General features: G+C 36.9%; 2 protein-coding genes across 3 annotated transcripts; one reads left to right on the forward strand and one right to left on the reverse strand.

The window, feature by feature from the left end:
• The first annotated feature begins 65,455 nt into the window (after window positions 1-65,455).
• Window positions 65,456-243,574, forward strand: KCNIP4 (potassium voltage-gated channel interacting protein 4). Of its 2 annotated transcripts, XM_009099804.4 has the most exons (9): window positions 149,874-149,985; window positions 197,266-197,367; window positions 202,026-202,150; window positions 222,153-222,222; window positions 226,514-226,584; window positions 233,653-233,760; window positions 235,081-235,185; window positions 235,764-235,826; window positions 242,667-243,574. In XM_009099804.4, exons 1-9 carry the CDS (start codon window positions 149,874-149,876, stop codon window positions 242,712-242,714), a joined length of 804 nt encoding a protein of 267 aa, XP_009098052.2. In that variant the 3' UTR covers window positions 242,715-243,574. The 2 variants fall into 2 exon arrangements, with proteins under 2 accessions (XP_009098037.1, XP_009098052.2); XM_009099789.4 differs by lacking the exons at window positions 149,874-149,985; window positions 197,266-197,367 and adding an exon at window positions 65,456-65,687.
• Window positions 243,575-245,224: 1,650 nt separating this feature from the next.
• On the reverse strand, window positions 245,225-259,331 carry PACRGL (parkin coregulated like). Its single transcript, XM_050974081.1, has 9 exons — window positions 259,299-259,331; window positions 256,306-256,687; window positions 254,076-254,212; window positions 252,486-252,553; window positions 251,306-251,396; window positions 249,955-250,089; window positions 248,144-248,251; window positions 247,098-247,178; window positions 245,225-245,724 (listed from the first exon to the last, which is right to left on the reverse strand). Exons 1-9 carry the CDS (start codon window positions 259,329-259,331, stop codon window positions 245,668-245,670), a joined length of 1,092 nt encoding a protein of 363 aa, XP_050830038.1. The 3' UTR covers window positions 245,225-245,667.
• Between the last annotated feature and the right edge of the window lie 18,914 nt (window positions 259,332-278,245).

The following is a 278,245-nucleotide window of genomic DNA, read 5'->3' on the forward strand; positions in this document are numbered from 1 at the left end:
ATGGGGCTGAATTGTCTAGCTTGAAAATTTTTGGAGAAAGGACAAAGCTGACTGTTTTGATTTTGTCTTGGAGTGTGGGGTTTTCAGACCATGAAGGCTCCAAATCCTTGTCTTTCCTTGGCTTTTACAAAGGAACTGCAAACAATTTGTTCCCATGGTTTATGCAGTATTAAGAGTGCTTACATGGCTCATGACTTGTGAAGATGCATTGGCTAATATTTAGTGATGTTTTCACCTTGGCTTGTTTCTCTGCCAACAATCATGCATTTTAGAACCAAAATAGTTTAAAATGTAGATGGAAGAATATAGGCAGAACCTCTGAGACAGAATCTAAAAATAGGGACTAGTTGGTTTTCCTTTAGTCATGCACCATGAGCTTTAATACTTCACCATATATGCATAAAGGTCGCTGTCAGTTCAGTCCTTTGGCAGCTGAAGGAAGGCTCATTGCCACCCAACAGCCCTGCTGTGGGACACTTTGCAAGCAGAACTTGTCTCGCTTGACTTCCTTGTGCTGACCTGGGAATTTACTAGATGTTTGCTGCACTGCTTTGTCTGAGGCAGCACAAGAGAGATGCTCTTTTTATTGTGTGATATTTTTATTTTTCTGAACATGAGAAAGAGGAAAAAAATTGGAGTCAGCAGTTTATCTGAGACAGCTTCTCCTGTGCTTGTCTAGAGAAACACAAGGGACAATAAGGTGATTAAAACTCAGTGATTTCCTTCATCACTCAAAAATGCATTTGCTGAATTTATGAATATTTGTGCTGTTGGTCCCCTCAGGAGAACTGGAAGTGATTTCCCACCTTGTAGCCTGTGAGTGAATATAGGGTTGGGAACAAGTTCATCTTAAGAGCACCTGCAGGCAGGTTTAATAATGTGAGAAAAACTTGGCTATTCCTGTGTTTCAGGCTCTTTGTCCTGTAGCAGAGCTCCCCTGCTGTGTGAGAACAGAGGATGAGTGGTGCCCATGGCTGTGCTCAGCTTTTGCAGTACAGTAGAGAGGTTGGAAAACTTGAATAAGTTCAGCTGCGAAAAAGCAGGTGTCTAAGGGGCTGGGTTGCAGCTGAGAGAGCTTTTATTGCCTGCTGAAGAGAAAGCTGAAGGGGAACTTGTACCACCTAAGGGCTGGTTAGAGAGAGATGGAGCACAACTTGTGCATCTTCCAAAGCTACAGCAAGGAAAATTCTGTGTCATCACAAGAAAACTTCTCAGCCCTGGGGGTGATCAAATTCTGGAATAAGTTGCCCAGAGCGACTGAAATCTTCATCCTGAGAGATTTTCAGAACTTGTCTGGACAAGCCCTGAGTGGCCTGACTTAATTTTGAAGATGGATTAATCTTTGACACTGGTTCTTTTTCCAGTAGGAGACTGGACTAGATAATTTCCAAAGGTTTCTGTCCAAGCATTAAAATTGTGTGAGCCCATCCAAGGCCCTTTGTGTCCTGCAGAGAGAATGCAGTCATTTTGTGACTTTAAATCAATGTATAAAGCTTTGTTTATTATTGGGGAAAAAAACCCTTTTATTCTCTAACTTCCGCCTCTCCTTAGCAATTACAGCATTTCTCTGGTCAGTTTTAGAAGTGACTTCCCATAGATTATTACCATATTCTCATGTATGTATTTTCAGTTGAAGAATAGCAAGTCTGTTTATCTCTCCTGGCACATAAGTGACAGAAGCACATATTTTACTTTTGTGTTTTGTGACCTGCCACACCTTCTCTATGCCACAGGCCATCTACCCTGTAACATTTTTTTGTACCAATTTGACAAACAAACAAGTTTTGGTATTTTTATTTCTATGGCTTTGTTTTTCTCTTTAGGAATATAGCCTGCAATAAGAGGGATCTATTCTGAAAATTATGTGGATATTTCTAGTGTAGTTGAGTAGTTGAAGAATTTTTCCATTAATCAAACTTAGGCTGATTGTTCTCTCATTCCATCAGCACTCCTTTTTTTGTCAAGAGACAAATGCTATATTTGCCCTTCTCTGGTCATCTGGGACCTCCCCTGTCCTCCAGAAGCTCATAAAGATAATTTTTAGTGATTTAGAAATCACTGTCTAGTTTCTCTAAGGTGAATTTAATTGAGACCAGACAATTTGAATACATCCATCTTACCTAAATATTCATAACATATTCTTTATATGCTTCAGTTTGCAATCCATTTTTTTTCTCTTAAGCGGTTTTGAATGGCTTGTCAAGATTTACCATTTTTTGAAGGCTGGTGTGAAGGGAATATTAGATAATTACATTTTACCTTTCTCTGCATTATTTTTTCTCCCTTTCTGCTACCACTGATCTGCCTTTTTTTTCTTTTAATTTATTTATTTATTGGGTATTTTAAAATTCTTTTTTGTTCATTTTGTCTCTTGAAATTTGAAACTTACTTTATATTTCCATTCTGTTTTGTATGCTTTTTCTCTATATTCTTCCTTTGTTATATGACCTTTGTTAGTTTTGGGGTTTTTTTTGTAGGGTTACTTTTTGACAGCCAATTGTTGAAGGTTTCCAAGTCCAATGAGCTTCTTTGGTGCAATTTGTGCATTTCATGTAACTTTCCTGCATAAACTGCCAGCATACTTGCACATGTTTAGCTTCAAGCATCTTTCTAAATGACCTTTAGCTACTCTCCAGAATTTGCTGAAATCTGTTGAGTTTGATGGTGATGCTGTGATTGGAGGATGTGTCTGGTTTATTTCTGTAGCTGTTGCATATCATTTTCCTAAAAAAAATCAGTTTGACTGCATTCCCCAGAAGACATTGTTAATCCATTCTTTCCTCTTAGACAACACCAAAACTAAAATAACCTCTCCATAGTAACTTATTCACTCTGAAATTACAATTTGCTTCCAGTGTGATATTCAGACAAGTCTTAGCTTTAACATGTGGTATCTAGGTATTTAAATTCCCATCATATCTCCTTCGTAAGATTTTCAGGTTTCATATTCACAAAAACCAGCCCTTTCTGCCAAAAGAAAGAGATGTAATCCTCACTTTCTGGCTCAGTTTAGCACATTTGCTCTTTTCCTTTTTTTGGATCGTATCCACTCCCCAAGAGTTTGAACAAATTCATTTTTTAATTTTCTCTATTTTATAGCATTTATATGTCTTCTTGAAACTAAGGACAACATTTGTCCTTATTTTCCACTGAAGGAGCTTGCTGAACAAGGGACTGTTCCACACCAATAATCCAGTCCTGTGATTTGCCTCACAAAGCTCTGCCTTACCGGTTATGTCTTCACTTGTGAAACATTATCTTGTTCTTTTTGCTTTCTTCCAGCTCATGTTCACCCGGCTGTCATACCATTCTTTCTGCATGCCTGAAGAAGCATAGTCACTGTGACATTTGACCAATAAGTTGCATTCTTGCAGAGTACTAAGTGACTTTTTCAGCCATTAGGACCTCCCTGCAATGCCATCAGGTAACAGATGTCAGGGATCTGACTCGGCTACATCAGGATCTTTGTTCTGCCATTGCTGTTGCTTACAGTGTCAGCCTAGCTGTTACTTGGCCATGCCATGCACAGCGAGCTTTTTACAAACTACCTTTTACTTCTGGACATAATATAACATTATATTATGTGTGCATTCAGCTGTAGCTCAAGAGCCCTAGTCTTCCAGTCACAGCCTCTACTTGTACCTTTCAACTTTCCTGATCAAAAAGTAATTTTTGTAGGTCTCTGTACCCTTTCATCCATCAAAAAACTTAGTTTCCTGCAAATTTTCAGTCTGAAAACTGAGTAGAACACTCTCATAAAGAGAATTTGAAGAGTACTCCAGTAAGTTTTTTTGTCTGAAGAAAGCTATCAGAACTCAATGCATCAGGCACAGTTCTTCAGCTGCCCTCACAACTAAATTTCACCTTGTGGACTAAGAGATTTCTCAGTTTTTACATCCTTGTTTAAAACTTTGGGGTCTCTACAAGGCCAAATAGTTGGTTCACTTGTTGATTTGTTCTTCCCTCTGTTGTTGCTCCCTTTCTTCTACTCTTCTGTGTCTGTAACATGGTGACACTTGACCTTCCCAGAGTTATTTCAATGTTCTCTTAAGGTGGCAGCAATGTTTCTAGGTTGTAAAATGCTTGGTTGCTTTCACTCAGCTCCCTGCAGTAATTATCTAAAGGTATAAGGAATCTACAAATGTTTTCTCAGCTGTTATGTTCTTTCCTAGTGAGTATATGGAATAGTATGACATTAATACCACGAACTTCTATCCCATACTGATATATATATGTCTAATACTTAGTAGAAAAACAACCTGGGCAGTAAGTTCCACATCTCAAACACTTTCTTGATTTCATTTTCCCTCTCTTTAGTTCTACCCTTTTCTCTTATTTTTTGTTCTCTTTTTTTTCCAATGGGATTAAAATTACCCCATCAATTACCTCTCACATTACTCCCACTTGTGTTCTCACAGCCAATTAAAAATTGGCTAGCTCCCATATATTTCTGGGTTGCTGATCCATTTATTTTCCACTATAACATTGTCTTTTCTCCTTGAAGCACACCTAATTCTGATACATAAGACTTTTTTACTCATGAACAAAATAAGAACACTCAGTGTAAATAAAGGCTTTACCTGGCAGGTAAAAAATCTAGTGAAAAGTAGTAGCTGCAATTCTACATGAAAGGACAGATAAATTGGAAGCCCTTTTTCATCTCCTAGCAGAATAAAACCCTGAATAAACTGGAGAAGCAAGGACAGAGGCCTCTGCCAGAGAAACTCTTCTACCATAGATGGCAAGATTAAACGTTGAGTGGGACTTGGATATTGCTACAAAATCACAGAAAGGTCTACATGTGGTGTCAGTCACAAACACAGAAGTTTCTTAAGCTCAATAAACAGAATTTAATTTCAAAACAATGAAAGTACACATATAAAAACAGTTTCTAATCAGAATGTTTTGAGCAGTATGTGGCCATACTGGCAAGTCTATCAGCAGTGCAGGAACTGCATGCACAACATTGACACTGAAATTATTGTAATTGTGAAAAGAACAGTAATTTTCTCAGTAAAAATTGTCAGAAAATTACTGTCTGGTATTAGCTGCAAAAAAAAAAAAAATTAATTGTTGAGATTACGAAATTAGGGGCCTTTTTATATGCTTTTCTGTTATATGATTTAATTTACAGTCATTAATGTAGATTAGTTTTTGAATTTAAAATCCACAGATAATGCTGTTTGTACCTTAAGTATCAGAGGGTGCTAATTGCTGCAGAATAAAAATCCACATCAAAAAATGGAAACATTACAATTACTCATTTATCTTTTTTTTTTGCCAGGTTTTGTTCTTCTGCTTGGTTGAACAAGCAATTCATTTTTTATCAAACAACCAAGGATCTTTAGTCATGTGGTAATGCAACACAGTCACAGGATTCATCAGACTGTCAGGCTTGTAAATCTTAGCTGCATTCAAAGAGCATTTAATAATTCAAAAAGGAAGTTTCCTGTATCTTTGCAGAAAAAGATGAGGCCACTACTATTGAGGCCCCTAATATTAAAGAAGTATTCAATGTGTGAAAGATTGAGTTTGAAATATCCCTATTTAAACACTCATTGGATCAAAGCTACAAATAATTTTAATTTCTTCTACCAGATGTAATATGGAATCATATTTCTAACTATATTCTTTATTTGATACGTTAGGATTTTTGAGAATTTTTTGTATCTATCAGATAATCTTGCCAGTACATTAAGCAGCATGTTTCAGCCTCAGCTGCTTTTTGACACCAGAAATTGATAGTTGTTGGCACCTTCCTGCATTCCACTATCAATTATGCAGACGTATTTTCCCAAAACAAAGCCAGTCACAGAGCATAATTTGTGAGATAGGAATAATTTCAGACAGAATCAGCAGCCTGCTATAAATAAAGAACTTTTTTGACAGCGCTGTGATCAGCTCTAGACTAAAAATGCTTTAAAGCAATGGAGTACCCTGCACTCCTTGCCTCAAATGAAGGTGGTGTGACTGGGACTGTGCTGTCATGAGCCTGTGGCAAATGGTCTCCTCTGAATGTCAGAAACTGAGAAGGATAAAATAAGTATGGATTAACTATGAATTTCTGCAGAAGAAATCATGGTTTTCTGAGAAGGAAGTTTTAGCTATTTTCACTAATATGCATTCGTATTCATAAGGTGATACAGGTGTTTGGGAGTTGAACTCTTTTAAACTAGAATAAATTTGGAATAAGTGAATATTCCACTTCTGCTGACATACTTGTGTTATTGGAGCTGCAAATACTTTATCAATATATGTCCCCTCTGGTATTCTTTCCTAACACAGCATGAAAATAGCTTGGCTGTTACTTCAGAGGGGGCAGATGGGTTGTCCATGTCAGGTTTGCTCAGTGCTGGAGAAGGGACAAGGGACAAATCACTCCAGTGACCTGCAGGTCCTTCCCAGCTTCCCCTTTTTCCTATGGGAGTGGTCTTCATGTGACTGGAAGTGCATCTCTCATGGGATCAAAGCAGACACTTTGATCTTGGCAGGGGGGTGGAGGGGAGCTGGTGATCACCAGTGGGTGTTGGTGTGCCACAGCTGAGATGGATACCTGCTTTATAATGGACCCCTGGAAATCTCTAATGTGACATGGAGAAACTGAAGTGTTTGCCCTGCATGGTTCATCCAGGTCCCGTGGAGCTTGCTTTCCAAGGGATAAGCATCCTTAGCCTCAGCTGGAGGCACCATTGCAGCCCCAAGTAATCTTCTGCCAAAACTGGATGTGTTTTTCAAATATCAAAGGTACTGTGAATTCTTCAAAAGTCTTGGCACAGCTGTAGCAAGCTACTTAATTTGTTATATGGCTTATTTCCTCGTTGAGCATGAAGGTACTAATTAATGTTTGGCATGCTCATTCCTTTGCTTTCCAGTGTATTAGCAGGACCTTTCCCCTCTCCAAATTCACAAAACCATGCTTATTCCTGACTTTTATGAACTTCACTGTTCTATTAATTGAGGATGAACACAGAACTTTACTTTTTGAAGTATTCACTGTTCACTTCCTCTTACAAAAATACATAAATAAATGTCTTATTAGATTTTTCTAAGAGATAAAATACAATAAAATCAGTATACATAGATATATCCTTTTTGGGTTCTCTTATCTCCTCAATAACTGTGAAGTAGTTTAAGCATCTGTAAGAAACTGGTGTGTTTAACTGTGCAGGGATAAGATGCTGCCATGAATTAAATGATTGTTTGAAGGTTATGTTCTAGTTTTCTACAAAGTAACGTCTTTGTAATTACAGATGTATATGAATTTCAGGAGTTTTTTCAGGAGTAAAGGCATTAATTTTTCTGGGTGTGTCTTAAGTACATTTTTGACTCGTGCACATTTGTTCTTCCTATAGCTAATCTGATTTTCAACCTCCAAACACTGTATTGACAGGCCAAGTCATCATTTCCTCCATGAGATTAATATGTAAAGGCATTTTCAACACTGTCTGGGAACCACTTGACCATCAGAGTTATGAGAGCCATCAGGAAAGGCCCCATGGGATGATGGGTTTGGATCCATCATATCCCTCGAGGCTTCATGGAAAACAAGGCAGGGACGACTAACTAAATATGGTTAAAATAACATCTCCTCATTTCTTCTGTGAAGATGGTCTAAGTGTGCAGTCAGGAACAAACTAGTAGTGATATTACATATGAGACCAAAACTATGGTTTCACAGTGTCCCCTAAACCCATATAACAGAAAGATATACAAATACAATGCACACCTATAGAGGGTGCATGTATGGAGAGTGCATAAATATTACATATATAGAGAGTGCACATATGTGTGTCTAGTAATGGTCCTAGATTAATAGCTCATGAACTATAGCTTTGTGTTTTAAATTGTCTCTAATACTCTCTCTCAAAATATTTTTTCTTACTTTTAAACTTTATGCAATTCCATAATTTATTTTGCATGTTGTGAAACTCTGGTTAGAAAATTATAATAGATCTATAAATCATAGCAGGGTAGTTTTTTAAAATACTTGTTTGTGCTGCAGCATCAGACGATAAAAGAAACTTATGTTCTGTGTTTGTGTGCAAACAGATAAGTTATATATGTGCATATATATATATATATATATGCACACACAAATATTTTGAACTTCATTGAGACATCACATCCCCTTTGTGGAACTTTTTTCCCTTTTTAGAAGTATTATAATTATTTTCAAGATCTTAAAATTCTGTTAATTTCTATGTCTCTAGGTAGACTTTAATTCTTTCTTATGCAAGCTAAAGCAATTTTTAATTAGGTAAAATTAATCTATAAATTTTAAACAGAAGTAATTTTTTTTCATTGAATTTCCCTACCCTGAACCTAAGTTATCACAAAACTTTTAGTGTATGGGAAGGAAAGCAAAAATTTAGGCCTCACCTAAAGACCAAAATCTGATTCTTATATTTGTGTGTCTTTCTAAATTGATTGTTGAGGATATTGAAGATGGTCTCTTCAGGGAACACTGTGGTGATGTTTCCCTGTGTGACAAGGAAGAGCTCACCAGAGCCTGTGGTTGCTTGTGATAGACAGGTTCACTGGTACTCACTGGAAACATAAAAGGGACAATGTGGTTAAAAACAAGGCAGGGATGTGAATGTTTATCCTGGTGACTCTGTTACAGTGTAAAAATAGCTGGCCACACTTAAACCAGATGCAGGAGCATGGAGCTCTGTGACATCAATTAGTTCATTTTCCTAATGAGCTTGCATTGCTGTTGTACTTGCCTCACTTATCTCAAGGCCAGCTTCAGTTTGCCTTCCTGCAGAGTGGAAACTAAAAGCAGTAGCAAGAAAAGATGCTGCTACATGTTTCTAAGCCAAACAGAAATCCAATTTTGACTCTGGCCTATTGTGACTGCTCATTAAGTTCAAGCAGTTTCCACTTCAGTGGCCCATACATGTTGAGTACTTGATAATCAGCTCTGTGACCAAGCTAGGTAATTACTGAAGCAGTGATTTTAGGGTTGGGTTTTTTTAATGTCTGCAAATTATTTTTGCAGTGAAATAGTCTACTGCATATAGAATTTTGGCATGGCCATATTACATTTTCTCTCATAAATTTTCTTTGATATATTTTTAGGATCATTCCTAGTACTTTCAGGAATTAATGAAAGATTACAGTCTCCCTTATTTCAGCAAAATGAAGCAGCATTAATGGACTCAAGAAATAATCAATCAATCAATCAATCAATCAATCAATCAATCAGTCCAGCTTCTGTTTGTGAAATATAGGTACCTATGTAGCAGGTTTATCTGTGTGTTTGTATTGTTTCCACTCTCTTCTGTAAGCAGTAGGAGCCATCAGTGGTATCCTTGTATGACACTTGCTATATATTCTTCATAATTCCTGTGAAATTCAAAATTTAACAGAGTACAGCATTTAACTTACAATCAACCTAAAAGATTGCTAGCTAAAAATTTCTATTTCAAATTATGCTACATGACCATGAATTTCTGACATCAATTATGGTCTTTTGAATATAGGTAGTACCTTGCTTTAAAAATCCATAGGTCATGTCATACCTGCAGGCAGCACATGGGCAGCTCTGTTCCTTTAATCGCTTTCATTAAGCATTTCTGAAATAATTTGAAATATTTTACAATATATTGAAGTTAAGAGGTGATTATGGGTTACCTTGTACCAGTAGTTTCATAGCAAATGAACTTAAAGTCATCCATAGCAAAGCATAGATAAATTTGATTTATACTGATAAAATAACTCCTCAATTATCAAAGATAAAGCAGGATAACAAGCCAGGAAGTCAATACTGATTTACCAGTATATGATGATAACAATAAAATAATTTCTAAAGATTGATATTGTGAGTCATTCTCTGTGTACAGACATTGCTGAAAATAAAAGATGAAAAAAAAGGTATAATTAGAAAAAAACTTTTCACATTTCTCAAGACTGTTTTGATGTAGCCAAATATTTATTTCCTCCCACAGATTTAAATATTAGAATTTAATAGCTTCTTCTTTTTGACACACACCATTAGACTCTTTCACAGAAGTAATTTATCACTGTATATTTAAATCATGAATCAGCAAGTCCCATAGGAGAAATGAACCTCTCTAATGGGATACTTCTTATCCATTTCAGGCTTGTCTGATATTCTATATATCCAAATTTAGCATAATAAGATTTAGGTTCTCACAACAGATGCGTGATGAAAGTACATACATGTGTGTTTATATTGGTACACAAATGTTTTAAGACATCCTCCAGTAATTTCATTTTTGAGTTACACTATAGACATAGGTTTAGCCAGATGTCTCAATGATCCAGATCCTGTCACATAGGATAATCTACATGAGTAGGTCTAATTAAATGATTATAATGCAAACACTTCTATGTGTTCAGACATCTTCACATTAGACATAATTTCCTAAAATGTAATTATTTTTCCATTGTCTATTGCAGAAAATAAATCAACCAAAAATGAACTGTTTAGCTTTGCTTAGTTGGTACAGCCCTAATTAAATCTTTGATTATTTTCATGACTAGAAAAAGTCTTTTTCTTGATTAATCCTTGGAGATGTATTTAAATGAATAATTTCCCTAGAAAAAGTAGGTCTTGCCTTTTCCAAAATAGCAACAATTTTCTCTTAAGCCTTTAAGAAAGTATAAGAAAGAATTTCAGCTTTGACTTCAAGCATAAAAGAATAAGTAGTGTTTGGAGAAAGTACAGTCAAGTGATGAGGAAAGGAGAGTGGCTGTGTTCAAAACTGGACAAGCTGAACGTGGCTAGAAGGAAAGGAGTACCCAGTGAGGAACGGTAGAGAATTGAAGGCATGAAGAGTGCTCAGTTCCTTAATTTATTTGAAATGGGAGGAAAAGTGGGAGTGGAACATTGCTGCAGTCAGGAGGGTTTAGCCATAGATAACAGAAGTGTGGTCATGATTTTCCTTAAGGAGTGATTCTGAACGTGGAGGATTGCAGAGTGGGCTGTGAATGTTTTTGTCACATAGAATTCTTCAGGAATTAGATTTCATTGTATTTGCTTTCTCTCTTGATTATTTGCTCACACACAGCCACAGATGCAAGGCACTGGGAAGTAAAAAATCAACATAATTTGCCTTTGAGTGTTCTTTGCCACTTCTATATCTGATTAATTTGCTGAACTGCAGAACACTTACTGCCTGCCTGCACATTCTTAAGGTCTTCCTACCAAGCATAACAGCAGAAAATTTCTTTCACATCTTTGCCTGTGGGTCTGCAGAATGGTTTTATAACACAGCAAAGCATCATTCAACATTTTGGTGAACTGTTTTGTATTTCAAGACTTTTAATATGGAAAAAAGGAATTTTAAAAAGAAGTAAATGTGGTAAAGTTAAAAAAAAAAAAAAAAGACTCTGCTGTGATTTGGAATTCTAGAGCAGAGAATTAGTCTTCCAAACAGAATCCAGTTTACTGGGGAGAAGGAATCTGTGAACTCTGATTTCAGCCGTTCAGAATTTTCAACTGACTTAGCAAGATCTTCTTGAGACAAGTCAGTTCTTCCTCTTAAAAGGCTTTGCTGCCACACTGTGGAAAAAAATATTTATTCTGTTTTAACTACAGTTACAAATAACACATCAGCTGAGTTCCTGTCTCTCCTAGCTTACAGCCCACCTCTCAAAAAAGACAGCCAAAGAATTGTGAAATAAAAATACCATGCTGGGATAGTTAACAATCGAGTTTCAGTTTCAGCTTTGACCTTAGTTGCATATTCTAAGGCAGGAACACAATGGTAATAACATTAAAAATATTATTTTAATAAAGGACTGATAGAAATCAACAAGATGTTTCCTCATATTTAAAAATGACAGGTCCAAAAACATCAAATTCACAAAAGAAGCTATATCCAAACCCACTGTCATTGAAGAAATTAACAAGCTAAAAATAAGTTAAAAAAAACGAAATAGAATCAAAATAAGTTTTCCGATATGAATCTTGAATTCATGTTTCTATTTATTTTGTTTTTCCAGTCTGGATTGATTTCTGCTTTCAATGAGCCAAGACACTTCTCTACGAGCGATGTAAAGCATGTCTGAAAGGCATGAATTCCCCATGGACTGAGGTTTTTTGAGGGCTTTTTGGGGTTTTTTTGTTTGTTTGTTTTTTGGGGGGTTTTTTTGCAATTTGTTTTGTTTCTTGTTTTATTTTCTAGACCATCCTTTCATTTTCAAACTTTATTAAATGCCCAGAATTCTGGCCTGGTTTAATGGACCAGGCTCGTGCTTGAAACAGATTTCACTACAAAAGGCACTCAAAACTCATAAAGTATTGAATGAAAATGCCATTTATTAGTGCTAACACTACAAGGAAAAGGAGAATAGTGTAGATACTCCTGCAGCCCTTTACAGATGGACTGATGGGCAAAATTCAGCGCATCATTTGTGCCTTAAGCTCATGGATGGAGTTTTTCTAGCAGGGAGCAATTCCATGCCCCATCTCTAGTGGCAGCAGATGTTCCCATGAGAACATGCTGCTTCACACCAAGGTAAGCAGAGGCACAGGCAGGTGGTGTAATTCCTGGTGCCAGGTGGGAGCTGCCTGCAGGCTCCTGGATGTGCTCAGCTGGAGGAGTGTGTGGGATGGAACAGCCCTGCACCCTGCTCAGGTCACCCCCTGCCATCACCTTCTCCATGGCAGTGTTCTCCCACTAGCACACCTGCACTTGGCAGCTGGGATGTCAGCACTAAATCATCCTACCAGTCGAGCTTAGGATGTTCTCTATTTCCTCAGTTTAGAAATGCTATCTTCATTTTACATGGGAAGTTGATGGAGTAAAGTTATGTGAGAGGGCCGTAGGCAATGCAGCAACTCCTGCCATGAATAAATATTAGACTTTAAACTTATGAAAAAAATATTGTTCTTAATACATTTTTTTTGTTGCCCTTATCACATCTTTCATTTTACATGTTGTTATTTCTTACTTTCTACAGATACTATTTTCTGTCTTCTAGTTCCTTTTACAGTCATTTTTTAAGTTAAAGTTCCTGGCTTAGCAAAAGAGGAGAGGAGGAGTGCACTTCAGGCAATATGATGTTCCTTTCATGCATGACATGAAAGTGGAAATTAATAAAAAATAGCTTTCAGGCTTCCAGCAAGGATTGGCTCCATTAATCATAGGCTGAGATACAGTAAACAGGTGAAGCTGAAGATGACACAGTTGAGTTGTATTAATTCATAACATTTTCAAGACATGGGAATCTACACTGTCCTAGGAGTTCTTAATAGAGGCATTAAATACACAAAAACACAGAAGAATAATACAGAACCATGGTGTGGTTTTGGATTATAAATGATGAGATAAATGTCTGGATTCTCAAACTTGGTAAATCTAGGCACATTGTAAACACCCTGGTTTAGAAAGAGATAGACAATTAAATAACTGGGGGTTTATACACTTAAACAATAATGTATTTTATTTCTGAGATTGGAAATGTTGGAACCAGATTTGGCCACTTAAATTAAAAAATCTTGTAGCTAATTAAAATGACATTTGTAAAAATATCCATCTGACCTAATTTTCTTTTCTTTCCTTTTTTTTTTTAACAAAAATTTTCACAAAGTTCCTTGGTGTCTATGCCTAAAAGTAGAATAAGTTTAATTATCTCCTTAAGGAAATAAACGTAAGAAAACTGCTTTCTAAAGAAAAATTGTCCATTATATTACTAAACATAAAACTTGATATTTAGTGTAATACTAAGGGATAATATTAAGATAGAGTTCATGAGAAGATTTTTTTAAATGCAGATTTTTGAAGGCAAAAGCTAAGGGAAACATTTGGAGCTGTAATTTGTATATCTCAGTATGCATGCTCATTAAAAAGCAAAAAGCAAAAAATTGAAGTGGTGTTAAATTAGCTACCAAAGGGATTCGACTCACTTCTCTGTAGTTAGAAAAGGTAAAAATAACATTAATCTTTGTTCACTGTGAGCATGTGAGAGACACTAGGATGCAATAAGTGCACTTTTCACATGCTTCCCTTAAGATTAGATGTTTTATGCAAAGAGGTTTGCAACAGAAGGTATTTGTCAGTTAATCAGCTGCTGCTTTGATGAATTTTTCTGGTTCTTTGTCTCATGACTAGTTCATACTTGTAAGGTATAGAGAAACAGATTGTCCTACCTGCAAAGACAGGGGTAATGTTGGAAATCAGACACATTTTATATGGGAAAAAAACCCTAGAAATCTGATGGAATTTTCTGGGACAAAGGAATCTTCTGCATGAATTCTTTCTTGAAATACCATGTAAGGTGAAAAAAGTGAATTGCTTAATTATTAGCTGACATTACTGAAATATGAAATCATAAAATTAAAACTCTATAGCTGGACAAATTATAACCTTTTCATTAGAGCATGTCATATTTAATCATTGTTTTAATTGCCTTAGTAACTAATTCCAGCAATAATCATGTACATTTTAATGTGAAAGTACAAGGTAATTTCTAAAGCCTTATAAAGCATTATAGTCAGTCAGTCTGGGATTAATCTCCAGTACTAAAACAATGACAGTGTTCTGCTTCACTGTTCTTCCACCAGGTGGAAGAAGTGGAGAGAAAAACTCAGCTCTTACAAGTAATTCCACTCTGAGGCCTCATTAGCAGTTTATGAATATGTAATTATAGAGCATCCCTGCCATCCTTTAATCAACATTGGACAAATAAGAAATAAAAGAAGCATGGCAGAAGCTGTGTCCTTCAGTCCACACACATTGATGAAGTTTGCTTGAAAACTATTTTGAAAACAGATTTAGTTTGCATTTCCTAAAGCTCTTGGTGTTTAGGGAGCCTGTGTAACTAGAGTATCCAATGCAGGTTACCTGTTGCATATTACAGCTGTACATTTGGCTTAGTTCAGATTTTTTTTTTTAATTATCCTTGATTTATCCCACTCCCTCACCAAATGAATTGCCAAAGGTGTCAGTTGTGTTTTACTCAGATTTTGCTTGAATAATTGGAAGTTCACTTGCAAGACATATAGCAGCATGAGGGGAATATTGCAGGAATTTGATGTTTGTTTGTCCTGAAGACTCCATTTACCTCTAATATGGAGAAATCATGTTGGCACATTCATTGCTGTCTGCCATTGCTGTGTTCCTTTTTTTTTGGCCTGAAGACTGCCATTACCTAGTGTTTTTTGGAAGCACAGGAGGTGATGTCTAGAGAGAAATTAACAAATCTACAAGGTGCATGGAGAGAAGAGCCTGACTGAGAATATTTGCATCTGAAGTATATCTGAGCTGACTTTGAAGTGGCAGGAAAGGTATTCATCATCTCCTGTATTAATCAACGTGATCAATACTGTGCTTAATTTCTCATTCCACTTTCTTGAAATTAAGGTGTGCTGAGTACATTAAGAAAAATGTGATTAAAGAAACAATTTAAATGACATTTTACACAAGTGACTAAATTCATGCTATACCAAAAATGCACACTTAATGCTCTTTTAAAACTCAGTGTTGGTGCAGTTTTGGGACAGTAGTACAGAGCTGTGGGAAGGATGTGAGAGTGCACGAAAGTTCAAGAGCAGATAAATGCTTTCTGAGGAATTTAACAGAGGTAGAACTTTATCTTAAAGTTATATTGGGGACTTATGCAAATTTGTGACAAGGTTCTTAACAGGGATTTGAGTGTTTTATAAAACATGTGCATTCCTTCCTGCTGCATTTCCCATCAATATAACAGCCCCATCATTCCTTGAGTTCATAGCAGACAGCCTGTGGGTCCTGAGGTGAAGATCAGCATAATCCCCAGGTATGCACTCTCTGAACTTGGAGTATATAGCTGAGCTGTTAGAGCTTAAAAGAATCTAGCTGATGATTGCAAGAGTGCCAGTCATACTTCTTACAGCAGTGCCTGGTGGCTAAGACCAGGATTCAGTCTTTGGAAGTACTGAACTACCATAATAAACAGGCAAAGAGACAAAAAAAAGTAGTCATCTGGCTTGCAGAAAATCTCACTTTTTTCCCTTGATTTTCAGGGCTCTGGAGGTGATATCTTTATCCTATCTCTGGCTCATGGAAATTAAAATTCCATTCTGACAGTGTTGTCTGTATAAAAGAGATGCAAATTATCTAAAAAATGTAGAATTCCAAGGGCAATCTAAAATGAAAATTATGCATAATCCTTTTTCTCATAGAAAGAAAAATACACGTTGGTTAAAGCAAAAACCTTTATAAATTAGCATTTCATTCATTGGTTAACTTGATACTATCATCACCATTCACACTGAATCATATTTCAGAATATAGACTTTATGTTATAGCTGCGAACTTGATTTCTTCTCTTTCTGTTCTTTTTGCATGACTTATTTCTGCTCTTCACACATTCCTAATAGAAAAGTTTAAATTTCTCTTGATCATAAACACCACCTATACCTCCAGTATAACTTTTGCATTTTATAACCATTTTAAAAGTGGGAAAAAAAAAAACCTGTGCAGAGACTAAAATCCTAAGAAGTCCAAAGTAGACACGGAATGAGTTTACAATCCACTCCTCTGCAGTTCACAATGACATAAAATATGGAAAACTACTGACAATTTTGAAACCCCCTCCAAAAGTACTTAATTGCTCCTTATGGACTTTAAACAAACAAATCCCAACAAATCAACCCCACAGTATATTGGCAGAAATAGCTTAGAAAAACTAAGAAAAGCTTTTTTGGGGTGGTTAGGTGGCTAATGGCAGCCAGAAATAATGAAAAATGAAAAGTTGCTACACCAGAGGCTCACATCCAGAATAATCCATTTCATGTCCTTTGGCTCCATTTTCTTTGGGAAGGACAAAACAGAAAGATGTCAGAGAAGTTAGCTGGGCATTTTTTTCCCTAACCAACCTACAACTGAAAAGTTTAATTATTTTTCTGAGAAAAACTTCATAAGCCAGCTGGTTTTCATACCTTCCAACATGGATCCTAATTTGCTGTTTTACATTCTCCTGTGAACTTTTAGACAGTTATCCAGATAGATAATATGGCATATTAGTACTTTCTGATTTGCTTTTTTGCATAACATTTTTACATTCTGTCTTAGGATGAATCTACAATGATCATTTGATTTAAATAAAATGTAGGTTAATTTGACTTGCCCAGGAATTGATGCTGGGTAGTAAATAACTCCCCTGCATGTCACAGGTTCTGAATGGTTTTTGGGGTGTTGTTTTTGTGGGGGGATTTGTTTTTTTTTTTTTTTTTTTCTTTTTTGTGTTTTTTTGGTTGTTTGGTTGGTTGGTTTTGGGGTTTTTTTGGTTTTTTTAAAGGAGTAGGGAAGCTTCTGTTACTCAATGAAGCATAAACTATTTCAGTTGAAAAAGGCACAAGCTATCAAGCATCAAAAATGTATCAGGACAAAATTCATGTCTAATATGGGATCTTTTCAGGAAACGAAGAATTTATTTTTTTCTTCCATTCCTCATCAAAGTGTTGCTTTTAATTTTTCTTTTCATTAGCTGTAGTGTTGTTTTTATTCCTTCTTGCATGCAGATGTTCTTTTGCTTTGCAGTAATTATCAGTGTGTCAGTGCTTGCTGATGCATTTATTGCTTCCTTCTGCACAAATTTCCCAAAAGAATTTGCTATATTGGGAAAACAGCTGTTTCTCCCTGCCTCTATTTGCATTTCATATCATTTCAATGCCTGGCCAGTCTCACACTGAAGTTTTTTTAGCAGACAAGAAGAGCTATACAAAGTTCAGTTGTATATCAGTTCTGTGGAGCAAGCATGTTGAATGTATAATCTGTCTCTAAACCAACAGCTTTAAAATCCTGAGGTGCAAGGTAATGACACAGCTTCAGAGTTCTACAGTGCAATTAATTTTGTTTCAAAAAAAATATTTTTCTATAAAGTTCTAAGACAATTAAAATCATCAAGCATTTCCTCCCTGTGATCTATGATTTGAGGGTATTTTTTTTTCCTGCAAAGTAATTTAATAATTATGTATTATAGAGCAGTACTGTTAAAGATGAAAGCCAGAAATGCTTAGACCTTGCCATCTCTGTTTGAAAACAAGGTCCTGAGGAGGAAATTTTCCAACATTTTTTACTTAATTCTTCTGTCATAATTCTCGCACTCACCTGAAAAATAGCATCCTGCATCAGTGATAACTAGCACAAATTCAGCTAGCTGGACAATGGACATCTGTTTCTAGGGTGATGGGAACGCGGATTTTATATTTGCTGACTTCTTTTATTAAATAATTGATCACGTTTTTTTATTTCCAGTGGGTTAATTTCTTAGAATGGATGGAGCTCTGTTAGTTTTCCTGAGAGTTATGAACTCTCAGCTCCACAGAAACTATGGGCAAAGGAATTTGACAGTTGCTGGATTTTTTTAAGAAGTATCAAAGAAGAAGGATTAGAGTTTCAGTAAATTTCTATTTTGTGAGCTAATATGAAATTCAGAAAAAAAAGGAAAAGTTTTGAAAATACTTATTTCTTAAAACTTTTTTATCCCCACAAACTTTTAAAAGGAGGAGGAATGGATTTTCTGTTTTTCTATCCAATGCTACCTCATGATCTATTCCTCTTTACTTAATTTTAGCATATGATACACTTTATCCAGGTACTACAATAGAAACAGCTTTTTCTATTTATATTTTCAGAATACTTGAACTCATATAGGAATAAGTTTGCAGGTAATTAATTGCATGAAGCAATTAACTCAGATGCTGAGGATATTTTGTTGTGTCATATTCAAGCTCTCCCACTGAAACATGTCTCATATTTCTGACTATGGATATTGAGCTAGAAAATCCGAAGAGCCCAGCATTCTAAAATTGTAAAGAGATGTGTGCTCAGAGAAGTTAGGTGGCAAGATGAGTTATCTTCTTTGGGGTTTTTTTGTAATCCCATTTAATTTTCTATACACTGTGTGATAGATGATCCCTAATGAAGCAAATGAGTATCAAGAAACAGAGTAGTTGGACAGCAGGTGAAGTGTTACAATTAGGAGTTTTTCTGATTTATTAAATATTTTATTAAATAAGGGAGATGCAGTAGAGGTATCAACTTGTCATGTGTGGAAGCATATAAGCATTGTCTGCAAGTTTGCAGAGTATAGTTATATATATACAGTTATACCTGTAAGTTATAACATTTTATAATATTATGTTAACATATATTATAACTTTTACATATGCATACATATGTGCTATGTGTATCGAGTTAGAATTCAAAATTCTTTGTGACATATAATCATGTATTTAATCAAATTATTGTTTTGGTTTTATTGTAAGATTTTTTTGAGGATAAGCAAACAAAATAGGTATATGCAGAGGATATTGAAATTCTAGCTACTTAGACATAAGAGTGAAATACTCCAGTGTATTATGTAAATTATTCACAATAATTTCACTCCTCTCCACTTAGGTCCAGCATAAGGAAAGCTGACTCCATGATGCTGCTTAGATTTTGCTTGCAGCTTTAGGAAGCTGTGATTATGGATTTCAGGCTTCTTATTCAGCAAGGAGATATCCTCAGTTTTGACTTTGCTGTTTATAAAGTCATAACTAATAGGAAGTAGCAGCAAAACTGACTTCAGCAAGGGCACTGCAGCAGGGAATTACAGACACAGTCACGGCTGCCAGGGCTCTGGTTCCAGGCAATCAGATGTCCTTGTCACACTCTGTGCTTCATGACCAGCAGTTTGGGTTGGACTATTCATCATGCCTGCAGCAGTAAACACTCCTGTTATATCACAGCAAGATGGGAAAACTTTCATTTAAAAAGCACAAGTTAATACAAAGAAAAAAGGAATCTTTAAAAATGAAGGCGTTCCAGAGAGTGTTTTGCAGGTCAGATACTGAAATATTTCCAAGTATGTCTCATCAATATATAGGCTGAAGTTGATGTACATGTGCCTATATGCATGTGGCCAGAGAGAGGATAATTCAGGAAGAGCTCTAGTGAGGAGAGTTTTTTGCTGTTTTGGTGATTTATGGAAACTCAGCAGCTATCACAGAATGAGAATTACTGTAGGTAACAGGAAAAATTCAGTTGTCTACTAGGACTTTACCTTCCAAGGACACAGCTTTCCCAGAGATATGTTTTAAAGAGTAGATAATCTATGAAACCTCAAGTTTTCAGAAGATGTACAAACACAGCTGCATTAAGGTCACATTCAACAGTGCTCTTTCTGTTGAAGAGGATTCTCAGGTACCTATGGTGACTTCTACTGATATCTTAGTGCAGATATTGTCTTCTCCCTGCTCTTAGAGTGGTTTTTTTTTTTTCAAAATAGAAAGATTTTAATGGTTTCTCTCCTTTTTAGTAGTTTTAGCCTGGTATTTTTTTCTTCTAACAGTTGTTTTTATATTTATAGTCTTTGCTGCTGTGCAGCCAAGTGGATCAAAAACTCCCAAAGCATTTGGGGAATTTCTTAACAGGTGAAAAGGTTGTGCTATGATAAAGCAGATTTCAGTATCATATTCTTCTAGAAAATTTAGGTTAAATGAAAGACAAACTATCAGAATGTTCTCTTTTCCTGTTTAAGCAACATTGCTTCCTTTTAGAGCTTGATGTTTCAGAAATGTGTTTTACTAATGAGTTGTCAGCATGAATCTGAGACAGTGATATAGAACACCTCAAAATGAATAGGAATCTAAGATAGGCTTCTCAGTGATAAGAAACTGTGGCTTGAATAAGTGAAGTACAGGAAAACATGTTCACTAAATAGTGGTATGGGCACTGAAGGAATGAATCCTAAAATAGCTGACATTCAATTCTCTGTAAATACCACATCTTGTAAATTCATGGCTGCATGCAAAAGGATGGAGGGAAAGGATGAAAAAGGATCATTTCCCTGCTCTAAAATAGATAACAATACAATCTTTGTATTAAAAAAATCAAACTTTTGCATGTAACTAACACCAGTAAACATAATTTTCAAAGAATTTTGGATGTTGTACTGTTAAGTCTTTAATGGCATCTGAGCTCAGTTGCTGGCAGGCATGGCTTCATTTTGGCAATATCAGCCCTCCTGTGCTTCTCAGCAGTAGCAGACTGACTTTGGTCAGACTTGGGTTTGTGATTATATTATGTCTATGTAGCCAATCTGGATTTAGACTGGCATGTTTTCTCCATCACCCTTGTGCTACCTGAGAAATCTGAAATTAAATTAAATCTGTTGTGATAAAACCCAAGAGTGATGAGGGCATATAATCTAATTTACAGATGAGAGTGTCAATTCAATCTGGCAGATTTCTACTTTTTTTTTCAATACATGGATTAACAAATAAGGCAGTTTTGGCAAATGTCAAGAGATTGCCAACATTATACCATATTTTACATCAGTCTAATGTTCTTAAAATACATTCTTAAGCCAGTGAAAACCCATTGTAACATGTATGAGGAAAAAAGTAGAATACTGAGTAAAGAGATAAATAAAGGGATCTTTTTTTTACTAGGGAAAAAAAAAGATTGCAAAGATTAAAGTATAATGCTCCTTTAGCTCAGCACCCATAGTCTTTGAAGTGACTAATAATACTTCAAAATTATTCAATGTTTTTCCCAAACTCCTCTAACTTAAAGTCTCTCTTACATTATTCTCAGCCTCAGAATCAAAGCTTTCCTCTTTGTTCCAAACAAGCACTTCATGCCAGGTTCTTCAGTCTATCTCCTGAATTTGTGTCAATTCTTACTGCTCTCAAATGCAATTTTAAACTTGCAGTCTTGGGAGATGTTCCTTTCAAAATAAATGCTGCAGATCTGGCCTTCAACAGTGACACTGCCACGCTGTTCATTTGTCATTATTATATTTTGTTAGCCAGACAGATGAGTCAAAATTTATCTACATAAACAGACCTACAGAAATGAAAGGGTATTTTATGACCTCAGTGCCTACAGAGAAATCAGTAGAAATTTTGGCATTCGGTGTAAGAAGGCTGCATTATATCTTTTAACAACCGTTCTGTCCTAAGTAATCCTTAACACCTTAGTCCTAGGTAACAGTTTTTTCAAGCTCTTAAATCCAGTGCCCAACCAAAGAGTGAGAACAAGTATTTTCTCTTTTTTTTAACTGGAAGCAATAAATTTTGTATCAAATCTTCTACTGAGAAAGAGCTTAAGCCTTATAGATATTTATAGAGAAGCCTTATTTTCCATAAATTTAAATATAATTTCAACTAGCTCTTTTTTTAATGGATAATAGGAAAAATAACAAACAGTTGCTTCATTTTATGCCAAACTTAAGTATTCACCAAGAACAGTCTCTGAATAAAAGTGATGATAGTTTGAAATCATAAGATGGTGACATGACTTTCATCAGAATCTCTGTATCTTGTCAGATATCAGTCAGCATAAATTCACACTCCAAATAAGAATAGTGTTATTTCTAATGCTACCATAATCTAAATCCACCCTTCACTTCTTCAAAACTATTAAAAATCTATGGTGATTGATAATTATTATCCACATTTTTCATTTATCAATAGATTAATTAGATTTTTACCTCTATAACTCTGCCATGCTTTTCAGGTCACTGAATATCTCAGAGTTAAAATAGAGCTCAGCCATTTTACCTTCACTTTTTGCTCCAATTTTTTCCACATTTAAATTGTTTCCTTTAGTATCTACAACTGCACTGCAAAAAAGATAAAGTTGGCATCATTAAGCAAAGACTTAGTAAATTGCCCTACATAAATATAGAAATGGAGAAAGGCAAAACCTGAGAAATAAAAAGTACCATTGATATCTTAGTCTGTGGTTTTCAAATAAAAAGTTGTGGTTGGTTTTGGACTAAGAGAAAAGTAGCTGTAACAAAAAAAAAAAAAGAAAACGTCTTTAATATATTTTTTGGAATCTTGGGACTTTAACCAGAATTTAGTTATTGCACTAATATGAAAGATTTATTTAAGTAGGAAAGGAGTTCATAGAGCCATTCAGAGCAACACCAGAATGAAAAGTCACCAGGCTGTCTGTGGAAGATTCTGTGCACACTAAAATTATGGAGCAGTGACATTCAGGGGTTTAAAATACCTGGTTGGATCAGCTTTGAACTGATGAACTGTGAACTCTGGTGAGTAAAGGAACACTGGCTAATGGGCAGGGCACTTGGAAGGAGAAGAAGCCTTTGCCTTAAATCTGTCGGTAAATGAGGTGCTCCTCATTCCTCAAGTTTGATAAAGATAAATGAACCACAGTAAGACAGTACAGATAAGCTGGCCAGGACACCCAACCAGTAGAGTCCCTGGGAAAATCCACACAAGTGGATGTCTAAAACACAAGGACTGAAAACTGGAATTTTTTGAGAGTAGGTGAGTGTCATGGTTTAACCCCAGCTGGCAACTAAGTACCATGCTGCTGCTCACTTCCTCCCTCTCAGCCATCCCCTGTGCAAAGAAGAACCAGGGAGAAAAACTAAACTTGTGGGATGAATTGAGAGCAGTTGCATAATAGAAACAAAATAAAATGTTAATAATTAAGATAATCAGAACAACAATTAATAATATTAATAACAATTGTAAAGAAAATGAGAGAGATAGAAGTGATGCACAATACTATTGCTCACAACTCACTGATTGATGCCTCTCCCCCAGCAGTGATCAGGCTCCCTTCCAGCTTAACTCCCCTCAGTTTCAATACTGAGCATGGTGTTCTTTGGAATGGAATTATCTCTCTTGCCAGTTTGGAATTATCTCTCTTGCCAGTATCTCTCTCCTGGCCATGATCCCTCATGTGCCTTCACATGCTAGCTAGAAGAGCAGAGGACACTGAAAAGTCTTTGATTTAGAGTAAGCTCAACGTAGCAATAACTAAAACATCAAGTGGGTTACTAACATTATTCTCATACTCAGTCCAAAACACAGCAAAGCACCAGATAAAAGAAAATTAGCTTTATCCCAGCTGAAATCATTACAAAAATAAAGGCAGAATTTGACTCAAACATTGAAAGATTGTATTCTGGAAGTATTCAAGCTGCCACTGAAAATATTTACCTGATATTGGCAGGCATTCAGGTCACAGCTTGAGCCTTAGAATGAGATCTAGATGAGTCATGATCTTTGCATTTTATGTGAAGTAGTCCGTGAACCTTCATGGAGACTGACAGTGTGAAAATAGGAAAATCACAGCCTGACATGAACTGCAGGTAAGCACTGAACTGTGGGAAAGCAGGGCTCACTTTCTTCTTTATTCATCCAGAACATGATATGACTAAGCTGAGCTAATGAAATAGCAAATGCTTCAATAGAAAAGACAAATGAAAAGAATGAGAACCATGTTTTTTCTTTTCATAGCAGTAAAAATAGCCTCACACAGACTTTCTGATAGCAGCTCAGACATTGTACTGACACCAGTAAGTCAGATGAGATTAAAATTAAATAATGAAGGAGAATGAGAAGCAGCATAGCAGATCCATTCAACATGACAGAAGTGCAGCATTTGAAGAAATAACATGCCTGAGTGATCCAGCAAATAACACTATCTGCTGGCAGTCAGCTGTGGAGTTTGTGCTTTTGGTAATGAGTTTCCTTGGTGATTCATTGGCAGGTGATGCATGGAGGGAAACGTGGAAGAATAGCATAGAGTTCTGAGAAGCAGGTGGTCTCCTCCAGTGATAAACACTGCTTCAGGATAGTAATAATGGTATAGAAAACAGGCAGACAGAAAAGCCTTTCACAGCTCTAAAGACATTGAAATATGGTGATTTTAGAAACAGGATTTTTTTACTAACTTTCAAGCCATATGGAACTTCATATGTTTTACATCATCTGCTTGTCAGTTTAAAGAGAAATAGCAAATTTGAGTGGTAAAATAATTTAGCAAAGTTTGCAGGGACTGTGTGCAAATGGAAAGAGATATTCTGGAATCCTTAGAACACCCATAAAGAAAATTTTTAACAGGCTTCATTTTTTAAGTTCAGAAAAATAAGAGAGGTAGATTATTTTAAAATTTTCAGTTGTCATGTTCTGATCACACCTTTTCTGATGGTGCTCACCAACTCTGGTCAAGCTTTTATGTGAAATCCAGTTAACTTTGTTTCCTATAGAAATTAAGTGCCTAGTATTTTTACACTACACATCTCTAATTGGATGCACGTGTGCATTGTGTGGGGCATATCATTGACTTGATAATGTTAAAAAAAAAACCCAATTTCATTCACATTTGGTAGAGGTTAAATTCCTCAAAGGTTACATTTCTACCTGCTTTTTTATATTCCAAATGAGCATACTTGAACACCTTTAGCTGAGAATTTTTACGTGTCTAGGTCAATTGTTGGTATCAAGTACTTGATTCTATATATAAATACAATTGCTTTATAACAAATGTGCAAGAATTAACAAAAACCCCAGGTAGTAAGGAAAATATTTGTCAGTGATCAGTCTCTGACAGAAAATCCTAAGTATTTCACTGAATATTTCAGATGAATTAGGACTTCTAAGATTTTCTTTCCTTTTTACTTTTTCATTCAATATGGTTGGTACAAAGTAGCAAGGTGATGGTTTCCAACCTCGCTTCTCTTTTTAAGATAATCATCATCATCATCAAATCTTTTCTGTACAAATGGGGCTTAATTTCAGGGAAGATAAAGTAAATATAATTTTTAATAATTTTACTATTTTTTTAACATTTTATCTTTTTTTACAGTCTCTTTTAGAAAATTATACACTTAGAAATAGTAGTCTTGTGGCCCATGTTTATGGCAGAGAAAAATCTTTCCTAAAATTCTTTTTTTTGAGTATTTTTTAAAATCTAGTTGTGGTTACTTTTATTGTATCCATGGAAAACACCAAAGCTTCTTATAGGTCTTTTTCACAGCCATATTTTTCTTGTCTGAATCCTCTGTTCCACTTCATAAGGCAGTCATGGCAGCCAGCGTTGCTGTACGGCAGATGGGATGGAATATGTACTCAGCAGCCTAGGTTGCTGAAGGAGGGAAAGTCAGAAAAATTATGGGATGTTCAGACTAAGCTTTTCAGTTTCTATCCCATATCGAGCCTGCAGCTTTTCTGTGCTAGTACTCCATGGCACGACCACATGCAAAGGGGTGGCCAGGCAGCCCACAAGGTGGTCTAGGTCAGGAAACAAGTGCTTCTGGAAAATAAGGAAGGGGAAAATTGTTTTCCAGCTGGACCATCCCTGAGCCATCCACCTACAGGAAGTCCGGTGCCAGGACACTGGACAGGGAGGTTGGGAGGCTGAGAAGTGACCCAGGACAAGAAAGAAGGGAATCAAAGGATGCTAACATCAGAACAGCTTTAGGAGTGAAGAGGTTGTGATTGGTTGCTTTATGATAGTCCAAATTTGTGTGGGGGTGAGCTATGTTAGATTATAGTGAGTACAGTGTCCTAGACTAATGAATTAAAGAATTATTTTTATTTTACAATAGATTGTAAGTGTAAAGTCTCCATGCATCCAGCTGATGTCAGTAGTGTATCAAATGTTTTATTAGGTAATAGCTCTATAAAATATGACTTAAGAAAACCCTTTGAAATCTTACAGCAGTAATATAGCTAATATTGTCACAAATGTTGCTCTTGTTTAGTGTCACAAAGTCTGCCCTTGTCAGCAGAGTGGGCCATGAAAACTAGAACCGCTCTGTTGAGATATATTTCATCTGCCACTTTTATGTCTGGAAAAGTACTGCTCACATCTTATGCTGATCTTAACTTTCTAAATAAAACTTATAGGGTGATTGAGATTGGTATGCTCATTCATGAGAAAAAAAAAACCAAGCCAAAACAACCCAGGCAATCTTGGCATTTACACTTTAATCTCTCGTCTTGTCTGTGGGATGTAACACAAGGCTGTGTTTCCCTACAGCAGACCATGTGTTATGTTGTGCTTCTAAGTGTCAGATGATGCCCTGAATTAATGAACACTCCAGAGTTTGATAGTAGAAACTAAATATGCTCAACACTCAGCTTGCTCCTAACACTAAGAATTCATGCCTGTGCTCCTGGTCACATATGCAGAAATGTTATTACAGGCTTTGGTATTCCATTAATATAAACTTCCAAAGAAAACTGCTTTGAAGATAACTCTGAAAGTCTGGCTACACTTGTTATTGTATGGAACTTCAAAGTCAAAATGAGTAGCAGGGGTGTTTGACAGACTGGTGGGGGAGCAGGCTTTTTGCCCTGCCACACAAACAGGCTCAGGTGCCTTAGGGAACACAGCTTGCCTTGCAGCCTGGGCTGTCCCTTCACCTTCCCTAGAACAGCAGTCTATTTTGATAACTGGATCAGTTCCCAGTTTGTTTGCAAGTCACAAGCAGTTGTCCTTGCACACGAGAGAGATGTAGTGGTGGGTACAGATGGATGACCAAGAAGTGTGAGGTGTTGCTTAGATGTCACCTGCAGAAGTGCAGCCATGTCACCCATTTATGTTGTCTTCATAAATACAGATGAAAGCACAGGAACATTTATATTTAACTATTATCATTTTAAATGCCTTTTTAGAGAACAAGGCAAAGCAATGTGGCAAAGAAGCAGTCACTGTGAGGACCTCAGCACCTTGTTGGCTGTGTACCACCAGTGTGGTCTGAGCAGCATGAACACAGCTGGAGTAGCTCCAGCAGCTCTGGGCAGCAATGGGTGCTGACCTTTCTGCACATCTGTACAGAAATACCATGCTTTTGTTTGGTTTATAGACCTCTTATTCAAGGCTACAAACTATTTAGTTCATGAAATCTGTTTAAAGCCAATGCATCCCCAAGTCCATCACTTCATCCCTTCATCTCCATGAGGTTCTGTTTTACTTTTCTGACATTAATTTATTTACGTAAGCATTTTAATGACACATCAACAGCATTGCATTACACTGCTTACCAGATGACAGAATGTGACACAAGAAAAACTACTTTGGTGAAGAGCTAAGGATTTAATAGTCCTTTGATGATGATGGAAGTTATTATTCAGAGTGAGAAAGTGTTTCTGAATGAGGTTTCCGGAAATTAAAACGCTAGGTGGTGCAGCCATCTGATTTAATTTATAATCTTTTCATCACCGTGAACATATTTCCAATTCAGTAGCAGGCATCTAATGTTTTATCATCTTCTGTGATGTCGGTTAATGATTTCTCAGAAATTCCATATTCACCAAAGCTTTTCTCTTTACATCTGTTCTGTAGATGAATTTGCATTTTAATTAAAGTGTTTAAATGCATGATATTAAAGCCTGGAAAAGTGAAAATAATATTCAGTCCTCTCTAATGTGATTTTAAAACACTGGATTTAATCCATTGTATGACATTAAAGTTATGATCAATTTATATTTTTTATTTTCCAGTTTATTTAATAGCTACTCTATTTTAATTAAGAATGTAAATTTAATGTTGTTTAAATTAATATAATACAAACTACATTGTTATAGCACAGCTGCTATGCTCTGTGAAACACATGAATTCCTGAATCTTTATCATTATGTTCTTACAGTGTCATAAAAATCTAAAGCTTTAAGTATAAGCCTCAAATATATTTTATATATTTATATCTTTATAAAATATTTTCTATATTTTATAAAGATTAGTAAGTGATAAATTAAATAATTGCATCAATCACTTCCAGAGGCTTTATCCCATCTCTTTCTTAGTGATGCATTCTAAGTGGCAAAAGCATAAAGCCTTAAACAGACCTTGATTAGATAGTAGTATAGCAGAGAAAGACAGCCAACTACCATTATACTATGCATGGCCCTAAAGGAATGCTCTAAAGATTGTAATTTTCAGTTTCTCTTCTTCAGGAAAGCTCTAACTAGGTCCTCCAAAAATTTTTCTAGATCCTGCAGGATGGCCACATCATACCTGCTCTTGCTGTTGTCATCTTAAACACTTTACTTCCACACAACTTTTCCTTGAAGGACTTTTCTTTCTTTCTTTCTTTCTTTTCTTTCTTTTCTTTCTTTCTTTTCGTTTCTTTCTTTTCTTGTCTTTTCTTTTCGTTTCTGTTCTTTTCTTTCTTTTCTTTTCTTTTCTTTCTTTTCTTTCTTTTCTTTTCTTTCTTTTCTTTTCTTTCTTTCTTTTCTTTCTTTCTTTTCTTTTCTTTCTTTCTTCTTTTCTTTCTTTTCTTTCTTTCTTTTCTTTTCTTTTCTTTTCTTTTCTTTCTTTTCTTTCTTTCTTTTCTTTTCTTTTCTTTTCTTTTCTTTTCTTTTCTTTTCTTTTCTTTCTTTCTTTTCTTTTCTTTCTTTTCTTTTTTTCTTTTCTTTTTTTTCTTTTTTTTTTCCCTGTCAGTGTGAAAGAGATCACTCATCTTCCAGTGAAGAGTTCTGTCAAGACAGATGAGACATAAAAATTATTCTCTTAATAGTCATTGAAATAAAGAAGGAAAACAGTAACATTTAAGGCAACTCACTTGGGAAGTTCTTACTTTGTATTCCTGCTAGGAAATGGGCTTTCCTCCATAGCTGATGCTCCTGTGTGTGCTTCAGCATCTCTTCCCAGGGCAGTTCATTTGTTTCTTGATGCCAGCTGAAGTCTGTTTACCCATGATGACAGACCTACTGGCATGTGTCAGTAAGTCCCATCTTTTCCCATGACTATGATGTATAAACACAGTTCTTCCCTTGGTTTCTCTAACTTTCTAGTGTGTTGCTGCTTAATTTTTCAAAAGACACATTCTCTCATGCAAAGTGGATTTCTTTCAATTCTATGTTAACTCGATTCAAAGCCATTCAAGCAAAGCACAGAAGTGGAATTCAGAATTACCCTACAGGTTTATAGCATCTTACCTAGCATCTTGTGCCACCAGACCAAAAGCTGCCATCCATAAAACTGCACAGCTAACTTTAGGTTAGTCAAAACTAGTCAAACTAGACAAAACTAGACAAACCTAGTCTTTAGGTTTTTGAAAGTGGATTTTGTAATCTTAGGCTGGTGTGGTCATGTACCATTCTGTCAGTCTTTTGCACACATGGTTATGAACTGCCTGAAGCCCTTCTTTCAGAAGTATCCAGTATTCTTACAGGTGAGATGATCTGGGCAATATTTGTTCTTAATTGTCTTACATAGATTCATTAAGCATAGAGTATTTTTTTTTCTATCTTAGTTTTTGAACTAAATAGCACTTATTTTCTAAGTAAAAACAAATTTCAGGTGCAAAAATATGCTTTTAAGTGGTAAAACATTTTTGTGTGTGTGTTGGCAATTCCTTACACTGTGATATGATGTCTGTGAAAATGGGGATGAAAAACCTAGAATAGTTTTGTATTGCAATACCTTTGTTCTATGATCTGAGGGAAACACAGGTCAGACCTGCCATTGTCTTGAGTGTCCCAGGAGTCAGCCTGGAGCAATTCAAGCAGCTGTGGGTTTCATGCTGCTGCATCAACTGCTTCTTTCTCAGTTTGAGACTCAGAAGGAGGTATTAGCAGCCTGGATTGCTCCATGATCCTGACTGTGTTACTCTGATACTCAGTGGCTGCTATCTCTGTTTCTCTAGTGGTGACCTCCTCAGCAGGCAGGGAGCCAGAAATAAGGCCTTTGGACAGTTGGACATGTTTGAGGTGATATTTGAATTTGTATAAATCTGCCTTGGCATCTCCCTTGGCCTATATGCTCAGCAGTAACAAATGTAACTGTAAAAGAAGACTGCTTTTAGAAGAGTTTAGAGTTAAAAACTATTTTGACTGAGAGTATAAAATAGGCCAAAAGAGGAGATAGTATTTACCTGGAAGAGGTATGAGAAAAAAGAAAATAGGAATTTTCTCTCCTTCTCCTATTCCCTCTCCCACTGATCTTTGGATTGGCATCCAAACTGTATATTTGAAAACAGGCAGGGAAATTTGCATGTTAAAATAAGTGGGTTTAGGTTTTGTTCAATAAAAAGTTAATTTAAGGCTTGAGGCTACAGTGAATTGATTAGAACATCTAATTAATAGAGAAGACAATAGATATGAATCAATTATCTTTTTTTTTTTCAATTTTAGGAAAAACCCAGCTTTGATACCTTATTTGCTAATATTTACAGTGTTTTTTTCCTCTGTGCTATTAGCAAGTATATAGATTTTCATGGCTTTAAAAAAATGTAAAATCAGTAGATCCATAATTTTTGTCTTTTCTGAGAAAGGTCTAAAAAGTTATTTGAACCTGGTTTACTCTAGGAAGCCATACTGAGAAAGAAATATGTGGAAGAGATTAAAAAGGAGACCAAAATTTAAAATTTGCATACAACCTTGGTACATATATGAAAAGAATGTTAAAATAAAAAATAAGCCCACAAAATTTTTTCTTTTTGTCCATATTAACTTTTAGCACTACTGTACTGTATAACAGTTGATATTAGAAAGATTATAGTACCAATATATAATAATGCAAAATAGTACTGATATAATGATTTACAATATTATTTGAAAACATAAATAAATTGTATTTTTTATATAATCAAAAATATATTTATATTCTTTTAAATAGAGTCAAAGAAATTGTTTAAAGCACGTTGCTGAACATTTTCTTGTTCAGCTCTGCTGTTCTAGCAACAGGCTTAAGAGGGCAGCAAAGAAACTCCTAGAAGTAAACCCACTTTTATTAGGAAAGAAATATAAACTAATAACCACTTTCAGTAGAAAGATTGATATTCTAAAGTGACTGAGAAATGATGATTGCAAAGCTAATTGACAGAGCATTCCTGAAAATGCGTTTTTCCGCTGTCAGAGTCATCTTCCTGCTGCCTATTACCAATAATAGGATTTCTGGAATGCAGTCAAATAACGCTGTTTGCCTTATAGTCATGCTGAATGAAAAACAAAATTACTTATAGCCTCACTGAAAAGGTGCTGAATAGAATGTGCAAGTAATACTCTGAAGAGAGAGCTGACCCCCAAGGTTCTCTAGTGCAGGAAGATTATTTTGGACCTGCTCTCTGCAGTTTAACAGGCTGGCTTTTGCTGTCCTAAACTGGGGTCTGATTCAACAGGCAGGTGAGAAATGCTCTGCCAAAGTGCCATTCTTAGCCAGGCAATTCAGGTCCCATCATAAAGGAGCTACAAACAGCCAAATGGAGATAATCCATCTTTTCCTGGATCGCTGCCTAATATATTGAGTTACTGTGCAAAACAAACTTGCTCCTTTTCTTCTCCCTCCATCCTGTGCTTGGAAAGTCAGGTGAAAGTGGAGTACTGGGCTGGATTTTGTCTCCAGCTATGAGGGGATGAGGCTTTTTCCACACCCTTCCAAACCACAGCTGAGCTTGCTGGGTTTCCTGTCCTCCCACATGGGGAATCCAACAGGTTTAAAGTGCTTCCTGGCTTGGGCAATCAAAATGCCTTTTACAAGTATCTCCTGTCTTAACTGTAAGTTTTATATTTTGCCTAAACAATGTGCCTGAGTCATGTAAGTATTTGTGGTTAAGCACTATTTAAACACAAATTTACCTCTGGGCGGAGGCAGTGCTTAAATCATTAGACCAGGTTTTTCTCTGTGAAAATTACATAATTTCTTCTTTGTCCAGTTTCAGCACCCTAGAAATGAATAGCATTTTATGATTACCAAAGTTGACCAGGTAGTATATTTCAAATGTATAGTATATTTCAAACAAGGTAAGGTACTCTAGGGTGTTATTTTACTATTAGGAAAGACCTTTAGTGACTTTAATCCTGTAAAATGCTGCTCTATAGGAGAGCAACCCATCAGACTTGAGTTGGCTCAATGAAGTGCTCCCTCTGCTTCTAATTTCCTTCTCTGCCAGAACTCTTATTTCAGTATCTTATTAAAACTTACGGCTGTACCTTTCTTAAACCATTGACTTTTTTCTTAAACTCACACAGTAATTTCAATTATCACTGATTAGACTGAGAGACACCTGTGATAAATTAGCACTTTAAATAGTTTATTTTAAAAATTTAATTTTTTTTTTTAATTTTTAAACTTTTTGCAACTTTAGTTGGCACTTTAATGTTTGGACACAATTAATCTCTGCTTTCCCTTCTGATGCTGCTTGTGTATCATAACTTGTCTGATGCTATATCTTTAGAACAGCTGTGCAATAAAGTGGACCTTGCTTTTCACTGCAGTTTCTGGAAACTTGTATTTGTGTTAAAAAACAGTAAGCAAGAAAAAACAAAAAATATTTTAGAGAAAGAGAAACTGACCCAATAAATAGTTAGAATAGAATAGACTAGATTTTGGATTTTTCTTCTACACAGTAAAAAAGCATGATAATTCTAAAATTTGAACTCACAAGGGGAGAAGAAAAAATGAAAAAAAAAAACCCTTAATGTTGAGAAGTAAGGAACTACCTTTCCTGGATATGTTTTCATGTCCTCCTAAAATGCATGTACTTTAAATGAGATATTGAATACGAGAAGTGCAATGCACCTATCATACAAGTGCATGTCATGGTAAATAGTTTCTTCTGGTCATATTGACTGAAAAAAATGTACATTGTTGATTTAGGATGTTTTTTATTTCTTTTTTGTTGTTTTAGAATAATATCAAAAAAGCAAAGTTATCTATAGCTCCAAAGTTTAGAGTAAAATGATAAATGAGCCTATATAAGTTGCATTTAAATTCAGGAATCAAATGATTCTATTTTTTCAGTTACATTACTAAGGGAAAGGAATTTTCTGACAGAAATTTGAATCAATTTTTTATAATGTTCCTTCTTGAACGTTATAAAAAAACATTATAAAAAACATTTATAATGTTCCTTCTAGTACTGTTTGTAATTTGAAATTGTGCTTTAATATTCCTAAAAATGTAATATGTCAAGGGACAGTGTTTGAGCATTCAATAAATGTAATTAAATGGCATTCTGCTCCCTGCATTGTTCCAGATAAAGTTGTTTGGGCCAGGCCATGGCAAGTGGCTGAAGTAACATGCAGACATCAGTGTAAGGTTGAAGCTAGAACTGGGCTGCCTGAGGTACAAACTGTGCTCTTACCTAAAACTATGTGAGACTAGTGCTTGTGCTTGTGGTATCTAAAGACTTGTTAAAGGAGATTACAGGTTACAGCCCCACCACCTGCTCTGCACACCTGCCAGCAGGCAGTCTTTACACACTGCTTGGGGGTCTGGCATCAGTGCCTTACAGGAGACCCCAAATCCTTTGCAGACAAAGCATATGTCATTGCACAAGAGCAGATGAGAATTAGTGAGAAAAGCAGGAACTACTGCAGTGTGTTCTTGTAAGGGTCATCCTGGGTCTCTTAGTAGGGGCAGAAGGGAGCAGGATGGTGACCAGGATGTCTTTGAGCCATGTAAATATGGCAGCAGCTCTTACAACCTGGTCACCAATAGCAATGGGTACAAAAGCCCTCTACTATTATGAAGCCTCAGAACACAACCCAGGGTTTATTTCATAGAGTCAGTGAAGCCATGGGTGGCTGAAAGCACAAGGACCCACTTTATGTTTGTTGGAGCACACACTGCTGTGGTCCTATGTCCCAGCTGCTGTTCTGGGCTCTCTCATTTGACCTTGCAATTCCTATCTTGGGTGCAGGTTACTGAAAGTATTGAACAGGTATTAGCTGTCATTGCACTGTTGGAAAATCAGTTTGATAAATGGAATAAATGACATAACTGTGCTGGTTTTGGCTGGGATGGGGATAGGTTTTGGATTTTTGCTGAAAACAGTGTAGCTAACTCAGGGATGTTTTAGCTGCTGCTGGGCAGTGCTGACACAAAGCCAAGGCTTTTTCTACCTGTCACAGCACTCCATCCATGAGGAAGCTGTGGGTGCACAAGGAGTTGTGGGGTGACACAGCCAGGACAGCTGACCCCCACTGCCTGACCCAAGGGATCTTCCGTACCACAGGGCACCATGCTCAGCATATACAGCTGGGGAAGAAGAAGGGGGAGATGATGATGTTTGTCTTCCCAAAACACTGTTTGGTGTGATGGAGCCCTGCTTTCCTGGAGATGGCTGACCATCAGCCTTCCCCTGCAGAATGGTGGAACATTTCCTTGTTTTCCTTGCTTGCATGGGTGGATTTTGCTTTACATGTTTAACTACCTTTATCTCCACCCAAAGGTTTTCTCACTCTTACATTTCTGATTCTCTCTGTGATCTCACTGAGGGGATCAGTGAGTGAATGTGTAAGGCTTAGTTGCTGGCTGGGGTTAAACAATGACAAATACCCTTATAATATTGCTTACCTTACAAAGTCACGGAATATAATATGTGTCCTAAAAAAATTGTTTTCCTATTCCTGTTTTATTCTTGTAAATGTTGCTTCAAAATTCAGTTTTTTTGAATAAGTTTTCCTCTTAAACAGCGTTGCTTTATTGTGAGTAGGGTTTTGCTTTTTTTTTCCCCCAAAAAAACTAAAAACATTGTATTTCCCACATAACCAACTTGTTTGTTCACTATAATTTGAAGGGAATAGATATCCCACAGATATGAACCTAGGAAAATATTAGTCATTTATATAAAAAGTATGCCTTTGTTCAGATACCAGGTGTGTTAATAAAGGTAATTATGTTGAATGAAAATAAGTAAAAGCTTCATCCAGCAGACTTGTACATTTTTTCCATCACTCTCAGTAACAAATGCCTTTTAATACAGTGGAAAATTACTAGGCAGGTCTGAAATAACTAAGTAATTATGGAAGGCTAAGCAATTATTATTTAAAATTCCTCAAGAGAATGTCACAAATGATTACCATTATTTCAACAATGAATACAGTACAGAGGTTTCACATGAAATGTAAGCTCACATTTTACTATCAATTAGAAGCTTTTGATATTCTGAAATTCTTTCTGCATTAGTGTATCAGTTCACATACCTGCCTAAATATGCCTGAAAAAAAAAGGGGAATAAACTCAAGTTCTAAACTACTGCACTTTGAGTGAGGATATTGCAGGGGAAGTTTACTCTGGTTTAAAGAATCAATCTCCTGGACTCCTTATTTAGATTGCCTGAAAATCTCTCTTATTGGTATGTGGAATTTCCTCCTGCATGTGAGCTATTAGAAATATTTCCATTCAAGGCAATAATAAAGGAGTAATTTAATGTAGGAATTTAAATAAGGGGAGGGGCACGCCATTTGTCTTTTTTTTTTTTTTCTTGTTAGAAGTGAGATTATGAGTTCAAAAGTAACTTTTACAAAAGGGACAAGGAGTCTTTATTTTGGCTTTTTGTACCAAATGCCTTTTGTAATGAATGCTATTGGGCACAACTGATGGTCTGTGCTGGGTGCTGAAGGGGTCTTATACGTCTAGCAGGTAGAAAATGTTACTTTTGAATTCAGGGAGAAAAACCTCAGGTCCTTGCTCCTACTTTTGTACCACCAGGCTTGGATTCAGTGCTGGCACATAACAGAAAGGGTTAAAAGCTTCTGCAGAGAGTGCAGACTTCCAGATTTTTAGATTTCAACCATTAAAATATTGATTTGAAACATTGCTATACCTGAGGATAGGTTGGTTTCTGGGCCACTCAGCACACCTTGAATACCTGGAGCTAGCAGGGGTGGTGGGCCCTGGCAGTGTCAGTGGCAGAACCCTGTGCAGGGTAAAGTTAAATTTTTCTCTTTTCTTTTGAGTGAAATTGCCTGGTGGATAGCCTTAGCACACACCCTGTCATTTTTGCTGTCAGGAAGAAGACTGCCAAAGCTCCCAGCTAAACATGAAACACTCATTTTTACTTTGGTCAAATCATCCCCTATGATCACTAAGGTAGGAATTACACATTATTATGGTACTTCTTCTCCAAATAATGCACATCACACCTAAATTTATAAAGATGATTCCCGCTTTCAGTGGAACACCCATGTATCCAATTGGCTTGAACACCTGCTGTGATTTAATGCTCACCCCTGAAGGCTCCCAGATATCCAGCAGATGCCTTAGTTGTAAAAAGCAGTAACTGTAAAAGCCAGTGAAGCTAGGGGGAAAATAACAAACTTAAGAATTACAGATCAGAGATGCATTTGTGACACAGTCGAGAGCAACAAGATTTGACTTGCCCTGTGATTTTTATCACAAGCAAACAATGTCTTCAGGACTGAACATAAAAGCATTCTGACTTTTCAACAGCCAGTACCTAAAATTATCACAGCTTTATTGTGAAAGAGAAATGTCCTCTTGATGCCTATATCAAAAAGTTAACTCACAGCAAGACCTAGATCTGTAAAAGCACTGCCATGCAGGTAAATCTCAGTCTAAAAATGCACACAGAACAGTTATCAGCAAAATATTTAAAATTGATTTTGTGAAGGTTTCATGTGTGTATGTGTTTCAGTAGAGACTTAGGCCCACCAAGTCTACCATCAGTCTACTATAAATCACAGTAATAAAAGCTTCTCATTTAAAGTGGGGCTTTGGATCTTACCACAAGAGGGGAGATTCATCAGAACAATGAGGTTATAGGTCTGTTTTACTTTTTAAATGTTTTCTGTCATCACCTCAGACAACCATTTCTGGCCATAGATGTACTCACTCTTCTGCTGTCTGAGGAAAGAAAAGCTAGTTTTTACATTTATCAAATTGGCTCAATATTACTGTAAAGTAGCATGTTTATGTACTGCCAGATTTTCAGACCCTGTCTATCTTTTTCTGTTTTAATTGTATGAGTGAACAAGTAGTTTCTGTCCAGAGGTTTAGGTTTTTTCCAAACTCTTTTTTTTTTTTTTCAATATTTAAATTATGGATATTCATGTAGAAGACAAAACCAAACAATGTAAATGCCATTGGTTCCTTTGTCTCATTGGGTCATGCTCTGCTTTAAATGTATTTAACCTGGACAGAACCAAAGAGGTAAAACCTAATTTAATAGCTATCAAAGCTTTCAAGAAAGATGACAGTTTAAACTCAAATCTACTGAAGGGGGGAAAATTAGGAAGAAAAAGACCAAGAAAAGAAGTATGTCTGAGTCTTCAGCATCACTAAATTAACTTTCTGATTTCCTGCCTAAACTTATTCTTGAGCAGTTTAATCATTATTTCTTCCTTCATTTTAACAGCTTCTCTCTCTCCCCTGTATTTATCATCTTCATTCAGCTATTGCCAGAGTTAGTATCTTTACCCATCATTTTGCTATAACAAGCAAGCCAACCTTTCCTGACCTTGCACAAAGGAAAGTCTGCAATGTCTGTTTCTTCATGGAAAATACCAGGATTTCAAAGAAAAGTGAAGTCCTCTTCACCTGTTCTGACACAGTTCAAGCTAATTTTTCTCGGACTTAATATGGACAGAGATGTGTACTTGTTTTTATATTATACCCTGTTAACTTCTCATTCCTAGGATCATAGAATGGTTAGGGTTGGAATTAACGTTAAAGATCGTCTTGTTCCAGCCCCCCTGCCATGGGCAGGGACACCTTCCACTAGACCAGGTTACTCAGAGCCCTATCCAGTCTTGCCTAGAACACTTCCAGGGATGGAGCTTCCACAACTTCTCTGGTCCACCTCTTCCAGTGCCTCACCACCTTCACAGTGAAGAATTTTTTCTTTATATCAAGTCTAAACCTGTTCTCTTTCAGTTTAAGGACATCCCTTGTCCTGTCTCTATCTGCCCATGTAAAAAGTCTGTCTCTGGCCCTCTTGGAGACCCCATTTAAGTACTGTGAGGCTGTTCTAAGTTCTCCCCAGACTCTTTTCTTCCCACACCCTTTTCTCCCTAAAACCATCTCAAGTCTCCCAGTTGCTCTCTACAAGAGGGGTGCTCCAGCCCCCCTTGTGACCAGAGGTGACCATCTTTGTGAGCCTTCTCCAGACATGCATTTACAGGCTCGTGTCCTTCTCTGAGGGCTCCAGAGCCAGATGCAGCCCCAGCTCCAGCTGAGGTGTCACAAGAGTGGAGTAGAGGGGCAGAATCAATTCCCATGGCCTGCTGGCCACGGCTGCTTTTGATGCAGCCCAGGATGCTGTTGGCTTTCTGGCCTGCAAGTGCACCTTGATGGGTCATGTTGAGCATCTCATCCACAAATACATCCAAGTCCTTCTTGCCAGGGCTGCTCTCGTTTAATTCATCCCCCTGCCTATTTTGATACTGGGAGTTTTCCCAACCCAGGTGCAGGACCTTGCACTTGGCTTTGTTGAACTTCAAGAAGTTTGCACAGGCCCACCTCTCAAACCTGTCCAGGTCCTTCTGGATGGCATCCCTTCCATTGTGTGCGTTAACTGTGCCACACAGCCTGGTGTTGGCAAATGGGTTGAGAGTGCACTCAATCCCACTGTCCATGTCACGACACAGATGTTAGACTGCAGCAGTCCCAGTACTGACACCAAAGGAACACCATTCATCACTGGTCTCTTGGACACTGAGCTGTTGACCAAAACTCTTTGATTGCCACCATCCAGCTAATCCTTTATACCAGGTGGTCATCAGTGAAATTGATGTTTCTCCAGTTAAGAGACAAGGATGTCCTGCAGGTCACTGTCAAGTGCTTTGCACGAGTCCATTTGCTCTTCCCTTATCTGGCAATGCTGTAACCCCTTCACAGAAGGCCACCACATTTGCCAGGCACCATTTGCCTGTAGTAAAGCCATGTTGGCTGTCACCAGTTATTTCCTCATTTTCCATGAACCTTAGCACAGTTTCCAGGATTCTTCACCACCTTGGCAAGCATTCCATGATGTTTATACTTTCTTCTTGTCTGTGAGTTACTCCTAATATATCTTGCACTATTTTTTGCAAGGGTAATACTTTCACAAGTTATCTTTTATGGGAAGTATAGGCAGAGCTTGTGAGCTCTTCATCTTCAGAAATATTATTGGAAGCAAATTTAGAATTTGCTGAGAGTCCTTGTATAGTATCAATTTATAATTTTAACTGTACAGTCCTTGTACAGTATCAATTAATGATTTACATTCATTTATGATTTTCACTAAGTATTTGAAAAGACCTTGTAGCTCCATCATCTCCACTGACCTTGGCTAAGAATCCTGGGCAAACAACATGAAAAGAAGTTTTTCCCAAAGGAAATATCACTAAATTCATACACTTTTCTTACCATATCACTCGTGGTGGTTACTAGCATTTTATTCTGTGTATTTTGATTTTAGTAACTCATTTAAAATGATGACTTTTGTATTATTTCTGTGTATATGCTTAACCTTGAATATGCCAGTGATCCCATAGGAATGGCTCTGAAAGGTTTTATTTTTTCATGGCTGTCAACCTGAAGATTCAGCCTTCAAGGGAAAAATAACTGAGTGCATTTCACCTACATTACTAATCCATTAATAAATGTTACAGACTACAGTCAGAATCTAAATGGTAAGTACTTATGAGATAATCAGAAATAGTTTATCCGCAAGAAGATTGTAACATACAGAGCCACTTCTTACAATTAGTTTGAACAAGTCAGCAAACAAAATAGGTTATTGGGTCTTGAAGGGTACAGCACTGTCTTGACTACCTCAGGTGCTGCTTGAACATTTTCTGCCCTCTAGTGAAAAACTACTTTTGCAGAAGAAGGTTGACGAGACTGCTCTTTAAATCTATGAATTATGACAAATTGGGTAAAAAGTTTATTTCTACTGCTATCTGTAAGTTGGTAAGTTTACTTGTCACTATTTTTCCCATCCAAGTTTTTCATTGGTTCCTGATGTGTAGTTATAAGGTTGTTGAAAAATTTCTTGTTATGAACTTCCTAATTTTAAGCAGTCCTTGCCATCGCAGAAAGTAAAACAGACTGAAAAGAGCACTTTAGAGAAAATAAATTCATGGCAGAAATTCTGACCAATCCTTCAAGAAAAAGAACTGCCTTGTGTTCTATGTTTTATGGGCAAAGTTGGCTGAAATGCATATGGCAAGAAAAAGAGGTTGAAAGTAGTCTTATAACTCTTTAGTCAACAATAGCTTTTTTGCTCTTTGTTCTGTACAGTGTTGGTCAGCATAGCACAGTAAAAAAAAAATTCTCTCTCTAACTGAGAGGGTCCAAACAGAAGTACTGAGGGAGAATAAAACCATGCATCCATCTTCTCATATCACAAGTTCCCATCCAAGAGTTAGTCACTTAGTATTTATTAAACAATAAACCTTTAGCTTCGCAGTTTCCTAGAGGTTTTATGCCTGGGAGGGAGAAAAGCAAAGAGTGCTAATAACTGAAGGAAGAGGAGAGATGAAACAGAGGCAGAAATGATTGAGAGCTGCAGAAGAAAGGTGATTTGAAGCATCGATGGATTCATTATCACCACTTTTCTCAAAAGATTTTTCCTTCCTACTCCCAAAACAGCAGGCACAGGCTTCTTGTATAAACTGATTTCAGTACTGGGAGGAGAGACAAGGCTTTGCTGTCTTTTGAACTACACTTGCTTTATGTGAAAAAGGGTTTTATAATTACATTTTTGAGAAGGAAGATGCAGTAGAAGCTGGACCATTTTTCTCTGCTGAGTTTGTTTCTATGGAAGTTGTTAAATAAGTAATGGAAGAGAACAGGGTATCATCCCTTTTTTTACCCAGCACAGCACAAGCCACATAGATGTGAAGAAACAGGATGCTGAGCTGAAGGGCTCTCTCTCCTTACTTCAATTCAGAAGGTAACAGGGAGCAGCAGGAGATGCAGCCCTGCATATTTTATTTTTTTTTTTTCTCCTGTCAGAGATGGTGCTAACTACATGTATGGAGAAATTGAGAGGAAGCAGAGCAGAGTCCTTATTTTCTTTGATTCTTTGATCTAGGAGTGAGGAAAAGATCAGCTTTTCTCTCAGGTTCCTGCATTTCCAAATACTTGTGCTAACAAGCACATGGAGAGCCCCAGGAGTGCCAGCAGCTTGGGTAATTGCACACTCTTGTGCTGAAGTGCAGAGAGTGAGCAGGAATGCTTGAGAGGGAGGTTTGTGTGGTTGTGATCAACCTCTATGAATTCTGGTATTTCAGCTGATCCATATATAACTCTCTTTTGTGAGTCTCTCAGCTAGCAAAAATTCCTTTGATTTGAAGTCAGATTGGTTCTTGCTTTTTATATGCATACTCAGTGAGTGCTGGCATTTCTCAGAACCAATGCAAATGTGCCAGATGCCACTGCTAGGCACTGTTGTCAAATATTATGGAGCTGTCATAGGCATTTCAGTTTTTCCTGGCAAGACTCAGTTAAAGGAAAAGTAGTGATGTATTAACCTAAACTTCTATTTCCAGTGTTTACTGAACACTTAAACACCTGGGGTAATAATCTCGCTTTCTGGAGCAAGAGAACATTTTTGGGGATTCCAGATGGTAGTTTTGAAGAGGTAGAAAGAAATCAGAGTAGCAGTAAATTTTGGTGTTAAGATTGTCCAAGATACAATAAAAAGTGTCCTTGAATGCTTCCTGTCTTATTGTCACATTGCTAGCATGTGTTTTCTCCAGACTTCCAAGGAGAATTTACCTGAACAGCCTTACTCATCTTTTTTATTTACATGCATTAATTGCAGAAGAAACAATTTTTTATTACTACAACACCACCTTGCTGCACAGCTGACACGGTCTCTCCTCAATCAGGAAAGAATACAGAGGTCAATACAGAGGTCAAAACAGAGGTCCAGGGGCCTGGTCAAAGCATAGTCCAGAAAGCTTGAGAAATGGATGTCCCCACCTTCTACTCCAAGCAGTGAAATCAGCAATTGATGTATGCACTTTAGTTTGTTTTCACTAGATGCACTGATTTCCAGTGCCTAGCCAAATTCCAGGACAAGGGTATGGATGTACAGAGAAAATGGCAATATACTTACAAAGGTATCCTGGATGGGCACTGAAAAACTGAGAGATCAGAAAGAATAGACATTCTTGAAGACATTTTTGAATCTTGTTCTCATTTTTCCCACCATTCCCCCCCCCCGCCATGATGTATAGGAGACATAACATTAAAGCTTAAGTTTTAATGAGAGAAAAATGAATAATCCTTCAAGTACTACAATAATTATGCTCAGAAGGGACTAGATTAATGCAGATTGTTAAAAACAGTAGGTGACATTAATTGTGTGTGGAAAATGTGGTGACAGCATTGTTCAGTAAGTTCAGGGTTAAGTTATGAGAGAGTCTCAGTTTTTAGAAGTCTTTGAAAAATGGGACCACTGCTTTTTAGAGGCTCATCCAAAGAAAAAATATCAAAATATTTAAATATAACCTGTGCCCTCTGCAAGTTTTCAGGACTTAGCACAGCACAGGTCCCAAAGCACATAATGCAAAATAGCTGCAACACATTAATTAGCACTAACCAGCACTAACTGAAGTTAAATGACGTTTTAGTACTTCCTTGTGAGTGATTTTTTAGCCTTGGCTAATAAAAAAAAAATCCACAAATGTTCAGTTGGAAAAGATTTTGTTGTCATGTAAAAAGCAAGCAGTTTTTTTTGGCAATAAATCTGAAAAATTGACTTTACGAATGATGTGCCATTCTCTTTCAGCAGTATGAGTTAGACTGAAGTGTGCATAAGGATTTGCTACTTTCAAGAAATGGCAGCTAATAAATCAGTTGCAGGGAGATCCTCTATCTTGCATATTATTGCAAAAAAATTTATTAATTTTCATACATATATATTTCAGCAACAAACCTAATTTAAAAAGCCGAGTTTGTGTAAAAAATCAGCAGCAAGCAAAGGTCCCTTGCTGTGACTGATTGCATTATTTACTGTACTGCTTCAGGTATAACCAGGATGATTTGTCTTTCTGACATTACCACAGTGATATGGGATAAAGTATGCTAATATGCTTATCTTGGATTATAAGGTATTATTAGTCCTTTGTTCCTTTCAGTGTCTTAATTAGTGACTTGTTTAAAGTCATCCATCTTTGCTCACATTTATACAAATATTTCAAATTATTAACAATAGCATCAATAGGGTCATGTTTATCTGTTTCTTTTTCAAGAAAATATTTTTCTAAAAGCCTCATGTAACCAGTCTTGTTTACATAGAGCAGAAACTTATTCTGCTAATAAATCTAGATGTTTTGAGGAGCAAAGAATAACTGTCTGTGAATTAAATTATACAGAAGTGCTGTGTCAATAATACATAAATTAACACCTCCATCAGTTCTACAGGAGTATTTTCAAATAATACTTTGGAGTGGCACACAAAATAAGCAGTGCTGACAGAATGGCCAGCATGCAGCTAACTGATTATGTATTTAAATATATTTTTAATCACAAATGATTCTATTTGCATTGAATCAATAAGGAGAAAATAGTAGGAAAAATTATAAATCTATGAAATACCTCGTTTTAAAAGACTGACTGGTAGTTTCCCTTCACTTTTGTTTGTGTTTATGGATGATCCATGTGGGACTGGAAAGAGGTCAGAAATCCCTTCCCCTCTCCCAGAGAAGGAGTGGAGGGCAAGCAGGAGCAGAGAGTTCTGAGCAGACCCAGGTGACTCTTCCCTGGCCTGTGACCAGGTCTCTGTTTTCTTCCTCTCTCCCTTTCTTCACTTGCCTCCTTTTAGAGCTTTGGCAGTGACAGAGAAAACAGTTGAGTACAAACTTTGAAGGAAGTTCAATGTCGTGTGGTCAAGGCCTCCACTCAGCATAATTCAACATACTCTGAGGAGGAGTTGCAGGAGTGCATTTTGTTCCACCTCTAGCCATGGCATATCCCAGGAGATGGCCCTTCCATGCCTACCTGGGCTCTGCAATGGTTTCCCCAGTGGTTGTGGCTCTTTGAAGGGTAAAAGTGGTGTTTATGAATATGGTGAAAGTGCCTCTCTCCTTGCTGACCTTTCTAATGAGCTGGGTGCTTATTTTCCTGTGCACTTATGTCAGCTTAATACTGAGGGACTGAGAGAAAGACTGAAAGAACCCTAAAAGTTTTAATGAGCTTTGAACATGAATTCTTACTGGTTCCAAAACAATATGTGGAATGATTAAGAGAAAAGCAATTTGATGCAATTTTACTCATGTATGAACTAAGGGAATACTGCATTTAAACACATTTATAATTAGCTTCATAACAAAGCTGATAAGCTGATTTTGTTTGGCTGGGTTTTGGCAAGGTATTTTCATATCATTTTTTCTTTGTGGACTTGGTTGGGTTTTTTTCATTTATTTTTAAAAAATCTTAAGTTTGTGAATGATTTTCATGACAAAGTACATGCAACAAGTCTTGAATAAGATAGCTGCTAGTGAATCATTCCTAATCATGTCTAATTCCAGTGCTTCCCACTAGCATCGAAACAAAAAGGATTAATTCTTAAATATTAAAATGAGTGCCATTCACACCTGAGGAAGACTTCTTTTGTAGAAGAACAAGAAATTACTGATGAAGCAACAATTCTCTGGTTTTCTTAGGAACTTCTGACAAAATCAGTACTGCAATTTTATCCATCCTTTTGTGAAAAAAACTAATGGTAATTTTTAAAGTATTATTTAAAACCCCAATTATCAACATTTTGACTGCTTTCAGACAAAGAATATATAGAAAAGGAAATATTAAAAATGAGCACTTTTTTTTTTTTTTGCTTCTAAAGTAATAAAATTCATTAAAATAGGAATTTACCTGTTAGTATGAAAAGGCTCTCTGCTGTCATGTAAAAAGGCAGATCAGCAAATAAAATAGAGGTATTGAAATAAATATTACTGTTCTGATTTTTCAGAATTTATTCTGTCTGTCAGGAAAACCATCTGAAAGCTGCAGTTTGCTAGCCTGCAGGACATCGGTATGCATCTAAAAATGTTTGAACACTAAAAGCAAATTGACTTTATGTGGAAAAGACTTTCAAGAGTGAATTTTTGTAGCTTGTGACTGATTACAGCTCTCAAAATCTATAGTCTCTTTTACAAAGTCCTTTCAGTCTATATTTTACATTATATACAGTTAATGAGAAAATGCAGTAGTTCAAAATTAGTTGCTGATCAGTATATGTAGCCTGAAAAATATTGAGTTAATTCCCTGTGCTTATATATAATGTAGCTCTGTATCTTCAGGATATATTGTGAAATAAAGCAGAAACCTGAATTTGTATGTGAAACTTGGCTTGAAATCTCAGGAAAGACTCTATAAGTCTAGCAAGTGTTATTGGAGCAAGGAAAACTGAGTGCAGAGTATTCAGAATAAGGAAAAATTTTGTAAAGGTCAAAGAAAAAGAGAGAAGCAAACTTACAACACAGAGGAATTCTTTTTCTTCTTTAAGGCATTGTCTGTAGGAAATTTTTCTCTTGAGTTTTCATGCCATGGTATGATATGACTTCTGCTGGTGCACTTCTGATTACCCAAGGACTTTATTTTCATGGTTTTTCTTCTACAAAGTGTCTCTCCCTCAGTTGTCTATATATATTCTGCCTTTTTGTTGCTGTTGTACTGCAGACACGCCAATGAACTGCTGGTACAACATAAGTAGTTTGTGTTCATTGTTTGGCTGTATTAATTGGGCATTGAATAGAGATGTCTCCTAAAGAAATGTATTATTAAAGATTCTGTGTTTGCAGTGGTCATATATCAATATTTAATCATTTTTAGCATGCTTTCCTGTATAAAGCACAAAAGAGCTGCTCCAGTATAGATGAGGTAATTACTAAATGTCTCTGACTTGAGAATGACTCTGCAGGTAAACCAGCCTTTTGAAACAATTCCCTTATTAGCAAAAAGCATATTTGATCATCATTGGCATAGATTTAGTTTGCCTTTGGTTAGGAACAGGTTGCTGCTCAGAAAAGCAAAGGGCAGTTTTACCAAAACCTCTAATCTGATTTTACTGTAGGTCAGTACCTTTGTCATGTTGCTCTGCTCCAGAGCTCCAGCCTTGCCTTTCAGATGGAAACAGCCCTTTCTGTGACCAGAACCAGCCCTCTGTAAACATGCATCATTTATCATTTTATTGGAAGCAGCTGAGGATGCTCTAAAAATAGATGTGTAAATGATGGACAGTTCATGATTTGTTGGCATGGAATCAAGACGTGACAGAAGGGACCAAATGAACCAATTGCATCCTCACTGCTGAGGTTACCATGGAAGCTTTAACTCTTTACACACCCTCCATCTCTTGCTCACATAACTCGTGCAGCACCCTTTAATTGTTATGGATGAAGTGTATTTCATAGAGTAAAATCTACCTGCCCACATTAACTGAAGCTGTCAGACATGATTTAGGGACCTATGTGTGTTCCATAAATTCCCATGGGAGAATAGAAGTACCACTGCCAAGGTCTTGAGGCAAAAAAAAGAGTAGACATTCAAATGTGAAATGTAAATAAATGGTCATTCATGTAAATGTAGATATATTTACAGGGTGAGAATACAAGGAAAATATCCCCAGTAATGAAACAAAAAGGAAGAGAAAAATAAAAGGCGGGTGGAAAAATGAAATTTCTTACCTGTCTTTTCAACCCATTTCTTTCTGTTCTGCAAGCATCTCATTTCTTACCCACCCTTCAGTTCAACCAGTCCTCATAGTATCCTCATAACTCTGAACTTTTCTTCCTTTTTGATCATTTCAATATGTTTTTCAGCTACATACAGCATTTAATTTAAAAGCCTCCTTGCTTAATGCAGGCACCACAAAGCTTCCTGCAGAAACCACTCCTCAGTTTCTTCCATATACAAACCTTGAACTCTATCTTTCATCTTCACAGGTGGTGTGTGGAGAATATAATGGCTTTCAAAACTTAAAATACTGTGCTTTCCCAATTGTTGATGCCCTGAGTAGATGTAGTGATAGGAAGCTTTTTTTTTAACTTCCTATTTTCTGACAAGTAACAGAGAAGCTGTGGTGAGCCTGCCCTATTTTATTTCATTAAACTCAGATTTTTTTAAAAAGGCATATCAACAGGTAAGTAAATGGCAGTATTTAGAGTGTCTCATTTCTGGGACAAATAATTTTCCTTCTTTTCTCAGTATTTAAGCACCAAAGGAATATTCCTTTTCTCTTTATTTCTGTTGACTGGAACCCAAAAAAGATAGGTAAAACAATTAGATTCCCTTTGACCTTTCTGATAGTGCAAAGATAAATCCATCACAGTGTCTCTCTCTGCCTTGGAATTTTCTTCTGCCATAACCCAACATTTTGTTTTCTCATACATTTACTACAGATTTTCAAATAAATGCCTGGGGTGGGAAAAGCAAATATACCTAATTTTTGTTTAGCTTCAGTCTCAGAAATACACATCCCACTTTGATTTCAAGCTAATAAATGATTATTCATTCTGTTTTTCATGGTTTACATATATAGGGGTTATATCTGTTCCTCATGGCAAGCAGTGCCATAATTGTAACTGAAGCATGACAACCACATCTAGGTAGAATGGTCTTATCTTTCTCTGAGCTGAATGTGTTGTTATGAGTTAAGGCATCTGTCTTTGCCTGAAAAAAAAAAAATCAGGAATCTGGGATTTTTTATTTTTTTTTGAGCTCCCAGAGTTTACAGAGTACCATGGATAATCTGAAAATTTTAGCATGTATACAGCACTCTCTTGGAATCTCCTAAACATCAGGCAGCTCATGTAAAGATGCAGCTTCATACAGGCTGGCATCTGAATGTATGGCTACCAGATATGCTCAGGTGAGGTGTTTTGGCAGCTGGTCCTCACGAGGCTCCCCTGCCATATGAGTGTGATGTTCTGTGCAAACAGAACAGAACAGAGACTGCAAACAGCTCTGTGCAAACTCCAAGGGGTTCTCAGTACAGACCAGACCAGACAGGGCACGTCCCAGCACACTGCTCTCACTGAATATGTGATCATGGGTCCACTGTAGGGAATGTCAGAATCCAGAAGTTTTTTCACTAGCTGAATACGCTGTATGGGTGTGTATTATGCATTACCTGAAGGTGTTCCAATCAAAACCCATTATAGCTACAAGCCACGGGAACTTTTATCACCCTGTTATTTCTAAGTGCTTCCCAGCTTTCCTTTCTCCCATTTAAGATTTGTAGAGAAAGGAGGTTTGGATTATGATATTACATCAAGTGAGAAACTGTGTTGAAATATCTGTTCCTTATTCCCAGAATATAAAAAACTAAAGTTTATCAACTCCAATGCTTTTTCTAGCCCAGCTAATACAGTGATAAATGAGGACAAATGGTTAATACCAATCAGGCACTGAATTCAGCTCCTTTGTTCTGGTAGGTTTTCCACTTGTGCCTCACATTGCTTAGATCAAGATTTGATATTACTTTGGGAAAAGATTGGAGCTAAGGTACTGCTAAGCTGAGTTCTAGCATTCCTGATTATTTTGAGCTGCAGGATTTCCAGAATCCTCTATGTAGCATAGGTAGCATCTTATGCTATTTCATCCAGAATGTTTTGCACATTTTGGATTTCAAAGGGTTTGTGAGCTTCAACAATTTGTAAACCATTATAGCTGAGACTTCTTATGAAAAAAATCTTTACCTTTAAGAAGAAAATTTCAAAGAATTTTGGAGACTCTTTAATCTTGACCCCATAGTCAGATGTTACTGTATAAAGTAAAAGTCTGCTTCTCCCTTTTCTATATTAGTTTTTTTCACAGCCAGAGCTGTACTCTGCCTTTCCTTTTTCAATCTTTCACAGCAGGATAGCATACTTAAAGCAATTACAGAAATTGCAACAACAAAATTAGAGTGTTGTAGGTACTTTAGGCTTTATTACAGCAGACAGACTAAATACCAGGATATCCCAATAAATACCAGGATGGACAACAGGATGTGCAGAATATATTTTGGCTCTTTCACTGTGTTATGAAAAGCAGCTCTTTACCTCTCGGTTTGTTTCCCTGTCTAAGTGTCAGCCACAAAGATTCCTGCAAAACATTTTTGACAAACACTTTGAGCTTTTGGAGAAGACATCAAATTCTGTGTACTATTGGTTGGGAAGAGCCCATATACACAGAAATGAAGCACTTCCCAGAATACACTAATGCATTGGTGAAGCTGAATTCATAGTAGAAATTTTTCTTTGCATAGGATCTGACTCATAGACAAGAATATTTAGAGTACTACTTGTCAATATTCTGCTCAAGGTAACTTACCAGATCTCATTATCTGCTTCAATAAACCACAGTAACAATATTGCTTTTCACAGTGCTGTTATTGCTGTTATCCCAATCACATGAGGTGAGATTAACTGTGTTCCCAGGATTTTGAAAAGGATGCAATAGGATTTACAGATAAGGTATTTTTCTAAAATTGAAAATAAAGGATGCAAGAAAAGAAACATAATTGAAAAAGCTGTGACTCATTTCTCTAAAAAACCTGAGGTGCATGCCTATTCATGTACCTTCTATTTTTAAAAAGGTAATGACAGTCTAAGGCTCTCCATCAGTCTGTGTAAAACACACAAAAATATTGAGCTGAATTTTGTTGTGAGTGTCCTTGATTTGATATTATCTGGCACATCAAACAGCACAGCCAAAATAAGGCACTGGGTTTCAATAAAAGTTTTTTTGGGGGGAGGGTGGGGAGATGGAGGGGTGTGATGTTTGTGATTTATTTTTTTTTAAGAACTAAGAAATACTTTAGTAAGATAAACTTTTAATTTAACTAGTTATTCAGAATACAACTGTCTGTTTTCAGAATGACTTTTCTTTTAAAGCTTTTCCAGACTTTCCAGAAAGCTTTTCCTTTAAAGAAAGTTCCTTGGTTAGCTTTTTTTACAGAAAAAATAATTATGGCAAGCAGACTTGCCACAGTGGTCTGTGCTGCCCCACACAGATTCTAGCAGCTGGGAATCCTCTCTCTCCCCTCATCACAGAAGCTGTGAAAGTAGGTTAAAAGTATAGCTGTTCCCTGTGTAAGTTAAAACATGAATTATAAAAGTATAGCTGTTCCCTGTGTAAGTTAAAACATGAATTATAAAAGTATAGCTGTTCCCTGTGTAAGTTAAAACATGAATTATAAACTAGTTAGTAAGTAGAGACAACTTAATACCCAGCTGTCCCTTGCATCAGTTCACAACTAGCTGCACAGGAATTTGTAGTAATTGTAACAAGACTGAGCAGTTCCCCATGTTCTGGCTCCAGCAATACAAGTGCTCCACAGAGAAAATTTCCATGTTGCCATATACTCTCCAAAAGCACAGGCAACAGGCTGCAAGGACATGACACAACTGGAGTGGAAAAGTACAGAATATCTCATTCTGTATTTACCCTTTCATTTTCAGTTAGCAGTCTCAAACATAAATCTTGAGGCTAAAATTGTAAGCATCAACTTGAAAACAACAACAACAACAACAACAAAAAGTCTTGCTTTGCAGTCTCCAGCTGACCCTGGTCATCTTTCTAATGCTGGCACACTCATGTTAAATACTAAATTCAAGTGCCAGCATGCTTTTTAGTACTCCAGTACAAAATAAATGCCATCCAGCATTTCAAGCTGGTACCATTTTAGACCCATTTTGCACTTTGTAAGAGGCTGTATATTACAAATCAATAGCAAATTAGGCCCAGTACCTGTGGGACCACTGGCTTATGTAGGTCTTGTTTCTCACTGATTGTGTTTCAGATTGCATAGGGGTTTTGCTTTTTTGGTTGTTTGCTTGGTTTTAGCTGAGTTCCTTCAATTAGGAGAAGAGAGACATTATCTCACAGATCATTCCTCTCATCTCTGTGAAATCTCATGCTTTCTCATTCTTTCACCTACTCCAAAGGGGATTGTGTCTACACTTAGGCAGAAGCAAAAATGTGTCCAGATGAGTCTTAGCCCAATTTATTAGGACATCTTTCTTATTTTCAAACGAAACACAGCCAAAACTCAGCCAAACCATTTTATTTTCTACAACCAGATGCACTGGAAATCCATCTGTCTTTTTGGATCCTATAACAGATGCTATCGTGCTTTCCAGTGTCATTGAATTCTGCTCATGGATGACCCATGCTTCATTTGTACTTGATTTTCATTTAATTTATCCTGAACCTTGTAATAAAGCTCTCTAGTGTTTAGCAAATTACACAGAATTGAAAGCCAGCCACATGAACCATTAACATGCAATGAGACAGTTATTTAGGGCTCATCTGTGCCAAAGTATCAACACATTCAAGAACAGAATAATTTATATGTCCAATATTTGGCATCAGGTCCCTCTGTACAAAGCAGTTTATCTGCTGGGACGAAGAATTTCTCCAAAAGAGTTCATCAGGTTAGAAATATGTATTTCTGATCAAAATTCCCTGAAATTGATCTTGTCATAAACTTTTATTACAGAATAAGTTGACTGTCCAGCCAAAACTGGCACATCAATGCTATATTTGTTTCATACAGCAAGCACTGGCTTGTTTTGAGTTAACAATATCAATGTATATTTATTAAAAAATAAAATTGTTTTAGCAAGTCAGGAACTCTATGGCTACATCTAATTTAATTTATCTTTCAGTAAGTGCAGTGCTTGAAAAACAAAATCATTCTGCAGTATTTGCAAGGTTTCTGGCAGGACTTTCTTTCCCAGTCCAATGGACAAACAGACTGTGAGTCTCCAGATACTGCTTTTTTAAATTTTTTTTTTTGGTGGACATGACCATAGTGTGCATTCATATGAGTCTGGGATATACCCTGACCTCCACTAAACACTGCACACCTTGGGTGATTTTTCTGGCTGAAGCTGATCTGAATTTGAGGGACCAAATGAGTTTATACAAAAAATGGCACTCAGTGGTTTCCTGATTGAATAGAAATCATATGCACACCAGATTTTTCAGTTCAATCATGCTTCATTTAAAGTTTAGATATTTTGTTTTATTTTATTAACATTTATCAGTTAGGATATCATACACCTGGGATGACATTCTGAATGTGTATAAAAACACAGCCAATGCCTAGGGAAGCTCTTAACTGAAATAAAGAGGGAGTACATTATAAAAGCAAAGTAGTCAGTGTGAATGAAAGTTAGTTTCCCACAGCTGTGGAATAATTTTGAAATTATTCTGGATGGTTCTGAAATTCTATATTTTTATGTTAGGAATATGCATTTTCCAAACACTTTTTTGTTTGCTTTGTTTTCCATTTTTGAAAAACTGTTTAAAAATAGCAAGAACATCTCAGATGATCAGTTTTCTAGTTAAAAAAATATAAATGTACCAGAGCATCACATGTAGGATAATATGAAAATATGAAAATTAAGTGATGCTTCAAAGAATTCTAGTCACTTCAGTTTAAATTTTTTACCCCACATCTGCTTCCATGAGGAATTGGTTTACAGAGAAGTAGGAATATACAAGAATTAATTTGGATCAAATATAAGAAAGATGATGGGGAAAACACTGGCTTGGGGTTGAGTTCAACTTCTAGAGAGTGATAAAGTGTTAGAGTTCAGGGGTGTGTGCTGTAATTTTAAATGTTTTTTTTAATTTAAAAAATTCACTAAATTTCAATGCAAGAGACTGGACAAGGTGGATTTCTAATATCCCTTAAAATTGTACAACTGGGTCTCCATTCTTGGACAAAAAATCTTTGAATTTTTTTTAGTTGATGCTTCCCACAGAACATTTTTTTTGCTATAATTTAAGTCTTCTATATCAAAGGTAAATATGGGGGGGTGTTATTGCTGTCTTGTGTAGGCCATGTTTTCTATGGGTTCATTCAGCTGCAGTGATCCTGATTGTAGAATTTGAATTCTGTATGAATTTAACTCCCACAGCACCTCTGATACTGATTGCTAAAATATGTCTCTGGTTTCAGATAACTATTATATTAAGTCTTTAGCTCAACACCTCCACTACTTTTGCAACAGTATGAAGCAGTCATTTGGGAATAGGACATATTCAAAGCTTCATGCACAGAACAAGTTTCACCAATGTAAATCATCAGAATGAGGAACAATTCTGCAAACCATGCAGTTTTTCTAAATATCTCAGAATTTATTCTGGATCATTGAAAATTGTCCCCATATGAACAAAAAACACCAAGCCAAGGAAAGTCTGATAAGCTTCTGTCTTAGTTTAAGACAATTTAAAGGAGAACTCTGGACTGAGTTGCCTCTCTATAGGTTCAACCAATTCCTTTCCACCAGAAAGGAAAAAAAACAAGTAGATTTCAGTGAAAAAATAACAGTTTACTGTTAGAAGGAACAGCAACAGTCAAGAGATAACCACCAGATACAAAACTGCTGAATCTGGCAGACTCCCCAAAACCACCAGGCACATTCCCCTCCAGGACAGCACTCCTCAGCCAGGGATGTGGCTCAAGGACAAAGGCAGAGAAGGTGTCAGTCTTTCCCCCTGCTCTGCCATTTTCCAGCTGGAGCTCTGACTGGTCTTCTCCAGGTCAAGGACTAGAAGCCCTCAGAAGGGATTCGCTGTCCTTGTGGCAGGAGACATCAGGAGCAGGCAAGGCAAGGTGGCTGGGCTGGGGAATTCCAGTCTTCTCTCCTGGAGCGGGGGCTGATGGCAAGTAGGAGCGGGGGCGCAAGCAGCTCTAACCTGGGAACTGCAGTGAGATGTTCTCTCCAAGTGAGATGAAACTAAGAAAAAGAGAACCCTAAAAGGAAAAGCACTGCCTTGGCCCTACAGCAAGAGCACAAGAGCCAAACAATATGGTCAGAGAGCTCTGCCTAAGCAAACACCAAGAGCCCAGAAACATAAAAAGCTCACGACACATGGGCACGAGCTGCCTGCCCAAGGGGCCTTCAAAGCTTAGCCTGCAGTACCTCCCCTCTCCCTTTACCAGTGTCCTAAAGAGGATATAACAATTTTGAGCACACAGAGATGTGGAATGCAATGGCCTTTTGGGTTACCCATTACACCCTCCCTGCCTGCACATCTTTAACTGTAGGCCTATCTCAAGCTTTCATACTTTGTTAATTATTGGGTCTTAATATGACAAAAGTTTTGTTCCTTTACTGTCTATTTATTTTTTTTTTAATGAGAAGCTGTGAAATGCCTAATAGTGATGACTTTTGAAAGCTACTAATATTAAGCAACTGTTAGGTACATTAATTAATATCTCATTGAGGAGAAGGATCAGCATTACTCTGACATCACAAACAATATTGTTAGAACAGATGCATAAATACTTAGCTCACACTCCACGACTCCACAGAGTTTTGTACCTGTGATCCATGGCTTAGCAGTTTTAGGGACTATAACATAGTTTTAAGAGTAATTCTGGGTTCTTTCTGAATATTTCATCAAATAGTTCTTTGGTATTTTCCCTCTATTTATCAGACAACTTACTCCATTATGTTTACAGAGGTGGGCAGGTGGGTTAAATCTATTATTAAGCAAAAAAGCTACCTCCTGAGTTCTCTTGTTAGAAGTGTTTTATCCTGCAATTTCAAGTCTTAACTAGCATCTTGTAAGTCCACCTAGGAGGAATACAGTCTGGAAGAATATGTGGATCTGTCAAAAAACTTGTGCTGGAAGTTCAGTTTTTCCTGTAGTCAAAACCCCCATATTGTTCATCCCTATGTAGAAATGACAGGTCATGTATTGAGGATGATACATGCAACTATAGTGGAGCACAGACAGTAGAACAGGATCCCAATACTCATTGGGTAGAGCGTCACAGGCATTTGATACCAATATGTTATTCACTGAGGAGTAAATGTATGTTTCTGTATTTTGATAAATTCAAAGAGGGTGCTTTGTTTTACTGTACCAGTATTTCTGGTTTGGCAATAGAGAAACGATTTCATGGATATTTCACTTTCACAATGAGATATGAGATGGGAAGAGGTGGTTTAAATGAATACATGGTGACATGGATAAGAACTCGCCTGAGATAACTCATTTGACACAAAACTGGATTATCAAAATATGGTGATCTGTGGCTCAACTGCAGGGTAGTCTCCAATGTAGTAACAGTGCAGAATAGAACCTGGAAGAAGCAAACTTTCTCCTTTTTCTCCTAATTCGATGTTCATGTTTCAAATTGCTAGTGCTGGGGATAAAGGACAGCAGTGAGAACTTTGTTCAAAAGGGAAACCTATGGAATTACACACACTGTTAGTGACTGGAAATGGCAGCAGAAAATAGTGCAAGGATACAGAAAGCCAGAGAACATTAAGATAAATTATACTTAAATGAATAGTTCTGCAAGCAATGAGATGAAAATACTGCTCTAAAACTAAAGACCTCAAACTCTTCCAGCAATTAAATACAGTAAGTACACAGGCCATGTCAGGTAGATTTTAAAACAGGCACCAAAAAATCCTGGCTTTAGATTTTTAACATTTCTAGAGGTAAAACCATGGGAAAAATCCTGAGCCTGGTTCTCTTCCTGGGAGGTGGAATATACACAGTTGGATATTGTGGGGTCCCTACTTTCCCTGAGGAAGTGGTGTAGCCTGCATTGTGGAGCAGGTGGATTCTGGGGAACAGAAACAAACTCATCTTGCCATCTTTCTATGGTCTGCCTTCCTCATATGCAGCAAGACTTTAAAGAAGTTGTGGACTCTGCCTCCAACCATCAGTGTTGCTGCATTGCATTTCTGTGGAAAAGTTCTCTACTGACAAGTACCTCTTGTACCCTCCCAAGGGTTTCCTTTGCCAGACCGTGCTGTTTGCTTTAAATACAGAGCTCAGGTTTTCTTTTCTGATGCAAAAGACTGCAAATAGATCAGAGGGATAGTACTCAGAGGGAAGAAAACCCAACCTGAAGTTACAAAGGAGGAGAATACAGATAATGCAAAGGGAAGATAAGACATGTATACCTCCAGCCACTACCATGTTATATGTATATATTTAATTTCACAGTTCTCCTGTCCTCTGATATGAGAAGCTCTGATATTCATGGGTAAATGTAATTTACATTCTACAATTAATTTCTATGTTGCAATCTTAGGATGCCATTTCAATTTTGTCTGGTTCCCAGCCTGAGGAAAAGAAAGTGTTTCAGAATCTCTTTTCCTCCTTCCATGCTGCTCTTCCTTTACTGCCGTTTAGTTTTAGACTTTACTGGTTTTGCAGGTGATCTCAAAATATTTGTCTAGAAGTCTTAAAGTGGTTTTGGTTTTAACCTATCTAGCAAAGTTTGAGCATTAGTACTTTTCTAGACAGACAACACAGACACAGTCTACTTGCGTCAACTATATTTTTAAATCTTCCATGTGAAGAGAAGCAATCAATTTTGTTTGTTTGTTTTACTCTGCAGAATATTTTAATCACCTGACAGCCTGTGGAAATGAATCCTTTCTCTGTCATGTAAACTGATATACAGCTGCATGAAAGATTTTTACTGGGCCATCATGCACCTCATGCATCCTCTGATTCCTGTCCTTAAGGTGCTCAACCTTACTACTTGAGCAAGCCCTTTTATGTTTTCAAGAGATGAGGAGAAAATGTGGGCTCTTTTACTCAGTGAGGATTCACCATTTATCAAATAACCAATGAGGTATTCAGAGAAAGCAAAAGAAATAAATACCTAACTGTAGTGAAGCTTTGCATGTGTCCTACTTGGTTTTTGACAAATGAGATGGGTTACATGTTGTATTTCATGTTCTTTCATATTGCTGAACTCCCTGGAACATTCAAAGCTCTCTTCATTATATATTGCTAGTGAATATAAAACCAAAGGAAATATTACCTGGCCTTTTATAGAAACTCTTGTAAGAGATTAAAATAAAAGAGCAACAGTCTCTTGATGCATTTAAAAATTAATATGTAAATAGATTTCAGTGTCCTTTTTGGTTTTTGTGTCTCCACGGGGTCTGTCTTTGCTCCAGAAATTTTCAGACCATTTTGGAAGGTTACTGGCTCACACATAAACACATTCACCTTACAGACTGAAGTGCAGAAGGCTTGAATCAAGAGCTAATCTTTCCAGTGCAGAAAATATGAATTTAAATAAAAGTAGCTTTCAAACAGCACAGAGGACTAAAGAAATGAGAACTAAAGAACCAATAGAATTATGAAGCTGTAATAATACATATTTTTATATGCAAATAACCACTTTATAAAGAAAAATATTCCCTGGACACCAAACAGTGCAATAATGGGGAAGGAAGTGGTGATACAGGCATTTATATTCCATAAAGATGGGCAAGGGAGAAAAAATTTAAATAACAAGAAGAATTCCCTGCCTATTAATTTAAGAATATTTCTGCTCAGTTTAGCAATATTTAAGTTCTGGTGCTCAGTGCATAGAAATTTTCTGTTCATTTAATTAAAAAATGTCAGTGCTTTAGGTCTTTCTGGATTGTTTCACTAATGTTCTTCAAATGTGTGCTGTAAAGATCACACATGCAACTGATGTAGTTTGGACTGTGCTGAGAATGCTCACCCAAGTGTGTGTTTCTCTGTAGCTGTTCCCACAAAAAGGCCATCCATCTATCCCTATCAGGTGGTTTAAAACAATCATTAATAGTCATGGAGTACCACTGAGATAAAGAATATATTAAATATATGGTTGGTATAATTATTTTTAAGTGTTTGATTGACCATGGGAAAAATGGTGCAATCCCCCATGGTTGTTCAGGCACCCTAATGCACCTTCAGGAGTCCCTGTAATAAGATGGCTTAGCATCACCCTCCTCCCAGAACAGCACTCCCAGCAAAATTGAGGCTGAATCTAAAACAAGCTTTGCTTAGGCACATGGATTTCTCTGTATCAGATTTATACATGCTAGAGATCTGCAGGAAAAAATTTAAAGACTCTCAAATTGTTAGGAAGAAACTTGTTGGGGTCCTTCATAGTGTTCCAAGTGGGTAATAGGGCAGAATTGGAAACTGAGTGTCTGTCAGCTTGCCTTATTTATTTAATATATGATGGTTGGCTTTGTATAACCAGTCTGAAAAACAAACAAACAAAACGAACTTGCCACTCTTTTGTTCTGTCATTTGTCTCAATAAAAACTTCTGGGCAAAGTAGGAGGTTGCTCTTTGGACTAACAGCACTCCAGGGTTTAAGTTAGGCGGAAGGGTTCTATAGACATCAGCTTCAGATTTCCCTAGCTTGTTGGTTCTGTCTTGTTTTGTGGTTCTCTGGGTTTTTAAAAGCAGAACTATGAAAAATGCTGTCTTCCTCCAGACTCTCAAGTTGTTTTCCATGAGCCAGGCTTTCCTGGGACTTTTTCTGTTATTGGCATAAGTCTCTTGTTGTCTGCAGTGAGCTGCTAATGAACCAGCAAGGGATTAGAAGGAAAGGTCTGGAGAACATCCACATGCTGCATCAGCTGAACTGGAGGAACTCTTCTGTCAGTCTCTTTATTTTAAGGCTACAGATAAATTTCCTAATCGTATTTGTGATAAAGTCAACTTAATGCAATGTTCACAGCTAACGTCTGCAGAAAGCCTGACAGTTTTCCTATTATCTGGAGCAAAAGAGGTAGTAAATCAAAGAATTTACTTCTAATTATTAATGATATTTCTAATTATTTAAAATGTGTCTTCTCCCTTTGCTATCTGGATGAAAAATTTACATTTTCTCGTGAATTTCTCACCCCCTTTCCATAGCTGTGGCTTCAAAAATGTCAGCATCCACATGCAGTTATAATAATATTTCAGAATATTAAGGGGCTGTACTAAATTCAGAAGCATTTCATATGAATAAGGTCTAATTTATCAATAAGTAAGGCTAAAATGACTACTTGGGTGTATTAACAGTTCAATATTCTCTAAAAGTCAACACTGAGTAGTATGGCAGTAGTATTTTAAGACTGGCCTTGAAGGTGACAGCAGATATTTTGCATGTGATGAAGTGGATCCACTAGAAATGCAAAGGGAAGACTGAAATTGTTGGAGCGGTAAGAAAGAAAGACGAATTTTGTGGCAGTAACCTAAGTGGATAAAGAGGAGCGAGACAGCACTGGACAAAGACAGAACAGAGGAGGTCACAATAGCTGAGGAGCAAACCCATGAAGGCTGCTTTAAAGATTTAGCTGCTGGGCAGGGAAGAAACACTGAATCTTAGAGCTGTTGCTCTGAAGGCATTAAATATACACTAGACTTTTGAGTAGAAACGGAGCAATGGGTAAGAGGTGATAGCCAAGTTACAAGACTGCAGGACTGACATGTCTTGGAAGGTTCCAATGAAACCACTTGTGCCATGAGTGTTAACTCACATGCTTATGCCTGCCAGAATAACACCTCTCTGAAGTGCACTGCACGTGTGGGTCATGTGTACCAAATAGCCTGATCAACGATGGTGAAATAAGCTACTGGAAGCCTGCTCCCACCTGTGCAGGCATCCCACAGCTGTGAGTGGCACTGAGCTCCTTGTGGCCCTGTGTTATTCAGAGAAATCAAATCACCATCACTTGACATGCTCTGACTATCTCAAAAATCAAAATTAAGCTGCCCACGTTAGTTCTCTGTTGTTGAAGATGCATAAGAGTTTTACAAATGACAATTGGTAACTCTCCTGTCATTCTATGTGACTTTGAAAGTCTAGGAATTTTTCTGTAGTTTGGAAAATGATCAGTATGTTCCCTCAAGTGCAAACACTTGAAAAAATTCCTTGTTAATAAAGAAGTAGCACAAACAAATCACAAAAAACAGTTGAACTGCAGCTGTGGAACTACAACAGCCAAGTATTTTTCATCTTCAGTTTCCACAGACAGCTTTAAAATACGATTGTCTGACATTTTTATGGCATTGAAAATTTCTGAAGGTTTTTTTTTTTTAATGCAGTTTAAACCCCTGTAGCAAAGATGGAGTTATCAGAATGGTATGTGATGAGAAAATTTCTGTCTTCTAATGACATTGTTCATGGTCACAGTAAGTGTTATAGTTTCCAGAAATATACACTACCAGATTCAGGGAGCCATATTTTCACTGCATGGAAAAGGATAAATTTGAAACATAATTCCATATTAAGGGCTCCAGAATACCCACATAATATTCAGAAGGTTATAAGGAATAAGTGATATATTGACAGATTTTGTGCTGCTTCTGACATTTATAGCAACCCAAAACTGGAGTGATGTTATGATATTATCCAGATCTTGTACTTTTCAGCTGGAACTACATCATGTAAAGATGTTTTCTGTTAGTCTTTGAAAAGCCTGCTTATGAGTAATTGCTGTGCATAATTCTTTCTATTTCAATCAGTTCTGTAAAAGCACAGGATTTATGTATTGCCATCCAACTCTGCACTCAGTGTGAAGAGACAGAACTTCTGCTTCATTACTACAGCATGCCCTGCCCTGCTCACACCATGGGAGACAATGTGCATGAGATACAACCTCCATGCCAGCCCCTGGAATTATTGCTGCCTGCTGCCATGGGTCTGAAATGCTGCTTTAGGGGCACATCAGTAACGGTGGCTTCCTGTGGGGGACAGGGAAGAAATCTGACATGATATCAGCATCATCAGGACTCAACTGTGGCAGCTCCTTGTATTGTGACAGCTGAAAAACACTGGACAGTTCAGGATGTAAACTTAGATAAAAGTTGTGAAAAGGTAGAAATAAGGCACTGTGATGAATGTTGTAATCTTTTTTTACCTGTGATTAAGTTGGGAAAACCATGGAAGTCATGCTGGTTTAATGCCTATAGGGAAAGTTGCAATGCTAACCCTTATCAGAGTTAGCACTTAGAGTGGCTGAATACATCATAGCATTTTGTCACTTCTTTTCAGATTAATTAAATAATTACTAAGAAAAAGTGTTAAAAGAGACAAGTTTGTACCTTATTTCTGGTTTTCTCAATGATTTGATGAGCTGGAAGATTTACTAGATTTTATTTATGTCATTAAAAAAATAATGTCTTAGTTCATTCTCTTAATTTATATTGCTAGTAGTAAATGTAAGAGTGAGAAAAAGGACAACTATAGTGTAAGAACAGCTAGCTGCTAAGATAAAATATTTGAATTCATGATACATTAAGATTTTTTGGTCCATTTTCTTCTTTGGAAAAAAAGAGTGGGTTTTCCCATTTTAGGATGAAAAAACTATGATCTTTTAAATATCTACACGGAATACATATTTTAATGATTCTGTTGGATGTTGGAATATTTTTTCAAAGCTGTTCTTATTAAAAATAGGCAAAAATATTATAAATTTTTATAATAGCTTGGAGGGACATTGCTTATAAAGGGATCATTAGATTGCTCTCTCTTTACATCATGATTTTTACCATTAAAAAAAGTATTATTTAAGTTCTTCCTAGTCAAAATCAATGAAATTGTGTCCTCTATTACAAGTTATGTTCTCAGACTTCATATGTGGCATGGGAGACCCACTGGCATTCCATTTCATTTTTCTCTTGCAGTGCATTGACTTCTGCACCCAGCTCTGCCAATCAACTCTATCATTAACTTTCCCCCACAAATCTGGTATTGCACATGTACAGCCCCCACTGTTTTATCCAAGGCCTTCAAGTTTAGCTCTGATCACTAATCTTTTGTGTTTTAAACAAAATCCAATAGACTGATTTCTGCAGGCCGGATTCCCATAAACTATTTTAAGAGGTGGTAAGGAATATCAGAGGTTAGTGATTGTCCTCCAGGAAACCATGATGAAAATCTGGGAGTGGCTTACCAGCATCCAAATGAGCATAAGAGTGTAAGAATATGAAGTGTAAGAAATATAACCATTACTGGGACTCCATCTGTAGACCAACTCATCATTTTCAGTCTAAATGGATTGGGTCTTTTTTTAGCATTAACATTTCATGATATATAGCATTAAGCAATAGCAGTTAAGATTAATGGTATGGAGGATCTTAGTCATGGTAAAATAAATGGAGTCATTGTGTTGTGGTTTACAGCTCCATCACAAGATGAGAAGTGACCATTTAGATATGTTCCTAGCTGAAAATATTACAATTACTTCAATTTAATCTATTTACTTTCACAGTAAAATATAATGCTGCAAAATGCTTTGATGAAAAGGAGACAGCATTTATAATACTTTAAGACTGAAACCTTTAATTTGCAGTTACACATAAGAAAAACAAGCCTTCATGCTCTTGTGTATAAAAAACCTATACAGCATGTAATTTATGACTTAATACCTTTCCTCTCATTCCTATTTCCTGCATTCCTACTAGAACACTTTTTTAAAGCCTAATTCTACAATACATTTAAGCTTTTGTAGTTAGGCAAGAGAAAAAAAAATGTCAACACTTTCAATTGTTAGCTTCATTCTTCCTGTCATGTTTAGATAGAACTGTATAGGTAAATGAAGATCACTTTTTTTTTTTGGTCTTCATGAAGACCCAAAAATAAAACAATATGCCACATCACTGTTTTTGGCAAGGTACTTGGAGAGACAAATAGTGTGAAGCAGTTTGTAACCCTACCTATCGCTGAGTCAGGTCTATTTTTAAGCAGGTAAGAAGGTGAAGAGGAGAAGCAGATCTGTGCTGTTTTGTATTCCTACAGGAGAAATATTGTAAGTTTTTGTAAAAACCTTTTGTTTTTCTCAAAAGCAATGACTTAATGAATGAAGGTGTATTAAACTGCACATGAGATTACCTACAGTCATATCAAAAAGGAGGAAAAAAAGGCATTATCATGGTTGGTTCACAGCACTTGAGAAACAGAAGTTTAGTCACAGCTTTCTTGCAAAAACCTTGCCTTCCCTGGAGATTATCATTCTTACTGTGCTTTGGCATCTACCTGTAAGCCATCATACTAATTCTTCATTTCTTCTGCATTTCTCTTCTGTTTCTTGGAAGCAGAGTCACAATTGGCCATAGGTTCACCCCAGGGAAATACTGCTCAGTTTGCTGACACCCGAGGAGGCAAATCCCTGACCCCTGTGTTTGAAAGTCACTGCCAGCCATGGCGTTCCAGTTTGCAGGGCCATGGCAGCTGCCAGCTTTGCAGCACTGCCACCACCAGCTCTGCTTTCCACTTTTTTGCTTTCAGCCCTGAGTAAGTGGAACTGTCACAAAAGTACCTTTAAAAAAGTCCTTTAAAAAGTGCTTTCATTTTTGAATTTTCAGCAAATCAATATTACCAACAGCTATTAATTAAAAGGAGTGATCCTTTCAGGTGATGAAGTTGCACGCACCCAAACACAAGTTGTATCCACCTTTTGGGTAAAGGCATACAAGATTGCAGATGTTGTGTTCTGATGCTGATAAATTAGTCTCTTTTAGTTCCACATTGAAGGAAAGCTGGACCTACTTTCCTTACAGCCATTGATAAGATGGCTTAGAGGGAGAAGACAATTATCCGTGTTTGGAACAAAGATTGAATGAGAGAAAAAAAAAAAGAACATAAGGAGAAAGATTGCAGCGAGTAAAACTGAAAAGATTCCCAGTGAAAATCTGCCTGCAGAACTGAAATATTTAGGATGGAGTGTTGAAACATAGATTTTCTGAAAGTTTAACCAGCTTCAGGGAGCCCAGTCCTGAGTAAAAATCATAGAATATTGCCACGTGAACATTCGCTGTAAGGCCTTATCTACCCACTGTACAAAAAAAAGGCACCTGTAATCTATCTGCTAGTGCCATTACTCTCAGTTCATTCCACTGTTTTCAGTAATGACAACACCCATTATAATGCAAGTATACCTGGGGGACTTAGAAGTTTCTGCCGGTTCTCACATAACACAATGATTTTTTTTTTTTTAATCTTATCTAAGGAAAGAAAGAAAACTGAGCCCTTGGCAGTCATTGATTTCAACCATGAGGGGGACAGTGCTCTACCAGACAGGATTAAATTAGTTGCAACTGTTCCCCTGCTCATTTTTTTTCTGCAATAGAGGTGCTGTTTTTCTATTTTAAATTTCTTCTTAGATGCAAAGTTTTTAAGGGATTTAAAGAGTAAATCCTCAACTATGGATACACTGCATGTGACAATGCCAGTACTGCAGACTGTAGCAGATAGGCCAGTGGCTGCTAGCAGTATAAGGTACCAGTTCAGTCCTGTGGTCAGCATTCCTGTATTTCACTGGGAATGTTTTCCATGGAAAGGACTTTGTTTAGAAAATAATGCTGAAGTGAGAAACAATAAAATAAAAAAAATGAGCTTGCTTCTCCTTTTTCTTGCCCCATGCCTGGAAATGCTCACAGCCAGATTGGATGGGGCTTTGAACAATCTGGTCTGGTGGTAGGTGTTCCCTTACTTGTGGTGAGGACACAGGAACTGGATGATCTTTAAGGTCCCTTCCAAACCAAACCATTCTATGGTTCAGACTATGACTATGGTTCAGACTGTGATTCTTTATTTGTCTTTTCAATTTTTGTTTCCCAAATCAGTCCACAGAATAAGACTTAAAGAATCTGAGACAGCTTTTTTTTTTCTTTTTTTTTAACTTTAATTACAACTCCTCCCAACAAACCAACAAAAAAAGGATTCCTAGCTAGCTGTTACATATACAGTGTTGTGTACTACTTGCCACAAGCAACAGGTAGAATGTCATCGTACCGACGCCGCTATTTTAGCCGGAGGAACTAACGGGGAACTTGGCAAGCGCCCCACTGACACATCCTCCGGCTGGCGCCAGCCACAGCTGGGAGCGGCGATGGGACTCGTGCCCCGGCTGCCTGTCCCGCCCCTTCCAGGGACAGCGGTGGCACCCCGAGCGCGCTCCAGCGCCGGGGCAGCTCCGCGGGGCTGTGCCCGTGCCCAGGGCTGTGCCTGTGTCCGGGGCTGTGCCCGTGTCCGATTCCGTGTCCGTGTCCGTGTCCGTGTCCGTGCCTGGCGCGCCCCGCTCCCCGCGTTGCCGCGGCAACGTCTCCGCGCCCGCCGCTGGCTCCGCCGCCAGCCCGGGAGCGGCTCCCCCCGCCGGGCAGCGCCGGCCTCTCGCGGGGCTCCTTCCCGGCGATCCCGGGTGTGTCCCGCCGGCCGGCTCCCGCTGCCCGCATGGCCGTGCCGAGCCGGGCCGTGCCGGCAGGCCGGAGCTGAGCCGCCCGCCTCTCCGGGCCTCCGCTGGGGTAGCCGGGATGTGCTCCCTGCCGCTCCCCTCCCACTCGCCCCCTTCCCTCGCAGGAGCCTTCCGCGCCTAGTTTAATGGTTTGCAAAGAAAGCCAGGCAGAAGAACACTTCCCTCGGTGGCGGTGGTCAGACCATGACCTAACTCACCATGAACTTGGAAGGGCTTGAAATGATAGCGGTGTTGATCGTGATTGTGCTTTTTGTAAAAGTGTTGGAACAGTTTGGGCTGATTGAAGCAGGTTTAGAAGGTAAGGGAGTGCTTTTCGGTGGCTCGTCATTTTTCTGTTCTGGTTATTCTCTTGCAGCGAAGCAGGAGCACCTGTGAACTGATGTAAGGCACTACCCGAATCACCCCGAGAGCGACGTGCACATCAGTGGCTGTCTGTTGTGGATGTTGGTTGCGGTGGTTTTATTTTGTAGGAGAAATAAACTGGTGCCCGGGAAACTGCCAGGATAAACTTAGAGGTTAAAGTCTGAATCTCTTACTCCTGTTTTAAATCTGTGCATTTAAAGTAGAGGAGGATAAAGCAGATTTTAGTATGATTACAGGCAATCATATTGCCTTCAAACTGTCTTGTAAAATCAAAATTGTTTTCTAATGCATTCTCTACTAGAATTGTTATAAGATCAAGATACATCTTTTATAGTATTTAAAAACCTGTTGAATGTTTAATTTACTGTTAACATTTTTAACTGTGCTTAAGGAAGAACTACAATCTTCACATTCAAACTAAGCAACTTGAACATTCACTAAGGGCAATCATGTGCAAATTTTATTGTTTGATGCTTTGTTTTTCTTAGACGATCCCCTCCTCTATTAGCAATATTGTTTCTTTATAAAACAGTAAAAGTTAAAACCAAGAAGACTATTTTACATGTGCTTTTTACGTGTAGAATAGTAGAATATTTATTATTTTTTTATTATTTTTACCTTATTTCTAAGAGCTCTTCATACCATGTAAAGAGTTTGACTAAAAAAACCACTGCTTTCAGCATGGTCGGTAATGTAATGACAATCATTACATCCTAGTGTTTTATTAGTTTACAGTCTGAAGTGGTCTGTTTCTCAACTGTTGAAAGAATATTGTATTCTCAAATCTTCCTGTAGGCTGGCATTTGAATACAGTGTACATACTTACACCTGTGAAAAAGAAAACTTTGTTGACTAATTATGGTTTCATAACAAAAATTATGGTTAAGCAAAATTTTCCCCCATGAAAACGTCTAAAGTAGTCCTGTTTATGTAACATTTTCAAGAAACACAGTCTTCCTTTCAAGTGATTTTTAATAAGGAAGTTACAGCTGGTTCTCTGTCTGTGTTGCTGTCTTGCATGGACTTGCTAGAATCTTGTTACAGAATCTTAAAGCCTTGCAGAGATCAAGTGCGTTTTTATAAGGATTTTATGTTTGTGTTTGAGTACATTATATCCAGTTTAAATAACAGGATAGAGATTCCCTTAAATGTATGAACTTTTGATTTTCTTTATGATCTGTGCTTAGTTTTAAAGAGAAACACCAATTAACATGATAAATGTTATCATAAAAGTTATTTCCAGCATTAGAGGCTGCAAAGGCTGGGAAGGGAGGAAGGGGAGGGGGGAAGAGATCTATATTTACATTTTAGGCTGTTTGGCATGCTTGGGTGGGCTCTGTCGAGTCTGATTGTCACATCTGTTTGGGTTCCCTCGTAAAATACATAATTTGATTGTTGTCTCTACTTGTTGCTGTGGCTGGAGAAGCTGAGAATGCAAAGGCAATTCAGAATGTAGTGAAGATGTCTAAAGGTGGTTGTATTATTTCTGTAAGAAAAATTCCTGTTTTTCCTGCCTCACTGGCCAGAAGTCTGGGAGTCTGTGTGTGAACAGAGCCTGAAAGTTTCTTCCTACCTAGTGCAGGACAGGTTTCCAGCATGCCAGCTAGAGGAAACCACTGGAAGACGTATATGCCCCATTCCTCTGTGCTGTTCTACTTCTGTGAATGACACAGAAGGCATGTTACAGGAGAATCAAGTAACAGATATAAAGAATGGTGTGTGTTAATGAGTGTTAGCTAAATTTCACAGACTGAAGAACTTTTTTTTCCTCTTAGTTCAGGAGCAGTGCAGATTTCTTGCCCAGTTTTTTCCTTAAACTTGAGATTTAAAGATTTGAACTGATTAAAATAGGAAAAAAGGAAGATTTTTACACTTTTTCTAGAGAATTGAAAAACTTATCAATATGTTAATAAGTATTAATTTCCACTCTTGAAGGGAAAGTATATGCACTGTAAGATTGTTTAAATGTTAGACAAGTTTTTAAATAGAATGCTAAAAAAACAAGTATAGTCAGACTATCCATGTGCTTTTCTGGAAATCAGTGAGGAAGTTGGTCTCAGCTTTCTGAAAATGTTGGGTTTTATAAGGACATTTGTAGTTTTCTGAGCTTGGATAGGTTATATCCCTTCTTTTTCACAGAGGTTAATATGTCCCAACAAAACCTTTATTTTTTTCCCCACAATTTAGTAGTTTGCAGTATAGGAAACACATCCTATACATACCTGGAGTTCAGAGTCAGTAATAATCTGTAACACAGTGCACCCAATACAGGATGCTAAAACTCATTCTGAAGGTTTGGTAGAGACTGAGGTTTCAGAGTCCTATTGTGGCCCTATCATGGTAAACAAAAGCCTGAAGATAACTTGCATTACACTGGATTGTCATGATTCTGAACTTTGTGAAATTTGCGAATTTAGAAGGATCAGGTGCAGTGATGTAAATCAAGACACTCTGTTTAGTGTCATAATAACTAGTGTAAGAAATAGTCTGCTTCCTTCAGACTCCTCAATGCAAATTATGTTTATCATAATAATAGTATGCAATGTTTTTTGTCTTTTTGAAAATAATATTTATTCAGAGTAAATATTTTATATACTCCCTTATGTTTCTGCTGCAGTCACTCAGATAACAGTGTGCTTTCTGTGGTTTTGTCCAATTGCCTTCAACTGCTGAGTGATTCTGCTGTTGTAGAAGTATTTTCAAATGTTTTTAATATTGTATGGCAGCTCTAAAAGTGATAAGTAGCAGAAAGGATTTATACACTTTAGTAGGTTGTGAGTTCCAGAGACTTTATCTCTCAGTTAAATATTATTTTATGATGCATTGCACTCACTTAGATTGCAGTATGCTTTCTGTGGTTTTGCCCAGTTGCCTTTAACTGCTGAGTGGTTTTACTGTTGTTATAGAAGTATTTTCAAATAGTTGTTTTGAATATTGTATGACAGCTCCTGAAGTGAGGAGTAGCAGAATACATTTATTCACTTTCATGGGCTGTGGATTGCACAGGCTTTGTCTCTAGGTTAAATGATTAACTCTTCATGAATTAGGTTATGTCCTTCTTGATAAACTCTACTGGGTTTTTTTAAACAGTAATTTATTAGGTGTAAGGAGTAATGTGTTTATACCTAATTAGGAAATATTTTTCATAGATATTACTTAATATCAATTTAAAATTATTTCTTCTTGTAAGGCAAGTTTTTCCTAAAGTCGTTCATAAGTAGAGTGAGATACAAGAACTGAGTAGCTATATGTACAAGAGGTTACCATCTTGAGATTATGCCATAGTCAGGATATTGACTTATGGGATTTCAATATACTTTTAGTACTTTTCTCAGAGGTACTTTGTGATCTTCATGTGTAAGGATCTTATGAACTTGAAGAAGAAATGGAAGAGGTTTTCTTTGTGAGTATCTTCCTTCTATGTCAGTTTGTCTGGGTAAAGTGTTAGGGAAAGAGAGGTTGAGGCATCATGAAGTCAGCCCATTCCTAATTTAAAATGGCTTTGTCCTAAAATTTCTTGGAAAACCTGGATTGCTTTTCAAAACCTAAATCACTTATTAATTAAATAAACAGAAAAATAGACCCCTCTTCATCAAGGTATGCATTGAAACCTACACCATTAGGAATAAGGTTCAGAGAAGAAAGCAGAATTAGATGACTGATCAAAAATATTTAAATAGAAACACTTTGCTTTTTAGGAAATGTCTAACTGCAGGTAGAACATCTAATAGAAAAGAATGGCATGGAAGTAGCCATATATATTGCTGTAAAATGTGGGTTCCATATCTCTGTTATTGGTATCTATCTAAAATCCTTGTTTAGGAGTCCTGAGAGTGGCAGCAGTAGAACTTTGCAGCTAAAATTGCTGCAACAGAAATAGAGCTAAATTACTGAAACACTTGATTCCTCTGAAATATCAAAGCAGCTTCTAATCCCATTTTGGCAATCTTGGCTGTTAACAACTTCCCATTCATCAGCTGGAAAAAAGAGCAAAACCACAGACACATAGGTAGTTGCTTGTGATATTTATAACCATTTTTGACAAGGACTGTGTATGGAAATGAAGTGGGAGTTACTTGTGGTTGCTCTGAAACTGCAGCAGCCTCTGGAGTGGTTTTGCCATCTAGGCTATGATCTGCTAGGAATGTGAGCATTTCCACAGTGATGTCCTTGCTCACAGTGTTCTTCATGGATGGAAAAGGAGTAACACCTCAGAATCACAGAATGGTTGGGTTGGAAGGGGCCTCTGGAGATCATCTAGTCCAAGCCCCTGCTGAAGCAGGTTCACATGGAGCAAGTTGCATGGGGTCACGTCCAGGCAGGCTTTGACCACTTCCATGGAAGGAGACTTCATGAACTCTCTGAGCAGCTTGTTGCAGTGCTCTGTCAAGATTTTCCTTGATATTCATTTCAGAAGATTCATAATGACTAGCATTACATCCAACAAATAGCGTGTAATTAATATAGGGGCTTTTATGCCATTTTTCTTTTAAATTGGTCTAGATGTCAAAGAGAGTTATGCACAGAATTGTGAAGTATGGAAACAAACATGGACCAATGTGAAATGATTAGGCAGAACTGACAGTGGGCAAAAGACAAAAATATTATATGAAATTTTAATATTAATAATTTCAGGCATTTCTTAGAAGTAATCTGTTCAATTAAGTCTTCATAAATTGCAAGATAAACTGAATCAAAACAGTTGTTGGAACAACTCCTCACATGGGGATGAGTGAGCAGTAGATAGAAATCTTTAACACAGAACTCCAGTGAATTTTTTCTTTATTAAATGTGTAGCTCAGAGAGCACTAGCAAGTCATTTGTAGACAGCAGCATGTACTGTAGTTTGCTTGGAATTATGTGCAGGTGAGCATCTGACCAGGTTGTGCATCCTGCATGACTGGTCATCAAGCCACTGCTGGGCAGCATGAATAAGAGAAAAGCTCTTCCCATTTTTCATACTAGAAGCTGCAATTTATGCATACAGTCTTAGAAAACAATAAATAGTTAAGAAAAGCAACTTGCTAGCCATGACAATTTGTAATAGGTGCCTTCAGCTGTTCAAAGCCTCCTTCAAGCAGTCTGTCATCTCTGAGTCATCTCCTGAAGGTTTCTGGTCCATTGTTGCTGAAAAACCTGGTGTTCCCAGGTCAGTGTCTGCTGAAGAGTGTCTATTCTCCACGCTGGCTGTCACTCAGCAATAATGTGTGTGTCCAGTGCTATGCATCTACAGAGACCGAAGCAGATAAATAATGTCACTGAAAGGATGCCAAGGAAATAGATGGATGGAGTCCTACACTCTGAGTTATCAATACAATGCTTTTCTGCAAATTTAGTATTTTATAATTAACGTTTAAAAAAATTATTCATTTCCTACGGGAGTTTTAAATGCATAAATTCATTTGGTTATTTCCATTTTTTCAATATGTTTGCTCATACTCTCACATTTATAAGTAATGTAGATACTATACCACAGAAGAAAAGTGAGTTTTTACCTAAAGCTTCTCTCTTTATCACAGGGTTGCAACGTTTTGATCATTGAATGTACCTTCTTACAGAATTCCTAATTTTGATTATGTGATTTGGCTGGTTTTTCCTTCAGTAATCTTCACTCAAAATATTCCTCAGGTTTCGAATGTCAGTCTTTTTAGCATACAAATAATTGTACATCTTCTTAAGGTTTAGAGAAGTCCTTGTGTTTAGTCATTGTTATTTTGTTTATTATTTTTATAGGAGAGTTCTTCCTTTAGTCATCTGACCTATTTCTCTGGTGATTAATAGTTCAGCACCTGATAAAAAGTTCAGTTCAGCCAGACTGAATGCTGCTTAGATCTAATGAGGCAGATGATCTAATCTGACACAACCACTCTGCTTTTTCCTTTCTGCAGTTATTTTTCCCAGAGGTATCTCTAGAGGTATGTGGTTCTCTAAGCACGTTTTCTTTATTGGATCAATAATCAAAAAAATGTTCTTCTGTAAACAGACAAAATTTCAATCATCCAAAGTGCACTACAAGAGCTATTTTCTTATTGCTGATGATTTGAGATAATGAAAGAAAAAAGATAGGAGATCAGATAAATACATGTTTATTAATCAAATATTTATCAGTGGTCATATCAGTTATTGTAGGGAATACAATCTAATTTTACACAGAAGAAATGTGATTATTAGTTTAACCCTCATTACTAAAACCAAATTCTAATACAGAAAATAAACCAAACATCGGAAAGAGAAAACAAGAAGAGTTCCCAGAGAAGTGAGTTGCTGTGAGCATTGAGGACAAATCCTTTATTGGTCATAAGCATTACGATATTTTGTCAGTAACGCTCACCAGCTGCTGTAGGTGCATCAGAGCAGACTTTTGTACATCCACAATTTGATCTATTCTTTTGGTACTAGGAGCTCTCTGCATTTTTTTCTAGCAGTGTCTCTACAAAGTGATGGGCTGTCTCCAGATAACCAGAAAAGACAGTTTCTGCTGGTGGGAAAAAAGTTATCTATATACAGCCACTTCTTGCCTGTGTCTGAAGAACTTTGAATAACAACAGAACCAAGATGCTGCCTGCATAAGTTTCTCAGATGGTGACATTCTTAACAGCTGCACCTAAAAAGCAGACAGAGATTTATCTTGTTTAGTGAACCTGATATTTCTGGAAAGCCAAAATTTCTGCAGATAATCATAATATTCAAGTGCAGTGAGAATTATACCCCTTGGAGAATAAGACCATATTCTTCACTATAGGAGAATGTAATCTGTCCTCTTGGAAAGTATTGTATCATCTCAGTAAAGTCCTTGACTATTTTTTCATTAGAAAGAACTTTTTTTTTTCCATAGCGAGTCAAATTTTATTTAGCCTGAGGACATACATGTTAAATTTTGAAATTATATTAATATGCCATCTGAGTTACCTCCTTTGAAGTCTGAGATTTAAATTTATGTTTGTAAGAAAGTGAGATTACCTTACCTTAAAATATCAAGTTTGGCAGTGAACACCTGATAAGATCCCAGGGATAAGAGGTCCATTAGACGTCTGCCTTACTTCACTTGTAACCTGCAGCTGATGGTAAAAGGAATTATGCACAGCTAGATTGTTCTAATTTTGTAATACATTCAGACAAAAGTTACTATGTTCATTAGGTATATTTATTCAACCTCAATCTAATTTGCATTAGTTTGTCCCTTACTCAGCAAAGAGTTCAGAGTTCACATTCTGGCCAATTTTATGGCTAGATGAGTAGTCTGAGATGAATCAGGTTACCAGAACAAGAGTAATTATTCTCAGGAGTAAGAGGGTATAATGGAAGGCAGAATGGGATGCTGAAATTGTTGTTTTGCGAGTTGACAATTGAGAAATGACAAAATGTAGTTCACTTGCTCACTATAAAAATTGATTTAATAGTTCAGCAATAATGAAGAAGAAGTCATTAAGACAGGAAAGTATTCTCCATCAACTTGATTTCTGACCCACTCAGTGAGAATGTGGCTCACCTTTGAGTCATTATTGCAAAAATGGTCATAATTTGTTAAAAGTTATACTTTTAATGCTACTAATGTTTCTCTTTGCTTCCTTAACCTTATCTTACAGGATTATTATAATAAACTCACTTCCTGATTGCTGGAATTTTTGGACTAAGCCAAAAATTGTTAGACTCAAAGCATTCCTATTTAGAAGGTAAATCTCACAGTAAAAACCCAAGCTAAAGATTAATCACAATATCCTTTGTAGATTAACTTAAGCTGTGTTTAGGAACTTCACTTTTTTCTTTCAGAAACTAAGCAAAGCTACTTTAGCACTTGTACCATTCATTTTCTAGATTTAGAATAAGTTTTGTGACTCTTTCTAAGTCTTTTTGAATTTTTAATAATTTTCTTGGGGAATTGATATTCAGACTGGGCAGAGGACTCAAAATAGATCTCTGATATATCAGAAGTAAAACAATATCCCTGCCTTGCCCCTATTTGATATCTTACCCTTAATACAGCTGAGCAATAATTATGTCATCTTATACTTTTTGCAAAATAAAGATATTCACATCAATGATTCTACACAGAAATAAAGATATGGGTGAAATTATTTGCACTTTTTTGTTTTGATTTTGGTGTTTTCTGGTGGTTTTTTGTTTTGTTTTGGTTGTTTTTTTTGTTTGTTTCTTTTTTGTTTTGGTTTTGGTTTTGGTTTTTTGTTTTTTTTTTACATTTGAAATAACCAGGGTAAAGATGTGGCCTTCTGCTGTGAGGTCTGATATGGATTAATACAAGTGAACCCTCTCCTGTGGTTTTATTAATCTTAAATTTGCCTACTATAAAAAAATAAATAACCTGTTGGATTAAGAGGGCTGCTTCAGAACTGTTGCATTTGGTTTGGAGTTATCCAACTACCATTTAGAAAACAATTATCTGTAGTTGCTTGCCTTTATGAATATAGGTGAATATAAAGATGTACACTGTTTTTTCATCTTTGGAAGATCCCACTTCCTCCCATTTTTATCTTTTTTTTTTTTTTTTTTTTGGAGGGGGGTTTGGTTTTTGTTTTGGTTTGGTTTTTTTGTTTGTTTGTTCTTAAAGATCCAGTAATCTGGGTGTTTTCCTTCTGGTTATAAACCTGCAGTATCACAACTCTTAGTTTGTAAAGAGAGATTTTGCAGTCAGGAAAAATGATAAAGTGAAACTTTTCATTCACAGATTTTTATTTTTCTTAATCTCTGTAGTGAGTATTTATTGATGTGGTAAAGTACCAAATTCAATGTTGGTATATTTTCTATATTCACTAACACTTTCAGACATCTCTTTTTTATGTGATTGCATAGAATAAGAAGGTGTAGGATTTAAGTTCCAAGTACCATATTCAACACTGTTAATATCACTATTTGGATAATGATATTAAAGGAAATGTCTTTTTTTTTTTTTTTCTTGTGAATGGAGAGATTTTCTATTATAATTGAAGAACAATAATGAAACTCTTTAGTTATCTTGGTAGTAAGTGTTTTCCATTGTTTAAAATATGATGGTCTCAGTAACTAAGTGCATGGTTATTTGAGCCCAGTTGAAGCTGTTTAGAGTCTTGACCTCAGCCTGTTTCTTGAAAGTGAGCTGTAATTGGCAAGTAATTCAAGTCCTTGAGCAGTGCCCTTGCTGGGAAGATAAAAGGTGAAAAGCATCCCCCCTCATCCATCAGATAGTTTGTCACTTCCAGGCCTTTTCTCAAATAATCACTGAAGGGAATGATTACCTCTCTCGAGTCCACCACCTGACCTGCTTTGGACTCATATATTTTTCAGCAGCAGACATGGCTGTGAGGAGCCCTCCTAGTGAATGGCACAATTCAACAGGTAGTGAATCAATCTCATCTGCAGCTGTGTTTTGTAATGCCATACTTTTAAGGACAGATCACTGTTATTGAGTCCTTGTGCTCATGGAAGCAGTATATCTCTTTTTCAGTCCTGTGACGTCTTGCTTTGAGGTTAAGGAAAGTGTGTGCAATATGCCCCAGAAATGAAAGTGTATGCTTTGGTATTTCTGCACACTGTGCAAGTTCTCTCTGGGGAAGATTCCCTAACCAGGAAGTAGGTAATATTCCCAGTAGGAACCAAGAGGGAGCAGACATTTACAGCACACACTCTCAGGTGTCAAACAGCATCCATCTTGACCCTAAAGAGGACTAATATTTTATTTACACTATTTATTTTTATTAATTGATCGTTCATTTCATGAAGAATTAATTTGTTTTATTATATTAACTTATTTTCTAACTTGCAACATATGTTGTAATGTAAGTTTAGGAAATACCTCCATTTTATGATGTGTCTGATCATTTGAGTGTTCCATATCTCCAAGCATCCTTCACCAGTGTCCTGGTAGTGTGACTCAGATGGAAGCAGGGAACAGTTTCCTGGTGAAGGGCAAAAGGAATTCTCTGTGTTAGTATTACTGTAATAATTACTACTAAGATCACTTCATGAACTTTCCAACTTCTAGATGCCATCTTTCTTGGGACAGCTTTCAGATGCTGAAAGATCCTAAAACATTGAGGGATATCAGGATGATAATGGTTTAGCTGATTTTATAGAGTCATAGAATCATTAAGGTTGGAGAAGACTTCCAAGATTGTTGAGTCCAATCTTTGGCTGAATACCACCGTATCAACTAAACCATACTACTAAATGCCTCATCCAGTAGTTTTTTGAACACTTCCCAGGATGATGACTCCACCATTTCCCTGGGCATCCTGTTCCAATCCTTGACAATCCTTTCAGTGAAGAAATTCTTTCTTATGGCATTGTACTGCAGCTAATCCCAAGGTTATGCTCTATACCTGCAGTGAATTTGTGTCCTGACAATTTCTTTAAAGAAGATGGAAGGTTGTTTCGCAGCAAGTGGAAGGTATAAGTAAGCAAGTGAAAAGTTTTTATTCCTCAAGCATCTGAAGTTGTAATTGAGATTCAGCTAGAGATCTCCCAGGGTATAACAAGCAGATGGCTTTAGGGACACAGCTTACTAAATTACTGTCCAGTACCTATCCATTATCCTATGGCTGTCTCTTTAGTGTGGCAAAGACATTAAGAATATAGATAATGACATCCATAATCCATCCCAAACAGTTGCATTTTGTGTAATAGCTTTGTATACTTACTGCTCAGAGCAACTAACTTGGAGAGGAGATATGCCTTTGTAAATGCCAGTCTCCTCTGAGCCTCCTTTGTGTTTTATTATCTGCTGCTTTATACAGGTTTTTTGTTAGATCTGTGGGGATTGATGTTCTTCCCATGCTTTCCTTTGAAATCCTAGCTCTGTAATATAAATCTTGATGGACTTCACCTTACATCACATCTGTACTGGCTGCCCAGTTTAAATAACACTTGTGGAACATGACTTACCAGTTTTCAAATCCAACAGTCCTCAATTCAATTCACATTGGCTACAGCCTTTTGCAACAGCAGATGTGGTTCAAGCACAAATCCTTTTCTAATACAGGGTTTAATTACTTTTATTCTGAGATGACCTCAAATGCTGTGGATTTGCAGCCACAGTCTCATGAATATGATCACTGAACACCTTAGAGAAGTAATGGTCTTTTGTTTTCATGGCCGTATAAACTTGTGTTTACCTCTGACATTTATTTTGGGCAGTGATTGCCAGGAATTTGGCAATAAGTGCTTGGTAACAGGACTATAGCCCACAGTTTGTCATCTGGGAGCTACTGTCTGTAAAACACACACTGGTGATGGAGTGCATAGGCAGAACAGGTTTCCTTTTCACAGTCTGCTTATCAGACTCAGCTGGAAAAAAGCATAACTTTCAAGCCATGCCAAGCAAGTATTAGGAAGGAGAGAATTTGAATTCAATTGGGCTTTCAATGAGAGAAAGAATTATACTCAAAACTAGTATTTGTGTCACTGTGAAGAATCCTCTTGGCTGGGAGCCTGTCGCTGGCAATGGTGTACAGAGCTCAGATATGCTAGTCTTTCTAATTCTCCAGGCTTGGCTTAGGAATTGGTGCTACATTTGCTGCCTTCCATTTGTCTGGCATAGGAAACATGCTATAGACAGTATAGATTTTCTAATATCATACTAGATCATATCATACTAGTTCCCACTCCATTGTGAACTGAAGGGATATTATCCTTCTTGCTATAATCTGCTACTATCCAGTTTTATGTTATAATGCCTTCTTTACTGAGGTGCCATCTGAATTCAGACTGTGCTTTGCTTGACTATGCAATCTCCGATTTATCCTTTTTGTGTAGCTAGTTCAGCATAGGATATTTTCTAACTTCTCTGATTCTGAATTATTGTAACTATTTGTAATCATGTTCTGTGTTTAAAATGTGCTATGTGTCCTTTTCCATCAGTACAAAGCAGCAGTGAGGTAATACCAGGAAAGCATGGTGCTGATGTAGCAAACCAGATGTGGAAACTGCCAAGGTAATTCAGGCCATGAGGTCTCTGCTTTCCATTCCTCACAATTCCTGCTGCTGTCCAGCACCAGCACTGCAGTACAGAGTCAGCTCTGGCTGACTACACCTGGCCAGCAAGTATCTTTTACTTTCATCTCTGGATTAGACCTTCACCAGTTATAAATTTGGACAATATTTTATAACAGCAGCAGCATTGGTTTTAGTTGTAAGTATTTACAATGGGATTAATTATTTTTACTTGGCCAGCTTGGAACTGTTCTCCAAAGCAGAATTGGAGAGGAATTTATAACTGCCTGTGCTTTTCTAGTGTAGAAATGTATGCAGTTCACATGTTGGCTTTTTGGAGTCTTTAGTAGATCATCTGGGCCAGTGGGACTACACAAGCTGCAATAGTCAATTATTTCTCACAGGAAGCATTTTTTTATGGCAGAAGTAAATAATGGTAAGTTTGTCCCCAAAAGAATTTGTATCAGCAAATTCTGACATTGTGGTTTCCCAACAACTTGTTGTGCACAATAACAGGATGGGATGTGCTTTTTGCATAAAACAGGCAAACACATGGAAACTCTTTGGAAAACTTCCTCCTTTTTAAGGTTTCAATCTGATTGCAACCCCTTAACTATTTTCTTTAAGGGTATTCAAAGGCAGGCCTTTGAGTTAAACAAGTTAATAGAGCCAATCTGGATCCTGGGAAGACTGTAGATGAGGGTGGTCTCAGGAGCAGAAGACACCCAGCAGCTCTGATTTACTATCATCTACAGAAGAAGTTAAGCCAGGACTTCCCCTAGAATTTCATGTACTCTAAGTACTCTTCCTGACAAGCAAATACATGTCCAGTGAGGTTCTGTTCCTGGCAGTTCTACTTCAGGAAGAAGAAATGTATATGAAAATGGAAAAAGGCTACCAAAAATTTGGTGGAATCTGAAAAAAGGCTACCAAAAATTTGATTGTATCTTCAGAGTTACTAGTTTGTTTTCAGCCTTCAGCATTCCAGGTGAAATCTCAACACATATGACTGTTATTTAAAGCAATGCAGTTTTTATAGACATTGTAGTAAATTTTGACTGACTGAAATAAAAACTGTTAAGGGCTCCACTGTGTGGAGCAGTATTTTAACTCCAGGATATTTATATAGAGGTAAGTGCTGAGTCTTTGCAAAAAAAAAAAAAAAAAAAAAAAGAGAGAGATTTTTTTTCTTGTATGCCTTAGAAGGCATACATAATGGATAATAAAGAGATTGCTTTATAAAGAAAACTCCTTTAGAGCCTAACATGTAATTATCCATTACAGAAATGGAAATGCAATTGCTGGACTGCATATGTCAATCTTCCTCTGTTGCCCAACAATCACATTTGGTTTTTAATAGCTAATTTTCATCTGTCTTCTCTTGGCACAATCATTGTATTTCTTGTTTGCATGATCTGATTTTGGGCTGTTTTCTACCTTAAAGCACAGGTAATTTTTTCAGCAGTTCAGTCTAACTGGAAATTAGCATTTTTCTCATGTATTCAGCTTTATGAAGATTCAGCAAGCTTGTACAACAAAACAAGTTGTAGCCTGTCCCTTATTTTCATGGCCTTTTAAACTGAAAAGACATCTCTGTCTTTCTAGACAGTTTTTTTAGTTGCATATATCATGCCCCTTCCAAAAGCAGTTTCTAAAGTGCAGCACAATTTTAGTTCTAAATAATACATTTATTAACATCCTTAGATAAAAATGTATATTTTGGACTTTTACACAGTTAAAAGAAGCACACAATTTTTTTTTTTCTTTCTTAAGTATATCTATTCTAGGTTGCAGAAAATGTCACTGTGTTCCCAGTACCATTGATAGCACTGTTCTGAAGTTGGGAATTCTTTCAGTATTTGTTCTTATCAACCTGGAATGACTTTGTGTAGCTGTGGACAGTATGGAGGAGGTAGAAAATCAGACATTTCACTATCTTTAATTTTCTGTGACTAAATTCATATTTTCTAAGTAAAAAGCAAAGGCAAAACCCTTTGGTAAATTTAGCCTGATACTCAGTATATCCTGGGATTATTTTCCCACTCTGCTTTAGTAGTGACTCGAAGTTTAAAACTAAAAGAAAAATAACCAATTTAAGATTGCATCTGAAAGGAGAAAAACATGTGGTTTAACATGACAGCATGACATGCTGGATGGCAAAATGCATACTAGGAAAAATCATATTTTGGTAAGCACAAGTGTTTGTACTTGTCTGAACTGAATAAAGTTAGAATAGACATGATCATATAAAAGAATTGCAGGAGCAGTCCCACAGTTTAAATGCATACCTGCTACTTCTTTATGCAGTAGGTTGCCTTTTTTTCAGCACTGAAAGATTTCTAAATGTTATGGATAATATTTTCCTTTGTTTGCTAATCTCATATGTTCAATGCTGATTTTTAGACGAATATATATTTCAGCGCAAATAAAAGAAAAAATTCTGGTTAAGATGCAAGATGTCCTTCAGAATTACCTTTTTGCTATGAGGCCTTTCAATATTCACTTGAGGAAACAAGTGATGTTCCTAATGTAATAGAAATTTTGTAGGTATTAGGTAAGAGGTACACATTACTGGCTGCTAAAGCTGTTCAATAAAGTATTTGTCAAATTGAGTTCTTCGGACATTGACTCCTGAATTTTAAGCTGTGTATCTACTATTGTTGTGTTTGCATATGCTAAATGAAGTATATTTTGTTAAAAGACATAGTAAAATATGATTACAGTTCATGTCAGTTTGATGTTTTACTTTTTATTCCAGAAATAATGCAGTTACTATTTTGGAGCCATAGTCTGCAGCAGAAACTATTCTGCTGAGGGGGAAACTATTCTACTGAGAAACTATTCCACTAAGTCTCAGGGGCCACTGAGCCGTATAAAGAAAAGTCTCTATCATTAATTGCTGTTATGTAGTTCTCCATGGGTCTTTTAGGTGGAATATTTTACTCAATAATTCAGAGAGTGCAGTTTAAGGCTTAACTGAGTGTATCTTTCATATGGGTTTGGATAAAGCTGAAGGAAATTGTTACTGAAAGTTGGAAACATGCAAAGAAATAGAAAGTGTTTCTTTTATTTGAAGGGAGTTGCTGTTTTAGAAAGGACTGTCAACACACACAAGGAAAAGGGACAGAAGAAAAGGTGACTGTAGGAACACAATGCCTGTTGTGCCCTTCCTAATTCAAAAGCTATAAATATTAGAAGGAATTGAACAAGAAATAATGCCTTGCTGACAGGCTATCTGCTTTGCTATTTTTAGATAGTTTAGCCAGGAGATCTAAATGCATGTGTACTTAGATGATCCCAAGAAATGCAACCCTATTGTTTTCAAGAATGTTTCAAGAACACCAAATATTACCAAAAGTTGAAACTTTTTAATGTTTATTATGTTTTCCTGAATTTTTCCTCATTTTGATTATTTTTGGGGGAAAGGTTTTCCTAAGGTCAGTTTTATTTTGTAATGATTTTATTATTTATAAAATTTGTATTTGGTTTTCCAAATATGGATCTGGAATAAAATGCGGTAACAAATGAGTAACTATTTGTTGCTAGCTTTTTTCTTTTTAATTTTGAAGATTTAAGTGTAGAATTGAAGATTTTAAATTGGTGCCAAAGTCAGATTTTGTGTAATATTTCATAATGGGTATAATACAAAACAAAGCAAAATGCTGCAAGATCTTGAAGGGAAAACATAAGCTATTCAAATTCCTGTGTAGGTCAATAACTAAGGCTATAAAAGAACATCCTATTTATCCTAATAAAAAGTTTAGAATTCAGTTTATTAAAAACTATATTTTATTCTGTTTTCCCTCCTTATTGGAAAGTGTATGAAATTATGCTTGCATGTGTTTTCCTCTCTTTAAAGTCAGCAATAGATAAGGCACATTCCACATGACTTATTTAGATTTCATTTGGTGTGTTTTTTCTATGATGTACCAATTTCTGATACACGAGTTTTCATTATTCTACACTAGCCCCTCTTATTTCAATGTTGAACTTGCTTACAGAAACAATACCAAATCCATACCAATGTATCATAAATAAACCACAGCATGTGGTTGGTAGTATCTAGAATCTGATGGCTGATTTAGCTCTGCACATCCAGCTTTGGATGGTTGTGAGTCTTAATCAAGCATTTGTGCCAAATGTTAATTATCTCTTACTCAGGTCAAATAAACTGGACCTGAGAATCACATAGCACATGAAAAGGGGTGGTTTTTGTTTCACAGATAGTCGACCTTATGGTAGGATTAAAATTCTAGAGTTGAGTTGCTAGGAAGCTGAACTGGAACAATATTTTTAGTTGTACAAGATGGAGATTTTGATGTTTATAGAGAGCATTGTTTTGCTGGGTTTTAAGTTTTCTATTCTTTTACCTTTTCTCATAACAGAATTGATGAAGTATCTAGTATGTTAGATGGCTTGGGAAGATGTAACCAAATATACAATGCTGTGCTGGACAAACTGATTACTTTTTGCAAATTGGGTGGAGGAATAGGAGTTCTTTTTTGATCATTTGTAAACTAGGAATCTGGATCTCACCCGATTTCCCTTCTGGCCAACAGACTGATACACTCACTCCATCAATTTGTCTGAAATGCAGTCTGAACTTTTCTAGGTTGAATAACAAATTGAGACCTGTGCAAGAGAAAAGTTTCAAGGAGATTAGATTGAAATAATGCTTCCTGCTTCTCTTTAACATCAATAACTAAATTATAAAATAACCATCATAAAGAAAAAAAGAGGAGAAAAATTATTTTGATTTTCAGAAATCTGTGTCTTAACTCACTTGTAACTCTGATCTCATCTACCCCTTAAATTCAGGCTGGGTCTTTGACCATGAATTTTTCCTCATGCATTTTCCCTGAAAGAACTTTGGGATTCCTAAATTTCTTGTAAATGATAGAGTACTTTTGACTGTATAATGATCTTGCACTAGTGAGATGCTGTGTATCTATTTTGTTTGTGCTTCTCTTTGGTCTATGTCAAGAATTTAAGTTAGCTCCAAGTGAAAAGAAAGTAGAAAGCAAAGCAAAATGAATAAAATATCCCAAGCCATATTGCCAGTCCAGGCAATATTCCCAAATTGGCAGGATACATACAATATGTCATCTGTCAAGCTGTTGGATTTTGTGACCAGCAATTCATTGTTAACCATCTGTTTTCCTCTTTTTTGAGTAATTCAATGGTTTATTTTGAGTTAGGTTAACAAAATATTCCAATGTGCATTAGGTCAGTAATAAATTAATAGATGGTTCTAGGCTAGGAAGTTTTTACAACTGTGTCCTTGACCCATGGCACATTTGACAGTGCTTAATTAGCCAGATCTATTAGCCAGCAAATCTCTTTACAGAAAATCCATGGAACTAAAATGATCAGCTTTTGCAGCCATGTACCTAACAACTTTCTAGAGTATTTGGGAAAAATCCTAAAGAAATATGTAGATTACATCTGCATCACTGGAAAAATTTCATTTTATGCACAATATTTTATCAGGCATCATGTCGTTCAAACTTCATCTGCACCAAAGGCTCTCAGAGCTCAGAAAAGTTCCCTTCAATGGAAGCTTCTAGTAATTGTAATTAGGATGTTCAGAGGTTTCATCTGGTTTTAGAAACGAAGTTATAATTTTAAGCCTTACTTACAAGCTATTGTAGTTAAATTTTAAGACAATTTTTATTTCTGGTAAATATGTTTATAAATAATATTGCCTTCACAGCTGTTGATCTGGCACATGCACTGAGGCCAGTGGCCAGATGTGCAGTGTGGGTAGCAGCTGGTGAAGCTCATGAGTAGAACAAGAAAAAAGCAAAGTGCAAAGTCTTTTATGAACATCTGACTGCTGACTTAAAAGAGGTATTAGAAGTATGCTTATTGACTGTCAGGAAGAAGAGAAAATACGCATGCATTCGTGACTTGCATTATATCTCTGATTTTGACTCTGGGTTTCAATTTACTATTGTATTTATAAAACAAAAAAAAAACCACTCAGCAGTTAGTGTTTATACAGTGTGTTCCCTGCAGTGTACAGGAACTAAAGCTCAGGAGTCAAATACTAAAATGTATGGCAGAAGTCCATGTGATATTTAAAAGCTAAACTTAATTCCAGATAATCTGGATATCCTATAACTGAAGTAGATTAATGTTCTTTGAAATGAAAACAAAATCATAAATCTTTATGGGTAATTGTGAGGTCAGTGTAGTTTTTCAGTATGTCATTTAGGCATATTGAAAAAGATAGATTATAGACTCATAATTCTATTAATTTGGAGGGAGGAGAAGATATTACCAAGAGTTAGGGCCCATAAGTCTAGTTTTTTACATGTTTAAGCATAAAGAGTAAAACTTCCAAAAGTCTTTGAGTTAGGAAAATAATTTCCTTCCTTGACTAATTTTTGGCCCTTTTTTAATTTGTTGTATACCCTGGATTTGTTCAGTCTGGGTAAGGAATGCAAGACTGAGTCATTTTTTTACCAGTGGCTTTCCTTAAACAGGTCTGTGAGCATCTGTAGAGACACTGGTCATTAAATTGGAGAAACAGATGTGCCAGTGCTCAGGGGAGACTCACCTTTCTCTCCCACAGCCAGTGGAAAGTCACGTACCTGGGAAGTGTGTGGCTTACTTTTCTGATGAGTCAGTCAATATCAATTGACTAGATTTATATAAAGATGTAGTTTTGGCAAGACAGATTGGCTTAATGCAGCCAGGTTTTGTCCTCTTTAAATGCCATGTCAAGTGTCATCCTCTCACGTGTGTATTGATGTGAAGCATCGAGTTGTACATTGAAACTCTTGACTTCCTACTGCTTCATCTGAACAATTTGTACAACTTGCTTTCCCTGAAGGCATTAGTATGGGAATTGTTCCTTGAATGTGTCTGTGTTCTGGGATGCAACTGAAAATAGAACAGTGAGACTTGTTTCCTCATTTCTTGCTTCATGCTTGAAATTGTAGCTGTGACATCTCCATGGAAAACTGCCTTTCCTCAACTGACTCTAAGGAAGTTACTATTTCTACTCTTTTGAAAAGAGGTTTACTTGACTTTTTCAGATAACATCAAATTTTTCTTCTTTGTTCTCTCAAAGTCATCTCTCTATTTTGTTACATTTACTCATATTGCAGCTGCCTGCTTTACTTGTCTCACCTTTTCCTGTGTTCATTCAGTATTGCTCTTTCTCCTCACTACTTCTTTTGTTTTATTCTCCAAACTCCAGAATTACTTATGTGTTTGCATCAAGTATTTTTGCACCAAACATTTTCTTTAGTTCCATGAGGTAAGTGTTCAATCTTTTAAACTCTGCTTGTTGTATGTAACTGGATATTCCTTTGGTCTAAGCTCTCTACATTCACATTATTGGTATCCACCTGTAGCCTTTAGAATAAGTGCTCTTATTGTAGGAAGTTTTTCATTTCATACAGCCCCTCCACCCATAATTGTTTGTTAAATTTGGGCTTTCAGTTGTCAAGATTGCCTTAGAGTTGGTAAAGACAGACTTTTGCTTAGAGCATGTTAGATGTCACAAACACTTTATCCTAGTGACAAATTTGTATAAATAAAATTAACTAGCTAAGTGGCTGACCTCCAGTAGATTAGATATTGTTAATCAATCAAAATTATTTGTGGCTGGGGGACTTTCATTAGAGTTTAAATCAAGGATGTTGCTCCATTTATTCTGACCTTGATCTCTGCTTTGTTTTATTTTTAGTTTCCTGGGCATTACTTACCAATTAACATTCATTTGTCCTTTTTTGTCCTTACTGTTGAATTAATTCAGATCTGGTGGAGTTTAGATACATCCCTCCCATTCATCTACTGAGAATTCAAAGCCACACATGTACTCTGTACTGAAGTGTATGTAGTCACCAGTGACTCTGGTCACTGAGGGCTTTGAGACCCTTCTAAATTGTAAACACCTCACAATACTCAAATGTGGCACCATAATGTCCAGCATATATTAATTGCAAATCCTTATGGGATTTTGTGGTATTCTGGTACTTCTGCTTTGCTGGTGAAGCTTCAAGAAGCTTAAACTTTCTGAACATTTATTCCCTTTTCATACATCTGTTTATTTGTTAGTGCTTTAAAACAGAAAATGAAGTGCAGTTTTAAGAGTATTGATTCGTGACTGCTTTGTGACTTGGTTTTACAATATCAATGGAAATTAGATTTTAATGTTCCTGTGAATTATTTAGTTACTTATGGAATTTTTCATGGTTTAGAGAGCCAGAGATTTTTAAATTCTATTAGACACTCTTGGTCTATCTCCTCTTTCACAGAACTTTTGTACTTAAGCTTTGATTTAGTTATTTGACCTAAGAAATCTGGACCTAATTTGGTAATAGCATCCTGGGTGTGCTCAGCTTTCTTTTAAGACCATTTTCAATAATTTTATTGCTACTAACTGTTTCTTTAGGTTCTACCATGTTTTTCATGCTTTTCATTATTGCATTGGTTGATCAGTTTGAGGTGTTTCCACCTCTTGGCAGTCATATGACCTGAACAGAGCACCCCATGCAAAGCTAAGTAGGAAACTCCTCACTGAGTGAAGTTGCAGTGTCTGTATTTCTTTCTGAGCTCTTACAGAAAGAACTGAAGGGCATATTCTGTATCATCCACATTTTTACAAAACACTGAACTGACTGGGTGCTCTGCCAAGCTGACACAAGCCCATGCAGTGACTGCATGCAGGAGTGTGATGTGCCCAGCAATCCTCGATGGTCAGAGTGACTTCCCATGCTCCAGCTTCATTACCAGTCTTTCTAGAACATGGGACATTATCCTTAATATGTACACAGATAGATAGAAATTGTTTCCAGAGAAATAAGACAGTACCCTGAGAAACTCAGATATATACAGCTCTGTAAAAGGAAGCCTTGCAAATGGCAAATAGGAGATATTCAAGGTATTTTATGTTTTGGGGGAATGTGAAAAGTAACCAGAAATGGCTTTAACCACAAAGCTACAGAGTTAACTTTATGCTCCTAAAATGGATTCATTACTAGTCACTAAAACCTTCCCTTTGGTCCTTAGTCAAAGCCAAAGTCAAATATCAGAAGATACTTGGTTTGGTGGTTTGCTTTTTAGATAGAAGTACGGTCCAGGCCCTTCTGCCTTCTTTATACCACTAATCTGAACATCACCATAGCTATTAGGTTTGTTTTACTACAGGTTGCAGAGCAAAGAAAATTAGGGTTGTCCATACTGAAGGACAGAGATGTCAAACTGGTATGGTCTGTTCAATAGATGTAAAAATGAGTGACTTTGAGGTCTCCAAAGTAATGGAATTGCAGCATTATTGTATCCATGTGGGATGATTACACACCCAGTCAGACCATTTACACTGCTGCACCATGTCTTGGTGCTTAAGATGTCAGGGCTCACATAAGCTGCCAGCTGAGCTATCCAAAAGCTTTATTTAGAGATGCTCTACAGATAAGCAGATGTTATTTTCTTCTTCCTCCTATGAACAAGCACATTGTGACTGTTTGCTCTTTAAGATTTTTTCAATTTATTGGCCGTTTCTTGTTTTAATCAGATCTTTTGCTTGCCCCTACCAGACCTTGGCTTCTCTTCTATTTATGTATGTACTCTCTGGGTAAAGGCAGTGTGAATAATAAAAACATGGACTGAAAGGGATCTTGTTTCTTTTCATATTGGAATAGTTGACCACATGAGCAACACTTCAGGAGCAGAACTTCCTGACTTACAGCTTTAGAACAGAAGCTCTCTCCCAGATGAACTGGAAGCTTCACAAGCTGAAAATTTGCATTTGAATTTTTTACACAGAAAATACAACTGTTATTCAGCTGAAACCAATACATCATGAAAAAAAAAACTTTTTATTTTTTTATATAACCTTTTGTTTTAAAAAATGGGGCTGTAGCTAAGCTTGCATTTCATAAAATCAGAGAACCATAGAACATCTTTTGTTGGAAAGAACCTCTGGAGATTATCTTGTCCAACCTGCTGCTCAAAATTGAACCAATTTCCTAAAACAAAGTTGGCTGGGGCCCTGTTCAGTTAAGGTCTGAGTATGTCCCAGCCACTCTGGGCTGCCTGTCTCAGTGTCAGAGCAGCCTCATAGTGGACAATTGTTTCCTTCCATGTAATCAGAATTTTCCTTGTTCCACCTTGTTTGTTAGCGCTCATCCTTTCTTGGCATGCTTCCAAGAGGAGCCTGCCTTCATCTTGTCACCAGTGGGCAGTGGAAGGCATCAGTTACACTCTCCTTTGCCTTTTCTGCTCCAGGCTGGATAAAAGCAGTGCTTCCAGCTTCTCCTTAGCTTAGCTTTGGAAACTTCCCACCCAGTTCCATGGAGTGATGCAATGGAGGTTACTTTCAGTGGTCCTTAGCTTCCCTCTGGACTACACATCTTCTGCCATGAGCTGTAAACTTCACTTTGGCACTGCCCCAGGGACCATAGGGCCATTGTACAGATGGGATCAGGAAAGACCAAGACAAAAAAGGTATTGAGTAACTCAAGTTTTCATCTTTGTTATTATCACGAGGATCAATTTTATGGTTAGAAATTACAAAGATTTTGTTGATTTTGGTTATGGTCATTAACTATTCTTTACAACATTCTTTTAAAGTGGAAGCAGCATTAATTACTTTGATCTGAACACAGAAAGCACAGAGAAGTAAAATATTTTTAATCAAGTTTTTAAATAATGATAATCTTTAGAAAGCCATTCTTCTTATTTTCTTAGCAGTGTTATCAGTAAATTTCCATTCATCATAATGAGGAATAATCAATACTTAAATACATTTCTAATATGAAGATTTGCAAATTCTGACATAGTTACAAATCCTAGCATATATTTGTGTGTGTCACTCCAAGTATTTTGTACTTAGCTCTGCACTGCAGAAGAGGCGAGTTCCCATGAGTACCAGAATTTTGCAACTGTTCTGCTGTACAACATTGACCTTACAGGTCATGTTTTCAATATACTTATATTTGTGGGAACTCTTCCTTGGCAAGAAGTCATCAATTAGCTGTGTTTTACCATCGCTTTCTGCATCAATTTATGCTACAATAATTATGCTACCTTTGAGTTACAAAACTCAGAAGGATTTTAAATTCAAAAGGTTTTGTTTTAGCAACTGATGCTTTTTGACAAATCACACTAATTCACTTGCACTCCATTCCTTAATTTAGTGATATTAAAACCTGCATGAAAACTGAAGCTACAACAGGTATGATCTCAGGGGATGCTTGAATAGTTTTGATAGGGGTTGATTACTAAATCCCCTACTATTTCATCCCCACTCTGCCATTATCTGGCATCTGTTGTCTTTCTGGTTTTGAAACATTTTCAGTGTGTATGAGCTACTGGCTCCGGAGATGCAGTTGTTGAGAACTGACATTTTATGCAGGACAAAATAAGAGGAGTCACAAGTGGATCAGGTTTCACAAAGTTAAATCTGCAGCATTAAGGGTCTCTCTTACGTCTTCCAGGCTCCTGTTGTTAAGGAAAAATAATGAAGGAATGAGAAAGACATCCTGAAGAGAGGTAATTTTGAAAACTAGGAAATTCCTGCATCTTTGTGTTTAATTAGATGTACTTCCTAGAACATAATTCATTTTCCAACCATTTTAAAAGTACTTTATTCTGGATGTGTCTGTATTGTGTAGGAAAATGGATCTATTTTCAAGGCTGACTTTACTATGTGTTTACAAAGCTGCATCTGCTGTGTGAAATCACACTGCTATGTATTTACTAAGCTGAACATCACACATTGATATGGACAGTTTTTTGTAATCACTCCAACTAGATGCAATGCAGCTACTCAATAGCACACTCTGAGCTGCAGTAATATGCTTTGGAACAATGAAATTTCATTGATATTAGTAAAAAAATGTCCTGTAAATATAAAGCTCAGGTTGTACTGGTGCTTACTGAAATTTCATTATTCTTTTCATTGACTGAAGCTCTTACAGGTGAAATTTCACAAACTGATGTTTTGGAGAGTTATCTTTTTACCAATAAAATCACTGGAAGGAATTATTACATAAGGAGCTTTTCTTCTCTATTTGACATGTCCCCTATCAAAGCCAACCTCAATCCAAACTGTGGAGAAGAGCATGAAGCTATTTAAACAGTTTCCTCCCCCAGGTTTCATGAACTCTTTATTACTTTTCAGAGCATTAAGAATACCCAGTATACTTTTGAGCAAGGTGTTATACCCACACCTGCAATGCACAGGACAGTGTATGCAGGGATGTTTGCCTGCATTCTGGTGGCAGGGAAACTGCAGTGGTGATTAGCTTAGCCTGAGAAGAAAGCAAGCAACACTGAATGATTACACCTGTCAAGATATAATCATCTGCATGAATTGTGATGGCTTCTGTGACTTCTTTAGTAGTCTCTCTCCAGCTGCATATAAATATTACTTAGAGAAAATGTCATTCAAATCATGCTGCTGACAAGGTCATTAGATCCTTCATATTATATTGTTTTGGAATTTCACAGCAATCTTTTTTGGTTTATGAGTCCAGCTTTACAGAAAAAAAAAAAAAAAGATAGACAAGAAGACAAGAGAGAGAGGGGAGAAAAAAGTACGACAATACTATCTGATAATAAGCTGTTTTTAAATAGATTTATAAAAGAATTGAGTTGCACTAGGGTATCATTCTAGAATAAACATATTTGTTAATCTAAAGATCCACAGCAGTGACAGCCAGAGCAATTTTTTTAAGACAAGTGGGGTCATACAAATTTTTCACTTGCATCCTTCTTTTGCAGACTTCTGTTGACAATATTTGAAAATTCAGGTACATTTTCATCTGTATCTACAAAATAGCAGAGTTTCTTTAATAACTAGTTTAATACAGCTGTGGCCCTAGTTGCAATTGTAGTGCTAAATACTGTGCAGACAAACCAGGTGAATTAGAGAATAAAGGGAAGGATAAGACAATGCTCTTGCCTCTTTCCAGAGAAATGGTTGTGTAAAGACTCAGCAGTACTAGTGACTCGCTATGTTTGACTTTAGAAAAAAAGTCTGTATTATGAAAACTGAGCTTTTACACCTACAGCTCTAATGCAACTGTTTCTTTTCTTATGATTTTGGATTTAAAGAGTGCCCTTGGTTTATATGCCAGTTTTTTTTCCATACGCACCCAATGGCAATTTTTTTGTATCAGCCCAGTGTCCTTCCAATATCTTTTCTAGGTTCTCCAGTACTTTGGTGTTTCCTGCTAAGCCAAACTTCACAGTCCTTAAATCTTCTTCTAGCCATACATCTTCATGCTGTCTTCCAATCTCTCTTCAAGCTGTCAAACACTTTCTTGGACCTAATATTTGAGCTAAAATGGCATTATAGATTAAGAGATGGATCAATTATTGTATCTTGCCCTCAGACAGTGCATCCCACTGCTTAAAGGGGATTTTAAAGAAATAGAGTCAGAAATTACCAAAATCGAAATTGATTTTATAATTCATTAAATGAAAGTCTGTTTGACCCATCAGATTATCTTTCAGCTACATTTGCATGGATCTGTGAGCATATTTGGCACTTTCATTAACCATAATTCCACACAATAATAAGTGCTACAAAAACTGTAGCATTTATTGTCTACAATCTTTAATTATGAAATGTATTAAAAAATCTTTTTCATCTCATAGTATGGAGGGACATTACATAGAAGATCAGTGGAGTAAAAATAATGAAGGACTTGCTAATTTGGTCTGTTAAGCTGTTTTCCTTCTCAGAGAACTGTGTTAGAAAGGAGAATTAAGTGGTAGCTATGAGAATTTTCCATAACCTTTCACATTCCTGCAGCACCAGACCATTCCCATTCTTGCCAGCATCAGATGTTTCTTGTGAAGCACAAGTCATCTGTGGCAATTAACTGGAACCTTTCCAATATCAAGAACTCTTTCTGATGTTCACTCACTTCAGTGTTTTACATCAAATAACAGCTTAATTATCAGTGACCTTCCATTCCTTGAATGACATCTGAAAAGAAGAAGAAGGTATTTAAAGGAGCAATAAGTCCCATCAGACCATGAGTCTGACTTCACTGTGTTTTACACGGGTGTAGAATGCTTCTGTCAGTCACCCTTAGCACCAATCCTGATCACCTCCACCTTTAACAGGCCCTGCTCTTCATGTTATACATTTGTCCATGATCCCTGCTGAACCTGGGGCTTGGAGGGTGTTGAATGAGGAAATAAATTTTAATTAAGAAAAAAAATCAAAACGTCAAAAGCCAAACATTTGTTCCTTTTTGTTTCAAAGCCAGGTAGAGTTGATTTGAAGTCACAGTTACATAAACCCCTAAAATTGAGCTGCAGAGCAAGTAACTTATAGATGTTCTACTTCCATATGAGCACATTGTATCATAAATTTCTCCCTATATTAAGTATGTCCATTTGTTTTGTGTTGTCTCCTTAGAGCAGCTTTGCTTCCAGCTCTACTAAATGATGAAGAAAGGAATGGATGCAGGGATGACTTACACTGGTAATCTTTGAAGAATGAATGACTATATTTTTTTACATTCATAAACAATAATTCTTTTATATGCCTATATTTAATTTTAATTTTTTTTCTATCTAGAGAAGGATTTCTGGTAAGAAAACCCCTGCCTTGTCATTCCATAATCTTTTTTTTGTTCACAGATCTTGTATTAAGAATTTCAAATTAAACTGAATTTGATAAAAAAATCAAAAATATATTAATTGTACTTTTGATTTTCATAAAATTAGTTTGGGTGAAAAAGAATATAAACAAGTTTCTCCCTTGCTAAAAGCCATTGAGCTACAGATTTTAAAACTTATCTACACTTTATCAAAAACAGTTCACCTCCTGTCTGATTTTTAGCTTTCACTATGTGCACCTGCCTAATGTTGCCAAACAAAATAATAGGAAAATATCTCTCAAAGATAAAAATTTTTCATGTAATTGAATACAAAATTTATTCTTAATAGAGATTTGAAAGAAAAATATTTTATTTATCTCTACTGAAGACAATATAATCTAATCTACCAGAAGATGCACATTTCCAAATTGCACCCATTCTCTCTGGGGAATGTCCTTTTGATATTCAGCTCACTGCTAAGCAGCAGAATAGTTGATATGTTGAGTATTCATACAGGTAATCTGAAGGAGGTATCACTTTTGTAATAGTTCTAAGAAATATTTTATCTCAGGAAAACTGTACACGGCTCATCCCTGATTACAAGACAAGGACACAAATCACTTAAAGTGAACCTTGAAGTCAATGGCTTTGAATGAGTGCAGTTTTCCTCAGAAACTAAAAAGCTTGAAGAGTAATTTCTCTGGAACATTACTCTTTAGAAGCTCTCCAGTGCTTTGGTAGTTTAACTTTTCTATTGTGTATTTACTTCCTGAAGTTGACTTGGATTTGAAAGCCTTGAATGATAACAAATTCTTTTGTCTTTCCATAAAGCTTTGGTATTTTGATGGAGAGTAAAATGTTCTGGTTTTGTGATTAGGGTTGATTTTGTAAGACCATGACTTACAGGAACCCTAAGGCACATTTGTAAGTGAATCTTACTCATTTCTGTGCAATTAAGGCAGTAAAAGGTTTAGTCTTTAGGCTACATATTAATTCATATCCCTTTTCGGTAGGGTGAGGGCTTTGTAACCATGGCAGTTTTTTTCACATTGCAATTTTAATTCTTTTCCTTTAGGAAAACAAATTAGCTAGCAAGTCTTGGACCTATTTTCTCTGTACAGCCATGCATTCAAAGTCAGAAGCATTAGTATTTTCTTAGACTCGTTATTCTAATTAGAAGACAACTTTCAAGATCTGGCAGAATACATTTTTAGTACAGAATCACTTATTTATGGCGCTGCAAAGGCTGCAATATAGAAAACATTTATAGATAACACAGAAAAACATGCTAAGTGTAAGTGTGCTCCTTATTGGTCTTGGCAGAGCTGTTGCTTGGAGCTTTAACAGAATAAATGAGTTACTGTTGGCCATCTTGCAGACAGGAAGCTGAACCATAAGAAAATGTACATATTGCCCTGAGCTAAACATATGGAGCCAAGAAATATTACAGAAAGTGATACACCCTAAATAGTGTAGTTTAGTAGTTGCTCATTTTAGAAGATGTTATATTTTGTTACAGTAGCACAACATTTTCTACTGACCTTCACAGTAAGTTAGGAATAATTAAAGTACCACTGTAGAGATTTGAATGAAAATGAGCTCTTTTTGCAGTTTGAGGGAAAGAACTGCAGCACTCTGTAATTGTTTTACAGCTGAGCAGGTGGATCTGATCCAGCTCTTGCTTTTCTCAGGTGAATGCAATACAGAGGTTTTACATAAAACCAACATAATTTTTTTTACTTAAAGGGATGATTCCCTGCTACTAGGTTTAAGAGGGAAGGTTGACTGAGGTCTAGCTGGTCTTGGGCTGTCCTGCAGCCCAGGTGTGAGGGAGGCTGGGAGCCAGCATGGGGACAGGCAGTGCAGGATCTGAAGGACAGGACAGCCTTTCTTAAGGGCTGGAGCAGACACATACAGCAAGAACAAGCTCTTGGTCTCCAGGGCTTGACTGCTAAATGTCTCTCAAAAGGCACATGCTTATCATGCTAATAGCAATAAAAGACAGAAAGGCCTTGAAAAAGAAGTGGGTTAGTTGTAGTCTTATATTTTAGAAGCACTTGAATACATAAAATATTTGCAGTTTCCCATGTGAAAGCAGGCAGCATTGTCAGTCCAACTCCAAATGGGCACAGATTCCCTAACTGGAAATATCATCTTCATCACAGACACCAAGAACTGGGTAGAAAGGAAAGCTGAACATTTAATGTTTGCTCAGTGTATGCTGATGTCTGTGGAAATTGTGTAGCTTTTCTCTATCCTCTGAAATATACCCAGGACTCTGTTTCTGAGGGAACAATTTTAGTATTTCTCATTTTTCATGGCTTTTAAACTTTTTCATTGTTAAAGCTCCCAGGCTCAGGGAAACTACTAAAGTTACTATTGAAAAGTTAAAATGAGAAAAAAGTAATCAATGCTGAAAACATTGCTCAATCCAAAAGAAGAGATATTCACACTAATATAAAAGCAAGCCTCTTTAGATAGGTATGGAGCACGAGGTTTTCTTTTGATTTTGGATTCTTGGAGCGCTTAAGAATGTTGTAGAAGTGATTATATATGTTTTAATACAAAATTACTTTTTAAACAGAATGTTGAGGATCTGGCACTGCAGAAGTCAGTATGTTTTAAAACACAGCCTCCTCAGTTTTTGAGACAATGCCATGAAATGAGTGCTGAGATGGTAAAGGACAGGACTAAATGTGTTAGAAGTGTTGAATTGCTACACAGTCAGATAAAAAGAGTAAAATGTTCTTGGGGAAGAGTTTCTCATTGTTTATTCCTTTTAGACTTGAAGACTTGGCAAACTTGCTGTGTAACTATGCCTGCTGCCTCAAAAATAGCTTTTTTCTTAGTCTAACTCAGGCCCTGATTTATTGAGCCAGAGAAGGATAAGGCAGCTTTAGCTCTTCCATTAACAGCAGCTGGGGTCTACATCACATAACATTGTGTGAATGCACAGCATCATCCTATCACAGCTGAGCTGCAACAACCCACAACCTTTGCCAGCAGTGCCATAACTCTGCAGGAGTTATTTATGCCACATATCTCCTTAATTCTTTGGTTTTCTGTTTGTTTCTTTTCTCTGTGATATTTTTGCTTTAATTTTACAAGAAGAGGCTAAAATTGAGGAAGGAAACAGGTATCCATAACACTAGTGAGAAACAATACCAAAAAACCCTCCTTACTTTCTGTGATATGCTGAGGAACCTCAGAGAACAGATAAGGGAAAATAACATCACTGAATCTTAAAAATCACACTGTGAAAGCATCATGAAGAAATAAGTACATAGTCTGCTCAATGGCAAATTTTTTTAAAGATCTGTCTGTGTATTGGAATTAATGCATATGATTCAAGTTACTTGCTTTCTATTTACTAACCTTAGTATAACCCATGTCTACATGACTTTTACACTAATATATTCTGTAGCTGTTGCAAAATATTCTCATTAACTTAGTTTCTGAGCAGCAGATCCAGGACTGCTTTTGTTGGTGAGACTCAGCCAGATTTCATATCAAGGTAGCCCAGTGGCTGTCATGTTCTTACCAGCTACTCTTAAATTTCTCAGTCAGTTTCTTGTTTCTTGTGCTGTTTCAGTCAAAGGGAAGATAGTTTTTTTTTGCCTTGCAAGAAGCAAGAATTCACCTTCTTCCTCCTCAGTCTGCAGGGCTTCTCTGGTGGTTCATTTATCACCAGCAGAATGAAGAATTGGAGTTATAGGCCACTTTCAAAGGTTTTTTTCCTTAAAGGAAGGTATGATGTGTAATTTGCTTTCTTGGCTTTAAATGATGCAGTGGGATAAAAGCCACCACATCCAAATGGTTTTTCTTAGCTGCAATGTTAGAAGTCTGTGTTTATTGGGATATTAAGTGAATAACCTATCAGGTTTGTCCTCAGAGACACATTAGAGAAAAGCTCCCATTTTTAGCTCACCATCTTTCTAAGCTAAAATTTTTTAAACTCTTAAATTCAGATAGTGTTAAAAGATGGAAAATGTCAAATAAAACTTAATTTCTGCATTGTAGTGAGGGCTGAGTCGGAGAGAAAATTTGCATCATGTTACTTCTTCACTTTTGGTAACACCTGTTAAAGAGAATGTGCTGAGAGTTGAAATGTTGGAGCACTTCAGGCTTTATAGCCCAAACCTGCAGCAGTTGCACAGTTCTTTTGTTATGTTACAGATAAGTCAGAAACAATTGCAGATGTGAACAAAATGGCATCTAATGTTTTTTTTTTTTTCCTTGCAGTGCCAGCACATTAGATAAAGTGAGCATTACCCTGTGGGAACTTATGTTGAGAGACAAGATACTTTTGTCTACCACAGAATTATAAGTCTCATGTGTTGCAAACATGGCTACATTCTTTTCTTTGGTTTCTTTACTTGACATTTAACTTATTAAATTGTAAGTCTTTTAACTTAGCCAGGGTAGCACATCTTGACGATAATAGCAGTATACAGTAAAACAGTTTGGAAATTTCAGGCTATGCTTCTGGATTGCCTGGACAATGAGGTCAAGTGATATGGAATGGTTTGTGTTGATATTTTGCAGGTTGTAAGAGACAATTCACATCCATACTCCCTATCATAGTCACAGGATTGCCATGCATACAAGCCATTTGATTACTTTTTGCATCCTCACCAATTCCCCCCAAGGAAACTTGCCTCCCTGCCTGAGGGTCACTGGTGAGGTCAGTGTGGTTGGGAGCCTTGACATGTTTGTGCTTGGTCCTGAAGCAATCTGCACAGATCCCTTGGCTGCCAGCAGTGGATTCCTTCATGGCCAGTTCTAAGTGTACCTTTGATAAGCTGAGCCCAAGTTCAGAATCTCTCACTGTGGTCTGCTAAGCCCTTCAAAACTTGTGCAAAACCTCACTTGAGCCTTACATCACCAGTGGGTGTGGGGGCATAGGAAATGCCAGGGTGCCCCTTTGTGCAGGGTAACAGAGAGTGTGTTTCCCTGGGCATGTGCTTGGCTCCTAGAAATGAGTAAGGAAAGCCCATCCTCACTCACTGTCACTTTGTTCTCACTCTAGGCAATGTCCTAAGTGTGTTGGAGCAGAGAGGATATCAAAGGTGTCTGAGATCCCTGCTGAAGCATCAGCTTATCACTGTTTCACCCCAGGCACCCTGGAAGTTTTAAGCTTTTCTTTATATTGTTTGGAGGGATGGCATTTCCACTGAGAGCTTTGTATTTTTATCCCAAACACACCATGAGAACATATGATAAATTACACTTAACAGCACGACAGCAAGCTTTCTCTCTTCTTTCAATTCCCTTTAGTTGCATTTCTCATCTCAGCATACTCTCATTCTCTCCACCCAGAAATTTGAAATGGCTACCATACCTCTTAATAGGATGGAGCTAATCAGTCACAAAGTAAATCATTACAGAAAGTGATAATGGCAAAAGCATTTGAGTTCTTTCATTATGTCTCCTGGAGTACTCATTTAAAACTACCGAGTCTAACCCAGAGTGCAATGCAATTCGTTCATCTTTCTGCTTCACACTGAGCTCAGACTTCAGTGAGACAAAAGGGTTTATCAGCTTGAGGTGAGAGGTGGAATGGTAGATGTCCTGAGGAGTAAGGCTTGGTAATAAAATATCACTTGTTTATTAGTTGGATGTGAAGGTATCTGTGTGCATGGGTCGAACAGCTCTGGTTGGTTTCAGCTGTGAGGCTACAGAGAGAGATTCCATTTCTTTAGTTATGGGTCCCAGATTGTTTCTGTCTTTAGGACATCATCAATAAATCTTGATTTCTTTGCTGTCTGTTGTTAATGTTTCTGGAATAAATAGTTTTTTATATTATGCACATATGTTTGTACAAAAAAGCCCTGATGTTTCTTTCTGCAGCAATGTATAGGACTGTTGTTTCAGTAGGTTTTGTAAGCTACTATTTTTTTTTCTCCATCTTATTTATGTTGTCACAAAATGAAGTGCATTGACCTCAAGTAAAGCTCTCTAAGCAGTTTGGAAATAAGTTTTTAAGCTAGAATTTTCTTCTAATATTCTGTGCTCCAAGCTGATTCAATTTTTGTGATCCCAGATTATGGCTAAACGTCTCCATGTAAAAATGCTGGAATAATTCACTGAGAAAAACATGAGTTTTCAATCAGAACCAATAAATTATTCATATTGCTGTACTTTGCTAAATAAATTGTTAGATAAACTGAACAAACTGGGTTGTGTTTCCTGCTAGGTATTATTTGATATGATTTGGGGAAAGATTCTTTTTTGTATACTGATTTGGTATAATTTTCATCTCATAGCTGAGCAAGTTTTAAAATTAATGTAGCCCACCATGTAATACATCTTTATGAAAAGAGAAAATTATTTTCACAATATGTTAAATTGATGTTGTTTATTTTGGAGCAGCTTTTGAAACCTCAATTCATATTAAGCTATAGTTACCCAGTGGGACCACTTAATTAAGGACTACCTGGCTCAGATCTCCAAAAGGGAGGCTTCTATTTATATCATAATTCAAATAGAAATTAAGCAGTCCAGTAAGGTCTTAATGATGCTTGAAAATAGAAGCTGTAAGAAACTTACATTTGTTTGGTTTTTTTGTTGATCAAATCCTTTCCCACTTTAGCTGAGGCAAAGAATTAAGATGGGTTTTGACAAGACATTTGCTCGTGTGTTAGGTACATGCTAGGTAATATATTTTGTTAAATAGACATAATCTTCCAGTGGTCTTAAATGTTTCCTTTGCTCTCTTCTCATCTTGCCCCAGAAACACTCTGTGCTGTTCCATTCATCACCCTTCAGTAGCACAAGCAAAAGTCACTTTGAAGGTGGAGTTTATTACCAATTTTGGTGGCCTCAGGAATACAAACAATGAAAACAAATCATTGTGATAACCGAGACGGTTATTTAAATGCCATAAAAGTTCTTCCTATTCATGTGATATGTTTCCTGTGAAATTCACTGAATTTCCTCTACAAGGTTTTAGATAAAGGAATAGTTATTTTGACCAGCAGAGAGCAGCAATGATATACTTTCTAAGGGCTTGAGCCAGCCCTTGCAAAATCGTAATACTGGCATGAGTGATAGATAATATTATGTATGATTTTCCTGATTTTTGGGAAAACATCTGTTGAAATTAAAGCAACAATAGAAAAAAGTATTCCCTCATTTAATTTAATTATTTTATAGAGCCTCTTAATTTAAAATACTTTCTGTTTAATTTCTTGTCTGTATGAAAGTTACGAAGATTTATTGCTTGAACTTGTAAGTCATTCTACTTCTTAACAGGTGATTGTTTTCACATTGATCTGAAGATTTGCTCTGGAGTTTCACTGATTGTGTTGGGCATTGTCTGTATTTTAATCTTGCAGTTAAATTTTGGCCCCAGAATTGTCAATAGGAATTTATTTTCCACTGACTGACAGGAAGGGTTTCACCATTCTTGTGACATATATATTACAAATTCATGATAAAGAGATTAATAAGATAGGGTGAAAAATTCTGACTATGTATTTCAGTTTTCTTTTGCTGTCTGTTCAGAAAGATACTTGTGCAATTTTACAGGTACTGCATAGAAAGGATGAGAACCTCTTTTTCCTCTGCTAGAGCATTCTAACAATGCTGTTAGAGATTTATATTTCCTGTTCTGGTTCTGTGGCTCTTCCATGTTTGATTGTGTAGCAGTACTCCAGAACAGATTAAAAGAGCCCCTTTTTCTCAAGCTTTTTTGCTTTACCCTGAAAATGGAAAAAAAGAAAAAAAAGAAGAGAGTTCCATCTTGTAGTGGGACTACTTTGCAAAGTAGGAAAGAGTATTAACAATGCCACTGGTGTCACTTTTGGAAAGAAATTGGGATTTATGTTGGTTGTCCCAGTGTTGTCTATATGTTGTGTATACATTAGCATTTTAGCTCCAAGCAGGACTGTGGTTCAGGAGTGAACCTTCTATTCCTGCCACCCCAGGGAGCAGTTTTACTTTCACAGCTGTACTGCTCTCAGAGGTGTAGAAGTAAAATACGTGCTCCTGACACAAATGAATATTCAGTTCTGAGAAATGCTGCATGTAGTTGAGAGTAAAAATCCTGTCAAACACATGAATGAAGTGGTGCCTAGGAACAACGACCCTTGGCACCAAGTGTTCTGCCATCCAGATCCACGCCTGCTGCCCCAAGCTGGGGCCACTCTGGGTGAGGGAGTCCAGGCTGCTTCTTGCTCACTCACAAGTTTCAGAGGAGCTTGGGTGGCAGCAGCACTCCCCTGCCTAGACTGAATCAGCTCTCTGTTACTGCCTGAATACTGGTGTGCAGGAAACTCTGAGGTCTAGATTAGAAATGTACTTGAGTTTAGATTACAATGCTGGAGAGCCATAATACAGTGTGAATGGCACTAGCTCTCCCTTTTTGGATGGTTAGCCTGGATGAAGTTCCCTTTGCTTCAGTGTTTCTATTGCACAATAGGAGCAATTTTGTCATAGAGATTTTATAAAAGTAAGTTTGGTGGTGTTTATGAAACACTGAGGTCCTATCATGATGAACTCTACACAAACTAATGAGGGAAGCATTGCTCTCCTCCTTCAGAGCAGGCCTTAAATAGCATGTAACAAATTATGTGAGACCATAGTCTGGATAAACAAAGGGAAAGGAAATATTATATACCTCTGCATTTAATGAGTACCATCCTTTCTGTAAATGTAATGAAAAAGGTCATGAAAGAAAATAATGAAATCTTGTAATTAAAGATTTTATCAGCACTCCTATGCCCAAAGCACTTGCTTTAGAATTCTATGGGAGATTTAATTCTGACACTTCATCACATGAATGCATGGTACTGCAACCTATGTATTATTCTTTAAACATATTGTTTTACTGCAATGCATGTAAATTAGTGGTGGAAGAGGTTTAATTTGGATTAAATTATAATTCTTTTGATTTGTTTATTTCTATTTAATTATTTGGGTGTTACTAAAAAAAAAAAAAAAGAACTGTTTCATTAATCAGCTGTCCATTCATCTTAACATTAAATAAAAGGATATTCCTGTCATTGTCATAACTATTGTCACAGCAGGATTTGTATTGAACCAATAATACATTCTTGCTTTGCTAGGGAGAATACACTGATAGAAGGAGCTACAGTCCCAGACAAGGGGAGATTACTGCCTTTACATGTAGCAAGGACAAACATAAACAAGGAGACATTTAAAAATAGGTGTGTGTAAATGTGATGTTCATTCTGACAGTGGATTTCCTTTAATTAATTGTATTTCTAGGTAAAGTTCTGTGCAGAAAGACTTAGCTATATAGGAAGGAAAATTTAATTTAATTTAATGAATGAAAAATAAGATGTACAAGCATGTTAAAGATTGGGTAAGGGGAGAGAATGGTGGGTCACCAGAGAGTGAACGAGGGGATGGGAGCAGATAGTCCTCACCACAAAGAGAGCTAACAGGGAAAAGATTATTCTTCAGAATCTTTTGTAAACTTAACTGTCTGTATGGTTTTGAAATGACTTTCTTGTCTCTTCAAGCTCTGATTAACATTTTATTTCTAATTCATTAATACAGAGTGTAAAAATAAAATTCTCTTAAAAGAAGAAGAAGAAGAAGTTAAAATGCCCACATTTGCTACAGTCTGCCACTAGTGCAAGATTCTGCATGCAAATTTTTATGCACACTCCCAGTGTGATATGAATAACAATACAGATGAGGGGATGATTTAACATGAAACCACCTTTTTTAACTTATTTCTCAATTTCCAAGTTTTCCAGGCATTATTTAAATAAATAGGGCTTTTGTCTGTATCATTTCAATTTCTGCCTTGCCAGGATACCAGAGCAGTGGGGCTGACTTCTCCTGTGTCTGTCTTGGATAGGCTCTGTGTGCAGATCTTGCTACCCTCTGCATCCCCCAGCTGAAAACCTGCCCTACGTTTCAGACAGAGCAATTTTTTAAATTGTTTTTGTTGGTTATTATTTTGACCAAATGATCCTGGTAGGGAGCTGGTAGGGAGAGAGGTGCAGTGGCTGTAAGCAGAGACTGCCCCAGCCCTGGATGTGGCTTTTTCAGCATGAGTGAAGCAATAACTAATATAGCACCTAAAATAAACTTTCTCCACACCCAGTTCCCAGGTCCTGACTGCCCCAGACCACCCTGTCTTTTCCTTTTTCTCTGCTTTTTCACCTGGCTAGACACCTCTGAGGTTCAGCCAGAAATGGAATGTCAGCCTGCAGTGAGGTGTTGTGTGCCTGCTCCTTGTGCAGATGTCTGAAGTAATTGAAACATTTCACAGAGTTCTTTAATTAGATTTTCATACTCCTTTTTTTTTTTGGTTGTGGTTTTTTTTGGGTTTTTTTTTGGTTTTTTTTGGTTTTTTTTTGACCTGGTCTGAATACACATTTCAGCTTGATTTAAAAATGTCATGGCTAAATCTAGATTCTGATAAATGAAATCTGTGAAAACTGCCCTGGAACCCTGGAAGTCAGGAATTATATTGTTTTGGGTCAAGGATTAACATGTCACTTTTTAATAGGATATTTTTAAAGATATTGATGATTTTTTTGCACCTGTTTTATTTAACTAGTAACTTCACATCAGGATCTCCATTGTCCATGTGTTTACATGAAGAGTGCTTTAAAGATTTTTTCAATATTAGCTACTACTTTTTTTCAAATGTATTACTAGAAGGAGAACTGTGAGGATTACCTTTGATAATTCTATGCATCTGCTTTCTGAAACACATTGCTTATTGTAATAATTATCTATATTAATTGTAATGGATGCAATTATTTTAGCTATAATTAATAGTGGATTGTGTGTTTCTTATGAGTTGTATATTTTTAAAATAAATATTGCTATGATATTGTAAATAAATTGTGGGGAATTTTTTTACTCTGCACAAATAAATACTGTTCTTTTTAGATTACATTTCACGTAAATCTGTTGAGAAATATATAAAAATAATACTATAATTATTTTCCTTTTGAATAGCTTATAACTTGCTCTTTCTAAGGCTTATACTTTTTCCTAATCTGCCTTCACAAACTGATTTTGCCATTTGTTTTTGTCATGTTTAAGTTTCTCCTTGCAGCTCTCCATAATGCAAAAGAATGAGCAAACTACCATGATGTACTTTGATCTTTAGCCTATTAAATCTTGCACTTGAAGGTCAAATTTAAGCAGAGGCAAATCTATGTTTCTTTAAAAATGTTTAATTCTACAAATGAAATGTGATTGAAACTAAATTGTAGTAGGATTTAATTTTAGAAATTCTTTCTTCTTCATCTGGTAAATATTGGTTGAAGGGAGGATAATGAGAATTTGAACTTACTCGTTCCCCAGAGTACAGGCATCATTTTCATATGGCTTTGTTAGAATGATACAAGAAGATACTGGGTGAAAATAGTCAAACTATGAGATGGTAGCAGGAAAATACAAAGTCAGTGAAGGTTATTAGCAGCATGGGGAAGGTTTCAGGATAAAGGATGATTTGAAGAAAGTCACTGTTGGCTGTATTTAAATTTGAAAAAGGGACATTTTCCCAGATTTAAATTTTTAAGTCAAGAATTCATTCCTTTCTGGGAAAACTGAATAGGAATTTTAAGTTTAATTTAAAAATTATTAAATGTATTGTATCCTGTGTTAAGAAAACCCAACAGACTAATAAGTGATAGTTCCAATGAGAAAACTGTGGGGAAAAAACCCAACACTACCAATAACAATTTTCAAAGCAATTTATATATTACAGGTAGGATATAGCAAGAAACAATACAGGAAAGTTCAGAGAAGGCTTTGAAAAGCTTTTGAACACTTGTGGTATAGGCATCTAGGAATATTCTTGGGCCTAACTATTTATTTTTTTCAGTCATAGACATCAGTGGGAATCCATTACACCAATATTGAATATTTTTGGAACAAAAATGCTGTAAGAAATTCTAAAGAAATTTAGGAATCTCGGTGTTTCCAGAAACTTCCTTGCAATGAAAGAAAGGAAAAAAAAAAACAAACCCTTACTTTTTCTGTTACTCTTACAATCTGATGACTTATTTTATCAGTGATAATTTAGGGAGGAAAAATGCAAACGTTGCTGTGAAAAAACCTTTTCCTTGGTGCTGTATGAAGCAGACAATGCTGGAGTCAACAGGTGTGTCAGAGGACAGCTGGGAGCACCTGCTTCCTAATTCATGGCTTAGTCTGGGCTGCACCTGGGCTGGGGGTGGTGGCTCACAGGTTTGCTCTGGTGGCTTTGGGGATCCCAGCTGTCTGAGGGGACTGACTGCCTTCAGCCAGGCCCAGTGCTGGACAGAAACAGGAGAGAGTCCTGCAGTGTCAGAGGTGAGGGAAATTGGTGCATTTTTCAGGTTGTGGCTGGACCAGAGGTTGGCTGAGTGCTGCCAGAAGCTGTCCCGTGTCGGGTGCCCGCAGGGTTGGCGACCCCGACTTGAGTTAAAAAGTCTCTGCTTCAGCCCATCCTTTGAAGCAGCCCCCCTCTGCTTCAAAGGATGAGTTGGAGCTCTTCATTTCTTGGTCTCAAGGTGGATTATTGCATCTTATCTATAAAATTTTCCTCCTGCCCAGCCGAGGTCTGCTCAGCAGGACAGCCAGAGGCACTCTGCCCGCCCCCAGGGCAGTGTTATCTTTATATACTAAAAACTATGTGTACAATATTTACAGTTATTTTCCAATACCTATTACCTGTGCTAGACAGTGAGCTTCTACTCTAAACCAATCTAAAAGTGCCAACATCACCAGTGAAGATGGAGGTAGAGAAGAAGAAGAAAAAGAAGAAGAAGAAGAAAGGCTAGACATGCCCAAACCCCTGTACTAAAAATCCCAAAACCTACATTCGCACCCTGTAATAACTTTATTCTTACACTACTTAAACTGCTGTGGCTTTTATCTCTTCATGTAAAGGTGGCAATTTGCTCCATGGTTCATAATCAAACCCACTGGTGCTCTGGGCTGTGTGCCAGGGTCTCTGAGCCCCCGGCAGGGGTCCCAGGAACTCCAGACTCCCAAAGGGATGTCCTGAGTCCCAACAGTCATGCTTTTGGAAAATGGGTAAAATAGGCTTGAATTTTTGCTGCAGAGGAAAAGATGAGACACTACAGCTCTCAAATCCAGCTCCTTATTAGTATGCATTGGGTGAGGGGGGATGGGCTAAGTCTCCCCTGGGAAATAAAAGTATTCTCTGTATTACCTTTTAATAGAGCAGTTTAAATAAACATATATTGTATGGTGCAGCTATTCAGGCTGCAGCTATCTGTATGGCATCTTGCTAATGCTTGAGCCCTGAAGAAGGGTAGGAGTTGAAACAGTTTCTCTTCAGTGCTTGGTGCTGGACTGTTCAGCTAAACTTAGACTCAACTGTCTGAATGTTCAGTGTGATTCTCTGGCTTTATGTGAGTTGTCTTGGTGGATACCAGGGCAAATCAAGTTTAAAAACTTTCCCCTGGTCTCAAAATGCAGCAGATTCTGAATACAAAAGAAATGTGTGTTTTAGTACTCTGGCTTAAAAAGAAGTATTCTCATAAGTTTAATATAGGGAAATAATTTGAGTTGTGGCAGAGAAGTCATTTGGTGAATGAAGTGAATCTGGCAATCCAGAAGCAAGGCTGTAGACAGCATTAATGGTGGAGCTGTGGGAGGGAAGAAGAATAACTTACTGTGCTGCAGCTGTGTGTGTGTGAACTAGAAATACTCCAAAAATTTGCTTCTTTACCTGATTTTTGCTAGTTTGTCTGCTTTTTTCTAGTTCAGAAGGTGAAATCTTGAATCTCTTTAATTGCATATAAAAATTTATATGTGCTTCTTCAACATGTTAAAATATCAGAATATTTGTTTACATGCTCAGGTTGCCCTAATTAAATTTAAATCTGCTTTAAAAGGATTTCATTGGAGTACAGCAAATGTTCTGCAGACAATATTTATTTACATTGTTTATTTTGTTTTCGTTAGTTTATAAACTTAAGCTATAAACAGATTATGTCTTCTTGAGTTGCCAGTTTTAGCTAAGATCTTATCTGGGAGTGTGTGTACTTTTATTATATTGTAATTGCCAAGTAAAAAGTACACTTACTTTAAGTAACATTGTTCTAGAAGCATTTTAAATACATTTAATTACATTCTCAGTTCCATAAGTGTTCCATGTGTGAGTAGTCAGCTGGGAGAAGTCATTATATACAGCATAATAAGAATTTCTCATGTTGCAACCATGACACACTTTATGTTAAAATAGTTTCAATTTTGTGCGCTAAACTGGATTGACGCAAAGAACAAGTTTCTAGACATTTTTTACCTTGTGTGCAATGAAGGGTTAAAATTTCTTTTGCTGGAATTATCAGATCAAAGGGCTAGAAGGAAGTGTATGTATTTCCCCTGTTCTTGCCAAGAAGGTGTGCAAGGTTGACTGTCAAGAGTGTAGAAAAGAGTTGGCAGTGCTTCTGAGATGGACGCCATCTAACAGAAAGGAGCAGCCTCAGAATTTCTGATTTTGACTGTTTAATTATGTATGAAAAGCTGGGGCTTCTTTCTTTTTCCCCTAGTAAAAAAAGTATGGTTTTTGAAGAACAAAGAAAAGACTTCTAGCTCAGATTGAAAAGAAAAAAAGAAAAAAGCAGACCATTTGCAATTTGAACATCAGGGATGTTGCTGTGCTGCTCAACCAATGCAGAGTTTTAGAATTCCATACAAACATCTTGCCTAGTGCCAAGATGCATCTAGCTGTCTGAAAATCTCCAAGATGTGCACCATTCATAGCAAAAAGAAAGAATTATAGCATGTTATGGAATATGCAAAACCATATAGGATCTGACAACTTAGGCTGGGATATTGATTTTTACTAATTCATTATCTATTTTGAGCCAGTGACACTTCCATTTTGTAGGAAAAGCCTAAAATATGCTTATTTTCCTCTTTGGAAAAATTACTCCAGGATTTGACCTTGTTTTTAAAGAATTCTTTAACATTTCAGATACAGAGAATAATAACATTGTAACCCAAAAATTGGTCTGATCCTTTAAAAGGATGATCAGTAGCCTCCCATTCAAGATCAAATGGAAATAGTACAGTTTATTTGCCTTTCTTCTTTGTCATTTAACTGTGAGATTTCATGCTCTCGTGGGGGTCATTGTTGTTGTATTCCCAGAACTATTTGCCAAGGGTTTGGATCACCTTAGAAAAATGTTTAAACTATTTTAAAGTTAGTAAAATATCAGTAGTTAAACATTCTCCTCATGTGTGTCAGTGCCAGGCACCGTGGCCCTGTAATCATGGGCTCAGGTGTGCAACACTTACTGTCCTTCACAATTAATGACTTCTCTGTAAATCACTTAGAAAGGGAATAAAACCCCCTTAAAACTCAGTGAAGTAGATACTGAGCAATGTCCCAACCTAATGTTGGTTTTGTAACTGTGCATTGCCCTTAAGAAAAATCAGGCAGCAGTTCTGCTGCATAAAGCACAGACATGCACAGCTGGGGTCTCAGAAGTTGTGTGACCATGTGCCTGCTTGAGACCTTTCTGAGAGCAAGGTGCACTTTGCTCTGGGCTCCCTGTCTTCCCCTGACTGAATTGGTACCAGAGCTACAGCTCTCTTTCTTCTGAACAGATCCCCTTAATCCTCTTGGATACCCACAGAAGACTAAGAAAATTAAGATACCCACAGAAAGTAAAAATGATCTTGCTCTTTAGTTTTGACTTTTTTTTGGTCAACTACACAAATGTGCATCATTCATGAAAGAATGTCTACAGAAGCAAGATAGCCTTTTAAAATTTGACAATGCAGAAATAAAAGGAAAGATAAGTGGTTGTTACTGTTGCAGAGATCTTAAAATTTCTTTATATTACCTTTCAGTGAAGTATTATGAACTGGCTTAGGATTAAACAAGTGGAGTCTTATAAAGACTTTATTGAGTTGAAAGCTGGAGAGAGATTTTTTTTCAAGGGTGAGTAGTTATAGAACAAGAGATAATGGCTGAAAAAGAGCAGATTTATACTGGTACATGGAAGAAATTTTTCACTGTTGGTGGTGAGGCTCTGGAACAGGCTGCCCAGAGAAGTTGTAGCTGCCCCAACCCTAGAAGTGTTTAAGGCCACTTTGGATTGCTTTGAGCAACCTGGTCTCGTGGAAGGTGTCCATATCCATGGCAGGGGGAAGGGAAATGGATGATCTTTAAGGTTGCTTCCAATCTGAGGCATTCTGTGATTTTATAGAATCAGGGCAAGTTTTCAATAGACTTGGGAATCTATTGCTGCTCAGATTTATTTTTTTTTTCCCCACTAGTTAACCTAAAGATTTTTCCTGCATAAATTCCTTATTCCCCAGTTCACAGCCTGTGGCTATGATGGAAGAACTGGCTTATTTCATGACTCCTTGTTTTCTTCCAGGGTGAAAATATATTTATCTCTGTAGACAACAGGCTGATGCTTATCATCTATTATTAAAACTTGTTCCTTCATTTTCAATTTCGACTTCTTAGCTGAAAGTTGTTCTCAAGATGACCATAGAACATATAATAAAAAAAAATGCATGTAAAGTTTTGTGGATTTTTTTCATCAGTCAAATTTAACTTGAAGTTTTTTTGGCCACTGAAATTGAAAAGAGGATAATAACAGTCCCTGTGAAGAGCAGCGTGGTAAATATTTAATAAAAGTGGCTATAACTTATTGATTCTCTTTTGAAGGAAATAAAGATGCATTGGAAATTGAAATATGATACAATACATTTCTCTCCAGTGTACTGGGCATGAAGTGAGACACATGTAAGACTAGAGGAATCTAAAATTTGTCTTCTAATATTCAGCTAGAAATGCAGGGATTTTAATTTAGAGAACAATACATATTTCTTACTATCCTTTTCATAAGAAATGTTTTTCTTTATGAAGAGGCTTTGATTTCCCCACCCTTCCTCAATTCTTTTGACTTTCTTGAAGTAACTCTAGACTATTCTGACAGTTTTGGTTTAGAACATTGGCTGGAGTCAGTGTCAAGAAAAGCAGACAGGATTGCTGTTTAGTTTCAAGCCTGGTGGACAGTGCAGAGGAGTATCAAGAATTATACCTATTTTTCAGAACCTTGCTTGCTCACACTTCAACATTTTCCCTGGTTTATGTGTTTTCCTTACTCTGGATTAATTTAGTAGCTCCCACTGTAGGTGGGTTCCCAGTACCTGAACCAGGTTTCCTTGGCTGAAAACTAAACCAATTAATTCTCATAGTCCCTTAGATGTGGAAATCAGCTTGAATACTGTTCCCATATATCTTCTTCCTTTTTCTCTCCTTAAGCCCAGCCTTCATCACAAATCAAACTTTCTGAGCTTACTAATTTTCTTGTCATACTCTCAGCTTGGCCTAATTTTATCTCTGTCTTTATTTGACTAAAGCTTGTCAGAGTAATCCAGTAGGGGATTCTCCCACAGCTTGTCACAGTTGACAGAGTGGGGTCAGTTTGTGCAATGCATAGTTCAGTCTGCTTTTTGGAACCTTCTCTGCAGTTCTGCTACTTGGCCTTTTATTTTCTTATCTATTTTCCCTGAAATGTGTATGCTTTTGAAGGATTTTTAATATTTTGTCCTGTAAGTATTAGGTATAAAACTTCCTTGGAGAAGATCTCTTGGTGAAACAATAGGGTTTGAGAAGTAGCAGATTTTGAAGAATTTTTTTTTCCAAAAATATGTAATTTTCTAAGACACTACTAAACTTTTCATTTTATGGATTTTTGTAAAAATAGATTAGAAAATAGAATAAACATTACCTTGACAATAGTAAAAATATTATGAGGGGAAAATCATAATAACTAAGAGTAATAAATCCACAGGATTAATAAAGTAATGGTTAGTTTTATTTTCGTTTATTCTATTCGTCTTTTTTTATATGTATTTGCAAGCAATTCAAGTGAGAATATGTTTCAATGTATCATAGCATACTTTTATTAGTAGGATTTATTGCACTTGTTTTTAGGGGACTTTTTAGTTATTCTCAGTGACTACTGGCTCATTTCAGTGCATATGCCAAAACTCCTCTCTTTGTCAGTCGTGTGCTTGTACGAGTCCTGTGATCTGAACTCTCCCTCTCTAATGAGTCTTCTGTTGAAATGTCTCTAAAATATGTCCACTAGACTCTTCAGTGGAGTCTTTTTAAATGTGTATTCAAAAATGTAAGGGTTTTTTTATAATCAACTTTTTCTTACCCTGGCAGAGATGAGGCTCTTGCCTGTTTCAGCAAGGCCCTTGGCAATAGCACAAGGAAGTGATTTTTCTTTTTCTCCTCCTCCCCACCCCCTTTGTGCTGATGGTTAAATAAGTTTACTCTACAATCAGGCAAGTACCAGAGCTAATAACAGAGAGCAGGTAGGGTCACACAGGGAGAAGAGGGGGAGGAATGGCAATAGCTTTTTGAACCACTTAATCAGCTCTTTTGCAGTGCAGAGACTCTAATTAGAGTCTTGAATTTACACATCAAATTTGTCGTGACAACTAAGCTAGGCAATATTGATACTGTCCTACAAATCACAAGTGTATTTTCACTCTGTCTTATTTTTGACTTGTTACATCTATTCTTGAGTAGAAGGAGAGATGCTTTTGTATTTAAGAATTGCTTAACCCTTCAGAATACTTTTTCAAAAGACAATACCAAGGGAAAAGATCAGATTAGAAAGGTGAAGTCATAAACCAAATAAAAGCTGGCTGTTTTCCCACTGTTCTCTGCAGGAAATTTGGAGTTGGTAAAGAGATCATCTAAAAATATGAAAATTTGATGAAAAGCTTAAGATGAAAAGGTCAGACTGAGGGTACAGATATGATCTGACTCCAAGTATTATCTCTCTTTTCCACAAGGGGATCCTGGTTTTCTCAGTTACCTAAAACTATCTTTTCTGCGTCTTGAAATTAAGCTTGTAAGTAGCTTTAACATTTACCACCCTATTGTGAACACATAATGAATAGAAAACAACAATCTAATGTATCTTTTAGTCCTGGTTTTAGCTTTCATTTAGGAATAAAGGGGTTATAGGAGTTAATGTCAAAGATTCCTGGCACTTTGAATCCAGTCTCTTGAGTGGCCTTGGCAGTGTGTAAGGAAGGTGTGTAAAAGAACACAAAAATTATCTTTCTGGCACTTACATATTCCAGTTTGGCACTGGAATACTGGATATCTTTGGAATTCAAAAGTCATAAAATACCACCTCTCTGCATTTAATGTGCCTAGAGGGTTGTTTTTGTTTTTTTTTTTTTCCATCTCTGTCTTATAACTTTTTAATTTATACAACCTTTTTTTGACAAGGAATTCTACAATATAACTATAGTATAATATAATATAATAGTACTATATATAATATAATATAATAGTAGAATGCATGAAGAAATACAGCTTGCTGTGGTATTTTGAATTTTTTGCCAGCTTGTCCAGTTTTTCATTGCACAGCCTTGAGTGTTAATCATGCATAATGAAAATGAGTTGTTTATACCTGAAATATATAAGAAGCATTTTAAACTAAAATTGCAGATGTTTGACTTGTCAAAGCTCCATGTGAAACTTGTTGGCACTGTTTTTTCCTGGTTTTATGTGGTTTTGTTTATTTTTATATTTTAAAAAACCTAAATATGACGGCCAGTGAATCTTAAGTTCAGCCTGTTTTCCAGAAAGCACTGCACTTCAAACTTGTGCTAATCAGTACATTCTAACAGAACATTCCATCTGTAATCACCAGGAGAATAAGGCCAGTGTCAGTTTTTGTTGAATTCTATATATAAATGGTACATTGCTCTGACAAGTTATCAACATGATGAAATTTAAGGTTTAGGCACATATTACTCCTTTGAGGATGTATAATACTTACATTGGAAAATTAAGCTTGCTCATGAGGGGGTTACAAACTATGCCTTTAAAGTTGTGCCTAGAAATCTTTGTTCTCGCTGGGTTTTTTTATTTTTTGAAAAACCAGCAAAATTTTAAAGAAAAGATACCACCCTTTTGCGTCTCCAAACTATTTCCATAGCCTAGGTGCTTTTTAGATCAGAAAGAATTTAATTTATTTCTGGGAAAATGTCTAGAATGGTTTTTGCTGAAGCATTACAGACTGTGCATGGTCACATAGCTAAAACAACTGCATGAACTGCAGCTCTCTTTGGTAATTGCAGAAAAGGACTCTAGGAACTGAATTCCTATGTATTTCTTATTTTACTGAATATTCTAACTCCTGCTTTGAAGATACTCTGCAAAACATCTTCAGAGCTCCCCTTTGGGAAGGAAGATTCATTTTTTGTGTCATGGCCACATCATATTTGAGTAACCAGCTGGCAAGTGGCACGTGACTTCTACCACATTAACCTGCTTTTATAATCCTATCAGTGCTTCTTTTTGTTTTCTACAATTTTTTAAATCTGCATACATTTCTCACCATGACTGAATTTTCCAGGGTAATGTGCAGCAAAGTTAAAGGTAGGTGAGTTTGGCCTACACAGCTGTGCTGGAAAAAGTCATTACCATGGAATCAGTTGTGCTGCTTTGCTTGAGAAGTGAATTGTGCCTGGTGCTGGAGCAGAGCAGCCCTGCTGTGGCTGGGTTAGCAGCTCTGTGCAGGGCTGCAGGAGCAAAACCCTTTAGGTTGGTCAGGTATAACATCTAAATTGCAAGGTGTTTGGACCAGGATTCCTCCTGCACCCTTCCTCTTCTTGTCTAAACATATATCTACCTATCTATAGATCTGTCTATCTACATATATATATATATATATATATATATATATGTAATGTTGGTGATGGGTTCTGTAAGCCTTTGAGCTGCCTCTTACTGCCACAAATGTTCATGATCCCCATTGCAAAAGCTGAGGATGTGAAACAGAGGATATAGCATCTCACAGTGCAATAAGCATCTGCTTATTGAGATACTGCTTTTAGCAGGAATGAAGAAACCATGACCCCAGAGAAAATTGGCTTTTTACCCATAACAATGCATTTTGTGTTGTAAAATACTTTCATATGGGTAAGATCCTACAGCTATTTCTGTAGATGGTTATTTTTAATTCTGTGCAAAACTGAGGCACTGGGTACATGCATACTCCATACAACATTGTATTTATTGTAACATTGATAAAGCTACTGAGAGGAAGTAAATAGTGATGCTGTCTGGTTAACCCTTGGGGTTACTTCAAACTCATGTAACTCATATGTGTCAGGACAGGAGTCTCTCAGGGGTATCAGGTTCATTTGATGTCTTTGATATTACAACCAATTAAGGAAATATAGGTACATAATTTATGTAACAGCTTGAATATCTCCCAGAAACCTCACAACTGACACTTGAAAGTCATTAATCACCACAAAAGTTAAAGGGAAATCCCTGAAATCTGTCATGTTATAATTCAGAAGTAGTTTATTTGTCACCCCAGGTGAGTCCTTTGTACGTGCTTAGCGTTGCAGTGTACAAAGGGAAGCAAGAGAATATTCAGTCCTGAGCAGAAATGTGAGGAGAAAATTCTGAAGTGCTGAGCTGGAACAGCTATTTTGGGTGCTTTAAGACCAGCTTAATTGATGACACTGCTTGCTCTGGGAAACCACACTTGAGCAAAAGAAATAGCAAGGCAGTTTGTGTCCTTTAGGTCAGGATTACTGTTCTGGCTAGAATACTGTCTGGGATTTTAGATTAAAGGAAAACAATGCTTCAGTTTTTTAATCCTTATTAACGTTATGTAATTCGTTCTTCTCTTGACCCCAAGACTGATGTAGAATGTTGATTTGGGATGTAGTTAAACAATTTTTTTAATACATTGATTTATCGAGTCGATCTTCTGTTGTGACCTTAATAATTCAATTTTGGTTAGTTAATACCAATGTTATAATAGCTTTTATTTATGCTAATATTTGATTGCTTGTTAGTTTTCAGAAAATCCTTACTGGTAATTGCAAGATAAGTCACTAACTTCAAAAATTTTAAATGTATTCAAAAAATTCTTATTGTCCCCAAAGGTTTCCTGCCTAGAGATTTTACCAAGGGAAAACAAAGCAAACTGATGCTCACTTTAGCCTTCTTTGACCTCTAAATAGGACATTTTAACCTCTGGATATAATAACCTTAGATATACTACCGATCATGACTTCTGCAGTGTTATATGTAAAAATCTTGGAATTGATAACTAATTCTTCTCCATTATTTGAACAGTTGATATTCATCTAATTCTTGTGAAATATTAAAGACTTCCTAAGCCTGGGCTTTTATTTTAATTGCTCCTTTTTGTCCCCATACCACTGTTTTATTGACTCATTTGAAATATTCAAGAGATTAGCAGGGCATAAGTTTTACATGGCAGAAATATCCTGGTTTGACCTTATTCAGAGATTATTATGTCTTGCTGCTGCACGGCTCAGTCCATAAAATTGCCCTTGCAAGTTTTGCATGCTTTGTCTTCAGATTTATTGACTCTTCTGCCGTAAGAACTCCTCAAGGTAAAAGATTTCTCCTTGTCTTAATTTTTTTAAGCATGTGAGTAATACTTTTTTTCAGATAAAAGCATAGTCTTTCTAAAAGGGTTTGATTACATAGCTGTAACACTTTCTGCTCTGCCTCAAATTTCCCATACTGTAGTTTCTATTAAATTTTAATATTTTCTCCCTTATGGTAAGCTCAATTAACTAATGAAAACATACCTATGAATATCTTATGAGTTACTGTCAAGCTCATGCAAAATTGATGGTCTAAGATTTTTGGAATAATTCAATCAGAATAAAACCTTAAAAATAATTTATTTTATAAGTGTTTATGCAAAAATACTTAATGTCTGAATTGTTGTTCAGAGCAGTAGTGACAGAAGGAAGAAATCTACTTGTTTATCACAATCCTTTGTTCCTGCTGTTGCAGTTGTTACATGTTGATGTGTTTACTTACTGGAATTTGCTCCTGAGTGGAAATCATCATCCTCCAGCCCGTTTGGCTTTCTCCTCTGTCATCCATTCTGTGCATTGCATTCTCATGTAGCATGCTAGGATAAACATTTCTGTCATGGAATGTCATGGACTGTGTGCAGGTTTGGTGATAAAACCTTTGCAGTCTGACAATGCAGAGCCTTCAAACACATTTTAACATGGAAGCTGAAAATGCTGTGAAAAAGAAGACAGAGGGAATGGAACACTATACTTCAACTTTAAATAATGATTTTTTTTTCTGATTCTTCCATTTTCCATGTGAAGCCATAGTGTCTATATTAAAAATAGATCTGATACTTGTAGCTCTTATTTCCCAGTTGGGAAAAGTCATATGAAAAACCTGTGAAGAAAATACACTTTTTCTCATTCAACAAAAATAGAAATACATAAAAGCATCAGATTTTGTTCATGCTCTTGTCTTGTTTGATTGAAAAACAGGGGGAAAGGGAAGGAATAAAAAGGGATAGGAATAAAAAAACAACTGAATATTACTAGCCATAGTAGGTAAAAATACAAAAAAATCTGTACTTATTCTCTCTTTCTTGTATGCTGTCTCACTGTTTAAATCTCTCTGGTATATTTGTACAGCTCTTATTTTTATGGTTTTTTTCTCAATGCTACATCTACAATGCCCTTTTTTAGTCTCCATTTACTGATCAAAATTCTACCCATTTTTGAATGCTTAATTTGTTTACTAAAGTACTCTTTTCTGTGAACATACATAAACTATTTGCTTACCTTTGTCTCCTTTAAAGTTCCCAGTTGCCATTTCCTTAGTCTCTTCTTCCAGTCATCTGACTGCTGGATTGGTTTCTTTCTCTGGGATAAAGGTTCAATTTGAGCACTTTATGTGCCATCAGGTACTGAAAAATCAAACTAGCCTGAAGAGTTCTAATAGCACTGAAATCACTTGGAGGAGCAGTAGATTGTGCAAAGTGATGTTTGTCCATAACCTATTGTTATGCAGTCATTTTTACATCATTGTCTTGCCATTTTAGTCTCTTGTCATATGAAGAATGAAAAAAATTCTGGCTTTATCTCCCAGGGTTTCCTTGTAACATTATCAAGCCTGTGCAATTCTGATCTACTGATATTTTTTTTAGATACTACCATAGATATGGGCCTTGAGAATGAGCCTGTTTCCAAAAAGAGGCTGAGGGACTTATTCAAGTAGGGAATGTATAGGAAGTGCAGCAGAGAAAAGAGAAAGTACAATGAATATTGGTGAAGATGGGCTTAAAAACTGAATGAAGGTAACAGCTGGAATGGTAGCCTGGTAGGGACAGCTTTAACTGTGCATTACACACCACTGCTTCAGCCAAGTGCAGCACTTGCACAATGAGTCCAGAACAGAAAGTATTTTGTAGGTTTTATGTAGATCCTAAGTTCTATACAAATAAGGTGATATTTAAGGATTTTTCTTGCAGCTCTACATAAAGGCTTAGATCTCTTCTAAGTCTTGCCAACAGCTGCTCTTCAGCTGATCTGAAGTACACTGGTCATTAGTACAAAGAGCTGGGGCAAAGCCACTTTGACTTTGGTGAACTATTTTTCCCAGGCTGGATGTAGACACACAAATAATACCTTACACATGCTTACATAAAAATAAAGATTTTTTTTTTTTAAGACAGATCAGTGGGGTTTTGCTTGATAATTTTTCTTCTCTACTTTTCTTTTTATTTACCGTACAAGCATTATGTGTCTTAACACCTTGGAAGAATGTCTGTAAATACCTAAAATGTTATTGCTGTCTTTCTGGTTAATGATTTCTTTATTTTGAACTTCCTCTACAACTGCTGCTCTGCCCCATGTAGACACATCAGTCTGCTGCAGCATTTTCCATTATTCCTGTCACAACTGACCTGCAGCTCATGTGCCCATTGGCCTGCAACACCCTGACTTCTCTGAACATGCCAGAAACCTCCCCTCCTCTAGACACTGTGCAGAGGACTAACCTGATCTGTTAGAGCAGTCCTGTGTACTAGGGAAGCAGAAATAACTCTCTAAAACATATTTGCTTCAGTTACATCACACTGTTGGCCACTTGGATAGCAACCAAGAGCAGACATGATGCAAACTATGTGCAGTTGCATCACCTTGTGGTCTCTGACTCATTCAGCCATGCTTGAGCCCCCTTAGAGGGGCCCTAGGACAGTGAGAATGGCTTGACAGCAGCCTCCATCCCTTCCTGTGGGGTTGTGCCATGATGTGCTAACCACGCCAGCGGCCAATGTCTGGTCCTGCAGCTGGAGAAGGGCAGTGCTTCAGCTCAGTTTTCTGAAGTGGTTGCTGTTTAAGAATACAAGTTGTCTTTTGAAATAGTGAATAAAGAAAAGTAATGCCCAGGATGTGCATGATGGACTCAGGCTGAATGAAATAATATCCCAGATGAGTACCATTGAATGCAGATACTGGTATCTGTAGCTACAGAAACTATAAAATATGATGTCATCAGTGCAAGAAAAGGAAGATTTTATGGGTAAAGCCTGGACTTTGGACTGCAGCCTTCCTGATTTTTTCTTAATTTAGTGGACATTGAAGATGTTTTGGGATAGAGCAGGTATTTCTCATGCCTTCTCAGACCTTGGAGGAAAAATGCCAAGGATACCTGTGAACTTCATCAGGCTACTGATGAGCTATTGTATATTTTAATGACAAAACCCAAAAGATAGTAATAAACCTGGGCAGGGAAAGCCATTAATAATTCTAAGAGGCCACCTACAGGTTGCCTTGCAAAAATGTGCAAAAATTGGAAGAAATAAGAGATTAAGATCTGCACAGACATGGACTGATTAATAGCACAACAAACATCAGGTTTTCTTTTTCTTGAAATGCTCACTTTCTCAATTTAAAATATGTCCTAATGATTAATGAGAGAGGAGTTGTTGTTTTTTTATTTCTTTCCCTTTATCATAAGAGAACACTGATATATTCATTCTGCCTCTGTGTTTATTATTCCAATTTTAGAACATTCATATCTTCCTCCAGTGTTAGTTCTCAAATAGTGTCATTTAGTAATGTGAAAAAGTTTCCATTTGCCCTTCACAACTCAGTGAGCTGTAAATACTGAAGTAATTGAGCCACCCACATCCTAGTCTGCAGGTGATACGAGTGATGTATTTTATTAGCATTTAATTAAATTGCAAATTTTATGTTAAACTGTGAAGTTGTTGGCAAAAGTTGAATAACTGGATTAAATGACACTATTTTTTAAAATAAAAAGATTGTTGAGTAATCTGGCAAAATATGTTTTTCAACTCTCTTGAAGCAATTAACCTATGCTCTGCTGCTTTTAAAGAAGTCCCTCAGCATACTGAAATTTGAGGCTGTTGCAACATTAATTTCACACCTTCCTAGTTTAGGTTAATGACTTAGGATTGTAACAATGAAGATTAAATGAATCTCATTCAATCTGTAGTAGTAAAGATATAATATATACTTGAAACAATCACGGATGACTAAAATTAAGTTTTATATTATTGCATTAAGGAATTAATAACTTCAGTTTATGAAAACTTGATTGTCTTTCAGTTTGGGGGAAATGGAATTATTTGATTTATTCCCATTTGCTTATTTGGATGTGTGCCTGAAGAAGTCTAATTATGCAGAAGTCATTTGATATGAGTTTGCTTGGGACTAAGTATTTCCAGTTAAAATTTATAGCTATCTGTAGAGCATGCTGGCTACTGCAAGGAATGCTGCAGCCAACTGGAAAGAGGAGGAGTATTCTCATGGAAAGTGGGAGGCAGGAGGGTTCCAACATGTAATTTTTTTTTATTTGAAGGATGAAGCAAAAACAATGTGGAACAATACAAATTTTCTGGTTGAAAAATAAGGAGCTAAAGACTGGGTTGCCATCCAGAATTATTTTTATTTTCTGGGATTACAAACAAAAATCAAGAACAAAAATGTCACTTTGTGAGTAGAGGGGAATCAAACAACTGCTGCAACTGGCTTTATTCAGTTCTTCTAAGCTGAATGCCTGCACTCAGTTTCCATAGTGTTTTCCAAATATTAAGTTAATAATTTGAGGATTATTTCTTTTAAATCAGGCATTATTTTAATTTAAAATTATCTTCACTGAAGATAATTTTAAATTAAAATAATTTCTCTGGGTTTTTATCTTTTTTTGCTAAAGCATTTTTTTTAAGTTAAAAAAAGTATCAATTGCATGCTTATTGAACAAAGCCAATGTTCTAAGTGGTACTGAAAGTGAGGAAATTGCAATGTGAATTTTATATTTGTGTATTTTAAGTTGTTTTAAAAAGTTGAGTCTTTAAGCTTGTACTGTTCTCTCTGGATAACTGGAAATAGTTTGTTGTTGTTTGCATGCCCGGAATTTTCGTGTGTTCACCTGACTTCTAACTAATACTAATGAGGAATACAAGGTGTTCTGCACACTGCACTTATGTAAATGAAGGCCTAGGGAAAAAAAAAAAAAGTGCTTTTTCTATCAGCACTTCTGCAGAACAACTCCCTAATGCTGTTGGTATCTGGAGAAAAAGAAATTGAAACTCCAAATACGTTATAGAAATGAAGTTTCAGCCTGCAGTAGTGTGCCAATCTGTACTGTATGGGAGAATTTCTGTGAGACAGAAGTCTCTCTTTTTCTATGGGAAATTGCTGTAATTATTATGTGCTTTCTTATACTAACCATGAGATGTCTGGAAATTCTTAATAGCTCTAAAACATACCAGACTTCACTGCTGACATACCCGAGAGTCACAGTTTTTAAACAAGTGCCAACGTGTGAAAGAAGTGCAAATAATATTGGCAGAAACAAGGTTAAATTCTTGCTGGGGCTTTGTTACTCAAGTAATATATACTTAATATTTTCTTTCATTTCATACTCTCTTACAAGAGATGTCAATGAGATTGCTAATGACAATAAATTCCTTTTATGTATTTTGGTTTGCCTTTTTATTTTGTGAAATTGTAGTTATACAATGTGGTATTGACATTGCTGTCTAACTTAACTGAAACTGCAGAAGGAAGAAATAACAAGATCAGTGATAACTCTAATCCAAAAAGAGTCCTGGGCACATACAGGTTAGTCTGTGCAAAATTCAACTTTTAAACCTTGCATATGGGCTTTACATGTCACCTTAGACCAGGAGACTGGATGCATGGGGATAGGCACACACACACACAAACACAAACACACATATACCTGTATTTTGGTTTTATTTTTTTAATGACATGCAGAATGTTCATGGATCTCGTTTTCAGCTCTCTAATGCTACCCATTAGATGCTTTATGGTGTCAGTTGGAGATGAGAGGCAGTTCAAAGTGAGACCTGGAATTCTTTTTGTGTCAGGCTATGGGTACATCTGCCCAGTTGTACTGTGTATGCCGTGGAAACTCCTGCATCCCACAGATGCTTAAACTCAAGGGCTGGCAGTAAAGTGGTTGGTTGATGCAGCCCAAATTCTCAGAATTGCTAGACCAGAAGAAGAAAGATGAACAAAGTCATGGTGCTGATCTAGTGAACATGTCACTGAAATGGAAGGAAGAGCCCTGGGTCCTTGCATATTCCAGAGTACCTATTTTTAAGAACTCTTCATTAATTAGATTGAAATGGCACCTGTTTGTCAGGTAAAAAGATAAAGAGGAGAAGAAACATCCTGGGCTTCTTTCTTCAGACCTTATGATGGTGGGCCAGAGCAGAGATAGATGTTCAGACTCAAAATCTGTTGAGGACAAAGAGAAACTTGTTCATTTAGTCGATCCTGGAGTGGATTCAAAATGAAGCAACAAATAAACCTCCAAACTCATTAATTCTGATTTACATAGTGACTTTTGCTTTTTCTCTCTCTTTTTTTTTCTTTTAATAAATGGATTTGTTGACTAATAATTTGACTTAGATCAGCTAGCTTCATAAAGATTGTTGAAAAGCCTTTGGAGAGTAATAATTGTCAACATATGTTTTCTTATAGCAATAAAGGCAGTGGCAAAGCAAAGCATAGTTCTTGGTTTTTGAATAAATTTCTATGGGATTATATTTGTCATGCTTCTGTGAATGGTAGCTGTTGTTAACTGTGGCTCTTAGCTGCTACTTAGATTAATACACTAGTTGGAAAGTCTATGTACAATTCCTGCAAGTATTGTTTACTTGAAAAGCCAGGTTCTTAAATTTTAATAGCTATTGTAGTATTGAAAAAGCTTATCTCAGAGTACAGAAAGAATCTTTTTAAAAATGTTCATTATTCTGGATACCACATTTATAGCTGATTTGGTGGTGGTGTTTGTTCACATCCTCAAAGATGAAGCAAGCCAGATCATCCCATTAAGTAAGCACAAAGCATTTTGAAACACAGTTTGCATCTAAATTTAAAAGCTTAATATTTTCTTAAATACTTAGGTAGCACCTTTTTCTCTAAGCTTGTTTCCATTTTTGAAGTAACTTAAGACTCAAAGAAAAATCTCAATAGGACTCTAGTCTTCCAAGGAATTATCATTATTTATGAGTTAATAAAAATTACTTAGCATAGCTGAAGGCTAATACTAAAAAGATTTTTGTGCATTCAAACACACAGGGAACTCTGAAAATTGCAAAATCCATTTTAACTACTGTGTGATAAAATGGAAAGTAGTAGCTGAGTTGCAGCCAGCAACCCCTATGCTTTTAACAGCTTCTTGCTGTTAAACAGCAAGAACTAAACTAAACTAAACTAAACTAAATCAGTTTTCCCAAAACCCAAAACCAGACATGAGCAGAATAGAGGAGTGAAGGGTGACTTGACTTGGGAAGTTCAGGGAATGAAGATTTATGTGCAGTCATGACTGCTTGCGAACAGAATGGAGAGGTTTTATTGAAAGGGGATTGCAACACTTTGGGTAGCAAATCCTGCTCAGCTTTAAAGAAAGGGTTCTAACTTATCTAGGATAGACTGATAGAGTTAGACACTAAGTTTTATCTCTTTCAGTCTTGGATTAGGAATTAAGTAAAGGACTGGAAAACCCTTGGGCAAATAGATAACTTTCTATCAGTGCTTTCACTAAAAAGAGATGAACAGCTATTTCACTCTGGCTTTGGATTTTCAAAATTTTCAGCCCTAAGGAATCATCTTGGACTTTCTGGCATATTCATGTGATGTGGCATCCAAGTTTATATTCTAAGTAAATGACCTATCCATGAACTCCTGATTGCAGAACCATAAAATATGTACTCTATTATTTAAAGTAAAGGTTTCTTTTTTATGTTTCTCTGTCTAGTGGTTGGTACTTTCAAGACTCTACTTAGCTTGAACTTTGTTAAGAACCTTGATACTTTGGTAAGGGGTTTTCCATAGGCAACCTATTTCTGCTATTTCATCTGCTGCAACTGGAGCAGTTTTAAAAAAACAGCCAGAAATTACAACTTTTCTTCCATTTATGCATTTTAGAATATATGCTGTTTATCCTATATACGTTCACAGAGTGGAAAACTCGAAGCAGGGTTTGCCAAAATATTAAATCTAGGATAATTGCTTACATTCTGACTTGTGACTCTTTAGGAAAGTGATACCCTAGATTATCTTTAAAGGTTACTATAAATGCAGTGTTGAAGTTTTACTGACTTTAATTTATAAATTTCTCTCAGTGGAAACATATTCCTCTCTTAACACAGTCATCATTCTTCCTGTGCCTTTTATTGACTGTAGCAAGGCTCTTAGGAATATGTTATGAGACAGAGTCAGCAGGCTCTGCTTGGAGGTTTGCTGGTATGCATTGGCAGAATGCTAATTTATTTAGGTTGGGTCTATGTCTAAACACAGGCTGTGTGTTTCTCTTACTTGGAAAATATAGAATTTGCATTGGGCAGATGGTAAATTGGCAACCTGGCGCTCCCATATCCAGGACTTGAGGGCAGAAGTGGTTTCTCCTTCACATAGCTCATTAATTTGTGGGAAATAAAAGTACTGTTCTGGGGAAAAGTGACTTCCCAAAAAAAAAAAAGGGCAGAAAGGAGGCAGAAGAGTTCAGGTGGGTTGGATTGCACTTCATTCCCTGAACTGCTCTAGGGATAACTGTGCTGTACCTTACATCTAAGCTGCTTGAAAAAAAAGTATTTGCTGATGTCAGTAAGTCACAGAAAGTGAAGGGCATAAACCTACAAATACCAAGCAAAGGAGATTATTCTCTGCTTTGGTTAACCATTACTATTTAAAAATAGTAATATGCTCTAAATGTGGTTAGTGTCCTGCCCTGTTATTATACGGTTGTAACATAAACTATCCAAGAAACAAAACCTCAAACTCAAATAACTGTGTTAAAAAAAAAAAAAAACTAACTAAAAATAAAACCTGAAAGTTCTTTATTAAAAGTTATTTTTTATGCAGTTATTTATCCCACTCTAGTGAGATAAATAACTGCATAAAAATAAGAAGTTCTTTTAAAACTGTCTTCTGTGTCTTGGTCTTTTGTTTTTGTCAGTAACTGAGGTTTTTTCCATCAATGAAATATTGTGTATTCTGGTGTTGATGCTATTCCAAACATAGATCAATAAGATCTTCTGAGGATTACTGAGGCTCCATCTGTTCTTGCCATGAATAGGAAATACTACAGATGATAGTGAGCAGATGTATCCTGCCTATTACAATCATGCTCAAAACCTCGGGAATATTGGATTGAAAAGGCAAAAACATTTTAGTTCTAAACAGCTTCCTTCAGTCTTTGCCAGACTCTGCATTTGTGTGACAGACCTCTCAAAATCATTTCACTTTTCCCTAAGAATCTCCAAAATGTGTTGGGTAATTCTCTTTTCTCTTTGCTTGGGGAAGGAGGGTGTGGGGGTAAGGGGTGTGCTCTGTGGGTGTGTTTTGCTTGAAATTAGCTCTGTTCACAGCCCAGGTGGAAGGCAGTTTCACATCCACTCTAGAAAAACCTATAATATTTAAACAACTTAGTGCCTATGAATTTATGCTCACATTCCTTTTTTTTTTTTTTTTTTTCTGGCCTAATGAATTCTGAGGGGCATTGTGTACCTTGTATTTGTTGGTTTTGGGTGCCTTCAGTGCAGAAAGGAAGATGAACAGCAAGCAGGCATCCTAAAAATTTGCATGGCAGTATGGTAGGTGCCCTGAAGGTGATCCTTGCTTTGCCTAAAACCCTGAGTGGGTTTGAAAGCAGGTCTCTCCCCTTCAAGTGACCAATAAACTGCAGCAATAGAGGCAGAAAAGAGATAGTGACCATCCTAGTTTCCAAAAATTTAGTACCACAATCTCTGTGAGATTGGGGTATTTTGTACAAGTTGACAAGCACTATTAGGTACTTCAATTGCAGGTGGTTTTTTTTTTTTTTGTTGGGTTTTTTTTAGGTTTTTTGTGGTTTGTTTTGTTTTTTTTTTTTTTAGCTTTACATTTAATACTCAAACTGAGGTGAACTAGACTGAAGTGTATGCTGGCATGACCAGTGTAGCTGCTGCTACAGAGTGGCTGAGGTAAAGGATGAGAGAGATTTTGAAGGATTGGTGTTCCTGCTGAATTTGTAAGACTTGTGGGCATAACTCCTGACCTGTTCTATCTGAGGCTGTGGCTGTTGGGCATGTGGCCTGTTTCATACAAGGATCAGAGCCTGTGTCAGCTCATTTTGATTTATGACATGCTGCTTATGGGGATGGAGGTTAAAAGGCCAATTCCAAGTGGCAGAAGTGTAATGAATGTACTTGGACAGCAGGGGAAATGGAGAACTCTCTTCCAGAAGCTAGCACAGCAGAATGGAAAGCAGGAGTGAGATGTGAGCAAGAGAGGGGAAAAAAATTGTGTCTAAGGTAAGTTGGTACAAATAATAGGTTAAACTCTCTATGAGGGCTTATGCTGGGAAGTGGTGAAGTTTGAAGACAGTTTTCTAAAAAAGGCAGGAAAAAAATAAATCCCAGATTTTTAAGGAGGAGTTTCTTCAATTCATTAAAAGAATTGTTGAGCATGTAGTGACAGTGAACAATGCTTACTTTGGTGCTATGTTTCTCTGAAAGTTGAAGCATTTTGTAACTAGGTTTTAATCTTTTGATGCTGGGGGATTTAGCAGTATAAAAACTGTATTTTACTCCACAAGCAATCATCCCTGATGGAGAATCCTATTCTGATGATCTCTTCCTTTTTTTTTAACACTTTTCTCTTAGAAAAAATGCTTTGCCAAATATTTGGAAGTTTCCCATTTAGTTTTATAACTCACCTCTATCAGGTATGTCCTTCTCTTTTCTCTGCTTTTCTGAAGCAAATAGGATGTTTGTAAAATGTAATAATGGAAAAATGTAATAATGGAAAAAAAGGCAAAGAAATTCTGGCTCAGACAGAATTATTTAAGTCATACTGTTAACTTGGAAAAATGTTGATCTGACAGTGATGGAAAGAAGGAATTACACCACAGGAAAAGTTGGTAGCCATCATTCTAGTGCTGCCACATGCTGCTTCCCTGAGGCTGTTGGAAGGAGTTTAAACAGTTTGATGGTGATATTTGCAGATTTAAAATCTGTAGCTAGATCATATTCAACACCTTCACTGCTGCTCCTGCAGCTCACATAAAAAAGTGTGGGACTACCAAGGCTGCTATTATGGCTCTAAACGTGTTTTCTCTGAACACTGATCCAATAAAGCAATGATACTTAAAGAGTGGTATTCAATCAAATTCCTAATTTTAATAAAAATTCATGCTAGGCATGATGATTTAATAAATTTTATCTGTCCCAAAAGAAAAAAGAAATCTGATGCTTAAGAGATATAAGTTTGCAAAAATAAATCACTGTTCTGATAGTTTGCAAGCCTCAAGTTCAAAGGCTTGTCTCTTCCTGATCCAACAGAACACTAAAGGGGAAACTTCGCTTAAGCTAAAACAAATTGATAAAGAAATTGGAGACTTTTTGGATGTATTTTTTTCAGTGTGTTGTGGGGTTTCGGTCAATTCAAACCAAGTTTTCCTGAATTTCTGTTTCTTGCTATTTAGTTACTCTACAGTTAATTAAGAACTTGAAATAAATAAGAAAGCTTTCCTCTTTCAAGCTTGTAAATTAAACACATGCTATTGTGGATGTGACTGAAAGCATAGAGTAGATTATGTTCTGAAAGAATGATTGCAAAATATTCTGTTCTTATGTTCTTTGGATAATTTTTGGAGTAAGAATAAAGGCTATTTTTATCGCAATATAAATGGCAATATAAGAAGACAAGGAAGTGGGGAATGCAGTTATTTGATACTGCTATTTAAAACCCTTCAGCTAATGCAAGGTGATATGAATTTTTATATATTTGTTTTTGTCTTATCACCTTTGCCATTTTATTCTTAGCTCATAATTTCGATCAATTGCATTAAGATTTTGTAATGTTTAAATGTTAAAATAGTTTTCGGTTTGTTTCTCTTTTTAGTCTTAATTGCAGTCTTGCATCTTACATCTTGCAGTCTTAAGGGAGAAAAGCCAGTCTACACTCTATTTAAATGTCCCATTATATGAGTAATGCTCACATGTAAATGGCCTTTGGGGATCTGTAGATTTGATTCCTTTGTGGTGTTGTTTATAGTTTCTAAAACTATGAGCAGTTGAGCCACTTGGAAAAGCAAATCCTAATTTTTTACTTGAGTCTGTACTCCATGCTCTGTTTTGCTTTGTGTTCACTGGAAAGATAAAAATGAGGAAAAGACTGAGCCACAATCTTGTCTTGACTAGCACACTGAGAATCAATGAATCTACATAATCAATAAAAGGAGGTGACTTTATTTATTCAGTTAATCAGTGTTACAGAATCTGTGCCCATTTTTCTTATTCATGTAACTTTAGCAGTGGCCTAAGAATTAAAAGAGCAGAACAACACAACTAAAATATTTGGAGTGCATTTTTTCCCTGAATGGACAGTCTTGTTGGAACCCTTTGTGCATTCCAAAAGTCAGCTTGGCTATTTCTCTGAAGGTGTTTTTGGAGGAATGGAACATAAAGTTACCAGACTCTGTACTCTTTTTGCTTAGCAATAGCAAAACCAGGTTCTTCTGCATCGCTTGTTAGAAATGTGCATGTAACATCTCACATCCTGCAATTAATAGATAAGCACTGCAGGGTTAAGTAGGCTTTATGGAAATAATGTGGAAGTCTGCAGGAAAAAAAGTGGAACAGAAAGCTACCAGTCTGTGACCACCAGTATTCAACATATTGTTCATGAGATTCTGAGGAGAGTCAATAAACTAAAAGCAAAAGCAGACAGAAAAAAATGCTGTCAGAGAAAAGAAGACTGATATGTCACAAATTGGTGGGCATAGACTCCTTTGGTACTTCAGAGAAAGGACTAAGTTTGGGAAAATAACAAAGAAAATATAAACTCATCTTTAAATTTTCTTAAACTAGAGCAGTGACAAGAAGGGATTATGAGTCACAAACAAAACCTCTCATGGCATTTAATAGGAGAGTTTTTTTTCAACATTGGATGGTAAAAAAAGTTCAAAACAAGTCAGAACAACAGATTTTTTTTTTATGTAATAGCCTTTGACAAATGAAAAATATATTCTTTGCTATATTTTTTTAATTTTCTAACATAAATTTAATTTGTTCTTATCAACTACAGTTGATTTTTGGGAGTGGAATTTTGTGTCATCTTTACATGAATTGATAAGAACTTCTTTGCTTTTGTAATTCACTTTAAAATTTTGGATTCAATGTAATTAGCTAGCATCTTTTGTAGCATTTCCAAATATATAAATATCTTGTCTCATTAATATGTGCTTTTGATTTTGGTCTGTTTTGATCATGATTCCTTTTAATATTTGGGTGTTTCAGTCACATACTTAATTTACTCAGCAGCAAATTACTTCATTGTGCAGCTCTGTGAAACGGAAATTATTCTGTTTGTGTATCTTGAACCTCTTGAAGCTTAGAAGTACTGTAAGTATAATGAAACATTAGGTCCCACAACTGCTTTATACTCCTGTAATCTAGCTGATGTCTAAAGACCATTGTAAAACAGGACAAAAAGAGAGCTGTAATTAAAAAAAAAAAAAAAAGAGTAATTGTGAATTTCTTTGAAAATTAGATGGTTCTTTCCTAACAAAAAATGCACCTTGGACTAGGACCTATCTTATGATGTAGATTGCAGGAAAACACATCTTAGGAATGGGTCTTGGGAACTTTAGAAGGCCATACTTTCTACTGAAGTACTTTGTCAAGTTCTTCAGATAAACCCTTGATCTTACAGCTCTTCAGGCAGTAATGCATCTCTATGGCACTCTCTAAATAGCACATAAATTTCTTACTGTGCAGCCAGGCATAAGAATTCACCAGCTCTGAATTATTCTATCAAGGAAATCATAGTTTGCTGGACAATGAGCTGGATAAACAAAAAGCCTATTTGGATTACTAGGCTTAGTGGATAAAATGGGTTGTGTCCTGCCTGGAGGCTGATGACAAGAGAGTCCAGAGTCTCCTGAAACCTGCCCTGTTTCACAGCTCTGGCAATAACCTGCAAAGAAATGTTGAGAGGGTTGCACGTGATGCCAAAACTGGGAGAGCCACTCTCCAGAGAGACCTACACAGGGTGGAGGAATGGGCCAGCAGGAGTCTCATGAAATGCAATAAAGAAAAATACCAAATCATGCAATTAGAAGGAATATGTGGAACAGCTCTGCTGGGAGCAGCTCTGCTGGAGAGCATCTAGGGGTCCTGGTATACAGCAAGCTGAGTGTGCTGAGTGGTTCATTGCTGTCTTGAGTAACTCTGGGCTGGGAGCATTCACCAGAAGGGTCACAGCCAGTGAGTGGATTGAGGAACAGGACTGTTACCTTCATTACACTGTATCTAGAGTGCTGCATCCAGTGTTGGGTCCTCTAATACAAGGTACTGATTAACAGAAGTGAGCTCAGCAGACTCTTAATCTGGTGAGGAACTGGTGTATTTGTTTCTTAATATTTTCATAACATGTAAACTTCTGATAGAATCTTAACTCATTTTGCCAGTACAAAGCAGAAACATATCTCCATTCTTCAAAAGAGCCAACACAATTTCTAGTGTCTTGTTTCATAAGAATGAATTTTGAAAGTTCTGTTTAAACTTAATTATGTTCATACTGTAAATGTGAGAGAGGATTCTGCTTTTCACTGTGTGAAATGAATTCCATCATTAATTAATTCTCTTGTATTCATTTAGAAAAGGATTTTATGTGTGGTTGTAGGAAAATAGCAAAACATCCTTGCTCTTGTCAACTTTGGCAGTTAATTTAGCAACTAGCACTTTTTGAGATCAATGGAACTGGATGCTGTCCTTAATTCTGTAGCAGAAGCTGACCTCCAACATCCAACCATTGCCAGCACCCCTTGGTGTCACCTGTGCTCTCTCTGCTGGTGTTTCTTCTGGTGGATCAGAGCTGCTCATAACAGCCCCACTTTCTTCATACCACCCTTGGCACTGGGAAAGCTTTCTTGGCCTAAGAGCTGCTGTGGACAGAGACTGTTCAGAAACTGTATTTAATAACCCTTCCTTCTCTTGGGCAATGTAGGATGTGGTTTGAAGCGTGTCAGCATGCATTCCTGCAAGCTGAGTGTATGAAGCTCTTAGTGTGCTTTGGTTTGACTGAGTGCACGTTGAAGAGCTGTGTTTGACAGCAGGAATAGGCAGAAGCAGCTTTGCTTGATCAAGAGAGCAGAAAGAGTGGTCTGTGGGTGGTAGAGAGTACCAATGAACTGCAGAGAGGAAAGAATGGTTTTATCTCACAGGCATCTATTCATAATGAAGTGTTTTGGGGTTTCCTTGGGAAATTTACTTTCTTCAAAGTGTGCTAGCATCTCCTGAGAGTGTTAATGAATTTACAAGTGTAAATTTTTATGGTCTAAAATACCATTATAAAGAGATTTGATGTAGGATTAATGCTCCAAAATCTCACCTCTGTATTGTAACAGCAAGAAACTGTCTGTGTGCTTTTAAGCCTCCATTTTTCTTCAGGTTTTCAGGGCATTAACCTCATATCTCATACTTCTTACAGAAAAATAAAGCTGTTCTGTGACTGTAGGAGGGGCTGCTTCTTAACTACTTTCCATTAACGGACTTAAATTTTTTGTTCTTCATCTTTCTCTGGTTTTGCTGATGTGAGCTGATGGGTTTGCCAGGGAGTGCTCACTTTTTTCTTTCTATCTTTTCCCCATAAAAATAAGTGGGGTGGGAGGAGGCAGTTTTGGCAGCACGAAAAGGCAGTTCAAACAAGCATCAGGGATTGAAAGGGATGGGCTGCTTTCATAAAGGAGGTAAGCCAGGAGCTGATGCTGTTCCCAGCACAGGCAGTGCTCTAATGGAATGGATCATGTTCCAACAGGGGCTGAACAGGGCAGGTGTGCTGATGGAAAAGTCACTGTCAACCATATGTCACCAAAGAAGGTGATGTAATGAGTCAGGTTGAGGAGGTCAATCTAGAAAGTCCAGTCAGAAACAGAGGAGAGAGAGAGACATGGACACTTCCGCAGGTAAAAGGAAATGAGGACAGATATGGGTACATGATTTACTTCAGGCAAGATGCCCAAGCTTGAGCTGAACTGGATCTCCTATACTCATGGAATTGGGTAGGGCATCCCGGGTGAGGCCATCAAAGCCTTAAAAGTGCACTTGTGATTAATTAACCACCCTATTTAGTTAATGTGTTTGGACTGTTTAATTTTATTAAATTGCGAATCTGTAGGTGTGCTGTAGCATGTGACAGAACTCTGCAAGGTGCTGGTTTCACACCCATAACTGTGCAAAAGGCCTCAGTGGCTGACAGGAGTGACCTCAGGTGGTGATGCTCCTGTCCTGCTGTGGCTCCTGCAGTGGCACCTTCCCAGGGAGCTGCTAAGTTTCAGCAAGGAAAACAGGTTAACAGTGGGAACTTTGTAAGGTCAAAGCACAGATGTCAGGCTTGAAAAGTTCTTTTAGTTCATAATCCATCAGAAAGGTTCAATGGCTAGATACAAACACAGCCCTTGACTTGGAAAAATTAAGTCATGACGCACTCCATTAAAGTGACTCAAACTACAATATTTTATTTATGAATGAGTCCTGAATGCATAGGAGTATAAAGTATTTTCACTAAATGAATTGTACATTTTGATCATTAGATATTTTGGCTTGGCTTTTGTGCAAGATTCCCCTCCATATCATGGTGAAAGAAAAACAATGTAGAAATAAAAGCAATGTACATAGTGTATTATCATGGTTTTCAGCTAGACTGTTTGACTACTGTGATACCCAGTTAAAGGAAGTTTTATTGACTGACTTTTTTCATCCTCTGTGAAGACAAAGAGACTCCTGGTGCCTTATGCATTATTGGAGCCACTCAAAGTACCTGCCAATTATTTGAAGTAATGGAAACAAGGATTCTTTAATTTTTGCTTGAGTCTGTATAGCTCTTACACAGTGCATGGCTTCTTCCTGCCAGAAAGTCCCCAGATTTACTCTTTAAAATTATTTTACCAATAAATAGGGTTAATTGGATCCTGACTGGCTCTTTTTATCACAGTAAGTATCAGAAGGACAGTTATGAAATATACTCTGTTACCTGGCCTATCTGGGCTTCACTGATGAGACAGTCTAGGGTTTTGACATGGATTTGTGAGTCTCTTGGTATGCCATAAAGATCAAGAGAGATTTGTGGTCTTCATTAACACCTTGTCATGCTGAAGGTTAGGTGTGTGTTTCACATCAGTTAGAAGATCCTATTGCAGCCACTAAAGCTGTCTCCTTTCTTTCCTCACACTATCAAGTCAGTTGTGATAACAACACATCATTGCAATTTCTTAAAATCACTCCTACTCTTGTGTCAGGCTGATATGCAATGATTTTCCTTTGAGGCAAGTTAGTTTACATAGGCAATAAAATTCAAAGGTACTAATACATTCGGATTTATCTGCAGCTTTCAGTATCATTAATCATGACATTTTTAAGTTTCTGTCTTTTACTTATTGAAGTTCTAGTAAACCATATAATCCTTTTGATACAGCTTTTTCCTCTGAGAAACTTCTTCACAGTTCCCACACCAACCAGTGCTACAGATCACTATTCACAAGCTATGGTACTCTACCTGCAGCCCTTTGCAACAGCAAATTTTCTTTTCACCTTCCCTCAGCAAAATGCTCATGTAAAATTTAATTCATCTCCTCTCAGACAACATTGAGAGAGTGCCACTGGATTGCAAGAAAATCTTTAACAGCATTTCAGTAATGTTTTCTTTGAAGAAAGTTAATCTTTTTGTCTAAATCAGAATTGCTGTTTCAAGTCACTACACTTTGGAGTAATATTAACCAAAGATGCACCATTAAAAAACATTGTAATTGCATTGATTACTGAAGGAAATCATAACCCAGAATAGAGATACATGCACATGTCCTTCTCTTGTTCCAGTGGGTAAAAAATGGTTTCCATGTCTTTGCAGAGCTGACAGTCACCTCTACCAATTCTGTTTGTGTATTGCAAATCTTGTATTTCTTGCCAAAATAGCAACACATCTATTATAGATATTCTCTGGTCAGTCAGGTAATTTCTATTTATAACTGTTTTTTAAAAGTATATAAATTATGCAATTTACTGGGAGGAAACTATTCTTATCTCATATGAGAATCTGAATTTAGGATGCATACCATAGTTGGCATAGCAAAAGTTCAGGGTGAACATAAAGTTTCATTAGGAAATAGGACTCATAAATGATGTAGTTGATGAATAATAATATAGTTTATTTTTTATTAGAATATTAATAAGTAATTGACAGTAACAGCCAAAAGATCTTTTAAGAGACAGCTAAAACATTTCAGCATTGTCATTTAAATCATTAATACCACATAAATTAATTTAGATGATATTATGGTTACAATTTATTTCAGGTTTGTTGATATCTGGAGATATAGACTAGATTAAAAATTCATCATATTTAAATTAAATAGACACCAAGCTTTCATTAATAATAAAAAACTAATTCATACAGCCCATATGAGCATGTGTTTTGTTAAGCTATGTGTTGATGGCACAATCTTTAACTGCAGTAGGTGAAAACATTAATTCTGTTGAAACAATAGCAAAGTTATTTCTGATGCCTACTGATATGCAGGAAGTCATATACTTTGAAGATTTTTTTGAGTTATTTAGAAAAATGAAATAGGGAAATAAATGCCCTCAGAGTTGGATTGCTCACACTTCTTACACTTTGAAATCAGAATAACTTTTTGGTCTTTTCTATCATGTCTCATTTATCATCCTAAACATATCTTAGTGCTGTCGCCTATTTTGAGGCAATTGAGAAGTCATGAGGTTCAAAATGACATGGTCATGATGAGAACACTGGAATGGGCTCTGAGCAAAAAGCTTTTCTTGAAAACTTTGATTTTTCTAGTCAAACATACCATACCTGCTTTCAAGAGAGCACCAACAGCAATGATCCTTCTCTGCCTATATTACCCAGCATAAAACTCAGCAGAACAAGGATGATCCACACAGGCAGGGTGTGTCTGACAGAGGGATAGAAAAGGGTTAAGAATGTTCACATGCAAGATAGCAATCAACTCTTGTAAGAAAGTAATTATAAAATGCAGCTAAACAGCTGAAAAAACCTTTCAATTAGAATTTATTAATAACGGTGATTTTTTTATTGATCAAATATTTTACATTTTCTGAGGGATATTTCATTATTGGCAATTGGTTTTGATATAAAGATGCAGTAGGGATATATAGAAGTAATGCATAATTTAAAATAAATTTATTTTTCTTAACTGATTTTTTACCTACTGCATAGGACAGTGAAATAAAGCTATTTAAACATGTATGATTATTTATGAAAATTGTTAGTATAATGCAGCAGCAGAAAAGACTGCATTTGATTAAGAATGGATATGCTGCTGCTAAAATACCTGGGGTTATTGCGCTTTAATTATATTAATAATAAGAATATAGAGAACTGGAAAAGAGTATTCCAAGCTTTGCACAGTTCCAGGCTGGTTCAGTATTTGGGAAGTGAGTGGACAGGGCAGGATTTCTCTTCACAACACCGTGATCAAGTTTCTGTTCTGCATTTGCTTAGTTAAATGCCTCATAAAGTTTAAGGCAGTTTGGCAATATACTTGCTGGAATGGATGAAAGGGTGTATAAAAGAAAGCCACTAAGCCATTACACAAAATAATCTTTCCTACTATATTGACCATGCTGCATTCTGCACTTAAATAACCATCCTAGAAAAAGAAATAATGGCCTAATAAAACATGCCAGGATGCATACTAAATGTGCTAGGAGATTGGATATTAATGACTAAAAATTCTAGCTGATTAGACAATTGTCTTTTGAATGTGCTTTTGTGTATATCAGCAGCTGTGCCCAGACCTCTGCAAGAAGGTTCTTGGCTGGAAGCTGGAGGTCTTACATTAGTATAAAGTTGGATCAAACTCTCTGCAGCTGAAGTAAAAGGCAAAGAGTATATCAATAAATATTGATATCAGCCTGGTAAACTTAAGCTTTCTCTTTTATTTTTTTTTCTTCTGGGAAGACCAGTAAGAAATCAGTGACCCACCATAATTGTACTTGGTGGGAGGGTGAAATTGCCCAAGTCCAGATACCACTCATTTCCCACTGCTTCTGTTAAGGGAGAAAAGCAGTTCCCACCCCCAGTGGAATAGTGAATGCCCTGGGGAAAGTGACATATCTCTAGGAGAAGAGCTTTTATTTTTCTTTTTTTACTTTTTGTTTTTTTCCAACGGTCTTCAGTCAGCTATTACTGACTGACTGCCTGTTTCACTCTGCCCATGTATTAGCAGCACAAGCTGGTATTTTCTAATTTGTATTTAATGCTTGAAACAGCATAGCATCAAAGGATGCTATGTATGCAAGAATAAAACAAAAATCAGTTATTCTTTTTCCTATCTGTTATCTTTGTGCTTAGTAGAAGAAGTACCATTCTCAGAACTGGTATTCAGCAACAGCACCTTGCTACATACAGAACTAGTTTCCTTAGTAGCAGGTGGCTAATAAGGTACCAAACAAAACTTCTTTGCTGTGGCAGTACTTACCTAGCAGAACACAGGAACTGGAAAGGACATAATGCCTTGACACAATGGCATAATACTGTGCCACAACTGCACTGCAGCTATCTTAGCAGAGATGAACATGTAGAGAATAAGATGTAAAAACACACCTGAGTTTTGCTTACTTTGCTTTATTAATCTGAAACAAACTAGAATAAGGCCTCTTAGCATTTTTTTTTACTTCAATAAAACTGTTCTACCTTTCCAGTAAAGAGAAAACCTTACTTTCTTCTGCTAGTTCTATTTGAAGTGAGAATTTTAGACTCTGTGCTGGAGTCTTCACGCAGTGACAGATAAAGCATGGCTGAGAAACTAACAGGATTTTGTCTGTCTTTTTAACCAGATTGATTCTTTTTTGTTGTAAAGATATCTTAAGGAAAAAACTAATTATAGGTCCTGTATAATTTTATAACCCCCTTTATAGGAGGATGAATACTCCACACTGACCAGTGGTACATTCTAGAGTCAGAGTTTCTTCAGAAGAATAGCAGTAGCACATCACTGGAAGAGGATAATGCAGTGCTACTGCAGTGCTAGTGAGTTTAGAGTTTACTGCAGTGCTACTAAACATTGCTGACTCAATGTTGGATTTATATAAGCTCCAATATGTACACACCTATTTTAAGTAAACTAAGTATCACATTTGGGGGATTTGCAAGCTAATTTTCAGAAAAAGCTTAGTAATTTTGGTAACTAAGAAGAAAGGACTTTTATTTTAATTTAAGGTTTTTTTACCTAAAGAGTTTCATCAATTGTCCATCGCTGCAGCTACTGACAAATGAGGAAGAGACTGTTGAAAAGGGTAGGATATGCTTCAGTTACACTTAGCAATTCCAGAGGGGGAGCACAATCAATGTTTTTTTTAAAATAAAAGTAGAATCACCAAATATTACAAAGTTGCATGATCTTCCTTGGTTTGAGCTAGTCTTATGGAGGTTTTTCAGCTAAACTACTTTAAGCTGTTTTTCTGTTACTTTCCTGCAGTGCCCCATTGTAAAAGCATGATCATTCTTACTTTGCTAACCAGCAGAACTGAACAACAGAATTAAAAAAGCACAAGTACAACCGTTGATGTGTCAGCAGTGGTGTCTGATATGTCCAGAAATCCACAGAATTGGAAACCAAACCATTAACATTAAAAAGCTTTAACTGGGGGGATTGTGATCTGCAAAAGATAAAAGAAAGAGTGGTGGTGGGAGGAAGAAACACCAAACACAGTGAAGATATCTGTGCCATTAAATTTAGAATCATTGGTATTTGCTATTCATTTGCAACTTGGGGGTCAATATAAAGAGATTTAACAGATATAGAGAGTAACTTTTATAGAGTCCTGGATGCACAGCTAGAATCATTACAGCTCTGTGGAAATGGCTGTTCTTAGCTCTGAAGGAAAAGAAAACAATAGATAAAAGATGGCAGACTGATGAAAGTGGTGTAATACTTTATAGACCGAAGTTCCTAAGATATTGCAGTGAAATAGCAATATAAATCTTCTTTGGTATTTATTCTGCAGTAGACCAGCATTCCATAAATGAAAAGTGTATTTATTAGCTTCTGTCTGTTATGGTATGTACAAACACACTGCTGGTTGTGTGCAAGTAATTTGTGTCCACCTTAGAAGCACAGTTGGTTAATAGGGCTTAGATCTCCCTTCTCAAACATTCATGACCTATTTGTTTCTATATTAAAGGTTATTATCAAGTAGAAGATATTTTCTTGTACTCCATGTGTAAATTTTTTTTTGCAGAAGATGTATTTTTTTTTTTTTTTTACTTAAAATGTAGCCTTGAATGGGAGCCTGAGCACCTGTGTCTATGTAAATGAAACTGCTGGGAGAAAGAGTGTGATTTCTTCCAGGTCTTAATCATCCTCATGAGTAGTCACAGCTTCTCAAGCAGTTCTCACTCCCCAGCAACCTGGCCTTGAGCACTGGCAGCTTAAATTCCTGTCTGGGGGAGACACTTGGCAAATGTGCAGCTATGCCTGGGACCACGTGTCTCATTTAAATGTATTTATTCTTTGCAGAACAGCTCTTGCTGTAAAACGCTACAGATAGCCCTAGAGCATTAGGCATTCATGTGTGGTGGAACTGCCTTTTCTTCCTTTGCTTTAGGAAAGCTGTACTGCAGAGATCATTGAACAAATCATTAGGGCTGGGATAGGGATGCAGCTGGGGTCTGGCAGCTGGATCTAATACTCTTGAGCCTGTCTATGACTCTTTACGTCTTCCATAAGTGGGATAAAATTTGCTGTCCTGTCAAATTTTGTCTGAGAATTTCTACTCACTCTTACTGCTTGTCAGCACAAGACATGTTCTGAAATATACTGATTTAACCATCAGGAAGTTTAGAGATGCAGAAGTGAGCTGAACACCATTCCTTCATGCCTAGAGTATGTTAATTTTGTTTTCACTGGAGATTGACAGTTGCAGAGTAGCTGAAATTGTTGCAATTGTTCCTTTACTTCTGTGTTTTGCTTTTTTTCAAGTGGCCTTTTGCTGCTTTATGTCCCTGAAGAATATAAAACTACCTTAGTTTTTTGCTATCCTTTTATTCCTTACTTCCTTCAGAGATGCTCTGTTTAAATAGTACCTTGGGGAAAAATAGACAGTATCTTGAATTATTAAGGAATATTTTTGAGAAAAATCTTGAGAAATATGTTTTCTTAAACTTACTTATCCATAGATAATGTCTTCCAATACAGTCTGTTGTATAGTGGAATTTATGATGGGGAGAAATTACTGTGTTTATTCAAATTGTTTAACTATTTTAACTTTTCTCCTCCACCTACAATAAAAAGATCTATAGTTCTTAACTTAATACCACTGAGAAACTTCTTTGAGGATCAGTAATTCCCTCATTCTGCTAAAAGAGAAACTGAGTTTAACAAATAAGGCAGCAAGTGTTGCTTAACCTTTATTGCAGTTGCATTCCCTTTCCCCCGAACAATTAAAAGTGAAAGAAAACATTCTTCTGGCAGTGAGGGAGCCAGCCAGCCAGTGCATTCTGTTGGTTTGTGCCTCTGAGCAGATACCTCGTGTATCTCTTTTCGTGTGTTAGATGGTGTGATTCACTAGAAAGGAAAAATGTACTAGACTTGAATTCTTCAAGGGAATTTACCAGTTGGCTGAAAACCATATAATATAACATTAATTTATCCTTTCAGCTGGGATCCAAATCAGAAAATCTAAGGAGTATCTTTCAGAGGTACTAGTTCTGTAGAGCATATCCTGTATGCTTGTGTTAAGAACTGTAAATCAGAATTAATCACAACCATGTTGAACATGCAGAGTTGGACTGAGCTGTGTTGTTTTGCTGCTGCATGTGAGCTCAGGGGCTGAGTCCCACACAGAGGAACTGCTGCTACTGCTGCTGCTGCTTGGCTGCTGCACCTCTTTGATCACGTCTGGTGTGACAGCAAGTTTTGATTACTGCTGGCAATACCTTTGTGCTGATTATGTCAGTTAAAACCTGCCCAGGATTCTTTTCCTTACTTGCTTGGTCTTTCCCCATTAGAGTCTGGCTTTTGTCCTGAGCCTGCACAGCATTGCCAGTCTTGGTTGTAGCATTGCTACAACCATGAGATCAGTACTCAAAAGTGAAATGAGCTCTGCTTGCAGGGTAGTTTGGAACAAAAGCTCTGATTTTTGTTTGTTTGGGGTTTTTCTGTCGATTTGTATTTTGTCTCATTTCAGATTATCCTTGAAAGCTCTCACAGTATCAGATAAACACCGAAGCAAGCGCAGAAGTGACAGCATGCTGGGGCCAGGGCAGCAAACTGTCAGACCTGTTCAGCAGCCTCAGAGCAGCCTAATTATTCTCAGTGTGCTCTAGTGAAAGACAGCATGTGTCACTGTCCTGTTAGCCAAGAACAAGTTTGAAAATGCACATAACCCAAAACAAGCACCAGTTGCAGTGAGGGAATGGGCTGAGGTCTGGGCACACTTCTGGGGGTGCCTCAACTGAAATTCCAGCTTCTGAAAGTGAAGGGATGCTCAAGTATATTTGATTTTGAGGGATAAACAAGACATAATGTTTTTAAATAATTACTTTTATTTTGGTGAGAAGAGGTTGTTAATGTAATGCTAAGGCTATGTTTGGCCTGTCATTATAGAATGTTGTTCATCACTAACTGAATACCTCAAACCTAGTTACCACATTTTTTCTATATAACTGTTTTCCCTAATTAGAATGAGTTCAGGAAAGAGCAACGTGTTTGGAAGCTACAGAAATTGCTTCTGAGGAGATTAAGGGAATTAAAATTCATAGCCTGGTGCGCAGATGATTATTGGGGGTGGGGCATGATTCCTGAAGTATTAATGACAGTAAAAATATTCTTCATCCTAAAAATGGCAGAGAATGGATTAGAAATCTGGCCAGTTCCAAATCATTTTTGTTTATCAGAAGGAAGACATGAAGGCATCTCGTTTATGGGATTTGGGTTTCACCCTGTGCATGTCAAGAAGCACGTGAAATGAATTTCTCATTGGAAATATCTGCCCATCTAAGCTATAAGCATGGATTGTATAGAAGGTGTGGTAAACCCTGCAAAGCTACTAAAGAAAAATTTGATCCCTGCTGCAGCATAAAACAATCAAAAGTGGTATCTGAAGTTTTGTTGAAGGTTTCTGTAGGTTTCAAGATTGTGTGTTTCTGTTCTTCCCTCATTTCAGCATCTGCAGGAGCCTCATGAGGCTGTGCTTAGTTGGGCATTATAATGCTTCCTTGGGGAATATCTGCAACCTTCCTTTAACTTACTGAAGTGATAAGTCATTGTGAGCTCATTGTTCCTTTCAGGGTTTGGTTTTATCCTAAAGCTGCTTTCCAGTTTGCCAGAAAAGCAAAATTGCTGTGGCAGAAAAATTCCTTTGCATTCTATGGATCTTCAGACATCATTGTAGGTTCTTGCATTGGAATAGGGTTTTGAGCTGCTGTGTTATGTGCTGAAAAACATCAATTTATGCCATTTCTTTCAGCCCCTTCCCCAAAAGTATTTTTTTTTTTACTCACTCTTTTGTGGAATAATGAGAGTCCTGTTCACAAAAGCTTTCAATTTCCTGAGCTGTTAGTACTTTGCCTTACTTACACTTTTAACGGCAGAATTAAAAGTCTTAAGAAGCCTCTGAGATTGTCAGAGTGAAAGCTGTGAATGAAAAGGTCAGAAATTTTAAAAAGAGGGAATATAAAAGAAAATGAAAGCTCCTTTACCTTTCATTGTAGAGATTTTATGCATGTATATCCTTGTATTGTCATCCATTTATTTTTCTTTCTCCTCCTACCATTTATTAGGAGTAAACCTGCTTATCAGAAGTCACCTATATGTAGGTGAATTTCAGGCCCTACACTAAAGAAAAGAAAAAGTCTTCAGTGTCCATGTTACAAACCACCACAGAAGGCAAGAATAACCCATGGTCTTGTCAATAGATCTCTTGGGATTTATTTGAGTAAAACAAAACTGAATATAAATATATATATATATTTATAAATAAATGTATGTAGGGTTTCTTTTAGAACAATTTGGCTGCAATGGAAAGTAGCTATGTAGCCTTTTTGTTTTAATAATAATAGTAATATAAAATCTTAAAAATAAAATTTGAGAAAATGTAGAAGGGAAAAGAAAGGTTAAGAATAGACGGATATTACCACACCTGGATCCATGACTGAGATTTGATTGTTGCAGTTTTAATGTCTGTTGGTTGAAGTGATAGTCCAAGTCTTGATCCATTGGGGATGGGGGAAGCCTGCAAAACACAAATTTCAGTGGGTTAATGTACATTCAGGGTCAGGTGGGAGTATTTTGCACTATGTGATTGTCATGGTTTAGGGCAAGTTTGGGAGAAAACCTCCAAAAGGGGCCCCTCCCCCCAACCAGTTCAGGAAGGATTCCTCGGAGAGAAGTGGAAAGAACCTGTTTATTTAACAGGCACAGCACCCCCCAGCACACAAAATGAACAATACCAGATGACACCACTCTTTCACAGCTCTGAAAAAGATGACAAGTGCAGGAAGTCTCTCCTGGGGTGGGCTCTCTGTTATCAGTCCCTCCGGCATTGGGAATGGCTGCTGCAGCCACAAGGTGCAATCTCTCGGTGTTCCTCAGGTTCCAGTCCGGAGCAGGCTCGAGTGGTTCCAAGAGAGGGAAAGAAAAACGGTCCTGGGAAAATTTGGATTGCCTAGCTAAACTAACTAGTGAGCAGAAGCAAAAGCAGGAGCAAGAGCAAAGCAAAAGCCACACTATGCACTGCCCCATCTCTGTGTCCCGCCGACTGTTGGGGAGTGAGCAGGCTGATAACAAAACAAAACAAAACTTTGCTCTTCAGAGCCAGTCTTGAAGGCACAGAACATAATATCCAGCATAAACAGAACACACAATTGAGAATACAAAGCATCACCCTAGGACAGTGATGTAACACAGTGGATCAGGGGGTACTTTGGGTGTCACTGATGGCTTATGACACCTTCTTAGACAGGACAGCTCCCACGTCTGGCTGAGCCAGCTATGCCCCATCAGAAGGGATGAATACCCTCAGGTCTAAGTGTTAATGGCCTGGTACGTCCCTGGAAAGAATTTTTCACTTCTGAGTCATTTGTGAAAGGGAGGACACCATCATGATAAAAAGCTCTAACTCTCCTCGCAAGATCTTCTCATTGACCTCTTCCCTTGTGTGGCTCAAAACCCAGCTGCTGCTAACGAAAGTCAGTTTGTCATGGTCATCCTCCCGTGGTGGGTGTGCACCCCCTCTGCACATGGGTGGTTACTTTGCATAGGGTCACCAAAGCTCTCTGCACTTTTTGCAAAAGGTCAATAGTTTTGAGTCATTAACCATTAACCTTCCAGTCTCTCACGAGGTGATATGGACTAATTCTGAATGTTGCATAATTTGGAACGGCAACCACATGTTGCAGAGTGGTAGTCAAACCTCATATTCCATCTGCAGTACAAGTCTAATTATATAGAGCTAAGGGACTTAATCAGGATTACAGACACTTCTTTAATGTGCTGCAACTATGTAATAGCTCATCTTTACAGGACAAATACATTCATTTTTTTAACAAGTACATCAAATGTAGAAATATGTCAGCCTCTTCAGCCTTAATTTATAATACTTTCTGGTTGCTATGGTGAAATACAGTGCTTCACCTTTGGAAAAGCCAAGGAGAGAAATAGAACATTTATTGTGCGCGGGTTATTATATATCAGAGAGAGGTGCAATACAAAAAAACAGCTGAACAATAGTAATATTCTTATGATTGTGGTTAGTATTTCAGTCCCTTTTTAGCTATTTTTTTCCCCTTTGGTTTAGTTGCTAACCATTCATTAAACCATAGAGAGCCAGAAACATCTGTTTTGAAACAGAGGTGTTGCAGAGGATAGGTTGCCAAGTTTAAATTGATAGTTGGTTTGGAGATTTGGTGATGAATATTCGTTTGTTACTAGAATATCAGATTTTATTACTGGCATACATGGTTCATTTATTTTCTCATCCATCACCACAGAAAACACCTTCCCTTCCCTTAGGAACTCATCTGAGGACATCTAGCTGCACAACCCATAAATACATGGCTTCCTAGATGTATGGGCTTCCTAGATGTATGTATGTATCCACATGAGTGGATATAGTCATAATGTGGCTAACATAAAATGACTGAATATGGAGCTGTGAATGCTGCTATTCTGTTCCATCATTTCCTCCAGTTTAATCTGCTGGCCTCCCAGTAGTTTTTTAATTTCCGTGAATAAAGTCATTGATAGTGGCATCCTCTTGCTTCAATGTATAATTACAAAAATACTAGTGAAAGAAGAAACTCGGCAAGTCAGATGTTACCATATTTGTTCCAAATGTGAAAAGACTGAAGAAGACAAGGGTTGTACAGGCAAAAAACCCTGTGTTTTCTTGTAAGCAGGAAAAGCATATCTTAGAGGAAGGTGGGTTTCTATAATTAACAAAGTAGTTGGGTGTGATTGGCCCTTAGTTCCATTATTCTGCACTTCTCCTGTGTAGATATAAATTTGTGCTTAGAAATTTGGTAGTGGCCATTCCTGCTGCAGCAATTATTATTTAATATAAAAAAACACCCCCAAGTTTGTAGGCTGAAGACACAGTTGCATAGTTTAGAGGTAATTTCATTTGTCAAACAAGCCAGTGGGCTTTGCAATAGAACAAACCAGAATTTGATTACTGACTATTACTAAATGTAATTTAACCTCGTTTAGGAAGCATATAGCTGCTCTGTAATCCTTTGCTAAAGCTTAATAAATTAAAATGCTACTGTTGCTCCCTTGGACATTCCATTTAATTTACAAACCACTTGTACACTAAGTATTTTATACATATTTGTATAACATGCTGTATCAATTAGATTTTTTGACAAATAAATCCACCTGAGCTATGTTATGAAGGGACTTGGCAATGGTTTTCTTATGGGATTCCTTTCAGCTCCTGTTTTCAAATCAGTAATGGCAGCAGTCCTTTGATATAGATCAAAGCAAGCACAAAAGCTCAGAAGCAAGTGAGAGTTATAAGGTGAAAATGAAGAGAGGAAAAAAGAAATGAAATCCCATGCCATAGCCTAGAACCGTAATACAGCTGTAACTGCAATATTATATTAGTGTAATTTACTAAGTATGAGGCCAAATCTTTAGAAGCTTGGATATCATATTTTCTTCCTTGATTACAAATCAGTGAAATTTATCTTGCCTATACAGATGTTGAATTTTTCCTTTCTCAGCCTGTATTCACTTACACTCATTAAAGATCTAAAGCACTTATTGTAAATATGGAAGATGATAGATAATATATGAATCTTTCATAATTAGGCTCTACCTTGCGCTTCTAGCTAGCAAATGTTTTCCTGCAATTCTGCCTGGATAAGTAATCTGCTAGTGCAATATTGGGCACTTGAGCAGCTGCAGGGCTGGTGAGGTGAACAATGTGATTCCATACATTAGATTCATTTTTCTACACATTTTATAAAAGTTACATGATTAGCTGTAGCAGCCTACAAAGGAGGTGTTACACTCAAAATTATTTTACCCTGAGACTAATTTTTGAAAAGATGTGTGTAAATTAATTTCTTCTCCTGGTTCTTGACATGCTTTCTGGTAGACATATTTTTCTTCTGCAGATCAAAGATAGAAACTTTTCTGTGTAGAAAACTGCAGTTTATTGCCTGTGAGTGAATTTCTTGCTGGTTAAATAATAGGAGGATTAAGTTCATTATCCACCAGATAACTTTGCTAATAAGCTTGGATTTGGCATGAACAAGAAGCTGAAGCTATGCCGTTTATCTGACCTGTTTGTAGGTGCCCTTTCTGTGTTTGTTTGACCATTTCATTCTCTTCTGGCTGTCTAACATGTCCCTCTGGAAGAAGAGAGTACAGAAAGAAGGGCAGCTAATTAATACTTCCAAATTTTGTTTCTATTTCCAACTCATCTGCAGTTTCCTTTTTCAGATACGTTGGGGGAAAATAATCAAATAGAGTCTAATGAACTATTACACCCAGCCAATTAACACACACACACACATTAATTGTAACACTGTGCAGATTTTAACACCTAGGAAGGTAGTAAAATTCAAGTCAATTAATGAATAGTATTACATCCTTGACTTGAAAATGGTTCAATTTTGGTCAGCCCCACTGTACATTAGACAACTGCAAATCCAGAATGTCTGCACAGAAATGAAAATCATTCTCAGTATAAAGAGAAAAGTCTGAAAAGACTGATATTGTTTATAAGCAGGTGTTAAAAAGAAAATAAAGTGAAAAGACATTAAACACTTCAATGTATTAGGGATCAGGTAGATTCTCTGTAAGAGTCAAAGGAAATTTTAAAAGATGAGTTTATAATTTCCAGTAAAAATTTCTTGTAAACATATTAAATAAAAGTTATTAAAGAGAATTAGGAAGATAATTAATTGCATTAAAAGAAAATACATTTTAATGTGATAATGACAGTGACAGCTGTAATCCAAAACCAGGTACTGACTGGGATTAGTATAAAAGAAGTGTTATAATACCAAAGAATTTTGAAAGGACAAGTTAACCATATTAAGTTGTAGGAAAATTTTATATCCCTATATGCTAATATTTGAATTCTTATTTAGGTATTTAAGTATTTCTAGAATTTAAAATAGTTTTATTCCTTGGTTGTTCAATTCTTAGCATCCTGTAGTTATTCTTAAGCATGTGCTACTTCTTTTTTTGTGTTAAATTAGATGGAATTGTTTGTTTTTAAATGGCAGTTTTTCTCTGTTCTTAATCAACTTCGAAATGAATGAAATTTAATTTCCAATATCTTAGCTTTATAAATATTATTTCTCAGTGTTTTTTTCTTCTTAGGGAAAATTGATGGTATTCTACAAGCTCATGGCAATCAGCTACAAAATGTTTTAGTGCATAATACATTGTCTTATTTAAGGTGTCCTTTTTATATTATTTGCATTCCACACATAAATGATTTTATTTAAAATTATCAGAGTAGCCAGTAATTAGTTAGGATTGCTTGTGGAAAAATATTGGGACTCCAGAATTGGATCACTCTTGTAGATGCCACTAGCATAGATATATCTACTCTGTCCAGTTCACAACTCACTTGGGATCTGTGCTTCCAAGTAATGTGTGTCTCCTACAGCACTTTAGCACAGGTTCCTCTTACATATTTACTTAGGAGACAAAAATTTGTATTGTTTTTATGCAGAGGTCCTGAGTTCCAGCCAAAGCTCTCTGCTCAACCAGGCCAATTGTCTTCCCCTCTGGCTCATCTTTTAGCACATGGGGAGCAGCCTACTCCTGTGACAGTAATATTGCTTCCTTAGGGCACTTCCAGCCTCCCTGGACCCCTTTGCCCTTTAGGACTGCCTCCAACAGGATTTTCTCAACCCTATCAAGCCAGTGTCTGTCCAGAAGTCCAAGATGGTCTTTCTGCTGAGGTCCTTCCAGAGTTTCCTGAGAATTTCACAGTTTCACAGTTTTTGAAAATGTTTTATGGGAATTTCTCTTTCCCAAGTGCCGTCCCTGGGATGGCCTGCAAGAACCACATTACTTACCAGATGTCCCACTGGACTCAGCAGGTCCAGTGGGACATGTCCCCTCATCAGCTTCCTCACCAGCTGTGTCAGGAAGTTATCTGCCACACACCTTCTGGTCTGTCTGCTCCCTGCTGTGTTGTATTTCCAGGAGACATTTGGCAAGTTGAGGTCCTGCATGAGAACAAGGGCCAGCGATCATGACACTTCTCCCAGCTGCCTACAGAACATTTTGTGTGCCTCTATCCTGATCAGGTGGTCTCTAGCAGACTCCCACCATGGTATCTGCCCTCTTGGCCTTTCCCCTGACTCTCACCCATAAACACTCCACCCTATTGTCACCATCATTAAACTCTAGATAGTCAAGGCTCTCCCTAACATACAGGGCTACCCCACTGCATCTCCTTCCTTGTCTGCTTCAAATCTCACTGGAGAAGAATTTAAGGACAGTGGAAGATGCAATGTTTAGATGGGATAGCTTCATCACAAGTTCTTGTGCTTTAATTTTTCCTTCTGTGCAACCTAGTGAAGAATCACAAGGAAGTTTCTGCAAAAATAAATGTATTGCTCAATCACCACCAGAATGCCTTGCAAAGTCAAAAATGAAAGGTGGATTTAGGGAAAGAGAACAAGCCAGAGCAGTGCTTAGATATTATGTCATCCCCTGGTTTCATTTTTTTTTTCCAATTTAATGTAAAAAATGGTGTTTCCTTTTGTATCCAGGAGGAATACATAATGGAAAAAAAATTATTTTTCTCTCAACAACTATTAAAATTTGTTTGTACAGTCAATACAGGCTCCACATAAGAATGTGTCAGACAAAATATTTGTTTTCAAATTATTGAAAAAAATAAGTGTGTGAGAGAAATTGCAATGGAGTTTGGATTAAATAAGCATGCAGAGAGTTTCTGTATGTATAACAGAATGTATGTATTCAAAATTGATTAAATTTCCAAATTTTTGGGGGCATAGAATTTTTTTAATTAAACTTCTTCCAGAAGAACTTACATCTCTAAGTAACATTGATGTTTTAATCTGTTGCATGGCATTTGGCAGGAAAGATTTCATGTATCACTTCCTTCTCCTTTCCACATTGTTTCTTATCCTTGCTGCTTTACTTACTAGGTTTAAGGCTTGGAGACTCACAAATTCAGTGTATGGTTCCCCTAACTTAGAGAACTATCATGAGAAACAACAGGAAAAGTCAATTTCTTTTTTTGAGGAGGGATTCTCTGAAGTCAATAAACAGTTACATTAATTCAAATGGGTGTTCTCAGATTTTTCTTTCTTTCTTTCTTTCTTTCTTTTTTAATTTAAACATTCTTCTGTAACTCATTTGCTGTGCAGGTAGAATTGGCCTCTAAAACTCATCAAATTCATAATTTTTCTCCCTTTCATTTTTTTTTAAGAGGTCCAGGCCTTTCTTCTTGTGTAAAGCAGAAAGCAAAACCTTGGCTGTGTCTGGGACCACTTCTTGCTGAGTGGCTTTCACTTGTAAGTGGGTTGGCACCTTCACTGGTGGAATAGTAGGGTCTCTGCTCCCAAAGGGGGCAGCTCAAGAACACAAGGTAGCCTGAACCTACTCCATGGAAGGAGAATGTGGACTGACAGATGTCTCCATGTTAAGAATTCCCCTGATAATTCCATTTATTAGAGATAAATAAGGCCTCTCACTGCTGTAGTGTGAGTGTAGCATTATAATAGGATTGTTGCTTTCTGCAATATTGTAAACATTTGTTCATGCTTTATCATTGATGAAAAAGAACAAAAAACAAAAGCCTAAATAGGAAAAACCTCAAGGAATACATAGAAGCCAGAGATGAGAATGAGGTCAAGATTAACATGTCAGAGCCTTAAAAGGAGAAGATTATATAGAGTACCTAGAAGTTATAAAGAGGAAACAAAATGTTACTTTTCTTTTAAGAGGAGAAGAACTTAACAGCAAAATTTATTGAATCATTAATATGGAATATGAGGTAAAGAGTAATGACGTATTTGGAAGGTGCAAATGTGGGATAGTGTGTTTGGTCTGATTTATTTTTACTGTGCTTTCCTCTAAGACCCTGCTTTAGCTTTACTTGTTAATGGGAAAGTGAACTGACACTCAGACTGAGAGCATATATAAATAATACAGAACTCACAACACTCTAGTATTAAATACCCAGAAATGTAAAATCAAAACATATTCTTGCTTATATATTCACTAGATATAGCATAGAATTAACTGATGCACACACATGCATTTTTGCATCAATAAAAATATCTAGCTTCTAGAGTTCTGTTTATATGGTCCTGCAGTGTGTACAGCCTTCAAAGAAAACCAAAAAAAGCTGATAATAAACTGTAGATTATATTTTTCTTTCTCTATGTGGTAGCCCATAAACAATAGATCGTTAATGTTACAATTTGCTATGCTAATTTAAAATTATAACGACTTTTTGAACAAAAATAGAAATACCTGAACTCCTTGAGAGTTAGAAAAAATTTTTCTAGTCAAAAGAGGTTAGCAACCTGAGTAGCTGATACTGGACATAATTTATGTAATTTTTTTTAGTGCTAGAACATATTTTAACTTAATAAAAATATCTAAAATACTTTTTTTCTGAGGCTTCCCTTCACCTTATTGTTGTGCTTTGTATAGCAATGGACAGGATTTATTTAAAATTTAAGGATGTGCACAAGAGTAAGCATTTAGGCATAACCTTGGTTATGCATGTGCTGTATAAATATTCTTCAGAGCATGTTCTTCACACTGGGTATCCTCTTGGTAATCACATTAATAAACACAGGACAATCAGTTTTATACAACCTATCTAATAAATCAGCTGGGATCTTTTCCCGTGATGTGTAGCCTGGGTAAGAACTTCCCAGGAAAATGCTGAATACCCATTAATGTATATCAGCATTTGGGGTTCAGCACTTCTAGGTTCATGTCCTGAGGCAGAAAAGCCCTGTTTTGTTTCTCAATCAATAAAGAATACATTCTTCCTGGCTGTGGATCAGGAGTTTGGGAGTGCATGTCTCCTTGACAGCACTGTATTCTGCTAGCTGGCAGCCCTGATCGTGCTGATGTGTATTTCTTTAATTTCTATTCTCACTTTCAGTAAAGATTTAATTAGACTCTGGTGATGCTTAAGAAGAGGAAGGGGCAGAATTTCTCTGATTATTGCTCTCTCTAATGCAGAGGGCGTTAGTTTTCTGACATGCAGCATTTAGCACGTGAAAACAGATGTCTGTCTTTAGCAAAGAGTCATATCTCAAACTTAACAAAAATGGTGCTGAGAGGAGCAGGGGAAGGGCTGAGGAGCTGGGCAGAACTGCAGCACCTGGGTCTGGGAGCGCTGGAGCACTGAGCGCTGATAGCAGCGTGCTCCCTCCTGCAAGTTTGCAGAGCTTTTCTTCTTGGCACTGAGTCAGCCAAGTCTCCTGCTCGACACAGATGTTCCTCCAGCAGCTCTCAGTAACGCTGCTCCACGGATACAATGTCATACCCAGAGGTTCGTGGTCCACCTCAGCCTTCTAGGAGGACTCGCTACTGATGAAATCAAATGCTCAGAGAAGCATGAGATGCAGGGCTTTATCTGATATTTTATCTCAGCTAGAGTGGCTGCTGAACTGCCACTGCTTGCTATAGTGGTGCTTTACACCACTGCACATTTCTCCAAAGCAAACTCTTGGTGAAATCCTCTAATTTCCCTCTGACTGCAAACCGGGGTGAAGACTGGAATGATTTGCCTGTTGGAAGAATGTTGACTCTCGAGTGGGAGTCGGAGGGACTACAAACAGTGGGTATTGTTGTGATTATATTTGCATCTCTGAAGCTGCTTCATTTGCTGGGACTGATTGATTTTTCAGAAGGTAAAGTGGTCACTCACAGTTTGTACTGTTTGTAGGTTTGGTGTCTGATCTGCTAAAATAGAGAGCATCAGCTATAAAAACTGTGAAATGAAAAAAGGGAAAGTAACAGACTAAAAACCCTGGATTGATTCTGTTGCTTTTGCTTTTTTATTGAAAACAGAAGTAGATGCTAGCATAAGATTTTTGTTTTGAAGTGAATTTACAACTGTGAGAGGGTGTTCATTAAAAAAAAGACTAAAATAGTGAACAAAGCACCTGTCAGTTTTCTTTGAAAGCTGTTCAGTGCCACTGAACTTGATAGATTTTAGTTCAGTTCATGTTTAAAAAATGCTTTGCTCTTCTGATTTATGATGCAATTAGAGTTTTCTTCTGTATAAGTATCTGTGTTTTTAAAGTCTGTTTCACAGATAAATGCAATACACTGTTATTACAGGATGAGCTTTAGGATCAACCCTGCTGTGCATCTTTAAAAAAAAGGCGTAGATGCCAACATTAAATGTGTGTATTTAAAATATGTATCATTAATATATGTTTTAAAATTCCTGTTGCTTGCTCAGAATCTTTTCTGCTCTCTATTTTATGGGTCATATCATTTCATCTACTCCCAGAGGGCTTCACAGTAATTTATTAGGACTTTTATTCCTATTAAAAATGAGGTTTTTTTCATGTTTTATAGAAATAAGCTATTTCAGGTCAGTTATAACTGAGATTTTTTGCTGTCAGCTTTTCAAGTTTTTCACAAAATGTCACTGAAACCCTTGCTCAAAAATTACTTGCTTTTGTCATTATGTTTGCTCATGTCAGTCTAAACCAACCCTTTTTGCTGGGTAACAGCTCTCAGTCAGAATCACACAGCCAAGGGGAGCACTCCAGTTCTCTGAAACATTAACTTTTTATCATAGAATAGGATCTTTGATGGATGCAGATTCACATAATCACCTCATAAAATTGTTCAGAGTTCTGATAAAATTTGAAATCTTTAACACTTATATGGTTACTGAACTACCGAAATGAATCATCTTCAAACTGTATGTGGTGGGAATATATATTTGCTTTGTTACTATATAATGTATTGATTATGGAATTTTTCAGTTCTAAACAAATGGTAATTTACTCCTCATAGCAGTGCTTACTTTTGGATTTTTTAATACTCTGGATGTGTAACATTTGCAACACGTAAAAAATCATCATGGTTATGGATTAGCTTCAGCTTTATTCCCTATGGTAACAAATAGAGAAAAAAGATTGAGATGCAATATTGCTCTTTTTTTAGCATATGTAGAGTTAGAGCATTTTCCTCATTTCTCACTGGTATTGCCATTAATTTTGTGGGAAAAGTTTTTATGTGATTTCATCTCTATTAAATCACTTTTAAAAAAATCCTCCTAGTACAAATTACACTGATTTTAATAAAAATAATAATATCAAGATGATTTATCAGTTAAGCACACCTTGTTGTTCTAATGTACCCATTAGTGTCATGGCATTTCCTCACATGATAATAATGTCACTCAAAAGTACCCAGCAGCATAAACCAATCCCTTAATGTAAAAAGATTAAACTTTGTGGGGTTGATTTATTTATACATGCAGTGTGAGTAACTCTGGTGACTTGAGGGATTTCCAGTTCCCCTGAGGCTGATAATGTGCTAATCAACTTTTCCATGTTTGGGTAGCACCACTACATTAAACAACAATTCTGCCCTAAATGGTTAAGGAACATTTTTTATTGTGTATTCAGAACTAGTGATTTATTGTTCACCCACTGAATGCAAGGAAAGTTTTTCTGTTCATATCCAAGGAGGAGCACATTTAAACTGCCAGCATTGGTCTGGAAACCAAAATAAGCAGAGTCTTCCCCATCTACCACATGCAGGCAGGTCATGGGTCATATGCTGAAACAAATCTATTCCCATAATTAGGCTTTCTGATTCATTAACATGCTTGTCTTAACATCCCTGACGCATTGACTTATGCTGCAAATATCACTGAAAGAAATGACAGCATGCCTGATGTTTGCTGTTATAGGGCAGAGAAGACAGATAAAGGACAAATCCTTAGTTCCTAACTTGCTGCAAGTCCACTGATTTTAGTGCAGTTATGGTGAAGAAGAGCCTGACTTGCCCTCATCTCCATGAGAAAACAGGAGAACCCAGTCAATCTGCTTAGTTTTACTGAATAAACTGAGTCACAGGATTACCCAGGCTTGAAAAGACCTTTGACACCATCGAGCCTAACCTATATCATTACAGTGTTCAACAACTGGCAGGGCAGAGAGAAACCTGATTTTTATCATGTGTCCCAAACTAGGGACTGTGTTATTCTGATTCATCCATTCTCTACTTTCCAGCAAGTAGAAAACAGACCAGAATGAAGATAAAGCTGGCTTCACTGGAGGCAGTCAGCTATTTCAGTTAAGAGGACAGAATTGAATCAATACAACTTTTGCTAGGAGAGATTGAAACTCCCCTTCCCCTCTCCTTCCATTACTTGGAGAGTGGTTGACACTGACCATTATCTTCCCTCCAACTTCCTTGCCTGGAACTTTTTCTGCTGGGCAGCTTCACTCCAAAGCTTTTGTTTTGTTACTCAAGCTGGAAGGGGAGGAGAGGAGGGAGATCAAACTGAAGCAATGGATTAGAACAGGGCCAGGTTTAGAGGGAATTCTTCCACCAGAAACCTGGAGGTAGGAGAAGGCAAAATGAAGGATTCACTTTGCATTTCTATGTCCAGAACAGCTGTCAAGTAGTAGCTATGCAGAGAGATTATCTAAACATGTATGAGCAACTTTTTAAAAATCAGGGAACTGCATAACTCAAAGTCTTTGAAAGGACAAACTCTATTCCTTTTCCTGAATCATGCCCTGATTGTATCTTGTAATAACATCTCTTACAGAAATGCTTTACTTTTTCATCTGAATAGAATCAGCCATTGTTGAAATCTTTTTAGACTCACTTATTCCTTTCTTATTCCTTACACTAATCTCTAACAGTCTCCAGAACTTGTTATCTTTCAAATTCTTATTTCAGATATAAATGTCATGTTTGGCATGTGAATATCCTATGAACTGCAAATCTTTTGGTTAGTAGGACTCACTGGTGTCTAAATGTCTTTAAACTCAATAGGCTATCAAGGGTGGGTAAGAATATTTGATCCTTAGTTTCTCCTACTGTGGTGCAAAGAAAAGACCAGTTCACCTGCTGTTATCAATGAACATTTTTGGCTGCAAAGTCAGCTTTGTAAGTGATTTGTTGCTTTAGCTACAAAGTGGAAATTGGTTCAGGGGGTAAATAGAGGTAGTTTTTAATAGAGGTGGTTTTCTGCCTTAGGATATATCTGCGCTATGCAGGTACAGAAATATCTTTTTTTCTATCAAATCTAATCTGGATGGACAGAAGTTACCTCCAGTCCAAAAGTCATGTTAGTGAATTTATCTGTTCTGTCACACAAACTGCTAAAATGTGGCCTCTTTCATAGTTCAGATACTTAAAAGCACAGAGAAGATGTTTGGTCTGTCTGAACCATCTGTGTTAACATGTTGTTAGTCACCCTTACAGCTTAGCAAAACCAGTAAGGTTTTAAATATTTTCTTAAGTGCAATATGACTCTCACCCTTATGGTATGGGGAAAGACATGCTGCTGAGAAATTCTTTATTGCACCATATTTGCTAAGGAAAAGAACATTAAAAATCAAGGGAGTTTTCTCCTTCTCTGCATGTGGCTGACATGAATAATCCTAATTTGAATGTCGTCTCCATCCACTTAGAGCTGTGTTACAAGTCCAGCTTCCAACAGTCTCCTGTGCTGCTCCCTCTCCTGCATAACTTCTCTCAGGGATGCAGTGTAGTGTAATTCCACAATAAAGAGAAAGGCAGAAATACACCTTGCAGCAGTACCTGTCCCATTGCCTTTTCTCAGCAGCTGCTTATAACACCTGTTCTCAGAAAGATGTTCAGTTAGCATGTGTTGAAACAAGCACCTCCTACTTGTCTTTTTTTTCATCTCCAGACAGTGCAGGATTGACAGAACTACTTTATTCTGAGTAACCCAACCCTCCTTGTAAACCTTGGCAGACATTCTGGATGCAAGGTCTCTAAAGGAGAGTCAGTCTATAGAAGTATCGATTGCACAGCAGAGAGTTATTTCAGAAGACCAGATGTGAAACTGCATTCAGTTGCTGCTTTAAATCCATCCTTGATCCAAATAGATGTAAAAACTGAGGTGTGGATTTCAATATGCTCATTTATATAGGTACATTTCTCTATGCTTATGTTGGATGCAAGACAGGCTGTGAAACTTACTGAAACTTGTGACCATCTTAATACCCAGCCTCAGGGTAGTAGATGATGCTCTATTTACTCTCCATCCATCCTCAAAAAGTAGTCTTCTTCAGGCTTGGGAGAATGGTTTGTTTGGAAAGCAATGTCTTGTTTAACCTTAACATTATTATACTGAAAGTGAATTTTTGACTTTGTTTTGCCTTCCTTTTAGTTCACTGGTTTTTTTACCTGGACCTAATTACATGATGCACAAATCACATCAAAGTATAAAGTAATGTGCTTGGTAAAGAACAGCAAAAATCATTCTTTCATGTCAAAATTAGAGAAATCAAGCTTTTATCAAAATAGGAATAAAATGCAACAATTTATGTAAAAGTTTTGAGGAAGAGCTTGTGGTTTATGAAGATCTTTTCGTCAAGTGCTTTCCATGGATGTCTTTAAGGAATCTGAAAACAACTAAATCACTGTAGAATAGGTCACTTTAGACCCACATCTGTCTGAATTAAAAAATCTAGATGCTGCATGAAAAATGGTGAAAAATATTTAGGAGCTGTTAGAAATATTGCCAGGAATATTTCTGTAAGGATAACATATGTCCTGTCTCTTCATGTGGGAGTTCACAGACCCTCTCTGGTTCAGGATCATACAGGATATTTGCTTTCTAACTGGGGTAGGGCTCCTTGTGGCCACACTGTTCTAGGAGAATCCTTCCCCTCATTAGATCCTCTGCTTTGTAGTCTTGAATTTCTTTTCAAGAAAGCATTCATACTAATAATCCTTTTAGATTGACTATGTGCAGGTAGAGAAATTTCCCCTTGTATTTATCTTTGCAAAGGTAGAGTTGCTTTTGAGCATCATTTGAAGCTTCTGTAATTCTGAGTATTCATCTGAAGGAAGTTATTTATCCAGCTATGTCTTGGCTGTTTCTGGCCAAAATCCATGTATTTTGAAAGGAATGGAGGTGTTTCCTCCCAGAATATAAATACAGTCACCCAAAGTAAAGGTGGGGGACATATATTTGATACCTGCAGCAAAATCTTCATCTAACCACCTCTCATCTCCAGGTATGGATACCAGGAGCTTCCTACAGAATGCCTGGATTAAGCATTTTCCCTGTGCACTCTGCCACTGCTCCATGCCCAGGTTGCTTTTAAAATGTAGCTCTGGATAAAATAATTCATTTTAAGATGACAAAAATTTGATATGACAAAATACGCTTCTGAAAAATGACTTCACTTGTTCAGCTGAGTATAGGTGTGGAGAGAAAATGTACTTTAGTGCTGAGAATCTGCTCTCTAATGTACTTTAGTGCTGAGAATCTAGAAGGTCTTGCTGTTGGAATATTTGCAGATGTCAATAATCATTACCTAAAATTCTATAGAACAAGATTCAATATACACAATGATGGAATGACTGAATAAAAAAAATATCCATAATAATGTACTGTTTAGAAATAATGCAGTCATCTTTGGTCCTTTGAATCCTAAATTATTTTTTCCATTCTTGATGCATTTTTTGATCAAAATTCTTTTGCCTTTTATTTTAATGACATATGTGAGATACTCAGTGATTTTGTAGGGATTTATGTATCTGATTATGTGTAGACCTATTTGAAACATTGAAATTTACAAAGCAACTGGATCTGTTCTAGGTAATGCCAAAATAATGCATAATTTGGAGATATTACACTACAATTTTATTGTCTAGTATGAATTTTAACTCAAAAATACTTACAGAATTACTTTGGGGGAAAACTGCAAAAGCAGCCATAAATCTTATTTTGCAGTCTCATCTGTATTTTTGCTTCATGTTACTAGAGCAGTGTGAAGAAGCACAAATGAGACCATTCTGTTCATAGAAGTGAAATATGCCCTTCCAAAGTCTAGTTGGGGAAATTTTAGAAATAGGACAATAATAGTTTGATTGCATGTGTGTATGCATTTGTGTATATTTCATTAAGAAAGAGGAATAATCAAAACTAAAAACTTTGTGTACCACATTTTAAGTAGCTTTTACCAGAGAAGAAGTAAATTTAACAGAGAGGATATCTCAAGAAAACAATTATTACATGGAAGGTCTGACATAGGTACAAATTGGTCAATTTCATGTTTCTTTTTTTAAAAAAACCATTACTGATCAATGTCTGTAAGTTATGCTAGTACTACATAGTACATATTTTCATGTTAAAATAGTAGGATACAGGTTAGATTATTTTATAATTGCTTTTAACTAGATGTATAGATTCCATGTGTGCATTTGACTGATTTTTGGATATATGTATATATATTATATATATTATATATATAGATATATATGTATATATATATATATGTATATATATATATATATATATATATATATGTAGATGAAGGGACCTTGACTGTTCCTGATAGATATCTGCCCTTATTTTGAGAACATTTTCAGTCTTCCACTAACCACTCAAGAAAAAATAAGTGACATCATAATGGAAAAACATCCTTGTTTAGACAACACAGCTTTCATAAATTAGAAGGAAGGATATTGATCACTGAAATGAGTCAAACCAAAACAAAGTGCAACAGTTTTGTGACTGTTTTGTGATGCTCCCAAAGGAGGCTTGTTCCTTGCAGCTAAAACTGCTGGACCGGCAGAGTGGAATTAGAGAAATTTGAGAAAATATAGTTGAGAAGAAAGGGCAAGAAGAGTCTATTTTTCTTAGTGGTCAACCACCAAATGAGTAAGTAGCAAGGTAAGGAGGGACTCTTTTTTTTTTTTTTTTTTTAAATAAAATAGAAAAGTTAGGAAAATAATTAGGGTCTAGAATTTCAGCGAATTCGGTTTCTATATGTCGTGTGTCAATCACATTTCATTGAGCATGTACTCCTGAGCAAGGAGAGGAAATGTAGCATTCCCTGCTCAAAACCAAGTTCTGTATTTCTGAGGGACCTAATGGGAGCTACTTACTAAGCTGTGATTCTTCAGACATTTGTAGCAACAGAGGGGCTGGTTTCAGCCTAGATATGTCTGAAAAATGCAACCAGAATGTTCAACCTGTGTTCTAGCAGTTTGATCTGTATCCTTCTTGAACTGTAAATATTTCAGGTTTCTTTGTTTCTCAGTAGAAGACTGTGTTCTGGGTTTTACACTTCATGATGAAATTTGAGCTAAGGCAAAATGTCCATGCTAACATTTGTCTTGCAAAGTTATATTTATGTAGAAATTATCTGAATTTCTTCCTTTGAGACAGTAACAGAAGAACATGCCACTTGATGTGAAACAACACTCCTGGGGGAAGTTGTCACTTTCTACAAGTGGTGGAGCAGTGGTATTCTTTATATTGACATACTGCTAGTTCCTTTTTATAAGAATACTTGTGATTAATATCCTCAGACTGTTACCTAATCTGCAATCAACATTGCCCTATATTTCTTCTGTAGTTTGGATTGTTTGTAAGTTTCAGACAGGTACCAAATATCAGCAACTTCAATTGTATAATTAAAAGAACCACAAGTAAATAGACAGCTGGGTTGTCATTCAGGAACTCTCATTGTGATTTCTTTCCTTTTTAACCTTAAAAAAATCTAGAAAATGGTAAAAATGATGCTGGTTAACTCATGTTTTTTGTGAGAATAAGTAGGTTGAAAAAGTGGCATCCAGTGCTGAAGGGGTGAGGCCATATGGTGAGTAATGAGAGACAGACATCAAGAGGTTTCTCTTAATCTCATTGTCAAAACCTAGATTTGAAACTTGAACATGGTGAGTGATAATAGCTTCAAATTGTTGAGACATTTTAAACCAAAAAATCACTCTGAATCTAGATAGAAATGTATTTGCATTAGTCAGTATGCAAGACTTGTTGTTTTTTAGTAGTAATAGCATGTATTTTCTTGTTGAGAAAGAATATGAAATCTAATATTCCAATAAAAAGCTGGTTTAGAATAAATTACAGTAAGATTTTGACTGTAGCATAGTGAGTACCTCATGTTGTACTCTTATACATGACCTGCAGTTACAAATGCTTCATATTGCCTATTCTTCTTAATACAAACCTTCATGTTTCTTCTTTTTTTATTATAAATAATGAATTTGTTTTAACTCATATTTTTATATATATAGAGAAATATGCACTCCTTTATGACATACATAGAGCATAGAATGCATTTATACATATATTCAATGAAATATGTATGGGAAATCATTTTAGGTTTAAATTTATGGTGTACTAAGTGCAGGTAGATGAATTTGCCATATTTCACAGGCTGAAAATTTTAAAAAATACCTTAGGTGTTTGTTTGAAATATTTCAAATACAGGGCTTATTTCTCAGTCTCTTACAACAGTTTTTTAATACAACAAATTTGTAACAAAAACACATTTTTATTTTCAGTATGAGGTGCTTTTTTGCTATTAAAATTTGGCATTTCCTATGGATTCAATTTTCCCATGCATAAGAAATAAAATTAATTTGAATTTAAAATTGTAAAATAAATTATAAATAATTTGAAAGATGCTTTCTTATTTTTATGTTGTATATAGGGTTTTTCTTATATTTCAGTAATGATACTCTGCAAATAAATTTTTGTCTGTTATGTTTCATTAATAAGTACCTGCCTTACATTGCTTCAATTCTTTCTCCCTCTGGGCAGCCTTTTGTCCTCATTATTGAAGTCACTAAATGGAGCCAAATCTGTTAACTTGCAATAATCATTTTGGGATTGGATTCAGCCCCTGATCCTTGGGAAGATCAGAAAACTGTAACTTTTCTACTTGTTTTTCTCAGTCAAAGAAGTCACATGCTTTGTGTGATACAGAGCTTCTAGTATATAATAGAGATTTACATATGCACATCACTTTACTCTCTCAGAATACTGAGCACAAAACAGCATTCCAAATATAGCAACCACACTAAAGTGTAGGCTGTTTTTATAGAAGCAGAGAACTTCTGTGTATTACCAATAAATGGATGCTTCATTGTGTACCCATATATTACCATTAATTTCTGCTTTTAGCTTTTTCCTGAATAGAGACAAAATTGCTGAAAATAATGTCATTAAAAGCTTTTATTCAGATCTCTTTTATCCATGCCAGGTTAAACTTGTATCTCATAGACAAACACTTGAATAGAAGTATCTGAAGTATTGTAATTAAGTAAAATCCTGAGTAGCAAATTCTTGCTCTTCTAAATTTTATTAAATGGTGCAATTTTGTGTTATTTGTATAACAAGATACAGTAGTTGCAAAAATTCTCTTGGTTATTATTTTAAAAATTAGATTTTCTGCCTATAGGCTTTACAGTTCAGGATTATTTCTCTTTGGATCACTGCAGAAGTGGCCAGAGAAAAGCCTGGCAACACAGGGAGCAGCAATCTTGAGTTCTCTGCTGCTGAGAAGGAAGAAGTAGCAGCAGGGGAATATTTATGGCAGCTCATACTTTCTGCACTCTGCATGGCATCCCAGTTTGGGATCTCTGATGGGAGGGAGAGAGAGGAGATTCAGTGCAACACCCAGGTGAACTGGAAGCAGAACAGAGTGGGTTCTCCAGTCTTCTGGAGTGTTGAGGAGGTGGCAAAGAAGATATCATTTGCATGCACCAACATGACTAAGCAGGAGAGTTTGTGCTGTATAGTTAGGTCAGCCATGCCCAGAAGCATTGCAATGGATGCACATTTTGAAGGAGGGCTTAGAACCATAATAGGTTAATTTGTTAATTACAGCACGGTTTGTTAAGGACCTGATGATGTTAGCAGCCTTTTAAGAGTGGATAAAAACAAGAACAAACCATGTGGGGGTGGGGAGGGCAGATGCAACCCCAAAAAATTAAACGGCTTAGGATTTTCTGTGCTTGCCATTTATCCAGGGAAGTGTAGTTTTTCACTGCATTGGATGGTAAGTGGACACTTGAAAACCAACTGGTTTCCAATGAAGAAGCCTGGCAGTGCAGGAGTACAGATGAAAATGCTCTGTGTTTTAGAAGGCTTGAACTATGAGTTTTGGGGCAGATCTCAGAGGAGACTTTTCAGCAAACTAGGCCACATCAATTCAGTTCCTAGATATTGATCTTTGTGACCCAGTTTAGACACCTTCATTTGAAAACGTAGTTTAAGCACTAGTGATTCTTTGCATGGTATTTATCCTCAACATAAAGGATAAAATCCTTTGCTTTTTGATGTGTTTTCATGTTTTTTAAGTTGTATGATCAATCTCTTCATGGAGATGAATCCAGACATGTCTAAATCACGTGGTTTGATGTGAAGGGTAGCAGACTCAGATATCCAGGAAGCTGCTTGGAAAGTACATTAAATTACTTCACACTGAGAGAACAGTTTTTATAGACTTGGTTTATGAACAATCTCCCTCATTCATGTTTCAATAAAGACTAGTCTTGCCCTGCAGGAAGTAAGAAGCATTATTTAACACCAAGTGATTCACAGTGTGTTACTACTGTACTACACAGTTGTACATTTCTGAGGAAAAATTAACTTAATAATAGTTTTATTACTTTAATCCCATGATAATTGAGTTCATAAATTCTTGCTTTGCAATGTATTTGAGAATGGTTAAGAGAGTGTAATTTTAAAAATTGTTGGAACCCTATGTTATCTCTAGTTGTATATTTTAAAAGAAAAGTAATATTCATATTTTCTGTTGCTTTCTTTTCAATTCTGGTCTTTTTGCAAAACATTTCTTTAAACTGAAACCTTAGTTCCTGAAAAATTGTTTAGAGGATTTTTGCTAAAGGTCTTGGTACATTATGCAAAGGAGAAAGGAGAAGAAAGTTAACAAGTTAGAACTGAGGTTTTGCTTTTTTAATTTAATTGTTATGTAGAGAAACTGAAAACCCAAACTTTTCACAGAACTAAAATTCAGAAATTCATGGGCTGATAGGAATGTGAACTGACAGAATATATGAAGCCTTCACCTGACTTAATGCTTTCTGATTATATTTTAAAATAACCATTTTACTATTTGATAAATATTTTACTCTGGAATCATGTTGTTCATTCCCAATACTTGCAAAAAAAAAAAAAAAGGAGTAAATCTCTATATTATTACCCAAAATGTAGTCCTTTAATATAAATTTATCTTCTGGTCATCCTATGTAGTTTGTGCTTTTCAAGAGTGCATGGAAGGTTTAAAAGCAGAAAAAAGTGCCAAGCTCTCTTAAAGCTGGGATCAAGAAAAACTCAGTAATGGACACATTCTAATGGGAAACATTCATGTGACACCCATCTCCTTTGAAGTTTTCACCCATTTCTTTCTGCCTAAATATATTAGTAGGGCAGAAAGCTCTTTAAAAATAATTTTACTTAGCTAGTACATGTGTTAAGACACAGAGGGGTTTTTAAGGCCTACAAGTAGATAAAAGTTGGACATCTGAAATTCCTGTCCTTCTATAAAGACATGAATTGCACTCTGGTTTTTCATACTGACAGATGTGTGTATGCTTCCTCTGGCAGATCTTCTTTTCCAGGTAGGAAATACCCTGTTTCCAAAACATTGCTTTGCAATGACAATAGAGGGCAACCTGAGTTATTTGTATCTATGGTGGTTTCATGATAATTAAAATGGGCTCCACACTGGGTATGCTTTGGGGAAATCATTAATCTCCCTTAAATTATCATATCTTTAAATGTGCAAATGTCCATTAGGTGTATGAAATTAATCGTGTAAAATTATAAATTTAACAAATTAAGGTGGTCCTGCTCTGTGTGCAGCGAAGAAGGCAAATACACTACATATTTGCTTTCCAAAGTACAGTGATTATGTTCTTGCAGTAGATGTCGGGATTATTTTAAAAGATATTTTTGTCTGCAGATAATTTTTTATTTTAATTGCAAATTTTCCTGCACACACACATTGCACCCCCTTAGTTCCCCACCACCAAAAAGGCTGGTAGGTGATCATATTTTCAGTGGATTCAGCTTGTTTTGTGGAAGATCAGCCAGCCCTAAGTGGTCAATAACTGTGTTTCACTTAGGGTCTGTCAGTGGGTGTGTTTGACACCAGTCAGCTATTTGTCATTCAGCAGGATAGAAAGCATCTCTGAAAGTGCTGTTTTAAATTAGAATTGAAAGCTTAGATATTTTCACTTCTATCACCACATCTGTCATCCTGCATTCCTCAGAAATGCCATGTTTGTCAGTTGGAGTGAGAGGAGGATGGGAGCAACCTCTGGGTAGCTCAGTGTTATCTTATTTCTCGTCTTCTGCAAAAACCAACACGTTACGGGCCAAGTTGTTATACTAAAGTGAGAGATAAAATACACTTTAAAAAATGCATTTCTTGATGGTATGTTAGCACATTCATTGACTGAAATAAAACACCATTTGTTGATGCTACATTTTTAATTTTTTCCCTTACCCTTCTAGAACTAGTAGGACATTAAAAGTTAAATAGCAAAAGTGAATTCAAACTTTTGTGATTTACAACCATTGCTAAAGGGGACAGATTCATGAGAAGGACTGGGCTGGGATTAGCTAAAGTGATTCTCCTTCAGAATTATTATGACTATAGGGTAAGGTACTGGATTATGAAGGTGTGAATTTATGATATGTAGTGGAGGTGTAATAGGCTTAAAGAAGGAAAGCAGGACTGTTTGTCAAATGTATGTCAAAAATATCACATGACAGTCCCATAGTTTATATTTCAAAAATCTATTTAAAATGAAGTTGAGTCAAAATGATCTGAAGGTTGCCTACAGATCTCTTTAATGGTGATTTGTTTTGTGGTTGTATATTGTAATAATGAATATCAAAAAGCTGCCTAGAGCAAGAATGATCTAAGTATTGTAAATGTTAGCCATCAAGACAATATTTGTCCACAAATTCTTGGAACACCTGTAGGGATTCTAATTAAAAATGAAGGAAAGAAATTATGACTAATTATTTATCTCCACAACTAAACTGGTGTAATTAATTGAAAAATAATGATAACTGTCAAAGCAAACTAAAAAGGTACAATTTCTGCCAGTATTTATTGGATTAGATCTTCCTGTTTTCTCTAAGCTGGGTAGTGCAGTGGTGCTGCTTGTCTTCTGATAGCTGTGTTCACAGGCTGGATGGACACAGCAGCCAGCCCTGTCCTCATTGAAAGCTCTGTCTGACCTCACTCTCACCTTTAGTCTAACACTGGCCCCATGGGACAGACAGTGTACCAGACCACTGCCCTGGGAGCTGTGGCTACGGCTGTGCCTGGCGTGTTAGCAGGGTATGTTGCTCTGGAGACAGACAACCTCCTCCCTCCCCTTTCCCTGTGTGTATTTAAAACACACTCAGTGCTATGTACACATCATCAGCAAAGCAAATTTCAGACAGCAGAGACTATGAATAATATTTTCAGTGTAATCGAAATGAACTTCAGGCTAAAAAACCTCTCTCTTATTATTCCTTCTTCAACAATATTTGGAATTAGGTTGATACACGCTGAGGCATTTTACCTGTCACATTCAAATGAAAGCAGTGAACCATATGCTGGTTATTTTTCTGAATACCTGTTTCATGTGAAAGCTATTTTTGATAAGAACACACAGTTGTGATAGTTCACAGAGTACATTTATAATGTATAGCTACTCGGAGCTTGTCCTGCATTTTCTGTCAATTTCCATTTCTTCCTGAGGAACCCTTGATTATATTCTTCATTGTTAAAGCTGTCAGGTGTTTAGAATACATAAGAAATGCAGAATGTGCCCTCCCTATTGCTATCAGCAAAACAGTGATCTTCAGACAATATGAATAAATTACTGTTTTTCAAAGAGTAGAAAGGTCAGCTTCTACCTCTCTGTTCTTTGCAGAGTGAAATTGTCTGCTTGCTACTGTTAGTTTAATAAGACCTATTAATAATAATATAGAACTTTTTGGCTCAGAGAAAAAAAAATCAAATGTCAAAGGACTTTCAGTCCCATTTTCAGATGATGCACAAATTTATCCATTCAAAAAAACTGCATTATGAGAATGAGACACAAAATATTAATTGCAATTTCATTTTGATTATGTTTCTCATTTTGGTTTGCCTGGTTTTGTTTGCCTGCTGGGTTTTTTTACTGGCACCTGTGTAGTAATTGAAAGACATCTTTGGTTTAAGCAAATCCCGTAGGCAAACTGCTGCATCACAGTGGCTGGCTGTTATCATAGTTGTGAAGAAATCTACTTTTCTGGGCTATTCATTTGTAGTAAAATCACCTCTAGGCTTGTTCTGCAATCTTTAAGCTTTCCTTGATGGCATGCTGGCAGAGAATATCTCAGCAAAGGCAATTGGTTTTGGAATCCTCTCGGCCACAGTAAAGTGATGTCCCCGTTCCCAGGAGAGGAATGGTCTGGAGACCTTATCTAGGACTTGGGCTGTTACCTGCTGCCCAAAGAAAATTAATATCTCAAAATGATGATTGTCTGCTGCATTAAAAGCACATAGAAATGTGTTTTTCAAGGTTATCTATGATTTGACTTTTCTGTAGCATGCTTTTCTGTAGTGCCTTTCATTTATTTAATACTTTATTTCTTATTACGAAACCTCACAGTCTTCTGTGGTAAGGTAATGTTGGATTTTTTGTTCATTTAAACAATGAATAATTAAAGTTGCTTACCAAGGCACAAATATTCACCTTCTTTTAAATACTGATGGATTTCCTGGTAATTATACAGATGTAGATAAATTTTCCAATTTATTTATCGGTGTTGTTCATTGAAAAAATTATTCAAGGAAATTTACAATATTGTGGTAATTATATGTGGTGCAACTTTGACTATCTCCATAAATAACAGAGATAATTGAATACATGATATATTTTTTTATACAAACATTTATAACAGTGAAAAGTTGAAAAGCAATATATTTTAGAAGTTCTTTGATAAAGGCCTGACAAAATTGATTGATTTAGCAAGAAACAAACTTTTCCCTTGCAATAAGTTCCTATTGTTTCCAAGATAAATGGTGAAAAAGCTATACAAAATTGCTGAGAGGAAAAGGAATATGAATGATTCTTCTGAAGCAGCCTGCATTTTTCAGGCCTGGATGTTACTCTAGCTACAGCTGCCAAGGTAGAAGTTATCTTGACTGCCAGGCTTTCAGTTCTTTTCTAAAAAGAAGATTTTTATCGGTAATATTTGTCAGTGAGCAAGAGAAAGCTCATCTATTTGAGAGACAACTCAGTTACCCTCACTCAGGGTCAACTAAACTTTGGAATTTTCTTGTAGCCAAAGGTTCCAACCTAAGTTACTAAAAGAAGCTTTATCAAGCTTTAGAATGTGAAGCCATCATAATTCCCTTGTATTTAGATCCCTTTTGGCAAGCAAGTAGATGTTCATCATTATCCAGCTTTGCAAAGTCAATAAATTCTAACTTTTCTCCCCACAAGTTGCCTGATTGCACCAAAGATGGCACTTTATGTATTTCTAAATGTGTTTCCATGCCTTACAGGAATCAGTGTAGAAAAGAATAAACCAAGACTAGGATTCATGTCCAGCTCCTGGCTTTGTGAAATTGGTCTGATCTGCACAGATCTGTTATGCCTGCAATGATTGGTGTTAGAGATTGAGGAAGTGTTAGAGACTGAAGTTGAGAGATATATTGTATAATTGTCCAGTATTCTTCTTCCTGTATACTTTAAAAACCCTTGTTCAAGGAGAAAGGCTGGATATCAGACAGACATTTTCAGCTGGGGCCAGAGTAAAGCAAACATGAAATTATATATGCTTATATGCTTTTCAGTGTCTTTATAAAAATATTTTGCTTGAACTTTTACTGCCAAGTGAGATGTAACATTGTCTGTCCTAAAAACTGATTACAAAGGTTTTCCCATGGCACAAGTGTTGGTAATAATGTGCCTCAGCTGTGACTTAGACACTTTTTGGGGGTTTACAACTTCCTCACTTGAAACTTGTTGACTGTTACATTTCTAAAGATACAATTTACAAAGAATTCCATGCTGCAGGGTGCTAGGCATATTTCTTCTTTCTAGGAAAAAACGTAGGAGTGTGTAAATTAATAGACAATTATTTCCATTAAAGTCTCAACACCTAAAAATCAGTTGAATAAACTTTGTTTAAACTTAGAAAAAAATGAAATGTAGAATAGAATCAGAGAAATTATTACCTGGTAGGGTCAAATACATGATTAGCCATTCAATCTAATTTATGGTGTTCTCTTGGGTTTACCTAGAAAATTATCAGTAGTGAAGACAGGTAAGAATAAGCATGAGAGAAAATCAACTCAGAGACTTCTCATCTGTAGCATGTGGTGTCACTGTATTATGGCACAAAAGGTAAGGGATGTTTGCAAGTTCTGCAAGGGAAGTTTGCAAGTTACATTGATGATAAGAAACCTCTCATTTAAACCCAGTCTGATGTTGCTTCCAGTGTACCCAGAAATGTACATTAGTCATCATTATAAAATAACTTTTCTGACAATTACCAGGATGATACATGGATACTGCTGTTGTTTCATGGACACAAAAAGCTCTGCAAATCCATCCTTGCTATTTCTGAGTTGAAAAACATAAATAAATTCTGCAGAACTCTGAGCACATGGCTGTGCTAGAGATGAGGTAATGGCTGGATTGCTGTGGAAATTTATGGATCTCCAACAAACCATGGTAAAAATGTTCTGTATTAATATGCAGAGTCAGAGTGGCTCTTCCATAGTAAAAATCAAATTAGGTAATGGAGTTGTTGTGGGTTACTCTTGTGCTTTTGTTGGTACAAAAATGCTGTCTAACTGAGGTGATTCTTCCTGTTGGAGAACATAATAAAGTATTTGGGTTCTGTACAGCTGTATTCTGCTCTGGGGCTAGGGAGAAAAGTAAGGAATGCCTTCAGAATGGCTCCTGGCTTTTTTGTGAGTCACTCTGACAGCCTAAGGAGTGCTTAAAAAGAAGTATTATCACCTCTGGAGCAGGCATGAGCAATTACTAGGTGTTTTTGAGTGCTACTTTGTCATCTCTTCTGAAATTTCCCTTCTACTATATTTTTTTCTGAATCTAAACTTTCCTTTTCACTTGAGGAAGGTTCATAGAAATCTCTCATCCCAAAAAGTACTTGTTGTACTTAGAGGCTTAATGACAATGATTTCATAAATACTGGGATGAATAAAAGAATGTGTACTACATATATATATTCAAGGTTAATGAAGGTTCACTGAAAATAATAGATGCTTGTCATTCTGATCTTTCAAAAATATCACTCTGGTATTGTGGTATTGTCACTAACACTTTGGCAGCCTCCAGGGTTCATGACAATGTCATATCAGTCTGTGCCAAAGGGACCCTTAATCTGGACAAGGCCTTACTCCATTTCATATCCTTGGCAAACCAAAACCCCTTTTTTTTTCCTCAAACCTTAATTAAACAGAGTTCCATCTGGTGGGACTGAGAAGGAGCCTGTGCATATCATTTCTTGCTTCTCAGCAGCTGAGGGTAATTGTTGAAATTCAATATGGGTAATCTCATATTTGGCAGAACCTTAAGCAGTTTTGGCATTTTTGACAACAAATTCTTCAAGGAAATTACTTCTAGCTTGCCACTCTTTTTTCCCCAATTTAATTTCATCAGAATTGCTATAGGCAACTTGAAGACTTATCTTTCCAACAATTTTCCCTTTAATTCTGCAAGTTGTAAAACTACCCACACTCGTAGTTCTCTGTAGTATTATCTATTAACTTCTTACAATATTAATATTACTGATCACAGATAATAACCCCCTTAATTTCATTATTAAAATGTAATTATCCAAATTAACTGGCAATTATGAGGCAGGAGCACATAAACGAAACATTATTTTAAGGCTGAATTGTAGATAAATGCAAAACCCCCACCTAAATAAAATATAAACTTGCTATAATTAGACATCCCCCAAGACTTTGTACTTTTATGTTGCTGTCGTCACCTGCTTCTGTTAAAATGGTGTCTTAGAAGAAAATACCGAGGTGGGAATCACAAGATACTTTCTCAGATTTAGAAATTCTGAAGATTACATTCAACACCCTGAAAGGGTTTCTCGTTCCCATAAAGGGGCTTGAGTTCCACATAGTGAAATAACCCTTCTGCAATGGAGGCAGAACTCCACAAAGCTCTGATAGAAGTGCCAGACTGCCTTGCATACACTTGAGTATGCCACAGTTTTGGATGCACTTGATTTTTTTTGTAGGGAAAAAACCTCCTTCTCTGAACTGCTTCATTTCCTTAGATTCCATCCCTAGAAAATCACAGCCAATCTAATTTATCCACTGGTTATCCTGGAGGTGGCTTCTTTCAGTGTGCCATGCTAAAATTGTATCCCATTACTCCAACAAGCAGGTTATCCAAAATAAACTACAGTGCATCTCCTATCCTTTACACAGGTCCTATTCTACAAGGCAATATGCACTTCTTAAAACATAAAATGTGCTTTGGTGTCAGTATTTAATTAGTAGTTTTGGGGTTTTGCAATACTCTCTCTTCAGCTGGCTATCAGAGATATTGTAGAAAGTAATATATTTTTATAAAATTTCAGCTTGTTCACTGTGGAGTTCGGCTGTTTGTCTCTGTCCCCACACACGCTTAGGGTGGTTCTGGCAGGCTGGGTCTCAAAAGATGAGTCTGGACTCCAGGGTTTTTCGGTCTTCAGAATTGTTTATTATATCTTATCTATAATGTCCCTTCTCTGCCCGACTGGGATCTGACCAGCACAGCAGCCAAAGGCACTCTGACCTTCCCCCAAGGCGGGCACATCTTTTATAACAAAAACTACATATATCATATTTACCTTTTATCCCCAATACCTATCACTCTCGTCACTGGATACATTCCTACCCTAGACCAATCCCCAAGTGCCAACACCACAGCAGAAGATGGATGACAAGAAGAAGGAGGAAGAGTCTTGTGACCTGCCTTGTTTCCTCCATCTTGTCTCCATAACCCCCCTGTACCAACACCCCAAAATGTGTAATTTACCCTATAACTACGTTTTTCCCTTCACCATTCACACCCGGGTAATTTCCACAGGTTCCATCTTCTCATACATCGGTGGCACATCCCTAGATGGATCAAAATCAAGCCCCCAAGTGCTTTTGGCAACATTCCAAGACCCCCGAGACCCCCAAGGGTTCTCTCGGTAGCTCTGGACATCAGGAGTGATGTGCTGAGTTCCCACAGTTCACCAAAAGGATTTGCAGGTCACATTTACTTTTTAGACTTTTTGGAGTAACAATTACATCTCATGCTCTATTTCAAGGTGAAATAACTGATAATGTAATTTCAATATTTTACCTGGTTCCCTTGGAAACAGCTTCCATAACAATCTGTTATAGAATAGTGTATTAATCTTAACACCTGTTGGGTTCAGAACCTCTTGATACAAGTATATGTGAAAGTCAGTCTTATGAACTTTAGCATCTCTACTTCCATGGGTTTTGACACTTTCCTTGTTGGGATGATTTTATTGTTTATTGGTTTATTTATCCATGCAGTCCATTGTAGAAAAAAAAAAAAAAAAGTAAAACTTCCCTTCTCCCCCTGTTCTGTAATTTGAGATCAATAACTTTCTCCTTCTCTGAGCCTCTAGGACTTAAATTTAAGTCATACCTTTTGTGTTTCTCCTTTTCTAGTAGAGAAATTCCCACCCTCTTCTACCATAAACACCAGCTCTCACTTTCCATCTAAAAATTCCTTTAGGTCATCTCTTTTAAACTTGAAGGTGTCATGTTTTGAAATTCCTCACTGGAAATGGTGGTCCATTTTACTGGTCCTTTCTTGGATTTCTGTGGAGGAGATTGCTGTAGGTTCACAGCCTTCTCACCCATTGCTGTGTTAATAAGGACTTTATCTGTGGCCACTGAGGAACTTTCTGCAGCTCCACTCTAATTTTTTACAAATTTCTGCTCTTGCTTTAAATTACCTCTGTCATTTCATTTTTATATCATGAGCAATTTAATTTTTTTTCTGACTTGGTCTAATGAAAACTGTCATTTCCAATTTCTCTTCTTCATCTTATGCCAGCATTGCTGTCTGCTCTCAGATCAGCAACATTCTGGGTTTTTTGTTGGTGGTGGTGGGATTTTTGGAGTTTTTTCACAGGGGATTTTTTTTTTTCTAGTAGAAGAGAAAAGACACATAGGGCTCTCATAAATTCCAATGCCCTTAAATTACTGCAGATGTAAACTGTGTTTCAGGGCATGGTAGGACTAAAATGAGACAGATTTCTCGTGACAATACTGTACCCTCATGCCAATAAGAAAATTGTAAATACTGTTTCTCTTGACTTCTTTACTACGTTGTATGTGTGATTTTTTGAGCCATTTTAGAGCTTATAAAATATTTGTCAAGTTAACTGCATCCCTCAGTAAAATAACTCTGTAACTCAGTAGTTACAGAGTTTTTCTTAGAATTAATGTTTACCACTCCTACTGTCTTTTATTCCAAGATCCTCTCTGGCTTTATTACTGACTTCTTTTTAGCTTTTTATTACTGGTTTTTACTGACTGGCAGGTGCCTACTGATTTCATTTTCCAATATGTTCACCTCTGTCTTCTTTGCTTTAAAATAATAGACAGACCAGACAAACGGAGTGTGGTTTATTATTCTTGTGTAGATCTATTAGAAAGCTCAAGGAGTTATGGTTCACCAAGATCACTGTCAAAGTCAGTGAAGATGTAAAAAATTTATCCTTCATTTCCCAGTGTTGGGGATACTTGTTCCTGCTGGTGAAAGATACAATCAGGAATATTCTGTGTTACTGTAATTTCCGGTGTGTCTGTTATGCTTATCTTCACACAAGCTAGAAGGAGATTTTTCATTGTGTCTGTTTTATGTGGCTTCATGGCTTATATCCTGATGTCAGAGCAGAGCAGATTCCTTGTAGTTTCTATTGTGCTCCATTTATATCTGACTGGTAAAAAGCAGAGTTACTCTGAGTGCATGGCTTATTGAGACAGAAGATTTTCAGTCAGGGCAGAAGACACACTGAATCTCTGAAATTTCCAAGTAGACGGTACAATAAAAACTGGGAGAAAACCCATGTCAAGCTGGAATAAAAAAGGCAGAGTGAAGAGAGGTTGGGCTGTTGAGCTGTGTAATTAAGCAGTATCTTATGCCTACGGTGTGAGGCTGAGGTTCTGGACACAGGAGTGATGTGTAACTGTGTACCACCAGCTCTTTGGTAAATGCCCCTGTGCATGTATTACTGCATTAGATGTTCATGGAAATATGAGGTGGTTATCTATTTTTTCTTTGAATTCTGTAAGGATTTGAACAGAAATGCTCTGCTAAAGAGGAAAGATAGGAGTGAATCCCTCATTGGCAGATAGACATGCTTTGTATTACCCCTAAGACAAGAAATAGGATGGGATGCTATACTCCCCCAAAAAATGTTCAAACTGAACTGTAATTCTCAGGACTTCTTTTACTGAAGAGTTCATTAATAACAAGACCACTAAACTAAACTGCTCAGTCTAATTGTGGAAAAATAATCTTAATATTAGTTACACATAAGACAGGATATATGTAAGGGACACAGTCTTTATGATATTTTCAACAGATCTATGACGTTTGCTTTTTCCTAAAAGGTATTTGAGTTATGTCTCCTAACTAAAAGGAAAAGCTGCTTAGATAAACAAATTTGTAATTAAAACAGGAAACCTACATCCTCAAAGTCCAATTTACATCTAAGGAGACAGCCAGGGAGTTCCTCTTAGACCATCAGTTCAGCTAACAATTTAAAAGCTAAAGCCTCAGCATAATGTTCACATTTTTGGCTGAATGAAGCTGCAGTAGATGAACAACTTTCAAAAACAGGCAGTGGAAAAAATCCAACTGATATGTAAAATTAAATATAAGTTAAAATAGTTACAAAAAAAAAGAAAAAAAGGTCAACTTTTGTTGTTTGCTACTTACTTTTTCTGGTATTACCTCAGGAATTACATACCCACAGAGACGGTATCACTTTGGGTGAGTATTTAACCCAACCAGCTCTTAGTTAGGCATTTTTACAACCAACAGATTATTTTGCCAAACCATGACTTTGGCCAAACCATAATCCACCACTGTGCTTTAGTGAAGGTCACTGAAAGGTGCTAAAGGATTTGTGGATGCTGCAAGGTGCTAACTGCACAATATTCCCCAAGGGACCAAGACTTCAGAAGGACTCCTGTCCTGACACATTCGCACAGAATTCTTCTGGAGCACCCGCATTGCACCAGGGAGATGGGAAAGCTTTGCCCCAATTTCTCTCCCAAACCTCTGCAATTTACCAATGTTCATAATTAAAATTACTTTAAAATGAAGGTCCTTGTTCTGGGTCACAATAATTACCATGGTGATTTAGGGAATATAACTATGTATAATTTCCAAACTCACTTTGAGAATTTGAACTCTGTACTTGTAACTGTGTCAGACTGAAAACTCCACTTGTACTCCACTTTCTGCCTCCATATTGGAGAACAAGCTAACAAAGGATGGCTAGGCTTTGATTCAACTTATTAATGTGAAAGTATTTTTGAACAGTTTTGAATGTTACCACATGTGATCTGAGAAAGATATCTGATGAACATGCATGAAAGTTGTAAAAGATGCTTTCAGATCCAGTGTTTTTTAGAGGGAGAGTAGGTGAGACAGATTTTGTTGAGAGGTAAAAATTAATGTCAGAGAGATAAGGAAGAACCATGTATTACTCACACAGCTCTGATTCAAGTAGAAAGGAAAAATTTATTGTTGAAAAAATAATTTTTCACCTTTTTTAAAAATATTTGATGAGAAATGTAGAGACAGGATAAAGTGTATTGGAGATTTTTACATGTGGCACATACTACATGCTAGAACTGTTGTTTAATCCAGAGGAGGTTAATTGTAAACCAAAATGTTGGTCAAACTAGTGCCCTGGAAAATGATGGGGGTTTAGCAATTGAGGCTTTTGGGGAATTTGCACTGGTCATAAGGCCTGGGGAAACTAGGCTGTGGGAGATCTCACCTCTCACTACTACTGCTCATTGTCTGCCAAACATTATAGCCTGAGACAGCATCTGGAGCCTGAAAACCAGATTTACATTTTAACAATGTTGTTTTGGTAAGTAAACCCAAAATAACAGCTTAAGGAGTTATCAGCAAAAGGAGATTTGCCAAAACTGTGGCGATTGCTGGCTATAAAAGTCAACCAAATGAAATAGGAAGATGAAATAGTCTTATTTAGCTGGTATTTCAGAATGTGTTTATAATATCAACAGTTTTTAAAGGAACTTAGTGTTCACAATGTAGTCTCCTGGGATGTTAGGAGAAAACAGCATTCAGGCTACTCCCATGAATCCTCAAGCAGTTATGATAGGATTTGATTCTGGCTAGCTGCTTTTATCCTCTCTTAAATATAATCCTGATTGAACTTGTACTAAAAAATCAATGGAGGAATTTAGAAGAGATTCAGGAGGATTATTTGTTGATTCCTTTCCAGAGGGAAAACTTTAGGGAAGAGATACAAACCCTTAACTTCTAAGTTATGGTGCTCATCTTTGCATATTTTCCTGTAGATCTAGTGATTATTTTCTATAACTGCAAGACTAAATCTCCTGGATTCTCTAAGCAAGGTTTCCTTATACAAGAACTAACCAGAGATTTTTAGAAGCTCTGTTTTGCTGCAGTGCTACAGCATGGTTTTTCCAGCTCAGACCAATCTGCAGTTTGCATTCTGATTTCCTCACTGATACTTTGGTGTTTCTGGCCCAGCGTGTCAAATGTCATGGTTCCTCCCATAACAGCAAGATGAGATAAAGGGTTGATTTTCTCTTTCTTAAAAGTGAAATAGCGCATACCAAGGGAAGATGACTTCATTCACATCACTCTCATCTTATTTCAGGCTGTCTGACTTATGAGCAATGTTTCCCTTTCCTTTATTTCTCCAATCTTCCATACACCTCCTGACAACTCAGTCTAAACTGCTGGTGTTCTGCAGTTACATTACTAATGATATTTTAGACTTCTACAGCAGTCTGTGATGGGGCAAGTAGCCAAAGAAAAGCAGTTTTAGAGCTGTTACTGATCAGTAACTAATTAGTTACTTTGTTACATAAAGAATGTGTAGCTGGAAATTACTAGTGAAATCTGCTGATCAGTAATAAATTAGCAGTATCTGTTTAACAGGATGAAGGGAAAATGTGCTGGAAAAGCTCATGGGAGGACATAAAGGCAGGATGCTGGCTTTGTTATTACCTCCTCTTCCATGGCAGCAGCACAGGGAGAAGGGCAGTGAAGGGCTGCAGTCAGTCCATAACAGTTTCCATTTCTAGCTCCTTCCTCCTCTCACTTTTTCTGTGCTCCTCCCTTTTCTGGGTCTCCTGCCCATCATCTGCACCTCCAGCTTGGTCTCTCCACAGGCTGAAGCTTCCTTCAGGAAATATCCTCCTGCTCAGGCACAGGGTCCTGCAGCCACCCCACTGCTGTCACAGCTTGCCAGTTAAACCAAGCACAAGTGGAAATAAAAACCCGGGTAAATACTCAGTCACTGAATCATATAACATTTTGTGCTGTGTTACCAAATATTTACCTTGAAACTAGATATATTCTCGATCTTACTAGGGCAGTTGAAGGAGTCCAGGTTTCATGGTACATAAAAATTTTGTTAGTATCCAGCTTCAGAGTGTTTTGCAGTCATTTCATATACATTTGTTCTAATATTTTTGGCTCACAGAGCATTATTTCCAGTTCTCAAGTTTGCATTTTTGATATATTTGCTGACAAGAGAGATATTCTTTCTTGGTATTGCCTTAACTGAGCTAAACAAATTCAGGTCATCCTGGGAATTTTTGTTTTCCCCTATTCCATCATCAGTTCATCTTTGACAAACATGACTGAGCAGAATTTTGCATTCTATCATTGAGTGTTTCTGCTTGATACCAAAAACTCAGAGTTTTAAACTTTCTCTAAAGCATTCTTCTGGCATGGTCACTTTTCAGATCAGTTGTTGATGGCCATTTTATGATCAAGTAACAGATCATCCAGATTTTTAATTTCTCTGTCATTTCAAAATAAGCGCATCCTTTATCCAGCTCACCTTTCCTGTTAGGGTATTTAGACTACTACTGTTTATTGCATCAAAATATTTTATAAAAGCCCTTTTATTTTGGTGTTAATATTTGCTACAAGGTATTTTCTCAATACTCATATGAAGAGTTGTGAAGAAAAATTTGCCCATTAAAGGAGTTAAAACAATTTCTTGAAAAAATTGTGATGGAGAAGTAAGGAGAGACATAAATATAAACATCCTTGATAAGGTTTTCTGTTAAACTGATGCTGTCTGAGCAGGAAGTTTCAGAAACTCAAATACTTGATTAACCTAAGTGTTGAATGACTGCAAGATTTGCAAGTATACTGTAAAGTATTATTTTCCTGGTTAATGTCTTAATGCTGCTAATAAAAACAACAAAAGGAAAGCAACATATACTCCCTTCTTCACATACTGAGCTGTTCTTTTCTTGAATGACCTTCACAGACTCCAGTAAAACATCTGTTTGTCTTTCCTGCCCGACAAGAAGGGAACTGTAAGAAAAGGAAAGGGTTGCTTCCACTCACAGATCTCAGAAACCTTCTGGCTTGTTGTTATTGTTGTAAACTTGGCTCTCAACCACCAAGATGATAACTGCAGAGTGGCAGTCACATATGCTGCTTTCATCTTTTTAATGCCCCAAAGTTGTTCCCCTTTCTTTATTTGTGTTTCCATGGCAACAGCCATTAAAGAAGTTGCCACAGGTGTTTTTATGCTTAAACTTCTTAGATCTGTTAGCTGACCAAAGCCATGCACCTGTAGCCTTCTCATTCCCACTTAACTTACTCCTATTTTCTATCCAACGTGCAATTAATTGAGTATTCAAAGCAAATACATGGGCTACCACCCAAATTTCAATTCACCTAACTATGCCTGATCAATGTGTTTGTTGCCTATTTACAGCTGGGAGAGTTTGTGGAGATTATATTGTAAGAACCTTGTGCAGTACACAAGTTTCTTCCATTCAATTAAGTTTCTCTTTAAAGTCATGATTCATAGCTTCTGTTGCTTAGTTCTCAAAAGTGTAAAATGAGGAGGATAATTATGTAACCTCTGCCTGAATATTGCTCAATCCCTGTGTATTTTAAGCTTTGGTTGTTGATGAGTATAGGAGTTTGCTTTTTATGCAGAAAAGCAGAGGCATGGAGCTGAATTGTTTAAGTGGGTTTCAAATCTGAATGCCTCATCATCTTTGGATATCCATTTTGTGTTACACACCAGGAGTGATTTTGATAGCAAAGCTTTAGTGTAAATCATAAAGCTCCCATGGCAGCTTTTTTGCAATATTTTGTTTTGCTTTTTTTCCCCTCACATATTTGCTGCCTGGTTGATTTAGGATTTCTTAGATCACAAGGGCCACATTCTGAGTGAAATTGTTTTTTCTCAAGAAATGTTCTTTCTAAAGGAGCAGAGAGTTGTAATTATCTCAGAGCTGGGAAAAGCTTGAAGTTGCAGTAACATATTGATTGAAATTTATTACTTTGGGGCTTTGTATGAGACATATAGTGACTAGGAAGAGCTTATTAACAGAAACTGTTTATCCCACCATGAAGTTGTTTATCTTGGCATGTGACTTCTGATAGTGCTATCTCAGATGCCTTACCTTCTTCCACCTATTCTCATCTAGACATTATAGGGGACAGTCTCTACTGCCAAGTAAATTTAGGGTTCAGACTTGTTTTAATGTAGAATAGATACCACTTCCTCTGAAAGCAGCGTTTTGTTCTGCTGACTTAAAAATGAGAACAAGTGGTACCAAACATTTTTTGAATACCTTCTTCATGTAATAAACTTTGTGTGTATCTTGGCTCATCGTTCAGAACTAAGGAGAATTGACTGGGCTTGCATGCATTTTGTACTTAAACTCTTCATAGTTTAGCTCATGGTTTTCTTATTTTTCTGAGCACAGATCTGAGTATCAAAATGCTGGTTGTGAGTTGTAAGAAAGGTATAGGAGTTCACGTGAAAAAAGTATATCTCTGCCTATTATAAACACAAAATTTCTGGTGTATACTTCCCAATAAATGTGTCCAAACAATCAAGTAACTGGATGATTTTAAAGTTCAGTTGACAGATGCTTTCATTCAGCTTTCACTGCTTTTGAATTACTAATGATATAGTCTGGTGACAGCAGTGGAGTTACACTCCAGGTGCCCTAAAATCAGATGAAGAAGATCTGTCATTAAATCCTGAGAACTGAGAAGAGAGAGTGGCTGTGTTGCTGGCTCTGCCCTAAACCACCCTGTTTGATCTGTGTGTGTTTTGATTTGGGTCCAAGCCTCTGTGCTTGGGAAGGACCACAGCCATCAGTCCAAGCTGTTACAGGCAATATTAGTGAGGAGCCAAAACAAAAGGGGTGTGATGGATGATAACATAAGACCCATTCACAAGAAATTAGATTTTTAAAGTACCAAAGAGAAACATTACAGAGCTCAAACAGCAGTAAATAGCTGCTTTTCCCATCCTTTACCCTGGAGGAGGCAGCACTAATGTTGCTACAAGCCAGAAGGAATGTTGTTTTAATAATTGAAACTGGACACTTGATCTTGCCACAGATCTTCTGCCTCATTAGACTTGCAGGCAGTTCTGATTCCTGAGTGGCTATTCTTCCCAGAGGCACAGAAATACATACTGAAGAAAATAGTGTACAGATTTTTAAAATGTAGTTCCCAAAATGCATCCTTTTGTCTTCATTTGGGTTGTTAACACTTTTTTTCCTGATGCTGATTAAGAAGCCACCTAAAATGGGAAGGAAAACTAGAAATATTTTGATTTCAGACAGCTTTTAGTAACAGGATCTTTAAGCAAGTGTTAGTTGGATTTGGCTCAAATAATAAATTACCTGATGTAGGTGAAGATTGACATGATTCATAGTTGTTGGTTTTGTAAAATTAGAAACCCTGGTGTCTTCTTTAAACTTATGCTAGATGCTATTATATTCCTTAATGCACATTCTTGATAAATATTTACTAATTACAGCCTTACTGGAATATTAAACAGCCAGAACCATCCATTATCCAAGTGTGTGAGGGTGGAGAAGATGGAAAGAGCCCATCCTCAGGAACTTGTGAATGTGTTTTGCTGGGAGGTCACTCACAGCACTGTGCCAGCCTCTTCTGAACCAGGGTTGGTGGTGTGTTAGTGGTCAGCCTTAATCAGCAGCTATGCTGACACAGATTGATAGAGGCTCGAGTCCCACCTCAAAGATATAACAAAAGTCCCACTTGGGCCAACTGAAGCTCCTTGACAGGCTGTAGTTAGAGAAGGAAAGGGATTTATAATTTATGGGGGTCATTTGCTCTCCATAGGGAATTGTCACTTGTAGAACAAAGAAACAAAGATGGTGATGCTGTCAGGTGGTCATTTATTCTGTTGCCTAGTCTAAAGCTTTAGCCATTTCTGACAAAAGTTTTGAAACAACTAAAGCAATGTTGAGTCCACAATATGCCTAAGAAATCAGATTGCTCATAATAGAATGATTTTTTAAAAAATCCCAACCCTTACTATATATCTTTTCTGAAATTTAAGATTATTACTGCTTATGCTGTTGTGACCCAACAGGCATTAGAATATGTTTCTGGGTTTTGTGACAACTTTGCACAGAGTGAAGATTGTTATATAGTTTCCCTTCAGTCTTATCCTCCTTAGAGGAAAGAAAAACCCCTGCTTTTCCAAGGTCTTTCTATCAGAGGCCATTTCACTCCTGATGCTCATTGTGAACTCACTTCCACAGGTCTGTGTCCTTGAAAAACTGTTCCCTGACACTGCTCTAAAGCCATACTTGAAGTTTTACTAATTTTGCCAAGTCATTCTTACTTCAGGGAGCACTTTGCTCTTGTCTCAGCTGAATTTATTTTTTGTTTCCTGGCCTGTCAAAATCTCTTTGAATTCTAATCCTGTCTCCAGTGTGCTCACAGTTCTTCCCAAAGATTTCCTTAGAACAGTTATTTTGATCTTATGATCTGTGAGGTTATTTCATTTATCTTGCAGGTGTTAGGATGTGATTGTCACAAGTAGATTTTGGCCAGAAAAGTCTTTTAATCATACCAAGATCAGTCATTTATGCCATATAGAAAGTTATAATTTTTTGGGTATCATCAATAAACTCAGCTTGGAAGTATTTACAATATTAATGACACATAATGAATATTTGGCTCCTTATTTTTTTCAGTTTTTCTTCATTGACATTTTTCAGCAGAAGTGCTGAAACAAATGCCTGCATTATTATTTGCACAAAAATGAAAATGATTTATCATATTTTTAGCATCTTGGAATGCTCTTTTGCTTCCTTTGCTATCCACTGCTCAAGCATGATATAATATAGTTTCAATTCTCTAATGTAACTGCATTTTAGCAACCAAATCCAAACTAGCACAGCCTTGGTAACTCCATTGTAACTGCAGTAGTTCATATCTGCCCAGTGCCTGCACATTTTTTATGCAGCTCCTAATTGTTAAGAGTGATTTCAGTCATTTCTGTTACACAGACAAGGATATGCAATACCCAGGTGATGCTAATCTACTAAGTCAGTGGAGATGACTCATTCTCCATGAACTTTTATGTGTGACAGGATGTGCTAGTCAGTCAGAACAAAGGTCACTTCCACGTGATCTTCCATATAGCTTCTGTCTACATAATTCAATCTTAGGAATGGCTTCAAATCCACCTGTTCTTGGAGACTGTATTGCTTGCTAAAAAATGATACAATTTCATCTGCCATCAGTATTATAAATTTATGATTGCTGATGTATCATTGTTCCTCAATATTTGACATTTTAATCAGATGTTCCCTGGGGCGAATTTTCATTTCAGATCATTAGTGTGATTCTTATTGGAGTACAGAAAGAAATGTAATGGAAAACACCCAGGAGCAATTTGAAAGGCAGAATTTTTCTGTGGAAGGTTCAAAGTGTATCAGAGTCCCATTTTGACATTTTTAATGAAATAATTTAGACTAATTTGGTATTCTGACTGTGAAAAGAAGCTGTTTTAGGTTAAGCATGGAGGATCTTCCAGGATTACATGGGCCTTTCAATTTTAAGTAGTCCAGTACTTCTAATATGTGCATATGGCGTGTAGGTTCTTTCTCTTTCTTTTGGTTGCAACAAAGGGGAAAAAGTGTAAAACATTTTCTTGCTGTGTTTCTTTATGCACAGTGGTGTTACTGAAAAAACCAAAGCTGCAGGTGGTTTTGATTATTGGACTGCAGCTTTCATGAGGGAGATTTAGACTGGAAATGTCTCTGTTCTCAAAACACAGTGTGTATTCCAAATAGCCAGCAATAAAAGAGGACCAGGATGGCTTTTCACATACCTCAACAAATATTCCTCTGGATTTGCTATCTGGAAGGAACTAAGAGTGAATATAGTAAAGAACATTTCAATAAAACCAGAATCTGTGGCACCAGATTTCAATATATTTCTGAAAAAATATGTATAGATTAATATTAATTCTCAGTTGACAAGGAAGAGGCTAGAGAATAACATGGCTAACTGGCCTAAATTTCCAGAATATATTTCCTGATGTCTTTCCAATTTTAAGGTCAAAAGGAAGGTGAGATCTCCTCACCAACCCAGACCTTAATCCTAAAAGGCAATGGGCATTCTGCCCCCAACACAGCAAGACAATATTTTTGCCTTGTATGAGATTAAATTTATAAAATTCAAGTATTTGTTTACTTCTTCAAGAAGAAAGTATGATCTCATTCTTCCCATCCTTGACATAATTTTCACTGAGTTTATCATGAGTGATCTGGGTAATATTCAGCATTGCTTTCAGCATATATATACACATAATCTTTGAGGTTTTTAAACAACATTAGATTGATAGTTAAGTCAGTCAAAACATTCTTCAGTTAATTAGTTCTTATGTACAGAATGATGATTATCCTCATAAGGTTAAATTCAGAACTAATTTTTCTTCATCCAATCTATTTCCATGAGGAACAGGACTTCTGCTCCATCACTTTCTATTTTTCCTATGTCCACTTCCGTCAAAACTTTTCAAACAAATTTATCCTGAAGTGTCCTAGGATGTTCTACCTCTTTTGATTGAGCAGAATCACCACAACCTGGTGAAGGACCTTGTTCTGTCTCTGAAGAGTGTGAATGTGCTCTGAAGGACCATCATGCTAAAGAGTAACTTCTAGCTAAAGAGTAGTACTTTGGTCTGTCTCTTTCATAGTGGAAGCAACTGCCAAATTCTTTCCTTCATTCATTCATTCTTTCCTTCATTCATTCAATCATTCATTTTCTGCTGCTGCTGCTGTTGTCTTTATGCTCCCGGAATTACTGCTTTGTTTTTGAGACAACATCCTAAGGGAAGGAGCCATGTGTGCTACTTGCAGGTTTTGATTTATTCTTGAATGGTTCTTCATTAATGTCAGAGCATTGCTACAGACTTCACACTATGAGAGATTTCAACAAATCCTAACAATTTTTTAGAAGATTGTATTAGGATTGGGCTTCTGTTGTACAAGTGTTAAATGTGCCTTCCAAGAGGTGGAATCTCCATCTCTAAGATAAGCTTGTGCATAACTTTTTCTTGACTTATTATTTTGAAATAATTAATGACATTATTTTGAAATACAGTATTTTCAGTTGAACCCATCTCTTAAAGAATGCAGTTGAGCCCTTTTAGACACACACTATGCAGTGAAGACAATTTTAATTAAGCAGTTCTAAGAATTTCATTTATTCAGCTGTAATGAGCCCTGCAGCATATAAGTGAAATGATAATGTTCTTGCCACTCTGAAAAAGCTCACAGTCTAAAAGCTATGAACTACTAATTTGAGGGAATAAAATAACACTTTTGCTATTGTTGTGAATTCCCTTAGTGTATATTATATCCTAAAGACATTTTAGGAAAGGTTTTGATGCGAGTGATGTAACATCTTGTTTAGTAGCATCATAGTCTGAGGGGATGAGATGAAAATAGCAAATGCCAAATTATATATTTTAGTTACACAAATTTGTATAAGGAATGTTTAGCAACTAGAATAAATAATGCTTTTACAAAGTCTGTGTTAATTAATTCACCAGGTGAATCTTTTAAAAAATATTTTAAAGAATATATATATATATTAAAAAATCACACATAGAAAAATTGTATTCCAATTTGGAAATACACCATTAAAAATGGTTTCATTTTAAAATGAGCTTTTTTCCTTTGATGCAGCTGCCCTGCAGTCATAATTAAAAGCTAAAAATACTTCTGAACAGGGTGGTTTCAAAAAATTGTTGACTCAGAACTGAGGAGACATTAGAATGATTTTCCTGCATATGAATATAAACACTTGTTTACTTCAGTGTAAGTATTTTCTATCTGCTGATCAGATCATAGAACTCCTCCAAGAACGTTGAGTCCAACCAGCACTGCCAAGTCCAGCACTAAACTGTGTCCCTAAGAGCCACATTTACATGTCCTAAATCCCTCCAGAGATGGTGACTCCACCACTTCCCTGGGCAGCCTGTTGTAATATTTGACAACTCTTTTAGTAAAGAAATTAGCACATATCTATTTTGAGTTTATCAGGAAGTGGTCCTGGTTGACAAAAGAACCCGTAACAACCCCAATATCAGCAGGACCCTAAAGGCTCAATCACTTCCAGCTACAGCTTTGTCAGTAGGAGAGATTATCCACTGCTTTCTTACCCACATTTCTCACTCTGGGGTGGTTATTGTCCTCTCACATCTATTAGTTCAGTCTCAAAGACAAACCACACTAATACAAACAGTTTCAATAGTATTTTGTTCACATGTCTAAAGATACATACATGTGTTGAGTAACGAGGTTTCATTTCTGAATTAACTGCCATAATGGTTGTGTCACTGGCTACTCAAGGAGAGAAAGAAAATGGCAGATGCTAATTTACAGTATATTGCACCCTGAAAAATAGCCAGGTTTGATCTCAAGAACACATTAAGCTATACTGTAACAGAGTGCTGTAGTAAATTGCTTATTGATTCTGAGACACTGAACAATGGGTCATCAGGTCGCTTTCTCAATATTCCTTGTCTTGTTCCTTCTTTTTTAAAAATTTAATTTTTTAATTTGGATAACAATAATAAAAGTTCCATAGATTGCAAAAACAGTATTAAAAAGTCTAAAGATCTTCTAAAAATGATTAATTATAAATAGAAACGACACTTTGAAAAACATTGTTGCATCGCTAAAACAAAAGCAATACCAAACACCTACAGATTTTTTTTTAAAAAGCTTAATTAGCTGGCACTAATATACCCATCATTAATCATTTATTCCAAACAGTCACCAAAAATATTGCTGATGGTTCATTAGGTATCCTTTTCTCTCAGTCAGTCCAAGTGTTTTTATTAGGAGATCTCAAAGAAAAGTCTTCCTGCTGGCCCTCTTCCTGAACCGCAGCAATTTCCTGAAGTTTCAGAGCACAGATTTTCTTTGTAGGTAATTGCAGACAGAATGGTACAAGGCTCTGTGTCACTGTCTAGTGGAGTGCAGCTACTCAAATAAGTTTGACTGTGCAAAGTGACAATTTCCCCAAGCCTAAGTGATCTGAAAGAAAATGAAGAGTGAGAACGCTGCTCTACTTTTCTGAGCTGGCTAATAAATCTCCTTGTGGCACAGGTCACCCAAATAGGCACATTCTGAGAGATTCCTGTCCTGTTCACAGGATAAGACTTTCATGCAAACATTCCTGGTGTAACAGCCTATGTTTAACAGCATCAGTTTAAAAATTCCACTTATATATAAAAAGATCAGCTTGTTTTGTTCAAGATTTTCTTTTCTCTTTCAGTATGTTTATTCTGTGGTTTTTATTACTGCTTTTATTTTTTTTTCTAACTTCTGAGGATGCCAAAACTAGTAGAGACATTTGATTTCTTAATAAGAAAATGTGCATGTAAGTCGCAAAAATTATCATTAAATACTTATATAAGAAATAATATCTGAAATTATTACTGTTCTTTTCAAAATAAATCTGGGGTTTTTTTTTTTCTGTGTCCCCAGTGTCTTAATTCTAGAGGCAAACAACAACATTTTGTTCTGTATCTCCTAGCAGACCTTTGAAAACTGCTGAATTAGGCATTATTTTAGAAAATACGAGCTCGTTTTTTTTGTGCCTGATATAATTATTTTATTACCTAATATAATTTTTTTTCTTTTAAAAAGAAATACTCAAGTGGGTACTTTTCTTTAAAAACAGATAAATCCAGTCTAGAGAAGCTGCTCTCTTGAAGCCTGTTAAAAGACAAAAGAGACAGAAACTTTTGCAAAAATGCCATAGTTGGGAATTTGCTTTCTAGCCAGATATTATTCTATATTGGTGGGAAGGAATTCTGATTAGTTATGGATTTCTGTTTTAAATTCTTAGTGTCGGTAAATAAAATTACATTAAATGGATGTACATGGGCATTTGAGAAGGTTTTAAAAAGGGTTCTTCCCTTCTTACTGCTTCTTTCACCAAATTGCTTCCAGTATTCTTAATTCCTATTAGATAAAGTGAGAATTGTGGGTCTTCCTGTAGGTGTTGGTAATGCTCTGTATTAAAAATTCACAAACATGTAATGTTGTCAATATGCGTTCAAGAGTAGAAATAGATATTTTCTATGCAAATGTTTCTCCACTCTGTTATTGTTTTAATTCTGCTTCCCAGCCCTTAATAATTGATACTAGTTCTAGTGTTTCTCTTCCAAAGCTGTCTCTGTGGATTTTTACAAGCAACCTACTCTATTCAGAGCTTCATTTGCCAAGTCATTGCTTCTGATTTTAGCTCATTTCTGAAATCCACCTCTCTTCTATTTTACTTCATTTAACTAGATCAACAATATCTATTAATTTATCAGCTTCTGCATTGGATCACAAAGTAGAACACCTTGAGACACTCTCTGTTACTGATTTGTGTTTGGACTGTTCAGTGCTTTTGGGCTTTTCTAGTTACAGAACTTTGACACAGGAATTAATGTATTCCACTCTCTACAGTAACAAACCATGGTTTGATGACTGACAGGCAGTACAGAACACCAAAGAGATTGGCTTCTAATAATGTATTAATCTTTTTGAATGTGAATTCTGTTCAACTGAATTCAGGACTTTTCCACTGAGTTAAAATCACACCACATTATGTGTAAAAAAAAGACCCACAATGAACTATTTTCTGTTATATCTCTATCTGATCACCTGATTTTAAATTGAGCAACAAATACCATTAGATTTTGCAGATATCATTTTAGACAGCAAGGCTCCTGTCTCTAGCCACTGACATTAGACATCTGTACTGTATGGGTTCATGCATGCATGTGTAAGAATCCATAATGAATGTTGTTGTTTCTCTCCTTTTTTGTTTTTGCCTTATGTACATTGTCTGAGACTTATTGGGAAGTCTCCATATTCACACTTTAAAGAGTTCACTGTGGCAATTGATTTCAAGTGATAAAGATTGCAAAGATTCTGAAGTTGTAAAGATTCTGAAGAAATAATCTGAAATTATTGCTATAAAACAAAGCTTCTTTGTGTTCCACTGGGAAAGAAATAATTTGAAGAAGTCTTGAGAAACTAAAAAGAAATTTTGGTTTATTCCTGGCAACATTTTCCAGATTCCCAAGACGGCCAATATCCATGTGTGGATGGGCTATTGGAAGACAAGAGAGCAGCTTAAGGACAATTGCCAAACTATAATAATAAAAATGTCCAAAATATTTTATTTAACTGCAGTCAAGATTGGAAGTGGTTTGGAAAAGAAAATTAAAAAAAACCCCAGCCACCTATCAGAGCCTTCTGTAAAAAGGATAGCAAGTGGATTTGTGTGCTTTTAGGTCTGATAAAAACCAGTATCCAGTAGGGCAATTTATTCTAGCATTGCAAGAGTGTGGTTTGTCAGGATCTATGGGGAGTCTCTGAACTGAACAGATTTGTCCTGGTAGAAGTCCCAAATCAATAACCTTTGCTCTAAAGGGACTTTGCAAATGTTTTTTTTAATTCATGATAGAACCTTTGTGGCAGGTGGTTTCTCTACTGGAAGTTTGCCTCTCCTTGTTTCCTGTATGGGAGCATTGCAGCACTCAGTGGACTTCCTATTTACTCTTTCTTCCAGATTTATTGACTCCTTTATTGATGTTCCTTTGGTCACTCCTTTTACCACAAGTGGACACATGTTGTCATTCATGGTTTACACTGCTTTAGCTGAAAATTTTGAACACTAATTATAAAAGCATTTGGAATAGGAAATGAAAAAGACACAGGTATTTTATGTGTAGCACATAAGTCACAGCTGACTTACCCCAGGACCTCTCATGTTCAAAAGTTAGATATATTTCTTTCTGATTGACACCAAGTAAGCAAGAGGAAAATGAGATTCAGGATCCTCTTCAACAAGCTGAATCATAAAATATCCTGATTAGAAGGGACCCACAAGGATCATCAAAGTACAACTTGCTTGGAAATAACTGACTCAAAGCACAGGAATTAGGTCCATGAGAGCTGGGGTCCCAGAACTTGTTTCTTCCTGCACAGTTGAAAGTTCTGTCAGTCTCAATGTAAGAATTTGCTTCATGCAGCTCATGATAGAGCACTGCAAAGGCTCTGTGCCTGAAGTTAAAATCAAGCACATCTTCCTGTTCAGTAGCTGCCACAGCTTTTGTTCTTTCTAGTGGCTGTTTCCAGCTTTTGAAAAATACTGTAATTTATAATCATCCTGTATGACATTATTGCCTAAGGATCAGAGTCAGCTTGGATTTACAAAAGTCTTGTGGGAATATAAATTAATGTTCTTGTCTTCCCACACATAGTAGGACCTAAGTGATGAGTAGATAGATAAGGAGTCACTGATAAAAGAAGAAATATAATGCAAGAAAAATACAAAGCAATGCATTCCCTAAGTGCCCTTATTCATGTCATTCACAGTTCTTTACTTTTCTCTGAAAATTTGATCTAGTTGTAGCTCAGTGCACAAATAGAGTTTAAAGGGATAGGAAAAAGAAGAACATGATCCAGTTTTCATTTCCTTGTGATATAAATAGAAATTCTAAAAGTCTCAGCTAGAAATTCAGAGAATTGGATGATGAAAAGCTGAGATCACTAAGAGAACAAAGACATCAACCTTATATTAAGGTAACTACTCTAAATGAGCTACATATATTTAAAGTGTGGAGAGTTTCCTCAAGATGAGAAAGGAGTATTACTGCTGGAGGAGCAATGGGGAGAGACAAGTTTAGAAGAATTGTCTGTCCATGTTACAGAGCAGCAAGCACTAACCCCATGTCAGAATGAAATGTTTGTGTCAAGGCAGGAATTTTATCTTAGTAGCAGATTTTTAACAGAGTGCAGGAGATACTAGAACGAAGAATGTAATTAATACATGATGAATGAGAACTAAAATATGAAGTTTATATGGAGAAATTGAAGCTGGAGGCAAAAGAGAAGAAATTGAGCACTACCAACTTAAAAACATTTCAACCACAGGAAACTGCATGTTTTAATAGTTACAAAGTCAGGAGGAAGTAACCAAATTTCCTCCACTTGTTGCAGCACTTTATTTCTTTTGTCTTGTGTCCTGAATTGCCACAGGGAAGACTTGCTATTAGCATTAGTGTGCTGCAGTCAGTGTTTGTGTGTGTGCCTGTGCATGCAATTGTTCATTCATAGAGAAGAGCATCTTTAAAGAGCTGTCCAAAACCTAAAACTTTTAACTCTTGTTCCGTAAGGGATGTTTATTTTATCTTTCAGCGTTAGTCTTTCTATATGTCCTTTGCAATGGTTAGCAAAGCATTTAGGATGGAAAGTTTCAGTTGAAACTTTTTTTCTAATGTTTTTTGCAAAGGTTTCAAAGTTCCTTTTTAAGACAGATTTCACATTTCCTTGTTCAAGGAACTAATTTCATTAGGATTTTTGGCTGGTGAAATCCAAAGGCCTTTTCTTCAATTCTCTGTGAATTAACCAGTCTTGAAGACATTATAATTTGTCGAAAAGCTAAAAGAAATAGATTTTTTTTTATTTTTTTGGTATATTTCACATGCTAGATAAATCTCATTGTTATGACAGTGTGTAATCACCTAACATTTTTCAGGCTGTTGCTAGTTAATTTTTCATGATTTTGCTATACATGGTATCCTTTGGCTGAAATAGAATAGATACCTTTCAAAACATTCTTGAATAAAGAGGACAATAAATGCAATTTCTAATCTCAGAAAGTATCTTGGAGTACCCCAACTTTTTTTTTTTTTTTTTGCAAGGAGTAGCAGGAAGACCTTTTTTCTCTTCTTTCAATAACATTGCACCTTCTCTCCAGCTATGTGACATAGAAAACAGGATCACATCAGTGTTACATGAACTTGACAGCAAGGTCGGCTCACACTTGCCCGGGTTAAGCATTTGTTCTCAACCCCACCCAAATACATCACTGAGCAGTTTTGCAAAGGAAAGGGATTTTCTTGAGCAGTCAGATGCTGTCATGGGAAACACTGTAAAGGAAGAGAGAAATAGGGACCCTCAGTCAGGGATTCCTTTGAGTCTACCATCAAGTCAAAGACTTATTTTTCCTAAGAGGAAAATATTGGGTTTTTTAAACTTATTTAAACATTATATCAAAGGGGGTCAAATGCATCATAGTGTAATATTTCAGCAAATACCTCACTCCTGATTCTTATGAAACTTTAAACTGCACATGGAACTGTTGTCAGTTACGTTCTTATATTCATCACTTAAAGATTTTGTTGCTTCAAAAAGACTCCTTTAATTAATACTTTTAGAACTCTAGTGAAAAGTTACAGTATATGATCACTGCTACCCAGACCTTTAATTCTTCAGCCTATCTGAAATTAATTATAGTCTCTGAATGCAACTGTTGTCAAGATAGATGAGAAGACTGACTAGAAGTTCTGCATTTTGTAGCAAATTACACCATGGTCCTTATGGGATGGGATTGACAAGAATACATTTTTTCACTTCTAGCCAGTCTGATTGCAAACCTGTCATGCTAAAATCCATCATGCTCACATGCCAGGTTCTTAATTACAGATTCAAAGAATCACAACCTTGGTGTTATTAGCACCACACTCAAACCAACTTAGACTGTCACCTCTTGTGTGCCTACAAGTGGTTTTCAAGATGGAGCTGTGCACACAGTTGTAAAAACTACAAAAGTAGCTGCATCACCCTTAAGGAAACAAGAAAAAATTTGAAATAAAACACTGCTCTTACTTTTTTGTTAGTAGGGTGTACTGGATCTAACTGCATCAAATAATTTATAGTAAATAACCTCTGTACAAAGGAAATGTAAATGTAAACATAATGTAACACTTGGTTTTAAGGCTAGTTGCTGAAGTGGAAGGAGTCATACCAATTTCTTCTATTTTTTCTTTATAGTATTTTTAATGAAGCATTTAATGAAAGGCACAATTTTTGTTTTCTTTAGATTTTTTGAAAAAGTGAAAAGTAACATCTTCATTACTTTTTTCTGCTCTTCTTTTGTCTTATTCAAAAAGATAATTACTTGAAAGCAGCATACAGATTATCAGTGGAAAGTGGAGCACTTTACCTTAAGACTGGCAGCTTAGCAACTGGAAACTCTTAGTATGCCAGAAAGGTGTGGTGTCTTCTGTGCAAAGACAGTGTGATGTCACCATCAGCCCCCAAAAAAATCAGCTTTACCCAAACCACAAACAATTGCAGAAAAATATTAGCAATTTAAGCATGGAATATAAAATTTAACCTCCAGAGAAATCCTGCAGAATTCTATGGAAAATTTGCTGTTGACTTTGAGAGCAGGCTTAGAAATTACCTATTCCTGACTGACCTGGGTGATAGCTGACTCACTGACTAGTTCAGCAGAACTGAAAAGCATGAGCTGCTTTAATTTCACCATTTTGTGGCAGTTCTCTCTAAATTCATATAAAACACTTTAAAAGCACATTACAATGACTGCCTGGAGCACTGCAGCTTAATTATTTCCACTCATCTTAATTAGATAATAGTGTGAACACTATGAAGGTATCCTCCTCAAGTTATTCATTAAAAGTATCTCTCTTTGCTCTTTAACTTTCCTAATGAGTATGAAAAGACTTCCCAAAATAGTGGTGTGCTTGTTAAGGGATGTTCCAACACGCTCCACACGTGATTTGGAGGAAACAGAGATGCTTCTCCCCCCTGCTGCTGGTACCAGACACCTGGGATCTGCTGCAGCCACTGGCCCTGAGCCTCTCACTCACCCTGGAGCCTGCTGGAGGTGTTCCCCAGGACACAGCCAGCAGGGTGGCTGGGACTGCCACCCACTGCAGTGAGTGGCACAGAGACCCCCTGGCCCCAGCCAGAGTGACACCACAGACCAGGGACACCTATGTCCCTGCTCTGACTCCATCTGCTGTCCCTGTGGTAAATGTGAGTGTCTGAGTCCAGCACTGAGCATGTTCAGATATGGCATTGACACAGTTTAGATAAAAAGCTAAATTTAGAGGTAATGAATATTTGAAAGGTCCCTTTCTTTTTCATTAAAATTTCTTTACTTTTTCATTCAAATTATCAACTCCTCTTCAGCATTTTTGCTCTTTTTTCTTTTTCTCCTTTCTTTACTTTTTCTCACTTTCATTCCAGCTCATCTCATATCACCCATTTGACTTCTGTCACTCACTTTTGGTAGACTAATTTTTTTTTTGTTTTCAGTTGCTTTCTCCAGTCTTCTTACAATGGTATTTTTCCTTTTTTGCTTTCATATTTTACAGCACAGGCAGTGTGCCATTGGTTTTTAGCCTCCAGGTTAGAACAGATCCATCATTTCAGTTGAAGCATCAATTAGTTTTCCTCCATTGCAAAACTCAATGAATCTCCACTAAACCAGATAAACCCAATCTAGTAATTAGAAGAAATTCAGTCTCTTTAACAGCTTTTTATTATGGGTCTGCTGCTGTTGGTGACCTGCTTAATGCTTGGGGGGGGGGGGGCTTTCACTGCCCCCACAGTGTCATCTCTGGTGCCAGCCCTTCAGGCTCTCCACTGACCAGGTGTCCCTGGTGTCTGCCAGGGACAGTCCAGAGGTGTCTGCCCAGTCCTAGGGCCCATTTCAGTGTTACTCAAGCTTCCACCTCCTTCACTCTTTGTATCCAGCAGCCATCTGCAATGCATCAGCATCACTTGCCATTTCTCAGCATCACTTGCTATTTCTGTGGCACCAAATTGCTTGTGAAGAGACAGAGAGAATGATCTCTCATCTGTCTTAAAAACCTCTTCCTAATCTGTCTTCTCTCTAGATCTCCACAAGATAAGTAACTTTCTGCTGATGTAAATTGTTCTCTGAGCATTTGTATGCATTACAGATAGATAAAACTTCTAATAAACAACAAAAGGGGGAGGGGAAGGGAAGGAGACTGTACAGTTCAGCGCAGCAGGAAATCTGAATTATTGTGCATTTTTTCATATGCTCACAAGGTCCACTTCAAGTGTGATTTTTCTAGAGAAAAATAGTGATCTGGTATCTTTCTTGTCCTAGGGCACCAGCTTAGTTTTACACACACTTAGTGTGTGTGCCAATGTGTTAAGTGGTATTAAATGAATTAAGTCATCTTGACATACTTGTACATTTTCAAGTATTGCACTGAAGAAAGTCTCTGCAATTTTCACTTGGAGATGTTTTTAACAGTTTTAGGTAGTGTTTACGTTGAGCATTTGTATAGAAACTGCTCATAACATAAGCAGTTTTTCAGATTGAAAAGGCATTGTTGGAATGATAAAGCTGTAGCTGGGAAATTTAATGAAGACTGTCAAGAGAAAAGTATGGTCATTTCTCTGCTTTATCACTTTGATGCTTATCTACTCTATTTCTTCTCTCGAGTAATACTACTTAATCCTCTCTTCTTTCATCCTTTTTCCTTTGATAATCCTACAAATGCCAAACTGTAGTTACTGGTTTTGACAAGATCACTGGCTCTTTGCCCCTCGTTTTCAATCAAATCCTGTTGCCTCCAGCCTTCCCAATTGGCTCTGATCTCTAATTTATTGGTAGAGAAGTGTAACTATCTGTTCCTAATCTGCATCTGCCATTGGGAGACTGATTTAGAACCATATGTACAAGAGAATTTAAAGTGAAGGAGAGCAATCTGACTTTTAAATTAGAGTTCTAAGATATTCCCTAAAATGCTGCCATTCATTTTTTAACTCAGTACCTTCATGGGTGATCTGATGTGATCTGTAAGGTTTTAGTAGTCAATGAAGTTGATAAGGTATATATTGCAATGGAAAACAGGAAGCTAGAGTCAGTAGAGGAAAAATCAATAAAATACATGTGTACAGACAAATGAGATTGTCAGGAATGTTTTTCTGGCTTGACAAAGACTGCTGATGATCTGCCACGTAGCCTACTGACAACTCACACAGCTCCTTGGCAGGTGCTACCAAAGAACTGAGGCTGAGACTCATAAATATTTATGTTGTACATAATTTCATTCTATTCCCAAGCTCACTACACAGAAGGCACGTGTTCCCTGACTTGTCTCTCTTCCATGAGTCCTGAACTGTGAATATGAAACCTGCACTTCATTTTGTCTCCCCTGCCACTCCATCTGTGACAAACCATTAACAGTTTAGTGGGGCTGCCAGCCCTTAAGGCCCTGGGAGAAATTCCATCATACGAATGAAATTAAGCGTAAATCATCACGTCAAGAAACCACTTAACGCATTTCCCTTCTGGTTTTCAGAGTCCTTGTCACTTTTGTCTCAAAATTTTGTATTTAAAAAAATAATCTGTCCAGCCTAGATTTCAGGTCTTATGTTAACTCTTTTCCAAAAATATCACATCCAGAACTAATATAAAACATATTTTTTCCCCATTTTTTGTGGGAAGGGATATAATCCTGTAGGTGAACAAAATCCAAAATCCAGCTCTGCTGGGACCTTAGCTCTTCTGTTGAGGCATTGGAGGTGGCCTGTGGATTGTAAATGCTGCTGACTAAAAATCAGAGTTAGATTTAAACAGTGTGAGCTAACCTGCTGACTTTGCCAGATATAGGAGGGAGGCTTTGAGAAGGAAAAAAAATTAACAGAAATAAAAAAGCATGAAGAGAAAGAAGAGTGGGGGGGAAAAAAGAAGAGGTCATTTACATGTGATTTTAGTCCTTCACTAACAGTCAAGGAGGAAATTTTTGGAAGAATTGTTTCTAGTTTGTGAACTAGAAACATCCTCCTAAATAGGATGATTACCAGCCCCAAAAACCTTTAGGGACTCAGATTGTGTATATTTATCACCTAAATCCCATTATAAGAAGGCAGCAATGAGGCAGGTGGGTACTTCTTTGAACAGAGAGTATTTGATGAAAGCAGGAGAGGTGAGCATGCCTTTGGGGGCAAGGGCAGCAACAGCAAGGTCTATCTTGTGCACTTGGTGGGTGTTTAAAATAGACATTCTGATTTATCTGCCACTGCTGCAAAAAGTGGCCTACCTACCTTTGCTTTCATACTGACTACAAAGAATTTTCAAAGGCACCAATCACACTTAGAAGGGGAGATATTTTGCCTCTGAAAACTCCTTTCTAGATGGTGTTTCCTGGGGTAGTCTGACCTGTCTCTGTAACAACAGGGCAATATGTAATACCTACTGTCTTTCTAAAGATGAGATCATACATCTGAAAAAGTAAATACACTGAGTTAAGATAGTCTAAGTGTAGATGTGTATGATTAGAAATATACAGTCATTTATTAATCACTTATAATTTTTAGCCTATAAATTTTTTTTTTTTTTTTGATAACCAGCAGTAACAACACTGTGATAAAAAAGTGACTAGGATAGACACATGACAACAACCTGGATGCTTTTGGTCAAGTACAATTTTTAAAAGCAGCAGTTTGGAAAAAGCTTGCACTGGCCATATGCACATGTTGCACTCTTGATATTAAACCTTGATTGATAAGTTACAGTTCTCTAGTTTAAGTATCTTACAGTTCTCTAGTTTAAATATCTCTGTACAGGAGGTTTAAGTCACTGGTGAATTTAACAGTTGCAATTACAGATATAAATCATGTTAAATAGCAGGCACTCCCACAGGGTGCTGTGTACCCCATGTCTGTGCACAGGGAGCAGTGCAGGGCTACCAAGATGTGAGAATATGTGAGCTGTGCTCCAGTTACAGAACTGCTGGTGAAACATGAGCCCCTCTGGGGACAATTGCCCACAATTCCACGTGGTGTCATACAGAGATGAGTTCTAGGGCACTCCCACAGTGAATTCTGGGGAAAAAATGTGTCTCACAGTTTAATTTTCATTGCAGGGAAACAGATTATTAAATCCATGAGCAAGCAGCACCAGTGAACTAACCTTAATTTGAAGAACCTTCACATCTAGCCCAGAGGAGTTTGTGCCTTACTGGGTTAGGGACAGGAGATATGACATTTCTAGTCAACATATTATTGAGAGGAAAAAAAAACAAAAAACAAACAACAAAACCCAAAAATAATCTGCAAAATTCAGTTTCTCCTGCATATCTGTTTCCAGGCTAAGAATTACTATTATTCTATTCTAGATGTTTGAAGGAAATAGCATCAGTCCATCATTAGCAGTGTGTTGATGCTTCATAGCTCTTCTTTTCATGACCAGCCACTTTAAGGACTGTTAATAAGTGTTTCCTACAGAGTAAATAATTTTAATCTATTAGATTAACTAGCTTCTTAATGTTCATATTAGAGGTTAAGATTTTTCCTTAACCTGTTCCAAACTGCAAATAGGTACAGAATTCACAGAAATTATTAAAATATTTCATCTTCATGATCACCTTTAGTGTTTTGACACAGCATAGGCTCAGTGTGCAGCATATTTTCTCTGTATTAAGTATTTTTTTATTTTAGCTCATGAAAAATCACATTGAAAGCTGCAGTACTGATCAGAAGATCATAACAGCAGTAGCTGCAGAATAAACTAACTGCAGGCACTGGGAATGAAAAGCTTCCATGCTGTTTTCTCATACTGTGAGAAGATAAACTAATCCCCTCACCTCTGCCCTGACCATAGTGTCAAATTTTAAATTAGCTGCCAGAAGTGAGTACAGAGCTATACTGTTCTCCTCAGTTACTCACTCCTCTGATATTACTTTCTCCTATATATATTATTTTGGTTTTGACCTTAATCATATTACTGCAAAGCCCATATGGCTTGCATTGAATTCCATGAGATTTTTGTGTTTAAAAGTAGCAAAACTGCCTATTTACTCAAGGCTTTTAGCTTCAAACCATTTAGATATAATACATCCCTTTATGGTTTTTGAAGCATTGTATACATCATTAGTAAATACATAGGTGTGAACCTATGCAATTATATGTGTATAGTAAATTTTGTAAATCTTTACTCAAACAAATAAGATAGCTGTAGATATTTCTGCATCGTGTCTATACTAGAAAAATTCCTAATAAAAAAATCTTTCAGATAAAAAGATTTCTTTCAAGCTCAGGTAGATACAGTACAGGAATAGTGTGATATGGCAGACACTGCCAGCTGAGACAGCAAGCTACCCATTTAAAGGCTCAGGTTTGGTGCTCAAACTAAAAACAGGAAGTTTGAGATGCCATTAGATCCCAGATTACATTTTATTTTATGCATTTATCTGCACTGTGTTTCTGAGCTGAGCTGATGGCTAGGTGCTACAGGATAAAAGTGTATTCATTCTTATTATTTATGTTAAAAGGTTGAGATATTTCCTGAGATAGTCATTTAGGTCCATCTGACCTTGTGCTGAAACTGGATTGTTTTGTGTATTCACCAGAGCTGCTGCTCTCTCAGAGGCAGAATTTGTCTGCTTAAAGCTGGTTGATTTTTTCAGGCTGTGACTGAGTCATCCCTGGTTTTTCTCATTTCTTTTTCATTTCCTTCAGTGTTTTACTCATATACAAACTGATGTTTTTTCCCTTTTATTTACAAAGTTTAATATCCCTAAAGCTTCTTGCTTGCTGTTCCCAAATACAAGCACATACTTAAGGATGGCATGGGAGCAGTTCTACATCATGTCTCTAACACCAGGATTCAGTGCAATTGCAGCAGAGGGGATAAGCAAAGATTGTCCTGGTGCCTGTGCCCTTAGCACAGGACCTGCCTGTTGTGTCTTTCATCTCTTGCCCCATCTGTTTTGCACTCTGGCTGTTGTGGTAAGAGCCATCATAGAGCAGTGTTTGTGTTTCCGTGCATGCAGTTGAGATGAAAAGTGCAGGAGCTGGATAATGTCCCAGCCAAGCTCTGCCTCTCTCAGGAACATAAATCAGGTACTGAGCTGTTTTACAGGTGTTAAGTCTGCCATTTGCAGCAAATATCCACCCAGGCAATGCTTGCTCATATCACCCATTTTTTATAAGATGGTTGGTTTGGCTTTGCAAGGAGATACTCCAACAGTTTCCATCACAGTAAATAAGGGTGATGCTGTTCAGCTGCTTTATAGCACATGAACATTAGCTATTCAGCCAAATTAGTCTTCAAAATGAGAGTATAAATAATAGCTATATTTTATATATGTAGACTGCCAAATACCAAAGGGAAACTGACTACACATCATGGTTGGTATTTTACTACTCAGAAAAGGCAAAAGTACCAGATTGGTTATCACAATTGCCAAATTCATTATATGGGAAAGCTCAGCCATGGAATTAGAAGTCTGCCAGAAAGGACAACAAAAGATTTCTTTGAGATTTCATTTTGGTTTGGTTCTGTTTTCCATCTTGAAATTCAAAATCAAATAGACTTAAAATTCTTTAAAATATTTTACCATTAAAATTTTTACACATCTTATTTTACCTTCTGTTGTTTCAAATTAATAATCTGACCCTTCTCTGTTAGATGGATTAAGGTGGGTTATAGGAATATTACAAGAGATGCACACAGACAAACAAATCCCCTGTATTGGAAAGATGCAGGAAAGATACAAAGACAAAACAATTTTGTTGTCCTGTTCAAAAATTCTGGTTGCCCTTTGTGATTCATGGTGGCTGCAATCTGTTTGGCCTTTTCCCACCAGGATTCTGCTCTAATGATGAACTCTGCAGCATGTACAGAAATTGTTCTCAAGCCTCTGTTAACAGTCCTGATAATATATTTTTTAGGTTTCCTCTACGCTCAGAACAGTACCAAACACAGCATTAAAGAGCGACTTATGAAGCTCTTGCCCTGCTCGGCTGCCAAAACGACATCTCCTGTTACTCAAAGCAAGTTTTATTTTTCATTTTTTTCATTTGATTTTTTTTTATTTTAGGTTTGCATGCATCAAAAGTTATACTTTCATTAACTGCTCATTTGAGAGGCGAGATATCTGCTGAAGTAATCAAATGGTTTGCTGAGGTTTAAAATCTAGTGATGCACAGATTTGTCTATGCAGAGTAGGATGGCAAAAGACCAGTGCCACAGTCTGCCACACAGAAGCTTGGAAATTGCAGCAGAGGGGATAACCAAAGATTATCACTTTGCACTTATGGTCTGCAAGTTAGTTGAGAAGTGATTCCATGGTTAAATTTAATACCTGCTCTCCATGTGTTCGAAAAGTGGTAACTTTTTGGCATTTTTATGCACATGACTGTGTGTGCTTGCTATCTAGTACACAGGGGGTACCATCATAACTGGTCTGGGAGGAAAGGATTGGCCCTGCTGGTTTTGAATATAGAACTTCAAACTGTTTAGGGAACAGGAATTAAAGTTGGTGTCTGAGAGAAAAAGAAAGAGTGAGATTGAAAAGAATGTGAATGTGGATATACAGGAAAAGCACACTGATATTATATTGAAGGTCTTGATAAAATCTCTCCACAGTAGGTAAGAGATAAATACAGAGGGCCAGCAGGAGTGAGAGAGAAATCAATACATAGATACATATATATCCCTAGATAGAGATTAATTATAGTAATATCACTACAATGTCTTCCTATATAAATTCATTCCTATAGCAGATTTTAAAATATCTCTCTGGATTCAATTCAATCTAGATTAATTTGACTGAATTCTAGGCACTAATATGAGCACCTAAAACCAGAAGCTGAATTGCCCATGTGTTTCCTGTATACTCTTCTGAGAAAGCAATCAACCAATCTCAGGTGAAAAAAGCCTGCAAGAGCAGTTCCCTATGTCTAGTGAATCTAGGACAAGCAAAGGCAACTCGACTAGAAATACAGGCCCCTACTAATGTCAAGACTTCACAGGTATAGATCTAGGGTTTCTTTGTTCTATCCCTCTTCACTGCCTCTCATATGCTCCTCTGTAGAGAAAACTCTGGTGCTTGCTTTCCTCTTAAGAATTTGAGATGAAAAGGGCTAAATTTCTGGATGTACACTGATTGATTTATTTCATGGTGTCTTCAGCTGATATGTTTTAATTGAAAATAAGGTATCCTAAAAACTGCAGTTACTGTTGGGGCACTTGTTAATAACTCTTTCTGGATAAGTTACTTTCAGCTGCATGACCTGAACAATATAGCCCTAGACAATAAAAGGAATCAGAGAATCACAGGTTTGCTTGAGTTGGAAGAGAGACCTTTAAAATCATCTAGTCTAGTCCTCCTGCACAAGACCAGGTTTCTCAAAGTCCCATCCAACCTGAATATTTCCAGGGATGAGGAATGGAATAGATAAGGAAATAGAACACAATTAATAGAAAGTTTGATGTGTTTGCTTGAAGTTCCTGGGAGAGTGACACATCCTCGTTCCTTGCACATGTCCATGCAAGTTCTTTATCTGCACAAGTAACCAAATATATTTAGAGTCAGTCTCAGAAACCTTGACCATGTCAAACTTATACTTTCCTTACTGAAAGTATTCTATAAACCAGGAAAGATGTTGAACTAAAATGAGTATTAAATATTTCCTATTAGAAAACCAAGTGGTTAAAAAGGTGCATTCAATAATTTTCTCTGTAATCTCCTCAATAATTAAGTGCTACATTAGGTAAGAATTTTATATCAAGTGAAAATCTTGAGTAAGACTATCATTGTAGATAAACACCATTATTATTCCATTTTGACATCATGTGCTATTTCATTTCTGCTAGCATGAAAGAAGCAACATTATAGTATCCTAGGAATGAAAACAGCACCATTTGCAATAACAATCACATGGTGTGAATTCCTTAGAAATTATCAAGGACATATTTTTTAACAAGTAATCTATAGAACTATACATTGAATATAGCCTGAATATATATTGAATATGGCCTGAATTTGCATTTCTGCACTTCTATTAATATGTGCTTACAAAGGTTATCTAAAAATGTAAAATCTTGTTTCAGCATTTGTATTGAACATATTTCAGCCTTCCTATTGAAAAAAGCATGAAAAAGAACGCTTTGTGTGCTCTAGTCTAATAACTCTAAACTTAAAACCATCATTCCCTAGATATGTGCATGGGCTAGTACACTAGGGTAGGACTACACTCAGTGGTTTTGAAAAACAAAAGCATGCTAAATAGGTATTAAAGAGTTAGGGAGGCTCTAGTATGGAGTTTTTGCACATTTTTTTACAGATATATACAGAAGAGTACATTTGCTTTTTGCTATGTTTTTACCATCTTGTTCTTTAATGAATAATGAAAGGTTCAAAACATATCTCCTATGACATTTACATTAAAAAATGTCTTTACTGTTTAGCTATAAGAAATCTACTAGTTAATTAAATCAGGAAGAATTTTTTGTTAGTACTTTAATGAGGGGTTGTGAACTTACTTCTGGTTTTCAGTTGACACGAAATTTTCTTTCTATGAAAAAAAGAAGTATTCCTAACTGATCTAGGCTGAATAAAACAAAGAACTGAAATAGCTAATGCCATAGAAATCATTATTTGTTTAGAAATAGATAAAAATAGAAATAGTAAAAATAGATTTTCACACACTTTCCCACATATTTTAAAGTATAGATTTTTCTTTTCCAGTCTGGTATCTAGAACTGTGAAGAAAAAAATTAAAAACCTGCAAATGACTCATGAATGCTATAACATTTTAGTCATCACAGTTGGTTGATTTAAAGGAAATTTATGATGATCTTGCATTTTTATTATTTCTTTCTATAAGACACTAGAGAAGTCAAGTGTAAAGAATGGTATACTAAACCTTTTCATTAACATCATCAGCCTATTGCAGTCTTCTACATGCTCACTGAATCATTTAAAGGCAATAAAAATGTTTACTACTAAGGATATACCAAACACTGTGCTCAGCACGTTGTCTGGCCTTTATCTCTAGCCTCACATTTATTATGTGTATTCATTTAGCTTCCAGAAAAGCTCATAGATGTCTCTCTAGGTAGCCAGATGTTTTACAAATGGGTGCTTAGAGAACTCATTTCAAGTTAAGTCTTTTTCCTGTCTAAAAACAAAACTCATTTAAATCCCATGTAACAATTCCAGTATAAAATACAAGTGAGCTTTCAGCAATATTTATTCTCAGGTTGATTTTTTTTCCAATTTAGTCCAAGTACCTAGTGTTGAGTTGTGATTATAAAAAAAATAAAATCATCTGGATCACACTGAGATGATCCTTGTGAGAAGAGTGCTAACAGCACCATATTTTTCACAAGAGAAAGAACAAAGCCCTAAATTTTGTGAAGATATTTCCAAATAGTTTATATATTATTAAATATCTCTTTAAAGGTTGTTTATATTTTGTTTAGCTAAACTGTATCTTCTGATGCCAAATTTCTCCCAAGCAGCTGAAAGCTATTATTCCTGCATTATAGCAAAACAAAAATGTATGAAACTGTAGGCATAATGCTACTTTAACTGAGTATTCTAATACTCTGTGTTTATGAATATTGAACCAAATAAAACTTTTTTCTAAGAATAAAGAGTCCCAGATTCTAATGAAATAAAATATGTATCTTCAACATTGTAGAAGTGAGAATTAGGCATTTGTATTGTTATATTGCTATAGTTCCTATAACTCTTGCACTGAAATAAGCCAGTGATTTCATTAAATGAATCTGGAGTACTAGATGAGTTATGTTTAAGGCTGTCAGTATTTAGAAATGGACACACACTTTTGTAGTTTTGATCACAAGTGACTGGCTCTCTATTGTAAGTTCCTTTAGCTGTTTCATTGAACTTTCACATTTAAAACTCTACCTAGGAAAAAATGCATTGCTAATTCCCATTAAGTCTGCACTCAGCTGCAAACCTTGAATGAGTATATCTACATTTTTACTTACCTAAAGGAGAGGTCACTAAAACTTTCATGTTCCCCACTTAGACTGCTCACCCTCAATAATATTTCTCCTAAAAGGTCAGTTGTATGATATTCAAAGTAAGATTTGCTGCTGGATGTGCAATATCAATTTCACATGCTTTCTAGAAGACAACTTCACAATAACAATCCCACCTGATAGAGTCAATTCACATCCATTATCTAACTGAAGGAAAATTTATAGTTTTCTGAAGTTGCTTAATTTTTATAAAATCGTTTCCTTTGGTCAAAGAGTTGTACAAACAAAAAAGTCATACTGAATGTATCATGCATGCTCTTGCAGGATGTTGGCTTTCCAGTTTGTTGGTTTTATTACTCATGAGATAATGTGCAGCTACTGGATCATCACTGCTGTTCACTATTCTTTGCAGCCACAGAAGCAGATGAGAGACACCCTTTTCCTATGAGTTCAAAATGGGCTCATCATTTGTCATTAAAGCTGCAAAAACAAGTCTTTAAGAGACTGTCCTTCCTTCCTTCCTTCCTTCCTTCCTTCCTTCCTTCCTTCCTTCCTTCCTTCCTTCCTTCCTTCCCCTCTTCCTTTCCCTCCCTTCTCTTTCCTTTTTTCTTCTCTGTCTTTTTGAAAGGGTTAAATACTTCTATTTCCTGTATTTCTTGTTGAGCTTTCCTTCTCTGTCTCTTGTATTCTGCAGACACTGTAGAAGATGAAATGGAAATGGCCACAGTACGACATAGACCTGAAGCTCTTGAACTGCTGGAAGCACAGAGTAAATTCACAAAGAAGGAACTTCAGATCTTATATAGAGGTTTCAAGAATGTAAGCACTTCCTTTTTGAATTTGCAATCTGCTTATGGGACATGCCACTGCAGTCTCAGCTGTGTAAGAGTGACTAGCAATGCAGCTCATGAGATTCAATAGCTAAATACTGCATATCTGATCAGATGAGGAAACAATCACTCTGAAACAATTGGTCTAAAGTCATTAAACTATTTAATGAACAAAAGATGCAGACAAAATAGAAAGCATCAGGGAGAGAATAATTATAACTTAGTAGGAGAAGTAAGTTACTCTTAATAGAATAAGTATTATTTATCTAGTAGGACTTTGTTCAAAGGCAGATTGAAAATTGCATTGAGCTTGTTTGTCTAAGGATGCAACAATAGAAGAGTCCTGAAAAATTTGGTCAGTAAGAGGAAAGATTTTGATTTTTGTATCACAGGAGCTGTCACAAGAAGTAATTGATTTCAACTGCACTAGATGACTTTTTTATCTGGTGAACAGTTGTAGATAACTTCATCAGTTCTCACTAGTTCTACAGATCTATACACTTCTTAGATCCCTTTACTAGCAGTAATTGTGATTTTATTTTTTTTCTGAAAATGTGTGATGTAGGGGCAGGTCCAGTGTTTTATTTGGCAGGGATCTCAGCCGAGGACCCCAGTACATGGGTGTAGTCTGACTCATTTTCCAGTGTGTACAGCTGCCCTGTAGTGCTGGGCTTGGCTTTGACTTGTCAGGCATGCATGGTTAGTACAGCAAAGAAACTCAAAAGATGTTAGTAAGTAGTGCTGAACTCTGTTTTCTTAAAAATATACTTTTTCTCTATTTATTTTAGTATCCTTTATCTCATTGGAAATTATGTGGAATGTTGAATGCAGTTAACGTTGGGTAGAAAATATTAAAGAAGTATTATATTAAAAAATTAATGATAGCAAATTTTTAATCATCAATGTTTAATTTTAATCTATAAATTCAGCTGCAAGTATTACAATGTGCAGATGTCTCCTGCTAATCTGAAGCTAAAGATTAATTTAATTGCATTTATCACCCTGTAGTTTAGCTTTTCTTTCCCCCTTCTTGTCGGTGGCATTTACTGCTCAGATGAATTAATAAAAACACAATGAAGCTCCATTATGGAATCAGAGAGGATACCTTCAATAGCTTGTACAAGAAGTGTAAATCTTGCAGTTCTTAGTTTTCCTGCATTCTGTGAAGAAAGCAAGACATGCAAAGGGATGTTTTAAACACATATTTTTACCAAAAGCTTAAAATCCAAGCAAGACAGAGTCACTTAATGTGTCCTGTCTGTATCAGTCTCAGTTCCAGAAAGTATATAATGTTGGCATGTTAGTGATTAACAGTGATTGCTCTTAAAAGCTTTTCATTTCCTCAGGGTTCCAGAGAACATTCCCCTGCTAATGACAATATTCTCCAGGCATTGCAAATCATGATCTAATGTCCCTAATTATCTGAGGCAAAAAGGTACAAAGTATAGTGGATAAAATAAGCCTTCTGTCTGTTTCTCAAGAATAATTATTTTTAGAGTTTCAGAAACCAAGAGCCTTGATATTTCTTTGCAAAAAATGAAGTATGGAGAATGAGAGAATAGGTTATATGGAAGTATTTTAATTGATACTTTTTTTAGCATTTTTTTTGAAAAGAGGAATTCCAGCTCTTTATGTGTTTTTCTGTTCCAAGATGTAAGTTCTCCTTACATCAAAGGAATGTTGATGGTAAGACACGGTAATACATTTTTATCCATATTTTTCATTTCCTTATCAGTACATGATAATTCAAGACATGCATGTATAACATATCTTTGACTAGATGATAGAGTTAATGAACATGAACTTCAGTGGTTTTGTGTATAATATCATTGCAAAGTTATCAATTATGATCTAAAATGCTGTAAATCATGCCCAGGGCTAGGGACTGTTACAAAGAAAAATCAGTTTAAAGTAGTATTCTTTAGCCCAAGCATTAGATTTCAGAAATGGATGATTTCAAGCTTTTTGTTGAGTTGGAGTTTGTTTCATTTCTCATATTAACAGTTTCTACTGCAACATCTGGTGCTAGATCACAGTTCTCTAATCACTTCAGAGAACTGGTAGGACAAGTCTACCTCAGCTCTCTGAGTATCTTGTCTATGCTGATTAGTTCACCTTTCCTCTCACATATCTATTTACCTTTTACTGAATATATCTTGAGTGGCTTTGGTGGGTACTGATCCACAATGGCATTGCAATGTCTCCCATGCTCTGTGCCTGGACCATCCCCCCTTGCAGTGCTCCATCATCCTCTTCTGCCTTCTCACATTGTCATCCAGCCTAGTGCTACCCTGCCAATATTTCCAAGCACACATAAGCCCGTGTGCTTCACACATCTGTGTACCAGCTTCTCCTGGGTGCCACCCAGCTGGACACTCACTTTGCTGTGTGGGGCATGAGCCAGCAAATGTGTCTGTCTGTGCAGAAAAGGCAGTTCTGCTTTGGGTAAGGCACTTCCAGCAGGTCAAGGGAGGCCTGGGAGGCCACACCAGCCCTTCACCCAGCACTGGTGAGGCTACATCTGAAGTGCTGTGGCCAGTTCTGGGCCAGTAAAACAAAAGAATGGGCATCCTGGAGAGAGTCCAGCTAAGGGTCACAAACACATCTGAGGGACTGGAGCACCTCTCCTGTGGGGAAGGGCTGGGAGAGCTGAGACTGATCAGTCTGGAGAAGAGAAAGCTCAGCATGGATTTTATCAGCATATATAAATATCTGAAGGGTGGGTGTAAAGATGGAGCCAGGCTCTTTTCAGTAGTGCCCAGTGCCAGGACCAGAGGCAGTAGGCACAAAGTGAAACACAGGATGTTCCCTCTGTACATCAGGAAACACTTTTTTACTGTGAGGGTGACTGACCACCAGCCCACATTGCCCACTGGGTTTGTGTCATCTTCCTGCTTGAAGATATCCAAAAGTTACTTCTCTGGACATGGTCCTGGGGATCCTCCTCAGGACATGTGCAGGAGTGTGAAACCAGATATCTCCAGGGATCCCTTCCAACCCCAGACATTCTCTGAGTCTGTGATATTCTGGTAAATCATTCCACTAAGAAGGAAGTTACTGAAAAGATTTAATAAGGAAAGACAAAGGCACACACATTTAACATGATGTCATCAAAATCATGTGCAGATCCTACCTCTGTGCTTTATGCTTTTCACCTGATATTTGCCTGTTTTACTATCTCTTCAATAGTCCAAGTATATAAAGCAAGATAAATTGAAGCATGAACTTAAGTTACAGTAGTTCTGCTGTTGTTGTGGTCTATGGGGTCCAGCTGTTCATCTCTGCTCCCACACACGCTTAGGGTGGTTCTGGCAGGCTGGGTCTCAAAAGATGAGTCTGGACTCCAGGGTTTTTCGGTCTTCAGAATTGTTTATTATATCTTATCTATAAAGTCCCTTCTCTGCCCGACTGGGATCTGACCAGCACAGCAGCCAAAGGCACTCTGACCTTCCCCCAAGGCGAGCACATCTTTTATATCAAAAACTACATATATCATATTTACTTTTTATCCCAATACCTATCACCCTCGTCACCAGATACACTCTCACCCCAGACCAATCCCCAAGTGCCAACACCACACCAGAAGATGGATGACAAGAAGAAGAAAGAAGAGCCTGGTGACCTGCCTTGTTTCCTGAGCTCCCACAGTGGTCCTGTTAGATGACATTAGCAGCATCCTACAGTACATTAGTACTAATTGAAAAGCTTTTGTCTATAGAATCTCACTCCAGCCTGCTAATTTCCCTGGATCCTTTTGAGTTTTAGGACATCTCTTCCAAGATAGGAATGAACAGAACTTTTTACAGTTTACCTCCAGTTTTTTGTTATTGCTGACTTCAAATTGCTTACAAGTAGTTCTGGCTGACTTCAGATAAGAGAGCAGTAAAATACACCTGCATTTCTGTAGTGCTGATGATTACAAAGTCTGGTTTATTATCATCAATTTGATTTTCCACTGAACACAAATTACATGCAAAATCCAGCAGAAGGAGCAGAGGGTCTCGCAGAGCATTTTTGTGTGTATGTAAACACCTGAAAGCTTTAGAAAATCTCAGATCACTTTGTAGTAGAGCTGATGTTCTGAGTAAGCAAGAGCTAGAATATAATCACAGAAAATGCTCAAAGATGATTGAAATGCCTGGGGAACAATGGCTGTTTTGGTAGAACTCAAAGTCAACATTTAAAATGAAGGGGGATATACACTAAAGAAAACATAAGGAGGTGGGATAAGCACCTTCAGATGACACAACTACTATATGGAAAATTATCAAGGGAGAACTTATGTCTATATTAGGTAATTTAGCCATTTTTAAGCTTCTATACTATCCTTGAAAAATGAGCTTAATATAAGGCCTAAGCCCTTCTCAGGCTGAAAAGGTTGTCCCCAGCACTCTGGCTTTACAATATTCCTGTGCTGTTGTTGATGAATTGTTACTCAGCTGCCATCACAGTGGGGCATTTCCAATTTGTATTTGGCTTCCTGACATCCCATTTCTTGTAAATTGAAATTGTGATTTCTGCAGTCATTAACCTTTCAAACCAACAGCTCTGTGGCAGTCCTAGTACAAGTGGTACTTCACAATAACTTGTACAGACTATCAAGCATGGACTCAACATGTGGTCTTTCTTTCTCTTCTGTCCATTGATAGATCTCTCCCAGTTTTAAAAGCATCCATTTAAAAAATACCTAGATAATGCTTTTGCTGAACAAAAGATGCTCCTGTGCTAAATTTAAATGTTAATAATATTTTTATTTTGGTTAGTCATTCTTGTAAAAATTTTTGTAGAGCTTTGTGTTGTGAAGCTCCTGGACTTTTCTAGAAAAACTGGAAGGATTTTTCATGAACCTGAATTTTACCTGGCTGTATACCAGAGAAAATGTAAATTGAAGTCATAAATGCATAAAAATGTCAGTGGACACATACTGGAGCTTTAAATAGGCAGCTCCACACCTTTGACATTTATTGGGAATTTCTAATACACTTTTTAACTTTTGCAAATTAGACAAAGAATGATAATAAATCTGACAATGTTACAGCTCAAAGATGTTTCCCTCACCCCAGCACCCATCTATGTGCATAAGTTGAAATATGATAATTTATTCAGAGATTTTTTAATTTCAGTTATGATTTGGTGGAAACATTGTATCACTGTGTGTTGCATTTGTGGGTCTCACAGAAAGTTTAATGGAAGCTAGTTTCAGAGGTGATAAAGCTCATTTATTGATTTTCTGAAGCATTTGAGTTTTGTGTTTGAACATTTTCCCATTTAATTACAGTATTTAAAACAAAAGAAAAATTATAAATTTTCGGGAAAGTAATTGGGATTTAGAAGAACAGAATTGAATTAGTACATGGAATACAAATAATTTTCACCGTATAAAAAATTTTTCTACTCCTGCAATTTTTTGCTTAACAATGAAGATAAAAATTGGGTCTATAATGTGCATTTTGCAGGATATGCACTAACTTGTGCAAAAGCTGAAACACCTCAATGTAATTTTGAGTGCCAAAGTTAAAGTTGTCAGAATTATTAAACTTTTCTTAAATATTTGTATGCATGATATTCTAGGTACACTATGTACACAATTTGTTTTTTTCACTGCAATTGGAACCTACTTGGTTTGAAAGAAGGTATGAGAAATGTATCTCAGTGTCCTACACATGGATGGCCTTTACCTTTTTGGCTGTGCTATTTGCACAGCCTCTGACCTATGGCTAGTAGAGATGCACAGTTCTGTATTTCACTTCTGTCTTTCAAATGTAGTTTCTAAGATAATCAATGTCTTGATTACAAATTATTTAGTACAAACTGAAATCTTGTACCGACAGGGGATATTACGTTTGACTGTTAGAGAGATGAAAAAATGGGCGTTGCAAAGAGTTAAAATATCTCTGTGATGATCCAAACCAGAGATTTTGAACCTCCATTCCATTTTCCTTGCTTTCTTACTTAACCTTTTCCACCTGTTCTAAAGCATGACAAGGGACAATGACAACATAATCCTCTTAGTTTAGATCTCTGGAACATTGTATATTATGCAACAGAGGCTTTCATGCTACAAGAAGTAATATTTTAGCTTGGATCAGCTTTCTCTGTCTCACAGAGATAATAGGATTGTTCAGTTCAGTTCAGATTGATCTTCAGTTTGTTGTGATCACATCCAGTTCTGTACTGAACCTGTATGTTTGTATTGCAATGAGTAAATGCAGATTCAAGGTTAATACAGACCAGAACAGAGAGGGAAAACCCCAAACTGAGCATCAGTGGAAATAGCACTAATGCAATAATATTTTGCCCTGACATCAGTCCTCCAAAGTTTGTTCTTGTAGGTGAAGTAGCTTAGAGCTTAAATATGCTTTTCAACCTCCCATGTGGGGCCCCAGGACAGCAAGGAAGATTTTTCATTTGACCAGCAGTCGGTGCAGTTGCTTTTCTTTGAGACTTGACAACTATCTTACAAGTCTTAGGGCTTGACAGCATGCAGTCTGAGCAAAATCTTTCCAGATGCAGAATTTCTGACCCAGCAGAAGAGAGCCTAGAAGAAAAATATAGATCAGTTAAAGGTTTCTACCTGGTTTCCTTGGCTAACATGAATCAATACTAAAACCATTTGAGCTATATCCCTCTGTGACTCTGAATATCAAACAGGGAATGTTCTACTGGGCATCATTGCATGAGACATTCCCATTGTGCTGAAAGCTTTTGCAGAGGTGCTGACCCCTCTGCACAAAGCAGTGTTTGAACACCAGCCTTGTGGACATGCAGAGGTTGTTCATACAAAGAAATATCAACAACTTGTCTTTTCAGACAGACATAGTGATGACAGCTGAACAGGTTGTGCCTCAAGCATATGAACCCGCTGAACTTTGAGCATAGAAATGCCAATAAAATGGAAAAAAAGTAAATGGAAGTTCTAAATCTTACAAGAAAATCAGATAGTAGTAATTCAAACTGAAAATTAACATTTCCATACGTTAGAAAACTCCTGTGACTTGTTTGTCTTATTAAACTAAACAATAAACACCAGCATAATGAAGATCAAGCAAGTAAACCTAGAAGCTAGATCCTTGTGTGCTGTCAACAGACAGATTTCTGTAAATCTTCTGTTTCTCTCTGAGGCTTCAGTAAATATGTATAATGCACATAGCTCAAATCTCCCTTTTTTAAAGTTGAGTTCTTGTTTTCCAGTTGTGCCTCAAATCATTTGTTTTATCAACTTTAGATGACAGAAGAATAACTTTAAAATAACCAGCCCTTGCCAAGGAAGCATTTTGTTATTATTCATTCATTTGGCATTCATTTGTTAGGGGCTTAGAAGGAACTCTTCCATATTTCAAACAAGGCTATGTGAAAACCTTTTAACAATCTGAGCAATAAATAATTCTTACATTCATCATATATTTCCTTCGAGTGTTAGTAAAAAGACTTGACACATTTCAGAAAGTTTTCAAGTAAAATAATTTGGAAGTACAGTTTGACAGGCCTAGAGTATAGTTGTCAGCTGCCACAAATTCACAGATCTTAGTGTGTTCAGCAGAGATATTTGTTTCAATTAGTCTCACAGTTACTAGCAGAGATTGAAATCTTCTTTCTGAGAGTTAATAATGACCTCAGTCCCTACACTTCTATTCATCTCATGGCTTGCACGAGACACTTCATGTTGTGCTCACTAGGGAAAAAATGTCATCTAGCTTACTAAGGACTGTCTTCATAATAGTGGCTGCTTGCTCATGAATTATCTCTAAAAAAGGTAGGTGCCAAATCTCTAATTAAGAAACGTACAAAAAGACTGTGACTTAAATACCCAATATTACAAGGAGTCCAGAGCACCAAATGCCTCTAAAGTTCTGCTTTAAAAGAAAAAGAAAAAGAAAAAAAAAAAAAAGAAAAGAAAAAGGAAAAAGAAAAAGCCCACATTAGATTTTAGTGGAATTTTATTGTTCTGTATGCTTGTGAGCCCCTCCTATTTGGAACTGGCAATACCCTGTCCTGTGCTCTGTGTGTGCCCTCCCTGGGGCTCACAAGTGCCAGGCTGACACTTGAAGCACAGTGCAGACCTTCTGCCTTACCAGCCAGATGCTCAGTGTAACTCATCTGTGGAAGAGCTGTTTCCTACCACATGAGCTTTTCTGTGCATCACTTTGGAATATAAATGTTTCTCTACTGGAATATGAGCGGCCAAATGTCATCTTTGGCTACAGCTCACTGCAGTTACTTTTTTTGCAGCATCTGGGCTAAGCACTACAGAGCCTGGTAATTGAGTTATCCAACAGTGGTTGGATTTTGGTTTCTGGGCAATCACTAACATTAGAAAAGTAACTTTTGGTGCAATGCAGCTCTGATGATGTTGTAATTTAAAAATTTAGTAAGGAGACTCTTACTCTCCTTTCTCTGCCCATCTCCTTTTGTTCATGAGCTGCAATGCATATTAACTGTAACTGCCATAAACATTGGACTTTATAACACACAGCTTAACATAAAATTGTTCTCTGAGAATATTTATTAGTTGAGACAGCAGCATTCAAAAATCCCTCTACCTGGCTTTCTTGCTACCAATTTCCTTGCTTTCAAAGAATTTGTGTACAAAATGTTATAATTTTTTATTTAATCTTGTACTAAGTTATCTCTCTGTTCCCCTCCAATTCAGATGCAGCATGTGGACACATGTGTTTTCAGGTGGGGATCCTAAGCCTGCAAAATGAGGGAAGAAGGAATAAATATACCTTCTGGTGAAATTTCTGATGGTGCAGTTCAACCTTTTGGGTTCTATGGACTTGATAGATCCATAAAAAAGATAAATCTTGTTTGTGCTGGATTCAGGTATCTGTCATGGATCCCAGGAATTTCCAAATGATTCTGGATCTTTATATTTTTTTCTACTTTAAATTTCTGATCAATGTGAACAAAATTAGCAAAATACAGGTTTTGTCAGAAGTAAATGAAACAGATGAAAGTCCTTCCTTTATTTCAACAGAATTAATTTCTGTTTACAAATGTCTTTAGATCAACATCTGTGCTAAAAACAAACACTGGTAAATCTTCAAATAAAATAGCAAATCACAAGTGACCTCAAGGTCAAGTCTTTCAGTGTCAGGGAAGTTTATTACAAGTCTTGGGTCAACCTGCATTTACCTTTGAGTGAGAGTGTCTGACAGAGCCCGTATTCTTTAGGTCAGCTGGACATTTGTGCAGTTGCATTTCAGTTATGTGAATGATTCTCATATTAGCTTTCAAGTAATGGAATTTATTCAACCCAAGAATTCCATTGTGAAATAGTCTTAAAAGATCTTAGATACGGTGAGTGTCAGAGAAGAAATGGGAGCCAATAACTCAGAAGACAGCATGACTCAGTAAACACAGCATGAAACTAGAAGTCTAAAGACTCCAACCTTTTGGCTCTCTGACTGGCTTATTAACTGCCACACACCTTTAAAAGCCTTTACTATCCCACTAAAAAGCCTTCTGGGTTGCCTGAGACCATTATTCCAGTGCTTCAGGGCCTGCGTGGGCTCCACATTGACAGCTGCCTCATTTAATGTCTCTGGTCTGACAGCCAAAACCTTTCAGAGGGTCCCTGGCCATCGGAGAGATTGCTTCTCAGCCATTGATCAAAGCCTCCTCCAACACGGCTTGGGAACAGTGGGCAGTGCCAGTGGGGGGGCTGGTGGCTGTGGGAAACTGAACTTTCCCAGGGGCTGGAGATAGCAAAGTTCATCCCCAGAGGAGAGAAAATGAGCACTGAATTCCTTGGTGTTAAGAGCGAGATGTGTGGGCAGTGTATTTGAGGGAGATACTCTACCCCTCAATGGCCAGGCTCCATATCTGTAGAAATCACAGTAAACTCATGCCTGAAAAAACACTGATCTAGAAAGCACTTTATGTGTACTTTATGTATGTCTAACAATTATTTACTCACTCCATTTATGCATCTCTGACACTGTGATCAGCTTCACAGTAGCCTCACAAAAAAGAGGTTCCAAGAACAACTTTTCAAAGTGAACTCTCAGTGACTGAATATAGCAATATTTGTATCTGAAATACTACCTACAAACTGTAACAAATACCAGAACAACATGATTATGATTGTTCTGGTGATTTAAAATGTCAGCATTAAGCACTGTATTTAGATGCACAGGCTATCAAGTCAACAGTCTACTTCACTGAAAAAGAGGTAATGGAGCATAATTTATAACAGTCTTAATTTCTTATTTTGTTCTCAAAATCACTTTTGTTCTCAAAATCAGTGGTTGTGGAACAAAGACAAATTTAATGTGGCATGAACTTAGCAGACTGTGCAAGAAGTTTTTATGTCCAGCAATTTCAGCCTCAATGTATCTCCATAAGGAATGATACAACTATGAGAAACAAAATCTGTTTTTTAAGCCTAAAGTGATTGACAGATGACTTTTTTAGATGTATTTGATTCTCTAGTTATCTCTTTTTATTCTTCTTACCTGTTTTAACTGAGAAATGTCTTCTCCTTTTTTATTTCTCTGTGCTGTTCATGTTTTCATGAAAATATGCCGGCAAATATCAATCACCATTTGTACAGGTTTATTTGAGTATTCAGTTCCAATTATTTGATTTATGCTATAAATTTTAGATATGCTGCCAAAAGCAATGTATTGAGTACCTGCATATGAGGAAAAGGAAAGCTCCAGAACAGTCTAAAGGAAATTCATATAGCTTATATAGATATTTTGCTGTGCTAAAAGAATTATCAGTTTGTACTAAACTTACTAAACTTCAAATTGCATTCTGATGCTTTTCTCATGTCTTTGAATTAAAGGAATAATATCTCCTTTATAAGTAGTTATGGTACATCCTCTGTCATCTTATGGAACTGTTACCCCTCCTTCTCAAAAGGATTTAGTTGTGGGGCCACAAATCCCACTCTGGTCCTTCCATGATCACCATGAGCCATAGGGCTCTTGTGGTCAAGTGTCTTCCCCTTGCCAAGGAGCTGCACTCTGGGGAGACCTTTGGGCAGCAGCATACACGTGTCAGTGTGCTGTGCTGCTGGACTGGGTGAGCCCAGAAATGGCAGGGAGGTTTTGGTACCTGGGGAGGGGACCCTGTCTCACACACTGAGTGCCGGAGTTCCTCTAGGATGAGGCATATTGCCCTGACTGTGTGGACAGGGAAGAGGCATTTTGTCCCACAGACCACATCTCCCTCTCTCACCCACAGCAACCTCAATTCACATCATTGCCTCAATTGTGTCTGATTTTCCCCACTGTACTTGGTGAATCAGCTCCAACTTATGCTAATGTCAGGCTCAGTTTTATAAATATTTATGCAGGTAAGCACATTTGTTCTTCTGTTTGCACTGCTGGGGCCCCTCTCCTGAGACAAAGTGTTGTTAGTAGTGGAGAAAGCAAAAACCTTTGTTAAAGGGTAAATGTATTACCATATAAAATATAAATAATGAGCACAGTGTTTGATTTTCAGTGTCTACACCAGTCCCCATTGAATTTTATGTTCTTTGCCATTTCTGAAAGCTCTAGGCGCTGAAATTCCTTGGTATTTTCATTGTATTTAGCCCTAACCAAATATTGACCTGTCTGATTTTACCATTGCACATCTTTGAAAGAAACAAAGAACAACTGCTCTGAAAAATACTGGAACAGCCTGACTTAGGACACACTTTCAACCTGACTATCTTTCATTCAGTCATGTGTCTCAGGAATGCCAAACTGAGTGTTCTTACTTCATTACTAAAATGAAAATTTGGTTTAATGTCAGTACTTAGTATCAAGGTCCAGTTGACTGACAAGAATTCAAGACAGGATATAGAATATTTTTTCACCCTGACATGCTGTTTCTGCTTCATAAATGCCTTGAGCCATATCCAGGCTTTTCCATTTTCTAATATGGCTGTGGTGCAAGTCCACTAACATTTAGCAGGAGGTTGTTACTACAGTTTTTTCCTCAGTGAATCTTCCACTCTTCAAGGATACAAACAGCTTCTAGGATAAACAAAAGCACCCTCATGGAGGAAAAACAAAATAAATGCCTTCATGGTTTTAAAGAATGGAATTGACCTACCTTAAAATATTGCTTTTAGGGACTGGTAATGTTCTCCATTCTGCTCAAAAGAATCACTTGAGTGGGTCTAATGAAATACACCCAAGGGACCAGCACTTGCTAATATGGAGTGATTCCTTCTCCTCTCACCTAGGATTTCAGCTGATTTGAAAGGACTTGATTAAAAGAACTCACTTGGGAATGTGTGAAAGGCAAGTCACTGAAGCAGTGCTCACCTAAATACAGCTTTTCCCAAGAGGGTGAGCACCTTGTGTTTGCCAAAGCGTTTACAAGCAGCTGCCCTGCTGAAGTATGGGTTCTGCTGCACTTAGTTTAATTATATTTCCTCCTTATTTGTAAAATCAGGATTGTAAAATGCCATCCTGCAGTGACAAGTAAGGTCAGAAACACTAAGCACCACTCAGATGCCTGGGACTCATCCATGAAGTTTGGTGTTTCAGGCTTTCGGGTGAGCTTTTAAGTTCAAATCTTCAGCTGTGTTGTTTACTGTTGTTTTACTGCCAGTGCTAATAATAAGAATCTAAAAATTTCACTAGTTAGTGGGCATTGCTAAACAAAGAATGGCTCTGATTAAAAGCATTTGCTGGCACCTCGCCTGCTGAGTTGTGGAAGCAGCCAAAGTGTTGATTGTTATTTACTGTGTGAAGCCACACATGCTGGATGTGAGCCAGCTCCTTTATTTCTGCTTGTCTTCCTCTGAAACTGCCATAGCAAGTACCATGTGCCATAGCACATCTTTGCTGTGCCACAGGGAAACATTATTGTATCTCTTCTAGGTGGCTAAGTAGAAGCAAGTTCTGTGTTTTACCTGATGAGACAAAGCTTGAAAAGAGTTTTTACATGTATTTCACCAATGGATGCCAGTGGAGATGTGTCAAATCAAAACTGCCACAATATTCCTAGAAATGTAGACTGTTGCCACTGAGCTATGAATATGCAGCTCCTGTGACAGAAATGGACATGCAAAAACCTGAGGTGTTCCCTCTGTGAGTCCTTAGCTGAAGTAATTCTACTGTACTTTAAGTCAAAGATGAAAGATCAAAAGGAAAGTTGTCTCTTTAGACCCAGTAATTAGTGCTCTCTGTTTGGGTCTCCTTTCTTTTGAGTCTTATAAAATAGCTTAACCTTTACACTGGTAACCAAATAGGCAAATTCATAGGAAGATTTAAGAGTAGGGACAAAAGACTTCTGAGGTAACTGTCCCTAAACATTCCAAACCATTTCCCTAACCATTACTCTGTATGTCTTTCATCCCATACAGCTTCTATAAAGACTGGAGAAAAGATTTCTTTCCCACCATCACTATTAGCTCTCTGGGCTCACAACTGTATTCAAGGATGCAAGACCAGAGTATGTTTTTTTGTATTCTGATCTATAAGGATTGATTCTGCAATAAATGAAAATAGAAAACTGCCTTAGGAAGATATTTGGACCCTCCTGAAGTAAATAAATCTGATCTAAGATATAATTTTTGTTACACATATTTCATCATTCACCACTTTTTTTTTTTGTTACAACATCGTTCTATATGATGGCATGGAAGTATTTCTAAAAATGCAACTAAATATTTTTTTCAATAATGGAGAGGTGTTGTGAAAGTGATTTTTTATAGCCCACTCCTGAGAAAACTGGCATGAGAAATAAAATTTAAAAAAAAAATAAAACCAAGAACTAATTCCATTTCAGGAGACAGGAGGTTAAATTGTTACCTCTCCCTTTCCTGATAATACAAAATATAGAAGTGAAAATTGAAGTTAAAAGCACCAGTGATTTTCAATATAATTGAGTTGATTTTCAATAACATAGGTTATTCATTAGAGAGAATGAGTGAAAATCCATCCAGCTAGAAATAGATAATTATAAATATATTCATAACTGTAACATATATTTTTATACATATTAGGGACAATATTCCACAGATGAAAAACATAATTATTCTGACCTTAAATTTTCCATAAGAACTAATTTCCAGTAGTGTGATAAATAAAACTTTAAAGCCCTCATACCACCTTTTATTTTGAGCTTTTACAATTTCTGCTCTCTGAGTATTTTCATGTATCTAACACATGTTAATATACTGGGATTCAACTCTCCTATGAAGTAGGAAAGGCTTTGAGCCAGTACTCTTGACTGGGCACCCAATGCACATGTGCTCAAAATTGTCCTTTGCCCATCCCTTCCACAGCAGTCCCTGCTGTTCTTGTCTCTGCATGTTTCTTAGTAATGAACAGCAGCTCCTTCAGCAGCCTGTCAGGAGAAAGGCAGGTAAGGTCTGCACTTGTTCCATTATAGCATAGGCCTGGGCAGACCCCAACATGATAGGTGTAAAGATAGAATAAAGCAAATTGTCATCCTTTGTGAGCAGTTTGAGGCACTGTCCTGCCAAACATCCTCCCAGTGCTTTGACAAACTGGCTTTTACAGCAGGCAAACAGCAAAGCTCAAGGAGAGCACAGAGCTGGGTGAATAATGTAACTGCCTGCTCAAAAGAGCCAGGGCAGGTATCTCTCCTCTAGTCACTGCAATTATCTCATACATGTACTGGTTTCCTAAAAACATCCTCAAAGCTCCCATTTGATGTGCTGACATGCTGAATGATAAATCTATACAAAGATTTATAAATGATAAAATGATAAATGATATATCATTTATGAATGATAAATCTATACAAAGATTTATACAAAGGAAACGAAATGTTTCTGTATTTCAGGTAGTTTCAAAGAGAGAGGTTTAAATGCAGGAGCCCAAATACTGACAATGCAGCAGTCCAGAAGGCACCAGTTCAAAAAAGCTGATCAGAGAAATTACTGTCTACAGTAGAATACAGAGGCATGGGGGTTTTCCATTTAGTTCACCTTTAAATTTTACCAAAACCTAATAGACAATACTTAGCTTATATTTCCACCTCTGCAAATTTGTTGTTCTCTTGGGGACATCTAGGGCAGGAAAACAGCAGCTCTCTTCTCCCCCACATAATCTTCTCCTCTTTGTTCTTCTAGAAGTATTTAAAGAAAAAGAAAAGAAAAAAGAAAAGGAACATAAATATGGTTGCCTGTGATTTCTTAAAATCTGTATTAATGAGAAAAAGTCTTTTGAACTGTCTGACTAGTCCCAGATTTTTTCCAGTCTTAATTTCTAGTGCTTTGTTCAGCCACACTGCAAATATTTCAAGAGAGAGGTTTTTCTCTGAGTTAGGTTTCTGAGACTGCTTCACAGGCTGGTGCATGGCATCTCTTTTAAGATATCTTTTGAGATATTTTTTTATACTGCACTTGTTTTCTTTTTAACAACTTCAAAACCTTCTCTCCCCCAGACACCTCATTTTGTTTGCATCATCTGCTTTGAAGTCCTGCTAGAGTAAGTTCACTTTTATTAGCTGCTGCAGGATTTTAACCCTGCTCTTGGTGTTTCTTCTATGTTGGCCAGTAGTGTGATCAACACTCCAGAAATGCCACACAGTCTCTTTTCGCAAAGATAATTCCTGATATGTGTTCTGTGTTTTTTATGAAATAATCCAGTACCAAAAGTGAACCCTGTATTCTAAGAGTACTTTCAAGACAGAAAATTTATCACACTTGCTCTCACTTCAAAATAAATAGACTATAAAATCTATTCCTGATGAATATAGCATGGACAATTTTATTTATATTTACTATCAGGAAATTAGTTACAAAATTACAAATTTATTTGGTTTTTAATTTACAATAAATTACAAATTTATTTATTCTTGGCATGCAGCTCTAAGGTAGATCAAAATTTCAGTTTAGCCCTGTTGGTATTGAGTAAATACATCTTTAATTCTAAAAGTCTTCCCAAGTAACCTGGCTACAATACTCATGAATGAATTTATTGGATTATAGAAACTCATTAAATCAAATCAATCAAGTAATTACATTTCTTAGGGGGAGGTATCTGATCAGATAAAACAGCACGAATGAGAAGGAGGCAGAAGGCAAGTTCCTAGAAGGCATATGCACATAGAGCATATAGGTACACACAAAAAGAGAAAATATTTAAATCAATTGACATGAACATGTATCTAAAATGAAGCAGTATGAAAACTGAAACAGCAGATGCAGCATGGGATGGGAAATTTGTCATGGAAAATTCTATAACTGAAAGATATTCAAAGTTGCCAAACTCCAGCTTTACCCAACATTCCAAATTGTTATGCAGACAAAAGAGCTTTGAGTTTGTTTCTCCTTCATTCTCTTTTCTACAGAGAAAGGAATCTTGATTAGGTAGTAAAGAAGAATCACCTACTGCACTATTTTAAAAAATACTGAAGGAGAGTTGTCTTAGACAGCATGAGGCTAAATAATTTACAGGGTTTGGAGTAGTTCATAAGACCATGTGCTGGAGGTGTAATTTCCCAGCAGCAAAATTGCAAGCAAGAGAGATCATCAAAAGGCAGAATCATTCTTATTCTCTGTCTGTTTGTCAGTTTATATTATTTTCTCTTTAAAAGAGAGAGAACCAGATTCAGTTCAAGTTGAACATTCCCTCCTTTTTATTCTCCAGAAGGAAAATCTAATACATTAGTGCAATTTTAAAAGATTGTCAAACAGAAATTTGCTGTAACAAAATAAATTACATTCAGATCAAGGAAATTTTTTAAATAAGCCTCACATTTTTATTTCAAACTATTGAATTATTTCCCTCTCTTTTATAAGAGTTTAATGAAAGGTTAGATAGGTTTTTTTAATTATAGTTTATACAGTGGAAGAAGTCAGCAATAGCTTGATATAAAACCTTGGGGCATACTTAACAATTACAATATTTAATCTCTTTGCCTGAACTGCACAAATCTCCTGATAAACACAATAAAGCCAGATTTATGAGTCAAGAAAAGTACAGTCATGGAGGTAAATCATGTTGGCCACATATACTTTTAGAATGAAATTATTCAAGATCAGAAGTGTTCCCTGTCATGTAGAGTCTCAGAGGAAAGATGCGTGCTAAAGAAAGAAAAGTTTGAGCTGATATTTCTGGTAAATGTAATTGGCCGGCATCTCAGATTTTTAATGAATGTCCCTTAAGACACCATTTCTCCAGACCTTCAAGGATGGAAAAGGTAAAATATTTCTGGCAATGCTGTGGCAAAGAAGAGAGGAAACTACAGAGGGACAAGCTAGAGAAACTCAAAATGTCATTCCTGCTAAAATATAATTCTCTGAAGTATAGAATTTTCTGAACCTGAAAGTAGGTTGCCTTTTCAAGCAATGATTCTTTCAAACAGTGTGGTGAAACCAGAGCTTATTAAGCAGCAGAAAAGAAGGACTGCCTTTAAAAGAGGTATGTAGATCATGCATTTCTCTAATAACAAAGGCTGCCAGCTTATTTTGAACTAAAAGATAAAAAATTGTATCGATTTTTTCAAAGTATTCTTAATTCTCCTCTAACATCACAAAATTTAAATGCACTCAGAAAATGGCACTATCAGTCTTCAGAGCTTCAGACTAAGGACTCACAGTGTTGGAGTTGTTGGCATTTTCTGTAAAAAAGGGGAGTGCATTCTTTGCAAAATTCGAATCGTTTGAATGTCTTTGTCTGCCAAAGAAAAAGGAAAAAAATGTTGTACATTTTTATAAGCCATAGAGTTAAATGACCTCAAATGTGCTTTTTGTCCATTATTTATTTTTATCCATTAGTTTTTAATCTTCTGAGGAAAAAATAAAGGCAACATCTGACCTGTACAAATTCAAAAATACAGGTTTTCTCTTTAATTCCTTCAAAATGGGCCTAGCTCTTTTTTTTCTTGTCTGAAAAAATTTACCAGTTGAGAAGAAAGAAGGCATTGCTTCTTTTTCTAAATTTCAAAATGCTGCATTGTTTTTTCATGCTCACACCCATCTCAGGGTTAAGGCTGTTTATTCTTCCTCCTGCAGGTTTGGGAATGACACAGATCATATACCATTATATGCTTGGAAGAGGAGGTTGTAAAATACTTTTGTTATGTTTTCTACATTGAATAGCTATAATATTATTTCTACGAGTATCTGAAGAATTCGCTGATGTTTTCTTTATTGTGCTTTGAATCCAAGTAAAAATACTGCTCCTTTTCTTATACAGCTCCAGAAGGCTTCCCAAAGACAAGCAGCTCAGTAGAATCATAACATCATAGAATCATCAAGGTTGAAAAGATGTCTGAGGTCATTGAGTCCAACCATTAACCCAGCACTGCCAAACCCACAACCCAACCATGTCCCCAAGTGCCACACCTCCATGCTTTTAAATATCTTCAGGGATGGTGACTCAAGCACTTGCCTGTGCAGCCTGTTCCAATGCTTGATAACCCTTCCAGTGAAGAAATTTTCCCTTATATCCAATCTGAACTTCCCCTGGGGGAACTTGAGGCCATTTCCTCTTGTCCTATTGCTTGTTACTTGTAAACCTGCTAGAAGCCATAAAGACAGTGGCCTAGCTGACTACAGTCTTTTTGGATAGCTGCTAAGAGAGAGATGTGTTAGAGTGCCCTCATCCCCAAAGACATGACAGACAGGGAGATGCCTCCTCGATTATGGATTGCCTTACCTGATGAAGGGTGGAGGTTCCTTTCACTCTCCCTCCCATTCCCCAAAGGCTTTGGTTCCAAAGGCAGTGTGGCTCAGCAGTCAGTACTTATGTAATCTTATTTAAACCTGAGCTCTAGCTGAGACATCAGTGCCTGCATCAGCCTCTGTGCCCAGGGACAAATAATTCTGTATGTGTAACTCTGACACTGATGTTTGTTTCTGTTTTTTTGATTAAACAGAATTCTTTCTTGCTATATGTTTGCATGTGCTTAGTTATGATGAAAAGCTGATTTAGCTAAGGATAATTGACATAAAAGCATGATAATCCTAGACCTAACATGCATTTCTCAGACCATGCATTTGTCTCTCAATTAGAGATTGCACTATTTGTTTCTTAGCAGAAGGTGACAGAACTATGAATATCTCAGTGATTTTTATTTATTTTTTCACAGGAAAAGTTGTTATTACACTGGTAAAAGATGTTACACTACTCTTCATCTCCATTTCCAGCTATTAATTTTCCTGAGTTTAGGACTAGGAGCACATATGTTTGAGTCCTCAGTCCAAATAGCATGCTAATGGTCAAAAATAACCTTAAAACTTTTGTTTCTATAAGTTTTTTCTTTTAAAGAGCATACCAGGCTTTTTACCCCCTTTTTGCATTAAAGAAGGAGTTAAGGCTCAAAGAGAATTAAGTACATTGCCCGAAGTCTTCTGCTCAGTCTGGCAAAATCAGGACTAGATATCAGCTCTCTAGTCTTGGATATTTATGCTTGACATAGTAAACAATTCCAGTATTCCTTCTGCTTTTCCTGCCTCTTTGCATAAATCATTGATTTAGCCCTCTTTATTCTTCTCCTTCACTTATTTATTTTCTTTATAGTCACTCTATTCAGAAACTTCCTACATATTCTGTGTTACATATTTCAATTTATGAAAAAGGTGTAAAGAGGCAAAAGGATCTGCAAGGCTTGAACAAGACCTTCAGTGGCAGGGTCTTTTGAATTCATGGAATAGAACTCTTCCAGTGGAATGTGACTGCATGTTCTATCAGTTATACCAAAGTGTTTACATTCCTGCTTGATTTCCATCCATGCAAATGCTGATTGCAGCTGGGGGAGTGACTGCTCACAGCCCACAGGTGACACAACAGCTCCACTCACAGCAACACCCTGGCTGCTGCCCACGTGTGTCACTCGGGTCTCAAATGAAGTTGAGATCCACGGCATAGAAGGAGTTTTTGTCTCATGGGAATTCTTTAGGAAGATACTTCAGTGTGATAATGTGCATTAATAATTGGATGAAAGTGCAAAGTCACACATTTTAATGTGTCAGTCACACACATGCTGTGGATGGTCTCCTGAACACATGTGCTGAGTGGACCAGATTGGATGGTCTTCATTTCTTGTCATTTCCTTTTTTCCAGGAATGCCCCAGTGGTGTTGTCAATGAAGAAACCTTCAAAGAGATTTACTCTCAGTTCTTTCCACAGGGAGGTAAGTACTTGGCAGACACAATTAGTACTGCAGGATGTCTGCTAGTTCCTAAGTCTGACAAGAGCCTCTTGTTCAAATTAACAAAATGTTCCCTCAAACTCTGTCTGAGCTCAAGGGGTACTTCCTTGATAGCTGGACACATTTTTTAATCTGTATTTCTGAATGAAATGCAATGGTATCTACATGAAGTCAGTCTTCTGTTATGAAGTTACTACCTGTGATGGGTACCATTAAAACAAATTTCTCTGAGTAGGTTATTTTTCTTAAGCTTTCTAGAAATTCTTGCTCATTCTCTTTTACTCAAAAAAACCCTTTCAAAGTAGGAGGAATTGTAGGAGGCACTGCAGGTGCCCACTCATATCAACAGCAGAACCCCCACTTTTAATTCTATGGGATTTCTCTTCTTAAATGCTAACCTTGATTTCAATTAACTGATTTCCATGAGTTATTTTTTATTTCCATTATCTTTTGTGTAATGAAGGTAACACAAAAATGTTTAACAGTTTGGTTTTTTTTTTCCTTGAACCTCACATTTCTTTAAATTTGAATTTTTTTTCCTCTCTTTTCTTCCTCTTGCATTTGCTATTCAGTTACCCCTCTACATATTCTCCTACAACCCTTCAGTCCCACCTCTTGCTTCTCCCAGAGCTCTTGAGATTTGTGTATTTCTCTGGGACTGTTCAGAACTCCTTCTTTTCATTTTTTATTTGAAACCCATATTAATTGGAAGGAACAAAATATCTTCCCATTAGTTTTATTTTGAATAAAGACCTAGAAGGTAAAGAGCAGCATTCAGTGCAGCTTGCCATCTCTGAAATCATTAGGAAGTAGGCACACTTCCTAACAAAAGGCTAGAAGGGTTGACCTGCCTACTGATTGTTTCTCTTTGTAAACTTTTAGACCAAGCTAACAATTACAGTTTGAAATATTATATTTTATAGTTGCCCTTTACTAAATCACAATTCTCTGTGATTTAGTACACCTTTACTACGCTTAATAGAAAAAAATCTATCATATTTCCTATTGTTACACCCGGAATTTTTTTTATGGGCAAAGAGAAAGCACACCTGTTCTAAAAGTGAAGTCAAAAGATGTTGTGAGAGTAAATGTAATCTTAAAAGACTAATCTTTATTAGTCCAGATCTAGTTGTTGCTGAGAAGAAAAATTATTTATGTACTTAAAATGGATATCTACGAAATGTCTTATTTCTACCCCTATTCCTGGTGTTAATGCTGACCCTCCTCTGGCATTTAGGGCAGTGGCATCCTTTGGAGGAGGAGGTGAAAATTGCACTGGCATGTCTAGTTAAGAAACCAGACTGAGTTCTTAAATCTTTAAGGTCTTGTCAAAATAATGTGTCCAGCTGAGGCCTTTAAATTTCAATTGTTCTTAAAATAATGATTTTATGCATATCCAGTATTAAAAAGGAAAGAAGAATCTTGAAAGTTTTCCCCAAATTTAAACATGTAGGTCTGTGTTCCAGTTGTCTGTGTGATGAAAAACCAGGTACAACATGATGTATCATTATGACAATTCATATATTCAATACATAATTCATATCTGAACAAACAAAATTATGTCTATAAGATTTTAAGCTTCAGGGCAACCAATGAAATTTTTCAATGTCATCCAGCAAGTCACTTCCTCAAGCAACTTCCAAGACTGTCCAGGACAGGACAGGTACAGGAGAATTACAAATCAGACAAGGTGCCACAAGAGTAACAAAGGAAAGCAAATGACACTGGATTGCAGCAAAAGCAATGTATTTTAAAAAGCAAAAGAAGCTTTGTAAAAAACTTTCCATGCCAGAAAGGGCACTCCAGGAAATTCTTTTTAGATTCACTGCCATACAGGTGAATGAACATACTCCCTGCATTTTTGCAGTGTATCACCTGAAATGAAGGTTGGGATTTTTTTCAGCCCTACTGGGTCATGGATAAGAATCCACACACTGAATAATTATTACACTCTTTTATCACTTCTGAACAAATTAGATCATGCTTGCAGTTTGATAAGTCCTGCTCTTCCATGTGTAATGATTACTGGGTTTTGCCGCTGATGTTTAAAATGCTTTGATGGTGTTTTTCAAGGGAATTCGAATTTAAGAGCTGTTCCTATCTCAACCTGTTAAAATAGCAAATTAACCTACTAGTTATGATATCAGATCCTTGGAAAGAAATTGTATTTCATTTCAAAGTTAAGATTTTGTCTAAAATGAATAATGTTCAAGATTTAGGGGGGAAGGGGAAATTAGGCTAAGTAGCTCTAATTAAAATACTAGCATGCCTCATCCTGCTGTGGTTTTGAAGGCAAAATTTCAGAACAGAATTGCTTGAGCAAACAACTCTGAAAAAGGCTTTTGATTTTTTTTTTTAGAGGGGTTACCAGAAAAAATATTTTTCAACTAGGGACTTTTTTTAATATACCATCATACAAAAAAGAGTAGCATATTGTATCATGCATGGACAACAAAATTACAATCCCTTTCTGTTTTCTGTACATATACAGAAAATAACCAGGAATATTTCAGATGTTTTTAAGAAATGGGTGTCAAGAGAATAGGAAGGTATTTAAAATTCCTTTTACAGTAATTATACCTCTAAAACATATTTTTTTCCCTGAAGATGATTTACATAGTATATTCTGTTGCACAACAGAAGTCTCAGTAGATTATAGAAAATATGACTATTAAAATGCTAAATATAAACTGTAGTCAACAAATTTACATTTTTCAGCTGAAGTGTGAATGTGTCTGCCAAGCTGTGCCTAAGTAATTACAGTGGTTACTGGACACATGGAAGAATGAATGACTCTCTCAAATACTTGGGGTGGGGATTTAATTCTCTGAAAATATGTTAACAGACAGGTTTTAAAGATTGCAGGTTTTCCTTGTTATGATTATCTCACATCATTCAAAAGAAACATATGGAAGTAAGACCAGAGAATTTTCTTCAGGTCTGAATTTGTGAAGCACAAAGCTTTCAGTTTTGGTATATCTGGTTCCTCAGAGTCTAGGTGGCATTTCAGCTGAGTGTCACCACACTATTGCTCAGTTAAGACAAAGCAGTATTTTGGGCTGTGAAAAATAAAGGTTTGCAGGATTGATATGAAAGGTAAAGTGGGCTAATGCCAATAAATCAGAAAATGGTATTTCAGCATTGATCAGGTTTTTCCATGAGAGGGAGTTTGTTCTGCAAAGGGGACGCTGATTTCATAACACTTTGCCCTTTATTAATAATTTGTGAGGTTAATGTTAATTAGCCTACAATTATTGTAAACATATGAGGTAGAAAGGGAAAAGGGAGTATTAAAAGTAAATAAACCCTCGTCCTTCGTTAATTTGCATGATTTTGAGGGAAGGAAAACCACTGAGGACAGCTGACTTCCCTTAACCCCAGCAGCTTCTCCCTCACATCCAGAGGGCTGTCTCTGGATAAGTGCTCTCCCCACAATATATTACTCCTGGAGCAAGTTGTACATTTTGGAAGGCATTCAGTGGAAATAAAAGGATGGATATTTACAAAAGTTACAGTCTTGACAGATTTATATTCATGCTGTCTCGCATTTCTGAAATGAGTCAATATGCACTGGGGAGGAGGTTTAGTAAGTATGCAAATAGTGAAGGGATGATTTGTTTAAGGTCATCTTTCAGAGTCTTACTGACCATTTAGTGAGTCACAGCCAATTTTTCCAAGCCCTAATGCCACAATCATGGGAATTCAGCAGCAAGCCAGCTTTAAGATTCTGCTTCTCAGGAGAGGCTTTCCTCTCACCTGTGGGTGAGCATCAGACCCAACCACAGCAGCAGCTTTCTGACAAGATCAGCTTCAACCTGGGGAACAGATCTGTGTGCAGAGCAAAACCAGCACACATGGTGTGCAGTGAGGGTGGGGTCTGCTTCCCTCATTTAACAGGAGAAAATGAACACAGTCTTCATTGTAGGCATGTGCTCCCTGTCACAGTCAGTGTTCCTGTTAAAACAGGCTGTTCCAGAGTACAATAGTATGTCATCTTTGCTATTTGCTCAGATATCAGTGATTAGCAAACACAAGAATAAAAATGAATAGAGATATTCCAGACAGAATTTTTCATTTTTTGGTTTTTTTGCACTTATAACTTATCCCTCCTCTCCTGCCAGAAAGGAAATTTAAATTTCACTGGAAAGCTACTCTTGCTATGAAATTTTGGTATCAAAATATATCTTGGCATCAAATAGTTTAATAGAATTAAATTAAATTTTATTAAATAAGATGTACTTACTGTGAATCTTTTTTCTGCTTTAAATTTTAGATTCCACAACATATGCACATTTTCTGTTTAATGCATTTGACACTGATCACAATGGATCTGTAAGTTTTGAGGTAAGTGATGCCATTGCTTATTTCTATAAAATTGAATACTTTGCCATTCCTTGTAATGAAGTCCACTTTGGTGGCTGGCTCACATTAGGGAAAATTTAGGTGATGTGACTCAAGTTTCGAGTTTTTCCAATGTAATAAAAAAAGTCATTACTTTGCAGTTGTATATTCCATAACGGTAACTCAGACTGTGCTACTACATAATATTTTTTAAAATCTGTCAATTTAAAAGGTAACCCAATTTATACACAAGTTACCTGAAATGGTTCTCCCTGTCTGCCTCTGCAAGAGATCTCTGAACTAAACTAATGTTATGGGGATGACTCAGCCAAAATCGGATTTTTCGTACTTAGTTTCCAGAAAGTTCTAGAAAAAAGCTTTAAAGCAAATGTTTTAAAAGCACAAGAGTTGGAAATTCATTCTTCCTCCATTTACCTGCCCAATCTTTTTTCCCAGTTCTGCCTTTCCCTGGTAAGGCTGATGTCATCCACACAATATAATATGGAAAAAAGAGACCTTACTGCAACACTGTAGATGAGAACAGGGTGTGCAAAATACTGCAAAGGAGATAATATTTTAAGCTGTAGAATTAAAAAAAAATAAATTCATTTGAAAAAGGATATGTTTGTTTTGTCATGTTTTCTTTGGTTTTGATTATAATGAACTAATTATTTCCATTTAACTTTTGATTGGATTGTGATAAATGCACTCACTAGGAGCAGGAATGGAGGATTAATTAATGCCTTCTGTACATACATGTCTTCTTGTAATATGCAAGGATTCCTCTGATCTAATTACAGAATCGTAGAATGATTTGCATTGTAGAGGATCTTAAAGATCACCCAGTTCCAAGCCCTTGCCATGGACAGGGGCACCTCCCAGGAGACCAAGCTGCCTCATCCAACCTGGCCCTGAGCATTTCCAGGGCTGGGGGATCCACAACTTCTATGAGCAACCTGTGCCATGCCTCACCACCCTCCCAGTAAAGAATTTCTTTTGTGTGTCTAACTTTAACTTCCCCTCTTTCAGTTACAGCAACAGCAGGCACATTGAGAAAAATTATTTTTACAATGAGTAGTTGAAAATTATTTCTGCAATTATCATGAAAAAGAATGGGAATGAAAGAAATGTTTGTACCTTTTCTGGTCAATTCGTTGACATTTGTATTTCAGGCAGAAAGTCTTAAGAACTGCACTGGATTGGGAGCACTTTGATTATCTCAGAGTTCCAGTTTTTGCACGAAAAAAGGGCTTTGGAATAAAATAAATCAGGAAAATAAAAGCAGAGGTGCTGAACTTTTGTTCAATATCAAGGCAGACATGAGTGATCCAGGCTTTCATATTATCTGCACTAATTTTGAATCCAGCATAACTCTACTGCTGTCAAAAGACTCTTGTTTCTGTGTCCTTGTAGCAACATTATACTTTCAAACTGCATGATGGCCATTCTAAAAGCATCCTCCTGAAGTTAAAAATATATGTTTTTTTTTTCCTAATCACATGAAAATAGTTGCAAAATGTAGAAGAAGATATTGTGAAATGTGCAAAATACAATAATCTCATTTTTGTCCTGCTCCTTTTAATCCTAGGTGCAGCTGTGCCATTTTCTTTCTATTCCAATCTTTATTCTAGTTTTCTAATTTCCATTAGAAAAACAACAAAAGTAAACAGCTCAAAAGGTAGAGGAGTAGTTTAGAAGTTTGGAGAAAAAATAATCATTCTTTCCAAAGTACTTTCTATATCAAAGTGTAGGAGTAAATACAATTTACTATAATTACCTATGATGAAAATACTCTGTCTATCTTCTGGATAAAAGAAGATTATCAAAATCTGAAATGGCAGCAAAATTCTTTTGTTGATAAGAGTGACTTTTTTTTTTATGTGCTGCACTCTCAATTTCCCATAAAGCAGTAGGAGCTGGAGTTTTAGGTAAAAAAGAGAATTTGCTTTAGTTTTTTGCCCTTTTTTCCTTAAATTTTTAACCATCAACAATGCAAAGTTAGATCTGAGCACAGCTTAAATGCATACCTCAGTTGAGATTTCTTGGTGAGATTTCTGTGTCCTTAGAGTCCTTAGAGTTTTGTCATCCCTAAATCTGTATGCTCTTTGGTAATGAGCCAGGATCTCTACATGAAGGATTTATGTAGCATAAAAACCAAACTTATAAAATTAGGGACTTGAACTTGTCTCTCCTTATCCCATGATTGTATTAATTTTGAGACTAGTTCATTTAATTTGTTTTGTGAACTAATTTTGTTTTAATATGACAGAGTTTCTGAAGACCCAGTGACCCAACTATTGGAGAGCTCTTTGGGCCTGTTAGTGAAGTTTTTTTTTCCATTAGACAGAGACAGATATAAAAGCAAGGTTTTCATTTGCTGCATGTATATTGTCATTGAGCCAAAATAAAGATCTGGCCTCAAAGCTATTTACACAGTCAGAAAAATGGAGACTAATTAACTTTAGACACATTGTCAAAGTAAAGCTCATTGCACACACATGCAAATATCCTAATCAGTATCCTTCATTTGTTGTAGATGCAGATTGAGGTTGTTCTAAATGTGACCTTGCTGAAAGTCATTCAATAATCCCACAAATTCTCAGTGCTTTAAAGCACAATGCCATGCCCAAACACAATGGAGATGTTTAAAGACTTCTGTCATATTTAATCAAAACCAAACTTATATTGGTTAATAAATTAGCAAGCATGCTAACTCATTTCCAGAGAGGAGTACAGTTCATAAGATCAAACACAGCTTCATATTTCACTAATAATAAAAGTGGTGTCCCAGGCAGTATTGTGAAGGCAGGGGTTAAGTAAGTCATGGAATCATAGAATGCCTTGGATTGGAAGGGACCTTGAAGATCATCTCGTTCCCATCCCCCTGCCAAGGGCAGGACACCTCCCACTAGAAGAGGTTGCTTGAAGCCCCATCCAACATGATCTTAAACCCTTCCAGGAATAGGGCATTCACAGCTTCTCTGGGACATGTGTTCCAGTGCCTCACCATCCTCTCAGTGAAGAGTTGCTTCCTAATAGCTAATTTAAACCTACTCTGTCAGTTTAAAGCCATTCCCCCTTGTCCTGTTCCTACAGGTCCCTGTGCAGAGTCCCTCCCCTGCTCTCTTGTAGGCTCTCCTTAGGAAATGGGAGGTGCTCTAAGGTGTCCCTGGAGCCTTCTCTTCCCCAGGCTGAACAAGCCCAGCTCTCAGCCTGTCTTCATAGCAGAGGTGCTCCAGTCCTCTGGACTTGTTCCAGCAGGTCTGTGTCATTCAGCCCCTGAGCTGGATGCAGTATTCCAGGTGGGGTCTCATGAGAGCCAAGAGGGGCAGAATCACCTTCCTTGACCTTCTAGTCCGTTTATTTTGATGCAGCCCAGATCATGGCTGTCTTTCTGGGCTGCAAGCACACATTGCTGGTTCATGTTGAGTTTGTCATCAACCAAAATCCCCAAGTCCTTTTCCTCAGGGCTGCTCTAAATCCATTTTCTGCCCAGCCTTTATTTAGGCTTGGGATTGCCCTGATCCAGGTGCAGGACTTTGAACTTGGCCCCGTTGAATTTCGTAAGGTTCACAAGCCTGATTCTTGCTTTGTGGGTTCAACACAAAAAGGTTTGTCCATGTCATGTAGGAAATGAGCTCATTTTTTTTAGTGAGTGGTGATCTCATAAGCATTTTAACACCATCTGATTTAAAGCAGCTACAAAGAAATAAGTTTCCTTTTAGGAGCAGTTCCTTCTCTGTGACCTTTGTTTTACATACACCAATCCTCCACCACTTCTGTGCTATCACTTGATTCCTTTTCAAAATCCTAAAATCTAAATTTAAAAGTGGATTACGGTTCCTGCCTACCTACTTCTGAAAAAGACATAAAGGAACACATGACCAGGTGAATAATTTTAAGCTTTCCTATGGATTTGAGACAGCACACTAATAAGCTTGTTAATTATTTTATTAATGAACTAATGATCCCCAAAGATTTGCTGAGAGATAAAGCAATCAGAAAGTCATCAACAACCTTGCTAGGAGATAATTAATCACTGCTGAAAAAACCCCCACAAATACAAGTTCATTCCAGATCACAACCAGACATTCTCTACAGCTGTAGTGCAGAACAGAAATGTCAGCAGGCTCTGAGTACACAGAGGTTCTGGTACAGCTGCATTTTGCACCCCTTCAGTGAGACATCCCCCTTTCCTGAAGAATCAAAATTAGGCACGGAAGGAGGTCTTAACAGGTATTAGCATGCTCTGCAGGAAGCTGGCAAGTTACAAACAGGAAGCTGTGGAAAGGAGTAAAGGCAAGTACCAAGGCAGAGACTTTTGTGTTTCTGACTTCACTGTCACAGATTGAAGAAAGACCCAACCTAGAGTTGTCTCAGCTCAGATTTCCTGTTTTAGGCTCCTTTGTCACTCTAGATCAGATGCACCTCTCCCCATTAGGTGCTCAGCTGAGCAGGACCATCCCTCTCAGTGGGCAGTGACAGCATTCTCACAGCATGGATGTATCTGAGTGTGGTGGAATTTTCTTAAAAAATAAAGAGATTCTAAAAGTAGAAAGAATTCCTCTCTCCCTAGAAATTACATGTCTAAACCAGGAGGGAAAACAGCATCTGGGTGCTCTGGTACTGTAATAGGGACTTGTGCTCGTGCTCTTTGCTGAATGGTGTGTGTGATTCGTGCATTACTGAGTTGCTGGTTACATGCATAGAGGTGGGCAGCTGCTCCCTGAGTTTAGCTGCTTCCCTCTGCACTGCTGCTTTGCTGTGGCTTTCTGCACTGGATTGTTAGCTGAACAGCCAGAATGGCTGCACTGCTCCTGACACACACATTGCCTTCCACCGTGCAGAGCATTTTGCCTTTCAAGGCTCTAGCCCAAAATACCCCGTGGATTTGGCCTATATCCACTGAACCAGATACTCCATTTCTGTATGAGTTTCTTACTGTGTTCTTCAGTTGCTTGAAAGTAAGTATGTAGAAAAGACATCCCATCCTAGCTGGTCCTTATCCAGCTCATCACAACTTCTTATTATGAAAAATCCTTTCTATGGTTCCTGAGATTACTCCTGCACAACACTCAGACAAAGGCAATGTGCTTGAACTATGTGTGATCCCAAAACACGCAGTAGGGAAGGAGATGACTCACTGCTGCAATGTTTAGAGCACATACCTGGAAGGTTTTTGAGTTGTCTCTGCTTTTAAACAACCCCCAATCCCATAAAAAACAATATAAAGTCAAGGGTTTTTTCTTTAAACCTACGTTAGAAGGGTAGCCTTGGAAATGGGGGTAGAAATGATTCCAGGAAACCAGCTAACACAGGTGGTACATCACAGAAGGGAACAAAGAGAATTGAACAAGAAATCAAAAATGGATTTATTTTAGATAAAATAAATTTTTAAAATGTTGTGGTGCCAAAATAAAAATAAATTCACAGGTCTTACTTATAATCTAAGAAAATAATGCACCTGAGGACCTTCACAAAAGATTTAAGGAGAAGCTACATTAAGAATGTAAAACCGTGCAGAAAAGATTTGAAGACATCTAAATTAAAAAGGTTACTTTTTAAAAAGGTACCAAATTAAAAAGGTTAATTGCTAATGCTGTAATGTGATCAAATCTGTTCTGAAATTCTTGAACAATTTAATGTTTAATAGTACATTGTTAAAGAACTGTTTGGAGATTTAACCCCGTGACCCTCAATTAGTCATTGAGATGTAGTCAAGATGACCAAAATTCTTTCAAGATTCATGTAGCCATTTAGTCCAAAGGGCATATATACCAATAAGACAGAAATTTTTGACAGACTAAGAAAACCTAGAGCATGCCAATTGAATTGTTAAAAAGACTGAAGCTGTCAGAAGAGTTGTCTGTGCCTACTAGACCCCCTGAGTCCATGACACCTGTGCACACTTCAGTGTATCAGGTATGTTTATTTGACTTTGTGGTACACCAGGCCTTTTAAATTTATGTCTAACCTCAGTGTAGTCCTTGTTGTTCCTGCATTAGACAAAATGCAAAGCCTTGCTGGTGCAAATAAGAAATATTTTGGCTTTTATTGTCTCTACTTTAATGTTACTCTAACACTTCCTGTATGTCATTGCAAGCAATGTAGAAAGACACATTTAAATGTACACACTTGCCATATTCTGCTCAATGTATTATGAAGGCATTTCACAAATTTATGGGTTCATATGCTTATCAAATAAAAGGAGGTGGAGGAGATGGTTAGGCCAAAAAAAAAAGCTATTGTTTACAAAATTGAATTAACATGCTGAGAAATACAGAAGAGAGGTGATGGGAGTTGATATTTTCTGCAATCTGGACAATGCTTACGAAATGTAAATGAGGTTTGTGCTGTCAAAAGAGTATTTGATATGAAAAAAAAATCTATAACCAAATACTGCATATAAATAATCTGAAAAGCCTTCTGATTCATTTCTGTGGAATAGCTCTGCAGCAATAGAGCATTGGTGGGTGGCAAAAACATTAAAATGGCACGTGGACATGTAATATATTTATTGTTCCCTATCATACTTCCAATAAAAGCAATAAGAATTGAGGTATGCAGTGTTGTACATGAAGTTTGAAATATTGGCTGCAACAGATTGATCTAAGGGATCTGGGAACTACATATTCCACTTTAACAAGGTAGAGATTTAACAAGAATTTAATGTTCCTTAGTACATAGTTCTCCCCAGATTGGTCTCCTGTGCTTAGATTATTCTAACTACCATTTAAGCTTTCCTTGGACCATTAAACCATGGGGATGGCTTTTTCCTGGTATTCACTTCAACAGGAACTGCTTATGTGAGACATAGGCTTTTCAGAGGATACAGCCACTGACAGGAAATTATGTTCACTTTAGAGAAAATAACTCAATTTACTTATTAATTATGAGTGTAGGAAATAGTGCCTGGATTGTTAATCCAGTAATCATTAGCACTCACAGTGAAGCAAAGAAATTTGAAACAACACATCTTTTCATACTTCTGACAAATGCATTATTCTGGATTTCTGAGGTTTTGAGGAAAACTGCTCATTTCCAACTGACCAAGACCTTTTGTCTATTTAGGATTTTGTTATGGGTCTCTCAATTTTACTCCGAGGGACAGTACAGGAGAAACTGAACTGGGCTTTCAACTTGTATGATATAAATAAGGATGGATATATAACTAAAGAGGTAAGATCTAATTCTTATGTAATCACTGAAAGTGAATGCTGATAGCTAAGTTCTGCATTCAGAGAATAATGGTTTCATTGTCAAATTGAATGTGTTAACAAGTTATCAGATATTGTGAAGTTAGACAAACTAAAAATTAAAGTAATTGTCTCATTTTAAAGGCATATAAGAGCATCGAAAAGGAAAAATCTTTATAGAAATTGCAAAAGTTCAGAATTCTTCAGAAATTATGTTTCTGAGCTTAAGAGGTACAGAAATAGTTGCCTTCAACTTATGCCTATGTATTTGCCCATACAGTTCCTAGAACAGATTGATAGCATATTTGGACAAAAATGAATTAAGTATGTAGGCAATAATTGTTACTTATTTTATTAGTCTACTCTAATAATTCTTACTACTAGAAACAGGATTTATAAAGAAAGATTCCTGCATCTTTTATTCTGCAAGGATTCAAACACATACTTAAAATAAGTGGGACTAAATGAGCATTTCATCAAAATATAGGGAGGGGGTTTTTTTAAGTGGGGTTTATGCAAATATATAAATTACACTCATAATTTTACACTTTTAGAAAACACTTCAGGTTCATTACAAAAGAGTAATGTATAGAATCATTTCTTAGCATACTACAGATGACTTGTTTTTATAATTATTAAAATTTTCACAAGCCACTCAAAATTCAAAGATTATGATATGAAAGGAGGACTCTGCATAAGTGTAGGTGTGTTCATGGTTGTTTTCATTTTCTTTAGGGAAAATAAGTTATAAGAAGGTGATGTGCTTTGGCCATTCACTTGCTGTTACAGAACTTATTTTCCCTTTTATTTTTATTAATCAGATATTGGGAGATTCTTCCCATAATCCATGAACTTGCACATATTATAAATCATTTGAAATTGAAATCATACATCTATGAAAGCTAAAATCAGATGCTAGAATTTCTAAGAATTCAGTAGTTTCTTCTTGAATCTGTTCAGTCATAAAAAAAGAAACCCAAAAAATACCTAGGCGAATTCCAAAATTTTATTCTAAAATGCAAATCCTAAAAAATTGTGTTCTTTAAAGCAGTTAAAGCAGTGGACATTTCAGAAGTCAAAGAGCAGCACTGCTGTGTCCAAGAACTAGGAGGTCATCTGGAAAAGAGGCCAGGGAAGGGGCAGTGCAGGAGCCCCTTGGGGTGATGGGTGCCCACACTGTCAGCAGGTCCTTGCACTCCCCACCCTGGGATGCTCAGCTGAGGATTCACCAAATGGTGCAATTTTGTCTGAGCTGGTGGGGAAAATGCACATTACAGTGCAGAAACAATCTTTTCCTCTTCAGGAAATGCTTGATATCATGAAAGCAATATACGATATGATGGGGAAATGCACCTATCCTGTTCTCAAAGAAGACGCACCGAGACAACACGTGGAAACATTTTTCCAGGTAGGTCACATAACATAGAAGCTGAAAAAAGACTGCTCTGTGAGCAGATAAAGATTTTCATTGCTATAACATATCCTTCCAGTTCTGTAATCCTTTCTATTCTCTGTGGTTCCATTTCAAGTTTCCCAGACCTACTCACCATACCCTGTTTTTTCAACAAAAGTTCTTTAAGTCTAAAAGTCATTTACTATGACTTTTGGACTGGATGTTCTTAGGCTGACATGTAACTGAAATGAGCAATGAAAAGGACTTGTTTCACACAGGAATTCGGGAGGAGAAGCATACTGTGGTGGGTTGACCCTGTCTGGATGCCAGGCACCCACCAAAGCCTCTCTCTCACTCTGCCCCTCAAATGAACAGGGGAGAGAAAATCTAACAAAGGGCTGAATTCCTGATTGCTCAGCCTTGGCCAGCAGCAGGTCCTGGAGCTGGCTGGCATTGGCTCTGCTGCACATGGGGGAAGTTTCTGGCAGCTTCTCACAGAAGTCAACTCTGTAGCTCTCCTGCTATCAAAGCTTAGCCACACAAACCCAACTCCTGTACTTTCTTTCTTTTTCCTTTTTTTTTTTTTGATACAGAAAATGGACAAGAACAAAGATGGAGTAGTTACCATAGATGAATTCATTGAGAGCTGCCAGAAAGTAAGTATTCAGTGTTAAGTACTGAATGTGTATCTGTTGGTTATTTCTATCATACCTCTTTACAGATTTCTGGAGTGTCAGTGAGGGTGATATTGATACCAGAGACAGCATTTTCCAAGGTAGAGTATCTACACACACCATTACACAGAAACACTGAACAGTGTAAATAAATTTGTGGCCTGAATCTGCCAAAGAACTGTTATACACAAGCTCTCAGGGCTTATTAGACAGCTGTGCCAATATCCTTTCTCTCTTTAATAGTGTATTGTTTACACTTGGTGGAAAAAAGTTTCTTTACGTTCAGCTGAATATTTATTTCTATCTTCTGCTCATGCTGGGCCACACAGTTCTGTCACAACTGGCACATAATCATGGCAAACATAATATTGCCTGAAAATTTATTGTCCATGGGCGAGTTTCTTAGTGAGTTGTGATGTGCTTATAAGCAGTGAAGCCTTATAAAAAGAGTGCAAGGGGCTTGCAAAGTGTTGGATGACAAGAATTAACACCAGACAAGTTTTCTCAAGACAAAGGTGTGAGCTGATAGTGATTATCAGCCACAAGCCTTTATGCTACCCAAGTAGCTGTCAATTTCTTGTCAGCAAGAAAAAAATTCTTCCAGCAGTTCCTGGCCCCTAGAGCCAGGATAGAGAACTTCTGAAGCAGGAGTTACAGACTGTTTTCACTCCTCTGCTCTTCAGAAACCAACTTCTTCTCAGACCAGTAGAAGATATGAAGAAAGATAAGTTGTATTTTCATAAATTTAAGGAAATCCTGTTAATTTTTCGGTTTAAAATTGCAAGAAAAAGAAACATGATAGAGTATAAAATAAGAATCATTAGCTTTTGGCATGATAAGAGGTTCATAGAATTATAGAATATGCTCAGTTGGAAGGCACCCACCAGGACAATCAAGTCCAGTTCCTGGCTCTACATGGGACACCCCAAGATCAAGGTTGTTGTGTATAGTAAAGCATCACATTAGACATAGTGAATATGATAGGCCTGATTACATTATGTAAATTGATGTGGCCAATGAGCCTGATACTAATTGTTACAGTGACACATTTAAGAAGTCATAGTCGTTGTCTACTGATGCCTTACCCAGCAGACTGATTAATACAAAGCTGATAGAGACCAGCAATATAACCCCTGCTTATTGATTCTTATCTTCTACATCAAGAACAGAGTAATAAAGAGACAGACAATTACAAGACTATCAAGATAAATGTTTTTAGTGCATTTTTTAGTTTTTTAACTATTTGGAATAGGGAAATCTCTAGATGCTCAAAGATGCTCTAGAAGCAGTCTATTTTTATATGCATATGTAGCTATTCATTGGAGTTGTTTTTTGAGTGCAGCTACCTAGTAAGTGATATTTTGTTTGATTTTAATCCACTGATTTTGGAGGGAAAAAAGCCAGCCAAGAACTCTGCTAACTGTGGCTGCTCTGTGTATCCTTAGCAACAGGCACTGGGCAGTGTCTCATCTGTCAGCAGTGCTCTGTGGCACTGACTGTGGTTCCAGCTTGTCAGTCCTGCTCAATACCAACAAAAGTCATTTCCTCTGCCAACACTGTGTGATCATCAGAAACAGAGATGAGATTCATTTCCCAGCTGAGGTCTGTAGCATTCTGGAAGCTAAATGACACATTGATCTGCATATGACAGCGATCATGGTGATGGGCTGAATGATTAATTTACAAAGAAAATTAATACCTTTAGTAAGCAATTGCCTGCTCTCCTTATCCAGTGCAATTCCGTCTCTCAAGTCTGTTAGAAGATTTATTTACCTGTTCTAAGTATTCAGAATACACGTTAGAGAGATGCTCTCTAAACTGGGACATGATGGAGACACAATGAATGCTACAGAATGCTACAATTGTCATCATGCTATTTATCTCACCTTCCCTTGCTTTTAACTTCAATGGTGGCTATGTTTTTTTGACACAACATGTATCTTGATACCTAAATTTTTGTCTCTCTGCCACATAAGACTGTTTTTATTTTAAGACTTCTGTGCTTTGAAATGTGTAATTCATGTTTATATCAAGATTTGGTTTTAGAAATGAGGTTTGAGGTTAGAACATGCTGAGTTGGATGAGACTCATCAGAATAAAGTCCAATTCCTGTCCCTGTGTAGGATATCCCAAGAATCAAACCATGTGCCTGAGAGCACTGTCCAAACACTTCTTGAACTCTGTCAGGCTTGGTGCTGACAGTGACCACTGTCCTGGGGAGCCTGTTCCAGTGCTCAGCCACCCTCTGGGTGAAGAACCTTTTCCTAATATGCAACCTAAACTTCCCTGATAAACTTCAGGCCATTCCCTCAGGTGCCGTCAGTGTTCACCCCAGAGCAGAGATCAGTGTCTGCTCAGAGATCAGGTCTCCCCTCAATCTTCTTTTCTGCAGGCTGAACAGACCAAGTGACCTCAGATGCTCCTCATAGGTCTTTTCCTCCAGAGCCTTCACCACCCTCATGGGCTCCTTTGAATGTTCTCTAATAGCTTTATGTCTTTTTTATATTATTGCACCCTAAACTGCAATTTTCAAGGTGAGGCTGCCCCGGCTCAGAGCAGAGCAGGACAATCCCTCCCTTGCCCAGCTGGCCATGCACTGCCTGATGTCCCCCAGGACAGAGCTGGCCCTTGTGGCTGCCAGGGCATTGCTGGCTCATGTTCAACTTTCCACTGAGCAGGATGCCCAGGTTCCTTTCCACAGTGCAGGTCTCCAGCTTCACGTTCCCTAGTCTATAAACACAAGCATCCCAGGTGCACATTCCAGAACTGGCCCTAGGTAAACTTCACATGGTTGGTGATTGTGTCACCTTTTGCCCAACCTGGAAAATGAAACTCAAGATAATTTTAGTAAGGAGGTAATATAAAAGGAGATCTTTATTTGAAGGCCTTCAGAGGTAGTTATGGAAAGATGGCCACAAAAGCCCACTGTCCCCAGAGGTGAGTACATTTTTCTAGGTTTTAGGAAATTAGCATAATTGATAAAAGGCACCAATGAGGAGGACAAGTGGTGATGTAATTTCCCCCCAGGTCAAGCCCTTTTTCTGAAGCCCCCTTCAGCACTGGCTGTACTTTGTCCATGAGAATGGATCTCACAGAGCTGGTCTCAGCCTTGGTTCTCAGGGAGAGCCAAGACAGGACAGGGGCCTTGTACCCCCCAGAGCATGGAGCTCTGGAATTTGTTATCTCTTTCTGCTTAGGGAAAGGCCATGGAAAAGTACTGGGAAAACTAGTCACTAGACTAATACAATAGACTACAGAGCTACAAATATATGTGTGAAAATACAGAGATCATAGAAAAAAAGGCAAAACCTAAAACGGCGCCATTCACACACCTCGCTGTTTTTTCCTGGTCTCCCTGCAGGGCCTCCCAGACCTTGAGTGAATGGAGAGTTCTTCCTAGTTTAGTGCTGCCCATAAATTTGCTTAGTATTCCTTTGAGTCCTTCATCTAGGTCATTAATGAAGAGAATTGGTTGAGCATGAGCCCTGCAGAGCCCCACTAGTGACTGGGTTTCAATCAAAGTCCTTCAAGAAACTCAGTTCAGGAGTTAATGTGGCTTCACTCTTTTCAGGATTACATATTTTACAAAGGAACATGACTGCTGCTTTTAAAACCAGACCTGCAGGAAAACCTTTTGTTAACATTCTGATAGGTATGAGATCTAAAAAGGTAATGTCTGAATCTTTAAATAGACCTGAAGTGTGTTCTGCCAGGGAAAGGCTGCAGGAGCCTCTTCTTTGAAGGTTATCTCAGGCAAGATTTGCTAATATCTGAGAACTGGCGTTCCTCTACTTTGCGTTGGAACCCAACTTAGTGATTTGCAGAAGTATATCCCTTTTACTCCTGTTTTGCAATAACTAAAGGAAATGTAGCATGCTTACTTTACAAGCAAGAAGGAACACAACAAAACATCTTTGAATAGAGGTTCTACTTCAGGTTCCTCAGGTATGTTCCTGAGATTATTTTTTTCTAGTATCAAGAGACTTTGGTGTGTTCTTAAACACTAATTTTGCATATATGTGCCTTTCTAAAAATTTGTGCTGTTGTGCTGAGCACTTGTTTGGCACAACTATCAGTGCAGTGGCACTGTACAGTCTGAGGTATACAGGTGGTTCAACGCTCTTAATTCACAGTCCCATTGCAAAGAATGGCCTGTCCATTCAGAAAGTGTTGAAACAGTTATGCAGGGAAGTATAAAGCATTCAGGCTTTGAGTGCTGTCTTCTCTGGACACTGGGTAGAAGGATATAAGTAGAATGGTTCTTCCCCTCATCCTCCCTCCATCTTAGCTAGGGAATATGTATGACCTCATTTCCCTGCCCTCCCTACCCCAAACATGCATTTGAATGTCAGTCTGCCATCCAGCCTCCAGCAGTCTCTGCTCCCGCAGGAGAAATGGACTATGCTGCCCTAGATACGCCAGACTGTGTCCCAGAAAGTGGTGGCTGTTTGTCTGGCTTCATATAAATTACCAAAGAGCAGATCTAGGTTTGGAGACACAGGAGTGGGGGTACCTCAAGAGCTAAGCACTTCCCAGTTCCTTACCTGCCTCCTTTCACTGACTGGTGCCAGTGGGAAATGGTCTGACTTGGGCATTGCCTCATATTGACAGCAGCACCACAAAGAGCAGTCAAGGGACTAAGGCATGCACAGTGCATGGGTGACTGTCAGGGCCAGTGACATAGGTCCTTCTGATAGTGACAAAAAGGCTTCTGGCACGGGTATTTTCTGCTGGAGTAACCCTTTCCATACACAGTGTTGATGGTTTGGGCTACCCTGAAAACAGCAAAGAAACCATTTTAAATTTACAAAAAACTGGCTTAAAGGTAGGTCAGGTCTGCCAAAATTCATTCATCCAGGTTTATGCTTCATATGGACAATGCTTCATATGCATTAACACATCCCTTTTTCTTGAATTAGGGACTCTTTAACAAGTTTAATATGAAAATTTGTATAGAAAATGTACTGAAAAAAGAGGCAAATGAAAAAAGATACACTTGCCAAGGAATTCTAATGCAAGCATCTGGTTTTCTGGTTTTTTTTGGTATTTTTTTTAAAGATGACAAAAAAAGCTACTAAAACTTATCATGTTCTAAATATTATGACAAGCCTGTATTTTCTTGTGAAGACTCTTCTAATTTGACTGACTAAGGGAGTGGCATTGGAAGACTTCTGCAAAGAAACAGCCAGCCTCAGAAATATGGAGTTGATTTTAGAAAACTACCAGTTTCATTCATGATAATACATATGCAGTAAAATGGTTAGGAAGTGTCAAAACAATTCACAGATTCAGAGCACGTTGTTTGCTTGCACATTTACTGAGTGTAGATGCTAGTTTAAATACAAAAACATTTGTACTAATTATATGACAAGCGAGTTAAGTTAAACTGTTAGCCTTACATCAGTGATATTCACTAGTTTATTGATGTTTCAAAGCAATGCAGTGAGGAAAAGGATCATTTATTTTAACTTTCAGTAATTTAATATAGTAGCTTTGCTTTACAAAATTTTCAAGCATTAGCCTATATAGTGTATTTTTGAAATTACATATCATTGCTTAACTAAGTTATTTTATTGTACAGAATAGCACACAGATCATTCCCTACAGCAGCATCACTTCAGATGGCATACGGAATCAAAGATAAAAAACCCCACTGTGCATGTTTCATAACATAAATTAAGCTAATTATCAGACTTGTCATTTTCTACAAAGCAAATCACCCACTAGACTGAACAGTGACTAATTTAACTGGAAATTGATACTGAACATGTGTTACTGGAAGATTAATGTACAGAAAGCTCACATACTTATCAGTAGTGGAGAATACTATTGAGATAACCTTTCTAAGAAGTGGGTTTTTGATGCAGATTTTTCTTGAAACGTCCAAAAATAATCTACAATTCAGTCTTTTTATTCAATAAAATTAAAGATGGCTTTATCATCTCTGAAGAAAGTACTAAAGAGAGGGATCATTACAGTGGAGACCAGCAAATGCTAAATAAGCATGTAATAAATTCTTATGTTGTGTGTATATATATTGTTTTGTGCTTTGCATCCAGAAAGTCAACAAATATGGGCTACTGCAAGTAACTCTTTCTTCTTTACACTGAAATGTAAAGCTTACAAACAAAAATATTTTTTGCTAATTGCTGTGCTGAGAGTTACCTACTGATAAAATCTGGAGCACGGTGATGTGTTGGTATAATATGGAACTGGAAAGATGAATATTTTATTTTAAAAATACAAATAATGCAAAGCAATCAAAGCAGAAGTAGCAGTTAGAAGCAGTCACACACTCTTTCAGTGTGAACCCACAGAAAGTCTGAATAGAGGAGCTGAAGAGTGCTGTGGTGATACTTGTTAAACTGACTGATTTTGGCCCAGCAATTGTGCACACTTCAGTCTATTTTTCTTAGTCATCCCTAACTATGAAGCAGAAGCCTTAGGATTGAAAGAAGAATCCTGTGTACTGTGCATTACATGTACAGATTCACACTTGATACAACTATTCCATCAGTATTTATTGTCTAGGTGTATTCTGTTATCCTGAATATAAACCGATAACCTCAGAAATGTTACAGATCTAATTTTCTTAATATGCTTTTGTATTCTTGACAGAATTGTTTTGGTTTCATTGAAATCCAGAAAAACTTATTTAAGCATGGACCCATTAACAATCTTTTTCTGCTAACCATTTCTCCAAACAAGCTGAAAAAAAAGTTGCAGTTAACTAAAATGTTTTACCACATTTCAGTATAGATATCCACCAACTACATTTGTAATGGTGTGTGATTTTTGGTTATGTGTTGTCTTCTTTTACAGGATGAGAATATAATGCGATCCATGCAGCTCTTTGAAAATGTGATTTAATGAAGACTTTAGGTCTACAACTAATGGACAAATATGAACTATTCTGCAACATTATCTAAAAAAATGGATTTCCCACTTTATCATAAATAAAGTTACTCAGCTTTACACTGAGAAATGTATTATGCAAGTAAATTTTTTATTATAAACCCTTCCCAACAAAAAACCCTTTCTAAATTATACTATCTAGCACTTCCACAGTGGCTATTTAATTAATAGGACTGTACTGAAAAATCAGGTTCTTACTACAAACTCAAAAAACAAAAAATACAACTGACATTATGCACCTTTATTACCATTCCAACCCCTAGTTAAAAAAGATACAATAACACAGAGAATAAATAAATATTCTTAGTTTTGCTACTCATTTGTACTGGACTAAGCTCCAGGTGTTAAAATGTACTTCTTAAATCTCTAGCTTCTAATTTATACAGAGGCATTACAATTTATTTTCTTCTCATATTTCTATAGTGTAGTCATTATTTTTGAATAATATTTTGAGTTAAAATGCTATAATAAATGTGCAATGCACACCTTGCTATAATTGCCTTCCAACTTTGACTTGTTTTTCTCTTCAGAAAAAACCGCCAAAACCCAAACATAACTAAACAGGTAACTTGAGAGCAAGAACTGTTATAAAACAAAACAAACAAACAACCAAACAAATTGCTTATGGATATTCTTATTCCCTAAAAAATATGAGTAAGCTTCTCTCAATCTCACCTAAGTCTGCACTTAATTTATTATGACATGAATATCAGAAATCCTACATACTGTATTTTTAATTCTTCTTGGATGTGAATGAGAAATTCTTTGCTTAAAATTAAGGATCTTCTGACTTCCAATATTTCATGAAGAAACCTTAACTGTATCCTAACACTGCTTTTTAAGTATGTGTCTTTCTGCCTTTAATGAAGAAAAAGGCATGAAATTTTGAAAACTGCCATCAAACTTTAGTGCTGAGAATGAACATCACTACATAGTAACCTCCACTAATAATGACTGCTAGAGGCTAACATCTATTTCATCTTTTTGTAATACCTTTAACTATGAGACAAAACCAGGAAAACAATGAAAATTTCAGCTATATATCATCCATATGTGATAAATGCTTTACATTTTTTAAGATCATTTCTTCATTAAGATTGGAGCTACTTAATTCTGAACCTAGAAAGATTCTTCTAGGAAAGTATGCATATAAAATATAACACTGCCCCTCCATCCATGTAATTTTTAAGATATATTGTCCACAGAGTCCATGCCAATACTTCAAAATAGGTGAAATGCTATCAGAAATAGGCCAACCTTCATTGTGACATTGCTGCAGAAAGTGTGAAAGGGGATTAATGAAGTAGAAAGAAAGTTACAAGAATTATTTTGTAAAAATAAATCAGGTATCTATTCTGGTGTAGAGATGGGATGTTAGAGGCATGTTGAAGGCTGCTCTGCTATCACCAGTGTAGGATAAGAGTAGTACAATACATGTACACCTGAAATCTGCTGTAGCGTGTTTGTGTAAACTAAATGTGCACATTTTGTAAAAAAAAAATAAAAAAATAAAGTAAACATGAAGACAAAAAGGACCATGATCAATTTTTTGAGTAGTTAAATATCTGCTGGCAAAAATGCATATTGAAGAAATACTTTTTTTTAAGAACATAAATACGTTTTTCTTAGCACAGTTCTGATCTTGGCAGAGTTTGGTCCTGAAGTGAATTTTAGTCAGGCTGTGGTAGTTTAAAAAAAACTTCTGAAATTGCTTTCACATGACAGACTTTTATTAATACTCTATGCATCAGCATCTTCTTATGAAAAAAAACCATCCTCTCCAACAACTTAAAATGCCAGAACTGAATATTCCTCAGGGGAAAACATTTGGTGCAAATTTTGTTACTTTTGTTAACTCTCCCTGACAGTGTACACAAATACAACATGTCCCTGAACAGCATTTATTACAAGAACCAATTAGGAATTATTTTGCATTAAAATTCAAATACATTAATGGACAAATGCTGTACTCTCCAAAGCTTGACAGCCAGGTAAGCTGGCTTGTACAATCTTCTTTTTGTCTTTATCTTATATTTCTCATAGCTTCCATGCTCAGAAGTTTATTAACGTATCTGGACCTAAATTCCCAAGCAAATCCCAAGCATATCTGTGATGTTACTGAACTCAATGCAAAGGGAGCACAGTGTATTTCAAAGTTGCCTCCTCCACCCAGCGCCCATTCAGTAGGCTCAAAGTTAACAGGAATTAATTAGCTGAGCAAAACCTCAGCTGTGGCTCTGTGGAGCTACCTGATGCCTCTACACTGTATTTTCCAGGGCCTCTCCGGGCTTTCAAAACAAAATGTTGAGAATGCAGTGAGTAAGTTCAGCTTTGGAGCACATGCTGCCTGTTTACTGGGTTCAGCTCCACTGCTTCACAGCCTTTAAAAGCTGACTCTGAAGAAGTCTGAGAAGGCTCACAGTTCTATGTCTAACCTAGTCCTCATTAACCTAAATGTGTCCATCTGTGCTGCGTCACAAAAGAAGTTATGTATTTCAAAAGCAGCTAAACATATGTGATTTAGCACCAAGTTAGATTTTATTTAAGTAATTACAACAAAATTATTTTGCATCACACAAATACACAAAACATATAAAGCACTGCAGATATAATACATGAAATTGTAATTAAAAACTAAATAAGAATCAATATTTATTCTGCTCTTGAAACAATAGCACATTAATCAGTGTCATTGTAAGCCAAATGCATATACAAATATACAAAGAAAAGTCTTCCATAATTACATATTCACAAACTGATAAGACTCCTGAGGAATATATACTGAGGAATATACTGGGGAATAATTATTATTTTAACAGAATATATCATACCCCAAATAAGCGCCAGTGATATTTACAGTTTCTTTCCAAACTTCACCTTGCAGTATAAATCACTACAGTTTCCTTGTTCAAGAGTAGATAGAACAATAGGTTGGAATTTTAGATTTGATGATTGCCACAGTTGCCTGTTGAAAAAAACAAAACAAAATAAGGGGCACTAGCAGTACATATGACAGTACTTATATAGTCTCTATAAATTGCATAGTTCACAACTTTTACTTAGTTATCTTGCTACTATCAAACAGTAGAAAGCTAAAAAGTTAGTATTTGCTGAGAAATTTACTGTCAAAAGGGCTGAAAATAATGAACTGAGAAAATGCACCATTGTGATTACTAATGCTGGGGAGTAAACATTCAACATAAGGGACATGAAAACTCACACCTAAAAGGGAGCACAAATATATACATGAAATAATAGGGATTTTTATGTAGAGGAATGATATTCTGGAAGGGATTTCCAACAAAAGTAAGAATCATATGCTTTAAAACTAATTTAGAAAATAAATTTAATAAATTAATTGGTTGGATTATATAATATTGCTTATAACCAAAACTTAGTAGTTTTTTCCAGGTTTTTTTGCTTTATCTTATTACAGTCTTTTAAAAAGATATACAGAAAGACCTACTCACTAACAGGTAAGACTTCAAGAAATCAGGGGACTGATAGAAGAATTAGAGTTTAATGACTCACTGGGTTAATTATATTATCTAGACATAAATTTTCAGAACATTAGGACAAGCTGTAATTTTCCTTTTCTTGTCTCACTTCATACAAATAATGAACTCTCATCATCCTTCATTTTTCATGATGTTTTTCAAGTCTGTAATACAAACACTGCTACTGCTCTTAAATGAACATGTGCACACACAAAAATGAAGAGGCAGCTACTGATTATTTGGGCATCTGCTGGCTAAGGCACACAAGCTCAGTACTGCTAGACCTGCCTGTATGGTCCCTGCTCCTCAGGTTATTCCTATTCTTTACAAATAACTATTTAATGTAACACATACAACTGTTCATAGGGTCAAGAAAGCAAATATTTTCTCTTCTAGATGAACATCAAAGTCAGTACTCCTAATTTTTTTCTCCTTTTCTCCTTTGTGCACAATGAACAGCATGTCATTTGTCAAAAAAATGTTCAACAGAAGAAACCTCTGCTATCTATTACTTAAAGCATCTTTTTGATTTATAGCCATTGCAGATCCAAACTCTGGGTTAACCAGGGTGGGCTGGAATGTGAGTGTCATATTCCCTCAGGAAATAGCAAAACAATAAACTATTAGTGGGAACAGGCAGGCATCATCAATAACAGCAAAAGGAAACTTTTTGCAGGAGTAAATCTTGTTGAGAAACGTATTTAGTCCCAGAAAATGGAACACCAAGCATCTATCCCAGCCATACTGAAGCAAGAACATGACCACAAAACCAGAGATGAAAGCTGTTCTGACAAAATTCTATTAAAAAGTGTTGATTACTGAATATATCTGATCAACTCACCTTTCCACCACAGTGCTCCAACTTTTGTAAAGCAACAGTAACTTCTTCTCTATATTTCTTGTCCATTAATCTCTTTAAAAGCTATTGGAAAAGAAAAACAAAAAGGTTTGTTGCACAATATAGTAAAATATATGCAAAGAGGCAATAATAACCTATTTTGTTACTTTATTCCATCTTACCTTTGCTAAAGTAAAGACACAAAGAAATATTACTTTATAACTTGTAACTGATGTCAAAGTAGGGAACTCAATAAAAGCAAATGGAATAAAAAGTTAACTAAAGAGAAACTTAAATTCAAAGAAAACTGATCTGTTAACCCACAAAAATATTTCTTTTTCTTTTACCAAACAAATTGGAAAGAAATATCCACCTTAAAAAAAGACATTCTGAGAGAATTATCCACATGAAAAGTTAACTTTTTTATCACATGCATTGAAAAAGATTTCTGGTAGTAGAAATACTTCAAAAAACCTGCTGTAATTTCTCTTCTGTACTGATTGTCAAAAAAAGTCTTTTTATTTTGCTGTAAAAGTGCACTTTGCAAGCAGGTTAAAAGGCTGTCTGACAGAGGAAGGATGTCCCCAGAATAAGTTGTTATAAAAATACTTCTCATGATCCCACTCAAAGCTAATTTAATGACAACTTCCTTGTGCAGAATTCCCATCTGAAAGGAGAGGGGATATTTGCTTCTGTTAATGTATTAAAATGTTTATGGTTTTGCTAAGATATTCAGACTTAAAATTAAAAACTCATTTTGCAACAAATTTTCCTCCAAAACAAAGCATCTGGATGTTTTCATAAATTGTAGAGAGAAGACTTCCATTATTCCCCAGTTTACATTAACAACAGTTTTTGGACCTTGCCAAAACTTTTTAAGTCACCATATTATAAAAGAACAAAGGACCCACACTGGGGACTATTTGAAATACTGCTTTTCATGGAACTGCTGAGTCCTCTACTGTGTCTGTGCAGATAGTATAGTAACATCTCAATAAGAATGCCATGAAAATACAAATTATTTTTTAATTACAGCATTAAAAACTTACATTTGTGAGTAGAAGCTTAAGATGATCATTAAGAGATGGGCCAACCACAGCACTCAATTGTACTAAAGCATCCAATCCCCTTCCAAATACTTCATCATCTGCATGGGCCTTCAGAAGGGGAAGAAATAAAGAAAATCCTGTGAGTAAGATTCAGACAAAGTAAGTTTTTCTAAACTACAATCTCTGCATTATGATTGTAAGGAGTAGTTTTAAACACTAAAACTACTGTGCAACTGCTAATTGCTATAATGATACAAGTTTAGAAAGAGAAGTACAATGACTAATATTAGTCTCTAGAGGCCAAATTTAAAGGCAAGGCATATTTTTAAAGTGGAAAACAAAAGCATCCATAAAATTTCCACAAAACTCTTGAATTTCTTCTGAGACAACAAAACTAATAATTTATTACTGTTGAAATAAAAAATGTGGCATGCAGAAAAGCTTGCTACATTGATAATTTCAGTATTTCACAGCATATTAGAAATAACCTTTCAAATGCTGATATGTTGAAACTGAGAGACACCATTTTAGTTAAAAATGTAATGAATTCTGGGTAATTTCTATGTAATTCATAAGAATAACTTTCTTTGTTGGAGAAACAGAGGAACCAATGACTTTCTGCCTCAATTAACTTAGTCCCCTGCCAGCTAGACCTGCCAGCAGTTATCAAGCTCTTATCTACTTCTTTATTTCTCCCATGGGAAGGTTCTTCTGTACCTGACTTCTCTAATGGTTTCATTATGCTGCTTTTCCTTTAGCAGAGAAATAGAGTCATAACAACTTATTTTGGTCTCATGCTAAATTATAAGTTTATTTAAACAACTACTTTTCCTCTTCAGCATCTGGGACCTGAAAATTTTCTTTTTAACTAGAAATCATGGACTGCTTGTCTAGAAGAAGATTTAAGGCATAATGCCAAAACAGTGCAACAATAAAAATTATCAGAGGAGTAATATTAATTGGAGGAAGAGACAAGCATTATTTTTTTAATTTTGCATTTAAGCTAAACCAAAGATAGTGATAACACACAATTGCATACTCTGTTACATCTCTGATTTGAGATCACAATTAATTTTCAAACTTCAAGCCATCTTTGTTAATCAGAACTGAAACACAGCTAGATTAAGGGACAGCTACTTACTGAACCAGAAAAGGGCTCTCAAAGACATGAAAGAGATCCAAAAGAGATAACCTTCAAAGCCAAGGTTATCTTTATTTTCTGATGGTGTAAAAGAGTTAAAAACATTTTTTTAGATTAAGAATATGACCTCAAACATTATAAATGTATTCTTCCTTTTTCCTCATTGACATATTCTGGAGATGGCGCTGTGCAGGGCTGGGAGTTGGACACAATGACCTTGTGGGTCTCTTATTTTGTGATTCTGCTTTACCTTTGTAGCATGTTTTGAATTGTTACATGTAATAGATGAGTATTTATTCCTGCATATCCATTTTACTTCACATCATTTTTATTTTTTGTGTGTTATTGTGTGGACATGTTAAAAAGCCCACAAACATATATATTTATTTCTGCTTATATTAAAACCTTTAAGAAAAAAGTTTCATAAAATTTTCCCATAGATACTGTCATATAGTTATACAAGGAGTTTTCCATCTTAATTTATATTTACAGACATATAGCTAATAAACCAAGGCAAGGTTAACTACAGAAAGAGAAATTATTCCTACCCCCCAAACCAAAAGCCCATGCAATAGATTTATTGCAGTAATATTACCCATGTAGTTCCCACCAGCAGCAGGATAAAAAAATTAAAACCCAATAAAATCTCTGCATGAAGAGTAAGACATACCAATGCAGCCTTTAAGACTGGAACTAGACGAGGCAACAAGGGAATAACTTTTTCAGCAGCACCTTCGACCAGAAGTAATTCTTTAAAACCTTCCTTGGAAACAAAAGTATAGGGATGTTTTGTCTCTCTTAATCCCTGTTGCAAATATAAAACATGGTTTTCTTAATACTGAGCCTTCTTTTAAACAAAAACACGTTTTAAAAGTTCCACACAGCAGCAAGACTGTGTTTAGATTTTGTCAGATCAGTTCAAAACATAAAGTACACTAACTCCACCATGTGGAGCCACTGGGTACAACTCTGCTCACAGAATATTCTAATTAATTTTTCTTTTAGAGTATTGAATATTAAAACTCCCATTACGAATACTGCCAATTCAATCAATATTTGTACCTCACTACCTTTAATCTAACAACCCAAGGTATTTTTTCAATGTGAACATGAACTGGTACAGGCTATATCTGTATAGGGGTTTTGTACTCTGAAAGGAAAAAAGAATAGAAGGTGAACTATGGCAGGAAAGACACCCCACACCACATATCTCTCTATGCAACACTAAAAATGTGTAGATAGCACAAAGATGCACACCTAGTAAAAGTCTGACTGGCAAAACTCAAAGATTTAAAGCCATGTGTCTGAAGCCTTTTTTCTTAACATAAAAGAAGTTTTGTGTTACATTAGGAATTGACATTTTTGTTTAGTACTTAAAAAAAGAATAAAAAAAAGAAGAAATAAAAGGAGAAAGAAACAAAGAAAATAAAAAGGAAAAAACAGGGGGAAAAAAGGAAAAAAGAAAAAATAATGTAAGCCATCTCAATATATACACTTTATTCTACCTGCAACATTGGATTCAGCATTTATTTAGACACCTGGAACATATTTAGTGAGAAATGTCACAGACGTTCTGAAAAAACAGAAGCCTCAACATTGTGTATAGTACTTTTCCACTTATTTACAGGACCCTATTTCCACTGTATTCAATCTATTGAGGAGAGCATTCTTACTTCACAAGGTAGGTGTTATACACAAAAATAAGCCAAACAATTTAGTTTACAAAAGAATCTGCAAAACCACAAATTTCATTCAACAGTTGGGCATCTGAGATGTGGTCTTGCATTTGATCAGTATTTTGAAGATTAAACAGCTCTACCTAGCTCTCCCAGAAAGCTCCAGCTAAAGAACTACAAATAGCAATGTTCTTGACCATTTTCATTCATACAATATTTTCACAAGTGGGGTTTTGTTCTATTTCTCTAGAAGCAGAGCCTAAACTAGCTAACTTAGATTGTTAGCAAATGACATTTGCAAGTAGGAAATGGTACTTGCTTAACATTGCAAGAAATTGAGTTTACCTCTGCCAATGTTAAAAGAAGAGGATCAAAGGGAACAGTTTCAGGAGGGCATTCCCACTGCAGTTTGTGCTTTACTGACCCATGCACTAACCTATATAAAGAATAAAGTTTTAACAAAATAACATGTATAATACATAATTTATTGCTAACGCTATTTGCTTTAAATGTATCACCAATTAGTTTGTTGTATTCCTACATTACATACACAGTCTCAATACATAATGCTCTCCTTAGTGAAATTATAGGATCACAGAATCAACTAAGTTGGCAAAGGTCTCTGGGATCATGGATTCCAACCTGTGTATATGTATAATGGTTAACAGTGCAATTATACCAAATTTCCAAAATATGGCAGTTTTCAAAATTCTGCTCCTAATCACATAGAAATCAGAGAATAGAAGTTATAAAAATTATAGAAGCCTTTCATGCCAACACAGAAGACATTCATTTTCCAAAGTTACTTATTTTGAGAAGTATATGAAGAAACATTTTCCTCAAATAGCAATGGGTAAGGAAAAGCAGTTGAAACTGAAGGAAGATCATACTGGAATTCACTATTTACTAAGATACAAATAAATTTATCAATGCTATGTATTAATGATTATTTTATACAATTATATACATATACATCCTATTAATGATGGCTTATATTTTTGTACTTCTGCATCCATGTGAAAAAACACCAGAACATTTATTGTCTAGACAAATATATAACCAAGTAAAACAACATAAAATACCCTAAACTTGCTTGTGAGTAGTTTTGTTAATATTTCATATGCCTGAACACTACAGAATAAGAAATTCAATAACATGTTGTCATACTACTAAGGCTGTGCAAGGTCTACTTATTAAAATGGCAGTAATTTTATTTTCTTTGTTAGTAGGGATAAGTAAATTAAATTACCTGAAAATATAGTTTGTGAAAGACACTTAGGAAACCAAATGTGCACATACCTAACTATTCTTTAAAAATGTGGCTTTGATATTTACACAGCATAAAAAAAGAACCAAAAGAAGACAATTTCAAAGGCATGGGAAGTTGCTTTCTGATCTGTAAAGAGTTAAGTATTGGAAATTTTTCCAGAACTGAATGGAATTAAACAACCTAACTAAAAGATGAAACATGAAGAGATATATTTCATAATATATTTAGTAAAAATAAAAACCAAACCCAACACACCTGCAGGGAATGCCACCCCTAGCATATGTAGCAGCAAATGCAGATGATGGTTGAGAATAAGCACGAAACTGTGAGAACAGAAAAAAAGGCATTATTTATTCATAACAGTAATGTTTTATAGCTATTATGAATATGTTAAAACTGTTTATCAAAAAATGGACTTCATCCTATGATTCTAAAACAAATCAAAAAAAGAAGTACAGCTATGGAGTGGAAAACATGTAAGTGATACATTTATCTGAAAACTGCTTTTAAGACTCATCAGTCTGGGGAATTGTTAAAATGAATAAAAATATACAATCTATGGTCTTCTGATGGAATCACTTAATTTTTTTTCTTTTTTTTTTTTGCAAATGGTAATATTAAAGTTTTACAGGTTCTTTCCTAAGCAGAGTAAGGAGCTCCCACTTCCCTGAAGGTCATGTTGTTATACTGGTAACATGCAGAAGGCAGTTTTACTGCAATTCCATCTTGATCTGAGTATAGACAAAAGTATATGGTGGCAAGATGTGGGAGAAACCCCAAATATTGGGAAAGATGGTGGGAGAGCACTGCAAATGCACAGGAAGGTTCATACTGGGTGAGAATCTAGGAAGGACACACTGGAGAAAGAAACTAGGACCTTCAAGCAAGGAAAAGCTGCACAAATTTGGTTTTTATAATATACATGCTTCTTATGCATATGAACTATTATATTATTTATTAGCATGATCATTTAATGCTGCTTCCCAGATAAAACACCTTATCACAAAACATTCAGAAGGAAATACCATGAAATCTCAATTTTTATCTTTTGAATGTTTCAACCTACATTAAGATTAGTAAAATTGTGTTCATGGCCTAATTTTGGTCATTGGGCTACTTGCCAAGAGATTTCAAGTAAAAAAGATGCCCACATTAAAGTATTCAGCCTCTGTTTATCACTAAAGTACCTCTGCATTTCATTCACTTTCCAAAAAGCCTGTGACATTACTAATTGCAAATTACATGGCCCAGTGGTGAACTATAATTCATGCATTCAATGCTAATTTTCCAGGCACGGGACTTCCAGGAAATAAACAACTCCTTTCATTACTGCTCTCCCAAGAACACAAATTTTTCCTGAAGGATTACATAGTTACAGTAACTGTGAGTTGCAAATAATGCTCACCAGCAATTAATTTGCCAGATTTTATGAGGCCTTGAATACCTTCAATATGCCACCTGATTCCTGGTTTCATTGCATAACTGAAATAAGTTTCTCTAAAGCAGCAGGTGCCAAAGCTTGGAAGTAAGAAAAAACCAACCCTTTTTAATGTTTAGCTCCAAATCTCTTTTTAGGGCAATAGTACATAAAAAATAACAGTTACCATGCAAGCCACAACTGTACCAAAATACATTTTTAGAGTAATGTAATAAACAATGTTATATCTTCAGGCATTTGAGCTTAAAACATAAGGTATGTATGATTAATAAAAAGTTTAATAAAAGTTTAATTTCAGTTAAAAAAATAGGACCAGAAGAAGCACGACCTGCATGTAATTTCATAAAGTAAGGAGCACTCTTCAAACTACAGATGGATTTTAACCAAACAAAACCACCACCACCTACACATACTGGATCAATAGTTTTAGGATTCAGCTTGGCACTAGGCTTTGGCTGTGATTCTGGAGAACATTTCTTGCTTTTCTGGGCTGCAGACTTTGTTTTTATTTGGATGCCTGATGACATTCTTAGAACATTGCTTCCTACAAAAAAAATTAAAAACATAAAATAATTTTCATTCCTAAATGATAGAATACAAAGGGTTAGAATCCCCAGGCCCAAAGACTGACATGACCAACCAACCAAGTAAATCTGAATTAGTGCACTAGGAAATAGATGCTCATTCTTACATATTGGACACAGTGCATGGGACAATTGTAATAGTCCTGTCGCTCCATATTTCAAATGCACACATTTCCTAACCTGCTCCTCTTTACTTGTGTTCTTTGAGACCTGCAGCATAAGTGAATTAGGTACAGTCTGCTTTCAGGGCAGCCTACAAAAATATGAGCAGCAGTACAGGCCTCAGCAGAAGAGCCCAGAGCCCATCTTCTGATTTCATCCCATCTTCAAATTTCATCCGAAGAAAGCAACAATTTGAGGAAGGTCTAGGATGAAGGAATGAAGCAAGTACATTCAGGACACAAAACCCAAACCACAATCAATAGGAGATGAGAACAGAAATGTAAGGCAGCAAAAATAAAAAAGAACAGAGAAAATGAATCCAAATTCCACCAAGAAGAATGAAAGTACTTTTTAAAAAAGACTGCAAAAATAACTTTGTCTACATCATTTAATACTGATTTAAGCACACTTATCTTCTGTAAGTCAATGCACCAGCTACACATCACTACAAATGTGATGTGTAATTGGGTTCAAGCGTCTCTAATAAAAATAATAGTTCTCTACTTATTTACCATACCAAGTCTGATATTATGATAAATTATTACTGATTTTACACGACTTCAAATATTAATAAAAATATAAATAGTGAAAACCCTAGGTTTGAATATTATAATGTTCAGTAATTTTTGCTGTGGTGTATTCCGCATGGAAAAAAACAATTTAGTAGATAAGACATTAGATTTCTATTGTGAAAAAGTAATTGCACCATATAGAGATACAAAAAAATAGGAAGCCACACACAGAAACAAACATTGCCTCAGGGATGAGCAGTGTGCTTGCTGTCCAGCCATCACCCTTGGTGACACCTGTTTTTGTTAAAAATATGATTGAATGCCAAATACTGAGATCAGGATGAATCAGAGACAGAACTGCCATGCTACTCTCACCCTCTGCTCTATCAGCCACCTGCCTTAATCTCTACCAGACTCTTGTATGTACACTCCTTGTTTAGCTTGGCTATTCTAATTCTTCCCTCTGAGCAGGATTTCCAGTCAGGTAACTTTGTCACCATCTACATTATGAAATCTTTAGGATTGCTTCTGTTTCTGGTAAGTGATAAGGTCCCAGCACATGTGTGGATACACTGTTTTTATGATTTGTGGAAAGAATTAAATGAAGTGCCCAATTTTACTAAATGCTGTGAAACAACATTCAGTAAAATGTTGTTACAAACTATTCTGTTTGTAAAATGGAAGTCAAATGGAAAACATTAATAGAGAAATAAATCTACTGATTTTGTATGTCTGTTTATTATCATAAAATTCCAATCACATTAGTGTTAGAAGACAGATTTTTAACTGTCAGAAAATTAAAAATCAAAATTGTTTCACACTATAAAAGCACCAGATAAGTCCTTGACAGTAACAGCATGTATAACAAAATAGTGCTATCCGTGTCAGACTTTGAAATGTACAAATAATACAGTCAGCTTTCTAATACCTATATAAATATTTTTTTTCAGAAAAGTATTTAGAAGTAATTGAGATGTTTTTAATTTTTTCTGTTTTCCAAGCAACGAAAATACATGCTAGGGTACATTAGATAGCACTGACCAGAAAAAGTACTTTTCACGAGGAGGTCTCACTCTTCAGAGATGAATGCTCTCGCGCAGTGAGGAGCTGGAAGGGTCACACGGTTTTGTAGAGAGATCAGACAGATGAAGCACAGCCGTGAATCAAACAAGCGAGGTTTGATATAGAAGTGACCCATCTACTGGCAGATGACAGACTTCAAATCAAGGAGCGACACTTTAAACAGAAATAGGAGAAGCACTTTTAAGAGACATCTTTCAAAGGAGGAAAAGCGCAGCCTGGAGTTCGGGATCTAGAAATCACTTAAGGCAAGCAGAATGAAAGTCAGCCGGATCTGAAAGGCGAGGTTGCTCCCTTACCCTGCCGAGTACCAACTCTCCCGCAGTGCAGAGAGAGAAACACATGAGGGGCTTCGAGCGCCGTCACGGCCGAGAGGCTCAGGCAGAGAAGCTCCGGCGAGTTCCCACAGAGCCCCCGGCCCGGCCCTCCCGAGCACCGTGGGACACACAGGGACCCCGCGGAGCACGAGGGGCCGCCTGTCCCGGCCCCGGCTCCCGCTGCCTGGGCACGCTGGGCTCCGGGCACGCCGGGGTCTGGGCTCCGGGCACGCCGGTCTCGGGGCACGCCGGGCTCCGGGCAGCGCCGTCCCCGCTCCCCGCGGGCCCCCGGCGCCGCCGACGCTTCCTGCCGGTTGCCAGGGGAACTACGGGCCGCCGGCAGCCCAAACTTGCTCCGCGCTTGCTGCAGACGGAGCGACAAGGAGATGGAAAGATGGATTTCGTTGGGTTTTTGCTTTTGGTTTGTTTTTTTTTTTTTCCAGCCTACCTTGTATGCTGTGATTCAAATAGGAACGGTGAATTTTCAGGTGACAGCCACCGCCAGTCGGCTTTTTCAATTTTTAAAATACCTTCCCCTGATACAATACTGTAAGTTCCTCTGAAAATACAGCCGCTTTTTGATGCTCAGATGAGATATCACATCTGAGTGTGGTAAATAAGCTTTTAAGTAAAAGGCTACTTTTTCACTTGACCACGAGAGTGCTTTCTTGCTTTCTTCAAGAAATGTGTATATTCATTAATGCACACAAAAAGAAATCTTCAAGGAAAAAGTTTCCTTGGTTTACTTAAACTGGTCGGGATGGAAGCTTTCCACCTTACATTCTTTCTCACTTCTGTCATTTCTTCTGCAGAACTGAATGTGGATAACTGAGACTATTCTCATAATTTTCCACAGGGAAATAAATTGACAGTAATGAAAAGTAGTGGTGGAATATTTGAAAAATGCCATTGGCGTTAGATTTTGGGCAATGAAGGTATTCATAATTGCTTTTATCCAACATAAATACTTTTTATCTGACAATAATGATAGTCAAAAGTGAGGACATCTGCAGGGTTAAAACAGGACGGCATAATTGAGTGCCACTGAAATGCATTAGTGCAAGATACTATCTGGAAATACAGAAAGAAAATACCTATAAATAATATTGGAGAAGGGAAGATTTTTTTCTTAGTATTTTTAACTAAACTCAAGAGACATTATACTACTTTAACAGAATTATTTTACTGTTCCACAATACTGAGGGTAATACAAAAATTGATGTCTTTTTATCCAAAAAATTCATGGACTGATAAATGACCTCAGAAGAAATCCAATATTGTAAAGCAGACCAGGAAATCTTTGAAAGTCACACTAAAAAATGCAAACCAGCATGATCATTTCAGGATGAGAAAAAAACAAATCCGCTTTTTTTGATCAAGGTTTATTTTTAGTTCAGTGTTTTAGTATCGTTTTATCCATGTAGCTGTAATGGCTGTTTTGTGAGTACAGACCAGAGCACAGCTGTCGCCCTGATTTTCTAATATTTTCTAAGCCTTCTGATGTTTACCTCCTTGTGAAGAACTTTCTCACACACTTTCTGTAGATAACACATTGTTTTGCATTCCTTTATCGAGGAGGAGAAACTTGATGGGCTGGTAGTCTGTCCAGTGGCATTGGAGAGGTGGCACTGTCACCCTCCAATCCACTGTCACTTTTGGAAAACTATAAATATTGGGGTCAGAAAATTAACTTTCTCTTTTGCTCTTCACCTTGGAGCAAGGTGTGCGCCTGGTTCTTTCGTGTCCGATAGTGACACACAGCTATGGAAGAAAGTAGTAGCACAGTTCCTAAGTCAGTGGGAGGTATGAACTGCTGTGCAGCACCAAGCAAAACCCCAGTGATCAGCTCTGTGGAGTCACAGCTCCCACTGAGCTCACGGCAGCCCAGAAACAACCGGGCTGGAAAAGGACAGGGAACACTCCAGGCTCTGTGCAAGAGCAGGGCTTAGTTCAGAGTCCAATCATTTTCCTGAGAAATGCAAAATAAGAGAGTCCTGCAGGGTGTGTGGTACTGCACTATATGATAGAGATAATTCATGCTTTGTAACAGTGTAAAAATTATAAAGATCCAACCATGCCTCTGACCCCCATGGCCAGAAGCTGGGCCTTCCTCTCTATTCAAAAGATTTCCCGGACTGGCCCAGATAAAATCATGGCCATTAAGGAGTGAATGAGTCCTTCCTGGGCAATCATCGACCATTTCCCAGGAATGTCCAGAACATCACAGAACAGCACCTGGAAGAGATTACACGAGGAACTGCAGATGTCCTGGCTATGGCTGAAAAGAAGACTATCTCAAGGAGCCCAGCCAGCCATCCAAACCTATGGACTGACTTTTGTATGGGACTGAATCTGTGTAGTCCCCGTGATACATATGTAGGGACTTACAGAACTCTTAGGTCATGTCTGCTCCAGGCAGAATAAGCTGTATATAAGCTGGATACCTGGAGCAGTGGGTGTGACACTCTGGGCAGACGCTGACACTACATCAGTCAGACCCAGGCTCACCCAGCGTCAAAGTCCGAGGTTGACGCTGTCTTGGCTGTGGCAGTTTTGTAATATTCTATTTTTCGGTTGTCTATCTAATAAATTTATATTTTTTTTTATAAATTTGGCTGCCGATTTGATCATTTACAACAGTACTACGAGGAGTCCTGCTCTTGGGGTGTTGGGTGTGTGCAAGGCTCAGCTACCTGAGTGCTGGTGTTCTGGGTGGCCTTGATCCTCCCACATGGCAGAAACACAGACTAAAATGATCCTAAATTCCTGGAGTAGAACAGGATGAAACTGTATCCCTATACATTTTTTTCTAACTGGCATGATATTTTAAGAGTTAGAAAAAGAGAACTTCTAAGGTTAAACACCCATTCTGTCCTTTCTGATTCCTACAGAAAGATCTTAAAATGGTGTTTATTGCACTTGTCCTATCCATTTGCAGATCCCCTGCTCCTTAAGTAGCTTCTTCATTATTATACCTGGCCTTGGATTTTCTCATTTACTATAGACATGGGGGATATGGGTCAAAATACTTTTAATAAAACATACTTATTTAAAATGAAATGCTTTTCATACTGCATCTTACTGGTTTTGATAGTTGTAATAGGAAATAGTCTGTGACATTTTAAAGATACTTGGTGGATGGACAATTTAGGAGGAAAAATACTGTATGATCAGAGAATGGATCAACAAAATATGACAAATTTTAGCATTTTTCTTCATCATGATGATACCAGTTTGTAATGTTAAACAGGGTATAATGACCCACTGTTTATTACTGTGTAATTGTGTAGCATCAGCTCCAGTTCTTATGAGTTTCTTCTTTATGCATTTTAAATTTTTTTAAATTTAACTGCCATAAACCTTCCTAAGTGCTTGAAAATAACTAAAGACAAAAATATGAATAATTTCCAAAGAGTATTTATAATGAAAAGAAACTTTATTATTTGTGTGTTCAGTTGAGCATATAGAACATGAAAATGAAAGCTAACTCAGTAGTGATTACTTAATTTTCATAATAATACTCAACCAGTTTAAATAGAACCGATGATTAATTAATTACCTATAACTTCTGATAAAACCAACATGCAACTTGACTTCTTTTTTTCATTAGTCGCAGCTAAATAGTTAATTACTGAGGGGGAGGAGAATTCACCAATGCCAAATGAATTCTGAGGCTTATGAAGTTAAAAGTGAGGCTTATTGGAATATGGCTAATTGAAAGAACATCACATAAACCAGTCATGTGTTAGACCTTTTTGTCTGAGCATATTTACACCTTTGTTAAGCTAATTCATTTGGCATGGTTTACACTTGGCATGTTGCCAGAGCCAGTTGAGAAATTGTGGGGAGACTATTTCTTGACAAATGCAGGCTTTTGAATGTGGAAGGAAGGGAATTAATACTTTATTTTTTGTCATAATTTAATTAATTTCCGTTGTTAACGTTTCCCTCTCTATTTTCAGCAGCTTTTCTGTTAAACAATAAGTGGTTTATGCTGATTTGTTTGTTATATTTTTCTAAATACAAGAAAGAGATTAACAACAGACTTAAAATTGACTCATTTTACATCTTACTATAGTCCTAAATATTCATGTAATAACACACAAACATAGATTTTCATTTGAGATTATTTTAGAAGTTAATAAACCAAGTGCATTTTTATCCACAGCTGGGGGCCAACAACTTGCAACCGAATAACAGCAGTGAAAGAACAAAACATGTTTCCTCAATGTATGTGGTAATTCCTTTCATTTCCCCAGAAAATTTAGAAATTCTCTCTGCTCTCTCAAAAGGGGCAAGTTTAAAGTGAATTCTAGGAGTGTGTTACTTAGATAGTCTTCAAATATCATTCCACAAAGCTTTTATCCTGACTTAACCACTCTGCCCCTTTATAAATAGTCCTCTATAAAAGAGGAGTTACTTTACAGTGTTTGGCAATAAATGTGAGCTACAGAACAGATTGTAGACACCTAATTGTAGTTTTCAGGTTTGTCTGCAAAGATTGAATGCTCCAGGCACCTCCATTGAGGAGCATTGCATCAGATGATTAGTTCAGTGCCTGTCAAGCTGATGGAGCTGTGAATCTGCCCTTTTATCTTCAGTGAAAATTGGTGTGAAACAGCTCACTTCAGCTGAGCAATTCTGGATAACAGCCCATTGATTCTACTGGATTGCTTACTCTTTTTCTGTAATACACCAGAAGTTATTTGATTGCCTAATATTAAGTGCTAAGATGCTGTAAGGATGTTGGATTAGCAGATCAAAGTCCTGCATAAAATTCAGAAGCAAGGTCCCAAGAGACAGACTGACCCACAGGTCAGGTTTTGATGTTTCAGAGTAACAAAATTTCAAGCAGGTATGACCCCCAAGTTTACAAACCTGATGAGATTCCCAGTGGGTATCACAGAGTACAGAGTACTGTCAGTGTGCAGACACCCTGCTTTGGGTATGATTTGTGAATGAGGGTGCAAGGCTGAGCACAATCAAGTAGTTGCATGGACAACTGCAATAAAATTCCACCCCAGGTTTTTTGATTGCTCTCAAGGATGTCCTGCTGATCTGAAATTATTAGGAAACTCAGGTTTTTCCATGAACATTGAGTGAGTCACAGAAATTTATGTCCATATAGATATAAAGATGCTGACTCATCATTGTTCCACTTTTCTTTATGTGTTGAAGTGTTTAAAGCTGCTCTGCAATGATTCAGTTATACTTGCATTCATCTTTTACCCATGGCCACACAGAACCAACGTTCCTGTCTCCTCCTAGTACTACCAGGAGCCAAAGTAGACCAATTATCCTCATTCTTCAGTGAACTGTACTACCTCAAAAGGTAGTACTCCCTCACGAATCTTCTAATTTTTCACATCACCATCAATAATGGCAGTTTGAATTTGCTTTTTCTGGTGATGCCAATTGCTCAGGAAGGACAGTTTATTCCATTCCATCACCCAGATGCTGGCAAAATCACAGCTACTTCTGTAAAAGTACTTTGCTTTTCTACAGGAGAGATCCATTCCCACAAGGATAGTCAAAATATAAAGAATTAGGAACCTCCTTCAAGTCTCTAATTTTGAGTTTTATGACACTTGATTTCCTGCTTCCCTGCTGTTCACTGGAATCTTCATTCCTAATTTTTCTCAGGAGTCCTAATCAGAGCATTTCAGTGGTTAAACAGCTAAGAAGAAGACTCAAAAAAAGTACCAAAGATGACCTGGTGGTGACCACCACTAACTCATGGAAACATTTAGAAAAAGGTGCCGTTTCAGAGAAAAGTAGTTGACTAACAACTGGGAAAAGAAGAGGGGGAGCTGGATATATATTTGTGAATTCTTCTCTGAATTTCACAATTGTCCAAGTTTTCAAAGCTAACAAAAGGTTTTGAAAGTGGTGGTAGAAAGGTCACTGGGCTTTGGAAAGTCTTCTTTTGCCTGATTTGTACAGACTTGAACCCAGACTCTGCTGCCTCTCAACCCTGACAAACACATCATGATATATCCAAGTATTATTCTCAGTTGCTTTAGGGCATTGCCATGATATTCTAAATTTTCCCAGACTACACATTTTTATTAACTATTTTCTTCACTAAACGGTGGAAGTATTTGTAAGTAGGAACAGAATGAAAGAATGTATCTGTGAGCATAGTAATCCAGAAGTTGGGTACTACTTAGTAACCAACATCACAGAAAAATGAAAGAACTAGAAAAAACAGGTTCTCATTATAAATCAGAATCTACCTTTAAAAATGGACTGGGTATTAAAGATGACACTACTTTATCACAACATTGGGAAGCATTGGGAAATGTTCACCATTATTTTATATTGCAGGTACTTTTATCTAATATGATACATGCCACCCCATGCAAATAAAAAAAGAGATTAGGAGTGTGACCTTTCTCTTTGCCCCAAGAGCATGCCATTATTCTCTTCTTCCTGATTTTTGTGAGCTTGGAATTTAATTTTAAGAAAAATAAAAAACTTTCTCATTGAATAATGTTATTTAAATGCAAGACAGACATGAATGAGCTCTAACTGCAGTCACTAGATACTTTCTATAATTATTTGAAAAAAAAAAATTCCTACTAAATTTCTAAGGCAGGATAAATATACTTTAAATTCTGCTGAGGGAAATAATTAAGCAAAGTTGAAAACTTGCACCTTATTGTCAGGGTGATGCTGTGAGGGCTGATTGACATGTTTTTCTCATCACAGTTGAATAGAGAAAAAAACCCCAAACCAGTTGAGGCACACGCTGCAATTTCGCGTTTTCCCACTTGGTGGCAATGATTCCCTCTCTTTCCTTCCCAGTTCTGTGCTCTCAGATAGCGGCTGCTCTGCATTATGCAGCCTCCATTCAGAGGAACAAACAAGGAAAAATCATAGTTTTCCTTTAGTTCAAATATCAAAGATGGAAAAATAGAGGAGTTTGTTAAATGAAAATTTATTTTATAGTTCACTTGTCAGAGAAAATGTGTTCTTTGATAGGATTTTTTTTTACCAGTTTTATCCCACTCTAAGGCACAGATCAGTAGCAGCAAATAAAGTATTAGCTATGAGCAAGTTTAGCGAGTTTACTGAAATGTATAGCCCTTGAAAGAATAATGCAAATAATAATAAATACAAAAAAATCCTCAGCAAATTTACAAGGCATCACAAGAGTATTTCTACCCTTAATTGTCTTCTATTTTCTTTCTTCTTTTTTTTTTTTTTGTTTGTTTGTTTGTTTGTTTTCCCAACAGCAGGACTAAACCTATGTGCTTGGTACTACTTGCTCTGCAGAGAGCATACTGGGGAAGAGGTCGAACTGTGCTGGCTTAGCAAATCTATGTCTGTAGAAACTGTGGCTAGGTGCAATGTGGTCTTTCACAACATTTACAGACCTTTCAGCTTTTGCCAGAGTCCATGAGGCTCCCTTTGCTGGATCAGACATAGCACAGAGCTGCAGAGAAGGCATCAGGCTCCGAGGCACACACAGCTTGGGAGCACTGCATCACAAAAGCATTTCATCTCTCCCACACAGCAAGCACAGCTGGCACTTGAGATAACAAGTCCAGGCATGGTAGGCAAAACATCTTTGCTTAAGACATAGAGGAGGTTTGAAAAACAGGCTTAAAGTTCCAAAGACTGAATTCAAGTCGGTGTGTCAGTAGTAACAGCCTAGAAGTACTGGCTGCAGAGATGGTGGAGAGCTGTGGCAACAGTCATGACTAAATCATAAGGAAAGAATTGAAGGTAGTGGTGAACAGTTTTCATAGTTTCTCCTTTCAGAAAGTGGTTCAGTAACATCTCCTCTAGCCCTGCCCACACAGGAGTAGCAAGTGGGGGAAGAAGGCTTCCCTGCTGTCTCTTGCTGTGCCACTGGATTTTGGAGGAGGATGAATTGAAACATCTTTGTAAAAGAAAAAATAAAAAAAAGGAGTTAAAAGGTAGGGGGAGGAGAGGGGACAGGGGGGACAGTGCACTGGAGCTGCAGTGAGAAAGAATGCAGTGAATGTAGAAGGTTGGAGAGAGAGCTAAAAATGAGGTTACTGGAGGTGGCATGCAAGCAGAACACAGCAATGTTTTCAAACTCATTTCTTTTAGACTTCATCTGTTCATGGATTGTAGTTCCTGTAATTCAGACATATTTTGGTTTTCCATAGTTCCAAATTTTGATATGAGAAGAGGCTGGGTAAGGGAAACTAGAGGCTAGAGAAAATACATAATTAACTAGAGGAAAAGGGAGAGGAGGGGACAAGGGGAAAGGGAGAGAAGCTTCTGCTCAATTTAGTACACTTCTGCAGTCTGTATTTGAAACAGTAGAATATGAGCATGTGTATTTTTGAGGAAGAGAAAGGAAAGGATGGGAAGGGAAAATGTGGGGAATGAGTACCTCCCTGCACTGTTCAGCACAGGCTGCCCTGCTGTTGCTGGATGCCAGCATAGGTAGTGCCCCCTGTGTGGGTTGACTGGAGAATCTCAAGCTGATGCCCTTGTGGGCATAAAACTAATCTCAAGAGTAGGTTCAAAGGAGTAGTGGTGCTGTAAGAAAGGCTAAGAATGCAAGAGCCTGAAAACTTGGTAGATTCTGTAGGATAAATACTAGCAGATACACTTAATGGCAGGCAAAAGAGGAAACTTCCCAAGAGCCTGCCAGCTCAGTTATTTGCCATGAGACAAGGCATGGACAAGTGGCCTATCAGCTATATATATCTTCTATCAGCTTCAAGTCTGACAGTTAATTCTGTTCACAAAAGAGCTGTGTATTTAAATACTGTGAACTTGCCATCTCACAGAAAATATAATTTCAAAACTATTGCACATTCTAACTTTTGTTGAATGGAACACTGGGCAAATCAAAGATTAATGCATCATATTGTCTGTCCTTTGAGTGTTTAGTGTGAGAGAGCTGAGAGGGTGTTCAGGGAAGACTACACAGTATGAGACAGCTGAACATAACACTTCTTGTGGGTATTCTCCCAGCTTTCAGCCTTTTGCCATTCAGTAACATCCTGAGCCAGGGATGACTGCAGCATATTCAGAAGTTTTCAATGGGAGATTAGTATTCACAGCAGCCTGACAAGGAGCCTTGCAGCTCACCCTCACCTTTTTAATGATGGTTGAGTATTTGCTATGAACTAATTTTATTTCTTGTCAAATAGTTCTTCTGCTCAGGATTTTTCAAGGTTGCATCATGAGCAGAAGAAGTTTATGTCATCCCACATATTTTAGCTTTTTTTGACTGGATAATGAAAAATACAATGTCACTTCTCAGAATCTGAATACCAACTCTTTGTTCCTAAAGCCACAAACTTATTTAGGTTTTAACTTTTTTAGACATTCTGTAAAACTGTTGTTAGTTTAAATTGTGGCAGTTTTTCTAAACTGTAATGCAAAGTACTTCAGTCTGCAGTGGGCCAGAGACTACTTTATAGCTGTCAGCTGATTCACACTATACATGGAAATTTTACTCCACATGGAAGACCCCACCATGGGAAGACCCTACTCCTGTTATCCTCCTTCATTACTATTTCCTTTATTTATTAACTTCTTTTCCTACTCTGAAAATAGGTGAAAGTCTCAGGACTACAGTTTATTTTCAGGCCATTTTAATCTGTTTGCTGCTCTAGGCTCTCAAATGCTCCCATCAGCCACTTGTTGTGTAGAATTCCATCCACAAAACTGAAATGTCACCATGTCCATTACCAGCCCAATCTAGGAAGTGCAGTGCCCCACTGAATTTTTTGTTATAACATATTCTTGAGAGCAATGAGACTCAGTCCTGCAGTATTATTTCTTTCTGTGCATCCATCTATTTTATTTAGCATATATACCATGAATGCAGTTCTAAAAGGATCCCATGAGCACTTCTAGTGTGGAATTCAATCTTGCAATCTAGTACAGTGTTCTAAAGATGACTTGACACAGTGGTGTTATAATTTTGGAAAGCAAAGCAATCAATGAGGGACAAATAGGGTAAATACACTAGTGTCCTTGCACAGTAGCCAAAGGACTGTATCTGTTAGGACAAATATTGTGTGCATTCCCCAAGCAGTGGAGAAAAATTGTGGGAGAAGATTGGGTCACCAGCTGGAAATTTTTTGTTGGTTGGTTTGTTTTGTTTATTCTGGTTAGGTGTGTTCTAATTTGAATAAATATTTTAATGTCCTGTGGTTTTTGCTGAACACTAATTATCCATCAGGGGCAATGGGTGCTGCATGACAGGTTATTCAGAATTTATATTATTTCTTTGATGCAAATAATAATATTTTCTACAAACCTTCTTCACTAAAGTGTGATTTTTTACTCAATTGTTTCAATGTTTTGGCTTTAGATAATGATAGCAGTAGTTAGGAATTTATTTAATAGTTTGTATTTAAATTGAAGAGGCAATGACCATTTAAACCTACTCTTTAGGTTTTGTTGTTTTACTGGTCTTTTACTTACAACAACATGTCAGCCAGTAATATTTATTTTCTTAGTACTCTCAGACACTGGACCTTGTCACAAGGAAAATGAAAAAAGGATTAGTCCACTGTTTTGACAAGCAAGGACCAGATATTTTTTTGCTAAGAAAAATCTCTTTATCTGAATCTGACTGTTAGACCCAAACATATCGACATATTCTAGTTTTGATGTGTGTGCTTTTTAAAATCTGCTTCTAGTACTAGGTCCTTCAGTTCCTTACAGGTACAAATACAATTTTCTGGAGTGCTGCTGTTAAGATCTGATTATTATGATTATTAGAGAGATGCCTCTACCCAAATTAAGGTACAGACTACACCATAGGCTGAAGTCAATGGTATGGATTTTAGTTAAGTAAATGTGAGGTGGAGAGAGATAGAAGGAAACAGAAAAAAGTAGGGGGATTAAGTAGTAAGATATCACCACCCATGGATCCAGACAGTGTCTCATTGGTCTTCTGTTCTTAGCAGTGGGGATGAGGTCACTCTAAACTTCTCCCCACCTATAAATTTTAGCAAACAAAGGAATTAATTCTCATTGGGTACACAGTTCTCTTATTCTATTGGTTAAATGATTCCCTTGTTTCCATTGCTAATTAGTCCCATGCTCAGTCTTCCTCTTATTTTGAGTCAGTGGGCCGTGTCCTCTCCCTGCTGGACTCAATCAAAGCTGATTTTAGCACAGTTGCTGAGTTGGCTTTCTTTGTGGATTCTTTATTTTCATTATCAGTGCTCTCCCAGCTTGTTTACCTCTTCCTAATTTGAGTTAATCAGACAATAGTACCACCTTTATCTCATCCCAAGTTCCAGTCATGTAGCTCAACTTAAAGCCCAAAAATCCAGGAGTTCACTGAGACATATTCAGATTGGGGTGTGTTTTGGTTGTCACAGATGAACAGTTGCTTCTTTATATAGTTTGTCATAGTGGCAAAGTCCTTTGGTGATCTTAAGAATGAGACCATTATGACCTTTTCAGTCTTACAGCTGCTTCCTGACCACTTAGTAGAGCAAACCCTGGGAGATGGGTTTTGAGCATCAGCTGTGCTTGGGAGCCTGTGAAATTGGGTATAGAGCAGCTACAAATGTCATAGTGCTTCTAGAGCCAACATGGGTCCAGAGGCACTGTGTGCCTGCACTGCCCTGAGCAGGAGCTCTGGTGTTAATAAGGCCTGTGGACTCATGCCAGCAGCTACCCAACACTGCACCCCTGGACCTGAAATGATTTTAAAAAGGATGGCAAGAAAGCTGCAGGGTGCCACATAGTCAGCAAGAAGCTGTAGGAGTTCATTAGCTCTCAGCAAGGTCTGACTGGGCTTATTAACTGCAGCTCAGCACCACATTTCTTCAGTTCCTGGTGTGTGGGCTGTAGGTACAAGAAATCCTCTGCAATCTGAAAGTTCAATGGTTATTTTAATAAGAGAAAATTCTTATTTTTGCAAGATCCTGAGATATTTTGGACATAAAATCACACTATATTGTATGAGGCTTTCCCACATTAATTCCAGCTGAGTGGTATATCTGCACAGTATAGCCTTTTTGCTAATCCCTACAGTGATACCTCTGCTCCAGCAACGTTCACCCAGCCTCTCAGTTTGTGAAGTTTCAGGACTCCACATGATGCCCTGTTTACCCAGGTTCTTGGTTGGTGCATAAGCAAAACGTGTGAAGATACCATGGTCACTAACACAGCTGTGAGAGGTTCACCATGCTGAAGAGGTGTAAGGTCCAAATGCTCATGTACAGGCTTTTTAACTATAAATGTGGCAACAGCTTCACTGTGAAAAATAGAAGCACCAAAAAAGCAGAGGTGACAGTCAAATCTTCAGTTACAATCTGTTGGTAACAAGACACTGGAAACACATGAGGTCCACAGAAGACTTAGAAAAACAGATCAGGAAGTAGCATTTCCCATAAGTCTCCTTGGAATATTGTTAATCATTTTGGAAAATGAAATTGGGATTTAGACAAGAGTTCTGAAAAGTGCTTATGCTGGAAATACGAGCCACAAAAGTGGCTGGAGAAAAACAAAAAGAGGAGCTTTAGATTATAAAATAAAAGCTTCAAGACAGTATTAAGTACAGATGTTTGGAAATACCTCTCAAATACAAAGTAATTTACACTAACAAGACTGAACTTGAGCAGGCTGAAAAATGCCATGTGACAATTTTACTGAAAGAATTGTTTCTGCACAGTAGAATACAATAAAACTGATTCTGCCAGGCCCAATTCAATGCTGTTATGTGCCCTCAAGGCACCATTTATACTCCAATAAAGGGAATTTGTGCCTTGAAAATTATTATATCCTTAAATCACCAAAATCCCCTGCATTTTGTTCTTGCAAAGCTACAAAATTACTAATTCAAGACTCCTCCACAGAAGGTTTAGCAGCTAGTATTTTTTCCTCTCATCCCAAGGATGTGTTTCTGGGTTAGGATTTTTTATTTAGGATCTTTGAGAAAGAAAGCCCTTTTAGGTAATGAAAGATCATTTATCAAAACAAAAGAAGAGTCTTTAATGTGTTACTCTTTAGCTCTATTGTGAATGTAGTGGCCCATTCCAGATCAGCCAACTTCTTCATCAGCTTAAAAAGAAATTTCAAATAGGGCAAATCCTAGATTTGGCCAAAACTCCATTTGTTTGTTTATTTTTTTCTTATTTCAACTTGCCAAGGATTTGTGTTTGACTTATTGCCACCAATAAAACTATTCCTCTTTCAACAATGGGCTCTCTGGGAATGGTGTGGGAAAGCTAATCCCATTACACGGCTCTGAAGTTCCCATCAGTGGTGACCCAGGAGCAGCAGCTTATCAGGAATTTAGCAGAGCTGTCAGTGGTCAGCTCAAGTGGGATATTTTTGTCTGTGAAGTGAAGCAGGCCAGCAGGAGCAGTAGTAGGGGTTTGTTTGTTTGTTTTAAGTAAATAGAACAACAGGGAACTTCTACATCCTTGACCTGAAAGCCATTTAATATCTTCCATTAAATGGAAGACATTAATGGCAGAGCATAGAACGGTGTCATTAACACATTGGTCAGATGTGTTAATTAATTTATAATCCACAGATGAGAAGAGTCTCCCCAAGATGCTGTGTCTCATGACATTTCCTCTGACTCTCTCTCTTTCCAATAGTTCAGATTATCCAAGTACTTTCCTAGGTGTCTCTTAACAGAATAGTTTTCCTTCAAGGGAAGTTGTTTTCAGATTCAATGATGCCTTCATTATTTTTCTCCTAGTGGTGGGCATCTTGTGATACCTCTAGCCACATGGCCAAGGTCTCCTGATGATATTGAAGGAAAGAAACATACCTGGAGAACGCGTTCTCTTTTTTTTTGCTAAGATGGAAACAGTGATAGTGCTGCCTGAGGACGGTGCCTTGCTTCGCCGTACTGAGGTGAGACTTTGCTGGGGAGGGACAAAATTATCCATAGAAATATTAAAAAATGCATGGGAAAACATGTAAGAGTATCTTGGTTTTGAGGAGAGCAAGATTAATACAGAAGAAGAGAACAATGTGTTGGTTTTTTTTAAGTGTAACTGTGCCTTTGACTTACGAAGCCATCTCTGCATGAAGGGGAGGCTGCATCTATCTTGCAAGCACTGCTGTTTTCCAGAAGCCCAAGCACTGCAGACTGAAATAGAATAGAATGCCAGATTGAGCCTAACTCCAGTCCTATTAGTGTTGGTGTCTTAACTGATTGTCCTAATTGTTCAATTAAAGCAAAATACAATCTGGTTGTGGCTAGAAAATACCACACTATCAGAACTCAAAAAAATTCAGATTCTGGTTATGGTGCTCGTGGAAATCTTTTATGTGCAGTTCTTGCCATCATTTCCCTGACATTCTCAGTATTTCTCTTTTACCTCAATGTAATTATAATACTTGTATTCAGGAGACATAAACCAAACTGTGCTCATGAGAGTTTTGAATGGCCCAGTGATGACAGCCTAACCAGAAAGTCTAGTGGTTTAAAGTGTCATTTAGAGAATGGCCCTCTTACATTCTTCTGTAAGAGTCAATGCATTATTTATTTCTTTTTAAATCTCCTTTATTTTAAGCAATTATATTACTTCAGAGCAGCTCCTATTCCCTAATGTACTTCTCAAGATGAGCCAATATTGAAAGCTTTGAGATGTCATCAGCTCCCAGTGCCAGTGATGACACTGAGGAAGCTCAGTGATTCCACAGACCAAGGACTCTACATGGAATTGTCCTTCACCTATAGTTTGATATTTGTTTGTCTTCACAGATTTTTAATCAATGTCACATGGCATTGCATGATTCTGAATTTCTGAGGGTTTTTTCTGGTTTTTGGTTTGTTTTATTTTGTGTCATTTTGTTGTTATTGTGTACTCAATATTTCGACCACATAGCAGAACTGGCTAACAAAATGAAGCTGTTTTAAGAGCACTGGGGTGTGCTCCCTAATACTTGCTAATAGAAATAAGGAAGCTGAACTAGATAAATATGATCTGTGTTTTAGTTTTGCAATTTTTTTTTAATTGCCTGTTACTTCATTTCCCAAGGTCAGTCTTGTCAGACAAGTGGACCAACAGTTCTCTAGAGTAACATAAAACCATTAAGTTGCTCTTTGATCTTGCACCTTCTTTAGAACCTTTTAATCAATTAACCATGAAGCTACTCAGCTTGTCTTATTTCCTGCACATAAAACTGCTCTGGTCGAGCTGACACATTACTACATTATAGATCAAAGATTGAAGGAAATTTCACATCCAGCCAGGATAATTATGTGGAATTTTTCTGAATCCATTATATACATTTTCATGCCTCAAGTGGATGAAAACCAGCATTTTGATCTAGAATGAATTAAAGGATTCATGTGTATTTTAAAGGTTGGTTAAATTGGTTTGTGCATGATTGACCTTACACAAGGTGTGGATAGATTTCATGGCAATGTTACTGAGCCTCAACTGTCCATCTGTCCTTTGAAAGTGATCACTACTGATAATAATAGGAAACATGACCCATTGTAACATAAGCACTGATCTCTTGCTTAGAATACCTTTAAATAAAAAAGATATTTTAAATGTTGAATGTATTGTAATATGATACAGATTGAAATCCTCTTAGCTCAGGAGTAAAATTTTGATAACAGAAAGAATTGAGGGTTTACGTTTGTATAGGGCCACACTTCTGTGATCTTGTTTGTATTCATAAAATGCTTTTTTAAATCAAGAATTAGAGATACCTTCAGTATTATGTTTTTAAAGATTTGTGAGTGTTTAAACTTTTATTTTCAAGTTATATGGGAATGAAAGTGTGTCAAGATAAATATACCATTCCTTCTGGCCAAATACTGGACTACAAAAACAACTTCAATCAGTTCTTCATTTGAGCTTTTCCCTTAAGTGAGACAGTGTTACCCACACTGGTCCAGAGGAGCGAAGCATCTGCTCATTCAGATTTTGCTTAAGGCATATTTTGCACAGCTGTTTCTTGTGGGACTGGTTTGTTCCCCTTCTGCCTGCTGATGCTGAAAGCAAAGATGGCCTGGCCCAGATAAGAGTGTCACCTGGTGCAGGTGCAGTGATAACAGGTAGAAATACCAAGAGCCAGCATGATTTCTGAAAAAAAATATGGCCCAGTGAAGAAGCATTTTTGAAAGAATCCACGTTATGAAATAAAGGTGTAGGATATTCTTCACAAATATCACCTTATTCCCTGAAGACATATCTTGATTTTAGACTCATTAGACTTAGAAGCAGGTGGGAAATGGGAACTCTTAGAGCTTCTGTAACTCACATTCTTTTCACTGCTAAGTTTAAGCCACGCTCTCTTTGCAAATCCCTATTGATTTTTCTGAATGTCACACTTCCTTTAGTTAAACAGATCCCTGCTGATATTTGTCTTCTTCCTTTTAAGCGGAATTAAAAGTGAATGAACAAGTTTGTGGATAGCATGGATAAAGTGCTCTTTGATAGATGTACTTCTTGTCTTCTGAACAAAGATGAGTGCATTCAGCTCTTGGTTCTAAGGAGGAAATATTTTCCTCAATCTCCTTCTGTATAAATCCCTCATTTAAGTCTAAATGGAAATTTACCAGAAAAGGGAAGGATATTTGTGAAGCTTAATTTTACATTTACCACTGCAGTATCTCTTTCGTGCTGGATCCAGGATCCAGTGGGGTGCTTTCCTTCTGGGATTTGAACAGACACAAAAATCCAAAAGGAGTCAGTAGGCGGTTACACTTAATTTTGAGAGTAAAGCAGGCCAAACTTTAGGTTCTTTGTTTGTTTTGTTTCTACCTCCAGCTATAAATCATCCCAGATTCATCAAACTGTTTGCAAAGCTAATCCATGCTGGACCAAGTTACAGACTGGACCAAGATGTAGGTTTATAGTAATGTCTGATAACAGGAAAGACTTTACATCAGAAAGGAAAAACTATCTGGATTCATTACATGTAGCTTCAAGTTTCATTACAAAAGGTTTTACATGGCTTTGATCCTCTAATTTGGCTAAAAACTGAAAAAAAAAAAGAAGTGATGTCCATGTGCACGTAGCTATTTCAGTGCATGCATGTGACTAAATTAGATATGCTGTACCCCAGTGAACTACAGTGTATTCCACACAGACATGCTGCATTTAAATGCATAGAGTGCAAAGTTGAGATAGATTAGGTCAAACCTCCTTGCTGCCAGCTACCTTGAATTCTTAATCATACCTGCTGCTCAGGGGAACCAAAAAGCCTGAATAAGTTCTCATCCTGAAAAACAAACAAAAAAAAAGTATGCACTTTCTAGCCTTATATATTCATGTATATATATACACACACACACACTAAAGATTTTACAAGAAGAGTCTGTTTTCCATAATGCTTTCTTATGGAGCCACAATTAAGTGAGTCTTTAAGAGAGAGTACTAAAGAAATTACTTCAAGAAATGACTTCACTAGAAGCAGTTTTACTACAATAGTGCTCAATTTTTTTTTAAAAATTTTTTTTGTTTGTTTACAGACCTCCTGTCTTTCATTTTTGTGTGCAGTTGCTGAAGAGGAATTGCCAATTCCCTTTGTTCCCCTGGAGCTTGGAGCCCAGCACTGAAGAGCAGCCTCTCCTTTCCCACAGATTCTCAGCATCAGCTCAATGGGGCAGCAGGGCAGAGATGAGCAAGAGGGGCACAAATGTTTTCCCAAAGCAACTCAAGTGATTTTTCCTTTAGCCAACAGGCTGCAGGACAGACCACATTTCCATACCCAGGTCTGGTACACTGAGAACTCCTTTTCTTTTAGCAGACAGGAGTTGCAGTGGCTCCAGGCCAGCTAAGTTGGGTTTACAGCTGCTTTGCTTCACTGAAACAGCATGAAGCAGCTTGAATCAACAGTGAATCTGGCCCTAGATGTCTTAAATCTTAAATATTTTCTTCTGTCTCATCTAATATGGTTTTTTTTCCTGAATTTCACAAGCCTGTTAATTACCATATGAAATTCAAATGCTAAAAGAACTCATTCCCAAACAGCTCTTTCATGTCTGCATAAAGTAGGATGACTTGTGTAGCTGGTCACTATTTTCTGGACTTTAAGGGTCCTTCTACAGAAGTTTGAAAATACATATTTGTATTTGTTATCCACAAGCAATAGCAACAGTTAATTCCCTTGTGAATTCACTGCCTAAAATTTGATAATATTCCTTATTAGCATTATTTTTCAGGCATGCATGCCTTACCTATTTGAATGCTTATTCTTTGTTCTCTTAGTAAAAAAACAAACAAACCAGACAAACTGGGACATATTTTCTGTTTGTAGTGTTTGCCTGTGATTGCTGAGCAGATTTTCAGTGAGTTCTAGTTTCAGTGAGTTCCTTTCAATTAAGCTGGTTGCAGTTGAAACCTGAGAGGCATCACTCTCCATGCCATGCACAGATTGGGAGTTCTATTACTTAAATGTTTTGACAGCCACAGTTCCCACTGATTGGTACTAACACTTTGCCATAAAAGTTTAATAAATAATACTTGAGTTTTAAATACTCAAATGGTAATTAGAGAGTGTTCTTTCCATCACCAGCATGGTGTTTTAGCCTGATTAGACACCACAAGTTTTCTTAGGGAAGGCACATGCAGGAAGGTGATTGCTGCTGATTCAAAGTTTCTAATTTAGATTTTTTGTTTACTTTTTTTTTTTTTTTTATAATTTAGAGCTATAATGAATCTTTTTCTGCAGAGGAGTATGTGCTGTGCCACATGATCTTGCTTGTGGATATTCTGTGTAGATCTATGTGTCTTCTATGGTCATTTTTATTTACTGTGGACAATGTCTCATGGTCTTACCTTTCCTCTACAAAATAAGCATAAAACGACACAAAAATGGGTGAACCATTAGGGAAGGAGGTCCAGTGAAAAACAAAACAAAACAAAACAACAACAACAAAAGAAGGGAAGGGAAGGGAAGGGAAGGGAAGGGAAGGGAAGGGAAGGAAGGGAAGGGAAGGGAAGGGAAGGGAAGGGAAGGGAAGGGAAGGGAAGGGAAGGGAAGGGAAGGGAAGGGAAGGGAAGGGAAGGGAAGGGAAGGGAAGGGAAGGGAAGGGAAGGGAAGGGAAGGGAAGGGAAGGGAAGGGAAGGGAAGGGAAGGGAAGGGAAGGGAAGGGAAGGGAAGGGAAGGGAAGGGAAGGGAAGGGAAGGGAAGGGAAGGGAAGGGAAGGGAAGGGAGAACAGGCAAATCTCAGACTCTTTAAACTGGCTATTTCCAAACAGCAAGCAACTTCTAAAGCACAGATCAGAAGGTACTTCTCTTATTGCTGTTACCATAGCAGAAACACATAAATGTGATTAAATAAATACAGCTAATCAGAAGAAAAAGAAAAAAAAACCCAACCAAATTTGCAGTAAAACCAGCTCACGTTAACCTAGTCTCAGAGGACTTTGAAAGAAAACATACTTCTAAAAATGTTCTGTGAGAGATTTTAGGCACAGCTGCAGGAAAAAGACAGTATCCTTTTCCTCTCTCTGGAAGCATTAAATCTGTTATGGAAATTAAACAAAGTCAACAAAGTTTCATAGAAACAACAGATTGAAGCCTAGAATGTTAAAAATGATGAGAAATAAGAAAAATGTCCTGAAGAAAGGCTACTGGATAATTTTAAGGAACTTTAATGTCAGAATAAGCAACCCAGGCACATTAATCCTATCTTTACTTGTGTCTTGTGATATGGAAAGTATCCTAAAAGGAATTAAAAAAAAAAGTATAAGTAGTAGCAGTCAAAACTAGATAAACATCCCCTGGTGTAAGTCTAAAAATCTACAAAATAAGTAAGTTTATATCACCTTATGGCTGTCAGACTGTTTCAGAGGAGCTAGTTTAACATTTTCTGAATTATAAAGGCCATTAGAATGTTTTATCTCATTATCTGGATGTATAACCTTCTTCTTTAAGGCAGGTCTTCTGATCCCTCTACAAATGTTAATGCATATCTAAAACTGGAACAAAATAAACAAGTCTCAATTTCCTATATGTAGCATAGGGCAGTGATTGAGATTACTGAGGCTCGATGTGTAGAACTAGAGGAGTTTCCCTCTTATCTGGAATGAAATAAAAGGATGGAATTGTTAGGACTAGAAAACACTACTAAGATCAGCATTCTGAAACAATGTTGTGGATCCAGGAGGCAGTTTTAAACCCGTTCCCATGGCTGAGAAAAGTTCGTGCAGCACGGGTGTCATGCTGTAGAGCTGGAGTGTATTTGCTGGGACTGTGGCTAGCCAGAAGTCTTGCTGTTCAGTGAGATGACTGCTCTTTCTCAGCTTGACAAATGACATCCAGCTCTGACAGGACACTTCTTCTTTGCTGGCCATCACCCCTACGGACACTGGCCAGAACAGCAGCAGCAGGAACAAACCCTCCAACTCTGATTTAATCACATGGAGCCCAGGAGACTAGTGAATGGAGCTGTTAACTCTCTGTTTAGTTTGCTTTTCCCATCTGTGTTTTATTAAACTGAGGGCAAGATTTATTCACTTTTTTTAACATCAGGATCTGTTGGTGTCCAAGATGATGGTTATGTTAAGGTATACATACACAGTTTAACCTGGCTGAGGGCCAAAGAGGCCTATGATTTCCAGCCTAGACAATTTATTTACAGAAGGACACTAAATCCCTCTATTCTAAAATATTTTAGAAAGGATGAGCATGACTTCCCACTCTGCCAGGAACACAATACAGTGGGAACACAGTGAAAGAGCAGGCTCTCCAGGCATGCAGGCAAACTCTTCAGTTTTACTGTACTCCTGACAGCCTCTACATAGTCACAACTACCAATGATTTTCTGATTTCTGTTCCAGGAATCTTAAATAGATTGGAGGTACCAGCTCTGTCTATAGATACTTCTAGAAACCAAGAATTCTGAATGGCTCAGCTGGTGAACTGCACTTCATAGGAACTGAAATGACGTGCCAGGCTCTCCACTGTAAGGTGGGATAGCTGAAGCACAGACACTTGCATGCCTAATGAGCTACTGCAGGAATAACACTTGCTTCCAAAGGAGAAGAAAGGAACCAAAAGATGGGATTTTGAATTGCTCTGGAAAGATACACTTTTGATCAAATAATAGGAATAACTCAAGACAGAAATATCAAGCGTGTCTTTGTCAGAACTGTAAAGGGCTTCTTTTTAAACGTTTCAAGCAGCAACAAATAAAGGTCCCAAAATAGGGCTTCAATACAAACAGCCCCCAAGACTTGACAGTTTTCCAAATCTTCTGTGCATTTTCTTTTTAAGAGGGAGCTCCTTTTTGTAAGATACCACTCTCTCTCTCATCTCTTAGTCATCACCTTAGTCACCACATCTTAGTCACCCTCTCATCAAAATTAACATGGTGACAATCCATTTACTCTCGTGCCTTGCTCCCATCCCTGCAAGTACTCTATGGATGATTAGGTCTTCCAGACTTTTTGTCATTTCCAAAACCTCTGCATGCTCCTCTTTCAAAGCAAATGCCTTCATAACATCATGAGTGTCATATTGTGGCACCTACACATACTGCACATCATATTACAATGATTCTTGTAATACTAAGGCTCTTGGTGTCCCCCTATGGCAATAAAAAGTATCCTGAAGACAGAACTTTTACTACAATACATCTTAGAAAATGAACTCAAAGCTTGTTCATAGCCTAGCATTGGTTTGCTTAGAGCACAGTTTTCATCCCTCAAATATCCATTTGCCCCAGAAAAGTTAACACAGACTGCAGAATCTGGTTCCATGTGTGATAGCTGCTGTTCTGAATTGACTTTCAGTGTTAACAAAAGAGCAATGTCTTCAGTTAGCTTTATTCAAGAATGATTTTTTTCCACGCTCTTTTACAATTTTGTCATCTGTTAGATGACAGCTAGAGCTGTGCATGAACCAGTACAAATTAAGCAGTATTCATGTGCTTTGTCTTTTTTACAGTTTTTAAGAACACTGGCAGAAAATGATGGAATCTTCAAGTTTTATTTTTCTTAGTTTCTAATGAAAGAAGAATTCTAATTGTACG

The sequence above is a fragment of the Serinus canaria genome, chromosome 4 (genome assembly GCF_022539315.1).
Source record: "Serinus canaria isolate serCan28SL12 chromosome 4, serCan2020, whole genome shotgun sequence".
NCBI classification, from domain to species: Eukaryota; Metazoa; Chordata; class Aves; order Passeriformes; family Fringillidae; genus Serinus; species Serinus canaria.

Coding starts and splice junctions, on each gene's coding strand:
- KCNIP4 (XM_009099804.4), top strand. CDS start 149,874: ATGTTGACTCTCGAGTGGGAGTCGGAGGGACTACAAACAGTGGGTATT. Junction 226,585..233,652: donor ATGGATCTGTAAGTTTTGAG/GTAAGTGATGCC, acceptor TTGTCTATTTAG/GATTTTGTTATGGGTCTCTC. Junction 235,186..235,763: donor ACGTGGAAACATTTTTCCAG/GTAGGTCACATA, acceptor TTTTTGATACAG/AAAATGGACAAGAACAAAGA.
- PACRGL (XM_050974081.1), bottom strand. CDS start 259,331: ATGTCTATAGTAAATGAGAAAATCCAAGGCCAG. Junction 252,554..254,075: donor AAACTATTGATCCAGTATGT/GTAGGTGGTGGT, acceptor CTGTTCTCACAG/TTTCGTGCTTATTCTCAACC. Junction 245,725..247,097: donor TGGAGCACTGTGGTGGAAAG/GTGAGTTGATCA, acceptor TTTTTTCAACAG/GCAACTGTGGCAATCATCAA.